The sequence below is a fragment of the Salmo salar genome, chromosome ssa14, assembly GCF_905237065.1.
Source record: "Salmo salar chromosome ssa14, Ssal_v3.1, whole genome shotgun sequence".
Lineage (NCBI taxonomy): Eukaryota > Metazoa > Chordata > Actinopteri > Salmoniformes > Salmonidae > Salmo > Salmo salar.
Genome location: NC_059455.1, coordinates 62,852,086 through 63,140,443, shown reverse-complemented (window position 1 = coordinate 63,140,443; position 288,358 = coordinate 62,852,086). Strand labels below are relative to the sequence as shown.

The 288,358-nt window shown below is 42.9% G+C and overlaps 11 protein-coding genes and 1 pseudogene across 24 annotated transcripts; 2 read left to right on the top strand and 10 right to left on the bottom strand.

Moving 5' to 3' along the window:
* Positions 1–27,566: 27,566 nt before the first annotated feature.
* On the bottom strand, positions 27,567–85,246 carry LOC106570003 (glutamate receptor ionotropic, NMDA 2D). The gene is made up of 14 exons (XM_014141846.2): positions 84,862–85,246; positions 72,002–72,617; positions 66,276–66,542; positions 62,715–63,046; positions 54,320–54,434; positions 47,501–47,709; positions 45,998–46,166; positions 45,308–45,461; positions 42,442–42,567; positions 41,966–42,195; positions 41,112–41,272; positions 40,380–40,567; positions 37,615–37,847; positions 27,567–33,240 (listed from the first exon to the last, which is right to left on the bottom strand). The coding sequence occupies exons 1-14, from the start codon at positions 84,915–84,917 to the stop codon at positions 30,211–30,213; spliced, it is 5,886 nt and encodes a 1,961-aa protein (XP_013997321.2). The 5' UTR covers positions 84,918–85,246; the 3' UTR covers positions 27,567–30,210.
* Positions 85,247–114,124: 28,878 nt separating this feature from the next.
* On the bottom strand, positions 114,125–130,713 carry LOC106570004 (hepatic leukemia factor). The gene is made up of 4 exons (XM_014141848.2): positions 129,642–130,713; positions 123,098–123,520; positions 116,023–116,288; positions 114,125–115,347 (listed from the first exon to the last, which is right to left on the bottom strand). Exons 1-4 carry the CDS (start codon positions 129,829–129,831, stop codon positions 115,132–115,134), a joined length of 1,095 nt encoding a protein of 364 aa, XP_013997323.1. The 5' UTR covers positions 129,832–130,713; the 3' UTR covers positions 114,125–115,131.
* Positions 130,714–136,058: 5,345 nt separating this feature from the next.
* Positions 136,059–155,410, bottom strand: LOC106570005 (zinc finger protein 865). Its single transcript, XM_014141849.2, has 2 exons — positions 154,521–155,410; positions 136,059–141,686 (listed from the first exon to the last, which is right to left on the bottom strand). The coding sequence occupies exon 2, from the start codon at positions 141,240–141,242 to the stop codon at positions 137,202–137,204; it is 4,041 nt and encodes a 1,346-aa protein (XP_013997324.1). The 5' UTR covers positions 141,243–141,686; positions 154,521–155,410; the 3' UTR covers positions 136,059–137,201.
* Positions 155,411–156,563: 1,153 nt separating this feature from the next.
* On the bottom strand, positions 156,564–172,688 carry LOC106570007 (protein shisa-7). Of its 3 annotated transcripts, none has more exons than XM_045694654.1 (6): positions 171,920–172,688; positions 166,008–169,823; positions 165,558–165,712; positions 165,175–165,240; positions 161,535–161,735; positions 156,564–161,003 (listed from the first exon to the last, which is right to left on the bottom strand). In XM_045694654.1, exons 2-6 carry the CDS (start codon positions 166,748–166,750, stop codon positions 160,117–160,119), a joined length of 2,052 nt encoding a protein of 683 aa, XP_045550610.1. In that variant the 5' UTR covers positions 166,751–169,823; positions 171,920–172,688; the 3' UTR covers positions 156,564–160,116. The 3 variants fall into 3 exon arrangements, with proteins under 3 accessions (XP_045550610.1, XP_013997326.2, XP_013997327.2); XM_014141851.2 differs by having other exon boundaries at positions 172,392–172,688; XM_014141852.2 differs by lacking the exon at positions 165,175–165,240.
* Positions 172,689–177,863: 5,175 nt separating this feature from the next.
* On the bottom strand, positions 177,864–195,097 carry LOC123726754 (CCR4-NOT transcription complex subunit 3). Of its 7 annotated transcripts, none has more exons than XM_045694647.1 (18): positions 194,885–195,097; positions 192,715–192,777; positions 192,062–192,129; positions 190,042–190,116; positions 189,564–189,653; positions 185,495–185,623; positions 184,851–184,946; positions 184,302–184,521; positions 183,594–183,775; positions 183,157–183,213; positions 182,051–183,053; positions 181,734–181,839; positions 181,457–181,595; positions 181,227–181,323; positions 180,536–180,737; positions 180,163–180,295; positions 179,872–179,997; positions 177,864–179,567 (listed from the first exon to the last, which is right to left on the bottom strand). In XM_045694647.1, the coding sequence occupies exons 2-18, from the start codon at positions 192,737–192,739 to the stop codon at positions 179,469–179,471; spliced, it is 2,847 nt and encodes a 948-aa protein (XP_045550603.1). In that variant the 5' UTR covers positions 192,740–192,777; positions 194,885–195,097; the 3' UTR covers positions 177,864–179,468. The 7 variants fall into 7 exon arrangements, with proteins under 7 accessions (XP_045550603.1, XP_045550606.1, XP_045550605.1 ...); XM_045694650.1 differs by having other exon boundaries at positions 182,051–183,002; positions 194,885–195,052; XM_045694649.1 differs by having other exon boundaries at positions 183,594–183,730; positions 194,885–195,052.
* On the bottom strand, positions 178,015–213,771 carry LOC100380519 (Splicing factor U2AF 65 kDa subunit; the record flags this gene model as incomplete). The annotated part of the gene is given in 14 exon segments (NM_001173804.1): positions 178,015–178,042; positions 186,253–186,268; positions 198,572–199,144; positions 200,006–200,257; positions 204,106–204,192; positions 204,506–204,628; positions 204,829–204,908; positions 205,000–205,138; positions 205,335–205,451; positions 208,809–208,963; positions 212,156–212,265; positions 212,695–212,733; positions 212,880–213,018; positions 213,640–213,771. Coding segments are annotated over 12 exon segments (1,425 nt in total). The 5' UTR covers positions 213,689–213,771.
* A 242-nt stretch (positions 213,772–214,013) lies between these two features.
* On the bottom strand, positions 214,014–217,809 carry ccdc106b (coiled-coil domain containing 106b). The gene is made up of 7 exons (XM_014142202.2): positions 217,494–217,809; positions 217,140–217,195; positions 216,849–216,947; positions 216,228–216,419; positions 215,715–215,876; positions 215,371–215,568; positions 214,014–215,224 (listed from the first exon to the last, which is right to left on the bottom strand). Exons 2-7 carry the CDS (start codon positions 217,171–217,173, stop codon positions 214,908–214,910), a joined length of 1,002 nt encoding a protein of 333 aa, XP_013997677.1. The 5' UTR covers positions 217,174–217,195; positions 217,494–217,809; the 3' UTR covers positions 214,014–214,907.
* A 6,932-nt stretch (positions 217,810–224,741) lies between these two features.
* On the top strand, positions 224,742–237,298 carry LOC106570166 (visinin-like; annotated as a pseudogene).
* Positions 237,299–238,891: 1,593 nt separating this feature from the next.
* On the bottom strand, positions 238,892–248,639 carry LOC106570009 (germ cell-specific gene 1-like protein). The gene is made up of 8 exons (XM_014141863.2): positions 247,592–248,639; positions 243,913–243,993; positions 243,117–243,781; positions 242,374–242,568; positions 241,316–241,363; positions 240,922–241,080; positions 240,608–240,719; positions 238,892–239,668 (listed from the first exon to the last, which is right to left on the bottom strand). The coding sequence occupies exons 3-8, from the start codon at positions 243,310–243,312 to the stop codon at positions 239,284–239,286; spliced, it is 1,095 nt and encodes a 364-aa protein (XP_013997338.1). The 5' UTR covers positions 243,313–243,781; positions 243,913–243,993; positions 247,592–248,639; the 3' UTR covers positions 238,892–239,283.
* A 105-nt stretch (positions 248,640–248,744) lies between these two features.
* Positions 248,745–257,632, bottom strand: LOC106570008 (epsin-1). 6 transcript variants are annotated; one of them, XR_006758878.1, is made up of 10 exons: positions 256,799–257,472; positions 256,513–256,614; positions 255,650–255,805; positions 254,180–254,308; positions 253,654–253,774; positions 253,306–253,487; positions 252,130–253,144; positions 251,781–251,933; positions 251,142–251,329; positions 248,745–250,661 (listed from the first exon to the last, which is right to left on the bottom strand). XR_006758878.1 is itself a non-coding variant. In XM_014141853.2 (10 exons), exons 3-10 carry the CDS (start codon positions 256,579–256,581, stop codon positions 251,205–251,207), a joined length of 1,950 nt encoding a protein of 649 aa, XP_013997328.2. In that variant the 5' UTR covers positions 256,582–256,614; positions 256,799–256,939; positions 257,553–257,632; the 3' UTR covers positions 248,745–251,204. The 6 variants fall into 6 exon arrangements, 5 of the variants coding, with proteins under 5 accessions (XP_013997328.2, XP_013997331.2, XP_013997332.2 ...); XM_014141853.2 differs by adding an exon at positions 257,553–257,632 and having other exon boundaries at positions 248,745–251,329; positions 256,799–256,939; XM_014141856.2 differs by adding an exon at positions 257,510–257,573 and having other exon boundaries at positions 248,745–251,329; positions 256,799–256,939.
* Positions 257,633–258,474: 842 nt separating this feature from the next.
* On the top strand, positions 258,475–263,741 carry LOC106570010 (adaptin ear-binding coat-associated protein 1). Its single transcript, XM_014141866.2, has 8 exons — positions 258,475–258,741; positions 259,595–259,695; positions 259,853–259,957; positions 260,191–260,272; positions 260,502–260,610; positions 260,781–260,928; positions 261,133–261,229; positions 262,392–263,741. Exons 1-8 carry the CDS (start codon positions 258,647–258,649, stop codon positions 262,444–262,446), a joined length of 792 nt encoding a protein of 263 aa, XP_013997341.1. The 5' UTR covers positions 258,475–258,646; the 3' UTR covers positions 262,447–263,741.
* Positions 263,742–275,530: 11,789 nt separating this feature from the next.
* Positions 275,531–279,305, bottom strand: LOC106570167 (serine/threonine-protein kinase SBK1). The gene is made up of 4 exons (XM_014142204.2): positions 278,606–279,305; positions 277,189–277,333; positions 276,875–277,077; positions 275,531–276,747 (listed from the first exon to the last, which is right to left on the bottom strand). The coding sequence occupies exons 1-4, from the start codon at positions 278,609–278,611 to the stop codon at positions 275,920–275,922; spliced, it is 1,182 nt and encodes a 393-aa protein (XP_013997679.1). The 5' UTR covers positions 278,612–279,305; the 3' UTR covers positions 275,531–275,919.
* Between the last annotated feature and the right edge of the window lie 9,053 nt (positions 279,306–288,358).

The following is a 288,358-nucleotide window of genomic DNA, read 5'->3' as shown; positions in this document are numbered from 1 at the left end:
CTAAAATAGGATGCAAGAGTGAAAAACTAGAGACAACTTTATATCTTACTGAAATATATATGTTAAACGGAAGCCTTCATTTGAATACAATCCTTAGGGCTTGACCCCTTTTTTCTCCATTTCCGCCTGAATGACGTGCCCAAAGTAAACTGCCTGTAGCTCAGGCCCTGAAGCCAGGATATGCATATAATTGGTACCATTGGAAAGAAAACACTTTGAAGTTTGTAGAAATGTTAAAATAATGTAGGAGAATATAACACAATAGATATGGTAGGAGACAATCCAAAGAAAAACCAACCAGAATTTTCTTTTGAGTAACCATCCTCTTAGAAAGGCAAGTAAAAGGTCATATTGGAAATTAGCTCCCTGGATGCAATTCCTATGGCTTCCACAGGGTGTCGGCAGTTTATGTTCAAGGTTTCAGGCTTGTGACTTAAAAAACGAATAAGAAATATTCGTTTTAGTACAGCGACAGTCTTCGAAATTCGTGTTTGCACGCGCCATGAAGACAGTACACACCTGCTAAAATCAGTTTCCTATTGAACATACTTCTTTCCGTAAGAAATATTATAGTTTGATTACATTTTAGGGTATCTGAGGAGTAAATAGAAACGTATTTTGACTTGTTGAAACAAAGTTTAGGGGTAGATTTTTGGATTCCTTTCTCTGCATGTTGAACGAGTGGATTACTCAAATCGATGGCGCCAACTAAACAGACTTTTTGGGATATAAAGAAGTATTTTATCTAACAAAACGACACTACATGTTATAGCTGGGCCCCTTTAAGATTTTCAAAAAGTAAGTGAATATTTAAATCGTTATTTGTGAATGTATGAAACCTGTGCCGGTATAAATTTATTTTGATATGTGGCGCCGTCCTCAAACAATTGCATGGCATGTTTTCACTGTAATAGCTACTGTAAATCGGACAGTGCAATTAGATTAACAAAAATGTAAGCTTTCAGCCGATATAAGACACTTATGTGTACCTAAATGTTTAATATCCATAATATTTATGATTATTTATTTGAATTGCACGCCCGCCAGTTTCACCGGAAGTTGTCCCGCTAGCGGGACGCCTATCCCTAAGTTAACAGAGGGGCTTGTAGACTATATCGACCCAAACCCGATTGGAATAGAGAGATGTAATTTCCAGTCACAACTTGTAGACTTGTTTACGTGCTGCAGTGCAGTTTGTTGCTAACCTTACTTTGCTACCTGACAACTTTACGTTTTTAACTTTTTAATTACCGTTTATATTTTTCGTTTTTCCCTCGCTCAACTTTTTTCATTCAACTTTTTCACACCAGACGCTTTATCTGGACGTGGTTCGTCAGGACCTCCACCAGCCGAAGCTAAATAGTAACATTAACATGATGCCTTCTAATTGCAGTCGCTATACTCATACTATACAGGAGAACGATCGCTTTATGGCGAGGATAGCTGTGCTGCAAGCCCAGCTTCAGACGCAATCATTAGGCAAGGGTATTTTAAGTGTAGGAAAAGATGAAACAGAGTCTGTGCCACCAGTACTTGCAGATAGTAGTATAAATCCCCCAGCACAGTCCCAGCAGCCGGACAATTTTCTCATGGCTTCTGGAAGGAAATTCTGTAGGAATGCTCAACCGGTGTCGCTCATTCAGCTGACAGAAACTTTCAACCAGTTCTCCCCATTAAGCAACGGGTCGGAGTCAGAGGCCGAGCCTTCTCTGGTCTCTACTCCTCCCGTTACGGGGTCTGAGACGCCGAAGCCTCCCACCATTAGCTCTGACAAATTGAAAACCCTAGTCATTGGCAACTCCATTACCCGCAGTATTAGACTTAAAACGAATCATCCAGCAATCATACACTGTTTACCAGGGGGCAGGACTACCGACGTTAAGGCTAATCTGAAGATGGTGCTGGCTAAAGCTAAAACTGGCGAGTGTAGAGAGTATAGGGATATTGTTATCCATGTCGGTACCAACAAATGTTAGGATGAAACAGTCAGAGCTCACCAAGCACAACATAGCTTCAGTGTGTAAATTAGCTAGAAAGATGTGTCGCATCGAGTTGTCTCTGGACCCCTGCCAGTTAGGGGGAGTGATGAGCTCTACAGCAGAGTCTCACAACTCAATCGCTGGTTGAAAACTGTTTTCTGCCCCTCCCAAAATATAGAATTTATAGATAATTGGCCCTCTTTCTGGGACTTACCCACAAACAGGACCAAGCGTGGCCTGTTGAGGAGTGACGGACTCCATCCTAGCTGGGGGGGTGCTCTCATCTTATCTATGAACATAGACAGGGCTCTAACTCCCCTGGCTCCACAATGAGATAGGGTGTAGGCCAGGCAGCAGGGTGTAGGCCAGGAAGCAGGGTGCAGGCCAGGAAGCAGGGTGTAGGCCAGGCAGCAGGGTGTAGGCCAGGCAGCAGGGTGTAGGCCAGGAAGCAGGGTGTAGGCCAGGAAGCAGGGTGTATGCCAGGAAGCAGGGTGTTTTCCAGGAAGCAGGGTGTAGGCCAGGAAGCAGGCTGTTGGCCAGCCTGCCAGTTTAGTGGAGCCTGCCACTAGCACAGTTGGTGTAGTCAGCTCAGCTATCCCCATTGAGACCCTGTCTGTGCCTCGATCAAGGTGGTGCAAAAATAAACATGGCGGGGTTCGCCTTAGCAATCTCACTGGAATTAAGACCTCCTCCATTCCTGCCATTATTGAAAGAGATTGTGATATCTCACATCTCAAAATAGTGCTACTTAATGTTAGATCCCTCACTTCCAAGGCAGTTATAGTCAATGAACTAATCACTGATCATAATCTTGATGTGATTGGCCTGACAGAAACATGGCTTAAGCCTAATGAATTTACTGTGTTAAAATGAGGCCTCATCTCCTGGTTACACTAGTGACGATATCCCCCGCGCATCCCGCAAAGGTGGAGGTTGCTAACATTTACGATAGCAAATTTCAATTTACAAAAACCCTCCCGACATTTTCGCCTTTTGAGCTTCTAGTCATGAAATCTATGCAGCCTACTCAATCACTTTTTATAGCTACTGTTTACAGGCCTCCTGGGCCATATACAGCATTCCTCACTGAGTTCCCTGAATTAGTTTTGGACCTTGTAGTCATGGCAGATAATATTCTAGTTTTTGGTGACTTTAATATTCACATGGAAAAGTACACAGGCCCACTCCAAAAGGCATTCGGAGCCATCATCGACTCAGTGGGTTTTGTCCAACATGTCTCCGGACCTACTCACTGCCACAGTCATACTCTGGACATAGTTTTGCCCCATGGAATACATGTTGTGGATCTTAATGTTTTTCCTCATAATGCTGGACTATCGGACCACCATTTTATTACGTTTGCAATCGCAACAAATAATCTGCTCAGACCCCAACCAAGGATAATCAAAAGCCGTGCTATAAATTCTCGGACAATCCAAAGATTCCTAGATGCCCTTCCAGACTCCCTCCACCTACCCAAGGATGTCAGAGTACAACAATCAGTTAACCACTTAACTGAGGAACTCAATTTAACCTTGCGCAATACCCTAGATGCAGTCGCACCTCTAAAAACAAAAAACATTTGTCATAAGAAACTGGTACACAGAAAATACCCAAGCTCTGAAGCAAGCTTCCAGAAAATTGGAACAGAAATGGCGCTTCACCAAACTGGAAGTCTTCCGGCTAGCTTAGAAAGACAGTACCGTGCAGTATCGAAGAGCCCTCACTGCTGCTCGATCATCCTATTTTTCCAACTTAATTGAGGAAAATAAGAACAATCCAAAATGTATTTTTGACACTGTCGCAAAGCTAACTAAAAAGCAGCATTCCCCAAGAGAGGATGGCTTTCGCTTCAGCAGTAATAAATTCATGAACTTCTTTGATGAAAAGATCATGATCATTAGAAAGCAAATTACGGACTCCTCTTTAAATCTGCGTATTCCTCCAAAGCGAGTCTGCACAACTCTGCCAGGACCTAGGATCAAGGGAGACACTCAAGTTTTTTAATACTATATCTCTTGACACATTGATGAAAATAATCATGGCCTCTAAACCTTCAAGCTGCATACTGGACCCTATTTCAACTAAACTACTGAAAGATCTGCTTCCTGTGCTTGGCCCTCCTATGTTGAACATAATAAATGGCTCTCTATCCACCGGATGTGTACCAAACTCACTTAAAGTGGCAGTAATAAAGGCTCTCTTGAAAAAGCCAAACCTTGACCCAGAAAATGTAAAAAACTATCGGTCTATATCGAATCTCCCATTCCTCTCAAAACATTTTGAAAAAGCTGTTGCGCAGCAACTCACTGCCCTTCTGAAGACAAACAATGTATACGAAATGCTTCAGTCTGGTTTTAGACCCCATCATAGCACTGAGACTGCACTTGTGAAGGTGGTAAATGACCTTTTAATGGCGTCAGACCGAGGCTCTGCATCTGTCCTCATGCTCCTAGACCTTGGTGCTGCTTTTAATACCATCGATCACCACATTCTTTTGGAGAGATTGTAAACCCAAATTGGTCTACACGGAAAAGTTCTGACCTGGTTTAGATCTTATCTGTCGGAAAGATATCAGTTTGTCTCTGTGGATGGTTTGTCCTCTGACAAATCAACTGTAAATTTCGCTGTTCCTCAAGGCTCCGTTTTAGGACCACTATTGTTTTCACTATATATTTTACCTCTTGGTGAGGTCATTCGGAAACATAATGTCAAATTCAACTTTCTGTCCAAAAATGGCGCAGAACAATTAATCCATGCTTTTGTCACTTCTAGGTTAGACTACTGCAATGCTCTACTTTCTGGCTACCCGGAAAAAGCACTAAATAAACTTCAGTTAGTTCTAAACACGGCTGCTAGATTCTTGACTAGAACCAAAAAATTGGATCATATTACTTCAGTGCTAGCCTCTCTACACTGGCTTCCTGTTAAGGCAAGGGCTGATTTCAAGGTTTTACTGCTAACCTACGAAGCATTACATGTGCTTGCTCCTACCTATCTTTCCGATTTGGTCCGGCCGTACATACCTACACGTATGCTACGGTCACAAGACGCAGGCCTCCTTACTGTCCCTAGAATTTCTAAGCAAACAGCTGGTGGCAGGGCTTTCTCCTATAGAGCTGCATTTTTATGGAATGGTCTGCCTATCTATGTGAGAGACGCAGACTATGATTTGAGTGTAGTCTCGGCCAAGGAGTGTGAAGGTGAATGGAAAGGCACTGGAGCAACGAACCACCCTTGCTGTCTCTGCCTGACCGGTTCCCTTCTCTCCACTGGAATTCTCTGCCTCAAACCCTATTACAGGGGCTGAGTCACTGGCTTACTGGTGCTCCTCCATGCTGTCCCTAGGAGGGGTGCGTCACTTAAGTGGGTTGAGTCACTGACATGATCTTCCTGTCCGGGTTGGCGCCCCCCCCCTTGGGTTGTGCAGTGGGGGAGATCTTCATGGGCTATACTCGGCCTTGTCTCAGGATGGTAAGTTGGTGGTTGAAGTTATCCCTCTAGTGGTGTGGGGGCTGTGCTTTGGCAAAGTGGGTGGTGTTATATCCTGCCTGTTTGGCCCTGTCCGGGGGTATCATCGGACAGGGCCACAGTGTCTCCCGACCCCTCCTGTCTCAGCCTCCAGTATTTATGCTGCAATAGTTTATGTCGGGGTGCTAGGGTCAGTCTGTTATATCTGGAGTATTTCTCCTGTCTTATCCGGTGTCCTGTGTGAATTTAAGTATGCTCTCTCTAATTCTTTCTCTTTTTTTTCTTTCTCAGAGGACCTGAGCCCTAGGACCATGCCTCAGGACTACCTGGCCTGATGACTCCTTGCTGTCCCCAGTCCACCTGGTCGTGCTGCTGCTCCAGTTTGAACTGTTCTGCCTGGGGCTATGGAACCCTGAGCTGTTCACCGGACGTGCTACCTGTCCCAGACCTGCTGTTTTCAACTCTCTAGAGACAGCAGGAGCGGTAGAGATACTCTGAATGACTATGAAAAGCCAACTGACATTTACTCCTGACCTGTTGCACCCTCTACAACCACTGTGATTATTATTATTTGACCCTGCTGGTCATCTATGAACATTTGAACATCTTGGCCATGTTCTGTTATAATCTCCACCCGGCACAGCCAGGAGAGGACTGGCCACCCCTCATAGCCTGGTTCCTCTCTATGTTCTGGCCTTTCTAGGGGGGGTTTCCTAGCCACCGTGCTTCTACACCTGCATTGCTTGCTTTTTGGGTTTTACTACAGCACTTTTTTCCTTTTTTTAACCTTTATTTAACTAGGCAAGTCAGTTAAGAACAAATTCTTATTTTCAATGACGGCCTAGGAACAGTGGGTTAACTGCCTTGTTCAGGGGCAGAACAACAGATTTTTACCTTGTCAGCTCGGGGATTCAATCTTACAACCTTTCAGTTACAAGTCCAACACTCTAACCACTAGGCTACCTGCCGCCCTTTGTGACATCAGCTGATGTAAGAAGGGCTTTATAAATACATTTGACTGATTGATTGATTGATTGAACCTAGCTCAGGGAACACCAACAACACTAAGAGGAGAAGCATAGTCTTAACCGTTCACCGTCCCTCCCTCTGTCTTCCGCTTTGTATTCCTCTGTGGCCTCCCCCTCCTCCCCAACCCCCCATCCCCCTCGTCCTTTTGCTCTTTTTTCCCAGTCTATTTTTAGATGCATGCCAGGGAAATCCAATACATGGATAGTGATATAAATAGCATGCGGTACATTGACCGCCACGCATTAAATACACACGTAAGAAACATAGAAAACTGCTTAGAATTTCAGATCAATGTTGATACTTGAACCTATGCCAATGAATATGATTTTCCAGTATGGCATGATAAAGAGAACCAAGGTATAACAGGAAATGTTACAACATAATTTTTATATATATGAAGACGCCACATGCATCAAACGTGTTTCAATGTGTTTGTTTGGGGGGTGCGTCCTGTTGGAAATTCCCACTCTCCTTATAAAGATTGTCTTTAATATTTTCAATGTCATTACCTTGTTGCTGGGACAACCATGACTTCAAAGAAATTATATCAGAAGAAAAAGGTGGGAGAGTGAGAGGGAGAGAGGGAGGAAGATAAAAAAGAAATTATCATCTGCAAAAACAGAGGGGATAGACAGGAAGCTGGGAGTTCGGGATGGGGGAGGGAGGAGAAGAGGAGAGAAGGAGAGAGAGAGATGTGGTCTATGGAGAGAAAGAGGGAGGGGGATGAGTATGTACAATAAAGTGGTGAGAAACGTGGATGGGATACAAACACTTAAATGAACAAGCAGAGAGAGCTACAGTGTCTTGCAAAAGTATTCGCCCCCTTGGAATTTTTCCTATTTTGTTGCATTACAACCTGTAATTTAAATTGATTTTTATTTGGATTTCATGTAATGGACATACCAAAATGTTTCCAAATTGGTGAAGTGAAATGAAAAAAATTACTTGTTTCAAAAAAGTATTAAAAATAAAAACGGATAAGTGGTGCGTGTGTATGTATTCACCCCCTTTGCTATGAAGCCCCTAAATAAGATCTGGTGCAACCAATTACCTTCAGAAGTCACATAATTAGTTAAATAAAGTCCACCTGTGTGCAATCTAAGTGTCACATGATCTGTCACATGATCTCAGTATATATACACACCTGTTCTGACAGGCCCCAGAGTCTGCAACAGCACTAAGCAAGGGGCACCACCAAGCAAGAGGCACCATGAAGACCAAGGAGCTCTCCAAAGAGGTCAGGAACAAAGTTGTGGAGAAGTACAGATCAGGATTGGGTTATAAAACAATATCCAAAACTTTGCACATCCCACAGAGCACCATTAAATCCATTATTAAAAAATGGAAAGAATATGGCACCCACAATAAACCTGCCAAGAGAGGGCCGCCCACCAAACATCACGGACCAGGCAATGAGGGCATTAATCAGAGAGGCAACAAAGAGACCAAAGATAACCCTGAAGGAGCTGCAAAGCTCCACAGCGGAGATTGGAGTATCTGTCCATAGGACCACTTTAAGCCGTACACTCCACAGAGCTGGGCTTTACAGAAGAATTGCAAGGAAAAAGCGATTTCTTAAAGAAAAAAATAAGCAAACATGTTTGGTGTTTGCCAAAAGGCATGTGGGAGACTCCCCAAACATATGGAAGATGATACTCTGGTTAGATGAGACAAAAATGTAGCTTTTTGGACATCAAGGAAAACGCTATGTCTGGCGCAAACCCAACACCTCTCATCACCCGAGAACACCATCCACACAGTGAAGCATGGTGGTGCCAGCATCATGCTGTGGGTATGTTTTTCATCGGCAGGGACTGGGAAACTGGTCAGAATTGAAGGAATGATGGATGGCACTAAATACAGGGAAATTCGTGAGGGAAACCTGTTTCGATCTTCAAGAGATTTGAGATTGGGACGGAGTGTAACGGTTGTGCACTCCGCCCGCTGATCCCCCCGCTTGTGTGTCGCCGGAGGAACCAGACCGTGGATCATCGCCGGAGGCTCTGAACTGCCGACCACCGCTGAAGACTCCGGACTGCAGGCCGCCGCTGAAGACTCCGGGCTGCAGGCCGCCGCTGAAGACTCCGGGCTGCGGGCCGCCGCTGAAGACTCTGGGCTGCAGACTGCCGCTGAACACTCCGGGCTGCAGACTGCCGCTGAACACTTCGGACTGGGGAGCGTCGCTGGAGGCTCCGGACCGGGGGGCGTCGCTGGAGGCTCCGGACCGGGGACTGTCGCTGCAGGCTCCGTGCCATGGATCATCACTGGAGGCTTCGGACCATAGATCAACACTGGAGGCTTCCTACGTGGAGCTGGAACCGGTCTCACCGGACTGGGGAGATGCACAGGAGACTGGGTGCGCAGAGCAGGCACAGGGCACACTGGGCCGTGGAGGCGCACTGGAGGTCTGGAGCTTAGGGCTGACACACCTCGTCCTGGCTGGATGTTTACTTTAGCCCAGCAAGGGCGGAGCGCTGGCACAGGACGAACTGGTTTGTGCTAGTGAACGGGGGGTAACGTGCATAGAGCTGGCGCAGGATAACCTGGGCCGAAGAGACGCACTGGAGACCAGAAATGCTGAGCCGGCACAATTCTTCCTGGCTCACTGCCAACTCTAGCACAGCAACTGTGGGAAGCTTGCACCGAGTGCTGTAGCTGCGCACTGGCGACACAGTGCGCATCCCCGAACTGCTTGCTCGGTCACTCGCTCCCCATGGTAAGCACGGGGAGTTGGCTCAGGTCTCAACCCCGACCTCGCCAATCTCCCCGTGTGCCCCCCCCCCCATTTTTTTTTTTGAGCTGCCTCTCGGGCTTCCGTCGTTGGGCTAGCTCCTCGTAATGTCGCCGTTCCGCTTTCGCTGCCTCTATCTCCTCTTGCGGACGGCGATACTCCCCAGCCTGCCTCCAGGATCCCTTCCCGTCCAGGATCTCCTCCCAAGTCCAGTCCTCCTGACCATGCTGCTTGGTCCATTGGTGGTGGGATCTTCTGTAATGGTTGTCCAAAGGAGTAGACCAAGGTGCAGCGTGGTAAGTGTTCATCTTGATATTTATTTTAACTCAGAACACTTAAACAGAATAATAAACAATGGTAAACGACCTGCACGTCTTGCAGGCTCAACAGAGCAGTACAAAAATAAGATCCCACAACTCAAGGAGGGAAAAAGGGCTGCCTAAGTATGGTTCCCAATCAGAGACAACGATAGACAGCTGCCTCTGATTGGAAACCATACCTGGCCAAAACATAGAAATATAAATACATAGAATGCCCACCCCATATCACACCCTGACCTAACTAAACAGAGAAAAATGGCTCTCTCAGGTCAGGGCGTAACACGGAGGTTCAAGGGGAAACATACCCCAAGAGACTTTGAGATGTAATTGCTGCAAAAGGTGGCTCTACAAAGTATTCACATTGGGGGGGTGAATAGTTATGCACACTCAAGTTTTCCATTTTTTTGTCTTATTTCTTGTTTGTTTCACAATAAAAATATTTTGCATCTTCAAAGTGGTAGGCATGTTGTGTACATCAAATGATACGAACCTCCCCAAAAAATCTATTTTAATTCCAGGTTTTAAGGAGACAAATAGGAAAAATGCCAATGGGGGTGAATACTTTCGCAGGCCACTGTACATCAGCAGTAATGTATACATAGCAGCTACAGTGCCTTCCGAAAGTATTAAACCCCTTGACCAATTCCATATTTTTCTGTGTTACAGCCTGAATTCAAAATGGATTAAATAAATAAAACATTTCACCCACCTACAGACAATGCCCCATAATGGCAAAGTGGAAACATGTTTTTATTTTTAGCAATTCTTTGGAAAATGAAATACAGAAATATTTAATTAACATAAGAATTCCCACCTCTGAATCAATACATGTTAGAATCACCTTTGGTAGCGATTACACCTGCGGGTCTTTCTGGGTAAGTGTCTAAGAGCTTTGCACACCTGGATAGTACAGTATTTGGACATTATTATTATTTTAATTCTTCAAACTCTTGATCATTACTAGACAGCCATTATCAATTGTAACTTTAACTAGGCCACACGGGAACATTCAATATCATCTTGGTAAGCAACTCCAGTGTATATTTGGCCTTAGGTTATTGGTTAGGTTATTGTTCTGCTGAAAGGTGAACTTGTCTCTCAGTGTCTGTTGGAAAGCAGACAGGTCCAGGTTTTCCTCTAGGATTGTGCCTGTGCTTAGCTCTGTCACATTTATTTTTATTTAATAAAGCAATATCTGTAGTCCTGGCTGATGACAAGCATACCCACAACATGATGCAGCCACCACTATGCTTGAAAATATGAAGACTGGTAATCAGTCATGTGTTGCGTTGGATTTGCCCCAAACATAACGCTTTGTTTACAGGACATAAAGTACATTTCTTTGCCACAGTTTTTGCAGTTTTACTTGAGTGCCTTATTGCAAGCAAGATGCATGTTTTGGGAGAAAAATTATTCTGTACAGGCTTCTTTCTTTTCACTCTGTCAATTAGGTTAGTATTGTGGAGTAACTACAATGTTTTTGATCCATCCTCTGTTTTCTCCTGTCACAGCTAGTAAACTCAAAAACTGTTTTAAAGTTACCATTGGCCTCACGGTGAAGTCCCTGATCGATTTCCTTCTTCTCAGGCATCTGAGTTAACAAGGACGCCTGTATCTTTGTAGTGACTGGGTGTATTGATACATCGTCCAAAGTGTAATTAATAACTTCACCATGCTCAAACGGATATTCAGTGTCTGCTTTTTTTTTAACCCATCTACCAATAGGTGCCTTTCTTTTCGAGGCATTGGAAAACCTCCCCGGTCTTTGTGGTTGAATCTGTGTTTGAAATTCACTGCTTGACTGAGAAACCTTACAGCTAATTGTACGTGTGGGGTACAGAGATGAGGTAGTGATTCAAAAATCATGTTAAATGCTATTATTGCACAAAGAGATATTCCATGCAACTTATCATCTGACTTGTTAAGCACATTTTTACTCCTAAACTTATTTAAGCGTTCCATAACAAAGGGGTTGAATGCTTATTGACTCAAGACATGTCAGCTTTTCATTTTTTTATTAATTCGCACAACAAAATAAAAACATAATTCCACTTTGACATTATGGGTATAGAGTATAGGCCAATTTTAAATTCAAGCTGTAACACAACTAAATGTGGAAAAAGTCAAGGGGTGGGAATACTTTCTGAAGGTACTGTACCTGTATGTACAGACAGAGAAAGAGAGAACGAGAGAGCGAGAGAGAGAGAGAGAGAGAGAGAGAGAGAGAGAGAGGGTGGGTGGGAGGGAGGGAGGGAGAGAGCGAGATGAGGGAGAGAGCTAGAGCAGTTTCATTCTAACTTTTAGATAGATATTTAGTGGGACAGGGAGGAGGAAGAAATGTAGAAGTGGTGGGGAAGGAGTGGAGGAAGGACGAGGAGGCAGGCTTGAGTTACTGAAAAAAGAGAGGTTTTGCTGTTTCAACAATTACTAAACAGAGTGGTCAGCATCTTATGAGTGCAGGCTTAGGAAGAGGGGAAGACAGAGAAAGAGTGGGAGAGGAAGAGAGAAAATAGGGAGGAGACGGGGTGAAATTGGAGGAGTGAGAGATGGAGGGATGCAATAAAGGAATAAAGTTTGGAATAAGAGATGGGAAGAGATGAGGGGGTGAATGAGAGGATGAGCAGAATGATGGAGAAGAATGATGAGAACAAAATGGTTACAGTGGCTGGTAAGAAAGAAAGAAGGAACGAAAGATTGGGAAAATGGAGGAGGAAATGACGGAATAGTTGGGGGGGGGGACAAATTGGTCAGGGATTCAAAAGACCCATTAACCTTGGCGCAAGCTCTGTTTCAGTGTGTCTGAATATTTTTGGGGGCTTTCAATGCAGTAACACATATTGTATAATAATATGAGACAAATTCCACCAATCATATCCCAGAATGAAAGCAATAACAGAGTAGATCCTCTTAATTTAGTCCCACTGTATAAAATAGAATCGCTACTTTGTCGCAGAGAAAAACTTTCAAAAGACTTTGGATGACATAAGTAAATAAATAATAATATGACTTTCACAGGAGAAAAAACACATAGAGCACATACACAATCTGGAAAAATGTTAGTTAGTTGTCAGACATCTCATTATACTGTAGATGCTGTGCTAATGAATACGGAGGAAAGGGGGAACATACAGTATAGTGTACATACACAATCTGTCATATATGACATGTTAATGCACATACACATTATCTAGCAGAAATGAACAGACAACACAAGTGCCTTCAGAAAGTATTCATACCGCTTGACTTATTCCACATTTTGTTGTGTTACAGCCTGAATTAAAAATGGATTAAATATCATTTTTTCTCACCCAACTACACACAATACCCCATAATTGCAAAGTGAGATCATGTCAAGATTTTTTTTGTTTGCAAATGTATTGAAAATGAAGTACAGAAATATCGAATGTACGTAAGGATTCACAACCCTGAGTCAATACATGTTTGATTACAACTGTGAGTGTTTTTGGGTAAGTCTCTAAGAGCTTAGCAAAACTGGATTGTGCAATATTTGCCTGTTGTTCTTTTCAAAATTCTTCAAGCTCTGTCAAATTGCTTGTTGATCATTGCTAGACAACCATTTTCAAGTCTTGCTATTGTGTGTTAGCCAGTGACAAAACATCTCAATTTAATCAATTTTAAATTCAGGCTATAACACAACAAAATGTGGAAAAAGCCAAGCGGTGTGAATACTTTCCGAAGGCACTGTAAACAAATGCACGCATCCACATGGGGACACACATGACCAAACAAACAGATCACACGCCCCACATTTCCATAAAAACAGCCTTGAACACGCAACAGCTTCCATCCTCCTGCGTTAACAGCTTCCATCCTCCTGCGTTAGGCAGAAGCCCCAGGAGTCATGTTTTATTGGCAGAAGGGGCAGGAGCCTACGGGACATTGGCAGTGAATGTGACTGACACCTCTCCATCTATGTACTATGTGTATATATGTCCAATATCCAGACACATCCATATGTATCTGATTCTAAAGCATTACCTCCATGCACTTCCATGCGCCTGAATTCATATAGATTCAATGGGTCCATACATTAGGGCTACTGAGGAATATTAAGCGGCTGTTTCAGAGTGATTTTGGTCCATGACCCAGTTAGGGACTCGTGTCTGGTCAAATGAGAGGAACTCTGGGAAGTTGTGTTTTTTTAGCCGCTAGCTACTCAGCTCTGGCACATCTGTGACAGAAGCCTTTCGGACCTCCAAATGCGTTTGCGGGGACTCAAAGGCTTGTGTCCTCACTTGGCCGTGCGGTGTGGGATTGTGAGGACATAGGGATTACATGTCCTCATTTTGGCATCCTTACAGTGTGTCTTTTAGGACTCAATGACCCACAACCTTACTTTAATATCCAGTGTGTTTGTGAGGACTTACTGACCTGTGTCCTCACTTTTCCAGTGTGTCTTTGAGGACTAAATGAGCCATGTCCTCACTTTGCCGTCTGTGGCTGTTTAGATCTTACAGTTTTCTGAAGGTGTTCAAGTAGAACTTTCAGTTTCTGAAGGTCTTTCAGTTAGCTACTGCTCCCACGGTGAATGTGGCATTTCATTCAAAATGACCTAATAATTACTCCAACTTTGTGGTTCATTAAAAGAGGCACCATTATAACATTTGGTACAAGACAGGTACCAATTGTGTTGAATTCTTTAAGGTTGCACCAAAAAGCAGCGCTTGCTACCACGTGAGTGAAAAAAGTGTCAGTCAAATACAATACCAACTGAAAAGGAACTATAAAATAAAACATTTCTTTACAATCGCTGAATTACTTGGAATCGATATGGAATTGACCCTAACCTTTGTGAAAAAGTTAAAGTTCCCTCCAATGTAACTACAGACCCTCTCCATTGCCTCCTTAGACCACCGGAGTGATCCCACCGCTGCCAAGAATTTAGTGAGAGAGAGAGAGATGCAACAGGGACTCAAGCCATTGCTCCCAAGGTGCAGAGGCAGGCATCTTATGGACTGTGCCTCCGGGCAGAGGTAGTAAAATGCTCATATATGCCATGTTACGAAATGATTTAAAAGAAAACGCTACTATTTCGATTTCAGACTAAGGTCAATGTCATCACATCAGTATAAAGATATATTATTGATGTAATTTGGAGCATGTAATGACAGAGGTGGCTCTAAAAAAAAATGCATTGAGATCGTTAGATAACTATCTTGCAATCGCACACACGCATGCGCGCACACACACACACACACACACAGTTCCTCTCTCTTTTACACACACACATCCGACACACATTATGCAACCCGCTTTAGGTCAAAATGAGAGCAATCTGTTCTTGTTAAACACCCCGGCGCAGGACTGTTAATGGCCTTGTTAGGAGACACAGGCTCGTTTTTTAAATGAATTTGCACTGAAGTTTGCCAGCATCGAACATTGAAGGGGGAACACCAACGGTTAAAACGCACCCCTCATTATCTGCCTTTCCCCATATATTACCCATGCTAATATCCCTGTATTACAGGAAAGGAAGGGATCGTCTTCGGTTCTCGGCTTTCTCTCTATTGCTCTCTAATTTGAGGTACTGTGGGTAGTCAACCTTTTATTATGAGCCAGGTGTGTGCGCTCCTCCCTATGATACTGATAGTGATTTGTCTATTGCACCTTTTGTTTTATATGCACTTTGCACATTTTAGGGCATCATGTCCTAAATAAATAAGATAGATTTTTGCATCTGAGCCTCCATTTTGTGTGGCTATCTATCCTCCCTAAACTCTCGATTTGTCTGTTGTATACAGGGCTGTACACATGTGTGTAATTCTTCAGTTCCCTCCCAGGACTGCTGACCTGGGACATCAACCTTAAAAGTCCAATGCGGTGGTTTTTATTTCAATATCAAATCATTTCTGGGTAACAACTAAGTACCTTACTGTGATTGTTTTCAATTAAAATGGTTTATTAAAAAATAAACTAAAATAGCTTCTTAGCAAAGAGCAATTTCTCAAGCAAGACTTTTTCTAGGTCTGTCTGGGAGTGGTCTGAGTGGGGAGGTTGAAACTGAAAACTAGCTGTTATTGGCAGAGGGATTTGGAACTCTCTTTCTTATTGGTCTATTAACTAATTTACCCCCTGGTGATGTCACCAGGCAGGCCAAAGCTCCATCCCACCAAAACAGGATGAAATTTCAGGCAGTCTTTTCAAACAGCTCACAATTTTCACACTATTATTCCAAACTCATAGTGTGGAAATATATATTAAACACCGGTAAAACATGTTTTTGACCGCAGAGGGGCTTTATTCCGCTAGGAAACATCTGCTAAATATGTATGTATATTGATTATTTTGCATACAGAACATACACACTTGGTTTCTGTTATGTAAATATATACTCAAACACACACACACACACACACACACACACACACACACACCACGTATATATACTTTCTTTACACATACTGCAGTGTACACACTTTACTCCCCTCCTCCCACTGCCTGTTAATAAACACAAATATTTACTCTGCATCACACGTCAACCTTGCACATACACTCCATTTCTGGGCAACCTCATGCTCCTGGCTAGACACAACCTTCCGCACATACTCTCTCTAGCTTGCATACAAGCCCACACTAACTCTCTTCACCTCTCTGTCATAGGTTTACACTCTCCTCTGCATAAACACACTCTTCCTTGCCAGCATGTGCACAAGTGTGAACACACACACACACACACACACACACACACACACCTCCTTATCTCTCTCAGTCACATTTTCACCCCCCACCATTGTTCTCATTGCTCCACCTCATCTCATATACCCAGTGTGGTGCAGTGAGGACCTAGAGGGGGGCATTGCACTGGATTGTTCTGTGACTGTTACCATCTGAGGCTGTTACCATCTGAGACTGTAGCCTACTATATTATCACCCCCCCTCTCCGCCCTTTACACCTCCTGCACAGGAGAAAATGGACCTAACTCCTAATTTATGATCACTTCTGTATTTAAATCGATATAGTCCTGGGCCTGAGTCGGCAGCATTTCAGTGGCGGCGTTGACCAGATCCTTCGAAGGCGTCCAGGCGTCATGGGAATAGGGCTGAAATTAGCCTCGTTGTCGTCGTGCGCCGGCAGTTCTCCAGGAATATGCGTGAATATGGTGAGATTCATTCCACTGGCTACCGCTACACTCAGCTGCAGAAGCGCGCTTCTCTGCTGCACGGTGTCGGAAGCAGAGTACTGCACCCTCCGCCGCGTTTCATACGCAAACCCCAACACCAAATGAGACGTAATGTGTTGAGACAGCACAAGCTCGTCAACGTATCCGAGGTCGCTGGTGCTTGTGTGTCGTGAAGGCAGCCGAAGACGCTCTTAGTCCAATCAGAGTTCAAAGGGAGAGAGGGCTAAGATAGTAATTAGTGATCGAAACACTCATTTGATTTACTAGCATTAGTTAAGTACAGTAAGTGGGGATTCCCTGGTCCCATTCTGGTGGTTCTGCTGCCCTCTGGCGGAGAGACGAAGACTGTGCTGCAAAACAGATAGAACAGACTACTATTACGACTCATACATAGTCAATGTCCACCGGTTCCAGTCTGGCCATCACATGTACATTTCGTTAGCTTCTTTAATTACAGTATAAATTAAACATTTCACAGTTCAGAGGCCTTGTTAGGGGATTGAATGTTATTCAATGGATTCCCGATTTTATCTCATACATCATATATATTTAAAGAAATAGGTTAAAATAACATATTCAACAGAATATAACATTTTCATGTGGGAAGTCCAGGTAGACAAGAAGTAAGAAAATATCATCAAATACTACATTCCATCTCTTCTACATCAGATATGACCGGAGCTAATGCTGAGCTTCACAGACAGCATAAACCTGGGTCATACTACCACCCTCTGGTTGGCCTGGGCTACTACCGTTGACCTGCCAACCTGTCTGTCAAATCAAATCAACGTTTTATTGGTCACATACACAGATGTGCAGATGTTATCATAGGTGCAGAGAAATGTTTGTGTTTCTCTGCAGCAATAACTAGCAATATAAAACAATACACTCATAATCCAAAAAGTAGAAATTAAGAAATATCAGAACGACCAATATCAGAATGAGCAATGGCAGACTGTGGAATATACAACACCAGTCAAAAGTATGGACATGCCTACTCATTCAAGGGTTTTTCTTTATTTTGTACTATTTTCTACACTGTAGAATACTAGTGAAGACATCAAAACTATAAAATAACATATACGGAATCAAGTAGTAACCAAAAAACACTTAAACACCCTCTGCCTTGATGACAGCTTTGCACACGCTTGGCATTCTCTCAACCAGCTTCACCTGGAATACTTTCCAACAGTCTTAAAGGAGTTCCCACATATGCTGAGCACTTGTTGGCTGCTTTTCCTTCACTCTGCGCTCCAACTCATCCCAAACCATCTCAATTGGGTTGAGGTCAGGTGATTGTGGAGGCCAGGTCATCTGATGCAGCACTCCATCACTCTCCTTCTTGGTCAAATAGCCCTTACACAGCCTGGAGATGTGTTGGGTCATTGTCCTGTTGAAAAACAAATGATAGTCCCACTAAGCGCAAATCAGATGGGATGGTGTATTGCTGCAGAATGCTGTGGTAGCCATGCTGGTTAAGTGTGCCTTGAATTATAAATAAATCACAGACCAGCAAAGCACCCCCACACCATCCCACCTCTACTCAATGCTTCAAGGTAGGAACCACACATGCGGAGATCATCCATTCACCTACTCTGCGTCTCACAAAGACATGGCGGTTGGAACCAAAAATCTCAAATTTGGACTCATCAGACCAAAGGACAGATTTGCACCAGTCTAATGTCCGTTACTCATGTTTCTTGACCCAAGCAAATCTCTTCTTCTTATTGGTGTCCTTTAGTAGTGGTTTATTTGCAGCAATTCGACCATGAAGGCCTGTTTCACACAGTCTCCTCTGAACAGTTGATGTTGAGATGTGTCTGCTACTTGAATTCTGTGAAGCATTTATTTGGGCTGCAATCTGGGGCTGCAATCTGAGGCTGGTAACACTAATGAACTTATCCTCTGCAGCAGAGGTAACTCTGGATCTTCCTTCCTGTGGTGGTCCTCATGAGAGCCAGTTTCATTATAGTGCTTGAAGGTTTTTGCAACTTTACTTGAAGAAACTTTCAAAGTTCTTGAAATGTTCCGCATTGTCTGACCTTCATGTCTTAAAGTAATGATGGACTGTCATTTCTCTTTGCTTATTTGAGCTGTTCTTGCCATAATATGGACTTGGTCTTTTACCAAATAGGGATATCTTCTGTATACCACCCCTACCTTGTATATGAATAGATATGAATAGAAAAGGTGTGTACAGCAGTAGTTATAAAGGATGAGCCTAGAATACAGTAGACATATAACCTGGGTAAAACGGTACGCAAACATTATTAAAGTGACTAGTTTTCAATGACTCTATGTACATAGGGCAGCAGTCTCTAAGGTGCAGGGTGGTAGCCGGCTAGTAACAGTGACAAAGCAGGGTACTGGGTGGATGCCGGGTAGTGATGACTGTTTAACAGTCTGATGGCCTGGAGATAAAAGCTGTTTATCAGTCTCCCGGTCCTTGTTTTGATGCACCTGTGGTGTCTCCGCCTAGATGGTAGCTGGGTGAACAGCCGTGTCTCGGGTGGCTGGACTCTTCTTGGCCTTCCTATGAAACCGGGTGCTGTAGATGTCCTGGAGGGCAGGCAGTGTGTCCCTGATGATGCATTGGGCTGACCGCACCACCCTCTGGAGAGCGCTGCCGTTTTGGATAGTGCAATTGCCGTACCAGGTGGTGATACAGCCTGACAGGGTGCTCTTAATGGTGCCTCTGTAGAAGTTCGTGAGGGTCTTAGGGGCCACGGCAAGTTTCTTCAGCGTCACTCACAGAGGCAGGGAGCTGTGATGCAGTATTGGTCTCCCGGGCAGGAACACAACACTAATTGCATATCAATGCCTGTTTTCCATGGCAGACTCATTAACAAGCTCTTCAGCTCCTCATAATGGCCAATATTTAGAAAATAAACCTCAGGCGAATAGCCTGTAAATGATTATACCTCTTTCAAGCCTGTCCTGTAGTTGTTCTCATGTAGTATGCTAAGTGCGAGGTTTATTAGAGGATGTTTGTGGGGAGAATATTAATACTGTATTACTATTGACAGTGTGTTCATTTATTTCCCAGAGTGAGTTGATGCCAAATGGATGCTGTCAAATCTGCAACAACAGTGTTGCCGAATGTTCAGTTCAAGTTCTGATCTTTGCTTGAATGGGTTTTGGGGTGAGAGGTCTTTAAAAAAGTAATGAAGAAAAACCAATGAGGTTGAAAGAGTCTCCTTGGATCTTTATCTCTCCCCATGTCTCTCTCTCTAGCTCTCTATCAGCTTCCTGCCTTTCACACGCTCTACACCTCTCCACCCCCCTTCTCTCCCCCATGTCTCTAAGCCCCTTTCCCTATTTGTCACAAAGTCCCCCTCTTCCTTCCTCTCTTTTTAAACTCTTCATTTCCATCTTGGGTTCTAGCCTTTTCCTCTTTCTCTCTGTCCTACTCACTGTGTGTGTGTGTGCCTTTTCCTGTCACATAACTCCTGTGCACTGTTCAGGGTTTACTTTGGCCTGGTTTCTGCTCTAGTTTGTCTAGTACGAACAAGAGAGGGAACAGGCTGTTCAGCCAATATATACCACAAAAGCATGTGGACTTGACTATTTCAGCAACACACGTTGTTGACAGGTGTATAAAATCGAGCACACAGCCATGCAATCTCCATTGACAGACATTGGCAGTAGAATGGCCTTACTGAAGAGCTCAGTGGCTTTCAATGTGGCACCTTCATAGGATGCCACCTTCCACTTTTTCAAATTTCTGCCCTGAGAAAAATAATATTCAATTCTATTTTGAATGGCAAGCCAGACAAAATTAAAAGGGTCTATTTATATAATGAATATGAATTCTGAGGGCAGAAATGATTAAATATTAAAGCATTAGACCTCTCACTAAAGGTGTCAGTGTAACGGCTGTCGTAGAGAGGGGACCAAAGCACAGCGTTTTGAGTGCTCATGATGAATATTTATTTTAACTCAGAACACTAAAGACAAAATAACAACCAAACGGCCAACAGTTCTGTCAGGTACAGAAAACTAAACAGAAGACAACTACCCACAAAACACAGGTGGGAAAAGGCTGCCTAAGTATGGTTCCCAATCAAAGACAACGATAGACAGCTGCCTCTGATTGGAAACCATACCTGGCCAAAACATAGAAATATAAATACATAGAATGCCCACCCCATATCACACCCCGACCTAACTAAACAGAGAAAAACGGCTCTCTCAGGTCAGGGCGTGACAGTCAGTCATACAAAAGTTATACTTAAATACAAACGGGTTCTCTAGCAAACCAGATGGTATGGCGTATTTTTTTAATTTCTTTTTATTTAACCTTTATTTAACCAGGTAGGCTAGTTGAGAACAAGTTCTCATTTGCAACTGCGACCTGGCCAACATAAAGCATACCAATTCGACACATACAACAACACAGAGTTACACACGGAATTAACAAAACATACAGTCAATAATACAGTAGAAAAAAAAGAAAACAAAAAGTCTATATACAGTGAGAGCAAATGAGGTAAGTTAAGGCAATAAATAGGCCATGGTGGCAAAGTAATTACAATGTAGCGATTAAACACTGGAATGGTAGATGTGCAGAAGATGAATGTGCAAGTAGAGATACTGGGGTGCAAAGGAGCAAGATAAATAAATAAATACAGTATGGGGATGAGGTAGGTACATAGATGGGCAGTTTACAGATTTTACATTTTAGCAGACGCTCTTATCCAGAGGGACTTACAGTAGTGAATGCATACATTTCATACACTTTTTTCTCCATACTGGTCCCCCGTAGGAATCGAACCCACAACCCTGGCGTTGCAAACACCATGCTCGACCAACTGAGCCACATGGGCTATGTACAGGTGCAGTGATCTGTGAGCTGCTCTGACAGCTGGTGCTTAAAGCTAGTGAGGGAGATCTGAGTCTCCAGCTTCAGAGATTTTTGCAGTTCGTTCCAGTCATTGGCAGCAGAGAACTGGAAGGAAAGATGACCAGAGGAGGAATTGGCTTTGGGGGTGACCAGTGAGATATACCTGCTGGAGCGCGTGCTACGAGTGGGTGCTGCTATGGTGACCAGTGAGCTGAGATAAGGCAGGGCTTTACCTAGCAGAGACTTGTAGATAACCTGTAGCCAGTGGGTTTGGCGACGAGTATGAAGCGAGGGCCAACCAACGAGAGCGTACAGGTCGCAATGATGGGTAGTGTACGGGGCTTTGGTGACAAAACGGATGGCACTGTGATAGACTGCATCCAGTTTGTTGAGTAGAATGTTGGAGGCTATTTTATAGATGACATCACCGAAGTCGAGGATCGGTAGGATGGTCAGTTTTACGAGGGTATGTTTGGCAGTGTGAGTGAAGGATGCTTTGTTGCAATATAGGAAGCCGATTCTAGATTTAATTTTGGATTGGAGATGCTTAATGTGAGTCTGGAAGGAGAGTTTACAGTCTAACCAGACACCCAGGTATTTGTAGTTGTCCACGTATTCTAAGTCAGAGCTGTCCAGAGTAGTGATGCTGGACGGGCGTGCAGGTGCGGGCAGTGATCGATTGAATAGCATACATTTAGTTTTACTTGGGTTTAAGAGCAGTTGGAAGCCACGGAAGGAGAGTTGTATGGCATTGAAGCTCGTCTGGAGGTTAGTTAACACAGTGTCCAAAGAGGGGCCAGAAGTATACAGAATGGTGTCGTCTGCGTAGAGGTGGATCAGAGAATCACCAGCAGCAAGAGCAACTTCATTGATGTATATGCAGAACTCTATGGTAGCCATGCTGGTTAAGTGTGCCTTGAATTCTAAATAAATCACAGACAGTGTCACCAGCAAAGCACCATCACACCTCCTCCTCCGTGCTTCACGATGGGTAGCACACAAGCAGAGATTACCCGTTTACCTACTCTGCGTCTCACAAAGACACGGCGGTTGTAACCAAAAATGTTAAATCTGGACTCATCAGACCAAAGCACAGATTTCCACCAGTCTAATGTCCATTACTCGTGTTTCTTGGCCCATGCAAATCTCTTCTTCTTATTGGGGTCCTTTAGTAGTGGTTTCTTTGCAGCAATTCAACCAAAAAGGCCTGATTCACGCAGTCTCCTCTGAACAGTTGATGTTTTATATGTGTCTGTTACTTGAACTCTGTGAAGCATGTATTTGGGCTGCAATTTCTGAGGCTGGTAACTCTAATGAACTTATCCTCTGCAGCAGAGGTAACTCTGGGTCTTTCTTTCCTGTGGCGGTCCTCATGAGAGCCAGTTTCATTATAGTGCTTGATGGTTTAAAGTTTAAAGAAACGTTCAAAGTTCTTGAAATGTTCCGCATTGATGGACCTTCATGTCTTAAAGTAATGATGGACTTTCATTTCTCTTTGCTTATTTGAGCTGTTCTTGCCATAATATCAACTTGGTCTTTCAACAAATAGAGCTATCTTCTGTATGCCCCCCCTACTTTGTCACCACACAAATGATTGGCTCAAACGCATTAAGAAGGAAAGAAATTCCACAAATTAACTTTTAACAAGGTACACCTGTTAATTGAATTGCATTCCAGGTGACTACCTCATGAAGCTGGTTGAGAGAATGCCAAGAGTGTGCAAAGCTTTCATCAGGGCAAAGGGTGGCTACTTTGAAGAATCTCAAATGTAAAGAATATTGTTTGCTTATTATATGATTCCATATGTGTTATTTCATAGTTCTGATGTCTTCACTATTAGTCTACAATGTAGAAAAAAGTCAAAATAAAGAAAAACCCTGGAATGAGTAGGTGTGTCCAACCTTTTGACTGGTACTGTGTGTACATTAATATATACACTACCGTTCAAAGGTTTGGGTCACTTAGAAATGTCCTTGTTTTTGAAAGAAAAGCAATTTTTTTGTCCATTCAAATAACATCAAATTGATCAGTTAATGTTGTAAATGGAGCTGGAAACAGCAGATTTTTTATGGAATATCTACATAGGTGTACAGAGGCCCATTACTCCTGTGTTCCAATGGCACGTTGTGTTAGCTAATCCAAGTTTATCATTTTAAAAGGCTAATTGATCATTAGAAAACCCTTTTGCAATTATGTTAGCACAGCTGAAAACTGTTGTACTGATTAAAGAAGCAGTAAAACTGGCCTTCTTTAGACTAGTTGAGTATCTGGAGAATCAGCATTTGTGGGTTCGATTACAGGCTCAAAATAGCCAGAAACAAAGAACTTTCTTCTGAAACTCATCAGTCTATTCTTGTTCTGAGAAATGAAGGCTATTCCATGCGAGAAATTGCCAAGAACCTGAAGATCTCGTACAACGCTGTGTACTACTCCCTTCACAGAACAGTGCAAACTGGCTCTAAGCAGAATAGAAAGAGGAGTGGGATGCCCCGGTGCACAACTGAGCAAGAGGACAAGTACATTAGAGTGTCTAGTTTGAGAAAAGACACCTCACAAGTCCTCAACTGGCAGCTTCATTAAATAGTAACCTCAAAACACCAGTCTCAACGTCAACAGTGAAGAGGCGACTCCGGGATGCTGGCCTTCTAGGCAGAGTTCCACTGTCCAGTGTCTGTGTTCTTTTGCCCATCGTTTATTTTTATTGGCCAGTCTGAGATATGGCTTTTTCTTTGCAACTATGCCTAGAAGGATCCCGGAGTCGCCTCTTCACTGTTGATGTTGAGACTGGTATACGCCTATGTAGATATTCCATAAAAAAATCTGCCGTTTCCAGCTACAATAGTCATTTACAACATTAACAATGTCTACACTGTATTTCTGATAAATGTTATGTTATTTTAATGGACAAAAAATGTGCTGATCGTTCAAAAACAAGGAAATGTGTTTTGAACGGTAGTGTATGTAGGTATGTATGTTTATATATATATTTATTTACAAAAAATATATATGGGGGATTGGAAATGATGCAGAAAATTACATCTATTTGCAATATTAAAGCTGATCTACCCCTTAAAATAAAATAAAATATTCATAATAATCTGCCCTGCTAGAGCTTCCCTGGTCAACTGTAAGTGCTGTTATTGTAAAGTGGAAACGTCTAGGAGCTACAATGGCTCGGCCACACAAACTCACAGAATGGGACCGCCGAGTGCTGAAGCCTATAGCGCATTAAAATAATCGTCTGTCCTCGGTGGCAACACTCAATTCCGAGCAGTGGTGGGAAAATTACCCAATTGTCATACTTGAGTAAAAGTAAAGATACCTTAATAGAAAATGACTCAAGTAAAAGTGAAAGTCACCCAGTGAAATACTACTTGAGCAAAAGTCTAAAAGTATTTGGTTTTAAATATACTTAAGTATCAAAAGTAAATGTAATTGCTAAAATATAGTTAAGTATCAAAAGTTAAAGGTAAAGTATCAATCTTATCAAATTCCTTATATAAAGCTAACCAGGCAGAACCATTTTCTTGATTTTTTTAATTTACAGAAAGCCAGAGGCATGCTCCAACACATGCCAGAGGCATGCTCCAACACTCAGACATCCTTTACAAAGGAAGCATGTGTTTAGTGAGTCCTCCAGATCAGAGGCAGTAGGGTTGACCAGGGATGTTCTCTTGATAAGTGTGAATTAGACCATTTTCCTGTCCTGCTAAGCATTCAAAACGAGTACTTTTGGGTGTCAGGGAAAATGTATGGAGTAAAAAGTACATAATTTTCTTTAGGAATGTAGTGAATAATAAAGTAAAGTACAGATACCCCAAAAAACAACTTATGGATTACTTTCAAGAATTTTTACTTAAGTACTTTAGACTACATTTAGAAACGAAACATGACAATTTGAAAAATAAGACACGGGAGTATTTTGATTGAGAATAAAGATGACTTTCGAGTAGTAAGACATGTATAAAAGCAACAGATACCATTCATAAGAAGGGGCTAGAAGCGTCTTATATGGTGAGCTACCGAGTTCCAGACTGCCTCTGGAAGCAACGTCAGCCCAAGAACTGCTCGTTGGGAGCTTCATGAAATGGGTTTCCATGGCGGGGGTACGCCAAATACAAACTCGATTTTTCTTCACATTTTCAAACAGTACATTTATATTTTCCAACAAGGCTATACATTTGGGTGAGGTTTTATTCTCACCTGAGTAGCCTCATTTCACTGCCAAAAATAACATTAAACCATCTAGTGTTCAGCGAAATAACAACACAATGTCAAATACAGGTAGTCTAGTCAAATAATTAACATCCAATCACATTAATGAGAAGAGTGTGCTTGAAAGGATGCACATAACTCTGCAATGTTGGGCTGTATTGGAGAGAGTCTCAGTCTTAAATCATTTTCCACACAGTCTGTGCCTGTATTTAGTTTTCATGCTAATGAGGGCCGAGAATCCACTCTCACATAGGTACGTGGCATCAGTGTCTTAACAGTGTGATTTGCTAAGGCAAGAAACTCTGAGCGCAGCCCTATCCAGAAATCTGGCAGTGGCTTCTGATTAGAGTTCGGGGGCCTTGCTTTTACAAAGTGAACCACTTTCACTGTAGTGTCCAAAACGTCTTTCAAGCTATCAGGCATTCCCTTGGCAGCAAGAGCCTCTTGGTGAATGCTGCAGTGTACCCAAGCGACGTCGGGAGCAACTGCTTGCACGCGCGTTACCACTCCACTATGTCTTGATGAAGGCATTGTCTGTATAGTTTTTTTGGCCTTTTCCCCCAGCATTGTCCCAGCCATATCTGCTGCAGCAGGAAGAATTAAGTCCTCCACAATAGTATGGGGCTTGCCTGTACTAGCCACTCGGTAGCTCACCATATAATACGCTTCTAGCCCCTTTTTTATTAATGGTATCTGTTGCTTTTCTACATGTCTTACTACTCGAAAGTCATCTTTATTCTCACTCAAAAAACTCCTGTGGCTTATTTTTCAAATTGTCATGTTTCGTTTTTAAATGTCTGCGAAAGAGGGAAGGTTTCCCTCGAGAGAGTAACGGTTAATGTGATTGGATGTTAATTATTTGACTAGGCTACCTGTATTTGACATAGAGTTGTTATTTCACTGAACACTAGATGTTTTCATTTTATTTTTGGCAGTGAGGCTACTCAGGCGAGAAAAAAACTTCACCCAAATGTATAGCCCTGTTGTAAAATATAAACGTACTGTTTGAAAATGTGAATAAAAAATATTTATAAATTCATTATTAAAAAAAAACGTGAATCACATTTTTATTTTGCGTACCCTTGACGGCATTGCGCGTACCCCGTACCCCAGTTTGGGAATACCTGTTATAAACGATCCATCTAATCATTTTTAACTTCAACTGGGTGGGTAATAACTGATCTCCTCACAGTGAGGGGTGATGGTAGAAAGGCACTCTGGCACAAAATGGCTGTCAACCAACCTCCATTAAGGTGTTTAATAGTGGCCGCAGCCATCTCATAACAATGCACTGTACTGTAAGTACTCCAAGATCTGTTGAGCAGCTCCATCTCAATTAAATGTGTTATGGCATTAATGAGCTTCCATATAAGTCACTATGTGTGTATGAGTGTGTATAGTCCAGGGCTGGTACATAGTAAAAACACATTTCAGTCAACACTTTGGACCTCCGTTTCAATTTGCCACAGTTCTATTCTTATTGTTGTTGCATTGTTGAGAGGTGAACCTGCAAGTAAGCATTTCATTGTAATGTGTACACTGCGTGCGTGTTCCTGTGCATATGACAAATGACTTGTAAAAGAATTGAACTGGACGCAAACCATTTTCATGTGGTGCATCTGTGTGTGTGAATGAGAACACCTATCTATAATGCCTCCATTAAGGTGTCCCTTGCTGTGATAAAACATTGTACTTTTCTAAGGATAGACTGTGTTCTGCACAACTCGTGGAGATATGTGAACAGATAACTTTCTCTCTCCACGCTTTCCCAATCATCCCACCCGCATCCGCTCCTCTGACGCCGACACAAAGACAAATCGAAACAGACGGAACAGGTTTTAATATGAAAATTATTTTTATTCTGTTCTGCTTGCAGTACAGCACAGTATCGTCTTTCCAGTGGTGCGGCAGTCCAACATGACCACTGTGTTCTGCTCCAGTATGGCACATTGATTCTCACACAGTGACGCAGTGCAAGTCCGTCTGGACACAGTGTGGAGTAAAAACCGCGCAGGGTTAGCGAACAGAGACAGCGCTGGAAGGGGCGCTACAGTGGGGATTATTATGGAGGAACACAGTGTGTTTTTGTTTAGTTCAGCACGACAGATGCAGCTTTGCAGAATGAAAGCACACACCACAGTCCTGGTATGGCTCACTATGGATAGTATACTGCTGCATGATGCAAAAAAGCCTTTTGATGCCGGCTAGGCTATATTGTGTGTAAAGAAGTCGCTGTACACGTCAACACATTGGTCCAGTTGGAATCCAGGCCCCAGTATCTCACCAGAAGGTCATGTTGTTGGACAGGCTATGCCCTGGTAAAAAACCTTATAATCCAATAGTTATTAATAACGTGTTACAGTCAAGGCCCATACTCACACTACTACAGTGACACGGTCGTCAGACACACACCTCAGTCACATCGCAAATATCATTGTTAACTGATCGTGGTTGATGGTCAGTAAGAACATAGTTAAGTACTGGTCTCTGATTTCACTGGGTTTTGAGGACAGGCAAAAATACAGCTTCCTAGATAATACTATCAATTTAGCAGACAAACTTAACGTATAATATCTTACCTTTGAAATATATTACTATATATAGATATGCTATTATTGAGATGAAATAAATATTCACCGATACTTTATATTTTAAAAAAAAGAACATTTTACAATTGCAGACACTCATCAACACAACAAATAGACATAAGGGGCAGATATTTCAATTAATTTGTGGTACAAATACCTTGGCAGGTAACATTTCGCCCACGGTTAGCCTCGTCATTGGATTCTTGTAAGCTGTTGATTGTAACAAGCAAAGCACTGCTTCCATTGTGTTCCTATAGCTCTTGGGTTAGCCAGGTTTTAAGAATGAAAAACTATACTATTAGCAACAGCGAGCACTCCCAGTTGTGGGTGAATTTTTCCTTCATATCTTATCAAATGGCACTGGAATGACAAACAATATCCTCATATCAAGATGCTGAACAATAATTGATCTAATGCTACCCAACTCCACAAATATATATGTGATATACATCTAGATATTCAAAGAAATGCAGACAAAACTTTACACGACACAATTTTGTGTTCACTTTTTTTCTTCAGCTGAAGTATGGCTCAGATGCAGTCGCAGACAGACGAATGAGCCGAACAGACTACATGGAGAAGATGGAACTAGCCTTGTGGGTTACTGACAACATGCACAAAAAGTCGTAACAGTATTCACTCTCCGCTACTCAACTTCCTGTTGCTTATGCTAATGCTAAAGGTGGGTGGATAATGGGCTGATTTGAAAGTACATCTGACTATGCAGGTATCAGCTTTGCAGTCAAATTGCTATAAATAAGCTAGCTCTTGATTACAGATTTACAAACGCATCTCTGGTAGCATCTTTTAGGCACCTATCATGTTGACATCATTACTGGGACACAGAGAATTCATTCTGACCATCTGTGCGGCCACATGTCCGACAATTCCATCTAGCATTTACCCAATGGTTTTCCACATGGTGCCCCCCCCCAAAATGCTACAATCTTAAAGTGTCTTCATAGTTGCAGCAGACTAGGTCAAGGCTACATTCTGTCTTATGGGGGGGAAAGGCTGCCAATGACGTTAGGTAGTTGAAAAACGTTTCGCCTGTACCCAGTATAGTACAGCACAGTGCTTACATTTTGTCATAATTAATACATTTGTCTCATATTATAATAACACATATAGTAAACTAACCTTTTTAAAATATAAAATGCATGAACTGTTGGTGTGCAGGTAATGTATTGCTCAAGAGGGACATGAATGGGGGAGTACCTGTGGTATAAATGAAACAGCATTGTATGTAAGCTCCACTGAAGTTTGGCACAGTGTAAGATCAGTCACAGTCGACTTACCCTGTTGTCAAGAATACAAACACAGTAAAACACAGACACACAGAATATCAAATATGAGTTTGAGAGGGTGAATGGGGAAAACAGAGAGGGCTATAGCTGCTATTCTATTCTCCCTAAAAGTGAAATATAGAACATACATGACCCCAGACTTCACAGTTCTGTGAAAGTTAAAGGAAAGTTAGGGGTTAATGTTAAGGGATGTAAATAAAATGTTTCTGCATTGGAGCCCTCAGTAGGGAGGTCTATGAATGAGTACCTGAGCCCTCAAGAGCAAATATAATTTGACAATAATAACCACTTCACTTCAAGACCCAAAGACACGCTGTGTCAGGAGGATGGCCCCATTTCTGAGATCCCACTTCGGACACCAATTTCATTGAACCAACAACACATGTAGTCTTTCAGATACTCTGACCGGAATGAAGAGAGCCCCAGTAAACATGACATTGCTGTGCACTCCCTCTCACTGGACAATGGGGGTTGTGCAAGAGTTGTAGGGGGCTGAGTTACAGGACTGCTGTTGCCACACAGTCATGACCCAAGGTTTCTGAATAGGTCAGCGGTTCCTACCCAGGTAGGTGTCTATGATTCGCCTCACACCTGACTCTCCACACTGGAGAAGTGTGCGGACCCCCTCCGTGAGCAGAGGCTCTTGGACTTGAGGGGCAGGTGAGGTGACTGTAACCTTTGGGGCTGGGGCACTGAGCGCAGTCTCTGGTACAGGAGTTTGGCACTAGCAGAAGCCATAGAAGACGGCTGGGGGGCGCCTGGGATGGAGGATACTACAGAGGGAGATGAGACCGAAGAGGATGAGGTGGGAAGAGGAACGTGGATGGGATGGGATGCAGAAGAAGGGGCAGGAAGGGCTGGGAGTGTTGGTGGAGGGAGGGAAGGGATGAGGGCTTGCGATGTAGAGGACTGCCGAATGCGGTCCGTCCGCTGTGTTCGCTGGATGCTGAGGTTGGACTGGCTTCCCGATTTGGGTTGATTCTGGGTCCGATCGGGTTTGGAGGAATGCCGTTTGGAATTGGAGCTGCTCCCGAAACGTTGACAGTGTAGAAATAGCTCCTCCTGGCTACGAGAGCTCACCTTGGCCCATTTAGAGTGAGCGTGTTGATGCTCGAGGGCAGATTGGCAGTTGCAAGCCACATCACCGCGCCCTTTGTCCTTCCTTTTCCCTTTCTTCTCCTCCTTCACGGGAAGCTTGTCCACGGACCAGTATCTTCGAGGAGCTGGTGGTGTCAATGGAGGTGGAGGCCACTGTGTACCACCTATCCTCCTTGAACCCCAGGCTCCACCTGATCCCCAGCCACCTTCCCCTGCTACACCTGCTCCCCCCCATCCCTCCCCATGCCTCAGTAACGAGTCATCCCTACTGTTTATGCTGCCAGCTTTTTCTCTGGCGGGATAAGTGCCGAAAAACCAACCTCCCCCTCCTATGCCCCCAACTGCCCTACCCTCATGACCATCCCAGTACCTTTCGAACTTTCCGAATTCTCCCGAGGAGCCGTCGTCGTCGGAATAGATGCCCACAACCTTATCGCGTTCCCTTTCGGACTCTGATGCGGTCCTTCTTCTTCTTTCGTGTCTCGTCTCTTGCTCCACTTTTCTCCTTTGCTCCTTGGAATCGTCATCCTCATCTTCGGAATCCCACTCATGAAACGACAGACCTTCTTTGGAGTGAACCTCTACTCTTTCGTTCATGCCCAACAAGGGGCGCTTCTCCCCTTCTTTTCCTAGGGCCTCTCTATCTGAACCCTTACTCCTGCGCCTGGATGAGAAAGGGATCAGTGGTAGAAATGCAGATGAAGGAGTCTCTGAGGATGGGTTTCCCGCTCCCCAGAATTTGACAGAGGTTGAGGGTTTACTGGAGCTCTGGTACTGCTTGCTGGAACTTGAAGGCCTATCTGCATGCCTGTGGCGAGAGTGAGGACTTCTGTTCCTTTCCTTGCCTCTAGTGTCGTCTCCATCATCTCTTTCCTTATCCTCTCTCTCTCTCCTCTCTTCATCCCTTGGAATATCCCATCCGTAACTTCTGATAGAACTTTCACTCTTTTTCCGCATGGAGTCACGCCTCGGAGCAGGGTAGGAAGAGTAGGCCTCTTGCGTTATCGCTTTGAGGTGCCCTCTCTGCTCACCATCTCCCTCGTGCTCTGATCGCTTGCCCCGGTCTCTTCTCTTCACCTTCTCCTCTTTCTTCCTCTTCTTCTTCACTTTACGCCGCTTGCGCTCCCGTTCTCTCTCCTTCTCCTCTCTCTTTTTTTTCTTCCGCCCTTTCTTCCTCCTCTTTCTCTCCCTTTCGCTCTCTTTGTGATGCCGTTTCTCCTCCTTCCCCTCAGCCCTGGTTCCTGTTCCTCTACGTCTTTCTCTCTCGCCCCAGGAGGCCCACCACTCCTGCAGCTGGGCTAGCTGGCTCCCTGCCCTCTCTCTCTCATACTGTAGACGAGGCTTGCGGGGTGGCACAGGCGGAGGGGGTGGACTGCAAGGCAGTGAGCGAGAGGACATGCGTCGGGATTTGCCCTTTCTCCGTACTAGCAGGAGGCTAGACTCCTCTGTCAGCTCATCAGAGTCATAGATGTCCTCGACATCTCTACTGCCAGCCCTGTACTTAAAACTCTGGGACGATGTGTATGAGGTGTTGGAGGATGAGGGTGAGTTGGAGCGTGAGAGGGAGACGGAGGATGAGGACGAAGATGAACTGGATGAGGTGGAGGAGCAGGAACTCGAGGTGTAGAGGGCGGAGTGAGAGGGAGTGGTAGGGGTAGTGTGGGCAGGGGACGAGACAGGGACAGGCAAAGGGAGTGGGGGAGGGCGACGGCTTCGCCTGCCACCTCCATCCCTTGCGCCGTACCGCCCTCCCCCTCTTCTCCCCAGGGGGAGGATGTTCTCATACAGAGGCCCCCCGGAGCCCTTTCTTTTAGGGAGGCTGCCTCTTCTCCAAAATAGCGGCCGATGTGGGGGTGAGGGGAGCGGTAGAGGGTGCTTGGACATGAAGTGCCAAGGGGGCGGTCCTTTAGAAGGTAGCCGTGGCATTCCTGAGGACTTTGTTCCCCTCTGGTTCATTTTGGGGGTCTGAGAGCCACCTGTTTGTGGGTCAGCATTTGCCCCTAAGCCCTCTGGATCGATCGGGCCATAGTATCGCTTGTATTCATCCAGGCCCCCGTCCCCTCCACCGGCTCCCCCAGCCCAATGAGGGGGCAAGCCCTGTTGAAACTGTGCCATGTCTGGGATCCCACCGCTGCCACCAATAGGTTTGTCCGTGCTGGGCTTGGGACGGTTCCAGCGGTCTACAACAGCCAATCTGCGGTCATGACGAGGCAGAAAAGTGGAGCACGGCATAGGACCCTCCATAAGGGGACTGTTTGATGGCCCAATGGCCATTGCAGAGTGCCCAGTAGTTGGAGGAGATGCAGCAGGAAGCATGCTGTATGCTTGCGGTTGTTGCTGCTGCTGATGCATCTGCTGCTGCTGCACCATAGCAAGGGTAGTGTTACAGGTTACAGCCGCGGAGATGTGGGATTGGGGTGGAGGCGGCATTGTGGGAACACTATGATATAGGGGAAGTGTATTTTTTAGGCCTCCAGAGATGGTTTCATCTTTAAACTTGCAGCAACTGTACATACCCTGGGTAGAGAGAGAAGGGAAAGCTAATTAGGATACAGCTAGCAAACTACACATCCCAGTATCCCTTGATGAGAATATTGATACTTATGAAAGTCGCTTAAAAACATGTGACTTTAGTAAGTCTCGTAAAACTAGGTTACATTTGTACATATGTTGTGGCAGAAATGTATCAGAAATGTGTCCCCATAGAAGACTGAATACACTTACCTCAGTGTCTGCATTTATGGTGCACTCAAGCTTCAGTTCAATTTATCTTTTTAAACTACCACCTAGTGTGCTGTGTACTGTGAAGCTCCCACTGCACTGCTCAAACAGTAAGTCACAACTGACTCTTTAAAAAAAGAATAAGCACTTTGTGACATCTGCTGATGTAGAAACGGCTTTATAAATACATTTGATTGATTGATTGAATAATCTGTCCTTTCTCTCCCCTCCAGCATAAAATGTGACATGCCATGAATATGGCGGATGCTGCTCTAGGCAATATCTCTACTCTGTACTCTGGGAGAGGTGGAAACTGACCACAAAATACTAATGAGGGTGGAAGAGGAACTTGTGACAGGTCTAATACATGTCTAATACTAAGTAATTTACTGCTTTAAAAGACTGATATGCAGCAATTATCGATTAAGTGCGTTGAATGGCGGGGCCATGTAAATCATAACAGCTTTATCACCTGATTCATTCAAAACCAATACATCTTAATGGAAAACGAGAGTCATCGCACTAATCAGATGGACACAAATCTGATGGACATGAATCAACATAGCCCATTGAGCACATGAATCAACATTCTGTGAAAGTCATGGTCGGACATCCCGGAACACCAACGTAGAACGCACTAGTACGAAAACACTTGACGTTACACAATGTCATCTGAAATCTGAGAGAAAATGTGGCTCAATTTTGACTAGGTCACCTTAAAACGAGGTCACCGTGTACGTAAATATTTTGATACAAGGACCTACCTTCTGAATAGTACTGCCTAAACAGACTGTGATGTATTAATGCACCAAGCCCTTTCCCTTCCGCCACTACCAGGAGGCATCACTACCACCACTAGCACCACTACCACCACTAAGAGGCATCACTACTACCACGACCATCACCACTACCACCACCAGGGGTATCACTACCACCACTACCATTACCACTATCACCACTACCACCACCAGGGGTATCACTACCACCACTACCACTACCAGAGGTATCACTACCATCACCACTACCACCACTACCCCCAGCAGGGGTATCACCACCACCACTACCACCACTACCAAAACCACCACTACAACCAGCAGGTGTATCACCACCACCACTACCACCACCACTACCACCAGCAGGGGTTTCACAACTACCACCACTACCACCAGCAGGGGTATAACCACCGCCACTACCATCACTACCCCCAGCAGGTGTATCACCACCACCACCACTACCACCAGCAGGGGTATCACCACCACTACTACCATCACCACTACCACCACTACCTCCAGCAGGGGTATCACCACCACCACTACCACCAGCAGGGGTATCACAACTACCACCACTTCCACCAGCAGGGGTATCACCACCACCACCAACAGGAGTATCACCACAACCACTACCACCAGCAGGGGTATCACCACCACCCCTACCACCAGCAGGAGTATCACCGCAACCACTACCACCACTACCACAAGCAGGAGTATCACCACCACCACCACTACCACCATCAGGGGTATCACCACCACCAATACCATCACCACCACTACCACCAGCAGGCGTATCACCACCACCACTACCACCAGCAGGGGTATCACCACCACCACTACCATCACCACTACCACCACCAGCAGGGGTATCACCACCACCACCACTACCGTCACCACCACCACCAGCAGGAGTATCACCACCACCACCACCACCAGCAGGGGTATCACCACCACCACTACCATCACCACTACCACCATTACCAACACCAGCAGGGGTATCACCACCACCATCACCACTACTACCACTACCCCCAGCAGAGGTATCACCACCACCACTACCATCACCACTACCACCACTACCACCAGCAGGGGTATGACCACCACCGCTACCCCCAGCAGGGGTATCACCACCACCACTAACATCACCACTACCACCACTACCCCCAGCAGGGGTATCACCACCACCACATCACCACTACCACCAGCAGGAGTATCACCACCACCACCACTAACACCACCACCAGCAGGGGTATCACCATCACCAATACCATCACCACTACCACCAGCAGGGGTATCACCACCACCACTACCACCAGCAGGAGTATCACCACCACATAAACCACCACCACCAGCAGGGGTATCACCACCACCACTACCATCACTACCACCAGCAGGGGTATCACCACCACCACTACCACCACTACCCCCAGCAGGTGTATCACCACCACCACTACCATCACCACTACCAACAGCAGGGGTATCACCACTACCACCACAACACTGTCAACGTTTCGGGAGCAGCTCCAATTCCAAACGGCATTCCTCCAAACCCGACTGGACCCAGAATCAACCCACCACTACCACCACTACCCCCAGCAAGGGTATCACCACCACCACTACTACCACCAGCAGGAATATCACCACCACCACCACCACCACTACCACCAGCAGGGGTACCACCACTACCACTACCACCACTACCAACAGCAAGGGTATCACCACCACCACCACCACCACTACCACCACTACCCCCAGCAGGGGTATCACCACCACCACTACTACCATCACCACTACCACCACTACCACCAGCAGGGGTATCACCACCACCACCACTACCACCAGCAGGGGTACCACCACTACCACCACTACCACCACTACCCCCAGCAGGGGTATCACCACCACTACTACCATCACCACTACCACCAGCAGGGGTATCACCACCACCACCACTACCACCAGCAGGGGTACCACCACCACCACCACCAGCAGGGGTATCACCACCACTACTACCATCACCACTACCACCACTACCACCACTACCACCAGCATGGGTATCACCACCACCACCACCTCCACCACCACCACCACTACCCCCAGCAGGGGTATCACCACCACTACTACCATCACCACTAACACCACTACCACCAGCAGGAGTATCACCACCACCACTACAACCAGCAGGGGTATCACCACCACTACTACCATCACCACTACCACCACTACCACCAGCAGGGGTACCACCACTACCATCACCACTACCACCATTACCACCAGCAGGAGTATCACCACCACCACTACCACCACAAGCAGGGGTATCACCACCACCACCACCACCACTACCCCCAGCAGGGGTATCACCACCACTACTACTACCACCAGCAGGGGTATCACCACCACTACTACTACCCCCAGCAGGGGTATCACCACCACTACTACCATCACCACTACCACCACCACTACCACCACTACCCCCAGCAGGGGTATCACCAACACCACTACCACCATTACCACCCCTACCACCAGCAGGGGTATCACCACCACCACTACCAGCAGGGGTATCACCACCACCATTACCACCACTTCCACCACTACCACCAGCAGGGGTATCACCATCACCACCACTACCACCAGAAGGGGTATCACCATTACCACTACCACCACTACCACCAGCAAGGGTATCACCACCACCACCACTACCACCACTACCCCCAGCAGGGGTATCACCACCACCACTACCACCACTACCACCACTACCCCCAGCAGGGGTATCACCACCACCACTACCCCCAGCAGGGGTTTCACCACCCCCACTACCATCACCACTACCACCAGCAGGAGTATTACCACCACCACCACCAGCAGGGGTATCACCACCGCTACTACCATCACCACTACCACCACCACTACCACCACTACCACCAGCAGGGGTATCACCACCTCCACCACCACTACCACCCCTACCACCAGCAGGGGTATCACCACCACCACCACTACCAGCAGGGATATCACCACCACCATTACCACCACTTCCACCACTACCACCAGCAGGGGTATCACCATCACCACCACCACCACTACCAACACTACCACCAGAAGGGGTACCACCACTACCACCAGCAAGGGTATCACCACCACTACCACCAGCAGGGGTATCACCACCACCACTACCACCATTACCACCAGCAGGAGTATCACCACCACTACCACCAGCAGGGGTATCACCACCACTACTACCATCACCACTACCACCACTACCCCCAGCAGGGGTATCACCACCACCACTACCACCACTACCACCAGCAGGGGTATCACCACCACTACCGTCACCACTACCATCACCACTACCACCACTACCACCACAAGGGGGCATCAGTACCACCACCACCAGTCAGTGACTCACCCTGCTGAGGGCCAGAAGGAAGTCCATGCCCCCGGAGTGGCCCAGGCATTGCCTGATCTTCCAGTACACCAGGTGCTCCCAGGAGAACACCAGCAGACTGAGCCCCATGGCCACCAGCAGCATGTAGAAGACGCCCGCCATGTTGTCGATGTCCAACTTGGAGCTCATCACCTCAATCTTGTCGTTGTGACAGATCCCAGAGAGCCACAGGCGCTCAAGCATGTCGATCTCATCTGGCGGGGGGAGAAGAGGGGCCGGGAGGCAAATAAAAAACAACGAGAAGGTGTTATCTGCCTTTGTTATGTGACAAGCAGTGTTTTATACCTGAAAGGGGGGAGCTGGGAGAGATGTTGTATGGCGGGGGGTGAAGCGAGAATGAGAGAGAGAGAGAGAGAGGGAGAGGGAGAGGCAGAGAGAGAGGCAGAGAGAGAGGCAGAGAGACAGAGACAGACAGAGAGACAGACAGAGAGAGAGACAGGGAGAGAGACAGGGAGAGAGACAAGGAGAGAGACAAGGAGAGAGACAAGGAGAGAGACAGGGGGAGAGAGAGGAGGAGAGAGAGGAGGAGAGAGAGAAGCTGCACAGCTTTGATGGAGGTCTGAAATGGCCAGGATACAGAATGTCCCATGCTAAGAGTGACCCCGACAGTGCTTCAAGATGAAAGGTAGCGGACACTGATAGGACTCCCGGCACTAATCATTAGTACCTTATCAAAAACAACTGTTACACTGTCAAGGAATAATGAAAGAAAACCCAGAGTTTGTACTCAGTGGAGAGCAGATAATGTGCATTGAAATGACAGCCACATCTGTGAGCTAAAGCCCTCCGCATTGCAAGATGAGCTACTTAAAGGAAGTTTCAAAATCCCTGTTCATTATAACACTGAAACATTCAACTATATTAACCTTAGGTTCATTTCCCCTTGTGGGACACCCAATTGTAAAGCCCAAGGTACATGGATTAGAAAAACAGGAATTAACCATGTTGACTGGAATGTCATAATCCAGTCCAATAAAACTCAATAAAAAGGATTCTACCAAACAAAAATATTCTTCCAAGAATGTGTAACTAAGAATTCACAGTCAGAGAGTTAGTGATCTGTCTGATTACATTTTTACATTTACATTTGAGTCATTTATCAGACACTCTTATGCGGGGTGATTTACAGTTAGAGCAAACCATTTTAAAATAGCTGGGTGAGACAACCACATATCTCAGTCAGAGTAAGTACATTCTTCCTCAATAAAGTAGCTATCAGCAAAGTCAGTGCTAGTAGGGGGGAAAAGTGAAGTGCAAATGTTGGTTCATGAAAATCACTATACTTAACTGCCAATTGTGTTTTCAACAATGGATTCTAATTTGCATGATCATAAACTGTGGCAGACTCCTAATCTCATTCATCATATTTCAATAAGCACCTCTGTCCCCCAGTCGCTTTCACATTCAATCCTAAATCACGACAGCAGCCTGAACTCAGGGCTTCATAAAGCCACTTTGAGATCTTTACAAAGACCGCTGAACTGAGACGGCGCTGCAACATCCTCGGCATTAGGGAAGGAATAACCCAACCTTTTAAATCTCAGAACCAGAGCAATTGAGTGACAGGATAAAAAAAGATGTAATAGAAAGAAAAAATCCCATAATAGGAATACCAATTGTAACATTAACAATACAAAGTATGATACAGTACTGGAGAATACATGTATGGAATCTTTAAGACCTCGTATAAATGTGATGATTAGTGAAACATTCTGGGGTGGTTGCACAGACCCAGATTAGGCCTACAGTTCTCATGCACTAAAAGTTAACTAGAGAATCACCGTTGCAGTCCATGTTAATGCTTAATCTGGGTCACAACCACCCATAATAAATCCAACATTCAACATGAATTTACTGTCTTACAGTACGGTAAGCCTCCTATAAAACAGAGTGTGTAGGCCCACTGTAAAACAGACAGGTAACTGCCAAAATAACGGAAACTCTTGAGTAAATGAGGGATACAAAGTATATTGAAAGCAGGTGCTTCCACACAGGTGTCGTTCCTGAATTAATTAAGCAATTCAAATCCCATCATGCTTAGGGTCATGTATAAAAATGCTGGGCAGACCATTATTTTGGCTACCATGGCTATGCCCCCATAGGATGACAATGTCCCCATCCACAGGGTACGAGTGGTCACTGAATGGTTTGATGAGCATGAAAACGATGTAAACCATATGCCATGGCCGTCTCAGACCAGATCTCGACCCAATTTAACACTCATGGGAGATTCTGGAGCGGCGCCTGAGACAGAGTTTTCCTCCACCATCAACAAAACACCAAATTATGGAATTTCTCGTGGAAGAATGGTGTCTCATCCCTTCAATAGAGTTCCAGACACTTGTAGAATGTATGATCATGGTGCATTGAAGCTGTTGGTGGCCCAACAGTGGCCCAACGCCCTGGTGGCTCAATGCCCTATTAAGACACTTTATGTGGGTGTTTCCTTTATTTTGGCAATTACCCGTAGGTCTACTGTAAAATGTACAGTATGTAGGACAAACTGTAAAACCGTGAATACGTACAGCATTCAACTGAATTAAGCAGTAAGTACTGCAGGAAAGTGTTTTTTTTTTTCTCACTTCAATCCACCACCAAAAGCAGAGACACAGATTGATGCTGCCAGCCCGCCACTAACAAGCCAGCACATTTATCAACTTCTCCTGCCTGTCCCCAATCCCTCGCTCCCTCGTCCATCTCTCCCCCACTCCTCTTTCTCTCCTCACCGTCTCCCACCAGCTGCAGTAGGGCCAAGTCCACAGGGCGTTTCCAGCGGGTGTTCTTATGCAGGGCAATGCCGTAACCCGTGGTGGCGAACACCTTGCCCGAGCCAATGGTCATCACCTTACAGCCCTCGTCCTTCCGCGCCATGTAGTTTAGCACAGCCGCATCATAGATGAAGGCATCTAGTTTGCTGAAGGGGAGGGAGGGAGAGAGAGAGGGGAGAGAAGAGGGGATGAGAGTGAGATGATAAGTGAGAATGCATCATGTGAGGTTTAATAACACGGTACGTCAAGTCCGGGTGAGGAATAAGCTGCTAGTGGTCAAGTCGTCTGGGGGAAGTGATTGTCTTTCCTCTGCATGAGGCGCACAATTTCTTATAACTACCCTCATGCTTCCAACATAGGTTTATGTATGTTTTGTCTAATGTAAGCAGAATCCATATTTTGCACTAGACACCAGCAGAGAGACAAACACACATACAGTACAGTACGACAGGACATCCCAGGGAGATAATTGTTGCTAAGAGGTTGCTATGCTGGGTTGTGTTCATTTGGGCACATAACGGGAAAAATAAATGCAATGGAAAAAGAAAATGTGCGTTTCTTATTGGACAAGTCTAAGTAGTCCCTCCCTGTTTCAGTCTGTTTTCTTTCTGTTTGGTGCCTAATGAACATGGCCCTGGTTGAATGCAATGAAATGAAAGGGATGTCATCTTCACAAACACACAAACTGACCCAGTCTTGAGGTTGTCGATGGCCTCCTCCACACCCTTCTGGTTGTTGCGGATCATGAAGTTGTGCATGTTGGCGTAGTTGCTGCGGATGTTCTCCTCTGTGCTCCCGTTGGGGACGGTGCCAAATCGTAGCGGGGGGTACTGCTCAGTGGGCTGCTGGAACTGAGGAGATAGAGGAGGAACTAGGGGTTGATGTGGGGATTCAGGGTAAAAGTTGAGTGACATGAGTACATTACATCGTAAATAATGCATGCAGAGAGATCTAAGGAAGTTGGACAGGTGGACAATACCTCAAGCAACGTGTCATGAAATGAAAGAGCTGCCAAAATGCGAGAACATTTGAAAAGATTGCGGCTCAAATCTCCAACACCAACTCAGCAAGTTGAGCGTCTATCTTTTGAGATGTTACTGTGATTTTTGCCTGTGCTGTCCAGTGCCCACCCAACGTCCTTAGAGCTCATGTAAAAAGGCTTCTTCTATTTCCCCCCCAAGAGAATTCTTAGTACAGAGATCTTCAGAAAGGGAGAGAATTGAGAGGGATGAAAGTTAGAGATGGATCAATGCATAAATTGTCTGAAGGTGGCAGCAGAATTACCACTAGACCAACCTTCAGCACAACAAAAAACGTCTACTTTTATTGACTTCCAGGCGCTACCCTGATTCTCCACCCTTCTCCTGAAGCATGCACTTGCACATTCCTGTCATGGATTAACAATAATGGAGACTCCCTCCATCCAATGCCAATCCATAGACAGGTAATGTGCAAGTGTGAAGAATTGAGGCACCGCTGTGGTATGGAAACAGACATTATGGCCATCCTGGCCTTGGATCAGAACGGCCTCCTCACTCACACACCTTCTTGTCGCTGAGACCAGACACAGTGTCGATGTACTCCTCCTGGATCATGAAGGCTGCAAGGTTGGCCGTGTAGGAGGCCAGGAAGATGACAGCGAAGAAGGCCCACACCAGCACCATGATCTTACTAGTGGTTCCTCTGGGGTTCTCCACGGGCACTGAGTTATTGAAGACCAGAGCCCACAGCAGCCAGATAGACTTCCCTATGGTGAATTTAGAGCCCCCTGTCTCTGGATAGAGAGAGATAAGGGGGACAGACAGAGGGGGGAGTGGGAGAGACAGTGAGAAAGAAAGAGAGAGAGAGAGAGAGGAGAGAGAGAGAGAGAGAGAGAGAGAGAGAGAGAGAAATGGACATTGAATGGAAAATAAATATCCCCAGGGTACTCACAATGGCATATAACTCATCACGACCACTTAAATTGCTTCAATGGTGATAACCTGAAATAATAATGACCATACTGTAATAAATGACTTACTCTTTGCACTTTGCAGGCTGCGGTTGTAGCCAACAGGGCTGAAGAACTCGAAAATAAAGACGGTGACGGCGACCACGGACAGGCACATGACGAACATCATCACCCACACAGCTGGGCTGTACGGCTCTGAAACATCACATCACAAAGACAAGGGTTCTGTCCTAAGGTTCTCACTAGCTTGCTACTTAGAATGAAGCTAGGGATGCATCCCAAATTGCCCTAAAAATGATCAAAGACTCCAGCCACCCTAGTCATAGACTGTTCTCTCTGCTACCACACGGCAAGCGGTACCAGAGCTCCAAGTCTAGGTCCAAGAAGCTTCTAAACAGCTTCTACCCACAAGCCATAAGACTTCTGAACATCTAATGAAATGGCTACCCAGACTATTTGCATTGCCCACCCCCTCTTTTATGCTGCTGCTACTCTCTGTTTATTATCTATGCATAGTCACTTTAATAACTCTACCTACAGTACATGTAAATATTACCTAAATTACTTCGACTAACCGGTGCCCCCGCACATTGACTCTGTACCGGTACCCCCTGTATATAGTCTCGCTATTGTTATTTTACTCTTGTTCCTTTTATTTCTTATTCTTATTCATATTTTTTAAACTGCATTGTTGGTTGGGGGCTTGTAAGTAAGCATTTCACTGTAAGGTGAAACCTGTTGTATTCTACCGGTAATAACATTTTATTTTATTATCGTCAAAATAGGTACCCTATAATTCCCTATATACAGTGGGGTCTGAAATTATTGACACCCTGGAAGAAGATCAGCAATAGTGGCTGTATAAAATAAATAATTCAAAAACTGCGCTATATTGTACGATCCAAAAAATTGGGAAATTATATTATTTTATACTAATACAATTGCTCAGAGAAATAGCTTTTATTTAATAAGTAATACAAAAAAAATATCAACAAGGTAGGAGTCTAAATTATTGACACCCCTAAAGATTCTTATTAATAGAGTGGTCAAAGGTTTCGTTTTTGGTCCCATATTCTGAGAACGCAATGACTATATCAAGCTTGTGACTCTACAAACATGTAGGATGCATTTGCAGTTAATTTTGGTTTTGTTTCAGATTATTTTGTGCCCAATAGAAATTAATGGTAAATAATGTATTGTGCCATTTTGGAGTCACTTTTATTGTAAAAAAGAAGAGAATATGTTTCTAAACACTTCTACATTAATGTGGATGCTACCATGATTACAGATAATCCTGAATGAATCGTGAATAATGATGAGTGAGAAAGTTACAGAGGGTCAAAGATCATACCCCCAAGACATGCTAACCTCCCCTGTTATTGGTAATGGTGAGAGGTTAGCATGTCTTGGGGTATTGTCTTTGACCCTCTGTAACTTTCTCACTCATCATTATTCACGATTCATTCCGGATTATCTGTAATCATGGTAGCATCCACATTAATGTAGAAGTGTTAAGAAACATTATATGCTTATTTACAATAAAAGTGACTCCAAAATGAAACAATACATTATTTACTATGAATTTCTATTGGCCACAAAATAATCTGAAACACAACCAAAACAAACTGCAAATGCATCCAACATTAGAACACAGCGAGGAAGGGGAGGGAATTCTCCAAAAAAGCCATTCTCAAACAAATACACTCGTGTCATAGGTAGGGATAGCTGGATCTTAAAGGGGTTGTTTTGCGGTAACATGATGTTGATTTGATACCTGTGAAGTAATGCTGCAATTACATGTAATATTGTGTTACATGAAATGAAGAGTTTTTTGTTATTACACAAGTGGAATAAGGAACTGTCTTTAAATAATTTTTAGAGGTTCAGATTCTGTCTGACTCGAGTCAGACAGAGTAACTTACAAGCTCAAAACAATTAAGGTCAAACCCAAGATGGTTGACAAAATGGTTGATGGTCTCAAGAAAACGACCTTACAGAAAGGGTCAGGCTTGAAGATCCAAGATTTTCTTGGCAAGAGATTACTCTGGGATCAGGCCAGCTAAGACATACTAAGACCAAGCCAAGGACCCTTAGGTTATAATCAAATCAGTGACCCTTGATTTCAGACGAAATGGCCTTGGGGTAAAAAAAAAACTCCAGGTTGGATACAGTACATGTCCGGATTGCCTACTAAATCTTACTTGACAGATAGATAAACATCCATGTTTGAAACGGATCATTCAGAGGGAAAAACGACATACAGTATGTGCTGTTTGAGTGTCTGAAACTAAGACCACATCCAGTCTGTGCTACTTGAGTCGATGGCTGAACGAGCTTGTTTTACTTACAGCACAGCCGCCTCCTATGGCCAGATTACTGTGTAATACTGAGTCATATCTGATGAGCTGCCATTACACACTGTATTATCTAAGATCTGGCTGCAGATATAGACGTACCATCACGTCTCAATCGATGGCTGTAGGATTAAAATGTCGGCCTTGTCTGCAGACTGAGCCTCTGTCTCTACATGCTTGGGAAAAGTCTGGAATTATGCTAACGCGATTTGAAATGTAGAGGTGTTATCTTAGAGACATATTTTACTCTGAAAAATCTTCACCCTTCATTATCGGGGGGGGCATAGCCCATTGGAATAGTGAATTTCACCAAAGGCTATAGTGAAAAATACAAGAAAAAATGAAAATATCGATGGTTTTATGGCCTTTGTTTGAGAAGCCTGTGAAACCGTGCTTGACAACTTTGACACTAAACCAAGAGGGAGAAATAAAGGTTTTCCTTGTTAATGGGGGATAACATTGGTTGGGGTATGTCAGGTACTGTGTGTTACAATAGACTCTTCATAGCCCATCATAGGCCCTTCATAGCCCATAATTTGCCCTTCATAGCCCTTCATAAGCTCGTAGTAAGCCCTGCTCACCAAGGAAGGCCGACGGCGAGACGGTGCCGTTGCTACGGGAGACCATGACGCTGATACCCGTCTCCACGAAGGGCACGGAGAACTCCACAGCCTCTGACCTCTCCTTGTTGACGGTCAGGGAGCCAATGGCCATGTCGGCCCGTTTATAAACCACCTGGTGGGCGGGAGGGGAACTGCAGTTAGGAACAGAAAAAAATGGGCCCATTCACGTTCACAGGCATTCACTTCCAGCTGTCTCAGTAGTAAAATGGTTACGTTAATGAGATCCGAGAGTGAGTTGTGCAACTGAGGAGCCTCGCGGTGGGGGAAAAGGGACACCTGCACTTGGTAGTAGCAGGAGCCTAGCCACCCGGTGGCTGTGTAAACACAGCACCACACCCTTAGCTGTGCTGTCACTGTGAATGTGGGTTGACACATCCCCATCTCTTCTCTGTTAGCCACCCGTATTAATCCCGGCACCCAGAGGGGGATTGTCTTCCCTGGAAATAGCGAGGCATTTGCCCAAGACTCCACGCCAAACACTCCCGAGTTACTTCTCCATGGGAATACTAATCTACTTGACAGTTCTTGGTCTCATTCTGTCTCCCGTTTACTTTCAGGGGATTTTGAGGAGGAATTGCATGGCACCCCTTGAACACGTTTTTTTGAATATGAAAAGAAAGAGAGAAGAAGAAATACATGACCCCTGACCTCCCCGACCATGCCATTCCACTGCCCATCACTCCCCCTCTTCCCGTGTCTGCCATTGGTCACCAGGTAGAGGTCATAGGAGAAGCCCACTATTTTGGCCAATCGCTTGAGGACGTCAATGCAGAAGCCTTTGCAGCAGTGCTTCGATGATTTCTCATCCACCGGCACACTGTGGTTACAGATAGAGCGAGGGAGGGAAGGAAGGAGAGAAAGACAGGGAGGGAGATGTTAGAGACAGGAGGCAGAGGAAAGAGAGAAACAGAAGGGAGACACAGAAGGGCAAGGAGGAATGTATGAATTATTAGCGAGAGCTGTAGTTGCTGGATCAATACAGCCTGTAGGTGGACTGCTCAGTTTTAGAGAAGGGAGGCATATCAGGACAGACAGGAGAGGAGGAGGACTGCATAAAAACTGGATTAATTGTCATTTTTCAAGGTGGGTTACCCTCAGCAGGGGACGAGGAGATTTAACAGGACATACGTGGACTCTTTCCAAGCATGAAGCTTTACAATAGGAATGTCGACAGAAAAAGCCTAATGACATATCAAAAGTGAAGTTTAACTGGGCAAATATCAAACGTGTGGTCCCTCCCTGTATGCCCACTATGATAACCAACCAGTCAGAGCAGGTGTTGCGATTCCAATGGAATGTTAAAAGCAGTCTGATTAACTTGGGCAATCTCCCTGAGCCAATACAATTGATGGAACTTTCAGCAGGCCTTGTTACCAGACCTCTTATCAGAGACAGGCTGGGAACACATAACACACTAAACAGACCTCCAGAGACCAGGACAGACTGTGAAACACTGAGTGAGAGTTGATAAAAGAGGACAAGAGAGAATAAACAGCAGCATGTAAATAAAACAAACTGGCAAAGCATGTGGTTACTGGTTAGACTACGCTGCATCCCAAAAATGTACGTTTTTTTTTAAATTTCAAAGTATATTTCTACCTTGTATATTTCTACCGGAGCTGTTTGTCAAAATCTATAGTAGAGCAATGAAGCTGATGATGTCATAGGGTCACTGGGCACCATTGTGGCGCATGGCATAGATTTACTTTGACAATTATAGAGACATTTTAAAAAGTTTAAAGGGTTTATTACTTATTTACTGCAATTCAGCTGCTAAATCTTTACAAATTCCCTGCAATTCTTTTCCCTGAATGGCTTGAGGGGAGGGAATGTAACCATGTGACATCATAGGTAGAGTGGAGTAAAACATTGTACTTGAAACACACTCTCAATAAACTATATCAATAATGAGGAGCAACATGGCCAACCACAATTATCATTTTTGTATTACCCTTTACGCTTATGATAGTTACAACATTTAAACTATGTTGGTTACATGTTGGTCATGGTTAAAACATCTGCATGGTTAGACCATGGTCAGTCATGGTTAAATATCTGCATGGTTAGATCATGGTCAGTCATAGTTAAATATCTCCATGGTTAGACCAGGGTAGGTCATGGTAAAACATCTGCCCCAGTAGCAGGCCTTACTTGGTGGTGTTGAGTGGTAGTCTGCAGGGCACCGAGTCCCGGATGCAGGAGTTGGTGCCTGGGTCGGCTGGCTCCACAATGACAAAGGGCCTCTCCTCCAGGGTGACAACCTTGAGGTGCTGGGTGTCATCCAGCGGCTTGAGGAAGGAGCCGTAGCGTGAAAAGGGCTGGATAATGAGATCCAGAACACCGTTCTGCCACGTGCCAACCTGCAGGAGATCATTTAGAGCCATTTAGGAAGTACAGTTGAAGTCAGAAGTTTACATACACCTTAGCCAAATACATTTAAACTCAGTTTTTCACAATTCCTGACATTTAATCCTAGAAAAAAATTCCCTCTTAGGTCAGTTAGGATCGCCACTTCATTTTAAGAATGTGAAATGTCAGAATAATAGTAGAAATTATTATTTATTTCAGATTTCATATCTTTCATCACATTCCCATTGGTTCAGAAGTTTACATACACAATTAGTATTTGGTAGAATTGCCGTTAATTGTTTAACTTCGGTCAAACGTTTCAGGTAGCCTTCCACAAGCTTCCCACAATAAGTTGTGTGAATTTTGGCCCATTCTTCCTGACAGAGCTGGTGTAACTGAGTCAGGTTTGTATGCCACCTTGCTCGCACACACTTTTTCAGTTCTGCCCACAAATGTCCTATAGGATTGAGGTGAGGGTGTGTGATGGCCACTCCAATACCTTGACTTTGTTGTCCTTAAGTCATTTTGCCACAACTTTGGAAGTAGGCTTGGGGTCATTGTTCATTTGGAAGACCCATTTGCGACCAAGCGTTAAGTTCCTGACTGATGTCTTGAGATGTTGCTTCAATATATCCACATAATTTTCCTGCCTCATGATGCCATCTATTTTGTGAAGTGCACCAGTCCCTCCTGCAGCAAAGCACCCCCACAACATGATGCTGCCACCCCGTGCTTCACGGTTGGGATGGTGTTCTTCGGCTTGCAGGCCTCCCCCTTCTTCCTCCAAACATAACGATGGTCATTATGGCCAAACAGTTCTATTTTTGTTTCCTCAGACCAGAGGACATTTCTCAAAAAATTACAATCTTTGTCCCCATGTGCAGTTGCAAACCGTTGTCTGGCTTTTTTATGGCAGTTTTGGAGCAGTGGCTTCTTCCTTGCTGAGCGGCCTTTCACGTTATGTCGATATAGGACTCGTTATACTGTGGATATTGATACTTTTGTACCTGTTTCCTCCAGCATCTTCACAAGGTCCGTTGCTGTTGTTCTGGGATTGATTTGCACTTTTCGCACCAAAGTACGTTCATTTTTAGGAGACAGAACGCGTCTTCTTCCTGAGCGGTATGACAGCTGCGTGGTCCCATGGTGTTTATACTTGCGCACTATTGTTTGTACAGATGAACGTGGTACCTTCAGGCGTTTGGAAATTGCTCCCAAGGTTGAACCAGACTTGTGGAGGTCTACAATTTTTTTTCTGATGTCTTGGCTGATTTCTTTTGATTTTCCCATGATGTCAAGCAAAGAGGCACTGAGTTTGAAGGTAGGCCTTGAAATACATCCACAGGTACACCTCCAATTGACTCAAATTATGTCAATAAGCCTATCAGAAACTTCTAAAGCCATCATTTTCTGGAATTTTCCAAGCTGTTTAAAGGCACAATCAACTTAGTGTATGTAAACTTCTGACCCACTGGAATTGTGACACAGTGAATTATAAGTGAAATAATCTGTCTGTAAACAATTGTTGGAAAAATTACTTGTGTCATGCACAAAGTAGATGTCCTAACCGACTTGCCAAAACTATAGTTTGTTAACAAGACATTTGTGGAGTGGTTGAAAAACGAGTTTTAATGACTCCAACCTAAGTGTATGTAAACTTCCGACTTCAACTGTATATGGATCGTGAGGAGGAAAAATGAAACCTTTGTGCGACGGACATTTCTCTTTTGTTCACAGCGTCGGTTTGCGGTAAGTGTGGCATGTGCTAAACACTTGAGAGTGTTTAGGTGTCTCGGCGGTCAAGCTTACATTGGAGACTGCATACTGGGGAAAAATAAAAACCAGAAGTGAACGCAACCTGTGTTGAAGTGATTCACTAATTAATTCAAGTGAGTTCTTTCAGAGAACCATTTCCTCAGTTCTTCTTCAGGGTTCTTCAGGTAACACCACAGCTAGCTAGCCAACTTATATTACATTTCATTACATTACATTGGAACGATTTGATTAGTGTATTGTTAGCTAGCTACATAGTTGTATCTGCTGTCTTTGTATCAAGATAAAGGCGTAGTACAGAGTAACTATCGAGGTTAGCTAGCCAGCTACATTCTCTAACATAGTCAACAACGCGCCCACTGCTAGCTAGCTAACCCTACCAGCTAGCTGTATCATTTTTAGTCAATAAGATTTTTGCAACGTTAGCTTAACTTTCTGAACATTCGACATGTGTAGTCCACTTGTGTAGCTAGCAGGACTGACTTTGTGTTAGCTAGCCAACGTTTAATTACTTCTGCGTTATGAACTAGACACGGACACGAATGATCCATTGGTAGCTTGTTGTTACCAAGTATTGGTGCTAACCGTGTGTTATAGGATGCTAGCATGCTAGTTAGCTAGTTAGCAAGACGTCATAACACACGGTGCACTAGGTGGGTTTTCACGGAAGAATACTGTACCAAGTTATCTAGCGGAATAAACTAAGTTTGAGCCTATTCCTGTAAACATTGAACCACTGTAGTTTACACCAATTTTAATTTCTAGTGGTAGCTAGAAAAGTTATATTTTAGTGTTTCAGTGAATTGTTAGTGAGGGAGGTCCTGCTCTCTCGCTTCCCCAGTTGTTTAGTTAAATTTTCTCCTTTGCATTAGCGTAGCCTCTCCTGTAGCCTATCAACTATGTGTCGGTCTATCCTTGTTCTCTCCTCTCTGCACAGGCCATACAAACGCTTCACATCGCGTGGCCGCTGCCACTCTAACCTGGTGGTCCCAGCGCGCACGACCCACGTGGAGTTCCAGGTCTCTGGCAGCCTCTGGAACTGCCGGTCTGCGGCCAACAAGGCAAAGTTCATCTCACCCTATGCTACCCTCCAGTCCCTCGACTTCTTGGCGCTGACGGAAACATGGATTACCACAGAAAACACTGCTACTCCTACTGCTCTCTCCTCGTCTGACCACGTGTTCTCGCACACCCCGAGAGCATCTGGTCAGCGGGGTGGTGGCACTGGAATCCTCATCTCTCCCAAGTGGACATTCTCTCTTTCTCCCCTGACCCATCTGTCTATCTCCTCCTTTGAATTCCATGCTGTCACAATCACTAGCCCATTCAAGCTTAACATCCTTACCATTTATCGCCCTCCAGGTTCCCTTGGAGAGTTCATCAATGAGCTTGACGCCTTGATAAGTTCCTTTCCTGAGGATGACTCACCCCTCACAGTTCTGGGTGACTTTAACCTCCCTACGTCTACCTTTGACTCATTTCTCTCTGCCTCCTTCTTTCCACTCCTCTCCTCTTTTGACCTCAACCTCTCACCGTCCCCCCCTACTCACAAGGCAGGCAATACGCTTGACCTCATCTTCACTAGATGCTGTTCTTCCACTAATCTCACTGCAACTCCCCTCCAAGTCTCCGATCACTACCTTGTATCATTTTCCCTCTTGCTCTCCTCCAACACTACTCACTCTGCCCCTACTCAGATGGTATTGCGCCGTCGCAACCTTCGCTCTCTCTCTCCTGCTACTCTCTCCTCTTCCATCCTATCATCTCTTCCCTCTGCTCAATCCTTCTCCAACCAATCTCCTGATTCTGCCTCCTCAACCCTCCTCTCCTCCCTCTCTGCATCCTTTGACTCTCTATGTCCCCTATCCTCCCAACCGACTCGGTCCTCCCCTCCTGCTCCATGGCTTGACGACTCATTGCGAGCTCACAGAACAGGGCTCCGGGCAGCCGAGCGGAAATGGAGGAAAACTAGCCTCCCTGCGGACCTGGGATCTTTTCACTCCCTCCTCTCTACATTTTCCTCCTCTGTTTCTGCTGCTAAAGCCACTTTCTACCACTCTAACTTCCAAGCATCTGCCTCTAACCCTAGGAAGCTCTTTGCCACCTTCTCCTCCCTCCTGAATCCTCCTCCCCCTCCACCCCTCCCTCTCTGCGGATTACTTCGTCAACCATTTTGAAAAGAAGGTCGACGACATCCGATCCTCATTTGTTAAGTCAAACGACACCGCTGGTCCTGCTTACATTGCCCTACCCTATGCTTTGACCTCTTTCTCCCCTCTCTCTCCAGATGAAATCTTGCATCTTGTGACGGCCGGCCGCCCAACAACCTGCCCGCTTGACCCTATCCCCTCCTCTCTTCTCCAGACCATTTCCGGAGACCTTCTCCCTTACCTCACCTCGCTCATCAACTCATCCTTGACCGCTGGCTACGTCCCTTCCGTCTTCAAGAGAGCGAGAGTTGCACCCCTTCTCAAAAAACCTACACTCGATCCCTCCGATGTCAACAACTACAGACCAGTATCCCTTCTTTCTTTTCTCTCCAAAACTCTTCAACGTGCCGTCCTTGGCCAGCTCTCCTGCTATCTCTCTCAGAATGACCTTCTCGATCCAAATCAGTCAGGTTTCAAGGCTGGTCATTCAACTGAGACTGCTCTTCTCTGTGTCACGGAGGCTCTCCGCACTGCTAAAGCTAACTCTCTCTCCTCTGCTCTCATCCTTCTAGACCTATCTGCTGCCTTTGATACTGTGAACCATCAGATCCTCCTCTCCACCCTCTCCGAGTTGGGTATCTCCGGCGCGGCTCACGCTTGGATTGTGTCCTACCTGACAGGTCGCTCCTACCAGGTGGCGTGGCGAGAATCCGTCTCCGCACCACGTGCTCTCACCACTGGTGTCCCCCAGGGCTCAGTTCTAGCCCCTCTCCTATTCTCGCTATACACCAAGTCACTTGGCTCTGTCATATCCTCACATGGTCTCTCCTATCATTGCTATGCAGACGACACACAATTAATCTTCTCCTTTCCCCCTTCTGATAACCAGGCGGCGAATCACATCTCTGCATGTCTGGCAGACATATCAGTGTGGATGACGGATCACCACCTCAAGCTGAACCTCGGCAAGACGGAGCTGCTCTTCCTCCCGGGGAAGGACTGCCCTTTCCATGATCTCGCCATCACGGTGGACAACTCCATTGTGTCCTCCTCCCAGAGTGCTAAGAGCCTCGGCGTGACCCTGGACAACACCCTGTCATTCTCCGCTAACATCAAGGCGGTGACCCGATCCTGTAGGTTCATGCTATACAACATTCGCACACGACCCTGCCTTACACAGGAAGCGGCGCAGGTCCTAATCCAGGCACTTGTCATCTCCCGTCTGGATTACTGCAACTCCCTGTTGGCGGGGCTCCCTGCCTGTGCCATTAAACCCCTATAACTCATCCAGAACGCCGCAGCCCGTCTGGTGTTCAACCTTCCCAAGTTCTCTCACGTCACCCCGCTCCTCCGCACACTCCACTGGCTTCCAGTTGAAGCTCGCATCTGCTACAAGACCATGGTGCTTGCCTACGGAGCTGTGAGGGGAACGGCACCTCCGTACCTTCAGGCTCTGATCAGGCCCTACACCCAAACAAGGGCACTGCGTTCATCCACCTCTGGCCTGCTGGCCCCCCTACCGCTGCGGAAGCACAGTTCCCGCTCAGCCCAGTCAAAACTGTTCACTGCTCTGGCACCCCAATGGTGGAACAAGCTCCCTCACGACGCCAGGACAGCGGAGTCAATCACCACCTTCCGTAGACACCTGAAACCCCACCTCTTTAAGGAATACCTGGGATAGGATATAGCAATCCTTCTAACCCCCCCCCCCCCCAAAAAAAAATGTGTTTTATATAGATGTACTATTGTAAAGTGGTTGTTCCACTGGATATCATAAGGTGAATGCACTAATTTGTAAGTCGCTCTGGATAAGAGCGTCTGCTAAATGACGTAAACGGTTACTTGAACTTGTCAGGTTCTAATATCACTACAATGTATTCGACCATGGAATGGCCTACACGTTTATATTATTATCCTAATATTTGGAATCGGGGGTTATTTTATACTATAGGGAACAGTAAGTTACAGTATTTACAGATCTATGGAGACTACAGACGCACAGTATATCACTTGTGGTCACGTGTAAACGTGTATCCGACCAATACAATTAGATTTGATTTGATTTGAAGCGGTCAGACTTTTTCCATTACATAATGTGGTCTCGGGTCAAAAACTGGTCCCAGAGCTCAATCGTCCACTGCTTGTTCACTCACCCTTACTGATCAGAGCCCAGAGCACTCAGAGGAGATAGGACATTAACTGAAGGAGCACTACTACAGAGTCCATGTTATCATACAGCTGCAACTGGGTCAGATTAACCCACCTTGACAGTATGGAGGCATATCACGGTTCATGCTGAACAAATTCCTCCTGTTGTGAATGGATATCATGGAATCACCAGGCCTTGAGGCAACAACGTGGGTAAACGTACAGAGTGCTGAAAGGTTAGTTGAAAACAGCAGGAATGGAGTGAATGGAGAGCTGAGGCAAGTGCATGGGCTTTCTCTCTCTCGGGGGAACAAACATTAGACGTCGAGTTAGCCAGTTAACGAAAGCTAACAAGGTTGACAAAACGTTAAATAAGGGGTAAGTAGGCACATCCAATGGACTGTGATAGTGCGGTAAGGGTGGTTAGCAAGTTGAGGGGAGAGAGTGTGTGTATGTGTGTATGAGGATAAGTTAGCCAGACTTGATGGTGGTGAAATGGTGGTTAGCGAGTGTGTCAGATAATTAGCGGTTAGCACGCTAACTCACTGACCTCCTCCCAGCCTTTCCCCTCGGAGTAGGAAATCACGTCCAGCACTGGATTAGACAGGTAGCCATCGCTGTTGAACGAGTAGTCCCGGCCACTCAGCGTAATGTTACTGAAAAACCTGGAAGACAGGAAATGGAGTGAGGGAATGGCAGACAGAAAGAAATAGAAACAGGGAAACAGAGAGAAATAGAGAGGCACACTAAACAACTTTCAGCACAAACAGACAGAGAAACTGAGAAACAGGAGACGGAAAAACAGAGAAACGGAGTAGCATGCTAGACTTTCAGCAAGATTCAAGGTTTAGCTGGAAGTGACAGGGAAGGCGATGAGAGAGTGGCAGCGCGAGAGAGAGAGAGAGAACGAGAGAAGCAGGGGACACTTAATACTAGATATCTTTCATGTGTCTTCAGCTGCACGCTTTGTAGTTGAAAGACTAGAGTGGCAGAGTGGCAGGGTGAGAGACAGCAGGATGCAGGTGGGCAGTTAGGCACTACACTAAAGATCTCTCTATGTCCCAAGCTGCTTGTTATTATGTTCCAGCCATGTACAGTTACAGGTAGCTACGTGACATGAAATGGAAATAAATCAATGAATTGATGAATAAAACATGTGAGCTTGCCTTTGGAGTAGCCAAAGTTCTGCAAACGGCAAGTAGTTTCTGCTTATCACATGAATAATGTGCAGACATTGTGAGTGGTTGAGACTTGCAAAGACTGCAGTATGCAGCGATGTAGGGTAGGCAGGCAATTTTCCATCATCTTCAACGCATCTGTATCTCGTTGATATCGAGAGTGCTAATGATTTCCCAGCTCTACCCCGATAATCAGGGGTAAAAGCTATAGAGCAAACTACACTAGCTGTTGGCTTTCATGTTTTTCATGTTGCTGTTAGGGGCAGTCTGTCGGTTACAGAGTCTGGGATGCTTCTGTGTCACCATGACAACACTGCATCTAAAAGCACCATTCACAGAGGACGCCAGTCAGATAGCATGTTAAAAAACCAACCCCAGTTCGCTTTTTCTCTCCCTTCCTTCTAAAGGCATTTGGAATTTGTCGTCAGCGCTTTCTTGTTTTCATGATGCAGCAATTGCTGATTGAAGATGCCCTCATGTCCTTTCATCAAGCCATTATTTATACGAGGCTGTCACGTAGAAAGCCTACCACATAAGATGAGATGTTTATCTGCGTCTCACCCACTGCCCTCTCCCTAACTTCACAAGAGTATTGAGCTGAATTATGACCTAGAATTTATGGGTATTTCTAGATCATATAGTAGGAGAAATTATTCACATTCTGGCACATGATAAGACAGGCTGGAGCCCTACTTCTAGGGGCTGTGCTGATATTCATATCCATCCTGTTGCTACTGTATACAGTATATGAGGGGCAGTAATGGAATGCAAAGTAATGGAATGCAATGCAAATGAGTTGGAGGGCCTTATATGTTTATAAAGGCTGTATGAAGGAGTCACAAAGGGCATTATTACTTTTCACACATGATTTGTCAAACCAAGCCTATGAAGAGAATACTGATGGCAAATAGAAATCCAATAGAAAGCAGAAAAAAATGGAAGCAGAAAACACCCTTGGTCTCTATTCTACATTCAAATGATTATTTCATGGTTTGGAAAAAATGAGAAGAAATTCTGCTGACAAATACAAAGTATTCAGTAGTTGCTTTTCTTATAAGATGGAAAAATACAATGTATTAATGTTAGCATTCACTTGAACTCTGCAATGCCACTGATCTCTCTTGGTGAGTGCCATGTTGTCATGGCGACACACAGTCATTGACATTACATGTGTTTCCACTGATGCCGAACATTGTGAGGTGAACAAGCTACGGAATATTTGAATATAGATTTGTCTCTCGTACCGTAACAAAGACAACTCATAATGGCTAATGCATTCAGACAGAGAAAGATGGAGGGAGGAATAGAGAGAGCGAGAGAGAGAGAGAGAGAGAAGACAGGAAAGAGAGAGAGAGAGTGAGAGAGAGAGAGAGAGAGGGATAGGCAAAGTGGGAAAGAGAGAGAGAGAGAGAGAGAGAGAGTGATATGGGGAGTAGGGGTGAAGGGTTTGGGGTGGGGGGTTACTAGCTATTTAAACATCAGGCAACATTCACATTAATATACTCTCTTTAGAGCTGCATTTGCATGCCCCCCCTCCACCCTTCTATTAGATTCTCCCATGCCTCACTGGTGCCAGCGCCTCCATTAGGAAACGGGATGGGTCATGTGGTGGGAAGGGGGGGGTATGGGAACTGTTTGGTGTGTCCCTATGCTGTTGACAGTGCTCCTGCCATGATAGTGATGGCTCGGGAGATATTGAGAGAGGCCAGAGGAGCTCTGGTGGCTGGTTGGGTTCGTGGCTGTGTGTGACTGCCTCCAATATTTCTACCCTGCATTTGTATTTGAATTTATTAAGGATCCCAATTAGCTGGGATCCAGCACCATTAAGGCAGTTATGTACAATTTAAAATGGTATATAACACTTTTCACAACACATTAAGTGTGTGTGCCCTCAGGCCACCACTCTACTTCCACAATATCTAAGCCACCACAATCAATTATCCTATTTACATGTAAAACGATGAAGCATCAGATCCCTTTTAGAGTCGGGCCAAGGGAGGGGAGAGATGGGGGGAAGAGAAGGTAAAGGGAAGAGTCGAAGTGATGAGGAAAAGAAAAAGTTAACCAGGGAGAAAGAGAAGAGAGAGAGAGAGAGGGTTGTGAAATGACAATAGATGGGAGAGCGTGGGAGGGAAGGAGGAAGGGAGGGATGGAGGGGAGAGAGAAGGAAATTAGATTGAGGATGAGATTGAATGGTGTAATAAAAACAAAGCATAAAGAGCATAGTGGTGGGAGAGATAGAGGGAGGAGAGAGGGGTGCAGGGATGACAGAGGAGCAGAGAGGTACGGAAGGGGATGCAGATGAAAGATAGAAAGAATTGTGAGAAAAAGAAGGGAGAGTGGTGAGAGGTAGATAATTGTAGATTTACCTTGACTGGTCAAATAAATGTATTAAAGAGACCCATTATAGCTGACACATTAACAATGAATGAACAGTAGTTAATCATTAATACATACATTGGTACCATTTAGGCCTTTGGTAACAATTTATTGCCTTCAGAAAGTATTGACACCCCTTGAAATTGATTTCTTGTAATTTCTTGTAATAATGTCAAAGTGGAATTATGTTTTTTGAAATTTGTACAAATGAATAAAAAATGAAAAGCTGAAATCTCGTGTCAATAAATATGTACAGTGAGGGAAAAAAGTATTTGATCCCCTGCTGATTTTGTACGTTTGCCCACTGACAAAGAAATGATCAGTCTATAATTTTAATGGTAGGTTTATTTGAACAGTGAGAGACAGAATAACAACAACAAAAATCCTCAAAAACGCATGTCAAAAATGTTATAAATTGATTTGCATTTTAATGAGGGAAATAAGTATTTGACCCCTCTGCAAAACATGACATAGTACTTGGTGGCAAAACCCTTGTTGGCAATCACAGAGGTCAGACGTTTCTTGTAGTTGGCCACCAGGTTTGCACACATCTCAGGAGGGATTTTGTCCCACTCCTCTTTGCAGATCTTCTCCAAGTCATTAAGGTTTCGAGGCTGATGTTTGGCAACTCGAACCTTCAGCTCCCTCCACAGACTTTCTATGGGATTAAGGTCTGGAGACTGGCTAGGCCACTCCAGGACCTTAATGTGCTTCTTCTTGAGCCACTCATTTGTTGCCTTGGCCGTGTGTTTTGGGTCATTGTCATGCTGGAATACCCATCCACGACCCATTTTCAATGCCCTGGCTGAGGGAAGGAGGTTCTCTCCCAAGATTTGACGGTACATGGCCCCGTCCATCGTCCCTTTGATGCGGTGAAGTTGTCCTGTCCCCTTAGCAGAAAAACACCCCCAAAGCATGTTTCCACCCTCATGTTTGACAGTGGGGATGGTGTTCTTGGGGTCATAGGCAGCATTCCTCCTCCTCCAAACACGGCAAGTTGAGTTGATGCCAAAGAGCTCCATTTTGGTCTCATCTGACCACAACACTTTCACCCAGTTGTCCTCTGGATCATTCAGATGTTCATTGGCAAACTTCAGACGGGCATGTATATGTGCTTTCTTGAGCAGGGGGACCTTGCGGGCGCTGCAGGATTTCAGTCCTTCACGGCATAGTGTGTTACCAATTGTTTTCTTGGTGACTATGGTCCCAGCTGCCTTGAGATCATTGACAAGATCCTCCCGTGTAGTTCTGGGCTGATTCCTCACCGTTCTCATGATCATTGTAACTCCACGAGGTGAGATCTTGCATGGAGCCCCAGGCCGAGGGAGATTGACAGTTCTTTTGTGTTTCTTCCATTTGCGAATAATCGCACCAACTGTTGTCACCTTCTCACCAAGCTGCTTGGCGATGGTCTTGTAGCCCATTCCAGCCTTGTGTAGGTCTACAATCTTGTCCCTGACATCCTTGGAGAGCTCTTTGGTCTTGGCCATGGTGGAGAGTTTGGAATCTGATTGATTGATTTCTTCTGTGGACAGGTGTCTTTTATACAGGTAACATGCTGAGATTAGGAGCACTCCCTTTAAGAGTGTGCTCCTAATCTCAGCTCGTTACCTGTATAAAAGACACCTGGGAGCCGGAAATCTTTCTGATTGAGAGGGGGTCAAATACTTATTTCCCTCATTAAAATGCAAATCAATTTCTAACATTTTTGACATGTGTTTTTCAGGATTTTTTTGCTGTTATTCTGTCTCTCACTGTTCAAATAAACCAACCATTAAAATTATAGAATGATCATTTCTTTGTCAGTGGGCAAACGTACAAAATCAGCAGGGGATCAAAAACTTTTTTCCCTCACTGTATGGCATGTCAAAATAAGTTCAGGAGTAAAAATATGCTTAACAAGTCACATAATAAGTTGCAGGACTCACTCTGTGTGCAATAATAGTGTTTAACATGATTTAAAGAATGACTACCTCATCTCTGTACCCCACATATACTATTATCTGTAAGGTCCCTCCGTCGAGCAGTGAACTTCAAACACAGATTCAACCACAAAGACCAGGGAGGTTTTCCAATGACAGTAAAGAAGGGCACCTATTTGTAGGGTAAAAATAAGAAAAGCATACTTTTTAATATCCCTTTGAGCATGGTGAAGTTATTAATTACACTTTGGATGGTATATCAATAAACCCAGTCACTACAAAGATACAGGTGTCCTTCCTAACTCAGTTGCCAGAGAGGAAGGAAACCGCTCAGGGATTTCACAATGAAGCCAATGGTGACTTTAAAACAGTTACATAGTTTAATTACAGAGTTTAATGGTTGTTATAGGAGAAAACTGAGGATGGATCAACATTGTAGAAACTCAACAAAACTAAACTAATTGACTGAGTGAAAAGATGTAAGCCTGTACAGAATTTCTTTTTCTTCAAAACATGCCTCCTGTTTGCAACAAGGCAATAAAGTAATACTGCAAAAAATGTGGCAAAGCAATTAACTTTTTGTCCTGAATTCAACACATTACTGAGTACCACTCTCCATATTTTCAAGCTTAGTGGTGGCTGCTTTATGTTATGGGTAATCTTGTAATCGTTAAGGAGTGGGGAGTTTTTCGGGATAAAAAATAAACGGAATTGAGGCAAAGGCAAAATCCTAGAGGAAAACCTGGTTCAATCTGCTTTCCACCAGACACTGGGAAATTAATTCACCTTTCTGCAGGACTATGACCTAAAGCACAAGGCCAAATCTACACTATAGTTTCTTATCAAGAAGACAGTGAATGTTCTTGAGTGGCTGAGTAACAGTTTTTACTTAAATCTGCTTGAAAATCTATGGCAAGAACTGAAAATGGTTGTCTAGCAATGAATAACAACCAATTTGACAGAGCTTGAAGAATTCTTAACATAAAAACGGGTAAATGTTGCACAATCCAGGTGTGCAAAGCTCTTAGGGAATTACTCAGAAAGACTTACAGCTGTAATCACTGCCAAAGGGGACTCTTACATGTATTGACTCATGGATGTGAATATTTATGTAAATTAGATATTTCTGTATTTCATTTTCAATAAATTTCTAAACATTTCTAAAAACATGTTCTCACTTTTGTGTAGATGTGTGAGGACATTTTTTTTTTAATCCATTTTGAATTCAGGCTGTAACACACATAAAATGTGGAATAAGTAAAGGGGTATGAATACTTTCTGAAGGCACTGTATCTACAGCCTATCAGTAACATTTCAACTAACGATCTACTAACCTTAGCCCTAACCCTAACCCTTACCCTTATCCAAACCCTAAACTTAACCCTAGCCCTAACCCTTACTCTAAACCTAACCCTAACCATAACCTTAGCAGGCAGTTTGCTTATCAACAGATAGTTTGATGATAGTACAACCATCTGCACAGCATCTACAGATTGAAAATCCGGACTATCCAAATAAAGTGTGACCAGGCCTTTGTAGTTATTATGGAATACATCCTCAGCAGTTAATTTAATCCCCCAATGCTAGTCAATAAACTAGCTTGATTAGCATAGACAAGTCATGTATTTTAACTTGATTCACATTGACTCAACATGGCATGCACAGTATCTTTAACTTGATTCACATTGACTCAACATGGCATGCACAGTATCTTTAACTTGATTCACATTGACTCAACATGGCATGCACAGTATCTTTACCTTGATTCACATTGACTCAACATGGCATGCACAGTATCTTTAACTTGATTCACATTGACTCAACAAGCCATGTACAGTTGAAGTCGGAAGTTTACATACACTTAGGTTAGGACATCTACTTTGTGCATGACACAAGTCATTTTTCCAACAATTGTTTACAGACAGATTATTTTACTTATAATTCACTGTATCACATTTCCAGTGGGTCAGAAGTTTACATACACTAAGTTGACTGTGCCTTTAAACAGCTTGGAAAATTCCAGAAAATGTTGTCATGGCTTTAGAAGCTTCTGATAGGCTAATTGACATCATTTGAGTCAATTGGAGGTGTACCTGTAGATGTATGTCAATGCCTACTTTTAAACTCAGTGCCTCTTTACTTGACATCATGGGAAAATCAAAAGAAATCAGCCAAGACCTCAGAAAAAAATTGTAGACCTCCACAAGTCTGGTTCATCCTTGGGAGCAATTTCCAAACGCCTGAAGGTACCACATCTGTACAAACAATAGTACGCAAGTATAAACACCATGGGACACCACGCAGCCATGGGACCTTGACTCAGTTACACCAGCTCTGTCAGGAGGAATGGGCCAAAATTCACCAAACTTATTGTGGGAAGCTTGTGGAAGGCTACCCAAAACGTGTGACCCAAGTTTAACAATTTAAAGGCAGTGCTACCAAATACTCATTGAGTGTATGTAAACTTCTGACCCACTGGGAAAGTGATGAAAGAAATAAAAGCCAAAATAAGTAATTCTCTCTACTATTATTCTGACATTTCAAATTCCTAAAATAAAGTGGTGATCCTAACTGACCTAAGACAGGGAATATTTACTAGGATTAAATGTCAGGAATTGTGTATGTAAACTTCCGACTTCAACTGTATCTTTAACTTAATTTACATGAATGCAACAAGTCTTGCACCTTTTAACTTGATTCATATGGACATAAGTCATGTATCTTTAACTTGATTCACAAATTAGCATGGGTCATGTATCTTTACTTCAACACAGGAACATGCCTCATGTTCTGATTCTGATTCATGGCTCATTACTTTATTCTGACACGTACTGCATACGGACGGACACAGACATACAGCATGTACACATGGCTCATGTATCTTTCAGACAAATGTACTGAATGAATGACACGAGAGGGACTTGGAGGAGTCACCTATGAGACACGGTTGACAGAGGGAGGGAGATACAGAGACTTCTCATACACAACTGAGAACTAGACAGGGAGAGAGAGAGAAAATGAGGGCGAGAGAGAGAGAGAGGGGATGAAGTGTTTCAGCTGTTGATGGGGAGAGAGAGGCAGACAAGGGGGAGAGAGAGAGAGAGAGAGAGAGGCCGAGACAGACACAGAGTGATAATCAGCGATGACAGAGAAAGGCAGAGAGAGAGATAAGGAAAGACAAAGACAAAGAGGCAGATATAGACATAGACAGAAAGAGAGGGGAAGAAAGAGAAGAGAGAGAACGAGAGGCAGAGACACACTGAGGAAAGATATAGAAGATGGACAGAAAGAGGCAGGCAGAGAAATAGAGACAGAATGAGAGAGAGAGAGAGAGATTGAGAGAGAGAGAGAGAGCAGAGAGAGAGAAAGAGATAGAGAGGGAAAAGCAGCCGTATGTGACACTCCTCTGCCACAGCTGAGCAGTTCTCCCCCGAGAGTTCTGAAGGAGCACCTCCGCTCTCCTCACCTGATCCTGTCTGGCACCCTCTGCGTCTGGTTGCCATCTGTCTGGCAGTTGCCTGCGAAGTAGTGTGGCCCTCGAGCCCAGCCGTACTCCTTCCTCAAAGCCATGGCTCCGTGGGTCAGCACAGACACCCCTTTGGCGATCCTCCTGCGGGGCTCGTCCCTCCAGCCCTGCGGCCGCACTGCGAACAGGGCCTTGGGGAGGCCCTCCAGGCCAAGGCCGGACAGGGCTGGCCCCACGGCGAACCACATGTGGGAGTGTCCGGCCTGACCCGAGGCCCAGGCCGCCTTGAAGATCAGTGCGGCCTCCTCCTGGGAGCAGTAGAGGAGACGCACCTGGAAGGAGCGGGAGAGGAGGAGAGGAAGAGGAGGGTCGGGGAGGGGGGGGGGAGCGAGCGGTTAAGTGGGAGTCTTGTTGGACCAAACTAGGTCAAATGATGTCAGTCACACTGTGGCAGTTTTGGGGGAGTTGCTGACCCCGTTCACTGCCCTCTTTGAAAACATCTCAATTCAGACAATTTCCCACTCAGACTACAGCAGTGGACAGATTTTGGGGGCGAAATTTCATATCGTTACATCATTTATTTTTCTCTTTGTCCATTCTCCTATTTCTTATTTACATATATATCAAAAAGACCATCAACAGCAGGGTTTCCATTACATGGAAGAAAAGATTGAATTCAATGTTCCAGGTTGAACTATTTGAAGTATTCCAGTTAATTTATGAACTATTCTGAAAAACTGGCAGAATATCTTAGCATATTTTCCAAGACAGGTGATTGGAGTGTCTATCAGGTAATTGGATACCAAGACGATTCTGTACTAATTAGTGTCTAATTAATTCTTAGCAGGAATGAAATCCGGCATAGACTGCACAGCAGGGTCCCCGGGAACAAGGTGGAGAAGCACTGTCCTGCAGTACAGGTACACTGCGATGAAAGGACTGCAAAGACAGGACGACAGCATGAAACACAACAAAGGTCCCCACAGTCCTGTGGCTGGTACAGCGGGTTGAGTTACCATCTGCAGCACATCTATACAGTCTGATGGTCTATGGAGTTTTTAGTGCAGACTGGGAATGCGCAGGACTGGGGTGTATACACAACTGCATGTTTACCCTTCAGTGTGGGATCAAAGCCCAGTCCCACAGCTATTCTCTCCCCGTCTCCCTTCTACCTTCAACCCTGTGTCGTGGAAATTCTTACACAGGGACCCTCAAAGTCAATCTTAAACGAATCATTCTTTATTTATCTGCACGCTGGAGAGGTTCCAACCAGCTCAATGCACCATAGTACACATGTCAATCAGGAGCTCTCCCTGGGCAGTCCCAGCAGTTGTCTTATATACGACAGTACACAGACAAGTTATATTTGCATGATTTAGCATAATTAATTAATCATTACCGTTTTGTTTCATTCATGTGACCGACCAATACTGGTTCATAACACGTGACAGACCAATACCTCACGAGGCTTCTTCTCTCTAAGCGGAGACCTTGAAACTGAGATATCTTTCATTCGTTCTCAAAACAAGGTCTGCGCGTACTGCCAAATTGCAGCTACTGCTAGTGAGGATTTGTACAGTCAGCCACTTGCCTGAACACAGAAATTGGTTTATAGAACAGCACATGAATAGAACACAGAAATGAGTTATAAGAAAAGCACAAACATAAAAATTCCATTACACCTGTCTGAAGAAATAAACATGAAAATGACTAAATGATTAAGAAGAGGGAATTAAAGGGTCCCCAGTGTAGACCCTGTAGTATAGCGGTAACACACCCACTGCTAGCACATATACAGTTGAAGTCGGAAGTTTACATACACTTAGGTTGGAGTCATTAAAACTCGTTTTTCAACCACTCCACAAAGTTCTTGTTAACAAACTATAGTTTTGGCAAGTCGGTTAGAACATCTACTTCGTGCATGACACAAGTCATTTTTTCCAACAATTGTTTACAGACAGATTATTTCACTTATAATTCACTGTATCACAATTCCAGTGGGTCAGAAGTTTACATACACTAAGTTGATTGTGCCTTTAAACAGCTTGGAAAATTCCAGAAAATTGTCATGGCTTTAGAAGCTTCTGGAAGGCTAAATTACATAATTTGAGTCAATTGGAGGTGTACCTGTGGATGTATTTCAAGGCCTACCTTCAAACTCAGTGCCTCTTTGCTTGACATTATGGGAAAATCTAAAGAAATCAGCCAAGACCTCAGAAAAAGAATTGTAGACCTCCGCAAGTCTGGTTCATCCTTGGGAGCAATTTCCAAATGCCTGAAGGTACCATGTTCATCTGTACAAACAATAGTACGCAAGTATAAACACCATGGGACCGCTCAGGAAGGAGACGCGTTCTGTCTCCTGGAGATGAACGTACTGTGGTGCGAAAAGTGCAAATCAATCCCAGAACAACAGCAAAGGACCTTGTGAAGATGCTGGAGGAAACAGGTACAAAAGTATCTATATCCACAGTAAAATGAGTCCTATATCGACATAACCTGAAAGGCCGCTCAGCAAGGAAGAAGCCACTGCTCCAAAACCGCTACAAAAAAGCCAGACTACGGTTTGCAACTGCACATGGTGACAAAGATCGTACTTTTTGGAGAAATGTCGTCTGGTCTGATAAAACAAACATATAACTGTTTGACCATAATGACCATCGTTATGTTTGGAGGAAAAAGGGGGAGGCCTGCAAGCCGAAGAACACCATCCCAACCGTGAAGCATGGGGGTGGCAGCATCATGTTGTGGGGGTGCTTTGCTGAAGGAGGGACTGGTGCACTTCACAAAATAGATGGCATCGTGAGAAAGGAAAATTATGTGGATATATTGAAGCAACATCTCAAGACATCAGTCAGGAAGTTAACGCTTGGTCGCAAATGGGTCTTCCAAATGGACAATGACCCCAAGCATACTTCCAAAGTTGTGGCAAAATGGCTTAAGGACAATAAAATCAAGGTATTCGAGTGGCCATCACAAAGCCCTGACCTCAATCCTATAGAAAATTTGTGGGCAGAACTGAAAAAGCTTGTGCGAGCAAGGAGGCCTACAAACCTGACTCCGTTACACCAGCTCTGTCAGGAGGAATGGGCCAAAATTCATCCAACTTATTGTGGGAAACTTGTGGAAGGCTACTCGAAACGTTTGACCCAAGTTAAACAATTTAATAAAGGCAATGCTACCAAATACTAATTGAGTGTATGTAAACTTCTGACCCACTGGGAATGTGATGAAAGAAATAAAAGCTGAAATAAATCATTCTCTCTACTATTATTCTGACATTTCACATTCTTATAATAAAGTGGTGATCCTAGCTGACCTAAGACAGGGAATTGCTACTAGGATTAAATGTCAGGAATTGTGAAAAACTGAGTTTAAATGTATTTGGCTAAGGTGTATGTAAACTTCCGACTTCAACTGTACATGCCTCCCCACCGGAGACCTGGGTTCAATCCATAGCATCTGTTCTTCCTGTGTCTCCCCTCTCCATCAGTATCCTCCCTCTGCTTCTGTACCATAAAAAAAGAACAGCAAATTAAAAAAAGGTTGTAGCCGTCTCACCTGCGCCTCGTTCTCCTTGAGCAGCCTGCGTGTGCGCGTCCCTCCCGGGTCGTCGGTGATGTTGAGCATGACCACTCCCTTCTTCTCCCAGCCGATGAAGGATCCGTCCGTCAGGCCCTCCACCATGGCCAGGAAGTCCTCGTAGCCGTGGTGACGCGTAGCCACCACGGAAAAGGAGGTCCAGTCGAACTCCTCCAGCACCTCGAAGATCACGTCCAGCTGCATGGCTGTGGAGCAGGTGAACTGGAGGTAGATGGAGCCGCTCTCCTGGGGGAGGAAGACAACAGTGGTGTACAGAAGGGGGAGAAAACGGTTTGTTAAAGAGTGAAATGGGTTTTCAGGACCGGGAGAGGGATAGAGAAAGAGGTCGCAGTGAACTGTCTCCTAGAGGGTTGTGTTCAGTAGGGAGACATTTTTTTGAAGCGGAGTGAAATGGGGAGGTAGTATGTGAACAGAGTTTATTTTCTGCTATTGCCTCCTATAATATGTTTTTTTTTTTACATGAACAAAAGTATTTCGGGGGGGAAAAAACATGTTACCAAGAAAAAATTGTGGAAAAATATTGTTATTTATCTTTTAAAGTGCTAAATTGTTCTCTGTAGTGGTCATTAGGACATAAATATTATACATTTACATTATAGTCAATGGAGAAAAACCTAGCTGTGGCATCCAGGTGTCCACTACAGAGGACATTTCTTGATAACCTCTTAAGTTAACTTTTTTCACGTGAAATAAGAGCATTACACGGTCCTGACAACTCACTTAACTATTCCTGAGATATTCACTTACTAGAAGCAACTTGAATATCAAACTCACAAAAATTATCATTTATAATTACACACACTTCTTACAAAATGTACATAAAATGTGCTAATTTTCACAGCTGCAATTTTTCTAAGAACCAGGAAGATAAAATTGTCAAGGTCACACCCCCATACATGTGATATCATTGAAAAGCCCAGAATGTCCTCTCAAATGGACAACAGGACTTAATACAGTGGCTTGTTTGGCCTCAGAGATACGGACCAAGAACAGATGTCTACTCGAGAGGACAAAAATGAATTGCTGTGTCTCAGGAGGATAGAGGAGGAATCAAGGCCTCGTATTCACAGTGCATCTCAGAGAAGGAGTGCTGATATAGAATCAGTTTAGCCTTTTAGATCATAATGAGTAAGATACATGGACATGAGAGACCTGATCCTAGATCAGCACTCCTACGCTGAGACGCTTTATGAATACAGTGGAGACCAGTGTCGTGTTCAATAGGGAGAAAACATTTTGAAACGAGGAGGTAGTATCTGAACGTGTCCAATAAGAACACAGATTCTTCCTACTGAACATAGGCCATGTTAGGAGTAATGTAAAATGAGAATGACAATGTGAGCTTAATTCAATCCTACACGCATTGCAGTGGCTTAGTCTGATGAAGGCCTATTTAAACGTTGGTTAGAAAGATCCATTAAAGTTGTGGTGCATCAAATTTCTTACCTATTCAGTGGCTTACATTCATGCCATAGCAATTTTACCCATGGTTAAATAGGCCTATAATTACACAATGTCTATGGGTAGTATAAAAACCCTTCTACTGCTGCTACCCCCCAGGTAGACTCCTTTCAAAGCTTCCTGTTTTCAGAGTAACAACTACACTCGTAGGTAGTAGTCTTTACCCAAAGACACCGCGCAAACATCGATATGGCCATTTTAATTTAATTCCAGTCTCAATAGCCTTCCTCCCTTTCTTGTTATTTTCTCTTTGTCTGTCTTGTGTAGACATGTGACACGGTCTACTGTGAAGTCTTTCCTGTACAGTCCAACAGTATGTCCCAAATGGCAACCTATTCCTTTTACAGTGCACTACTTTTGACCAGAGCCCTGCTTAAAAGTAGTGCACTATGTAGGGAATAGGGTGTCATTTGGAACACACCCAGTATGTCCCCGTGTTTTTTTTAACCAGATGTGGGTTAAATTAAATGATTTGTTATTCACTGTGCCACTATTTCCATTTTTATAAAAATGGTAATCTTATCTTTAACTCTGCATTGTTAGAAAAGGCCCCATAAGTAAGGATTTCACTGTTAGTCTACATCTAACAGTAAATCCTTTTATTTGATTTGAAATTCTGTATTGTACTGTAGGCCATAATTTTAAATGAAAAAGACTAGCCTTCGTCTCCTTGTCTCCTTTCTTTCATCTTCACTGATCTGACCAGATTGGACAGGTAAAAGTGATATGAGGAAAGCCTACAATTGTCCAGTTCTTTTAGATTAGATTAGGATAAAAAACAGATGGAGGAATGGAAGATAGTGTACTGAAAGGTTTACGTAGAGGATAAGGTTTCTAGACCCTTGTACATAAGACAGATAAAATAACAGAGCCAGAGATGGGCAAAGATACTTAAAAAATGTTTCTTGTTAGAAAATACAATATATCAAAGTAAAATACAAAATACTTTTGCCAAGTAATGTATTTAATTAAAATACGTGCAAGTAGCCCCATTGACAACAACAACATTCTCAGTAACGATTACAGAAATGTTTTACTTGCTATGACTTTGATGTGGTTATTTATCTACCTTAGTTGAATGTACTGACTGCTGTAAGACGCTCTGGATAAGAGCGACTGCAAAACGACCAAAATGTACATTTGTAAAAAATGAGCACCTGCAAAGCACATTGGGTATTATTTTCTAATGAGCTCTACCCCCAAACAATTAGTATTTTAATTAAATATGGCCTTGTTTGTGGGCAGAGCTCATTAGAATAATACCCAGTGTGTTATGCCAGTGTTCATATTTCCATTTTAGTCATTTATCAGACACTCTTATCACACCCGAGTGCCATCACACTTCTGATACCAATGCAGCAAATTTGGGGTGATGGGGGGAGCAAAATTGTGAACCGCTATAAAAAATGGTACAGAAAAGTATTTTGTATTGTCCCAAACTCGGTCCTGTGGACCCCAAGTAGAGCACATTTTGGTTTTTTCCCCCTAGCACGACACAGTTGATTGAAATAAACAAATATTGATGATTAGTTGATTACTGTGCAGTGCTAGGGTAAAAAAAAAATGCACATTGGATTGTACTTCAGATCAGTTACTCAAAAGTAATTTGAATATGTATTTCAAATATATGTAACAGAAATAAAGCCCATCTCCGAACAGGGGGATACAATTTAGAAGGAACTATGTACTAAGCATATGTAAATTACCCCCATTGAACTCCCTCATTATATACATTTTTCAGAGAGCTACAGTGCATTCGGAAAGTATTCAGACCCCTTGACTTTTTCCACATTTTGTTACATTACAGCCTTATTCTAAAATTGATTAAATTGCTTTTTTCCCTCATCAATCTACACACAATACCCCATAATGACAAAGCAAAAACAGTTTTTCTGAAAGTTTTGCAAATGTATTAAAAATGATCAACTGTAATATCACATTTACATAAGTATTCAGACCCTTTACTCAGCACTTTGTTGAAGCACCTTTGGCAGCGATTACAGCCTCGAGTCTTCTTGGGTATGACGCTACAAGCTTGGTACACCTGTATTTGGGGAGTTTCTCCCATTCTTCTCTGCAGATCCTCTCAAGCTCTATCAGGTTGAATGGGGAGCATCGCTGCACAGCTATTTTCAGGTCTCTCCGGAGATGTTCGATCAGGTTCAAGTCTGGGCTCTGGCTGGGCCACTCAAGGACATTCAGAGACTTGTCCCGAAGCCACTCCTGCGTTGTCTTTCTTGTCTGTGTGCTTAAGGTCGTTGTCCTGTTGGATGGTGAACCTTCGCCCCAGTCTGAGGTCCTGAGCGCTCTGGAGCAGGTTTTCATCAAGGATCTCTCTGTACTTTGTTCCGTTCCTCTTTCCCTCGATCCTGACTAGTCTCCCAGTCCCTGCCGCTGAAAAAACATAACCACAGCATGATGCTGGCACCACCATGCTTCAACATAGGGATGGTGCCAGGTTTCCTCCAGACGTGACGCTTGGCATTCAGGCCAAAGAGATCAATCTTGGTTTCATCAGACCAGAGAATCTTGTTTCTCATGGTCTGAGAGTCCTTTAGGTGCCTTTCGGCAAACTCCAAGCAGGCTGTCATGTGCCTTTTACTTAGGAGTGGCTTCCATCTGACCACTCTACCATAAAGGCCTGATTGGTGGAGTGCTGCAGAGATGGTTGTCCTTCTGGAAGGTTCTCCCATCTCCACAGAGGATCTCTGGAGCTCTGTCAGAGTGATCATCGGGTTCTTGGTCACCTCCCTGACCAAGGCCCTTCTACTCCGATTGCTCAGTATGGTCGGGCAGCCAGCTCCGGGAACAATCTGGTGGTTCCAAACTTCTTCCATTTAAGAATGCTGGAAGCCACTGTGTTCTTGGGGACCTTCAATGCTGCAGAAATTGTTTTGGTACCCTTCCCCAGATCTGTGCCTCGACACAATCCTGTCTCTGACCTCTACGGACAATTACTTCGACCTTATAGCTTGGTTTTTGCTCTGACATGCACTGTCAACTGTGGGACCTTATATAGACAATGAAGTTGCAGAAACATTTTACGGATGATCAATGGAAACAGGATGCACCTGAGCTCAATTTCGAGTCTCATAGCAAAGGGTCTGAATACTTATCTAAAGAAGCTATTTCTGTTTTAGTTTTTTATATAAATTAGCAAAAATGTCTAAAAACATGTTTTCACTTCGTAATTGTGGGGTATTGTGTATAGATTGATGAGAAACCTTTTTTTTAATCCGTTTTAGAATAAGGCTCTAACGTAACAAAATGTGGAAAAAGTCAAGGGGTCTGAATTCTTCCCGAATGCACTGTGCACAATTAACAAAGCCAAGTGAGACTTGAACGGAGCCTCTAATTGTAGAAAGGTTCGCAGTTGGATATGAGTACAAAAATAGGTTAAGCATCAAATTATACATTTGGGTTTGAGAAGAAAGACTGATTAAAGGTGCTAGGCAAAGGTCTGGGTTGCCTTTAAGGGTTGGGTGCCCTTATCCTAAATGGGACTGCGTGGCGAATAAGCACATAAGTACACTTAGACAGGATATGCCATTGAGAGAGTCTCTAAAGGTAAGGTTGTGCAACCACTCTCTCTGTTGTCTGTTTCATCAGTGGCTGATTTTGACCTTTGGAGACCAAGTGTTGAACCTTCCCAGCAATCAGTGACATTAATTGTTCAATTATAGTAAGTACGAGGCAGACACAAAAAGCAGCAGGACTGTGGCCCTCGAGAACTGAAGTAGTGTTCTCCTAATCAGACCACACCGTATACAGCGGGCAACCATTGTTGCAAAGATCAAATCAAATCAAATTGTATTTGTTACATGCGCCGAATACAACAGGTGTAGACCGTGAAATGCTTACTTACAAGCCCTTAACCAACAATGCAGTTCAATACTAGTCGTATAAGGAGGACGTTTTGTGAACATCTTTTGAGCAACCAGATAGCAACCAAAATACAACGTCTTTCCTCATGACGTCTTGAAAAAGACATCTTTACCTGGTTGTAACAGAGACCAGTTGGTTGCAATCTGGTTTTATGACGTCTTCTCAACCAGAAACCCAGTTTACAAGCAGAAAATGAAGACGTCATGTGCCAAATTAGTAAGGCTTCAAACACACAGTAACTTAGGACTTATTGTGGAAAATTCAATAATTCTGCCTCGACAGAATGGTTGATTACTTGAAGTCCATTAACAAGGGAAAGGTCACAGCCAGGTAGTTACCTGTGGCTCCCTGCCCAGACCGGCCCCTCCTCCCACGGCCACAACGGGCACTCCGGTCTGGGCTGAGACAAACTCCATCATGGGGGCCAGGGGAGCCTGGTTGTGTGGCGGGGGCCTCTCCTCCTCGAACACCAGGCCCTGGAGCGGCGTGGTGGCCAGCAGCTCACACAGCTGCAGAAGAAGGCTCGCCGGGCTGCTCTCGTTCACTGTCAGGTAGATCACGTTGGCCGGGCCATACTGCGTCATCACGCTGTCGCCCACCAGAGCAGCCGATGCAGACGCCAGCGGCGCGGACGCCGACACCGTAGCCAATGACGACGAGGCCCCCCTTCCCTGAGGCCCCCCCGGCCCGCCCGTTGCGCCCGTTCCCCCAGCAGCGGCCGTCTCCGGGAGCAGGGAGGAGCCCGAGTGGACCACAGCGATGTTGACTACGCCCAAGTCCCTCTCTCTCTCCCGGGGGCGGAGCAGGAGGGGAGGGGAGGAGCGGGCGGGCCCCGTGCAGGCCAGCACGGCCAACAGGAGGGAGAGGGCAGGCTTGGCCGCCATGGGGGAGGGAGGAGGGGGGGCGCAGTTTGGTGGGCGGAGTGGTGGCGGCAGTTCACAGGCGAAGAGGGACCTGAAGTGGAGAGGGGAGAAGAAAGGATAAGTTAGTGAGGAGAGGAGCAATGATACGCATAGAAGTAAGTAGGAGCTGCAGTGGCGAGGGATACTATTGAAAAACTATCAAGTGGAAGAGAGAGGGGGGGCTAGGCGTAATGGGAAAAGGGGCGCTTTCCACTGTGCCTCATCTACAAAGAGCAGGTTTCAACAGGGAAGGGGGAGAGAGAGAGAGAGAGAGAGAGAAAGAGAGAGAGAGAGAAAGAGAGAGAGAGAAAGAGAGTCGCAGTGGGGCAGAGAGATTGCGCTAGACGGGGGGGGTGGATGAAATGTGAAGGGGAGGCCTGCATCACCTACCATACGATCGATCAACATCAATTAAGGTCAGTGTAAGCGTAAAGCCAAGTACAGTGAACTCGAGAGGAACATAAGCTCACTGCTTATGGACTAGAGTAGGAGTGCTCACCCCTTGAACTCAACCCTCCCTCCCTACGGGACATCAGAATTCATTACCCCGGGAGCTGATTCATGGTTCGGTCCCACACCATTGGAGAGCTTTAAAGCTAAGCTATAGGTATTTGCAGCTATAAACCACCAACGGGTACTGTACATCTAAACGGACCGGGCTAAATTACAATACAAATAAAACTGTGGAGGAAGGAAGAGTTAAGTCGAGGTAGGTGTGTGTATGCAACAACAAAAAATAACAAAAAATTGTGGTTGAGGTGGGGTAATGCTCCGTGCAGTCGAATCAGGCTATGGGACTGTACGCGAAACGTAAGGAGATGTAAAGCAATGAATCATTTTGAAGTGGCTTAGCGTGCCAACCCCCCCCCACCAATCCCCTCTCCTTCTCACCACCCCCACCCACCAATCCCCTCTCCTTCTCATCCCCCCCTTTCCATTCACTCTCTTTAATTAACCCTCCCTCTCCCCTTGGGGCACACACAAATACACACAGTCGAAAACACACTCTCTCCAGATCACGAACGCGCAGAGCAACGTGCATACACAATCAGCATCTGGCCATCCGTCTCCTAGAGCCTGTTATTTCTCCTAGCGTCCGTGGCTAATGTCATTGCTTTGAACCAGAAGGCTTGCTGACGTAATGTTCTCCTCACACCCCCAAAACCAACTGCTTCTTCCTGCCTTGTTCTCTCACTCTCTCTCTCTCTCTAATTCCATTTTCGCAAACCTCCTTTTGATGCCGAGTCATCATCTGAGGAAGAAATGCATAAAAAGAGGGGGATCACAATGAAGTGATCAGTTTGGGGGAAAAGGGGGGGGGACAAACAAAAATAAACCGTAGCAGTTGTGGAATAGAGAGAGCAAATATAGGAGTGAGCCAGATAGCCACAGTGGCTGGAAAGTGAAAGAGAAGGCAATAAAGTAGGGCTAGAGGATATACTGTATCTAGGGGACGGTAGTAGAGGGAGGGTAGAAAGAGAAATATTTAACACTACCCTCAATATACCATTCAGACAGAGCCAGACCTCAGCCAGAATGACTGAAAAATGGCTCACCCAAACCCGGCCTGTTGCATAATTAAGTTGGATATTACTACTGCCTACCCCAGTTAAGCCTATGGGCAGAACCTGCCATGAAACCTAATGGCCTCACCCTTTTTCACAGGGAGAAAGACTCTTGAATATGTTTCCCCGGTACAGCCCAAAGGGCAAGTGGCTGAGTCCAGTACAGACCGTATGAAACCAGTACAGACCGTATGAAACCAGTACAGACCGTATGAAACAAGTACAGACCGTATGAAACCAGTACAGACCATATGAAACCAGTACAGACCGTATGAAACCAGTACAGACCATATGAAACCAGTACAGATCGTATGAAACCAGTACAGACCGTATGAAACCAGTACAGACCGTATGAAACCAATACAGAAACCAGTACAGACCGTATGAAACCAGTACAGACTGTATGAAACCAGTACAGACCGTATGAAACCAATACAGAAACCAGTACAGACCGTATGAAACCAGTACAGACCGTATGAAACCAGTACAGACCGTATGAAACTAGTACAGACCATATGAAACCAGTACAGACCATATGAAACCAGTACAGACCATATGAAACCAGTACAGACCGTATGAAACCAGTACAGACCGTATGAAACCAGTACAGACCGTATGAAAACAGTACAGACCATATGAAACCAGTACAGACCATATGAAACCAGTACAGACCATATGAAACCAGTACAGACCATATGAAACCAGTACAGACCGTATGAAACCAGTACAGACCATATGAAACCAGTACAGACCATATGAAACCAGTACAGACCATATGAAAACAGTACAAACCATACAGGTGCTGTACTCAGTCCGCAGGGCATAGGGATTCATCTAGTTCAAACCGTATGAAATCAGTACAGGCACAGGTTCTGCACTCAGTTCGAAGGGGATACGGCTAAATCCAGTACAAACCGCACTACAGACCATACATACGGGTTCCGGATCAATCATTCCAGGCTAGCATTCCATCCATTGGCCCTAACACCAGTCAGCTTGTGTTATCACTCCCCAGAGCTCTCATACACCGGAGTTTAATGGTCTTCCACTGGCACGGAGCACATTGTTTGTTGCCTATGTTAAATGGACCCTGCAGTATCATGGCTGTAGAGTGGTATAGGGGTTAGGGAAATGGCGTTGGGAGAAGATGATTAGAATACAGGTCAGAGTTGCTGTACGCTGTGGCTCCCCAAAGATTGCTGTCAAACACAGAGCTGTATGAATGGATAATGAATATCCTGGCTGGCATGAGCAGTTTCAGCTGTAAGTACTGGACAGAACTCTGTAGCCACGTTATCTATCCAGGCATTAGCATAGAGGGTTTACATCCTTGAACTCCTCCCCATATCTATTTGTCTTGGTTGTCAACGGCTTACAGTCCTAATGGGTTTTACAACATGAATGGATGTCCTCATATTTCCCCTCCAAAAGACCCTGCATCTTGTGTTGACGGTCGTATTGCACGTTCAGCTCCAACATGAATCTTCTGTGATGATCATATAGCATGGTCAGCTCAAAACGCTGTCCGGGAAAACAAGATAACCGGTAGCCATTAGTAACTGCACTGCCCATGAAGGAAACGGACGGGCAGAGCCCATAGACAGCGTGATTGTGTCCAGTCTCTCTTTCTGGCCGTCTAAGTGTTGCCAGACTTTCTGCTCCTGTCCAGAGCAGCACAAGGCTTATGAGGAACTGTCTGTCCCTGTCTTACTCCAAACGGCATCCGCTGGCACTGTGGCACACCATTAACACCATTAGCACCATTAACACCATTAGCACCATTAGCACCATTAACACCATTAGCACCATTAACACCATTAACACCATTAGCACCATTAGCACCATTAACACCATTAGCACCATTAACACCATTAACACCAGTAACACCATTAACACCATTAACACCATTAGCACCATTAACACCATTAACACCAGTAACACCATTAACACCATTAGCACCATTAACACCATTAACACCAGTAACACCATTAACACCATTAGCACCATTAACACCATTAACACCATTAGCAGGAGTGTGATGGACAGTCAGGTGTGCTCAAAACATCTCATGACCCATAAGTCAGGACCCTCCCTAATAAGCTTAAAGATGACTTGGATAGCCCCTTGACACACAGAAGGACATTCTCACACACACACACACACACACACACACACACACACACACACACACACACACACACACACACACACACACACACACACACACACACACACATGCTCTCACACGCAAACACACACACACTCTCATACACACACAATCTTATACACACTCACACAGAGTAAGATTAAATTCAATTTTGTCAAAGCAAGCTGCTTTTCAAGGCACTCCGTGACTCCATGTCTGACAGAAATGGAATTTCACGTAGTTAAAGACGTCTTCCTCCTGCTACAACATCTACTGTAGTTCCAGCTCGATGCACGTGTAATATATACATTGTCAGACAGACTGGCAGCTACTATATTTATCTTATTCTATTTCTATATTTATACATATAACAAACAAAAAAATGATTTCAAAAAATCCCCTCGAGGTGATCTGTCTTGTTTCCAAGGAAGTCCCAGGAGAACAACGGAACAGAACCAGGGCTCCCTGAGTTTTAAACACGTAAACATACGTATTTTTCTTGAACAAAAAATATACTCCAATTCCCTCACACTGAGCACAGCAGTTAGTTATGCAATGCTACTTTAAGTAGTTAAGATAAACGATCTAAAGGGCTTGCCTGGATGAAATACAATCATTACTTTACGCACTAGTATTTCTCATTACATTTTGCACCAAATAAGGACACACAAGAAGAAATATTCATCATTTCCTACTGATTTTGTGGCTGTAAATAAAGAACATCGCGTTCCAATTTATTGGGGATGTGATGCATTACCTCACGCATCGTCTTTGCATGAAAGTAATTTGGTGGTGGAAATTGTACTGGGAACAAACCTTGCCCCATAGCACTCTGCATACAAAGGAGCAATATTACTTCTATCAATAATTGCTACTCTAAAAATACATATCACATTACATTTGCTGAGGGACATTGGTGACATTCTTCATTCCCCATATGCTGCGGCTATGGATGATGGGAGGGGAAGGAATCAATGAATCCTGGCCTGCTCGGAGGAAGCACTGAGGTATTTAACAGCGTCTGCTCTCTCTGCAAAGAAGTAATCAACAGGCTAACCGGTGACCTTGCTAACAATGTTTTTAATAAACATTACCTTCATTAGATTTAAAGAGAAGCTGGTGAAGGGAGTTATGGGTAAAGGGGCAGAGGATGATCAGATGTATTTTTTCAGGAAATGACAGGGGAAGAAGGAAAGGTAAACTCAGGCAAGTGAGAGAGCGAGAGGGGTGGGAGGGGAGGTGGATAAGACGAAGGAGAGACATGAGGACAGACCAAGGACGGTGGGGGATGTGTGCCCAGTGGGTTATAGGATGCTGAGGGTGTCTCTTGCTCCCTCGACCCCCCCTTGGTATGTTCATTCTGCCTCTATCTCTCTCTCTCTCTCCTCTCTCTACCATTCCATCTATCTATCCCTGGCCTGTCCCTCTCTCCCTCTCCCACATCCTATCTATCACACTCCCTCGTTTGTTTCTCCTTCTTTCCTCTCCTGCCTCTCTTCCCTCTATCCTACTCCCTCTCCCTCCCTTGTGGCTCCCTCAGTCTCTCACACACTTCTAAGGGTTTCATGTCTCCAGAGTCCCATTTGGCCAGGCCTAATGAGTTGGTATTTAGCTGGCTCACGATCCTCAACTTTGACCCCAGGGGAGCTGGCGGATTACAGGTCTCCACCGGTGGGTGTCTCGGTTGTCACGCCACAATAAAGAATCGGCAAAGGTGCCTATCTACACGCCCCATGCAGTGCCACCAAAGATGAACAACCTTTTGCATTCCCGGGCACAACGCAAACCCCCAAAGACTGGCCTTATTGTTACACAAAGCTTTATGAGCAGCTTTATTAAATCCATGTGTCTGACAGGCGATCCACCTGTTTGAGGTATACTTATGTAAAATGCCTTGGCTGTGGTTTTGTGGTTTGGTGCTAAGGTGGAATCAAAGTTGTTGAAGGTAAAGAGAGACAAAGAAATTGGCAGGGTCTGTACACAAGCACACCTATCGCAGGGAAAGTACGCCTGGGAAGAACGAAAGGCAATAGAGAAGAGAGAAAAAACGAATCTATACCAGAGACAACACACAACTCTTTATTTCAGTCTCTATAAATTGTCTTCCTCTTATGCCTCATTCAGCTCCCTCGCTCTCTCGGTTTCTCTCTCTCTCTCTCTCTTTCTCTATTCCTAGACATGTTCTGAACATACTGTACTGGGTTTTGAGCCAAAAACCTGCCTCTGTGAAAAAGGTCCACAGACTCATTCATCGGCTCTGTCAGACTCACCCAACCACCTGCCAGTCAAGCAACCGACCAATAAACCTGCCTGTCAGTAGAACTGACTAAGAAGAAAAAAAGAATAAAACACCGCTGATCCGAGATGTGTAATCATTTGTGTTGGTCGGTGTCGTAGAGTAGCTGACTGAAGCTCAATTGCTCTCCTCAGAGGAAGCGAAATGAAGACAGACGTTTCCAGTTGTACTGGTACAAGAGGCTGTGGCCTAGCAGGTCGAAGCAGTGACTTCATCAAGCCAAAGTGTGCAAATGAAATGTCAATTTACATTTGGACGAAGGGGATTTACGATCAATGCCGTTAGCCAAATGTTAGCTCTCCACGATAAGGGAGACGGAATTTACGACCCGATTAAAACGCAATGTTAACAGAAAGCAAACCAATCTATTCCACAGTGTTCTCGACAACTATTATAGCTAGTATTATTTAGACAGTATCAGCCCCACCATCGTCAAGAATAGAGTCTCTCCATACCCAACTGTTTGCCCAGGTTAAAAACAAAAATCAATAACAATCAAGGTTACGTGGTCGCCTGAATACATTTGATCAAGACGACATCCCCCCCCCAAAAATGTCACCTGAAGACTTTGGAAAGAGTGCTCAGCTCACAGTAAAGAACAAGTATTAATTCCTGGGCATTGTGTGGTTCATTATCAGGTTTTGTGCTTTAGAAGTAGAGTAGAGATTGCAACACCTACACTATAGCCATGATATACCACAGGCCTATTTGCAATGGATAGATACTGGCTGGCAGCACTGCAAATATGCAAACAGTGATACAAGAGGCACCATCAAACACCAGTTCGGTTAGTCACCAAGACAAGAAGCTTGAGTTGGTTATCATTGAAAAGTCTTACTAGCTACACACAGCCGATAAAAACAGAAAAGGAGCATTAATGAATTTTGAAAGTTAATTTGAACATTAGATATATCGGCTCCCAGATAGGCTTGTGTTAAATGAGATGGCGCTTTCTTTGGTCAATGGGATCTGATATTGAGAAGGATAGCATTTAGACCTACATTTAGCCTAGCCTTACTGTAGGCTAACTGACTAGGCTATGTAGCCAAACAGCAACAATAGAGCATTTGGAATGAAGATGTGGTTCAGAAGTTTCGGAGTGGCCTTCAAACAGGGTCTGGGTGAGTCGAAGGTGAGGTTCCGATCATATTATTCTGTCACGTACGTTCAGGCGGTCGTCTTTGGATGCGACCTTAAGGCAGACCCCCACCTCCAGCTCACTACTTTGACGTTAAGTCGGATCGAAGGCTTAATCCATTTTTTTCTTCAGTCAGGAAAGCTGAGAAAGTCTCATGGTGGGTCCCCTGGGTGTAGCCAAACCAACCAAGACTTTCACCACCATCACCTTGACCACCATCCCCATGGAGGAAAGCCAGGGCCACTTGGCTTGTCTCTAAAGATGGTGAAGCTAAAATGGCCTCCTTTCCTCCGCTAAGCAGAACAGGTGATTTCAGTGCAAGGCCCCCACTAACATAGCTCACAATGTCATGCAGCCAACAACCATTCATTCATACACAAGTGACTCAATGAAACACCTCAGACTGAGTGCAATTCTCAGGGATGAAGAATCACTTTTGTAAAGGTGTACTCGATATGAAAGGACATCCTGCTTTCTGTTCCTTGTCTGTGGTAGGGTTTGTGTTCACTAGGCACCAAATGGTAGAAAACAGGCTGAAACAGGAAGGAACTACCTGGACTCGTTTTCTTTTGCTTGAAACGTTTTCCGTCGTGTGCCCTAATGAACACAACTAACCCCTGCCTGGAAGTTGGAAGCACAGAGCTGAATCCTCAGGTGATACTACAGGTGCAGCCCTCCTTCTCTTCCTCCTCTGTCTCCTACTCAGTGGACCTGAACTTCTGAGTGTCACATTACTCTGGTGATTTACTGTGACAAGTCCCAACAAGTCGAGAGTTACTCAGAGCTGAAACAACTGTCTGAAAGAAGCCTTCCCTGAGTGACTTGGGTCTGCCACTGTTGGATTTGGTTCTCTACATAAAAGGGTTTCTCTGGGATAACGTAGCCTAAGTCATTCAGAGGCCATGATATCAGCTGATGACAAATGGTAAGATGTGTTTCAACATCCTTCCCGGATTAAATGGATGAAATGGAGCATTTTGGATTTGGCCTAGTTCCACAATCGGTTTCACTGAAAAAACCCTAAATTAGAATGTGTGGACTGTTGCATATTGTGTGTGTGAAAATTGATGACACGTGAAACTAAGTCCATTATAGTCCAATAGCAAATCCCACCCGCTTTCATGCACACATGTCCAGTCTAGAATAACTAACAAAAGAAAACATGTCGGGTACAGTGTCATCAACTGAACAACGAGTTTTCAGGCTACAGTCAAGATTCCATGCTGTCAAGCGCTTGAGAACCCCAAACATGGAGTGCCCCTTCAAGGCTATCTATCACATAATGATCAATGAAAAACCTGTTTGAACTTGCTCTAGGATAGAAATAAAAGGCCTACAATATTAGTTTCCACAAGAATCAGAGTGTACCCATGGACGGTTTAAGGATGCAAATGCTATTTAAACATGCCACTAGCCTACAGATCAAGTATTTACTCAATATACACCAGTGGCGGTCGGTGCCGTTTATAACGAGGGAGGACCATTTTCTTTTTCATGAGCATGGCCTTATTTCTATTCCAGCATATTGGATGACTGTCATTCATATTCCCTTCACCCAGTTCAATGTAACATCGATAGGTTTAGGCTACTACTGTACATGATGCTTGAATTGACCCTTTACCCGTCATGAGGTTGCTACAACCTAGCCTATGAATGAACGTTTTACAATGTAGGTGCACAGGTCGAGAGAAATTAGAGTAATCAAGGTGACAGACAGTGACACACATTCAACACCACCTTGCACACTCTCGCCTGCATCTAGTTCATCTAGGTTATAATCATTACTCCAACAGTTGCAAACGAGAGTTTCTATCAGACAAATTCTGGTATGTTTATCCCCGTTTCATTTTGTTTGTTTCCGTTTAAGAAAAGTTTTTCAACAGAATCGGCGGAATTAATAGCCACATAGCCTATAGGGTGTGTTCATAAATTCACTCTGGAGTGCCAGAGTGCGCTCAGAGTGCGCTGTGGGCGTTTGTAAATTCAGAGCGTTGTCAGATTGTATGTTTGTAAATTCATAGCGTTTAGCTCTCGGCGCGTTCAGAGCACACACTGGACGCTCTGGCCGAGGAGTAGGGTTGATCCGAGTATTCTGACCTCAAAACGTCAGCGAAGAACTTAAGTTAACTGACTAAAGTTGGCTAGCTTACTAGCTACTTCTAGACACAAATGAGAGAACACCCGACTGTCCATTTTACTCACCCTAGCAGAGATGGTTAGGCTGTTTTCATGTTATCTAGAGTATTGGCAAAAATTAAATTATGTTATTTTGCCGACATTTACTGGCACCGGTCATTTTCAACGGGTGTTGCGCGTTTGTAAATTCATCATTTATTCTGCGCTCTGGCACACTCCAGACTAGAGTGCTCTGAAATCAGAGTAGATAGCCAGAGTGAACACACCCATAAACCACATGATCACTTTGCTCATTGTATGTATAATTCCTTCTTACATCTACGTTCTCTCCTCCTCTGACCTTTTCCCTTTGCTTCTGGACTTCAGTGCACAATACAACAGCTGTCTATTATCAGGGGGAAAAAACCTTTCCAAGCCAAACTTTCCTACCATAACCACTACACACAGTCTACATTGTTTTCACTATATTAAGGTCATTGTCAACATAGCTACTAGAACTAACGCATTAGTTAACCCGCTACAATCATGCAGCACAGTTTATAGCAAGCAGTTAGTTACACCGGTGGGCTCCGGTGGCAATAAATTAATAAAACCAAATGCTTACCTTGACTTGGAAGAGTTCCCATGTTGGATAGCCATAGCCAGCTAGCTAACATAGTATCCCTCTCTGAACCGGGTGTTTGAGTAGGCTAAACTACCTAGCTACATTTTCTAGCTAAGTAAGTGAAAGTTTTAAAAAATATGTATATATATATATATATGTATATATATATGTATATATACAGTGCATTTGGAAAGTATTCAGACCCATTGACTTTTACCACATTTTGTTACATCACAGCTTTATTCTAAAATGTATTAAATACATTTTTTCCTCATCAATCTACACACAATACCCCATAATGACAGAGCAAAAACGGTGTTAAGAAATTTTTGCAAATGTATTAAAATACATAACAGAAATACCTTATTTACATAAGTATTCAAACCCTTTGCAATGAGACTCGAAATTGAGCTCAGGTGCATCCTGTTTCCATTGATCATCCTTGAGATGTGGTAAATTCAATTGATTGGACATGATTTGGAAAGGCGCACACCTGTCTATATAAGGTCCCACACTTGACAGTGCATGTCAGAGCAAAAAACAAGCCATGAGGTTGAAGGAATTGTCCATAGAGCTCCGAGAAAGGATTGTGTCGAGGCACAGATCTGGGGAAGGGTTACAAAAAATTGCTGCAGGTCCCCAAGAACACAGTGGCCTCCATCAATATTAAAAAAAAGAAGCTTGGACCTAGAGCTGGCCAGCCCAACCTGGCCCAGCCAGAGCCCGTACTTGAACCCGATCTAACACCTCTGGAGAGACTTGAAAATAGCTGTGCAGCGACGCTCCCCATCCAACCTGACAGAGCTTGAGAGGATCTGCAGAGAAGAATGGAAGAAACTCCCCAAATACAGGTGTGCCAAGCTTGTAGTGTCATACCGAAGAAGACTCAAGGCTGTAATCGCTGCCAAAGGTACTTCAACAAAGTACTGAGTAAAGGGTCTGAATACTTATGTAAATGTGATATTTCAGTTTTTTTAATTAATGAGGGAAAAAAAACAATTTAATCAATGTTAGAACAAGGCTGTAACATAATAAAATGTGGACAAGGTGAAGGGGTCTGAATACTTTCCAAATGCACTGTAATACGAAATATAGCTAGCTAGCTCACTCTCTCTCTTGCTTCTCCTTCATTTTGAAATAAACTATTGTCTTTCTCTCTCTTTGAGTCAACTATTCACCACATTGTATGCACTGCAGTGCTAGCTAGCTGTAACTTATGCTTTCAGTACTAGATTCATTCTCTAACCCTTTGATTGGGTGGACAACATGTTAGTTCATGCTGCAAGAGCTCTGATAGGCTGGAGGACGTCCTCCGGAAGCTGCCATAATTACTGTGTAAGTCTATGGAAGGGGGTGAGACCCATGAGCCTCCTAGGTTTTGTATTGAGGTCAATGTACCCAGAGGAGGACAGAAGCTAGCTGTCCTCTGGCTACACCATGGTGCTACCCTACAGAGTGCTGCTGAGGCTACTGTAGACCTTCTTTGCAAAACAGTGCATTTGAATCAATTATTTGGTGATGTGAATATATTTTGTATAGTTTTATCTAAAAAGGTTAACTTTTTAATGTTTCACTATTTTTATTTTTATGAAATTCACTGAGGAGGATGGTCCTCCCATTCCTCCTCTGAGGAGCCTCCACTGAAATACACACAACATCAGTGAAAGTAGGATAGTTAAGCCCAAAGAATTCTGATAAGATCAGAGCAAATTACCTTGTGCACAGCTCAGAATTGCAATTCAAAGAGCTGTCTCCCAATGAATATAGTGGGGAGAACAGCTGACAGATGGGTATTGGGTACATACAGAAAGCTCTAGGATTGATTCAACATCTGAAAGCTGTCTTGGGCAAATAGCAGGAGATGTGGCAGGGAAAAGGCTACAAAGTGTTCTCCGTGGACAAGAAGACAATAGAAAGGACAAACGCACACATGCGCATAAAACCGACTTCAAATGAAGGCAATGTGGTCGACATGGCATATTAATGAGGAATGGTAATGTACCCAGATACACATGCGGATTATGGTGAGGTAAGAAAGGTCCACATTTCTTTCATCACTCATGTAAGTTATGTGTGGTGACTCAGAACGTGTGTGTGTGTGTGTGTGTGTGTGTGTGTGTGTGTGTGTGTGTGTACAGTAGGCTATGCATGTGCAATGCGAGTCTGGAAGCTCTTGGAGTGTGCACGCGCATCAATGACAGAGGGTCAAAGTCTCGCGCACCGGCCGGTTGTCGCCTATCCATCAAGCTAGCTACCCATACGAGTCGACACATATATAGCCTCGAGAAACGCTACGGCACTATTCCGGTCCCCGTGCATAACATTCAGCAGAATTTGAAGGGCAAATCTTGGAACACTTCTTCAAGAAAACCTAAACATATCAGCCTCGCAGCAAGGAGAAAAAGACTCACTGTTTTTCAGGAGCCCGACACTCTCTTCTCCCCTCGTCTCTCCGTCCACAATACATCCATTCCTCTTCTGACCATATCCTGCGGGTTATCTCCCGATGTGTAGCCTATATATTTAAACGTTGCACCGATAAACAGTGTCGAGCTTTTCTGTACTCCACGAACCTACATGTTGCTGACTACATCTCTCTCCCTCCCTCTTTCCCCTCTCACCAGTTATTTTGTTAAAATTCCGTATATACGCCTCGTCACCTAGCAACCTCTCTCTTCATCACTCCAGCGACACGTGTTGAATGCTAAACTTGTCGTTGTGGAATATTTAATATTTTTTTTACGAAGGAGTAGATACACACTCAGTGGTGTATCAGTATGCAATCAAGATATTTATTAAAACTCTCTCTCCCTGTCTCCCTCCCTCCCCTCTTTTTCCCCCCTCCCCTTAAACCCATATGTAAACCTCTATTCCTCCTCCCTGCTCCCTCATCTCCTCTCTCTCCAAGCGAAAGAGAAGCCGGTTTATAGCCTACCTTAAAAAAAACACTTAAGATAATTCAAGCCTCGCGCTTTGCGGTTATGTTTATCCTAAGGGAATACATGATAATTGCTATTGTGAGTTTATAATATTCAACTCTGGGCTGAACTTTTTCACTGCAGGGGGATTTTGCCACTTGAAATTATTACACACAGATAAAGAACTTAATAATGCATATGTTAGAGATACACATATAAAGAATCGTGCTATTTAATTACTATAATCCTGTCTGCATTTATCTGGTAATTATTTGATATCACAATATTAGGTTTTTGCAATTGTTCTACTTCTGAAAGTAAGTACTATAATTAGTCCTTATAGGAAATAAGAGAGAAAAAAAATCTTATTCACCTTTTTCATCTTTTGTGCTCAGCACCAGCCATTTTGTCCTCTATGCTGGACATCACATTTTTGACTGTAGCAGAGAAGAAGAGAGGATGTGCCTATGTACCATGCAGACACACACCTTTTATATATTGATGTAATCATTGTGTGTGTGTGTGTGTGTGTGTGTGTGTGTGTGTGTGTGTGTGTGTGTGTGTGTGTGTGTGTGTGTGTGTGTGTGTGTGTGTGTGTGTGTGTGTGTGTGTGTGTGTGACGTACGACATGTGCTCTTGAGTGAGTGTACGTGTGTGTGTGTGTGTGTGTGTGTGTGTGTGTGTGTGTGTGTGTGTGTGTGTGTGTGTGTGTGTGTGTGTGTGTGTGTGAGCCTCTGTGTCTATGTCTCTGTTTTGTTTGAAGTGAATCCACATTCACGGTGAAACCACTTGTTTTCATTCGTAAATATAGAGCTGCCACGCTGCCGACCAGTTCTGTGAAATATTCAAAATAGGCCCTAATTAACAGAAAACAATAGAAACCCATCTTGGTTGTTTACCCTGTTGTTTTGTAATAGGATGACAGGGCATTGGCCTCTCTCATCAGGAAGTTGAAGGAGATAGAGATGATAACAGGAGGAATATTGTGATGAGGTAGAGAGATGGGAGGCTGGAGCAAGTCTTTCATGACTGGAACACAAATCCAGGAAAATCTGAAACAAGCTGCCACAGGTGGAACAACACCAAGTGGATATAAAACCAATATGGCTTTTATACCCTACAAGCACTATCATGTCTGTACAGTCATTGCTTCTGAGTGTGTTACGAATACCTAAAGGAGATAAAAGCTAACCAAATCCTCTTTAGCTAACCAATCTATTCATCTTAGAGAATAATTACAGACAAATTGTATTGGAATGCCGCCATGAAGAAATAACTGTATTTCTGCACACTTCTGAAGGCTGTGCCTCGCTATTGGGATTATACAATTAAAGCAGAATATTAGTTCTTTGTTAATAATTGAGTTAAAGCAACCAATATTCTCAAAGACATATGACAGCACACTTTTAATTTAGTCTATGATGTAATTTAACATCTGAATTCTCCCTTTCTCTGTTCTGACTGGGAATACAATGTAGTTAATTGCCTTTCGTTTTTCAATAAAAAATACAAGCAATTGACACATTTCTTTTTTCGCACCGTAGAAAAAGAAAGTTGAGGCAAAATGATTCAATAAAATGGTAGCTTGACTGAAAACAGTGAAGTGGCAATACAATTTGCTATTTAACAAGGTTCAAAATCAAAGTTTGACAGATGCTTTCAGATCTCAAAAGTGGTCTGGTGTCAAGATGATTCGTCAATCCCAGGTAAATAGAGATGATGAAAATAGAGATTGAGGCCCATACACCTGGATATGGATATATAGCTGGAACAAATGGCTTGGGACGTTAACCCATTGTGGAGGTCTGAAAACATCTGACAAACCTTGATTTTGGAGTGAACTATCACTTTAAGTCTTGTGACACTACTTGCCATCAAAATATCCACATTTTAAGCACCCCAAAATAGACAGATTTTTTTTTTTTTTGTTGAATCAAAATGTATTTAGGTTGCAATTTCACAAAACATGTCGCAATACAAAAAAAAAAAACGCTAGGAGGAAAAACATAATCACAGTACTCTCTCACCACCAAACATCCTGTAGATCCATATCTACAACTTGGCCAAGTGAAGGAAGCCTACAAACAAATTTGGCAGGAGACATTGCCAGTTCATTGGGAGAATGATACGTGAACTTCCAGGCTTGGTGAGAAGGGAATCTAATCGATGCACCAAGACAGAGCCATCCAAGGCATGTCGGTATCTCTGCAGACTTAACCATGGAGACGTGCAATACACTTAGGCATTTAGCAGGTATAGCCTTGATTGAAGCATCCACTGATAACATGTCTGTTACTAATGACACAATTAAGAGAAAAGAGCAAGATCCCTCCTTCACTCACTCATTCCCTGGCTCATTAACTCACTCAATGTTCCTATATCAAGCTTACATGGCATCCACAGCGAACTTTGTTGTAAGTGTACATCGCTTCAATATAGTAAGTCAAATGAAGATGTGTGTTTATGTTGCATAACCCAAACCCTGCCAACCCATTACTCATTCATTGTTTTCTTTCATTTATTTCAAGCGTTTGGGGTTCCTCCCTAGTGTGTTAGATGGGTGGGAGTTTCACATTTTGGACAATTACATTGGATCCATTGCACCAGGCAAGCTCAAACAAGCGCAGCTAAAGTATTCAAAAGAAAATGAATACTATTGACACTATATCTATCAGCAGGCCTTCCAGCCTACAGCCACAGCCGAGCACAGCTGTGAGGAATAGTCTCTCATTAAGAGCTCTATGCGTATCTGTCCAAGCTAAAATGACTTGAAAGCTTTAGCAGTTTCTACCTGTCCATGGTGTTGAAACAATTGCAATGTAGCATCACATTTTACGACGCATTATTACTCAAGTGTGTTGATAAAAAGTTAAACATTAATATATGTATGTGGAACTGTCTAACGTGCTGAAACGGTGCCCCGTTTTCACAGGCTTTGTCCCTGGTTTAGGGTTGGTTGCTTTCCCTGTCCATGGTGCTGAAATGTTTGCCATGCAACGTTAGCGACGCACATTTACAATGCATCATTACTTAAGTGCAATGTTAATAGTGAGTGTTTCATAAAACACCAGTCTTACTAGCTTGTTAAAATATACTGAATGTCTCATATAGAAATAATACATCAGCATTCACCTTGAGAGGGTCGCTATATACAGTGGGGGAAAAAAGTATTTGATCCCCTGCTGATTTTGTATGTTTGCCCACTGACAAAGAAATGATCAGTCTATCATTTTAATGTTAGGTTTATTTGAACAGTGAGAGACAGAATAACAACACAAATATCGAGAAAAACGCATGTCAAAAATGTTATAAATTGATTTGCATTTAAATGAGGGAAGTAAGTATTTGACCCAGCTCTTTGGCATCAACTCAACTCGCCGTGTTCGGAGGAGGAGGAATGCTGCCTGTGACCCCAAGAACACCATCTCCACCGTCAAACATGGAGGTGGAAACATTATGCTTTGGGGGGGGTTTTCTGCTAAGGGGACAGGACAACTTCACCGCATCATTTGACCGGGCCATGTACTGGCAAATCTTGGGGGAGAACCTCCTTCCCTCAGCAAGGGCATTGAAAATGGGTCGTGGATGGGTATTCCAGCATGACAATGACCCAAAACACATGGCCAAGGCAACAAAGGAGTGGCTCAAGAAGAAGCACATTAAGGTCCTGGAGTGGCCTAGCCAGTCTCCAGACCTTAATCCCATAGAAAATCTGTGGAGGGAGCTGAAGGTTCGAGTTGCCAAACATCAGCCTCAAAACCTTAATGACTTGGAGAAGATCTGCAAAGAGGAGTGGGACAAAATCCCTCCTGAGATGTGTGCAAACCTGGTGGCCAACTACAAGAAACGTCTGACCTCTGTGATTGCCAACAAGGGTTTTGCCACCAAGTACTAAGTCATGTTTTGCAGAGGGGTCAAATATTTATTTCCCTCATTAAAATGCAAATAATTTTCTAACATTTTTGACATGCGTTTTTCTGGATTTTTTGTTGTTGTAATTCTGTCTCTCACTGTTCATATAAACATACCATTAAAATTATAGACTGATCATTTCTTTGTAAGTGGGAAAACGTACAAAATCAGCAGGGGATCAAATACTTTTTTCCCCCACTGTATATACAGTACCAGTCAAAAGTTTGGACACACCTACTCATTCAAGGGTTTTTCTTAATTTTTACTATTTTCTACATTTTAGAATGATAGTGAAGACATCAAAACTATGTAATAACACATATGGAATCATGTAGTAACCAAAAAGTGTTAAACAAATCAAAATATAGGTTCGATTTTAGGTTCTTCAAAGTAGCCACTGTTTGCCTTGACGACAGCGTTGCACACTCTTGGCATTCTCTCAACCAGCTTCATGAGGAATGCTTTTCCAACAGTCTTGAAGGAGTTCCCACATATGCTAAGCACTTGTTGGCTGCTTTTCCTTCACTCTGTGGTCCAACTCATCCCAAACCATCTCAATTGGGCTGAGGTCAGGTTATTGTGGAGGCCAGGTCATCTGATGCAGCACCATCACTCTCCTTCTTGGTCAAATAGCCCTTACACAGCCTGGAGGTGTGTTTTGGGTCATTGTCCTGTTGAAAAACAAATAAAATCAAATCAAACTGTATTTGCCACACATGCCGAGTACAACAAGTGTAGACTTTACCATGAAATGCTTACTTACAAGCCCTTAACCAACAGTGCAGTTGAAGAAGATTAAAATATTTACCAAGTAGCCTAAAATAAAAAGTAATAATAAAAAGTAACACAATAAGAATAACGAGGCTATATACGGGGGGCACCGGTACCGAGTCAGTGTGCGGGTGTACAGGCTAGTTGAGGTAATCTGTACATGTAGGTGGGGGCGAAGTGACTATGCATAGGTAACAAACAAACAGCGAGTAGCAGCAGTGTACGGGGGGGGGGGGGGTCAATGTAAATTGTCCGGTGGCAATTTTTATGAATTGTTCAACAGTCTAATGGCTTGGGGATAGAAGCTATTGAGGAGCCTTTTGGTCCTAGACTTGGCGCTCCAGTATCGCTTGCCATGCGGTAGCAGAGAAAACAGTCTATAACTTGGGTACCTGGAGCCTCTGACAATTTTATGGGCTTTTCTCTGACACCACCTATTATATAGGTCCTGGATGGCAGGAAGCTTGGCCCCAGTAATGTACTGGGCTGTTCGCACTACCCTCTGTAGCGCCTTACGGTCAGATGCCGAGCAGTTGCCATACCAGGTGGTGATGCAACCGGTCAGGATGCTCTCGATGGTGCAGCTGTAGAACCTTTTGAGAATATGGGGGCCCATGCCAAATTTCTTAGTCTCCAGAGGGGGAAAATGTTTTGTTGTGCCCTCTTCACGACTGTCTTGGTGTGTTTGGATCATGATAGTTTGTTGGTGATGTGGACACCAAGGAACTTGAAACTCTCTACCTGCTCCACTACAGCCCCATCAATGTGAATGGTGGCCTGTTCGGCCCGCATTTTCCTGTAGTCCACGATCAGCTCCTTTGTCTTGCTCACATTGAGGGAGGGGTTGTTGTCCTGGCACCACACTGCCAGTTCTCTGACCTCCTCCCTATAGGCTGGCTCATCGTTGTCGGTGATCAGGCATACCACTGTTGTGTCGTCAGCAAACTTAATGATGGTGTTGGAGTCATGTTTGGCCACGCAGTCGTGGGTGAACAGGGAATACAGGAGGGGACTAAGTACACACCCCTGAGTGGCCCCAGTGTTAAGGATCAGCGTGGCAGACGTATTGTTGCCTACTCTTACCACCTGGGGGCAGCCCGTCAGGAAGTCCAGGATCCAGTTGCAGAGGGAGGTGTTTAGTCCCAAAGTCCTTAGTTTAATGATGAGCTTCGTGGGCACTATGGTGTTGAATGCTAAGCTATAGTCGATGAACAGCATTCTCACATAGGTGTTCCTTTTGTCCAGGTGAGAAAGGGTGGTGTGGAGTGCGATTGAGATTTGGTAGAACTGATTTAAGTTTGCCTGCATTAAAGTCCCCGGCCACTAGGAGCATTTTCTTCTTTGCTTATGGCCTTATAGAGTTGGTTGAGAGCGGTCTTTGTGCCAGCTTCGCTTTGTGGTGGTAAATAGATGGCTACGAAAAATACAAATCAGAACTCTCTTAGTAGATAGTGTGGCCGGCAACTTATCATAAGGTACTCTACCTCAGGCGAGCAATACCTCGAGACTTCTTTAATATTAGACATCGCGCACCAGCTGTTATTGACAAAAAGACACACACCCACACCCCTCGTCTTACCAGAGGTAGCGTCTCTTTTCTGCCGGTGCATGGAAAATCCCGGCAGCTCTATATTGTCCGTTTCTTCGTTCAGCCCCGTCTCGGTGAAACATAAGATGTTACAGTTTTTAATGTCCCGTTGGTAGGATAATCTTAATAATAGGTCACCAACTTTATTTTCTAACAATTGCACGTTAGCAAGGAGTATGGAAGGCATTGGGGTGTTTACTCGCTCGCTTGCCTCTGGCTTCTCAGAAGGATCTCCGATCTGCGTCCCCTTTTCCAGCGTCTTTTTTTCACACAAAAGGCGTGGATCTGGGCCTGTTCCAGTGAAAGCAGGATATTCTTCTCGTCAGACTCGTTAAAGGAAAAGGTTTCTTCCAGTCTGTGGTGAGTAATCGCTTTTCTGATGTCCAGAAGTTCTTTCCGGTCATAAGAGATGGTAGCAGCAACATTATGTACATAATAAGTAAAAAAATAAGTTACACAAAACTCAAAAAAAATAACAAAATTGCACAATTGGTTGGGAGAATGTAAAACGTCAGCCATGTTCTTCGGCTCCATCTTATCCAAATGATAGTCCCACTAAGCGCAAACCAGATGGGATGGCGTATCGCTGCAGAATGCTGTGGTAGCCATGCTGGTTAAGTGCACCTTGAATTCTAAATAAATCACAGACAGTGTCACCAGCAAAGCACCATCACACCTCCTCCTCCATGCTTCACGGTGTGTACCACACATGCGGAGATCATCCGTTTACCTACTCTGGGTCTCACAGAGACACGGCTGTTGGAACCAAAAATCTCAAATTTGGACTCATCAGACCAAAGGACAGATTTCCGCCAGTCTAATGTTCATTGCTTGTGTTTCTTGTCCCAAGCAAGTCTCTTCTTATTATTGGTGTCCTTTAGTAGTGGTTTCTTTGCAGCAATTCGACAATGAAGGCCTGATTCATGCAGTCTCCTCTGAACAGTTAATGTTGAGATGTGTCTGTTACTTGAACTCTGTGAAGCATTTATTTAGGTTGCAATCTGAGGTGCAGTTAACTCTAATGAATTTATCCTCTGCAGCAGAGGTAACTCTGGGTCTTCCTTTCTTGTGGCGTTCCTCATGAGAGCCAGTTTCATCATAGAGCTTGATGGTTTTTGCGACAGCACTTGAAGAAACTTTCAAAGTTCTTTAAATTTTCCTTGATTGACTGACCTTCATGTCTTAAAGTAATGATGGACTGTCGTTTCTCTTTGCTTATTTGAGCTGTTCTTGCCATAATATGGACTTGGTCTTTTACCAAATAGTGCTATCTTCTGTATACCACCCCTACCCTGTCACAACACAACTGATTGGCTCAAACGCATTAAGAAGGAAAGGAATTCCACAAATTAACTTTTAACAAGGCACACCTGTTAATTGAAATGCATTCCAGGTGACTACCTCATGAAGCTGGTTGAGAGAATACCAAGAGTGTGCAAAGCTGTCATCAAGGCAAAGTGTGACTACTTATAAAATATATTTTGATTTTGGTTACTACATGATTCCATATGTTTTATTTCATAGTTTTGCAAAGGGGTTTTCTAATGATCAATTAGCCTTTTAAAATGATAAACTTGGATTAGCTAACACCATCACTCCTGGAACACAGGAGTGATGGTTGCTGATAACGGGCCTTTGTACGCCTATGTAGATATTCCATAAAAAATCTGCTGTTTCCAGCTACAATAGTCATTTACAACATGAACAATGCCCACACTGTTTTTCTGACCAATTTGATGTTATTTTAATGGACAAAGAAATATGCTTTCTTTCAAAAAGGACATTTCTAAGTGACCCCAAACTTTTGAACGGTAGTGTACATATATCAGCTTTAGAGCAACATTGTTTTTTTGGCAACAAAATGGATATTAACGATTAGCTTAACTCTGCAAAAGCTCTAGGAATCTCAGCCTGTCTGCTTTTGGCAGATCACTTTTATACATTCCCTCTCCGTGATTAAGTTACATTATTTTCAATCATCTGAAATTTGCTTCTTACCACAACCAATCATTGAAATGCCATTTTTCAGACTTCCCAATCACAGAATCTCAATATCTCCCTGATAAAGATGGCTGCAATTTCTTCGGTTCCCGACCTGAAATAGAAGTTTCACCAAAAGTCTAATCAGTGTCTTCATCCCTTGAATGTATGTTGAAATAAAATGAATTCAATATGCATTTACCTTATCAATTCAGTTTTTATAAGTGCAGACAGGCAGCCAGCCAGGCGGACGGACAGACGGACGGTAAAAAGAGGTAAACAGGTCAGAAGACAGTCAGTCAGAAAGACAAACAGATTGAAAGATAGACAGATAGACACCCAGAAACTCTGTAAATACAGCTAATAACCTTTGACCCCACTCAGTGGACGAGGGATCCTAATGCGGCGTGAAACTGTAATCCTCTCCAGTTTTATAGTCTTGGTGAGTTTAATCTTTGCGCCACAAGCCCACGACAACTTCCTTTTATTTGCATGGTTGACTCTATTGTTGGACATCGTTTCCTCCTGGTGGTTTCCGCTCATTAATCATAATGAACATCATGCCGGAATGGATTCAATAAAGGCTACCTCTACGCACCTGTGAATCAAAGTACATATTCATCTATTCCCCAAGCCCATTTAAGTGGCCGTGAATGAGGATAATCAGAGAGAAGTCAAATCAAAGAAAAGAAAAGAAAAGTCTAATCACACATCTGGTCAAGTTCTTTGTCATGAGTCAGAGGACTTTTACATGCGCCACCAGAGATATTGGACTGTCACCCGAAATGACTTACAGTCAATATACTGTACTTATGTACTGTGTTGGGCCTATGCAGTTCAGATTGGGGTGCATTAGTAGTATGAGTTAGATTAGCTACTCCCAAATCAGGTCCTGATGTGCCCTTGAACATTGCTGTTTTTTTTATTCACACTAGTCTTTAGGACTCACATAGGATGACTGTGAGACATTATCAAAGGTCTAATGTGAAAATCAGTATCTCATCTTGAATGTATGTCATAAACGTGATTCATTGATAGATCAAGGTTAAGATGAATACCAGTTTCCCAGAATGTAGCTCAGGAGAGACTGGTTAGACCATACAGAAACTCATTGTACCTGGATGTATCTGGTCACTGTCTGCTGAATTCCATGGATGTATGGCATTTTTGGAAATTCACTGGCTGATCAGTGTTCCATGATATTTTCCAGGAGAATTATGATTTCTGTTTGCCGTTGGGAACTTCTCTGCCTGTTTGTTGACTTTGCGGCATGGTAATGATGGGGTTTTGTATTCAGGACACTCTCCGGTAGGGTCTCAACTCTGGTAAAGGTGACCTAGCCATTTTGTTTGTTTACATTTCAAATCAGACCGCTTGTTTTATCAAGACTTAATGGGAACTTTTGGATGTGGTTGGTGGATGTGGCTTCTGTTTAATTATTAGATCTAATATGTTGTAACAAACTTGCATAAACCACAAAACGTTATATTTTACAGAAGTAACATATTGGTGTACTTGCTAAGTGCAATAATAGTGTATGGATAGGAAAATCAAAATATTTCAAAATAAAAAACACAAGAAAGATTTATCAAGAATGATTCATTCAACTAATGAATAGTCATAGCCACACAGTCCAATGAGCAGATTCACTATATACTGTAACTGGAAAAACTTAGTCTTACCAGAACCTCTGGTTGAGTATTTGAAAGAAAGTCTCAAATCCAAATAAATATTTGTAATCCAATGGTAAAACCCCCCCAAAAAAGAAAAAGAAAATAGTCCCGACAGAATCCCAAATTTAACGTCAATAATACAACAGAAAGTGGAACGGTCCAACAAAAGGTGTTGGCTTTGAACCACTCAATGTCTATTTTCCTACGTTGTATTCATTAGCCGGATTGCAACAGAAACTGTTTACTCCAAACGGAAAACGTTTTGCAACGAAAACAAGTTTCTACTGGACAAATTCAGGTAGGTCCGTCCCTGTTTCGTTCCGTTTGCTCTATTTGCTTCAGTTTGGTGCTTAAAGTAAACGGTAACCGGTTCCAACCAAACGTTTTGCAACGGAATCCAACTAATGAATACACCCCTGAAATCCCTCTTAATAGCAAACATTGTTTGGCTCTCTCCAAACAATGGTGCTTCAGCTTAATTCAATATGGCACCTGCAGCCTTAAAGGCCTACTGCATACTACTCAATTATCAGCACAATACAGTGTGCTAACATAGTCTTGGACAAGCATATCATTTAACACATTATTGTCGTATTTTCACTTTATGCTTTTATGTGGCAATGTTCTTGTTAAAGAAGTGCTTATAACAAAAAAAAAATAAGAAGGTTGACACTTTATATACTCTCAACTATTTAATGAAAAGAACCAACATTTTCCCTAGGATTCACAGAACCCAGAAATGTGCTTATCTTTATGGTATGTGAAAATGGAGAAAAATCACGAGTCTATTCATTTGCAATGGACATTATCAAGGGATGATCTAATTTATGGCCTAAGATAATTTTAGACTCCCCTTTCTATCTCCTTCCTAATATCTCAGTTAAACCCATTTGCTGTTGGAGCAAACCTGGAATGAAACCTTGCTGCTATCATACTGATTTGCATTCAATTGGCGCCGTTGGTATCTAAGATTAATTAGGAACTAATTATGTGGGCATATGGAGTGAGAACCAGCATACAGAGTATGTATAGTAACTCTTCTGAGATCCGACATCTTGAATACCTTGCCTTAAACACGTTACGCCTCACTGAAATATGGACCAAATATGGACCTTGTATTTTTACTTCCTCTTTCCCACTGGACACACACTGGCCCCATTCTAATTCCTGAAACGTGCATGATTGGACAGGTGAACGTAAGGGCTCCAGAGTGCTCCACCGTGGCTTTCACCTATCACGCCATTTCTAGTCAGAGATTACCTCAGGGACAGGACAAAGAACGGATGCACGTTTAAAGAATTTGAACGGGGCCGGTGGTTGCCGTTCTGTGAGCAGAGCAGTTTATTCCATGTCCCGGGGACAGGATGTACCCTGTTTTCCTCTGGCGTTCTGTTGGCATCAGTGCAGTTACTGTATCAGCCCACAGTTACAGCTGGTGAACAGCAGGTGGCAGCACTGCGTTGTTTTTTTTGTTGCCCTGCAGGCTGTCCTATCTGTTTGATTAGTGAGAGAGGAGCTGTAGGCTCCTCATAGGCTCTCATGAAGTCACACAGACACACTTCCCCTCTCTATCTCCTGGTGTATACTCACCGCATAGACACTCATACACTTAGAAATGTCCATGTGCACACAATCTCATTGTAGAGGCATACATAAATGCATGTGTGCGCACTCACACAAACCATAGACACGCTCACCCATAATTTCCCATGAACATACACACACTAACACAAAGTCTCCCACACACATACACAGATATTGCCATTTAGCCTAAGGATCCTATTGGTGCACTTGCATTTGCACACACATGATCAAACATCCATTATCATGCACACACACACACACGTCTGAGTGACGCAGCGGTCTAAGGCACTGCATCTCAGTGTTAGAGGCATCACTAGCGACCCTGGTTCGATTCCAGGCTGTATTACAACGGGCGCACAATTGGCCCAGCGTCGTCCGGGTTAGGGTTTGGCCGGGATAGGTCGTCATTGTAAATAAGAATTTGTTCTTAACTGACTTGCCTAGTTAAATAAAGGTTACATACAAGTAAACACACATTTACAAATTCCGATACACACACACAAATACATTTACAAATTCCCATGCACGCACACACACACACAGTCTTCTATACAGTGCCTTCGGAAAATATTCAGACCCCTTGACTTTGTCCACATTTTGTTACGTTACAGCCTTATTCTAAAATGTATTCAAAATAATAATAATTCTCAGCAACACAATATCCCATAATGACAAAACGAAAAAAGGTGTTAAGAAATGTTTGCAAATGTATGAAAAATAAAAAACAGAAACACCTTATTTACATAAGTATTCAGACCCTTTGCTTTGAGACTTGAAATTGAGGTCAGGTGCATCCTGTTTCCATTGATCATCCTTGAGATGTTTCTACAACTTGATTGGAGTCCACCTGTGGTAAATGTATTTGATTGGACATGATTTGGAAAGGCACACACCTGTCTATATAAGGTCCCACAGTTGACAGTGCATGTCAGAGCAAAAGCCAAGCCATGAGGTTGAAGGAATTGCCCTTGAGTTCCGAGACAGGATTGTGTCGAAGCACAGATCTGGGGAAGGATACAAAAACATGTACGTGTAGCATTGAAGGTCCCCAAGAACACAGTGGTCTCCATCGTTCTTAAATGGAAGTTTGGAAGCATCAAGACTCTTCTTAGAGCTGGCTGACCCTGCCATACTGAGCAATCAGGAGAGAAGGGCCTTGGTCAGGGAGGTGACCAAGAACCCGATGGTCACTCTGACAGAGTTCTAGAGTTCCTCTGTGGAGATGGGAGAACCTTCCAGAAGGACAACCATCTCTGCAGCACTCCACCAATCAGGCCTTTATGGTAGAGTGGCCAGACGGAAGCCACTCCTCAGTAAAAGGCACATGACAGCCTGCTTGGAATTTGCCTAAAGGCACCTAAAGACTCTCAGACCATGAGAAACAAGATTCTCTGGTCTGATGAAACCAAGATTGGACTCTTTGGCCTGAATGCCAAGCATCACGTCTGGAGGAAACCTGGCACCATCCCTACGGTGAAGCATGGTGGTGGCAGCATCACGCTGTGGGGATGTATTTCAGTGGCAGGGACTGAGAGACTAGTCAGGATTGAGGGAAAGATGAACGGAGCAAAGTACAGAGAGATCCTTGATGAAAATCTGCTCCAGAGCGGTCAGGACATCAGACTGGGGCGAAGGTTCACCTTCCAACAGGACAACGACCCTAAGCACACAGCCAAGACCATGCAGGAGTGGCTTCGGGGCAAGTCTCTGAATGTCCTTGAGTGGCCCAGCTGGAGCCCGGACTTGAACCCGATCGAACATCTCTGGAGAGACTTGAAAATAGCTGTGCAGCGACGCTCCCCATCCAACCCGACAGAGCTTGATAGGATCTGCAGAGAAGAACGGAAGAAACTCCCCAAATACAGGTGTGCCAAAGTGTCTGAATATTTATGTAAATGTGATATTTCCGTGATTTAGAATAAGGCTGTAATGTAACAAAATGTGGAAAATGTCAAGGGGTCTGAATACTTTCCGAAGGCACTGTAACTAACCTTGTGAGGACACACAAATCAGTCCCATTCAAAATCCTATTTTCGCTTACCCCTAACCCTAACCTTAACCCTAACCTTAACTCCAAAACCTAGCCCTAAAATTAATCCTAAACCTAATTCTAACCCTAACACTAATTCCAACCTTAGCCCTAAACCCCCTAGAAATAGTATTTTACCTTGTGGGGACTAACAACATGTCCCCAGTTGGTAAAAAAAAAACAATCCTATTGTTGAGGGGACTTCTGGTCCCCACAAGTATAGTTAAACACGTCCACACACACACACACACACACACACACACACACACACACACACACACACACATCCCACACGCCCCTCTCTCTCTTCTCCTCTGTCTCTCACTCACCCAGACTCTGTCTAACAGATGGGACAAGGGCACTGCCAGATCCCGGTCACCTGACAGAGTCCAACAATCTGATATGTGAGAGAGAGCGCAGGAAGAAGGGATGGGGTTTGATGATGACACACAGGGCTCAGAATACCCCAGACACACAGACAGACAGACAGACAGACAGACAGACAGACAGACAGACAGACAGACAGACAGACAGACAGACAGACAGACAGACAGACAGACAGACAGACAGACAGACAGACAGACAGACAGACAGACAGACAGACAGACAGACAGACAGACAGACAGACAGACAGAGACAATAGGAAAAGAGGGAGATGAAGATAGAGATGAGAGAGGGGAAGATCAAGAGCCTTTCTTTAGCTAATGGCTTTGATATTACAACCTTGGTGACATATTCATGAGACATTTATTTTGCACAGTTAGCAATGCAAATCAGTGGACGACGAGGAGCGACAATTTACATGCTAATACGTTCTCGTTTATGTGTGGAATGTTTTACATGCAATATAATTTTTTGAAGAGAGCACTTCTGCATGACTAAGGCTGTGTGGTCATAATTGTGCACAAGCTTCTAGTCAAAATTAGTCCCAATTTTATGTTAGACTTGTTACAGCAAATTATAAATTTTTTAAAGTAAATTTGTTTCCCTGGTGAAATGCAGAGGAATGGTAATAAAGTATTTCATTTTACAGTTTGTCAACTTTGATTCATTTTATTGTTGTCAATGATGAGTCATACCTCTATGACAATACACATATACTGTCTGTAAAGTATATCCCAGGGACCAACCAGCTTAGCCTGCTACAGCCTGATAGTAAACTGTCCTATTGTCCTATTGTCCTGTTGTGCTCAGATTTGTCATGTAAATCACATTTCTTCATTTGTTTTCATTCATTTGAATTGAAGAAAATTGAATTGGGAAATTGCCTGTATTTATGTGTGTGGGCAGAGAGAGGTCTCGGTTTCTCCTTCCTCATCAATATCATGATTTTCCTTTTCATCTAAAACCTTTATGAACCAAATTAAGACCAACGTACGGTATGTCAATGGTTTCAGTGTGATTAAAATCCTTTTGGATGTGTGGATCAGGTATGAAGCTGTGAGATTTGGCATTACTCATGATAGGCTTGGAATTTAGCATGAAAGGCATTTAAAGGATTAGTGTAATGATGAGTAAAGGTAAACAAATCACATTGAATCAGATCTGACTGGCTTTCTATCTCTGACACACACACACAGACACACACACACACACACACACACACACACACACACACACACACACACACACACACACACACACACACACACACACACACACACACACACACACACACACACACACACACACACACACACACACAGATATAAGACAAAGCTGCCTAAGATAGCTAGAAGGAATGAGATAATTGGATGAAGCGTGTGCGCGCGTGCGTGTATGTATACAGTTGAAGTCGGAAGTTTACATACACTTAGGTTGGAGTCATTAAAACTCGTTTTTCAACCACTCCACAAATTTCAGACACGTTCTGTCTCCTAGAGATTAACGTACTTTGGTGCGAGAAGTGCAAATCAATCCCTAAACAACAGCAAAAGATCTTGTGAAGATGCTGGAGGAAACAGGTACAAAAGTATCTACATCCACAGTAAAACAAGCCCTATATCGACATAACCTGAAAGGCCGCTCAGCAAGGAAGAAGCCACTGCTCCAAAACCACCATAAAAAAGCCAGACTACGGTTTGCAACGGCACATGGGGCAAAGATCGTACTTTTTGGAGAAATGTCATCTGGTCTGATGAAACAAAAATAGAACTGTTTGGCCATAATGACCATCATTATGTTTGGAGGAAAAGGGGGGAGGTTTGCTTGTCGAAGAACACCATCCCAACTGTGAAGCACGGGGGTGGCAGCATCATGTTGTCGGGGTGCTTTTCTGCAGGAGGGACTGGTGCACTTCACAAAATAGATGGCATCATGAGGCAGGACAATTATGTGGATATATTGAAGCAACATCTCAAGACATCAGTCAGGAAGTTAAAGCTTGGTCGCAAATGGGTCTTCCAAATGGACCATGACCCCAAGCATACTTCAAAAGTTGTGGCAAAATGGTTTAAGGACAACAAAGTCAAGGTATTGGAGTGGCCATCACAAAGCCCTGACCTCAATCCTATAGAAAATTTGTGGGCAGAACAGAAAAAGCATGTGCGTGCAAGGTGGCCTACAAACCTGACTCAGTTACACCAGCTCTGTCAGGAGGAATGGGCCAAAATTCACCCAACTTTTGTGGGAAGCTTGTGGAAGGCTACCCGAAACGTTTGACCCAAATTAAACAATTTAAAGGCAATGCTACCAAATACTAATTGAGTGTATGTAAACTTCTGACCCACTGGAAATGTGATGAAAGAAATAAAAGCTGAAATAAATCATTCTCTCTACTATTATTCTGACATTTCACATTCTTAAAATAAAGTGGTGATCCTAACTGACCTAAAACAGGGAATATTTACTAGGATTAAATGTCAGGAATTGTGAAAAACTGAGTTTATATGCATTTGGCTAAGGTGTATGTAAACTTCCGACTTCAACTGTATGTATTAATGTGTGTATGGGTGTATGTGTGTGTGTGTGTGTGTGTGTGTGTGTGTGTGTGTGTGTGTGTGTGTGTGTGTGTGTGTGTGTGTGTGTGTGTGTGTGTGTGTGTGTGTGTGTGTGTGTGTGTGTGTGTGTGTGTGTGTGTGTACATGTGAATGCGTGCAGGCGTGTGTTTTCATGTCAGAAAGGATTGAGAGCAATCGCGGCACAGCTGTGCGAGAGGGAGAGCGAGGCAATTTATCAGCAATGAGTGTCTGAAACACATGTCAAACATCTGGAGACATTGGGCAATACCCTCCACATGGCTACTTCATTTGGCAATAGTGGGGCACTCACAGCCTTACTGATAAATCCTCTCACACTCACACAGAAATAGCCAGATGGAGGGAGAGAGAGGAGAGGATGAGAGAAAGAGAGAGAGAAAAAGAGACAGAGATTGTAAATGAGTGTGCAGGAGAGAAAGAGGAAGAAAGAGAGAGAGAAAGAAAGAGGGAAAGGAAAGAGAGATGAAAGAGTTGTGAAATAATCTAGCAGGAAATAAATGCACTTTGAAGATCAGTACTGTTCCGGAGATTCAAGGAGAGAGCCCACTGCCTACAAACCACCATCATAAAAAAGAAAGAAAAGTAAACCATATTGTTTTCCATAAAAAAGGTAATCCCCATCAGATTCCATATTGCATTATAATATCATGATGTTGTTAGATTAAGCAGGTCTGAGCATAAACATGAAAACAACAGATCTTAGGCCTAAGTTTCCAGACTCTCCATGCTCAGCCAGGCGAACCCAGCAAACCAGCCACATAAATAGACACAACAAGACGGGCAAATGAGGCTAGCATAGCATAGCATAGCCCAATTAAAACGCAATGAGCAGTAATGCGGTCGATGCTACATGCCGTACCAAAGAGGTACCAATGAGATGCTAACGATTACATGCTTGAAATAATACTTTGATACTCCGAGAGGGCGGGGATGGAGGGGAGGTTGAAAGGGTTCACTCGGGCTTAGTTCAAATATGCAACATCTAAATATAGCACCTAGAGTCTGCTACTTAACAGATTCAAATTAATTAAGCTTGCTTTTCCTGGCTCCAAAAAGGGAAGTTAAATAAACTGGAACGGGGTCATGTTTGTTCTCATGTACAGTAGAGAGAAGGTTTGTAAAACATGTATTCCTTTTCAGATATTTTATGTATAGCCTACAGACACTGTCTGTTTCAATCTCGCTAAAATGGGTGAAATGGTGTTTCAGTAGATTTTAGAGAGTCAAATCATTCCCAAGCTGATGTTTTACATGCTGTTAAAATGTTATTAGGCAATTTAGGCCATAAAGGGAATTCAAAAGCTACAATTTTATGATATGCAATCTGAAGAAAATGTACAATTCTTCTCAATTCACAGCCAGTGGCTTACTGGTCATCTGGCTAGAGCCAGCATAGCAACAAACTGTTAAGCCGCTAACAGCAGGCTGCTATCAAATAGCCTCCTATAAATAGTGTTGGAGCCAAGATCTGATTCTGACTCTGGAGCATTTAAAAACGGAACAAGTCACCACAATCAGTAAAGACCTTACCAACTAGGGGTGATTGTTCATTCACCAGTAAGCATTTAGGGAAATTCTGTGGCTGTTAGTTATCCAGATGTGGTAGTAAACAATGAAGTTGTATTACAATACTACTCCTTCAAATCACATAAAATGAAATGTTATCGGTCACATACACATATTTAGCAGTTGGTATTGCGGGTGTAGCGAAATGCTTGTGTTCCTAGCTCCAAAAGTGCAGTAATATCTAACAATTCACAACAATACACACAAATCTAAAAGTAAAAGAATGGAATTAAGAAATATATCAATATTAGAACGAGCAATGTCAGAGCGGTATTGACTAGAATACATTAGAATACAGTATATACACATGAAATGAGTAAAACAGTATGTAAGCATTATTAAAGTGACTAGTGTTCCATTCTTAAAGTGACCAGTGCTTCCATGTCTATGTACATAGGGCAGCAGCCTCTAAGGTGCAGGGTTGAGTACCGTAAATTTCGGACTATAAGCCGCAACTTTTTTCCCAGGCTTTGAACCTCGCGGCTTAAACAATGACGCGGCTAATATATGGATTTTTCCCGCTTTCAATTTTTTTTTCTAAAAAAAAAAAACATTCTGTGACGTGCTCAGTTTTTGGGCGGCATGAAGCTTTCATTAGACCAATAAAATTGCCGAACGGGTTACGGTCAAACAACTTTTTGGTTTACTGTTTAGATTAAATCGAGCGCTCTCAAACTTCCCATCTTTCTGATTACGGTAGTCATTTTGTCACCCTCATCATGGCAAAGACACGGAGAAATGCATATGATGCAGCTTTCAAGTTGAAGGCGATTGATCTGGCTGTTGGAAAAGGAAATAGAGCTGCTGCACGGGAGCTTGGTCTTAATGAGTCGATGATAAGACGTTGGAAACAGCAGCGTGAGGAATTGACTCAGTGCAAAAAGACAACTAAAGCTTACTGCAATTTTTTTTTTTTTTTACGAGCCGTGTTTCGTTAAAGCCTATTTATTTTTTTTACGAGCCGTGTTTCGTTAAAGCCTATTTATTTTTGTTACAAGCCGTGTTTCGTTAAAGCCTGTGTAAAGTTCATTTGTTTCAATGTACCGGTAGGCACCTGCGGCTTATAGACATGTGCGGCTTATTTATGTTCAAAATAATATATATTTTTTAATTCAGTGGGTGCGGCTTATATTCAGGTGCGCTTAATAGTCTGGAAATTACGGTAACCGGGTGGTAGCCGGCTAATGATGGTCTTTGATGCAACACACTGAATACACACACCAACACATCTGTGTCAAGCTTTTCCAGCTGCTATACTGCAAGAAAAAAAGAGACATTAAAACTGCAAAAGGAAGAAATCGGAGTCTACTTTGTATGCAAACCTATTATATTTTTCCTTTGATGTAACAAAAAGACATCATGACCTGGAACCAACTACTGTTCAAACCAAGAATATTTATTGTGAGATGCAGTCATCTCCCAATGAATGTAATGACTGGGACTGCTGTAAATTGATGCCCAAGACCAGAACAGATAGATATCCACAGCTACAAAAATGAATTTATTTTGGAATTGGAACCGGTGACCTGCAATCCACTGCAATACAGCGTGCACTTATTCAATAGACCCTCTTGATTTAAGTTATAGGCCCTACTTGATCACATCTACGGTGTCCATTTTTAGGACATTCATCACCCGTCTAGCTCCAACACAACATGCTCCTATGAACACCAAAGACCTTATTTCACCTATACGAAGTCTATTGCACCATCCGAAAATGTGTTTTCCCTAGCACCTAACACACTCTAGAGAGTGAACACTTGTTTTGGCTTGGGTACCCATTCTACTCGATTGTTATCTGTGTCCTGGCCTCAGTGGCTGGGTTCTTGGACCTCATTCTGAGTTTCTATCTGCATCACAGCACATACTAATAAGGTGCCTCTGCCTCCCACCTCTCTCTCCCGTGTCACTGCAGAGAGGTTTGGACCACGGCCTGTCCAAATCTCTCTCCCTCTCTCTCTATTTGGTCTCTCTGGTCACTGCACATAAAGATTTGGAGCATATGCCTCTCTCGTTCTCTCCCCCATCCCCTCCCTCACTCTCTTTCTCGCTCGCTCTGTCACCTCCCTGCATCCTTCTCTCTCCCTCCCTCTCACCCTAGTCCTGTGCCTGTTTACTTTGATCCGTGCTGTAGGAAAGGAGCCAAATCCAGGGTGCTGTGGTGCACTCCCCCTGCAGCAGCCAGGAGCCCAGGGCTCCAGATGAGCTGAGCTGATCTCCAGTGTGTGAAAGGAACAGTCGGAACCTTCGCCTCCACTGCAGCTGCCACCCACACAGTGCAGAAACACATTGACACACACTCTGCCACTACATGGAAACCTCACACTGTAGCTTATTTGCAGAGTTATGATTAGAGTGAAACAAAAAGGCACGTGTACAGTGGACTGAATAAAGAAATACAACTGTGACACACACTCACACCGGATGGTACACATTGCTAGGCAACCAGGAGTGTGGAGTATTCCTTCCAGAACAGGCAGCCACACCAGCTGAGAAGCAGGAGCCTCGTTGCTGGCTTCACTTCACTCACACACTCTCTGCCTCTCGGACAAACATATTGTAGACGGCACACACTAAAACACACACACACACACATTATCACACGAGAAAGCTTCACCTCACCTACCTCTGCGGAGGAACTAGCCCTCCCCGCAGCACTCCAGCACCAGTCTCCATAGCGACGGCCAATCCAGAGCTGAGGGGAAAAAAGAGTCAGTCATCTTTAAAGCAGAACTGGCAGAGGAATTCCAGGAGTGGAGAGGTGTAGAAGGAGAGTGAAGGAGCAGGTGAGAGAGGGAGAGGGAAAAGGCTCTGGGGCTCGGGACGGAAAGCAGAGGTCAAATCGAACCTGTAGAGAGAGAGAGGGAGAGGAGGGGAGGGGAGGGGAGGGGAGGGGAGGGGTTGCTGAAAGGCCTTGGGGGGGTAGATAGAACAGTTTCCATTTCCACACCACTGAATAACTGTCAAATCTGCACGTGCCTATGCTCAACGTAACTGTCAATGTGTTATGACTGCTTATACAGTGCAGACAGCCTATACCTAGATTAGAGTCAGGACCTAATGCACATGCCCTTAAGAAAGACTTGGGTTCCACCACTTAGTCAAATTGCCTGTTGCCGGGATTCAGTCAAAGGCACAGTGTTGACAAACACACTGCAGTTCACTTTTAAAGGTAATTTCCGTTTACCGAAATCTCCAGAAATGTCCGAAAAAAATGCCTTTAAAAGGCATTTCGTCGACAGTGCCGTTTGCTTGTGGACAATGCATCTGATTGAATCCCGGCCTGTGTGTAGGCTAACTGGTGATGTCATCCTGATAGTACGGAAAGTTTCTCTGACCCAGCAGGCCTCTGGAGGGGTGGTTATATAGATTACAGTTGTAGCTAGCGACACATCTATTCAACAGCGTACCAGAAGAACCTGGCAATTTCCTGGAGTTCCTGGAAACTTGGCCTCCTTTGACATTTCAGTGTTTCAGGGACAAAAAACTGAGATTTACTCCCGCCATTTAAAGCTGTTCCATTGGTTTGCCACCATGCCATTGAGAGACTGCAATAGGACAATTGATTTTAGTCACACGGAGCACTGTTATGTACATTGACATGTGACGCATCAATTTTATTGGGCCACTATTTTCTGTTGTATAGATCGACAGAGTAATGCGACATTGATATGTTCCAGCCGGGTGGATTGATATGTTCCAGCCGGGTGCATTGATATGTTCCAGCCGGTGGATTGATATGTTCCAGCCGGGTGCATTGATATGTTCCAGCCGGGTGCATTGATATGTTCCAGCCGGTGGATTGATATGTTCCAGCCGGGTGCATTGATATGTTCCAGCCGGGTGCATTGATATGTTCCAGCCGGGTGCATTGATATGTTCCAGCCGGTGGATTGATATGTTCCAGCCGGGTGGATTGATATGTTCCAGCCGGGTGCATTGATATGTTCCAGCCGGTGGATTGATATGTTCCAGCCGGTGGATTGATATGTTCCAGCCGGGTGCATTGATATGTTCCAGCCGGTAGATTGATATGTTCCAGCTGGTGGATTGATAGGCTTGTGCCTAAGCATGAAATGTAACTGTACAGACAAGTTGAACTTGAGAACACAATCAAGACCTATTTCATCTCCGTTGTTCCGCAGTAAAAAAATAATAATGAAAAAAAAAAACTTGTATCTCCGCAGATATCGCAACCCTCTTCCAAAAACAAATGGGAGACATTTGCCGTAACTGCAGGCCAGGGAAATTATGGAGTGTGTTGCCCTTTTAATATAACGCAGCTTAGATGTATTTAATCATGTTGATACTTAAAGGGAGACACAATGATCTACAAACAGTTCACTAAATGGTTAATAAACGAGTTATAACAGTTAATAAGAAGCGTATGACCTTCACGTCGTTGTGTTACTTGGTTATTCACCAGTGTCTTCTATATCCTAACCCTCATTACTTATCGAAACACCTTGCTGTCAACTCTGCTCGGCTACATAAGCTACAAGTGTCAGGAGCCACATATCAACAAGCCCTACACATCAGACAGGCTTGCACCATATATTTCCACCCTACTGGTGATCACTCACACTGCCTATATGACATTACAGCCTGGCTTGGACAGGCTCACATCACAGAATACATCAGTGGGATTTCTATCTCCAACTACAGCCGTCGCTCATTAATGCCGGTCGGCCTTTGAATCTGATTCCACACGGAACTCGATATTACCCCGGAACAATTACACGGCTGATTCGGTAATCAGCATGCCCGTGACATTTGGCTCGCTCGGTATCGCGACAGCTTTTCCAGACCTGTCAGATATGCCGGCCTCCCACGCCACCACGGCGATCACTCATAGGGCCATTGGCACGCTCAGCTACAGTGGAGGAGGTGGGAGGTGTTTGCTTGCGCTGTGCGAGGCCACACTGAGACATTTGGAGTGACATTCTCATGCGGCTGCGCTGAGTCTCGGGGCTATGATGTGACAGGCTACCCATCTTGACCCCCCCCCCAACACACACACCCAATAGCATAGTGTTACAGGTTGGTTGTCAGGGAGATGGAAAAGTCCTAAAAAGGGAGGCTAGGGGAGGAGGGGAGCCATCTTCCCTGGCTGTCAAAAGAAGAAAGCTGGGGGGGTGAAAGAGAGAGGGAGGGGGTGAGGAGTTAGTGGGGGGCAGGGGGTGTCCAGTAGGATAGGGGGTAAAGTGAAAAAGACTGGGAGAGAGGGAGAAAGTGAGAGACAGAAGGCGGTGTTTGTGGATGTTTGAGGAGAGGCGAAAATGGAGGAGAGAGAGGATTGGGGAAAAAGTGAGAGAGGAGAGAAGAAGTAATGGTGGAGATGGGGGTACATAACGAGAGAGAAAGAGGCGGGGGAGCGGTGGAGGTTGGAGAAGAGAAGAGAGGGGCACCACAGTGAGGGACCTTACATCTGTTTTCCATTGAGGCATGACACATCACACAGCCGTAATGAACGGGACCTCTCACCCAGTTCTGCAGGGAGCTGAGGGAGGCTTTGAAGAGCACAGAGACGGACATCCACACATGTAAAGACATTACACTACCCACTGCCACACTCTCAAGCACGCGCTCTATATCTCTCTCTTCAATTCTCTCAGGCCCAAACTCTTGCACACGCACACCAACGTCCACATGTGCATTCTCTCTTTGTAAGTGATTAGACTGTCTTCTCAGAGTCACACACACACACACACAAACACACTTTCCACTCATCCTAGCAGTAAGACAGTACAATTATTTCCCTCACGTAATCTTCCTGTTCACTACCCTCTATTATTTCTTTCACTGAGCGCTGTTCTTCCTTAAGCATATCCCTGTCTCAGCGACGACAGAATAACACTTCGTACTGGTTTAAATCAGTAGCAGGCTGAGGCCTTGATACCGTGGTCAAAACAATGGCTTACGTCTTAAATTGCACGCTATTCCCTTTATAGTCCGCCACTTTTGACCAGGGCCCTGGTCAAAAGTTGTGCACTAAAAAAGGAACAGTGTACCATATGGGACATAACCAGCGTCGTCTCCCTCTAATGGTAGGGAACACATTTGTCCTCCGGCAGTGTTGTCAAGGACACTGTGACGCCATGGTAATTGAAGGTGTTGCAGTGTGTCCACCACTTAATCACTGCTCTGGTGAAGAGCGTGAAAACTTGCCTTTGGCTCTGCTCCTATCGCGTAGGCTCAGATTCGGGTATTCCTGCATCTAATACGATAGCACATGCTCTGCTAGATCGAGATCAATTACTTTTTTTCTTTTTTAGAAATGTATCATTTTTTAGGGGGAAAAATCAATGACTTAGTCGAGACTATTTCTCTAGCCCCAAAGCATACACAAACATTGTAATGTATGACATCCAGGATTTGTGGAGGGTTCTTTGTTGTCAGACATGAAATTAGCCTGTGCTACAGTTTTTAATGAACTGTAAACATATCAAATGTACAACCTAATATTAACTTTTTTATTCATCATTTACTTCACCTGGGAAATCAGAGCATTACATACTTGTATCAAGTGGAGCACTGAAAGACAATCAAACTTTCCATGGTGAAATGGATACTGTGGTCAGAAAACAGACGCTCCGGGAGTCCATGTGGATCTATCATTTTAACCCATGTTAGTTAACACCTGGGCGATGCCATGCTGCTACTATTGACAGAACAGATGGCAGACGGAGTTGAGAGGGAACTGCTTGAAGCAATCCATGTTGACGAACAGCTGAACCAGCCCACTGGTCACAGGTGGCAGTGGGCCGCCATTTTATGATGTCTAATATGGTCTCGGGGGGGGGGGGGGTAGCACCATCTTAAATGGCCTTAGTGCTCTCGTTGTACTTTCTGATGCTGTGAGAGTTCGATTCACTGTAGTTTCACACAAAGAGAAGATATAAAATGATGACAACACACAAGACACCACAAAAGCTTTCTCAGTGAGTAAGGATGAATCTTTATTGGTGATTTCAGAAAAGCCAGACCACATTCCCCAGCATCCATATAGGCAGGATCAGTAGACATTACTGGTGCAATAGGGTAGTGGTGTGCTCATGGGATTTGTAGTTTATTTATAACAGTCACAACAGGTAGTAGTTTATAATCCACATGGGGAAGGGGAAATAGGCTGTGTACATTACCCGCAATGCCGTTTAGTAGCATACCATCATTGTGAGGATGGGCTACAAATGCCCACAAAAAGTTGTAGTAATCATACAGTATACAGACATGTAGAAAAATACCGCTGTTAAAAGTTTATAAGCTTCTGCAAACAAGTCCCAGGTATCAAAAAGTTGCTTCTTTGTCCATCAAAAGATGGGTGGTGTTAGAAGCCTGTGCTGGGAGGTGTAGCTCAAATTCTTCCAGGTTTTTTCAAGTCCATAGTTTGTGGTTGTTTCCGCTTTTGTTACATTACAACACACACACGGACAAGACTACAGCCCTCACAGTGCACCTGCAGATAGTCTCAGTGGATAGTGAACAGGCTCATGGAAAATAAAGTAGAGTAGAGTAAAGATGGTCTTGAAAAATACAAAGGGAGATAAAAATAAGAACTGCATTCCCACTTAAAAAGTTGTAGCAAGGAAAAGAAACAAGAGTAGTGATAATAACAACGACGACAACGACGATAATACTAGCAATAATAACTGTAATAGAGAGAAGAATAAAAAAGAACATTGAATCCTGTCTGAAATCAACAAAGACCTTAAAATCCAGAACTGGTATAATTACAACCTCCCTACCAAGGTGAGTCGGTAGTACGCAGTACAATTCCATCTAATTTTACCGAAATGTACTGCCAAAGTGGGCCAGCTCCGAAATGTATCCTGGTCAAACCATAAAAATAAAGAACAACTTCAGTAATCAAGATTTATCGTAAGAGTTTTTTTTTAGTTTTTTTTTAATCCCCCAGAACACCTGAGAAATTGACAATGATTCCAATCATTTTATACTACATTTATATATTCAAGCCATGTATATTATTACATCTATAGTCACATGTTCAAGCATATATCATATACACACACATATCTAGTGAGAGATTACTTTTCGTATTTAATTGTACATGTGTATGGTACATTAGGGTGTATGATTTCACAGGGTAAAGTTGTATTTAATTGTACATGTGTATGGTACATTAGGGTGTATGATTTCACAGGGTAAAGTTGTATTTAATTGTACATGTGTATGGTACATTAGGGTGTATGGTTTCACAGGGTAAAGTTGTTCAGGAGAGGTATAGACATACTCTGTGTGTCAATATATATATATATATATATATATGATTTCCTCTTACAACACGATACGCTAAATAAAGAACAAACCAAAACAAATAAAAGGTATAGGCAGTTCAGTTACTGTGTTGAGGTGTGTGTGTGTGTTCAGATGGAGGATCAGGATGAGCACCATATATAGTCCGCACTAATAATAATAAGAATTGTAATCAAACTTGAGGTGTGTTAACGGTCGGCATGCTCAGGTTCATGCTAAACACTGCCGACTTAACCTGGGCCATCCATTCCAAACCAGTTTAAATTCAGTTTCACAATTCAAAATTGGCTCAGAAGAGAGAGGGAGAGAGCGATGCTGTAGAGAGTGATGAAGTGTTGTGTGCTATTATACACGGCCCTGCGTTTCAAGGTCCAGCTTGCTTTCAGGGCCAAATAAGTGTGTGTGTGTGTGTGTCAGATAATCTGAGAGCATGTGTGTGAGTACGTGCATTCATGTCATTTAATGTAAAAATGCATATGTAGTCACTGGTCCAGCTTATTTGACTGTGTGGCTTGTAATGTTTGTTTGCGGTGTGCGTCTGTGTCGAACATATTCACCCATCTACATGAATACCTGGCAACACATTTGAGCAATATTTATTCACAAATATCTGTACGGCTGCAGCTGTTCTCACGATTGATCACTGACTGTAGCATTTCCATTTATTTTCTCTCTCTCTCTCTCACTCTCCCTCAGTGCCAGACACACAATTAAAACGATTTAATTCCAGAAAGGAATCAAAGAGAAGATAACAAATTAAAGGGCAACTCCACCACTTTTCAAATTCACTTTCATTATCTCCAACACAATACCAGTGTCAACATACATAACATGGCCAAGGGTATGTGGACACCTGCTTGTCGAACATCTCATTCCAAAATCATGGATATTAATATGGAGTTGGTCCCCCCCTTAGCTGCTATAACAGCCTCCACATACTTCTGGGAAGGCTTTCCCCTAGCTGTTGGAACATTGCTGCGGGGACTTGCTTCCATTCAGCCACCAGAGCATTAGTGAGGTCGGGCACTGATGTTGGGGCGATTAGGCCTGGCTCACAGTCGGCGTTCCAATTCATCCCAAAGGTGTTGAATGGGGTTGAGGTCAGGGCTCTGTGCAGGCCAGTCAAGTTCTTCCACACCAATCTTGACAAACCATTTCTGTATGGAGCGCTTTGTGCATGGGGGCATTGTCATGCTGAAACAGGAAAGGGTCTTCCCCAAACTGTTGCCATAAAGTTGGAAGCACAGAATTGTCTAGAATGTCATTGTATGCTGTAGCGTTAAGATTTCCCTTCACTGGAAGGGACCTAGCCCGAACCATGAAAAACAACCCCGAACCATTATTCCTTCTCCACCACCAAACTTTACAGTTGGCACTATGCATTGGGCAGTTAGGTTTCTCCTGGCGTCCACCAAACCCAGATTCGTCCGACGGACTGATGGTGATGCATGATTCATCACTCCAGGGAACGCGTTTCCATTGCTCCAGAGTCCAATGGTGGTGAGCTTTACACCCCTCCAGCCGACGCTTGGCATTGCGCATGATCTTAGGCTTGTGTGCGGCTGTCCGGCCATGGAAACCCCCATTTCATGAAGCTCCCGAAGAACAGTTATTTTGCTGACATTGCTTCCAGAGGCAGTTTGGAACTCGGTAGTTAGTATTGCAACCGAGGACAGCACTCGGTGGTCCAGTACTGTGAGCTAGTGTGGCCTACCACTTTGCGGCTGAGCCATTGTTGCTCCTAGACGTTTCCACTTCACAATAACAGCCCTTGCAGTTGAACAGCTCTAGCAGGGCAGAAATTTGATTAACTGACTTGTTGGAAACGTGGCATCCTATGACGGTGCCATGTTGAAAGTCACTGAGCTCTTCAGTACGGGCCATTTTACTGCCAATGTTTGTCTATGGAGATTGCATGGCTGTGTGCTCGATTTTAAAAACCAGTCAGCAACGGGTGTGGCTGAAATATTTGGCCGTGTAGTGTATTTCTAGGTTTTGTAGGGGGAAAAAAGTTTAAAAGTTCTACCCAATGACATCATCAAAAGTTTCAACATTTGAAAAACTGATTTTCAAACACTGAGATTTGCGGTGACGTGGGGAGCAAGAAAATACCCTCACTTGGGCTAAAAACTTGTTGCAGGTGATGTCATAGAGAAGCATTTTTTTTTAGGACCCTTCTTATCTTTTTAAGCACAGATAATAGAAACGTGATGTTCTCATATATGTAAACACTGGTTTGGTGTTGGAGATGATGATAATGCAGTTAAAAAGGAAATTTGTCATTTTCATAATCTCCAGAACCACCCCAACGTCAACATATGTGAAAAGTGTTTCCAATGACATCATCGGTGTGCATCATGTGATTTTAACCAATTACAAGTAGGCATTGCCTACTAATCGATTGATGAATTCATTGGAAACATCTTTTTTACTACAAAACATAAATGCCCCATTTTCACATGTTAATGGTACTGGAGATGATGAACATGAAGTGAACATTTTTGAGAATTCCCTTTAAGTGCTTCAACGAACCCAACAGAACAAAATTAAAACTATACAATGTTTGTTTCATCTTCGATCTGTCTATCTCCACAAACATTTACTAAGATAATTATCCTCTCTTGCCATCATGTTATCCCTGGATACAACCATTATACATTCTCTATTATGACCTCTGACCCCTCTATCTTAACGAGTTCAAAATATATCCTTTACCAATCCATTTACCAATAGCCCCCATCTCTATACTAAACACACCCATATATAAAATATACAAAATATTATTTCCAAAATCTCCTCTGAACTGTCCATCTTTGCAAATATAAAAATATACAGTTATGTTAAAATCTCTTTGCTTTCTTCTGTCCTGAACCACCTCTCCTAATCTTCCTCTTCTAGTTATACTGTAGCTCATCCTCTGTTTCCTAGTTTGCCCATGTCTCCCTCCCTGCCCAGTACAGTTAAAAAATATACACGTTTTGTCATAGAAATAAAGTACACACCTGTCTTCCCCTGGCTTGTCTCCTTGTCTATAGCTTAAAAACATTAGTTATCTTGTGATCTGTATGATTTGAACACCTCATTTGAACGGGTGCACGTATGGCCTGCGCATTAACCGGAAAAACACTGCAACGCACCTGATATAAAACACTGAATGACGTCGTGACGCCCAAGTGACAATACCCGTCAAAGAGACACGGGAAGTGAAACCAGCATAGCACAGAATCACTAAATGGAGGCTGCACTCATTACAACACTGCAGGCTACTCGCAACATGGATGCTTACGCCAGGTGTCATACGATGCTTATGTCACGTCTACGTAGGCCGTACGCGCACCCCATCAAATAAAGTGCTGCCACTGCCTTATACCCCTCTCTCCTCCTCCACCACCACCTCCCTCCTCTTCCTCACAAGTCTCCGTGTCGACTCTCAAACTTGTTGAGGATGTTGCGGCAGCGGCCCAGCTCCTTGCGCATGTCGGCCACCTCCTGTCTGAGAGCAGCGTTCTCTCGCTCCAGGAAGGCGGCGCGCACGGTGATCTGGTTCTCCTTAAGGCGCCGGGCGTCACGTGAGCGCTTGGCAGCCTCGTTGTTCTTGTAGCGCCGGCTCCAGTACTTGTCGTCCTGCAGAAGTCACCACAAAGTAGAGGCGTGTTGTGAGGGTGTGTGGGAAAAGAGGAGGAGAGGGGCAAGAAGGCTCAGTTTTGTGATGGCGAGGGGGGCAGGGGGAGAGGGGTCACAACTGAGCATTGTAGTTGCACACTTGAAGCATGTATATAAAGGTTTGTATAAACATTTGTGTTGAAATTACTGAAAAATACACAGAGCCTTACTAATAATGCCGTCACAATTAGCTACTCTACAGACAGCAATATGACAGTTTCCTACCTTATTCTTACCATGGTGTTACATGCACATCTACATGCCAGTTCCATCAGGAACGTATAACTACTTCTTCTGCTCTACAATGAGCAAGAAAGATGAACGCGTGCACCTCAATTACGTAATTCGTTTTAATTCATTGAATTCAGCCTGTAAAGAAAGCTGCACATCTATTAAAAGGTAGACTCAGCAATATGACATCACACGCAGCGGGGAGGACCTCCTGCCTACAGACAGCAACAGAACTTAAACTTGCCCATTCCCAATGTGTGCCCTCCCTTGAGGCATGCCCACATTGTCATTCACTTAAGCAGGAAGTTCACCTGCTTTTTTTAGGATTACATTTTGTTAACTCTACCATTAAGCTTCTTTGGTGCAAACTCCATTTAAAGACAAGAATTGTAAGAAATGTAGCACCTTCTGCTCGTCTGGCACCAGCATCTTGCGTGCCTTCTTGATCATGGGCTGTGGCTTGAGCTCCTCGTCCGAGAAGCGGTGCCTTCGGGGGTCGAAGGCCTCCTGGCCCGGCACGCTGGACAGCGCCACGTCCGCCGGGTCCGGGTCAAAGTTCACCATGACGTCAGCAGTGCCGCTGGTGACCGGCGGGCCCCCTGGAGGCCCGGGGGGACAGGGAGAAGTGGTGGTGGAGGAGGGCGAGAGGTCAGGAGGCCCAACTTGGCCACCTATACGGAGAGGGGCAAAAAAAAAAAAGAAATTGTGGTTGATCACATACTTTTCTCCATGGCCAGTGTGAAAGGTCAAAGCCTCAAGCATGCCGATAATAAGGTATAGAGGATGAGTTATTTCTGTGTATAAAGGCATCATCACACATGACACGTTTATAAACAGGCTGCTGCACGGAGGCTGCAGTGTTACTGGTCAGCCACCAGGTGGAAGCAGAGGCCACATCACTCAGTCAGTTTTGGGGTTGAGTTGGCTGATCCAGGATAAAATGGCACCAAAGCCCAATCTTATTAACAACCATTTTGGGCAAAAGGTTGAAACTGATCCAAAAACAGTGTTGCTGGGTAAACAACCTACATGCAGCGCTAAGCTTTCTTATGGCCCTTGCCATCTCCCCTCTTTAAACCTTTGGTCAATGTCACTCTATTTTACCCTCAGTCAGTAAAATATGCTTGATCTTCAAAGGAGTAGTTCACCATTTTACAGCTTGATGTTAGATGGTTGCTCGCCCTGAAAGTAATCTATGAGCCAAGATAAACTGTAATCATTGATTACAGTTTTTCTTTAAACAGCCACTACAAAATTCAGCTAACCTTAGCCCCCACAAGATAATTAGTGGAAGTGATGGGGGCATGTGAGCATGTTTAAGAAGAATATCCAAATCACCTGAAATCAATTCAAATCTACTCCATATTTGGTTTGATGCTACTTAAAAGGTGATTTGGTTTTTAAATACACGCTCACATGCCCCCATCACTTCCATTGATTGTTAGCTTGTGGTAGTTAAAAGTTAGCTGAAGTTTTTAGTGGCTGTTTAATGAAACCTGATTACAGTATCTGCTGGGCCATAGATTACTTTCACAGTGAGGAACAATCATCAAGTTGTAAAATACACCTTTAATATAAAACATTTTTCACACTTAATAGCAATACAAGTACATTTTCCAGGTAACAATTCTGAGCAGGGTTGTTGGCAACGATTGTTTGATTGCGCTTTGTTTTTAAGGAAACACTTGAGGAAATGGAAATGCTGAAATGGAATGTGCTTTAGGAAGTGTTACATAAAATGCGCTCCCCAGTCCTCTCGCTACATAGCCACCACAAAGACAGTTCCCTACAATACCCCTCCAATCCCTACCCCACACCCCCTACATCTTCTATTTAAAATATGCACAAAATCCTTCCTTTGTAAGTATCCATAGGACAAACCAGTCTTCCTCACGTTCTTCCTCCCTCCTTCAGAAAATAACACAGAGAGAGCACAGCTGTCTAAAGCAGCACCCCCCCGCCCCCACACACACACACACAATAAACCTCACCTTTCATTTCATAGCAGTCTTTCCCTCAGTCCTTATGTCAACAACATGTCATTCTGAAATGTTATGTCACAATGTTGTTCAGTGTGTAAAAATGGTATGGCGACATGGTGGGGATATCTCTGCAATGTAAATCTCACGGCTTCTTTATGTAAGGCTAGTCTTATGCAATATTATGCTAGGGCTCACCAGAGCTCGCTCGCTCTCTCTGCTTTACTCCCTCTTTATGCCTCTCTCCCTCCAACCCCTCCCTTCTCTTGCTCTCTCTCGCGCCATTGCTCTCTGCATCGGCACGTGACACAACGCCTGCACATGGCCCAAGCGTGTGAGAGAGGGAGTAAGGGGGAGGGAGAGAGAGAGGTTTTAAAACATGCAAGGAGAACACTCAACTGGACTCTCCCTCTCTCGTTTTTACTGTATTGCAGTCCTTAAAACCCTTTCCTCTCCACGGGTCATTAAAATGATTTATTGTGCTAAACATTTCTACGATTGATTCCTGAATTTGATCATTTCTCTAAGCGCTCGGATTGTATTCCCTGGTCTGTAACTAATCTATATACACTGCTCAAAAAAATTAAGGGAACACTTAAACAACACAATGTAACTCCAAGTCAATCACACTTCTGTGAAATCAAACTGTCCACTTAGGAAGCAACACTGATTGACAATACATTTCACATGCTGTTGTGCAAATGGAATAGACAACAGGTGGAAATTATAGGCAATTAGCAAGACACCCCCAATAAAGGAGTGGTTCTGCAGGTGGGGACCACAGACCACTTCTCAGTTCCTATGCTTCCTGGCTGATGTTTTGGTCACTTTTGAATGCTGGCGGTGCTTTCACTCTAGTGGTAGCATGAGACGGAGTCTACAACCCACACAAGTGGCTCAGGTAGTGCAGCTCATCCAGGATGGCACATCAATGCGAGCTGTGGCAAGAAGGTTTGCTGTGTCTGTCAGCGTAGTGTCCAGAGCATGGAGGCGCTACCAGGAGACAGGCCAGTACATCAGGAGACGTGGAGGAGGCCGTAGGAGGGCAACAACCCAGCAGCAGGACCGCTACCTCCGCCTTTGTGCAAGGAGGAGCAGGAGGAGCACTGCCAGAGCCCTGCAAAATGACCTCCGGCAGGCCACAAATGTGCATGTGTCTGCTCAAACGGTCAGAAACAGACTCCATGAGGGTGGTATGAGGGCCCGACGTCCACAGGTGGGGGTTGTGCTTACAGCCCAACACCGTGCAGGACGTTTGGCATTTGCCAGAGAACACCAAGATTGGCAAATTCGCCACTGGTGCCTTGTGCTCTTCACAGATGAAAGCAGGTTCACACTGAGCATGTGACAGACGTGACAGAGTCTGGAGACGCCGTGGAGAACGTTCTGCTGCCTGCAACATCCTCCAGCATGACCGGTTTGGCGGTGGGTCAATCATCGTGTGGGGTGGCATTTCTTTGGGGGGCCGCACAGCCCTCCATGTGCTCGCCAGAGGTAGCCTGACTGCCATTAGGTACCGAGATGAGATCCTCAGACCCCTTGTGAGACCATATACTGGTGCGGTTGGTCCTGGGTTCCTCCTAATGCAAGACAATGCTAGAACTCATGTGGTTGGAGTGTGTCAGCAGTTCCTGCAAGAGGAAGGCATTGATGCTATGGACTGGCCCGCCCGTTCCCCAGACCTGAATCCAATTGAAATCATATCTCGCTCCATCCACCAATGCCACGTTGCACCACAGACTGTCCAGGAGTTGGCGGATGCTTTAGTCCAGGTCTGGGAGGAGATCCCTCAGGAGACCATCCGCCACCTCATCAGGAGCATGCCCAGGCGTTGTAGGGAGGTCATACAGGCACGTGGAGGCCACACACACTACTGAGCCTCATTTTGACTTGTTTTAAGGACATTACATCAAAGTTGGATCAGCCTGTAGTGTGGTTTTCCACTTTAATTTTGAGTGCGACTCCAAATCCAGACCTCCATGGGTTGATAAATTGGATTTCCATTGATTATTTTTGTGTGATTTTGTTGTCAGCACATTCAACTATGTAAAGAAAAAAGTATTTAATAAGATTATTTATTTCATTCAGATCTAGGATGTGTTGTTTAAGTGTTCCCTTTATTTTTTTGAGCAGTATATTTTGTTCTTCGTAAAGTTAGTCTGTTTGTGTAGAAGGGATTTAGCAGATCTGTTTTGGTCCGGCGTGAACGTTTTGTCAGAAAATAGAAAGTGACACGTCATTTGAAAGCTACAGCCCTTGTCTTTTTGGAAATCAAACTCAAATCTTACTGCTGGCGATGTCATAAGAGTATGCAATGTAGGTCTAGTCATGGAAAGGGTACACCCTGATGGACATTGTAAAGCATGTATTTGTAATTTTGGAAACAAAATGCACTTCATGGGGGTAGTATACAATATTATGCTTCGTTTAGAAAATGCCACCAGAGGGCGTCAGAGTTTAAGAGGTTAATTACAATAAAACCAAGAGTCAAAATAAAGGGCCCTGAATAGTCTATTGGACAAGTTGTTTGAGACTATACCCTGTCTTTTTACCCTTTGTATATAGCTTCTGCTTGTTTTTGTCCCCTGATCATCTTCCGCTAGCATCAAGCCACCAATTTCGCACTAGACAGGGGATTTATCAATGCACAATGAGGCGTTTGTACTTTGGAATAAAACATAAAGCAGTTCTATTGGCCCTCCTAAATATTCGTTTTTGCCTTGGAGCTTCACAAACTGCCGTGTTTTCCCCCACCGACCAATGCCGACATGGGGCATGTTGAGGAAGGTGCAACTACTGCAATGACAGTTTCAGTCATCTTGTAACATTGCGATCTTGTGACATTGCTCAGACACACACCAATGCAAAACACGCAAACATATGGTCAAAAATAATCCCTCACCTACACACCGGGGTTTCGAACCGGTTCAAGGCACAGAAACAGAACCTGGGCCTCCCGCGTGTTTCACAGAGGTCTATGGCACTGCATCGCAGTGCTTGAGGCGTCACTACAGACCCGGGTTCGATCCCAGGCTGTGTTACAGCCAGCTGTGGCCAGGAGGCGGCGCACAATCTGGATTAGCCCGTCTGGGATTTCCTTGTCCCATCGGACTCGAATCCTTGTGGCGGGCCAGGCGCCTGCAGGCTGACCTCGGTCGCCATCTGGACGGTGTATCCTCCGACACATTGATACGGCCGGGTTAAGCAAGCAGTGTGTCAAGAAGCAGTGCAGCTTGGTAGGGTTGTTTTGAACAGAAACAGTATATTTCTCTCCCTGGTCGGAGAGAATGGCTCTCGACCTTCGCCTCTCCCGAGTCCGTAGGGGAGTTGCAGCAATGGGACAAGACTGGATACCAATTGGATATCATGAAATTGGGGAGAAAAAGGGGTAAAAGTACAAATCCAAAAAATATATATATATTTATAAGTAAACAGAACCTGGAGCGAAAGTGATCCATACTGTTCCGGAACAGAACAGTCATTTTAGAAGAATGGGAACCGCAACCAAACATTTATGCAAAGCGCTCAAGCTGCAGGCAGACACTGGAAGCATACTGTACTGATATTACAATTTTTTATTTAACTAGGCAAGTCAGTTAATAACAAACTCTTACTTTCAATGACGGCCTAGGAACAGTGGGTTAACTTGTTCAGGGGCAGAACGACAGATTTTTACCTTGTCAGCTCGGGGATTCGATCTTGCAACCTTTCGGTTACAAGTCCAACGCTCTAACCACTAGGCTACCTGCCGCCCCGAACTTGATTCAAAAGATAGGGAGAGATATTTTTAATTATCTAGAGAATACTTTTTAATGCTAGTTAAGGATACTATAGGCCTAGGCTAGTTAACATGTTTCACGTTGGATTTATAAATCTACAAAAAGGTAAGACGTGTTTTTCATTTTGGTGCCGCTCTGCACACACAAGCTTGTTAGCTAGCTAGCTCAAAGGACATTCAAAGTTCCTCCATAGAATCCGCTCCTCCTAGGCAGAATTCAGTGGATCTAATTCAGATAACGCATGTCATAACAAGATGCCCGGCACTTCAAGCCTCCTCAACCCGCAAAATTTAATTTGCATCTTGCGCCATAGGCTACACTTGTCTGTCCATTACGCATGTAAACAACTAGCTTGCCTGCTCTGTCCTCAACGATTGGTGAAGTCATTCATGAGCTACATGTAAAAAAAACGGTTGATTTGACAGGTTAAAAAAGGAACGATATAAACCAATACTTTTTTGGGGGCCGAACCAGCTCAAAACTTTATTTCGCTGGTCAGAACAAAAATGGGGGAAAAAAAGTGGTTCTGTTCAGAATGAAACGATGGGGAAATAATTTCAGTTCCAACGTATGCTACACACAGAAACAAACACTCACATGGACACAATCACACACACACACACACACAGTACATACCTACACCCACCCACACCCTCCCCTCTTTTACCACACACTAACTAGAGCCCTGCATGGGCATGAATTTTAAGCCCGACCTGCGACGTTCAGGCCCTACCATACCCAGGCCTGATTGCTTCTGCCATTAGCGGCTCCTCTCTGTCACTCGATCACTCCCTGCGTGCAGGCAGCCCACTCCGCATGCGTTCTGCTCATGGCGGCTTTGAGTCTGTGTATCCATAGCAACGGCTCTGCTTGGGCTACTCTGCCAGACATATTAGAGAAAGGAGGACATAGGAATCCCATTGGCCAACGAATAGGGGAATGTATAACGCCCCACCCAGCAGTTTTCGACCAATCGCATTCACATTGTCATGCTGCATCACGCGATTGCTAAGCTAATCGTCACGCAATCCCTTCTCAAAGTCAGGATATGAGTCAAGAAACGTCCCTATTTTCCTTGAAAAGTACGTAATGTCATGATTCCAAAGTTCTACAATATTACAGATAGCAAGTTACAGTAAGTATCTCACATCTCGGAAAGTATTTGTAATGTTGTACTTCTTGTTGACGAACGTCATGCTAAGGTTGCGTTTTTGAGCTAGCGCCCACTTGACTCTCATTCACTCCTTGAAGGAGATCTCTCCATGTCCCAGAATCGCCCAGAATGCACAGCACGGCCCATTGACGTAGCATGTGCAACGTACAAAATGGCCGTCAATACGATGCCAATGGAGTTTCCCATCTCCTCAAAAGTATCTCTGGCTTTGCTCTGCAAACGAAGAGACATGAGAGAGCAGTTAGCTGTTAGCTACTTTTGGTCACTCTACACTCGAGGAAATGTTTTAAAAAAATAATAATTTCTCCTGTCTTATATTTGCAGAGGTTTAAGGACTTCTGACATCGTGTTATGATCTTAGTCAGATATGGCTGTACTGCGCAGCAGAACACGAGCAAATGGCTCAGCTTCAAAACGTTAGTGATTAATTTAGCGATACCCGAGCCCTACTAGTACCTTAGTTATTGATGGAAAAAACAGGCCCTAACCCGATGTATAATGTTGGGGCCCATCGGGCTCGGGTCAGGTAGCAGAGCTCTACTACTAACCATGTAGGCACTCGGGCCCTCCCATCATGCCTGGCAGTCCGTTTGGTGGCAGCGGCACATTGTCCAGGCCCAGCAGCGAGGAGGAGGATGAGGAGGAGGACATGGAGGACGATGAAGACGAACATGGCGGAGGGGATGACGGCGGGCACTGGGAGCTCTGGTTGGGCACGGCCGACTGCAGGGAACTCTGTGAGGGCACCTGGGCGCTGGCGCTGGAGCCGTTGCCACCTTTGTTGTGCATGGCCATGCCGTTCTCAGTCAGGAACTCCTCCAGGTCCATGTACTGCAGCTGGAAGAGGCCCCCGTCGCTGCAGGGCAGCGTGCGCTCCCACAAATGGGGCCCCAGGAAGGCCGACTGGGAAGGCCGGCCACCTGGAACCCCACCCATGGAGTCCTCGTCTGAGTCCTGGGGCTTGTCTTTATCTGTTAGTGGGAGATGGGGAGAAAGAGATAGAAAGGAGATGGAGAAAGAGAGCGAGCGAGATGGAGAGAGAATAAATGAAAGAGAAAAATTGGAGGAAAACGGGAGAGAGAGCGAGATAAAGAGAATTAATGAAAGAGAAAAATTGGAGGAAAAGGGGAGAGAGAGCGAGATAAAGAGAATTAATGAAAGAGAAAAATTGGAGGAAAAGGGGAGAGAGCGAGAGAGAGAGAGGGTCATTGAGTGCAAAAATCCAGCCTGTTCAGTGTTCATCACTGCTGTCGCTTATCATCACATAATCTGCCTGGGAGCCTTGTGCCTTCAACAGCTCTGCAGGCAACCAACCGCCATTTCATGGCTGCATCAGCAACAGTGCCAGCAGTCTTCCCATCCACACGCAGGCTGGCTGACAAATGTGAGTAAGGGTGTGAGATGCTATGCTAATATCATGAAGGTGAACTGAAATGCTACTCTGACATCATGAAGAGGAAGTGATATGCTAAGCTAACATAATGAGGAAAGAGAGAGATGCTAGGCTAACATCATGAGGAAAGAGAGAGATGCTAGGCTAACACCATGAGGAAAGAGTGAGACGCTAACATAACGAGGGAGTGAGATGATACGCTAACATTATTGGCGGAGGTGGCATCGTCTCGTGTCTCAGCCCTCACTCCCTCGAGTTGGCATCTTAGCGAGGATAATAAGGGGAGGCGAGAGCCATCACATTAATGAGCAAGGAGAGGGGGCTCCAAAATGGGGGATCACTATCAGTGTGACACCGCTGAGAGCTAGGCAGAGGAGATCAGATAGAGGGTAGAAGGGGTAGGGAAGGATGTGACAGGGCTGATTCATAGTGTGATGATCACACCAGGGCTGTACTGGCCAGCAGGACAGCCCAGCACATTATTGTCAGCACACACACACACAGTTTTGGAAGAGGGAGAGAGACATGCAGAGGAAAGAGAGAGAGAGAGAGGAGAAAAAAAGGGAATGCAAAATAAGCCAGACAGACAGGAGAGATGATAGAGAAGAGAGGAGACGTGAGAGGGGTGAAAGGGAGGAGAGAGGAGAGAAATTGAGAGAAAAAGCAATGCAAAAATCATAAATAGACAGGAGAGAGGAGAGATGGAACAGAGGAGTAATTAGGTAGGAGGATGGAGACAGAAAATATAGACGGGGGAATGAATATAAGAGGAGATGTGGTGATAAGGAAGAGGAAAGGGAAGAGGAGACTAAAGAGATTCAAATAGGAGGAGAGATGGATGACAGAGCGATTATGGTGGACGAGGGGAAATATAGGAGATGAGAATAAAGAGGGTGAGGAGAGAAAGAAGAGGGAGTGGAAATAGGAGGAGTGACAGAAGAGAGGAGAGAAAAGGATAGACAGAGAGATATGCAATGCAAAGAAAAGAAGTGGGATGAGAAAAGAGATAGAAGTGAAGGGGGATTGAGGGAGATGTGACAAGTGCAAGAGGAGTGAATGAGGGGGATTTGGTAAATGTGCTAGAGGATGGAGAGGCGGACAGAAGAGGTAGGAGAGGAGAGATACGGACAGCAAGTGGGTGTATATGAGGGTGTCGAACAAAGCAAGCAAGCCAACCAAGGAGAGAAATATACTGTTTCTGTTCAAAGGGAAATGCATCATGCATCGAAGCCACAGGCAAGCAAATATGTTGGATGCAAAAAACACTCAAGACTCCATCTCATGTAATAAAACCCTTCTCCATCCCTTAACATTAGTGATGCATCCCAACTATGCATGCTCTAATGGTGAACTTGATGCTGGTAGGCCCTTTGTGCCCCGACTCCATTGGAGGAGCTGTCAGTCTTGGTCAACGTCACCTCTTACACAAAGACATCCATGGAAATGGTGGAGGGCTGCTGTTCAACTCTATAGCCACCAGGGGGAGGCTGTTAGTCAATGTGAATGTTGTTTGTGTACGGACAGCAGCCGCCTAAGGTTGTGACATCCCTTTAACCTAAACGCTAAGTTCCTTATTTTAGGGGACTAGCTACAGAACTATTTCGGCTGCACAGACTGGAATATGTTCTGGGACTCTTCCAATGGCATTAAGGAGTTTACCACATTAGTCACCGGCTTCATTAATAAGTGTATCAATGACGATGTGCCCACAGTGGTCATACGTACATATCCCAACCAGATGCCATTGATTACAGGAAACATCCGCACTGAGCTAAAGGTTAGAGCTGCCACTTTCATGGAGCAGGACACTAATCCGTACACTTATAAGAAATCCCGCTATGCCCGCCGACGAACCATCAAACATGCAAAATGTCAATACAGGACTAAGATCAAATCCTACAACACTGGATCTGATGCTCATCGGATGTGTCTTAACAGATTACAAAAGGGAAACCCAGCCAAGAGCTGCCCAGTGACACGAGCCTACCAGACAAGCTAAATGCCTTCTATCCTTGTTTCGAGGAAAGCAACCCTGAACCATGCGAGAGCACGTTGTTCCGGACGACTGTATGATCACACTGTCCAAAGCCAATGTGAGTAAGACCTTTAAACAGGTTAACATTCACAAGGGACAGACAGATTACCAGGACGCGTACTCAGAACATGCGCTAACCAGCTGGCAAGTGTCTTCACTGACATTTTCAACCTGTCCCTGAGTCTGTAATACCTATATGTTTCAAGCAAACCAACATAGGTTACCTTGGCGTTCTTAGCCACAGTGGCTGTCTAAATGACTACCGCCCTGTAACACACATCTGTAACCATGAAATGTTTTGAAAGACTGGTCATGGCTCGCATCAACACCATCATCCCAGAAACCCTGGACCCAGTCCAATTTACATACCGCCCCAAACAGATCCACAGATGACGCAATCTCTATTGCACTTCACACTGCTCAATCCCACCTGAACAAAAGGAAGAATGCTGTTCATTGACAACAGCTCAGCATTCAACACCATAGTGACCTTCGAGATCATCACTAAGGATCCTGGGACTGAACCCTCCCTCTGCAACTGGATACTGGACTTCCTGACGGGCTGCCCCCCAGGTGGTGAGGGTAGGCAACATCACATCTGCCACGCTGACCCCCCTGCGTGTTCACCCACGACTTCGTGGCTGCGCAAGTCTCCAACACCATCACATTAAGTCTGCCGACGGGGCTGTAGTAAAGCAGGTCGAGAGCTTCAAGTCCCTCGGTGTCCACATCACTAAGGACCTATCATGGTCCAAACACACCAACACAGTTGTGAAGAGGGCACGAAAATGCCTCTTCCCCCTCAGGAGGCAGGAGTCTGAGAAGATTTGTCATGGGCCCTCAGATCCTCAAAAAGTTCTACAGCTGCACCATTGAGGGCATCTTGACTGGCTGCATCACCGCTTGGTAAGGCAACTGCTCGGCATCCGACCACACGGCGCTACAGAGAGTAGTGCATATGGCCCAGTATATCACTGGGGCCGAACTCCCTACCCTCCAGGACCTCTATACCAGGCGGTCATTGCAGCGGGAAGTACGGGGTTGCTAAGGGTGCTGCAGCCCCCCCTGAAAAAAATCGAAATTATATTTGAAATAAATAATTTTTCAGAAAAGTAGTGCACCGGGCATTTAATAGTCCTGTATTAACAGACCAATATAGCCGTCTGCAGTGCCAGAACAGGCAAAAAGATTAGTCCAGTCCCACCCCAACTACTTCCCACGGCTATGCAGGCAGTGTCAGAGGAAGACCCTAGAAATTGTCAAAAACTCCGGCCACCCAAGTCATAGACTCTTCTCTTTGCTACCGCACGGCAAGCGGTACAGGAGCACCAAGTCTTTGATCAAAAGGCTCCTGAACAGCTTCTACCCTCAAGCCACAAGACTGCTGAACAGTTAATCAAATGGCTACCCAGACAATTTACATTAAAGCCCTCTATTATTTATTTCTCAGTTGTTTTGCACTGACACTCCAAAACACACATTACATACAGTCGCACACACATGCATTTTGACGCCACACACACTGCTGCTACTCTGTTTATTATATATCCTGATTGACTAGTCACTTTTCCCCCTACCTACTTGTACATACTATATTACTTCAATTACCTCATACCACTGAACAATGACTCGGTACTGGTACTCCTTGTATATAGCATCGTTATTGTTATTATTGTGTTACTATTTCCTTTTTTATTTAGCAAATATTTGTCTCTCTTTTTAACTCTGCACTGTTGGGAATGTCCTCGTAATTAAGCATTTCACTGTAAAGTCTGCAGTGGTTGTATTTGGAGCATGTGACCAATAAAATTTGATTTGACTCAAAGTTCTGGTTGTCCCCGCTTCACATGCTGTTCTCATCTGAGATGCAGTATGTGAAATCTGACGCCTTATTTGCATAGGGAGCGACACATTTTCTGGCCTATCTAAACAAAGGATCGATTTCCTCTGGCTGTGAAGCGTGCAGCTCCGCTTACAATGAATACAGCATATGAAAACAGGTGAGGCTAGCGATTGCAGAAAGAAAATATCTCTCACTGTGATGTTCTCAGATGGACTTAGAGCTCTCAACATGAAAAAAATACAAAATAATTTAGAACAATATAAACAAGACCACTTTCTCTTGGTTACAGAGCAACTAAATCATTTTGTGCTTAAAGTTGAAGTTGTAACAAGTCAATAGGCGTTTGAATGGCGTCTTTTCTGTTGTCAGTTGTATGAAATGTCAATTTTGTACTGTCACAAAGTATGATCATACTTATTTTACAGCTATAAGAAAGATTAAATATTATAGTAAGTCATTACCGTAATCATTTGATTGTTACTATATTTAGAATGCATTTTAATCATTTCAAGCCCTTTCCCCAACTTTTGTTGAATAGGAAATAAATCATACATGATTTTTCATATTTTCATCATATATGTAGTGTGAACACCTCAGCATTTTATAACTACTTGCCAGAAAGGTGAGATTTTAATATTTCTATCAGTATAAGCAATATATAGTCATTCTTATGGCCTTCATGATAAATAACTACTTTTGGGTACATTATTCTTTTTACATTACATTTAACAACCTTCCCTGCCCCCACCCTTAGTTAACATTTGACCATTTACAATGTATCTAGTCTGTGTTTGTTGGATCAATGTTTTTTGGATTGAGAGCTCATGTTAGACATCCTTATACACTGAGTGTACAAAACATTTGGAATACCTGCTCTTTCCATGACATAGACTGACCAGGTGAATCCAGGTGATTGATGTCACTTGTTAAATCCACTTCAATAAAGTATAGAATGTTGTTTTATTATTTAACTAGGCAAGTAAGTTAAGAACAAATTATTATTTACAATGACGGCCTAGGAACAGTGGGTTAACTGAACGACAGATTTTTACCTTGTCAGCTCGGGGATTCGAACTAGCAACCTTTCGGTTACTGGCCCAACGCTCTAACCACTAGGTTACCTCCCACCCCATACAATAGATGAAGGGGAAGGGCCAGGTTAAAGGATTTTTAAGCCTCGAGACAATTGAGACATTGATTGTGTATGTGTGCCATTCAGAGAGTGAATGGGCAAGACAAAAGATTAAAGACCTTTGAACGGGGTATGGTAGTAGGTGCCAGGTGCACCGGTTTGAGCGTGTTTCGAACTGCAACGCTGTTGGGTTTTTCCATTTCAAAAGTTTACTGTGTGTATCCAGAATGGTCAACCACCCAAAGGACATCAAGCCAACTATGGGAAGCATTGGACTCAACATAGGCCAGCATCCTTATAGAACGCTTTCGACACCTTGTTCAATCCATGCCCCAAACGAATTGAGACTGTTCTGATCACAAAAGGGGGTGAAACTAAAATATGTTCCTAATGTTTTTTACACTCAGTGTACATTAATATCATGAGCTTTGTCCTTAACGAAGGATAAACACACTCATGTTCTATGCTGTGTATGTGTTTTTGCTGGCAACAAAAATATGAACCTATTGCCATAAGAAGTAATGCATTATACAAGTTAATGCAAGAATGCTTTATATTTATAAACATGAAACAAGCAAATGGAATAAAAACAAAGATTGCAGGCCAACCTGTGTGTATGTGTATTTATTTTAATATTTGTTATGCATATACGGTCCCCTTCCTGCTCTCACCACACACACAAACCTCACCTTTCATTGCACAGCAGTCTTTCGCTCGCTGGTCAACCTTGATGGGCAGCTGTAGGAGAGTCTTGAGGCTGGCCATGGAGTTCAAGTGTCCACCGGTCGGGACACTGCCCGCAAGGTTACCCGTGCCGAACTGTGGGCTCGCTCCAGCCGGGAGGTCAGGCGGTAGGAGCTGTGTGAGCGGCCTAGACATGATTGGGATGGTGGTTGATTCCCACGGTGGAATGAGCGCGGAATTTATCCGATTAATCCACAAAACGATTGACTGGCTGTCAGCGGGTTCACAACACAGTGACGTGACGATTAAAAAGGTGGACAGGTGGGCAGCTGAAAACACACTGCTAGACCGACTGTTATTTACCTCATTCGAACACCAAATGTTAGCCTATCTAAATATGCATTAAGTGCTAGAGAATAATAGTAAAATTCGACATGACAAATATAACTTGATATCAACAATAAACTATTGCTATTGCTCTTCCAACTTTCCATGAGAAAATCAAAAGTGAAAATGATGTCCTCAAAAATATGTTCATGGTAAAATGTGTTCCTATTCAATATCCTTAACAGATGCAATGTGCCCTTTAAGAGTTAATCACTTATCCCTGCCTCTATCTATGAGATAAACAAAGTTGCACGTCAGCGCTCAGATATCGCCAAAATGCCTTGCTTGATGATGTCCGTTTAATTGAGGATAATAGGCATCAAACCGAGTTGATTTTCTTCTTGACCTGGACAAAAATAAAACAAACCTGAGGGTTGTCCATGGAGTAAAATGGATTATGGAGCGATACCTGGAAATCCAATAATAGAGAAAATACGTGTGGGCGGGGGGTGATACGAGGGGGAAAAAAAGTATTCGTCAAATAATATCCAACATGAGTAGGATAGGTGTTGAGGTCTCTTGTTTTTCCTCTCCCTACTTAGTCGATGTCGCTCCCTCCGTCTTTCGCTCTCGTTATTTTTGTCGTTTACCTTCTTTCCCTGCCTTTCTGTAGGCTACGAGCAAGGAAGCAACCGAGCGCGGCAAGAGTCAGCTGGAACGAACACGGGCCGCTCTCGTGACATCACCGCTCACAGGGGATTGGCGCTGGGGAGAGGCTGATCAATATTCATGATCTACAACTCCTAAAACGCCCAAAACAACATTAATGAGCACCACCCCTTCATAAACAAACCAGTCAGGGGGAGTTGTCGATTACTGTAACCAATTACTGCATAACTTTTAATGTAACCAATGGATGGAACACGTGGTTGACCTTAATGTCAGTTATAAAGCTAAACTAGTAACCACGAGATGAATGGACCAATGTACATATCTGATTAAGATCACGGGTCCTGTAGGTTACACACAAACTCCACAACTGTAACCAATCCTAAACCTACACAAGAATGGAATTGCTTTGCAATGTCCAGTACCCTCTGATTTATGAAAAAAAAAATGTTACTATTAAATTCCTTGTAGACTACTTGGGGTGTGGACTATCTCTGTAATTTCAAGGATCCGGATCCCAAATTCAACAAATTATTAAAATTATCTTTATCAATATTTTTGCATTAAATGTGAAAGTCTGTGTTTTGGCCGACACAAAATATCTATCTCCCTACTACCTTAAAACCGATTCCTGCACTCGAAGGGAGCACATGGCCCTGGCACGCGCGGATGCTGCCTACCAGCGATTGGTTCAAATTAGGTTAGTCTCTGCCCTTTGCAGAACGCTATTGGACAAAACTAGGTCATTGGCTCCGCCCAAAGATTTCCCCATGGTAGGGCCGCGTGAGACAGAGGCGAGGTAAAACAGGCAAGTGAGCCCAGTGAGATTGAACGGATTAGTGTTTCATTTAGCAAGATCCAGAGATCATACGGAATTTGCTTTAAAGTAATTGGTGACCACCGCACAGTGTAAAAGTGTTGCTTGATCATTTCCTTATTATAGTATTCCCATAATGACAATAGGCTATTAACACTTAAAATATATATATGGAAGGTACTTCTCTATATTAACTACCCCTCTAGGTAATATTTGCTTTGAAAGTTAAATACAATTTTGTCTTGATAGTAATAATTTCCAATTTTATCTGTCACACTTCTGAAGTACAACAGTGTGATGTGCTATTTTACATAATTTAAAAACAGCTTCTGAGGAACTATGTTTAGGAAAAGTAGACCATATTATCAAATCCACATCACAACTCTTACAATTCATTTTTTAAAAGACAGACATTAATGCTTTGTATTATTTATATTACTATTCACATGGGGCCTTTCAATAAAGTAGGGGATATGTTGGGATTTGAATTAAATGAACAACATGGATTGTCTGCCTTGATAATCCCAAATTTGAGTGGTTAAAATTGCCTAATGCATTTGATTTTATATTGTGTCATTAATTAAACAATAACCTGTCACAATTTATTAAAACTTCAATTTTAAAATATGCATTAGACCTACAAACCACTAGATGGAGGCAATACTGCAGTTTTCAAGAGCAAACATATCATAAACCAAAAACATTCAAAATACATGGACAAATTATTCACACAGATTAATCACTCCTTGACTTGTGTATATGGTGTGAATTGTTATAGGATGGATACTTTCAATGTGCATGTATAACTTCATTTCTTTATGTAAATTGCAATGTTTCTCATACACAAAATATTCCCCTCCGTCTCCCTGGTCATACTTCTTCTGTAAGCGTTCATAAAAGGGCCTCATATGGCCATCTAGAGGACACTGAATAGTATTACACAAGTCATTTTCTAACCACAGATGCATGGCAGTTCTCCCAACAGTAATCAAATGTTACTGTGCGCTTAATGTGTATCTATCTAATTTGCAGTTTTGACTGCAGATTCACACCATTTACCCTATGAGAAACTAACGTGTGTTTAATGCATGCCCTGCAAACTGGTGACAAAATACAGTATATCAAAAAATAAAGAACTTTCTAAAAGGAGAATTCTAGGAAATACACACATAAGCAATTTTCCAGTTAGGGAAACTTTCAGAACAGCCGGTTGTGAGTCTGACAAACAGCCGTACTCATCCTCAGGGATTTTTTCACTGTTTCGAAATGGAGCATGGAATGTGCCAACAAGTGAGCAATAAACATCTCTGCAGTGTAAGGACAGTGCACTGGGGCGCCAAGTGTGGAGGACCTGGCTATTCTGCGATTCTTTTGAACCTGTTAACTGATCAACACAAAGTGCATTCTGAAAGTATTCAGACCCCTTGACTTTTCCACATTTTGTTACATTACAGCCTTACTCTAAAATGGAATATATACACTACCGTTCAAAAGTTTGGGGTCACTTAGAAATGTCATTGTTTTTGAAATAAAAGCAAATGTATTGTCCATTAAAAAACATCAAATTGATCAGAAATACAGTGTAGACATTGTTAATGTTGTAAATGACTATTACAGCCGGAAACGGCTGATTTTTAATGGAATGTCTACATAGGCCCATAATCAATCATCACTCCTGTGTTCCAATGGCACGTTGTGTTAGCTAACACAAGTTTATCATTTTAAAAGTTTAATTGATCATTAGAAAACCCTTTTGCAATTATGTTAGCCCAGATGAAACTGTTGTTCTGATTAAAGAAGCAATAAAACTGGCCTTCTTTAGACTAGTTGAGTATCTGGAGCATCAGCATTTGTGGGTTCGATTACAGGCTCAAATTGGCCAGAAACAAATAACTTTCTTTTGAAACTCATCAGTCTATTCTTGTTCTGAGAAATGAAGGCTATTCCATGCGAGAAATTGCCAAGAAACTGAAGATCTCGTAGAACGCTGTGTACTACTCCCTTCACAGAAAAGCGCAAACTTCATTAAATAGTACCCGCAAAACACCAGTCTCAACGTCAACAGTGAAAAGGCAACTCCAGAATGCTGGCCTTCTAGACAGAGTTGCAAAGAAAAAGCCATCTCTCAGACTGGCCAATAAAAATAAATTATGAAGATGGGCAAAAGAACACAGACACTGGATAGAGGAACTCTGCCTAGAAGGCCAACATCCCAGAGTCGCCTCTTCACTGTTGACATTGAGACTGGTGTTTTGCGGGTACTATTTAATGAAGTTTGCGCTTTTCTGACGAGTAATAACTGACGAGTTTCAGAAGAAAGTTATTTGTTTCTGGCCATTTTGAGCCTGTAATCGAACCCACAAATGCTGATGCTCCAGATACTCAACTAGTCTAAAAGCCAGTTTTATTGCTTCTTTAACATAATTGCAAAAGGGTTTTCTAATGATCAATTAACCTTTTAAGATAAACTTGGATTCGCTAACACAACGTGCCATTTGAACACAGGAGTGATGGTTGCTGATAATGGGACTCTACGCCTATGTAGACATTCCATAAAAAATATGCTGTTTCCAGCTACAATAGTCATTTACAACATTAACAATGTCTACACTGTATTTCGGATCAATTTTATGTTATTTTAATGGACTTTTTTGTTGCTGCTTTTCTTTCAAAAAACAAGGACATTTCTAAGTGACCCCAAATACCCCATATAGACAAAGCAAAAACAGGTTAAGACATTTCTGAAACTCGATTAAAAAAATAAAACAAAAAATATCACATTAACATAATTATTCAGAACTTTGTTGAAGCATCTATGGCAGCAATTTCAGCCTAGAGTCTTCTTGGGTATGACGCTACAAGCTTGGCACTCCTGTATTTGGAGAGTTTCTCCCATTATTCTCTGCAGATCCTTTCAAGCTCTTTTAGGTTGGATGGGGAGCATCGCTGCACAGCTATTTTCAGGACTCTCCAGAGATGTTCGATAGGGTTCAAGGTAACTCAAAGACATTGAGACTTGCCGCGAAGCCACTCCTGCATTGTCTTGGCTGTGTGCATAGAGTCGTTGTCCTGTTGGAAGGTGAACCTTCGCCCAAGTCTGAGGTCTTGAGCGCTCTGAAGGAGGTTTTCAACAAGGAGCTCTCTGTACTTTGCTCCGTTCATCTTTCCCTCAATCCTGCCTAGTCTCCCAGTCACTGCCGCTGAAAACATCCCCACAGCATGATGCTGCCACCACCATGCTTCACCGTAGGGATGGTGCCAGGTTTCCTCCAGACGTGATACTTGGCATTCAGGCCAAAGAGTGGAATCTTGGTTTCATCAGACCAGATAATCTTGTTTCTTACAGTCCGAGTCCTTCAGGTGCCTTTTGGAAAACTCCAAGCAGGCTGTCATGTGCCTTTTACTGAGGAATGGCTTCTGTCTGGCCACTCTACCATAAACGCCTGATTGGTGGAGTGCTGCAGAGATGGTTGTCCTTCTGGAAGGTTCTCCCATCTCCGCACAGAAACTCTGTCAGAGGGACCATTGGGTTCTTGGTAACCTCCCTGACCAAGGACCTTCTCCCCTGATTGCTCATTTTGGCCGGGCGGCCAGCTCTAGGAAGAGTCTTGGTAGTTCCAAACTTCTTCCATTTAAGAACGGAGGCAACTGTGTTCTTGGGGACCTTCAAATGGGGCATACATCTTTTGGTACCTTTCCCCAGATCTGTGCCTCGACACAATCCTGTCTTGGAGCCCTACGGACAATTCCTTTGTCCTCATAGCTTGGTTTTTGCTCTGACATGCATAGTCAACTATAGGACCTTATATAGAGGTGTGTGCCAATCCAAATCATGTCCAATCAATTCAATTTACCAAAGGCGGACTCCAATCAAGCTGTATAAACATCAAGGATGATCAATGGAAACAGGATGAACCGGAGATCAATTTCCAAGTCTCAAAGCAAAAGGTCTGAATACTTATACATTTGCCAACATTACTAAAAACCTGTTTTCACTTTGTCATTATGGGATATTGTGTGTAGATTGATGAGGGTGAAAAATATATTTTTTAGAATAAGGCTGTAATGTAACAATGTGTGGAAAAGTCAAGGGGTCTGAATACTTTACAAAAGCACTGTATATGAAGGTAAATAAACAGCGAACTGTTTAGGAGTGGTCATTTGTGCTTTGGCAAAAATTGCTCTCAATTTAAATCAGTGGTATTCAAACCTTTTCAGCGCAGAGCCCATTTTTTGCGCCAGAATTTCTACCAACCCCACCCACTCAAACAAATAGCGTAATCAGTCCGTACTTAAAAATGTTGCATTAAAGCTGACTTAAGTGTTACATTTTGGAAATTATTTTCACTACATCAGGGATAGCGCGTAGAGACATTTAGGATTTCCAGCCTTCTTCATTGTGTAGGTAAAATGTTATTTTAATTAAAAACAGCATTTGAAGGGAACAACCAATGAGCAGCAGGTGCTTCTCAGGGTTGCTGCTAATCTTCCAATCAGGGATGTGGGTTTCTGGTCTACCTGTATACAAATTAGACCCCATTGCATTTCCCTCGCGTCCCCACTAGGGGGCGACTTCAAATACCACTGATTTAAATTAAAAGGGAAGGAATGAGATTTTTACATTTTTATTAGATGAGGGTTTCAACAATTCACTTTAGGCAAAGAAAAGGATAGTTATTTAGTAATAATATTTAATGTTTTAGTTTACTGAAAGGAAAACACTGGGGAACAGGACCTAGGTAATGAACAATGTGTATGCATGTTACGGGATAGGGCTTAACTGTGGCGTAGGGTTGGTAAAAGGGGGAGGGGAAAAAAATCACATCGATACATATACTCATCATCATCCCATTGTTTTACAAAGACAGTCCCCAAACTCATTCCCACCCACCCATAGAATAGCAACAATGATAAAATAAATGATACTTGGGAGTATTACAAACAAAATGCTAATAAACAATATATAATAAAATATAATACGAATTGTACAGTATTCTCCGGTTGTTCCCATTGACCTTTTCCATTCCTGACACCTAAGTCCCATTAATGTTTTCATATATATATATATATATATATATATATGAATAGTTTACAGAAAAATGCTCTCATTCCATTCTGATCCATTTCAACCTATTCAGCTAGTCAGTTTTGCAAAATTTAACCGAATGTTTGAAAAGATACCTCCAGTTACACTAAGTGATTAATCAATTTGGTAAGTCAAGTTTCATAACAGGAGGGAATTCATTTACTTCCTTTTTCAGATAAATTGCTTCTTAGAATGGCTGGCCTGTCTTACCGGCCAATTTTTAGCTTCAGGCCAAACATCTGTATGAAAAATAATCTCTACAGGGAACAAAGAAAGAAAAAAACACATTGTACAGAACGAGACAAAGACTATACTGTTTAACTGTGAATAATGACAGAAAACATAAAACATCAGTACTTTTGGTACTCCACTCTTACTAGTATGCATTCATAATCCCAGCGCAAACACAGCTAACAAAAACGATACTGTGGTTGAAAGCATTTTAGAAGAGGTGCTACTCAAACACTCAGATCCAGAATACTCTCTCCCCTTTGGGGAAGCAAAGACCGGTGGATGGTGCTTTTGATGTGAGCCTTTAAAAGTCTCCTTACAAACATCTCTGCTATATTAAGGATTGTATGGGATGTAAGCCTGTTGCCCACATCTTTAAAACTTGCTAGTTCTTGCTTGTTTTTTAGTTTAAAAAAATCCTACACTAGAAAATAATTAGTGGCTGTATTCAGTCACCACTGTTGTTCTCCCAGGCAGGCCCCCCTGGCCCTCCTTTTCCGCTGTCTTCTCAACAACCTCTCTTGGGGACAAGTTCACTTTCAAGGCCCAGTTTCCACTACCTAACATAGATTGACCCTGGCATGCGACGCTGTGCCTCTCCAGGAGAGATCCATTCCAGAAGCGGGAGCGGCATTTGGGACATGAGAACCGCCCTTGGGAAAGGTGACGTCCACGATGAATGAGGGCTTTCCGTAACGTCCGAGAACGCTTTCCGCAGACCGAGCACTTCAGACGGGCTTGGTGGCCGTTATTTCTTGGAGGATGCCTCACAGAACGATGGAGCAAAAGTTTGGCCTGACTGGCGAATGTGGTGCTGGGGCAGTACTGGCATGGAAAACGTTTTATGGGGACTTCCATAGATGACAGCCCACTGACTTTAACCACACCTCCGCACCATTGTCTAACTCTATACCCTCCTCTCATCCTCAGGAGCTGGGCGAGCAGTTTCTTTTGCTTAAGCTTTTCATGCATTATTCCCTTTTTCCGCTTCATCACTTTGAGTCTCCTGCTCGTGGCCTTATTCAAGGCAACCCCTACTAGTTGCCCCCCTCTCATTATACTTTGATATTCAACCCTCCTTTTTTTCTCTCTTTTTCTCTTGCCACCAACCCATCCTTCTTGGGACTGGAACTGAAAAGGGCGGTGTTGACCTTGGGAGGATTGGTTTGGCATGTAGGAGCCTGACGGATAAGTTAAGGGGTGGCCTGATTCAAAAAGAGGGATGTACTGATCTGCTTGGGAAGGATGTTGGGTTCCACTAGCTGGTGGGATTGCTGACCCGGTGCGGCCCAATCCATGCTGCGATTGCCTGTGCCTGGACAAGCTGTTAGAATAAGCAAAGGCCTTCCCGCATACCTCACAGCAGAAATTCTTTTCACCCCTTATTCCACCACCATGGACAGTTTGTTGATGGGCTGTCAAGTGGAACTGATGGCGGAAGGATTTCCAGCACGTTGTGCATGTAAAGAGCTTCTGAGTGGGCTGAGGGGGCTGAGTGGATGAGCTAGACCCCTGAGACTTATCTTGAGGGTACGGATAATAAGATTGAGAGTTTGCTTGATTTCCATCTAGACTAATAACCCCTCCATGGCCTTTAGCTATTTTTCCTCCTGGTGTACCATCCAATTCCACTTTTGTGTGTAATTTTCCATGTCTCACCAAGCTCTGAGCGTAAGCAAACTCTTTACCACATAGGTCACATTTGTAGTTCTTCTGCCCAGAATGCACAGTGGAATGTTTAGTAAGATGGAAGTACTCTCGGAACTCTTTCCCACAAACATCACACCGGTGTGGCTTTTCACCTGTGTGAACACGGTCATGCCGACGTAGGGTCTCACGTCTCCTAAATCCTTTACCACAAACTCCGCATGAATATGGCCGTTCTCCCTCTCCACGACTTCTTCTTTGTCGAACTATGATTCCATCAGGTCCTGGTTCTCTCTTTTGCCGAGGCTTGCGGGGCTTTTTCGGTTTAGCATTCATCATCTGCTGGCTTGGATGGGTTAAAGGGATGGTAGAGCCACTTCCTGATCTGTAGGTCTTGTCGATTTCTGATGTAGATGATGGACCACCTGGTGAGACTCCCATATTCCCAAAGCCAAGTCCTCCAAGCAAACCTCCAATGATGTCTCTTCGCTCCTCTCCTCGACTCTCGCCAGTACTTATCTCGCAGGATGCAGCGGCAGCTGCAGCAATGGCAGACATGGCACTGCTAGTGACCTCATCCTCAGAGTCATCCAATAGAGATGAAAGAGGAAGATGAGGTTGCTGTTGATGGAGATGGTGTTGCTGTTGACTTTGAGGGTGTGGGTGTAAGGTAGGAGCCAGTGGTGCCTTTCTGAGTGTCTGGCTTGATATCCCACTGCCATGGGAGCTCTCTCCAGAATAACAAGATGGGTTAGCCTGCTGTCGTCGGTAGTCATCGACACTGTAGGATGGCTGGTATGATGGCCGGTTCCTTGAATAATCCGTGCCAAATTTGCTCGCGCCATCTCGTTGGTAATCACCTGTACCACTGCCTCCAGCCTCCATTCCAGTTTTTCTGCTACTCGCACTTGATGAGCTTTGATTTTCACCACTACCACTTGGTCTGGGCCGGGAATTCCTTCCAGGCTTTCCACAGGTGCCAGACGCAGCATGGTTTAGCAAAGAGGTACTCTCTCGGAAGCAGCGACCACAAGCAGGGCATCGGAAAGGCTTATCATCATGGATCTTCTCATGCCTGGTGAGGGACTCACGGCGGTTGAAAGACCGTTGACAGACACCACATGCAAATGGACGAGCCCCTGAATGGATAACACCATGCTGGAGGAGGTGCCCCCTTTTCTTGAATCCCTTTCCACATTCGGTGCAACAGAATGTTTTGTCTTCGCTTGAAGTGTCTGGCTTGGCATCTTCAGAAGTCAAACCATGACTACGGAGATGCCTGCGAAGGCTTGTAAGATGACTGAAAGTCTTTCCACATTCACCACAGTGGTAGATGGCTTCAGGGTCAGGTTGACAAGGCATGGAGGCCATGGGATTTAGGTTTTCAGGTTTAGGTAGCTGTGAATCATTAGCTACCAGCACAGAGGCCGTGGATGAAGAAGGGGCTGAGGAGGAAGAGGAGACCGTTGAGGAGGACTGTTGTGTTGAAGAGAGGACTGATGAATGGTTACCACCAAGACTGGTTATGGCTCCTCCTACAAGGCCCGGTTGAATGGTTGAATTTTGACTGTGTTCAGTGGAGCTGCTGTGGCAGTTACTACCACTGCTACTGCTGTGACTGGTGCCATCTGCTTTTCTCTGAGGAAGGTAGCCAGCCATAGCCTTCTTTCTCCTGCTACCACCACTTCCACCAGATCCACTGTCTCCTTTACCTTCATCTTTCGAAAGTGATAAATGGAGTGGTAGAGGGAGGGGCATACCGCTAGCCTCTTGTTGCATCAACGAAGCCAGCTGATTGGAGGAGAGAACTGGAATACCTTGGAAATCAAAGCCACCCAGAGACGACGGCTGAGGTGTTGGGTGAAGAGGATGGTGTGGGTGGGTATGGCTGTGAGAGTGAGATAAAGCATGGGGTGCCAATGGTTGCTGCTGCTGTTGAGGCTGGGGAGTGGAGTGACTATGACTGTGAGAGGAGTGAAGAGCTGGAGGTGGGGCAAGGGCTGAGCTCGAGTCACTAGCTCCTTGGCCCAAACCCAGGCCAAGATGATTATGACCCCCTTGTTGAACCAGAAACTGCTCCAGACTGCTGTTGGTCGGGACACCAGAAAGAAAGTACTGATTGGCGGCAAGCATGCAACTGAACTGCTGATGTAAGCTACGTGGATCAGACTGCCCAACGAGTGGTTGCCCTAGGGAGGACACTGCACTGCCAGGGTTGTTAGAGGCGGACGATGAGGCTGATGGGGAGGGCGAGGAGGAGGATGGTCCAGGTGATGCTTGGGGAACAGAGAGGCCAGGGTGTAAGGGTGGCGGTGGGGGAGCAGATGTAACCACTCCTCCAATAACACCAGATCCTCCACTGCTACTACCCCCAAAGTCAAAACGTCCCATTCCAGAGTGCAGCTGTTCCTGGGCTAGCGCTGCTTCTGCAGGGTGAAACGGACGTAAGAATTGTGGGTATCCTGCAGCAGAGCTCCCACTAACACTACTGCTCATCTTGCTGGATTTCCGTGAACTGTGTGAGGATGAGGACTGGCTCTGGTGTGATATTGGTGGAGGTGGGGCACTCATTTTGGCAAATATAGATGAAGAATCAGCAAAAGCATTACTTCTAGACCCCTGAAGAGACCCCAGACCGAGCCCAGAGAGAAGAGCCCCTGAGGACTCCCCCTGTTGTTGGTGCTGCTGCTGAAGCTGTTGCTGGTGCTGAAGTTGGACTTGCTGTTGGTGCTGGAACTGTCTTTCCAATCCAAGGCCTTTAAACTGGTGGGCTTGGTGTCCACTTAGCATATCTAGAATGTCCAAGGGGTACTTACTGAACTGGAACATCTCCCACTCACTGATGGGAGGTTGTTCCTGGGTCACTCGCCCTACTGTTGAAGCACAACAATATCCCACCAATAATAATCAATTATCAATAGCCACAGCTACTGGAAGTAATGCTTCATGAACAACTCTAGAATGACTCGCTGCTACCAATGTCTATCCCTGATCCCCTCTTATACAGATTAATGCCTACTGCTTGCACGTTACAACCAAGAAGAGCAGGTAAAAGGTCCATTTAAATAATAAATTATTTTCCTAATTTGGAATACAATGTATAAAACACAAAGTATAAATAGTATGCAGTCTACGTAGTGTTTTTAGATTCCTTCTATAGTTGTAGTCTATTTTTCACCAAAAATGTGAAGCTGTCAGCATCCAGCTGGGGAGATGAAGGATAAACAGGTGTTCCACTTCTTTGTCTGCCCGTTGATGTCACGATCTCGAAGACTGGGGAAAAACAGAAATAGGGATTAAGATAAATAGGCCGGGTGCTTGATAGCACCTCATCCCCAGAGAATTTACCATGCATAATTTCTAATAATTTTCAGCTCCTATTGTTAGCATACATGACCACATATCGCTAGACAAAACTCTGGAGACCTTCATTTTCCAACTTAAGAATTGTTTGTTTGCATTTTGACATCTGTGCCTGTTGCATAGACCAAAGCAGAAACCAATCCTGTTAAAGGTGCATTTGGTAATATAACCAACTGCAGGTACTAAAGGATTACAATCATTTACTTTATTGAAACACAAAAGGGCCTACATTTTCAGGTCAGAATCAGACAATGATTTGAAAGAGCAAAAAACAGGACAATGGCCCCTGAGAACCAAAGTTGCTTGTCCGCAGGGTCCTTCCATTTGATTTCAATCACTTTTTGACCTCAACCCTTTTGATATGAACAAAGCTTTCTATACATATTTGCCTATGGTAGAAGCAGGTTTAGAATTTTAGAAATCAGCCTTTCAGGCCTCTCAAGTGGCACAGCTGTCTAAGGCACTGCATTGGAGTGCTAAGACGCCACTACAGCCTGGGGTTCAATCCCAGGCTATGAAACAGCCGACTATGACCGGGAGCCCCATAGGACCGTGCTCAATTGGCCCAGCGTTGTTCGGGTTAACAGAGGGTTTGGCAGGGGAGATTTCCTTGGCTCATCAATTTCTAGCGACTCCTTGTGGCGGGCCAGGCGACTGCAAGTTGACTTTGTCCGTCAGTTGAACGTCGTCTCCTCCAAAACATTGGTGCGGCTGGCTTCCGGGTTAAGCGAGCAGTGTATTAACAAGCAGCGCGGCTTGGCGGGACATCTTTCGGAGGACGCATGACTTGACCTTTGCCTCGCCAGAGCCCATTGGGGAGATGCTGTGATGAGACAAATCGTAACTACCAATTGGATATCACAAAATCGAGGAGAAAAGGGGATAAAATTACAAAGAACATTTTATTATATACAGCACCAGTCAAAAGTTTGGACACCTACTCATTCAAGGATTTCTCTTCATTTTTACTATGTTCTACGATGTAGAATAATAGAGAAGACATTCAAACTATGAAATAACACATTCTAATCATGTAGTACTCCCCCAAAAAGTGTTTAACAAATCCAAATATATTTTATATATTTCAGATTCTTCAAAGTAGCCACCCTTTGCCTTGACAGCTTTGCACACAATTTGGCATTCTCTTAACCAGCTTCATGAGGATGTCACCTGGAACGCATCTCAATTAACAGGTGTGCCTGGCAATTGCGGAATTTCTTTCCTTCTAAATGCGTTTGAGCCAATCAGTTGTATCATGACAAGGTAGGGTGGTATACAGAAGATATCCCTATTTGGTAAAAGACCAAGTCCATATTATGGCAAGAACAGCTCAAATAAGCAAAGAGGAACAACAGTCCATCATTACTTTAAGACAAGAAGGTCAGTCAGTCAATGCAGAACATTTCAAAAACGTAGAAAATTTCTACAAGTGCAGTCGCAAAAACCCATCAAGCACTATGATGAAAATGGCTCTCATGAGGACCGCCACAGGAAAGGAAGACCCAGATTTAGCTCTGCTGCAGAGGATAATGTTCATTAGCGTTAACTGCACCTCAGATTGCAGCCCAAAGAAACTCTTCAGAGTTCAAGTAACAGACTAGAGGTCGACTGAGTATGATTTTTCAACGCCGATGCCGATTATTGGAGGACAAAAAAAAATAAAAAATGTGTTCATTCAGTACGGTTGTAACTGTTTGTTTATACACACACACACACACACACACACACACACACATATATATATATATATATACACTGCTCAAAAAAATAAAGGGAACACTTAAACAACACAATGTAACTCCAAGTCAATCACACTTCTGTGAAATCAAACTGTCCACTTAGGAAGCACCACTGATTGACAATAAATTTCACATGCTGTTGTGCAAATGGAATAGACAACAGGTGGAAATTATAGGCAATTAGCAAGACATCCCCCAATAAAGGAGTGGTTCTGCAGGTGGTGTCCACAGACCACTTCTCAGTTCCTATGCTTCCTGGCTGATGTTTTGGTCACTTTTGAATGCTGGCGGTGCTTTCACTCTAGTGGTAGCATGAGACGGAGTCTACAACCCACACAAGTGGCTCAGGTAGTGCAGCTCATCCAGGATGGCACATCAATGCGAGCTGTGGCAAGAAGGTTTGCTGTGTCTGTCAGTGTAGTGTCCAGAGCATGTAGGCGCTACCAGGAGACAGGCCAGTACATCAGGAGACGTGGAGGAGGCCGTAGGAGGGCAACAACCCAGCAGCAGGACTGCTACCTCCGCCTTTGTGCAAGGAGGAGCACTGCCAGAGCCCTACAAAATGACCTCCAGCAGGCCACAAATGTGCATGTGTCTGCTCAAACGGTCAGAAACAGACTCCATGAGGGTGGTACGAGGGCCCGACGTCCACAGGTGGGGGTTGTGCTTACAGCCCAACACCGTGCAGGACGTTTGGCATTTGCCAGAGAACACCAAGATTGGCAAATTCGCCACTGGCGCCCTGTGCTCTTCACAGATGAAAGCAGGTTCACACTGAGCACATGTGACAGACGTGACAGAGTCTGGAGATGCCGTGGAGAACGTTCTGCTGCCTGCAACATCCTCCAGCATGACCGGTTTGGCGGTGGGTCAGTCATGGCGGTGGGTCAGCCCTCCATGTGCTCGCCAGAGGTAGCCTGACTGCCATTAGGTACCGAGATGAGATCCTCAGACCCCTTGTGAAACCATATGCTGGTGCGGTTGGCCCTGGGTTCCTCCTAATGCAAGACAATGCTAGACCTCATGTGGCTGGAGTGTGTCAGCAGTTCCTGCAAGAGGAAGGCATTGGTGCTATGGACTGGCCCGCCCGTTCCCCAGACCTGAATCCAATTGTGCACATCTGGGACATCATGTCTCGCTCCATCCACCAACGCCACGTTGCACCACAGACTGTCCAGGAGTTGGCGGATGCTTTAGTCCAAGTCTGGGAGGAGATCCCTCAGGAGACCATCTGACACCTCATCAGGAGCATGCCCAGGCATTGTAGGGAGGTCATACAGGCACGTGGAGGCCACACACACTACTGAGCCTCATTTTGACTTGTTTTAAGGACATTACATCAAAGTTGGATCAGCCTGTAGTGTGGTTTTCCACTTTAATTTTGAGTGTGACTCCAAATCCAGACCTCCATGGGTTGATAAATTGGATTTCCATTGATTATTTTTGTGTGATTTTGTTGTCAGCACATTCAACTATGTAAAGAAAAAAGTATTTAATAAGATTATTTCATTCATTCAGATCTAGGATGTGTTATTTTAGTGTTCCCTTTATTTTTTTGAGCAGTGTATATTTAGAGGTCGACCGATTATGAATTTTCACCGCCGGTACCGATTATTGGAGGCCCAGAAAAACCCAATGCCGATTAATCTGCCGATTTGTTTTATTTATTTGTAATAATGACAATTACAACAATACTGAATGAACACTTAATATAATACATCAATATAATCAATTTAGCCTTAAATAAATAATGAAACATGTTCAATTTGGTTTAAATAATGCAAAAACAAAGTGTTGGAGAAGAAAGTAAAAGTGCAATATGTGCCATGTAAAAAAGCTAACGTTTAAGTTCCTTGCTCAGAAAATGAGAAAGCTGGTGGTTCCTTTTAACATGAGTCTTCAATATTCCCAGGTAAGAAGTTTTAGGTTGTAGTTATTAGAGGAATTATAGGACTATTTCTCTCTTTACCATTTGTATTTCATATACCTTTGACTATTAGATGTTCTTATAGGCACTTCAGTATTGCCAGTGTAACAGTATAGCTTCCGTCCCTCTCCTCGCCCCTACCTGGGCTCGAACCAAGAACACATCAACAACAGCCACCCTCGAAGCATCGTTACCCATCGCTCCACAAAAGCCGCGGCCCTTGCAGAGCAAGGGGAACAACTACTCCAAGTCTCAGAGCGAGTTACGTTTGAAACGCTATTAGCGCGCACCCTGCTAACTAGCTAGCCATTTCACATCGGTTATACCAACCTAATCTCAGGAGTTGATAGGCTTGAAGTCATAAACAGCTCAATGCTTGAAGCACAGCGAACAGCTGCTGGCAAACACACGAAAGTGCTGTTTGAATGAATGCTTACGAGCCTGCTGCTGCCTACCATCGCTCAGTCAGACTGCTCTATCAAATCATAGACTTAATTATAACATAATAACACAAAGAAATACGAGCCATTGGTCATTAATATGGTCGAATCAGGAAACTATCATTTAGAAAACAAACCTTTTATTCTTTCAGTGAAATACGGAACCGTTCCGTATTTTATCTAACAGGTGGCATCCCTAAGTCTAAATATTGCTGTTACATTGTACAACCTTTAATGTTATGTCATAATTATGTACAATTCTGGCAAATTTATTACAGTCTTTGTTAGGAATAAATGGACTTCACAGTTCGCAACGAGCCAGGCGGCCCAAGCTGCTGCATATACCCTGCATCTGCTTGCACGGAGCGCAAGAGAAGTGACAATTTCCCTAGTTATAAGAAATTCATGTTAGCAGGCAATATTAACTAAATATGCAGGTTTAAAAATATATACTTGTGTATTGATTTTAAAGAAAGGCATTGATGTTTATGGTTAGGTACACATTGGTGCAACGAGTGCTTTTTTCGCGAATGCGCTTGTTAAATCAACACCCGTTTGGCGAAGTAGACTGATTCGATGAGAAATTAATAGGCACCGCATCGATATGCAACGCAGGACACGCTAGATAACCTAGTAATATCATCAACCATGTGCAGTGATAATAGTGATTATGTTAAGATTGATTGTTTTTTTATAAGATAAGTTTAATGCTAGCTAGCAACTTACCTTGGCTTCTTACTGCCCTTGCGTAACAGGTAGTCAGCCTGCCACGCAGGCTCGTCGTGGAGTGCAATGTAAGGCAGGTGGTTAGAGCGTTGGACTCGTAACCGGAAGGTTGCAAATACGAATCCCTGAGCTGACAAGGTAAAAAGCTGTCGTTCTGCCCCTGAACAAGGCAGTTAACCCACCGTTCCTAGGCCGTCATTGAAAATAAGAATGTGTTCTTAACTGACTTGCCTAGTTAAATAAAAGGTGTAAAAAAAATTATATACAAAAATATCTATATATATAAAAAAAAAAAAAAAAACGGCCACAATCGGTGTACCGATTACAGATTGTTATGAAAACTTAAAATCGGTCGATCTCTAATATATATGACAATTACATCAATACTGAATGAATAATGAACACTTATTTTAACTTAATAGAATACATAAATAAAATCTATTTAGTCTCATAAATAATGAAACATGCTCAATTTGGTTTAAATAATGCAAAAACACAGTGTTGGAGAATTACCGTAATATCCGGACTATTAAGCGCACCGGAATATAAGCCGCACCCACTGAATTAAAAAATATATATATTATTTTGAACATAAATAAGCCGCACATGTCTATAAGCCGCAGGTGCCTACCGGTACATTGAAACAAATGAACTTTACACAGGCTTTAACGAAACACGGCTTGTAAAAAAAAAAAAAATCCTCACGCTGCTGTTTCCAACATCTTATCGACTCATTAAGACCAAGCTCCTGTGCAGCAGCTCTATTTCCTTTTCCAACAGCCAGATCAATCGCCTTCAACTTGGAAGCTGCATCATATGCATTTCTCCGTGTCTTTGCCATGATGAGGGTGACAAAATGACTACCGTAATCAGAATGATGGGAAGTTTGAGAGCGCTCGATTTAATCTAAACCAAAAAGTTGTTTGACCGTAACCCGTTCGGGCAATTTCATTGGTCTAATGAAAGCTTCATGCCGCCAAAAAACTGAGCACGTCACAGAATGTGTTTTTTGGAAGAAAAAAAATTTAAAGAGGGAAAAATCCATATATTAGCCGCGTCATTGTTTAAGCCGCGAGGTTCAAAACTGGGAAAAAAGTTGCGGCTTATAGTCCGGAATTTACGGTAAGTAAAAGTGCAATATGTGGCATGTAAAAAAACTACCGTTTAAGTTCCTTGCTCAGAACATGAGAACATATGAAAGCTGGTGGTTCAATATTCCCAGTTCTTCAATATTCCAAGTTAAGAAGTTTTAGGTTGTAGTTATTATAGGAATTATGACACGTCGACTATTTCTCTCTATACCATTTGTATTTCATACACCTTTGACTATTGGATGTTCTAATAGGCACTTTAGTATTGCCAGCTTAATCTCAGGAGTTGATAGGCTTGAAGTCAAACAGCGCTGTGAATCAAGCATTGCTAAAACATGCTGGCATACGCAGGAAAGTTTGAATGAATCCTTACGAGCCTGCTGCTGCCTACCACCTCCCAGTCAGACTGCTCAATCAAATATCAAACCATAGGCTTAATTATAATATAATAAACACAGAAATACGAGACGTTGGTCATTAATATGGTTAAATCCGGAAGCTATAATATGGAAAACGAAACGTTTATTCTTTCAGTGAAATACGGAACCATTCCGTATTTTATCGAACGGGTGGCAACCCTAAGTCTAAATATTGATGTTACATTGCGCAACTTTCAATGTTATGTCATAATTATGTCAAATTCTGGCAAATTAGTTCGCAACGAGCCAGGCGGTCCAAATTGTTGCATATACCCTGACTCTGCGTGCAATGAACGCAAGAGAAGTGACAATTTCCCTAGTTAATACTGCCTGTTAACATTAATTTATTTTAACTCAATATGCAGGTTTAAAAATATACACTTCTGTGTATTGATTTTAAGAAAGGCACTAATGTTTATGATTAGGTACATTCGTGCAACGATTGTGCTTAATTCACTAATGTTCTTTTGTTAAATAAATCACCCGTTTGGCGAAGTAGGCTGTGATTCGATGATAATCAATGTGGTGCCTGTTAATTTATATGCAACGCAGGACAAGCTAGTTAACCTAGTAATATCATCAACCATGTGCAGTTAACTCATGATTATGTGAAGATTGATTGTTTTTTTTAAGATAAGTTTAATGCTAGCTAACAACATACCTTTGGCTCCTTGATGCACTCACGTAACAGGTGGTCAGCCTGACACACAGTTTCCTCGTGGAATGCAACGTAATTGGCCATAAACGGCCTCCAAAAATGCAGATTACGATTGTTATGAAATCGTCCTTAATTAAAATTAGGCCTTCATGGTTGAATTGCTGCAAAGAAACAACTACTAAAGAACACCAATAAGAAGAGACTTGCTTGGGCCAAGAAACGAGCAAGGAACATTAGGACAGATTTCCACCAGTCTTCGGTCTGATGAGTCCAAATTGGAGATTTTTGAATTCAATCGCCGTGTCAGCATTCTGCAACAATACGCAATCCCGTCTGGTTTGCGCTTAGTGGGACTACCATTTGTTTATCAACAGGACAATGACCAAAAACAGACCTCCAGGCTGTGTAAGGGCTATTTGACCAAAGAGGGTGATGGAGTGCTGCATCAGATGACCTGGCATCCACAATCACCCGACCTCAACACAATTGAGATGGTTTGGAATGAGTTGGACCACATAGTGAAGGAAAAGCAGCCAACAAGTGCTCAACATTTGTGGGAACTCCTTCAAGTCTGTTGGAAAATAATTCCTCATGAAGCTGGTTGAGAGAATGCCAAGAGTGTGCAAAGCTGTCAAGGCAAAGGGTGGCTACTTTGAAGAATCTAACATCTAAAATATATTTTGATTTGTTTGACCTTTTTGGATACTACATGATTCCATGTGTGTTATTACATAGTTTTGATGTCTTCACTATCATTCTAAAATGTAGAAAATAGTAAAAATTAAGAAAAACCCTTGAATGAGTAGGTGTCCAAACTTTTGACTGGTACCACACACACACACACACACACACACACACACACACACACACACACACACACACACACACACACACACACACAATATGCATTTAAACCCATTTCACCTGCATTTTATATTTGTAAGTCATCAATAGCGATCAGGGCGTGCAACTATAGTTTTACTTCACGCAAAATAAATGAATGGTACCCATTAGATTGCAAGTCTATTTGGCTTGCACTATGTCAAAGACATCAGAATATGCTAGAGCCCAATTGCACCCTTTGACTCATTTCTCAAAGGAAAACTCAGCTGGGTCGTTCCATACAATTTCAACCAATTTCTGACTGCACCCCTTTTGAGTTTAACAAAATCTCTCATACATGGTGGAAATGGTCAGAACGTGACTTTTTGGAACCTTTTTTGACAAACCATTCAGGAGATGCTCAAAGTTGACCCATTTTCAATACCCCACCCTACCATGAGACATCCATGTCTTTATCACTGAAAATTATAAACGATTGAGATAAATACCATTTGAAATCTTACAAAACAGGGTTGTCAATATTCTGATTAAAAAAAGTTAATAAAAAAATAGACTAAGTTAAAGTTATATAAAAATATAAACGCAACAATTTCAGCGATTTTACTTAGTAACAGTAAATCTGTCAATTGAAATAAATTCATTGGGCCCTAATCTATGGATTTCATAGGGACGCACCGGCCAAACCTGGGCCTGGAAGTCTTGGAACTTTTATTGGTCTATTAACTCATTTACCGCCCGGTAATGTCCCCACGCAGGCCAGAACTCCATACCACCACAACAGGCAGAAATTTCAGGCAGTCGTTTTAAACAGCTCTTACACTAAAAGGGCATTATCAACTCAAATTGGCAACATATTTGCGTGTGAATAAAACATTTATGCGCATTTTCCCTTCAGTGGTGTTTACGTCAAACTGACTTGTTGCATAGAAAAATCTGTGCGTACTGCCCACCCATTTTTTTTTTCATGTACAGAATAAAAATCTAAAGTTCAATGTGTTTCTGTTGCATTTTCAACTCTACCGATAGCTGTCACAAAAACAGTTACGTTGAAATAGCAAATGTGCCTACTCTGGTCTTGGCACATGCACTCTAGCCCAGGGTTTCCCAAACTCGGTCCTGGGGCCCCCACTGGGTGCATTACCAAAACGGCAGTCAAGCATCAGTCATGTCACCAGAATAAGACCCTCAATATTTATTGGAAAGCATCGTCAAGCTCATAGCGTGCACTTTCACCACCCTGTGAAGTTCATAACTTACTTCATCTGTAGCCTAATAAACTGCATGGTTTCACGAGTCATAGTGGGAGGACCACACACACCATATCGTCGCGTGACTCCAAGTTTGCTTCGATATGATGGTAATTAAATCAGCATTTGTGCATTAAAGGCATTTCCACCGACATTTATCACATAATCCATTTGACCGACACAAACATCCCACCATGTCGAATGAAAAAGTACCTATCTGTATTTATAATATTGTACCGAAACTTCCTGTTTGTCACACCAATCTACTTTATTTTTTATTTTATTTTATTTTTTAAATAGGGTGCGCATGAAAACGTGGTTATTTTCACAATATTATTCCAACCTCAGTGTGGAAATATAAAACACACAGAAACCACATTTGACTGCAATGGGCCTTTAATTTTTTAACAATGGACATTCCCACTCAAGTCAACCATCTTCGTAGTACCATTTGAAAGTTTAAAATGTAAACTATTTTCTTGTATTTTTTACATTTATCAGCAAAAGCATGAGAGCAACCATTCTAGACAGTATGCTGTGTCTCAAACGATCGCAGGCACAACAAATACCTCAGATGTAAAATAGGGTACAAGCCAAAATGTGTTTTTCAATTCTGGTCCTTGGAGCCCACAGAGGGGACACATCTTTGTTCTAGCCCATCACTAATTCAATTAACCACCAAGCCCTTGATTAGCCTAATTGAGCTAAGGGCAAAGTCACCTAGAAATATATTCTGGGGAAACACTAGTGTGGTCAAAATAATCTTTCACCTCCTTTACCTTTTTTCCAGGTGACTTTCCTGACTTGGTTAGAGACATGGGTAAGTGGAGAATGCCACAGGTACATACCCACCTCACAAAGAATATTCATAGGCTACATTTCAATATGGTAACACCAGCGGTGTGTTCAGCGGGACGCAATGTTTTGGAACGGTGGGATAAAAATGTGCTACGTTGAACCGACGTGAAATAAGGAATCACGTCAGCTCTACTCATGGAATTTCAATCTGCAATGTTCAAGAACGTTTTGCAACTGAACATGGCCCTGGGCTACACCTAACCTTCAGTGTCTTAACTTCTTTGGGATAGGGAGCAGTATTTTCATGGCCGGATTAAAAAACGTACCCGATTTAATCTGGTTACTACTCCTGCCCAGAAACTAGAATATGCATATAATTAGTAGATTTGGATAGAAAACACTTGAAAGTTTCTAAAACTGTTTGAATGGTGTCTGCGAGTATAACAGAACTCATATGGCAGGCCAAAACCTGAGAAGATTCCATACAGGAAGTACCCTGTTTGACAATTTGTTGTCCTTCTGTTGCATCTCTATCGAAAATACAGCATCTGTGCTGTAACGTGACATTTTCTAAGGCTTCCATTGGCTCTCTAAAGCCGCCAGAAAGTGGGGTGTCTGCTGTCTCTGGGCAAAGAACAGCAGCAGAATTTGTAAGTGGTCAGCCTGGGGACAGTGAGACTGGAGATGCGCGGTCACGAGACTACTCCATTTTTTTCTTTCAGCCTTTGAATGAATACAGCGTTGCCCGGTTGGAATATTACCGCTATTTTACGAGAAAAATAGCATAAAAATTGATTTTAAACAGCGTTTGACATGCTTCGAAATACGGTAATGGAATATTTTGAAAATTTTTGTCATGAAATGTGCTCGCACGTCACCCTTCGGATAGTGACCTGAACGCACAAACAAAACAGAGCTATTTGAATATAACTATGGATTATTTGGAAGCAAAACAACATTTGTTGTTGAAGTAGAAGTCCTGGGAGTGCATTCTGACGAAGAACAGCAAAGGTAATCCAATTTTTCTAATAGTAATTCTGAGTTTAGGTTGTCCCAAACTCGGTGGGTGTCAAAATAGCTAGCCGTGATGGCCGAGCTATGTACTCAGAATATTGCAAAATGTGCTTTCGCTGAAAAGCTATTTTAAAATCTGACACCGCGATTGCATAAAGGAGTTCGGTATCTATAATTCTTAAAATAACTTATGTATTTTGTGAACGTTTATCGTGAGTAATTTAGTAAATTCACCGGAAGTTTTCGGTGGGTATGTTAGTTCTGAACATCACATGCTAATGTAAAAAGCTGGTTTTTGATATGAATATGAACTTGATTGTTATACAATACATGCATGTTTTGTTCAATGTCCTAGGAGTGTCATCTGACGAAGATCAAAGGTTAGTGCTGCATTTAGCTGTGGTTTGGGTTTATGTGACATATATGCTTGCTTGGAAAATGGCTGTGTGATTATTTGTGTCTATGTACTCTCATAACATTATCTAATGTTTTGCTTTTGCTGTAAAGCCTTTTTTGAAATCGGACAATGTGGTTAGATTAACGAGAGTCTTGTCTTTAAAATGGTGTAAAATAGTTGATTGTTTGAGAAAATTGAATTGTGGTATTTTAGTTGGTTTTGTATTTCGCGCCCCGCTAGCGGAACGTCTGTCCTCAACAGGTTAAAGTAAATCTCACAGGAACCCCAGGGTAAAACTTCTGCTAGAGTACAACAATGAATTCACTGTGTCCTTCCCCATAACAATAGACACAAAAACAGTTTACCGTCTTGTGGGTAATTTTCAATGACCTTTCTTATAGGGCGATAAGCTCACCCAACCTATTGTTATCAAACAAGTTATGAGTTATAATAGCCAAGAAAATACAATGATGACACATATAACCTAACAGAAGTTGGTACAACTGTCTTATGTTATAATAACCAAACAAGTAGCCTACTCCATAGATTATTTGTATTGTCATATGAAACTTTAAACAAATGTAGGCCATTTACTCTAAATAAAGTCTAAAATATTAATGTTGTTGTTCTCATGGAATGACATTGCTTGAGCACTACAATAAGGCCTATATCATAGACATTAAGTGTTACCAGTAACGTTATGTATGGGTCAGATTTTCTGTTCTCAATCATTTACTCTTTTTTCAGGAGGGCACTTTGATAGAATGCACAAATTGCAGATGTAGGCTATGCACTAAAGCCTCAAAGGCAAAGAAAATTAAATGTATTTAACTAGTTATGACATTCTCTACGATTGAACTTTAAAGTCTGAAATACCAAGAAGGCAATCAAATAGGCCTAAACAGAATGCAGCTTGGGCCTTGGTCAAATCAACGTTTATTGGTCGCGTACACAGATTTGCAGGTGTTATAGCAGGTGCAGCGAAATGCTTATGTTACTAGCTCCAACATTGCAGTAGAATGTCTCGCAAATGCAACCCAACTAAAAACATAACAAAAAGTATATATATTAGCGAGAATCGAGAATATACATACGTGACATAACTTGTGCAAAGTTTAGCAAAAAAAAAATATTGGCATGCAAAGCATTTCATTTTATGATAACATACTGTGAATCATTATGCATTGCAAATTGACAAAACTAAGGATTAGCTAACACGGCCATATCTAGACCTGTACCTGATAAGTGTTAATTGCTTACTGTTCAGATATTTGCAAACATAATAGGTTTTCACACATTTTTAGGTCAATACAATCCTTTGTAAATTATCAGTGACGTTCCCAGTATTTCCTAATAATTCCTGCTGGTCTGTGAAGACCTTGCTTGCCCCACTACAACGTTGTAACGCAGCTACCATTCGAACAATATATTTTAAAACATCTTACCAACAGGTTTGGTGGAATGTATATGGTCTGGAGACTGGTGTCGCGCATTCTTCTTGAATGAAGATCAAAAGGGGGGAACAGGTAGAAACGAATGGGTCTACTTCCATTGATCTTCAGGTAGGTAGCTAACTAGACTAACTTGAAAAAAAGAAGAAATTGCAGGTGGTGGCAAAAATTAAAAAATTTGCAGTTCGTCATTCGCCAGCTAACGTAAGCAGGCTAACGTTACCTTTTTTGTTTTGTTTTTTTATAGGCGGCTGCCTACAGTTTTCAACCAAAGTAACAAGAAAAAGTTATTTGGATTTGAATACAGGAGTCTTCCAATCATGTCGTTGTTAGCTAGTTAGCTAATAATTTAGAATCTCGTATGAACGCCTGGTTGCATAGGTAGCTGATCCTAAGCTAACCTAGCCACAAAGATAATAACTAGGTTGATAGCTGTCGTTTTAGCTAACATTATATCTAGCATTCAAATCCCCTGCCAAAATGGTTAAAGAAAAAAATATATAATAAAAAGTGCGCGGGAAATGCCGTGATAACTACAACGGCCTCCTTTTTTTTATGTCAGATTGCCATTTTTCTTCATCCAGGGAAAAATATTTTCAAAGGCCTGCCTCTCCATCGGCCCAGGAGGGCTATTTTCGACTCGTTGTTAACAAAAACTATTTCCGCTGGGTTGGCCTGCTAATTCAGATATGTTTCTTATTTGAAGCAGATGCTTGAATCGTTAACTCTTCCAAATGAGCCCTTTCTGGAGTTTTTGTCGTATTTTCATTATTTTTCTTCGGTCAAATATTTTCCGCCCCGTGTCAATTTTATGTGTACCCGTCTAGGGGCTACGGCTGCTAATGTTCTTCTCCTTAAAATGGTAGCTTCCGGTCTGTATTCTATTTCCGGGTAGTGTCACAGGTTAAGAAGTCCGACCAGCTGTATCTGGTTGTGCGTGTATAACTCAACCAATCTATGTATGGCCATTCCATGGCATTGACAAATACATAATTAAATGCATTTATTTAGTTGAATTATGCATTAGAAAAAAGCAACTTTATATTCAAATACATTTTTAGTCTAGGAAATAGAGTGAATACATTTTTTAAAGGAAATATTGCCAGATTAGTTTCCATGTGTGCTCATACTGACATCATTCATACTGAATCCACAAGGGTGACAACGGGAAAAAAGATCAAATGACTTCATGTTTTGGTATAAGAAAGGTTGAGAGAACAATATCAAAGTGGCTCACATATTACTAGACACTTAACAGATGTGCATCACATATGTGAGGTAAAGCAATTAGAAATAATTAGTTCAGAGCATTTGGCCCAGAGAGTTTTATATTCCTGGAATTTTAAGTAAACGAGTAGAGTGTAATTATAGGGCCATTTTCAGAATTTACAGCCAGTTTAAATACTTTAAAGGCACAATCCAACCCTGCCACTTGATTTGCTATAGCGCTGAGGGATGGGGCTGGATAAATGAAACCACTGTCAAATTCAAGGAGATATGGATGCAAGCTTTTACAGTCCATGAAATCGACATATTTTTAAGCAATACATGTTTGTTTTTTTACAAAGGCATTGTTACGAACATATTTTGGGTTATGATGGGGTAAGTCAATTGTGGGCTATTCAATTCGTGAGGCATTTGATAAATTGTATTATTTAAGAATAAATACATATAATTAATTTAAATTATATTGAACAGCAGTACATTTAGCAGATTGCACGTTTGAAAATTAATTTTCTCTCCCGTAATTGCTGACCTAACTTTAGGACAGGTGAAGACAGGGCTCCGCACCGCCACATAGCTGCAGCATCACCTGTTCATTTATATCTGATCAGAGATTAGGAAGGGTAAAGGGAGGGACAATCTGCCTGTCGGTTTGCCTGTCTATCTTCTGTCTGTCTTTGTGTGTTTCCTATCCATCATTGATCAGTCAGTTCAACCTTAAGACAAAAAGCCAAAGTGATTTGAATCGAACAATCACAATCATAACTTGTGTTGATTTGATCAACACCAATAACCCAGTGGACAAAAAATGAGTCATTGTGGATATTTTTTTATTGTTATTAACAATTGAACAGTACGATTCTACAAATGCGAGAATTGACCAATAACCAAAATAAGGGTTGCACGCTTGTAAGAGCTTCACTTAATATTCTTAGAAACAGACATGGGGATTATGTATTAGATGAATCCCTATACATTTTTCTGAGGTATGCCAAATTACTTGGGGGATACAATGCAGCCCCGCCTCCTCCTCACCCCGCAATACAATTAGGGGCCAATGAAGCTGTCTCGTGCTTACTCACACCTCCTTCCATCTAAAAAACCCCACGCCACTAACTGTCGCCCCACGAGCCACACACAAAAACAAATATTTTATACCACAACCTCCCTCTTACCTCACACACACACACACACACACACACGCACACGCACACGCACACGCACACATTAATCAACAGTACATTTACAGGCACACAGATTAATGAGGACGTACTCAACTAAAACATAATCACAACATCAGTATACCTCCAAATGTACAATAAAAACATACATTGAAAATATAACTGAATCTTCGTGTGACATAAATATATTTAGCCTTTCTTCATTTTGGTTTAACAAGATTCTAGTTATGGAATCTGACATTTCCTCTCTGTAAAAATCATTGGGCCATTCTAGTCCTATAACTGGTTATCCAAAATCATGTCAAACAACAAGGCAAGCCACAATACATTCTCCAAACTATTCTAGCAAAATCCCCATTCTTTACAATAAAGAGTAAAGTTCTTGAAAAGAGTGACATTCCGGTTACATAAATGTAATCTTATAACGAAATGCACAAATTTTTACCAAAAATGTTAACAATGTAATTTTATAGCTTTTGCTCTACAACTTGAAATTTGAGAAACATTTTTTTTGTTATATTTGCTTTGGTGAATGTAGCTTAACAAGGAAAGCTGTGATGCATGTCCTTTGTGATATTAGGCTTTTGAATCCAAAAAGCCAATATGAATAATAAGATCATAGCCTTGGGTTTTAAATAGTTTGTGGATTTTTTGAAAAACACAATTGTCTTACTTGTAATATTCCATTTACACACACAGCAAATACAGACGCATGTACATTACATAAATGTATGTACATTAGACATACACGCCATGACATCATAAGTCAGCACTATGACATCATCAACACTGGCTTTGACATCTTCATGCGGGTTTGTCTTTTTACTTTGATTGCATCTGGGGTTTTTTCCGTCAAGAATACAAAGGTTAATATCCACTAGGAAGTTCAATATTCAAAATCCAGGAAACATTGAACTTCACAGAGAATAAAAAAAATCAATAGGGGTAACTAATAATCATGTTGATAATAATAATACGAGTAAATCTATTGTAAACATAATCATGACTATAAACACACAAACACATATCATAGTTTTAAAAACGTTGTCTGAAAGTTCCATCAATCAATTTTTGTCTTTATCCATTCACAGTTAAAGGGGAGAGCCGAAATACTATGCAAAGATTTGAAGTAAATACAATGGTCTCCTTATCCTTTCAATCAAAGTGGAGAGACCAACCCTTTTAAAAATGGACAGTAACAACCACATCTTCCATCTTATAACCAGATAACTGTGAAACACACACAAAAATAAAAATGTTACTTTTGCAAATGTACAAGAATATGACATGTCCACCTCCACCCCTGCAATGTAAAAAAAACTATGGTATGATTGGCTTTTTGTCACACTCAATGTCAACCTCACAAGGGCACAAAGTAGCTTTGCAGAATTGACTGTTTTCTTCACACTTACAAAATGTGTCTGGAATTTCTGCAGTGTTGCACAAACTGTCTCCAATATTGACACAGACAAATTAAAAAGCCAACAAAGTACAGACCACAAACACACAAAGAGTTTTCAGAATAGCCCTTGGTGTTAAGCGTCCATTGTTCCCTGTTCCACCTTTCCAACCTGTCTCCAAATATTGTGAACAGCTGGAGTTTTAGAAACAGTAATAATATGTGGAATTCAGAGAAGACTGTGAGTAGTGTATATTAACTACTGACAAATCAATTTATTACCTCACAATCTGTGGTAAACAGCTCTGAAAGTATCATCAATGGAGCAGGAGCTTGACTGGTTTTGGGGATTGTTTTAAGGGGCAGACCCATGGGCAAGTATGGCTAAACAAAGCCTTTGCATTAGCCACTCTGTATGGCAGTGTCCCTCGAATTTAACACAACTTCACTGAGCTTTCATTCTCATCTTATGTGGTCAACAGTTTTGTCATCTTTTTTTCTTTCAGGTGGTCTTTATCTCCTTAAAAACAATGACTGACATTGTATGTTGAATAACAGTGTCAAAGAATTTCTGTGTGACTATAAATGTAACTGGAATCAGCTCCACAGTTTGGAAACTGACCTCAGAGCTGTGAAGGGTCGGACCATTGTCGTGGAAATGCTCATGAGTGACGTATGTCTCTTTGGGAGTGACAGCCGTCACATCAACCAGCCAGCCAATCAGGCGAGGGTGCAAAGGTGATTCAGCAAAGTGATGTTTGTGTCAAATCATTATAATAATAACTGAGAAAATCCAGCCATAATCAAGAGATTAACTTATACATGACCTTATACAAAATGTCTGCAGACTAAGTTATGGCTGTAGTGTTAGATTGTGGTATCTAGCAACAGTACTCCAAATCTGTCTATTTTCAAGTCTTCCAATCAAAAATGAGGAAAGTGACGATTGGCGACTCAAATGTCCACTAAGTGTCAGCCATTCAGTCATCAGGCTATAGCATATACACACAGAATATACATACTGTCATTCAGTCATCAGGCTATAGCATATACACACAGAATATACATACTGTCCAACGGGGCTTTATTCTTTTACAAAAAACGAAACAATTTACAGTCTTGTATTTTTTTACAAAAGTCAAACAAACATCACATTGTTCTGTACTCCATTGACATCTGTGTCTGTTCAGATTCAAAAGACAGGTTTGTTCTCTGTCAGAGCAGCTAGAGGCTTCACGACAAGAAACTCAATAACCATTTAATAATTTTGACCCAAGCAGGATCCACAAGTAAAAGTCATCATGTCCTAGGATCCTTTTTCATTTGCACAAAAAACTTTTTGAAATTGTTCATTTTTTGCTCTATACATGGCCCTTATTCTTTCTCCCTCCTCAACAATATGGCTGAATATTCTCTTTCCCAAGAATCAAATCAATGGGCTTCATTCAAAATTCTCTCTAATAATTCAATTTTTCTCAATGGTTCTTTCTATCATTGCCCTTTTCTGTGTTTCCTAGCAACAGGTAACAATGGCATCCACTCTTCTCTCACGTCTTTCCTTCTCTGGCCTTCAACACACTCATCTGAGGCGGTTGATGGGACGCACTATCCTTCTCTCTCTCATCAGCTTGCCCATGTCTCTCTTCTTGTTTCTCCTTCTATTCACCTTTCTCTCCATCATGCCCCCAATTGACCTTTCCTTCTTCTCTTCTTTCTGTGTGAACACTTTCAGCTCGAACATTCTCAACGCGACCTTCATCACTCCTTCTACGTTGTCTCTACTCTCTCACACGGTCACCTCGTTCTTACTAGCCGTTCTCAATGTCTGGCCCCCTCCCCCTCCCCCTCCCCCTCCTCCTCCTCCTCCTCCTCCCCCAGGGATGTATTGGAGCTGTTCTATGGTGTTCTGCCTCTTGGTGGCGAATGCCATCCTCCGTGCATTGTGGCCCCCGATGGTCCCCGCACCGCTCCCTGGTCCTACCCCGGCCCCTGATCCGTGCCCATGAGGGTCCCCCCAGCTTCCTGCCGGATGGCCCACCACGCTCATCTCCAGTTCGTGGCCCGATGTGGGGTGGGAGTTCATCTTGATCATGTGATGTCGGTCCAGCGAGGGTGTGACGCAGACGTTCTGCTGTGATTGGGCTTTGTGGCTGAGGCATCCCATGGTCGGAACCCCCATCCCCCCAAAGTCACCCATGCCCCCCATACCCACCATACCGCCCAACCCTGGCATGCCCATGCCCACCATCCTCTCCTCCAGACGGTCGGGAGAGACTAGGAGTCTCTCGTGGGACTTGCGAAGCGTCTGTGAGGTGGAGCTCTTGCTGGTGGTCATAGCCTTGTAGTACTGATGCTGCTGGTTCTTGGAGAGTCTGGAGAGGGTGTTGCCCTCACCAAGCGCCAGGAGCTGGTCCTGGGACATGACCCTCCGCGGGGGCTTGTCGAAGGCAGGCTGGTACCCCAACGACTGGGCTGGCAGAGGGTAGGGGTTGGGGGTGGATGTGGGCACGTGAATCCGTGGCCGGGAGGAGTGGAAGGGGAGGGTGCCCCTGGCTCCGAGGGTGTAGTCACCGCCCCAGTGGAGGTGGTGCTGGGAGGAGTGGAATGACGGAGGGGCGTTGTTAGGCCGTCGCTTTGATGTGTAGTAGCCAGAGTAGTCGTCCAGATCCTTCTCTATTTTTTGGGAGGGGGAGGGGGGGTTGAGTAAAAAAAAAACAAAGAGGAAGGATGGAAGAAAGAAATGTTGAAATGGCAGTTAGTGAAATTCATTAATTATAAGGTGAAACAAAGTGTTCAACATTTCTCTCCCTTAGAACCCCTTCCTCTTTAAAGACTTTCCTTAGACTGAGCTCCCTGAGAGCCAATTTAAATGTGACCTTTAGGCAACCGTTACAATCCCCCAATACATCCTCCATATAATCTAGCTTTCAGGGGCACCCATTCGAGACAAACAAGCCTTTATCGACGCCCTTTCTATAGACTATAGCAGCCTACATTAAGGCACATCAAAAGGTAATGCATCTGACGCACATCATCGGCTGCTGCCTCTCTCGCCTGTTCTGCTTTCTTCCACACACACACACACACACACACACATCTCTGGAGCTCTCTCTAGCCACCGCCTCCAGTCGCCTTCCATCCAGACATCCAGCTCTCTCTCCGGCCCCCGCCCCACTGCCCCTCCCCCATCGCCCCCCTCCTCACCGAGCTTCTTCAGGGAGCTGTAGCGGTTGATCTCAGGTTTCATGGCCGCCTCGTAGGAGGGGGGTAGCTGGGCCAGGTTGTGGAAGGAGTGCGAGAAAGGGGGCTGTGGGTGCAAGTGCAGGCCGGAGCTGTTGTTGTGCTTGCTGGTGAGGAGGGTCCCCGTGGAGGCTAGCTGGGCGTTGTTCATGCGGGGCACGCGCTCTGGAAGAGGAAGAGGAGGAAGACATAGGGGAGCATTAACCAGGGACCTAACACATACAGTATATAGGGCTACATTTAGATTGACATGTTAACATAATATTTATGAGTACATTAACCAGGGACCTAACACATACAGTATATAGGGCTACATTTAGAATGACATGTTAACATAATATATATGAGTACATTAATTAAGGACCTAACACATACAGTATATAGGGCTACATTTAGAATGACATGTTAACATAATATATATGAGGACATTAATTAAGGACCTAACACATACAGTATATAGGGCTACATTTGGAATGACATGTTAACATAATATATATGAGTACATTAGTTAAGGACCTAACACATACAGTATATAGGGCTACATTTGGAATGACATGTTAACATAATATATACGAGTACATTAGTTAAGGACCTAACACATACAGTATATAGGGCTACATTTAGAATGACATGTTAACATAATATGAGGACATTAATTAAGGACCTAACATACAGTATATAGGGCTACATTTGGAATGACATGTTAACATAATATATATGAGTACATTAGTTAAGGACCTAACATACAGTATATAGGGCTACATTTGGAATGACATGTTAACATAATATATATGAGTACATTAGTTAAGGACCTAACACATACAGTATATAGGGCTACATTTAGATTGACATGTTAACATAATATATATGAGTACATTAGTTAAGGACCTAACATACAGTATATAGGGCTACATTTAGAATGACATGTTAACATAATATATATGAGGACATTAATTAAGGACCTAACACATACAGTATATAGGGCTACATTTAGAATGACATGTTAACATAATATATATGAGGACATTAATTAAGGACCTAACACATACAGTATATAGGGCTACATTTGGAATGACATGTTAACATAATATATATGAGTACATTAGTTAAGGACCTAACACATACAGTATATAGGGCTACATTTAGAATGACATGTTAACATAATATATATGAGTACATTAGTTAAGGACCTAACACATACAGTATATAGGGCTACATTTAGAATGACATGTTAACATAATATGAGGACATTAATTAAGGACCTAACATACAGTATATAGGGCTACATTTGGAATGACATGTTAACATAATATATATGAGTACATTAACCAGGGACCTAACACATACAGTATATAGGGCTACATTTAGATTGACATGTTAACATAATATGAGGACATTAATTAAGGACCTAACACACAGTATATAGGGCTACATTTGGAATGACATGTTAACATAATATATATGAGTACATTAATTAAGGACCTAACACATACAGTATATAGGGCTACATTTAGAATGACATGTTAACATAATATATATGAGTACATTAGTTAAGGACCTAACACATACAGTATATAGGGCTACATTTAGAATGACATGTTAACATAATATATATGAGTACATTAGTTAAGGACCTAACATACAGTATATAGGGCTACATTTAGAATGACATGTTAACATAATATGAGGACATTAATTAAGGACCTAACATACAGTATATAGGGCTACATTTGGAATGACATGTTAACATAATATATATGAGTACATTAGTTAAGGACCTAACACATACAGTATATAGGGCTACATTTAGATTGACATGTTAACATAATATATATGAGTACATTAGTTAAGGACCTAACATACAGTATATAGGGCTACATTTAGATTGACATGTTAACATAATATATATGAGTACATTAGTTAAGGACCTAACATACAGTTCCTTCGGAAGGTATTCAGACCCTTTGACTTTTTCCCTATTATGTTACGTTACAGCCTTGTTCTAAAATATATAAAATAAACTCCTCAGCAATCTACACACAATATGCCATAATGTCAAAGCAAAAACAGGTTTTTAGAAATCGTTGATATTAATGAAGAACAAAAACAACAGAAATACCTTATTTACATAAGTATTCAGACCCTTTGCTATGAGACTCGAAGTTGAGCTCAGGTGCATCCTGTTTCCATTGATCATCCTTGAGATGTTTCTACAACTTGATTGGAGTCCACTTGTGGTAAATTGAATTGAATGGACATGATTTAAAAGGCCTGATTGGTGGAGTGCCCCAGAGATGGTTGTCCTTCTGGAAGGTTCTCCCATCTCCACAGAGGAACTCTAGAGCTCTGTCAGAGTGACCATCGGGTTCTTGGTCACCTCCCTGACCAAGGCCCTTCTCCCCTGATTGCTCAGTTTGGCCGGGCGGCCAGCTCTAGGAAGAGTCTTGGTGGTTCCAAACTTCTTCCATTTAAGAATTATGGAGGCCACTGTGTTCTTGGGGACCTTCAATGCTGCAGAAATGTTTTAGTACCCTTCCCCAGATCTGTGCCTCAACACAATCCTGTCTCAGAGCTCTATGGAGAATTCCTTCATCCTCATGGATTGGTTTTTGCTCTGACATGCACTGTCAACTATGAGACCTTATATAGACAGGTGTGTGTCTTTCCAAATCATGTCCAATCAATTGAATTTACCACAAGTGGACTCCAATCAATGGAAACAGGATGTACCTGAGCTCAATTTCGAGTCTCATTGCAAAGGGTCTGAATACTTATGTAAATAAGGTATGTCTATTTTTTATAAGAAATAAATTAGCTAAAATTTCTCAACCTGTTTTCACTTTGTCATTATGGGGTATTGTGTGTAGATTGCTGAGGATTTTTTATTTTAATTTAATCAATTTTAGAATAATGCTGTAACGTAGCAAAATGTGGAAAAAGTCAAGGGATTTGAATACTTTCCGAAGGCACTGTATATATGAGTACATTTACAAGGACCTAACACACATAAGGTAGGTAGCTACATTAATAATGGGCCAACATGTATAAGTACATTTAAAATGGCCTTACATTTAACGGTACATATACAATTGACGAAACGTGCCAGTTCCTCACAAATGATTAGTCTTAAAGAATTGCTGCCAATTTGTCATTTGTACATTTTCAAGTAATTCTAGGATGACTATTACAAAGGTCCCTTGAGCTAATATATAAAACAAGCCAAGATGATTGTCTGACACTTTGGTCATTGACCGTGTACAATAATGTCTTTATAACCACTGAGCGAGCACACGGGAGACATTGACCACTGTGGAGTAACACGCGCAGGCTTCGGTAAGTGCAGTAGCACACTGACTTCACTCAAGCCAAGGCCCACAGTGTACGTAAGCACGCTTACAATACAAACGGATACAGTACATAGTGCATGCTGAGACACTCACGAGGGTGACACACAGAATGAGTGGGAGTAGTGAAACGGCGACTGTGTTATGAAAACAGCGACTGTGTTAAGGAAACACACCCAATGGTACATATATAACACCAGACAGACGTTTCATGAGGCCAACTCACACACCCGCCGGCTGTGTTAGCTAGTTCGGCTTACCCATAGTGGCCGAGTGTTTGGGACTGGAACCAGACACCTGGATAAAATTGTGGTGCAAGTTGCCAACTGCAAGAGAGCACAGCGAACACTGATGGTACTGCCACTCGTATGCGTGTGTGGTGGTGTGTGTGCTGTGGGATTACATGAGCGTGTTTAAGAGTGAGAGTATGTCGAACATGACCCCATACAGTCAGCATTACTAGGCTATTGCATCCACCACCGCTGTCCACCATCATCACTGTAATGGTTCATATATCTGAAAACAGGCTAGTACTGTATTTCAACGTAATAGCAGTGTTATAAGAGTGTTATTATACTAACAGTGTTATAACATTGTCATCACAGTGTTGTTATTGTCCCATGCTTTCTATGGCGTCACTCACTGCGGTTGTCTTTGCTCTGGAGCACCGGGGTGTAGAGGTTCTTGGGGGGACGACCGAGGATGTCGCCGGTGGTGGCGGTGGTAAGGACGGTGCTGTTGTTCCTCTCCCCCTGTTGGACTGGGCTGGCCTGGCTCCGTAGGATGTCCACCAGGGCTCTGGGAGAAAAAGGAGAGAAGACAGGAGGGGAATGAAAAATCATAGACAAGGGCGAGAGAGTAGAATAGAAAATATATAATAATGTAGTATCCAATGTAAATGTGTTACTTGTTCATTGATTGTGGTTCAGTTGCATCACCCCTTTGGTCTGTGGCTTGTGACCTTAGTGAAACTCAGTAATGTGCTGAATTTAAGACTACAGCCCACTGACAGATCCACGTACACCCATAAGGTCATTTTCAGACACTCCTTACTGATCTTCTATTCAGAGACACTTCTCCATTCTTTTCTCACCTGGGCATGTTGATGTCTCTGTTCCGGGGTCGTCGGGATATCTTGTGGAAGGCCACCTTGACGCCCACTGCCACCACTAGGGTAAAGGAGATCACCCCGCCAATCACGTACGCCGTGCTGTTGCTCTGCTGCTGCAGCTGCTCTGAGTCTGGGTCACCCCGGTTCCCCGACAGCGGGGGGTTCGTCTGCGGTGTGTCGAGCCACCCGGGCGAGATGTAGTTTTTACATGACTCCTGGTCCAGGCGGCTACGCTGGTGGTCACAACAGTAGCGGTAGTGGCAGGTGCCGCAGCAGTAGATGTAGGTCCCCTTGGAGCAGTTGAAAGTGTTGTCCAACTGGCCCATGACGTCGTAGTAGGCCCGGCACACGTCCACATCCACCAGGCGCCGGGGAGGTGGCGCTACCTGGGCGGCCCCCAGCGGAGGTTTGAGGGCGTCAGCTGCCGTCATGTTCTGAGGGAGCTTGATTTGGGGGAGGGGCTTTGGGAGCGTTTCAGGTACTTTCGGCTCACTGTCCTGAGCGTCCTCCATTTCAGCCGCTTTAGGCGCCACCTTTGGCCCCCCCGGGGGCGGCGGCATCGGTTTGTTCCCAAAACCGGTGAGGAGGAACAGGGTGGTGCCGCTGGGGCCGCCGTTGGATGAGCGGCGCTCTGTGGTGATGGTCACGGCGGAAAGGACGAGGCCGGACACAAGGAAAAATATGAGGGAGGTGCTGAACATCTTTTTATAGGTTCTAGGACTCATTTTTCAGCGTTTCTGAGCCAATTCAAAAAATAAAAGGCCCGTCAAGAGTTCAAATATGAAGGTCCTCCTCCAAGAGGGATAGTGTTCTCCTCTCCTTTCTTCTTTGAATTTCACTTACGTGTTAAGTGTAAAAATATTAAAAGCTTACACTCAAGGTTTCAACTTAAATACGGTAAACTAATCCTTTGTTAGTGCTTCCATGTACATTACATACAATAATGTGGAGGTTTTCACTTAGTTGAGTGATTATTTTGTTTGTTCAAGCAATATGTGTGGTATGTATTTATGTAAACATATCTCTCAAGCTCTCAATACAAATCTATTATTGTTCGTAAGCAGCTTATGTAAACTCTGAGGTTATATATTTCTATGTTTCTATGTTTTTTTAGGCCTATATTATGGCTATACTTGTGAAAGGACTATTTGAAGTTTGTCTCGACAACTTCAACTTAGCACACAAAAACAAAACAGAATTATAAGGATGCTAGAAAATGTATAGATTGTAAACACCAGTCAACCAAGTGTTGTTTTATGGAATGGTAAGAAAAATGATTGGAGTTTCTTGATAATTGTGTGGTCTCTACTGTGCAGACCTCACTAAAATGGCAAGTCTTTCTTTGTGATAGGCAGTATTGTCTTGTAAACAAAATCAATGTGTAAACGTTTCAAACCCTTCTGAGTCTTTTGAACTCACCTGACCTATGGTACAAAGTTATGAATAATGTAGCTAACGAATCCTCTTTGAAGGGAAGGTGTACTCTGTAAACATTAGCGTTGCATGTAACCTTTATTTGAGTACTTTTCACCTACGCTTAATCGTATTATCACTGGAATTGGCACATCAGTTATCTGTTGTAGGTATTTGACCCACAAACCTTTCTGTGACACTTTAGTCAAAATCCATTTCTAGCTCTTTGCGTGAATTGTAAACATTTTGCTGGCAGCTTTAGGTGTCTGTAATTCATCATATCAATAAATGTGCTTGAACAGATCTGGCACTGTTTATTAACAGTATTAGCTTGCTAGGGAAATTTCTTCTGCACTGAACTTTATATTTGTTCACAAATAAACTCTTAGAATATTTAGGGAAAGGAAATAGAGGTTGGGTGGTTAATTGAGGAAATATTATTCAGAGAGATTTGAGATTCTTAATTCGGACTCAAATACAGCGGTTGAAAGTCTACAAGTTTTGCACTATGAGACAAGGACCAATCACTAAGGCCTGTCAGGAGGTCCGGTGAAAGTGGGTACTGCAGAATTGTACCAAGCAGCATATATAGTTGAGACAGACTGGGACCACACAATTCACACCTAACTTAGTGAGAAAAGGAAAACTAAGATATAACACAGTGAGTGATGGACAAAATGAATAAAGGCAGCCGGAGATCGTACAACAATTGTTTGATGAATTAGGAAAATGTGAGAAAGGGAAGGAGAGACGAAATGGGGCTAAGGATCTATGTGCGTTTGATCCCCTTGCGTGAGTGTCTCTGCTCTGAGTTTAACTCGGCCCAACAGAATAGAACGAAGGTGGGCTTGGGCCCGGTTCTGGCAGGACAGCGCGGCTCTGCCCACAGAACAGACATGAAAATGTCTGGATTCATTCGTTCAATGCAGAATATGTGGAGGAAACGTACACTATGAAATGGTCACTTTCCAGCCTAACCTAACCTGGGCTGATGACTACAGACACATAGTAATTGTGACCTAAGAAAGAAACGTAGAACAATCTAATGTGAATAGCTTTATAAGCTATTTTCTTATAAATAAAATGGAAATGGTATCCTAGTATCATATAATCTCTTCACTGTATCCCTGAATGTATCATAGTTGAAAGTCAATATATGAGATGTGGTCAGTACAAAGAAATATTAAACATAGTGAGATGATAGTTCAAAATGTTTAGTCATAGTATGGCAGGTATAATATGGCTTAATTGTTTCTTTAGTAAGTGTTCAAGTTTATCTCTTTTGACAGACAACATGAATACACTCAGGGGCTGTGTTGCATGTTTTGAGAAAAGAGAACACAAGGGTTTGAATATCATTCGGGTTAAAAGGAAAAGGGGGGCTTTTCAAATTGTTTAATGTGGCGTGCCTACATGCGCTGTATGGGAGAATGCTGGAGAGATTCTGACAGAAAATAAGTAAAAAAAAATCGAGGAGCGATGGATAAGCAAAGGAGCGACAAAATAGCAGCAAGGTCAATTTATCTTGTTATATGTGACTTGTGTTGCCCATCAGTCAGTCAAAGCCCAGTTCGATTGATCGCTCTGGGGCCGAGCTGTCACAGCCCGAGTAAATTTCTAAGTTACCACTGCTTACCATGTTCCAGCTAACGCACTACAAACAAATGCAGGCCATCCATTAAAGATTTGGTTATAAAGCACTTTGAACCAGTAATGCACTATTCATCCAAATCTGAAAGATTATAGGAGCAGATTCTTTTTTTTTAACACTGACGTCGGAAAAGGAATGTGCGTTTAACACCTCTCTGCAGGCATTAGGCTAACTCTCCACAATGTGGTTCTAACTACTTTTTCATTCATATGTTTTGCATTTATGTATGCTATGAGCTTCAATGCTATTTTGATGTAATAGGGATCTGAAATGTCTATTTTATGTGTTAGGGAGACTAATTAAAAATGTGTATTTTGATATTGAATCAGGTATGAATGAAAAATGTGACTTTTTGATAGCTTTGTTGTTGTCGATATTTTGCTTTTTTCTTGGCGCAGTTCGTTTGGCACTGGTTTTGGTCTCTCTTGAAAACAAAACAGGGAACAAAGAAAAACAGTCTGTGCAAATGAAGGTCCAAAATCCCCCCCAAAAAGAAAGAAAACGAAAAAAAGGTATGTAGAAAGGCCGTTGTAATTAGCAAACACCCTCTGGATCAAAAACAGGGTAGAACATCCCCCTAGTTGTTCCACCTGGCCAAGACAGGGTAGAACATCCCCCTAGTTGTTCCACCTGGCCAAGAGTGATGATGATGTAATCCAGGTTTGAGGTTATTTTTGTTCTTTGCCCTTTTCAAATTTCTTCGACTTCTTTATTTCTTTATTTCTCAATTGACACTGCAATAAGAAGAAGAGAGCAAGCTGATCAATGGATAACATTTTCTTAGTCCACAGTTTAGCCAAAATGTTTCTATTCTAGGAGAGTTAGGTACAAGACATACAAAAGCACTGGTAATACCAATATTGAACAAGCATACATGATTACTCCTACATAAACAGTTGGCTAATAACTGAAATAAGCAGTAATTAGCAAGTACTAACATTCACTCTGTTTGGCTAAATCGATTCATATTTTAGATTACGTGATATCCATGTTGTAAAAATGACAATGCATGTTGCATTATTGCGTTAATTTAAAACCAACAATTGAATTTATTCTAATCATCATACTGTCAGCAAATCTGTAACAGAATACGATTCGGAAAAGCTCATCCTTTCACACCAGACCTTGAATATCCCAGTCATAGACTCCTGAGAACCATCGTCTCATACATTCCTTCGTTAGATAAGGACCTGTGAGATCACACTACATTAACATCAACTTTGAGAGAATAGACATGTTTTGACTTCAACAAAAACAGCTAGGTGGGAGATGATGATGAGAGACACCATGTGACTAGTACTGACACCGAGAGACGAGTGTCAGGGGAGAAGATTAGGTTTCATGGTAAAGACTAGGCCTCGAGAGGAGAGAAAGGAGCGGAGAAGCCACAGATGTGAGCAGAGTGGGGGGGTGCCCTGAATGGGAGTATCCTGTCGAGATGAGAAGAGGAAAACAGGGAGCAATGCTGGGTTGGGGCCCTAAAAGTGGAGTCTCTTGTGCTGGAAAGTTAAGGGTGCCTTTCAAATCAGTGACTGCCCTGGGGTCCATTTCCATTATGTCTCCTTGATGCAGCAATTAAGAAGCTACTGACGACAGCTGATCTCCTCGAATGTGAAGCTTTCTAGGCAAACACATCGTTTCGACAGACACACGTCTCGGCCTGGCCACAAATGGTGAGATGTTTATGAGTCTGTTCGGGTGCATATGGAACAGAGCATTCCCAACATATATGCTGCCTGAGCATCTGCTGATGCCTGGCCCTGCCGAGCACAGGTCTTAAAGAGACAGTGTAAACGCTGACACACAGCGTGTTAGCACTACACTGACCCCCCTCGCTCCCACTTCCCTCCCTCCCTCCCGCTCTCTCTCTCTCTGCCAGTGAGTGGGCTGGAGCAGGCTCTCTCAGAATAGCACTGCAGCAGTGAACGAGAGAGGGAAAGAAAGTGAATGAGCAACACTGTCCTCCACTGTGCTCTCTATATACATATATACACGTCTATTGTCTTATCAATGCAATTCGTTGTACAAATGGGCTTTGCTTCACCTCTTCTCCTTTACCAAAGATCTCTCCATCTTTCTCGCCCTCCTCCTCCCATGATGCTCAGTGTCAGATGTTTGTCCACCTCACTGCTCCATCCATCCCTCAGCCTACCTATTCTCCCTGTCTTTCTCTGAACTGAAGCATGCTGGTTCTTAAGGCAGTGCACTAGGACAGTGAGCCTTTGTAATTAGGTGTCAGCATTCATAGGCCTCCTAAGACAAGACATCCTGAATTATGGAAGCAACGTAATTACCGTAGACCTATTACTGACTCCCTTGATAGTGAACGATAATTACCTTTAATACTGGGAAATGCCATAATATAGTATAACTGCACAATTATTGAACTATTGTGGCTGTGTCTCAATGTGCCATATCATGAAGCATTCATTGAGCTTTGTCTACAGACTATTTGTGGGAGATTATATATGGACAAGACTCCCACAGCTGAGGTTTTGGGCAGCAAACAGGTGACTATGTGACAATGTTGTCAAAGCATATCCATTCAGGCTTCTGCACATGAGCGACCATGAACATTATAGCACGGTTGGTGTGTCGAAATGTGCATTCATGTGGCGTTGTGGTATAGTGTGGTATAGGCCAATTCACACACTTCCATTTTCCATTGATGCTAGGGGACTTAATTTATGGGGGGAAACGGACAAGACAGACACAAAATGGGAGGGTATGTTATGGTGGTCGAGGCGCAAAGAGCGATACTTGTTCACGTGCACGTTTCATTGGGCAATGTTGCAGCACTAAACAGAAACAAAATGAAGGAACGTCTTACCTATGTGTCGCTGGTTGTATTCAGAATGGCAATACGATGATGATCCTTATTTAGATGCGGCCGTCAGACCCGTCACCATGTTTATTTGAAATGAAACTAGGAACAAATATTGCCGCACATCAATTGTTGCAGATTGATGCCAATAAAATAATGCATATATGCATTGATCAAAAATGGCCCTGCACTATGCTGCATCACAATAAAAGCGCATAGATTGGAGTTCACAGGCGTATGCGCTCGTCTCTTTCAAATTACACCCAAATTGTATGTCTTATGGTCAAAATAATTGTTTTAGGAATAGGAGAAAATCTGCACTCAATTAATAATTTACTTCCATCCTAAATTGCGAGAATCATGTTAATCTATCCAGTCGAATGAGGTTGTGGATATCCGTTTCAAGCTTTGAAGTTATGCAAAGAGGAGAAAATGAATCAGATTTTGTTCTTAAAAAGTGTTCAAAAGATAGCTTTACCGGTTGTCTTAGTTGTCCATTCACCAACGTTGGATCTTTGTGATTCCCGGAAAATAATTGACCATGCCTACATTCTCATTGTAATTCCAGGTGAGGATGACATTAATTGGTCTCGAAAGACATTTTTCTCTGAATAGACATATAAAATGCCACGATCATTTAAAAAAAAACGAGAGGGCGCGCGTCGGAAAATATATTTTCTGCTATAATTTACACCATCACATATGGCAATTTCCTTTTAGCGGTGACTATAATCCTCAATGCGCTCCCCCTTTGCTAAATAGATTCTACCGCGTTGATGAAATTCGCAAAAAGTGATTGCTTTCACAAAGGTCCGCCACACTAGGTATTCATTCATTGATTGGCCAATATGGTATTTGTCTACGTTTCCATTTGTTAAGTGGGCAAAAGTATCTACCAATCGGTGACACACTTTATTCCCAATGAGATATTTTTCTCCAAGAACCATTGGTTTACAACCGGGGAAGGAATGGAATAGTTTAAACGCATGCAACAAGAGCGAACACTCAGACACCTTCAAAAGGGCCAATTTGTCTATTCAATGTGCCGAACAAAGCTCATTGCAATTAACAATGGAATGTTTAACTCCTAAAACACTAGCAGGGTGATGGGGGGGAAATTACACTGCTTTACAGTGTTTATTGGGGAATAGATGAGAGGGAAGAGTCTATGATAATGCAGTGACATTAGTTTCCTTGACAACCGTGTCCCTGTATTTCAGCTAATTATTAATTTGATGGAAATTAGTAAATGCTTGTTTCCTTCTTCCCGAGTCATTGCCCCATTCACTAACTTCAAATTGTCACACAAACTGTTTCCAAAATCTCTCAGGCATGCCTTCCTCAGTTGACATAAATGACAGTACCCTGTAGGCTACTTAAAATAGAACCGAACAGAGACGATTAGAAAATAATATGCATCAAAGGCTCCCATAAAGTCCACCATTGGGGAAAGCATTATTATGTGACAGAGACAGCTATATCAGTCATTGTACCAGAACAGGAGCAGGACTGCATGGTGTCTGGGGCCACACAGATGGTCTTCTATAACATGGCACATGGTGGCTCTTTGAGCCAGGGTTAGTCAACTGTCCAAATCACCACTTCTCACCAGTGATTACTCTGAACGTCAATATATCAATGAATTAACCAAACACATAATCAATACTGTCTCCAAAAGGCTAACAAATATGGAAATAGTCATTTTAACAACAAAGGTAATTGCTGACAGAAAGCTTAGCAAATTGCATCTGATTGAAATGTCCAGAGACTCACTTTTCACTCCATAAAAGCCATTTGAGGATAGGCTAAATGAGAACCCCTGTGAACCAGCCACAGGAAATGCTTCCCAGCTGAACAGGAAATGGAGAATTCTCAGGGGTATCTACACAGTCAATGGGCAAGCCCACCCATATGAAGCTGACAGGGTGTTAGTGTTGAGTGACTGCACCTCACAATGACAATGTGTAGACTTCGGGCAATGTGTTACAACATGTTGTTTAGTAGTATTACTCTTAGATTCAAATAAAGAGACATGTTTGGCTAGTCCTTGATGGCGTTACAAGAGCCTGTTGGTGGCTATGCCAAAATGATACTGGAATACAGAGTATGTTGGTCGAAAGCGTACTGTAATGGAAGTTAGTAATGGCTGACTTATTACTCATTTCAGGCTTTGGGTCAGGCTTTGAACCCGCCCCCTCCTGACCCAACGTCCCCCAAGGGCTCATATGATTGGGCTATTTCTGCGGAATGTCATTTTTCTTTTATTAGACTGCAATAGTGACAGTTCAAAGTATTTCACAGTAATACAACATACAGAATGCATCTTTTGGGGCGTAACTACAAAGCATATGGATGTATACAATATATGAACCATTGGGGCGTAACTACAAAGCATATGGATGTATACAGTATATGAACCATTGAACAAATTAGTATTAAAGGACCAAATCTAGGTCACATGGAGACAGAGAGCTAACAGCAAGCTCCCAGATGTGACATGGGAGAGAGTTAAGGCATAAGGAACCTTTCCTTGCCACTTGCGTCACTTCCTCCATTCCACGTCTTGAGGGCAAAAGAGAAGTATCGTCACCATCGCTATGCAGGTCTCTCAGTAGTAGACCTGCCATACCTCTATTCAGTCAACAGAGCAGGATGACTCAAAGTGTCCTCTGGACAGGATGGAGTCGGAGTGCGTCACACACACACACACACACACACACACACACACACACACACACACACACACACACACCAACACACACCAACTTCAGATACACAGGACCAAGCACTCCTGGCTCCCAAACATCTTCAGGCGGTAGTCCACGACCAGGTAAATCATGTCATTCAAACAATAACAAAGCGCTCTACACTGCACTTTGTGGTCCACAGCTGAGGAATGGAGATGCAGAAATGTAACCATTATCATAGTCATAGACAGAGATATTGAATCAAGTACTGACCATGACCATGAGATCAAATGTACAGTTTTAACCATGTTTTGAGGCTATATGCAGTACATTCGGAAAGTATTCAGACCCCTTCTCTTTTCCCACATTTGGTTACATTCAGCCTTATTCTAAAATGGATGAAATAAATAAAAAATCCTCATCAATATACACCTAACACGCCATAATGACAAACAGAAAACAGGTTTTTAAGAATGTTTGCACATTTATTAAAGGCAAAAACAACTGAAATACCTTATTTACATAAGTATTCAGACTCTTTGCTATGAGACTTGAAATTTAGCTCAGGTGCATCCTGTTTCCATTGATCATCCTTGATGTTTGTACAACTTTATTGGAGTCCACCTGTGGTAAAGTCAATTGATTGGGAAAGGCACACACCTGTCTATATAAGGTCCCACAGTTGACAATGCATGTCAGAGAAAAAACCAAGCCATTGTCACATTCATCGTATGGATTAGACCAAAACGCAGCGGGAATGTGTAAACTCATCTTCTTATTTATTGAGAAGAAACCGTGAACACAGAAACACAAAATAACAAACAATGACGAAGAAAACAGTCCTGTGAGGCACACAGCTACACTTGGAACAACTACCCACAAATCCCAATGACAAACACCCCTATTAAATAGGACCTTCAATTAGAGGCAACAAGGAACAGCTGCCTCCAATTGAAGGTCAACCCAACAAACTAAGCATAGAAATAGAAAAACTAGACACAGACATAGAAATACACTAACATAGAACATTACCCAAACCCCCCCGAAAAACATAAAACAAACACCCCCTGCCACGTCCTGACCAAACTACAATAACAAATAACCCCTTTTCTGGTCAAGGATGTGACAGCCATGAGGTTGAAGGTTCAATAATCAATGGTCCATAGAGCTCAGAGACAGGATTGTGTCAAGGCACAGATCTGGTGAAGTGTACAAAAAAATCTGCTGTATTGAAGGTCCCCAAGAACACAGTGGCCTCCATCATTCTTAAATCGAATAAGTTTGGAATCACCAAGACTCTTCCTAGAGCTTGCCCCCCAGCCAAACTGAGCAATCAGGAGAGAAGGGCCTTGGTCAGGGAGGTGACCAAGAACCCGATGGTCACTCTGACAGAGCTCTAGAGTTCCTCTGTGGAGATGGGAGAACCTTCCAGAAGGACAACCACCTCTGCAGGACTCAGCCCGCTTGGAGTTTGCCAAAAGGCACCTAAGAACTCTCAGACCATGGGAAAAAAGATTCTATGGTCTGATGAAACCAAGATTGAACTCTTTGGCCTGAACACCTTGGCCTCTTTGGCCAAGCGTCACGTCTGGAGGAAACCTGGCACCATCCCTACGGTGAAGTATGGTGGTGGCAGCATCATGCTGTGGAGATATGTTTTTCAGCAGCAGGGACTGGGAGACTAGTCAGGATCGAGGGAAAGATGAACGGAGCAAAGTACAGAGAGATCCTTGATGAAAACCTGCTCCAGAGCACTCACGACCTCAGACTGGGGCAAAGGTTCACCTTCCAACAGGACAACAACCCTAAGCACACAGCCAAGACAATGCAGGAGTGACTTCGGGAAAATTCTGAATGTCCTTGAGATGCCCAGCCAGAGCCCGGACTTGAACCCGATCGAACATCTCTGGAGAGACCTGAAAATTGCTGTGCAGTGACACTCCCCATCCAACCTGACAGAGCTTGAGAGGATCTGCAGAGAAGAATGGGAGAAACTCCCCAAATACAGATGTGCGAAGCTTATAACGTCATACCCAAGAAGACTCGAGGCTGTAATCACTGCCAAAGGTGCATCAACAAAGTACTGACCAAAGGGTCTGAATACTTATGTAAATGTGATATTTCAGTATTTTTTTATTGCTAACATTTCTAAAAACCTGTTTTTGCTTTATCATTATGGGGTGTTGTGTGTAGATTGATGAGGGATTATAAAATATATACATACATTTAGAATGTAACGTAACAAAATGTGGAAAAAGTCAAGGGGTCTGAATACTTTCCGAATGCACTGTAGTGTTTGTTTACAATTAATTGTTTACAAACATTGGAGTAAAACAAGCTTGTATTTTGGGTTCGGATGGTGTAGGGCAGAACTAAACTCATGAGACATAAGTTGAATTCTTCAATAATCAATGGGTAGATTGTACAAGTACAAATGTAGCTACTGCAGATTTCCCCATTAAAGAGCTTGTTCTTACAGGCTTGCTGCAAGTCTTTTCACGTTGCTTGTTAGTGCATATGCCGTGCATATCCTAGAGCAGCCTGAGTTAAGTGCCTAAGCCTAGCATCAGCACGCAGTGTTCCTAAATCTGGAACAGCAGGTAACTGCTTCTATTGTTACCTCGGTAGACACCTATCCTCTCTGTAGAATAGAGTACTCTACTCAAGTTTAAAAAAGCACCAGTCACTTCCATCAAACGGTAGAAATATCCCATGAATATTGCATTGAGTCGTAGAGGCGTAATCCGTTTTAAGGTGTGACCACGTGTATTGCTTATAACGTAAGAGTGGAATCCATGCATGCTTATGACAAGTCTTTTAATGCATTATAACTGTATCATACCAGGGTTTTAAGTCAAATGTTACCACTTCAACCATACAATTTCGGCAGCCCCCTCTGCTTCATTGTATTTACATTGCTCCATTGAGCGCCTATGTTTTCCTCTCCTTGTCTCTACATACCTTATGATACACGCAGCACAAAACAACATATGGTTGCTGATGTGTTCAACAAGATGGCTGCTGAGGCCCTCTTGGGAGACTGGCCCTGCATACACTGCATGTGGTAAATGTAAATGCCATGTAGCATTCAGTACACCTATTAGACCAACTATGTGTGGTCCTAAAAATGTGTATTGTAAGATAAAAGGAACTGTATTACTGTAGTAATACTGTAGCGCTATTATAACAAGTAATAATGCATTATACCTGTCTGCTTTAAAATACCCCAGAAGCTTTATCAATATGATTAAAAAAAACAATACTTCTGAAAAGTAATTATTTTATTAATATTTTACAATCCTTTATTCATGGTTATGCTTCATATTTACTTAATTTTCTCAGCTCCACTTTGCAAGTGTCATTGATCATGCTGTCCAGAAGACAACGCCAAACAAAAAGAAAAGGATGAAAATGACTGTCTATACAACACCCTTTCAGAGGGGGAGAGATTCACATTTCACCTCTGGATGACTTCTCTTCCCTTCTGCTTGCCAAATAGGTAAAGGTAACATTAAAAACAGCAGGCTCGCCTGACAAGTTATTTTCTTTAAAAAAAAATTAAAAAAATAAAACTGGGTCTCACTCTTTCGGATTGAAATGCTTTCCATCTCTGAGATGACATACACAGGCAAATGAAAATGACTAACTTAAGATTGCACTCCAAACATTGGAGGATATGATTTTTTTAAAAGCCTGAAATGAAAAAGAATGGCCATTAAAAGGGATAGAAAGCCTTATTGGGGTGGACAAATAAAAATTGCCTGCGATGTCGGTCTGATCTCTGTGGGGTTTTTGTGCTGCAATGGAGCTCCTGACCTGGTATATTTCCTCACATAATGATCCACCAAACACTTCCTGAGAAAAGGAAATATCTACCTGGAGGTTGAAGTGAATTTTGGAAGTGCAATCACAACTGATTTGTACATTATCATCATCAAAGTGGCGGGAACCAAAATAATGAATTGTTATTACTAGGGCGGTCAAGTTTATTGTAAAAGCCCACCTCTCGGGTTAAAACACTGGTAAACATACTCTACAGACGAGACGCTTAAGTGCTGGTGTGGTTTCTGTTGCTGTTGACCACAGCAATATAAACGTAATGCTGTAACTTGGGGTCAGAATGAATGGAGGGATGGAGGAGGGCTGGGTTACCATATTTTATTATAGCAGTCTTTATGGCAGTCTGGTCAATACTGGGTGTACCCAAGAGGAAGCTATTAGTTTAACATTAGGGTGGGCTGGTGACATGAAGAGTCTATTCATTAGGGCTAAAAACATGGAGTCACCCCAAAAAGACCTTACTGTAACATGGAAATGCTACCGTTTCCCCTCTAGTCTTTAGCTTGTGTACAACCCAGCAATGAGCTCGGACTGCTGTGAAATGCTTTAGGCTTTGGACCCACCATCCCCCAAGGGCTCATTTGATTGGCCTCTCGCTTCATCTTGTCCCTTTTTAAAAAACTTTTTTTATTTTTTTTAATCGGACTGCCATACTGCTGGGAATTAAAACAGATTTGCCCAATCATCTTTGGTTCTCTCAAAATGAGTGGTAGGTGAGTAAAAATAATAAAAGGAGTGCGTTATCAACCAAACATATATATATATATATATAAAAAGGGATCCAGTTCAGGTAAAAGATAAAAAGCTTCTATCTAAATCAAAACTGCCTGATGGGAAAAGAGGGAGGGCGTTTATCACTGTAGGGGGTGTGGCTTCGCAGGGCAAAGAGGGAGAAGCTCCAAATGCATTATGCTCTGCTAAGACTGGCTCAGTCTGGCGTCTGCATCCGTCCCTCTTCCCAGTGTGTTGAGTTCAATCCAGGAATGTTGACGGTAGTCCACCCTTTTATTCTCCTCCTCTGCCTTATGTCACTGGAGGTCTCGGTCCTCAAGGTACCTGTACTCAAAAGTGAATCCCTCCTTCTTCCGTTGTCCCCACTTCTCGTAGTCAAAGTAAATGTACGTCCCCTTTAAAATACATTGGAGAAAGCACAGTAACGTTAGCGAACAAAAATTAAAACATCAAATCACAAAAAAGAAATAATTCTGACCAATCTTCAAATATGGGATAATCTACAGAGAAAACTATATTTTAACGGAGCATGCAACGGATAACATTTTTAAACATTTCGCAACAGAAAATGAAAATAAGTGTTTATTATTGGTCAAGTTTAGGTAATCGCTCCCGGTTTCTATCCGTTTGGTGTCCAATGAACACGACCCAGGTTGCGGTCCAAGGAGTCTGCTGTGTGCGGAGGGGTGCCGAACTCACCTGCTCAAACTCATCTGTGATGGTCTTGGGCTCCTCGTGCCTCTGGAACCACATCATGTACTTGGTGTGGAACCGCCACGACTGCTTCTTCAAGGCCTTGGCTGCCAGATACTGGGCCTTAGTGCCCTGCGGAAAGAACCCAGAAGGGAATCTGTTACTACAATCATATCCAAAACATGCTTGGCCTGAAGACTGAAAAGATGCAGACCGCCATCTTCAAAAAGTAAAACCATGGAAATGATCAGCGTCTCAGTCACACAGTCAAGCTTGTTTTGTCACACGCACGCACACCTCTAGGTAGTAGAAGATGAAGAACAGTGTCTCTGTGGACAGTCTCTGGTAGAACTCTACAGAGTCGGAGTGGGGGGGTGGCACCTGGTGGTGGAAAGGCAGGGTGGGACACGGGTTCCTCATCAGGTACTGCCTGGAGGACCAAAACAGTCACAATAGGGGATTAATACATGGAGTAATGATGAAAAGTCTACACGCCTTTAGTCTCAAAAGCAATAATAAAGAAATTCCCCAAATGTAGACCTGTGGTGAATCTCACAAGTATTTTCCTTGATACCTCATGTCCTCTCACTTTGCCAAAATGTGAGAGGGAAGCGAGAAGACTTGAGATTCAACCCTGGAGACCTTTTTCAGATTGCGGCTCGGTTCGTACCTGATCCTCTCCGAGTCGGAGGGGTGGGGCATGTGCGTCCATGCCGACTCCTGCATGGCCTGCTGGTACAGCTGGTCTTTGGACAGGGGCACAGGCCCGAGTGGGCACACGCCCAGCGATGGGGGGATGCTGACCTCTGAAAGCGAGGGCTGCTGGGGTGCCGAGGGAGGCCCCGGGGGCAATGTAGTGCTGGGGAAAATGTCTGAATTCACAGAGAGAGAAAAAAATTGTTATAAAAAGGAGCGTCTGGTGTGAAAGCCCCTCCAAAAAAAGTTGCTTTATTGTCACATACACCGGAATAGACTATGGGAGGCACACAGTACTACATGGAACTCTATTCCACAACAAGTAACACATGCAAGCAGTAGAATCAGATAAAAAAAAACATCTTATGGAACAGCAGGGACCGCGAAGAGAGACACAGGCACACATATACACACACGATAACATACACACACAAGGATTTTGTGTTGAAGATATGTGGTAGTAGAGTAGTGGCCTGAGGGAACTCAATGTGTTGTGAAATGTATTGTAGTGTTTTTAAAATTGTATATAACACTGCCTTGATTTTGCTGGACACCAGAAAGTCAGCAGCTAATGGGGATCTATAACAAATACAAACTGGTCTCATTCCAAGACTGATCCCCCCCATGGCCCAATTTTGAGCCTTCATGTCCAGTCGGTTGCTTACCTGTGGTGAGGTGCAGAGAGAGCATCTCTCCCTCCATTCCTGAGCCCAGTGCCGCTCGTTCTGCCATAGACTTTAGAGTGCTCAGAGGCTCCTGGGGCTGAAAGAGAGGAAAGAGGTTAAACCGACTGGGTGAGAGATCAGGAAATCTGGCTTCCAGTTGATTCCCAAGAAGATCTCCCTGTAATGGCTCAGGGCAATTACTACATGAAGCTACCTGTGTTTTTCCTCACCTTGCTTTCAGAGGTCTGTGTGTAGGAGAGTGGCCCGTTGAGCATACCGCTGCCTGGAAGTTTACTCTCGCTGTAGGAGGGCGAGGGAGAGCTGGTGGGAAGAGTCATGGGCCCTAAGAGGCTGGGGCCACTGTCTTTACTGGGAGGGTGGGAGAGAGAGGAGAGACATTGGTTGATGTGCTTTTACGTTTGACTAATTCTGACCATACACATTGACCATACAGTGAGAGTCACAATCCAAGATACTATAGGACATTTTTTATTATATTTGACTCACGGCTGATTGGTGGTGGAGGTCAAAGACGAGGGTTGGCTGCTTTGTAATTGGCTGGCACTGTTGAGGGCGGAATCGGGTGTGTTGTCTGCTACTACAGCACTGTAACCTGGGACAGAGGAGATTGAGAGGGAGGCTTACAAACTGAATCAGATCTCTGATAATACATAGATAGGTGATATACATTTGGTTTGCTCTACCTTATCTGTATAACCCAATGCTGGGTTGAACAACTACTATGGAACCCAAAAAATACCAAAATAAGGGCATGGATGGATACAACCAATCAACAATATAAATGTATAGTAATTCAAGCTTACTAGTGCTACCATTCTGCTTCTGTCCACTGGGTGGCCTTGTGATCGACGTACTTCCTCCTCCCATGCCCACGCTACTGCTTGGCGCGCCTGAACCAGAGTTCCCTCCAATGCTTCCTATGGCTCCCAGGCTGCTTCCAGGGGCCAGGCCTCCTATGGGACTGGGGGCCACCAGGGGAGGGCCCTGGACCGCCAACTGCCCTGAGCCAAGGCCGCTTAGGCTGAGGATCCCACTGCTGACACCAATTGCACCGGGTGCAGATCCCAACAGGCCCGTGGATCTGTCGCCGACAGTGTTCCCGCCCACTGTGCTGGAGTTAGGGCTGCTACTGCAGCCGCTTTTCCCTGCTAGGGGGCTTCCGATGGTTCCGGAGCCTGCTGCTGCCGTGGCATAAGGGGCCGAAGTTGAGCCCGCCAGGAGCCCGGCCATGGTGTTTAGGGATGCCGGCATCCCCGACAAGCCAAGGCCCGACATCTGGCTGACGGCCGGTGACCCCGTAATGCCGCCTTTACCAAGGCCCAAGCCCAACCCGAGCCCCAAGCTGGAGGACGGTGAAGGCCTTGACGGAGCATGCAACTGGGTGTTGGGCGTGAGTGGGGGGAGGGTCGTGCTCGAGTTGGCGGATGAGGAAGCAGAGGGGCTGGGGAGGAGGATGTTGTTCGACGGGTTGGAGTTGGAGGGGGTGTTGGAGGAGATGACTGAGTTTCTGGCCTGCTGGGTTTGGTAATGCTGCTGCAGTTGCTGCTGCTGGGTAGCGTCTCTGTAGCTGCCAGAGTTGGAGAGGAGACCCCCCATGTTGCCCAGGAGGCTGTTGCCCCCAGTGACAGGCAGGCAACCCCCGGCGATGGTCGCCAGCGAGGATGAGGAGGCTCCCGAGGAGGCAGAGGATGAAGAGGAGGATGAAGAGGAGGAGGAGGACAACGACGAAGAGGGGTTGCCGTTCTTGACAGGCGACTGAAATGTTATAAAAGGCATTACTTCAAAACCACTCCTGGTGCAGCACAGCTGAAAATATATAGATGGAAAGTTGTGACATTTTTAAGACCATAGACCCAAATCAATGCAAGTGACTCATACACAGCACTGTTACCATTGGAATTCATCTTACCTGACCGACTTCACTGTCTGTCGAACGTCCCCTTTTCTTGTCATCTTCAGAGTTCTCCTGGGGGGGAAAAAAACAAAGAAATACCTCCTATAAGCACTCAGCCACAACCATCTGTTCTAATTCAACGCAAAATATGGTGTATCGCATGCTATGTTTTGTACCAAAATTCATACAAGGTCTGTTCATATTAAAGCTCAACACAAACTTCAAATCAAACGTCAACATCATAATTCTCTCGCTTTCATCCTCGTTGCTCCAAACCCCCTCTGATCTGAGAGCGAGGGACCACTGAGCACCCACTTCAGCCCAGGAGCATTCAACAGTCACAAGACCTAATTACAGATTGAGAGTGGGTGGTTCTAAAGAATGGGAGAGCAAGTAGGGGATACAATGGAGGCTGTAGAGTGAGAAGTAGCATGGCGGGGGCGTTCCCTCACCGTAGTGTAAGTTGCGGGCGAGGGAGGGATGGGCGAGGAGGAAGTGGTGGAGGTAGGCGTGCCGCTGGAGATCTGATGGAAGAGATCGTCGTCCAGGAGCGATTGGCCAGGCGGGGACGTGGCCACCAGCGACCCGGCTAGAGAGACAAGAGATGGATGGGGGGAGACAGAGGGAGAGGTAGCTACATAAAAACAAAAAGTTGCATATGGAAAAAGTTAAGTGGGCAGTTATACAGAGACAACAGGAACAGAAATGATAGAATTTACAGTATTGTAATAACCAAGCTACGCAGACAATTACATTGATAGAAGCCACAATCTCCAATATCAAAGCTGATCTACCCAGATTTTTTTTTTAATAACCAAGCTATCATCCATTTGAGGCTATACATACTCCACATGCGGTCTAAGATATGCAGTACAAACGCAATATTCAGGAATAAACACACAAGTAGTGATGTCTCGACACAGTATCGATACTTCCGATACTCAACGGTTCTTTAAGAACCGGCTTTAGGGAAAACAATGTGTGCTATAGTGTGGGAAATAAACAAAATGTTGAGACTTTGGGTGACTGTTTCCAACATCAGGATTGTTTCCTCAGGAAATTCAGTCTGCTTCATGTTATGTTTCTTTGCCGTGATACTTTGTCGTATCAGTAGCGCGATACTGAGTATCGCGACAACACCACGATGAAGCAGCACTTACGGAGCTCCTCCAGATCCAGGTCGTCGTAGAGGAACTCGTTCTCCTCGAAGTCGGGGTCCTGCGACGAGTCCATGTAGTACTCCACGTCGTCCTTGATCTTGCGGATGGAGTCCACCGGCAAGGTGTCGTTGTCCAGCATGCGCAGGATGGTCTCCAGCATCCGGATGTGGTACCGGTGCTTCTCGATGAAGCACTTCAGCTCTTCGATGCGGTCCTGTTTCTATAGCAGAGATGCGGGTGTAATTTCATGCTTAAAACTCACTGTATGTTTGGGCTAACAATCTCAAATGTACTATTTGTATGTGTAGAGGCATGGAAGTGGAACACATAGATGGTAAAGTAGATGGTACCTACTTCACATTTGGTGCATTGGGTAATGCAGCGTGCCGAGAAAATAAAGAGAGACATATAGGATAAGAGATGAATTTGGAGTTAGAATGGCAGCATCTGAAGAGAAAAGATTCAAGTAGTACGGAAGGAAACAGGGAGAGGAGGAGGAGAGGAAGATATGGAGAAATAGCCATATCGCGCGGCAGAAAGACTATTGACCTCTTTGTCTCCCTTCTTCTTTCGAGTCTGGACTGAGAGGGACTCCACTTCGCTCTCAAACTGGTCCACCTGCATGTTCAGAGTGTCTATTGTATTCTGATGGGCGACAGGGGAGACAGAGGTCATTCATGATTTACACCAACACAACAGCCATAATCACACCACAACCACAGTCTGTATGGACCACACTGCATAATAACCTATTTCATAGGTGAAACTACTAGGGCTGGGACGATACCAGTATTGCGATACACTTTAGTATCGTGGCAAGGAAACAAAACACGAAGCAGATTTAACTTTAGAAAACAGCCTTAATGTTGGAAACAAACATTTCCCAAGCTAAAGCACACAATATTTTACATTCAGCAGGTTTTTAAAGGACCAAAGACTTCCGTCTGCTTCGTGTTTTCATTTTTGCCATGGAAAAAAAATGTGCGATACTGGTATCGTCCCAGCCCTAGAAACTATGCAGTAAAACAAAAGAAAATGCTAATTGTTTCCCAATCTACTTTGAAAGGCCTAGCATGCATGATGAAATCTCTAAGTCATTATTGTCATGTCATCAGACCACATTATTGAAATGTGCTCATGTGTGAAACAAATTCCCTTTGGGGTAAAGGTTTTCAATCAAAAGTAGTGCTCACCGTTAGCCAATTTCCGACCTCCTCTTTCTCCCTTTGGGCCGGGTCCACCTTCTGTGCCAGGCCCAGCCCCTCTTTCGAGTACGCCTTTGTCTTGGTCTCTCGCTCCACGATCTTGAACCGCTCCATTTGCTAAAGGGGGAGAGAGCAGGAATTGGTTTATAAAATCACTACAGGTTTTCTTTTGACCATATGCTAGCTATGCCAGAGCCAAAAACGTTTGGCTTGTGAAAGCCAACGTTTCCAACTGCTCATGTCAAATCATTGGACTAGTTGCCAATCAAAGCAGGGTCATATTAGGGCATTAGGACGCGCCATAGCAAAACATTTCAAAAATGTTTTTCAACGGTAAACGAAAGGGAGTGTGTTTTTTTGTTTGTTGGTCAAGTTCAGATAATACCTCGCCGTTTCAGACCTACTAACCATGTACCTGCTGGCCACTGTTGGTGGAGATTGAGACAGAGTCCTCACCAATTAAAGCCATCCAATATAATGGTTCAGGATGACTGTGGCAGGTGTACACATCTCCCAATCAGGCCAGTGATTACTAAGTTGAGACACCTGTGTGTGCTTCCTTGACTAGTAACGCTGTCTATGCTCTCCTAGGTGTTCTCAGCAGAGGCTCCACAACCTCTGACTTCTACATGCAACAGACTTCACTGAGATTTTGATGCATGCCAGAGGAGAATGCTTGGAGGCGTGTGAACCCAGACTAAAAGCCAATTGATGCTTGATCCAAAAATGTGGTCAGCGGCTCCCTATGGAGGGTGTGATGCAATCGCGGAGCCTCCAGAGGTATGCAGAGTCCGCATCACCGTGCACCTCCCCAATGTCTCTGTCTAGCTCCGTATTGACATGATTGGTTGACGGTAGGTGGGGGGCGGGATGTCCTGTATAAACACAAACTCACTTCCTTGACAACAGCTCTGCTCCGTGAAGCGCAAGAAGTATGAATGCCCTGACTTCTGCAGAGGCCGTATCCCTGTGAATGCTGCACGGCCAATACAGATGCCGGATTGACTATGCAGCGCCCTTTTTTTAACGCGCAACACTTTAAATGCATTGCCCTTGAAGTCAGCTGCCACTGTAAGTGTAGTAATATGTGTCGTCCCCACGAGCATCCCAGAAGCACCTTTGTATAAAAGATTGATTGTCCCCCTGTGTTAATCTGTTAACTGCATAACAAGAAGCTAAATTAAAGCCCTGGCATGAAGCCTGTGAATGCTTAGCAGAGCGGTGAGTATATGCTAAATGCTTTTAAATGCTGATGTGGCTAACTGTTCTACTGAGGAGGAGGGGGGGGGGGGTTCCTGGTTGTGGATGGAGTCTCTGCTGGGGTTTTTATTCCGCCTCAGCACTGGCGTGGACTGCTGAATCCTTGATCAGGGTAGGGCTCTGCGGACCTGAAACCTAAAGGCTGCGTCCCAAATAGTACCCTATTGCCATCTGGGACACAGACAAAGTGGCAAGCTGCCAGGTGTTGCCAAATTATCCTCAGTTCCTAGGACCCTACCTCAATACTACAATACGTATCTCAAATACTGAGGGACAAACAAGATAGTTTTCAATAAGTGCTATGGAGCAACTTCCTTTGTTTATCATATCTGCAGACCATACATTGGGCTATGGTGATGCCATAGAATTCACTAACAGTGATCAGTTTAGTTTTCCTCCCTTGTTAATGCAACACAGATATTGTCTGAGTCTAGAAGTTGAGCGCCAGCAAAAAAATGTAAGCACATTATGCTTCGAGGCATTTCCATCAAAGGACCCATGAGCACCAATGTGAAATTCATAGCAGGGTTGGAGTCAATTCAGGAAGTACACTGAAATTCCAATTCTCTTCAATACTTTTCAATTAGGAACATTTCAAATTGCAATTGTGTTTACTTTCTGAATTGACTGGAATGAAAATTAAATTGACCCCAACCCTGTGGAGGAGCATATCAAATTGGGTGTCAAATGAAAGCCAAGAGTCTATATTTTAGGGAAATGAAGGTATAGATACATTTTAACCATTTTCCAACTTACAAATTTGGAATAAGTAAAGGCTTTGATTTCTGGATAAACAGATGGAAAAAGGGTCTTAGAAAACATCTACCAGAAAGTCTTAAAAGGTATTATAAATGATAACAATGTTGAAGACCCTTGCCAACTAATATCAACACGTGTTAGCCTTCTGTAAGTTTAAGAAATATTGCCTGGTGCCTTGTTACCAAAAACTCATTTCTTTAAGAAATGTTCTAATATTCCCTCCCATGAGGAGGGAGGATAATGAAAGTTCACAGAAGTAACAAGTAATGGTAGACCTACCAATTATTAGTTATAGTGATTTTACTGATATCAATTGTTTCTGAATTAAGTGATTAAAACTTGGTAATGGAATTACCCAAAAATCAGTAACGGAATTGTTATGTTCAGCTCCTAACGGTTTTCTTTGTCTTTCTGTTTGGTGGTCAAACCAAGAGTGTTAAAACAGTCTAACTCTGGACAACTCCTCTCTCTCACTCTGCAGCTCTTACTGACACCTACCCATGAGCCCCCTCTTTCCATTTACTTTAACCAGAATCCTCATCCACTGAGCACCGACCAACACCGGGTGTCCATGGGCATTGAAAAGTAGTTGAAATTTGATCCTTGACGTCTACAGACGGACCGGGCCAAATCTGAACCTATCAAAGACGCATGTTTCACACGTTTGGACAGTATAGTACAGCGAGTACAGTACAATAAGTACAGTAAAGAAAAGTAGCTTACAGTATATTGTACTGAACTATACTGAACTCTGCTCTGCTGTAATGCACTGTGCTCTGCTGCGATGTCCAAACTTGTGAAACATGACAATATCCATAATTATGCATTTCTGTGTCGTACAGATCAGGGACCTATGATGTAATTCCATTGCCGGGTGTAAAGCCATTTCACTTACTGTAGTTCAATAACAAAAATCAATTTTTCAAAACTCAAGATACCATGCCATAGCTGACACTCCATTCTTTCTGCAGACAATCTTAATTCGGAGCTGATATTTCTGAGTTTTTAGAAAAATTGGTCACATAGAAACCTGAGATTTTAACCGTGAATCCATTATCAAAGTTGGCATCCTGACTCTTCTTCCACTAAATTAGTTGATGTACATTTTTCGGTGGAAATTGTTCAAAGTAGTCCTTGTGCATGTATGCTTTGTTAAACTTGGAAATCAATGGTTTTTGTTTGGCATACATTTTAAGTGGAAAAAAACCCAGAGTCAAAGTGCAATTTCATTACGTTGAATTGCCCTTAGCTAAGAACAGTGCTACAGGTGTGAAAAGCAGATGATTAAAGAACTGCAGTAGACAAATAGACCAGGGGTCTGCAGCAGGCGGTTTTGGCCCGCGAGTGATTTTTATCTGGCCCTGCAAATCAAAAATGGTGTTACATAAACTAAATCTGTATTCCCACAAAAAAAGAGAGATATGTGATCATGTCGAACTGTAATCAAGGTATGAAATGATTATTTTTTAAATATATAAAAAAATAGTTGTCAGTAGTTGTGGTCAATTTGCAGTGTACAAATTATGTCGTCCCCCCCCCCCCCCCCCATCCCATCCGCTCCAACAAAAATCCCCCGGCTGAATCTAGTTGCCTACACCTGATTTAAACCTTACTGCTAACAGAGATAATGGTATTCACAATGAACATGGCTTTGACATGAATACTAACAAAGATAATATTAGCAAAAGTCACCATTGTTTGTTTCTGCATTTGTATTGGCCATTCACCACAATACAAAAGTCGCATCAGGAGTATTGATATCCAAGTGCCCTTTTCATTTTTGGCTTGGTAGCACCACGTTTCAGGTCAACCAAAACCACACAGATGCTCACACTTAGATACGAGACCCTAGATAAAAACCCTTAAGATCCATAGGCTAAGATGACACATCCATCTCATTGTGTTAGCAGGAGCTGTTGTTGAAGCTGTCTGAATAACCTCAGTGCACTATGTGGCTTGGTAAGCCCTGCTAACCACAGGCGTTTTATACCAATTGTTTCGTCAGTATGCGGCTAATAAACGTGTTCCACACACTCACCGTCTCAATCAGTTTGCGATTCTCCACTAGCTGCCTTTTGTCTTTAATCTCGTTGGAGGCCACCCACGTCTTGATCTGGTCTCGAAGACGCTGGGGGATGAAGGTGAAGGAGATGAACAAATGGAGAAAGAAAGAGAAGTTCTCTTAATGAAGGCATGCGGTGGCTTGCCCTGAAGTCAAGTATGGTTGACACGCACACACGTAAGCAAGCTTGGCTTGGGGTAAGATATGTCCACATGGCCAAGTTAAGAAACAAACAAAAACGCACACACAGACACTTTCACTTGGTTTTAAGGATAGCTGACCCTCATATTTAATCATCAGCACATAGATGCCCTCTCGCATGTGTACACACACCCCTACCCATGGTCAGGCGTAACCATATAACACTAGTAAACAAACATTTGAGGAACATCCCAAAACCATGTGCCCTCAAGCCACATAACAGTTAAGAGTCATAGGGTTGTCGGTGTCCCACCTGTAGTTTTTTAATCTCTTTCTTGAGGTCGGCTTCATACTTCTCCTTCTGGTTAGCGTTGGCTGCATTGTGAAGCTGTGGTTTGGAGGGGTACAGTCATAGAGTACACTCAGACAATCAGTATCTTTTCCCAAGCATGTTTCATATAGTCTTTGTAAACAAAGTAAATCATGTAGGCTATAGCTTCAAAATACGTCTAAAACTAGCGTATCGTGGACTGTCAGTCCTAAACCATAGGTCAGCCTCCGCCTAGAAATTTGAGTGATTAGCCTACATTCCCTCCAGTTTCATCCCTCAACTTTCCACCAAACCAAATGCCAATGGGCCGAAACACAAACTCAGGAGTGTGCCTTTAAACCTTGTTCTTCTTTTGCTGTACAGAACACACTAACAATAGGTCTCCTCTCCATCCCCACGGCCGTGAATAGGAAAGGCTACAACCCCACCAAACAAAGTGTGATGAAGTATCGAAGACCCCTGCATATACAACGGATGTTAAACGTTAATAATTTGGTGGACCTTTCTAAGGTCAGCACAAAACGTTCCAACAACCAAAGTGTTAGGGTGGTAGCACTTAACTTGCATACAGTGCCTTCAGACAGTATTCACACCCCTTGACTTTTTCCACATTTTGTTGTGCTACAGCCTGAATTTAAAAAAGGATTAAATTGGCCTACACACAATACCCCATCATTTTTTACAAATTAATTAAAAATGAAAAGCTGAAATGTCTTGAGTCAATAAGTATTCAACACCTTTGTTGTGGCAAGCCTAAATAAGTTCAGGAGTAAAAATGTCTTTAACAAGTCACAATACGTTGCATGGACTTACTTTGTGTGCAATAGTAGTGTTTAACATTATTTTTTGAATGACTACCTCATCTCTGTACCCCACACATACAATTATCTGTAAGGTCCCTCAGTCAAGTAGTGAATTTCCAGCACAGATTCAACCACAAACCTCAGAGGTTTTCCAATGCCTTGCAAATTAGGGCATCTATTGGAAGATGGGTAAGGGGGAAAAAAAGCAGATATTGAATATCCCTTTGAGCATGGTGAAGTTATTACATCTCGGATGGTGTATCAATACACCAAGTCACTACAAAAGATACAGGCGTCCTTGCTAACTCGTTTCTGTAGAGGAAGGAAGCCGCTCAGGGATTTCACCATGAGGCCAATGGTGACTTTAAAACAGAGTTTAATGGCTGTGAAAGGAGAAAACTGAGGATGGATCAAGAACATTGTAGTTACTCCACAATAATAACCTAATTGACAGAGTGAAAAGGAAGCCTGTACAGAATATTTTTTTCTACAAAATATGCATCCATTTTGCAACAAGCCACTAAAGTAATACTGCAAAAAATGTGTAAAGCAATTAACTTTTGGTCCTGAATACAAAGTGTTATGTTTGGGGTAAATACAACACATTACTGACTACCACTCTCTATATTTTCAAGCTTAGTGGTGGCTGCATCACGTTATGGGTATGCTTGTAATCGTTAAGGATTAGGGAGTTTTTCAGGGTGAAAAGGAATGGAGAAAAGCGCAGGTAAAATTCTAGAGGAAAACATACAGTTGAAGTCAGAAGTTTACATACACCTTAGCCAAATACATTTAAACTCAGTTTTTCACAATTCCTGACATTTAATCCTAGTAAAAATTACCTGTCCTTGGTCAGTTAGGATCACTAATTTATTTTAAGGATGTGAAATGTCAGAATAATAGTAGAAAGAATGATGTATTTCAGCTTTTATTTCTTTTAGAGCTTTTCTTTTAGACTTACCCAGAAAGACTCACAGCTGTAAATCGCTGCCAAAGGTGCTTCTACAAAGTATTGACGAAGGGGTGTGAATACTTATGTAAATGTATATTTCTGTATTTCATTTTCAATAAATGTGCAAATAAAACACGTTTTCACTTTGTCATTATGGGGTATTGTGTGTAGACAGGGTGAGAAAAAACATACATTTAATCCATTTTGAGTTCAGGCTGTATGATCCACCACCCTCCCTGCATGTTACCTTTTGCCAAATGTCTTCAAACTGTTCCACGCCTTCCGTTACTTTTTTCAAACATCGATCTATTTCACCTGGGGAAGGGCATAGAATAACAGGGAGGTTTGGGAAAGAGCCGTGGTTTTAAAAAAAAATCCTTCAACACGCATCGCATCAGGATGAATAATGTAAAGTCAAAATGCGGAGCTCTCCCACTCCCCATAAGCAGCACTGCTTTTACAACTGTGGCTGGCAGCCTTATCAAAGATACATGCAGTAAAACCTAAATGTGTCACCACAAACCTGTTTAAAAATGCAACACCACAGGCACTGGCAACAGGGTACGGTATATAGTCTTAATTTAAGAAGGTTGTCTCTGCAGACTAAGTCTGACTTTGGCCTTGTGCAGCCTTGCACAAGCCTTGCTTCTGGCTTCTTATTTTTGGTATCACAGGTCACAACCCTTTTCAGTAATACAGTGCAGCACTTATCTTATTGCGATCACATCCGTGCAGGACAATTTGACAATCTCTACATCATGAATGGATAGAGAAATTAAAAGTGACATTTCATCTGTTGGATAGACATGCTTCATAGAGAAAAGGGAGGTAATATAGTGATGGACTGGGTTGTGGATCATTGGCAGGGGTACCATCTGGTCGACCATTTGGTAACCTCACCTTGAAGTTTCCTTTTATCAGCCATGACTGTTGACTAGGATGCTGTCTTCATGCCTTCTTTCACTGTAGAGAAAAATAACAGGTGTGATAACCGTAATCTCTGGCAACCTTTTTACGCTACATTACTTTTTCATAGCATTTTAGCTTGGCAGCCAAGTTCAGTGAAGTCAGCAGTGTGAAATTCTGGGTTGTATTCATTACAGCACAGGCACATCATAGCGAAACGTTTAGCAACAGAAAATGAAAACGAGCGTTTGTTATTGGACATGTTCAGGTAGTTGTTGCCTGTTTCATTTCACTTTCTACCACTTGATGCCTAATGAATACAACCCAGCTTTCCACCTGGGGAGAATGTTTCTCACAGCTCGATGTGATGAAGATGTATCGTGAGAGCATGCATGGCTTTCACATTAGGCTACCACTTCAAAACTGCCAGCATGCAGAAAAAAGTTTGGATTCATTTCTAAACGGTACAGTATTCCACTTTCACTCAAGTTAATTACATTAAAAAGCATTTTGAACGAGACATACTCAACTCTCTAATTTACTACCCTGGAGGCATCACCATTACATTAGTTAAATAAAGGTTAAATAAAAAAAAATACATTGCATCATAAAGTGTCTTGTAGTTTTATTAAGGAGTAGTGGATAGACCATAGTTGACAGTCTGACTTGTTGACCTCTCACACACAGTCAATCAATTCCTGGTAGAATGGTGCATGTAATTGGGTTTAGACATGGTTCATTCAACAAGGCCTTTCTGACCATTACGGGAAAGTGACTTTTCAAGGGGGGCATCACAGAAACATTGATATTTAAAGTACTGTAAAGAACTAGCCTGTAGTTGAGAATTTAGAAATGTTTTAAAAACTCAATGTCTCAACAAAAACATTGACCATGTTTCTTGAGAAAATGCCAGTGGTGTAAAGTACTTAAGTAGTACTTGAAAGTATGTTTACTTAAGTCTTGTGGTATCTGTACTTCACTATTTATATTTTTGACAACTTTTACTTCACTACATTCCTAAAGAAAAGTATGTACCTTTTACTCCATACATTTTCCCTGACACACAAAAGTACTCGTTTTGAATGCTTAGCAGGACAGGAAAATGGTCTAATTCACACTTATCAAGTGAACATCCCTGGTCAACCCTACTGCCTCTGATCTGGCAGACTCACTAAACACATGCTTAATTTGTAAAGGATGAGCCCCTGGCTATCTGTAAATAAAAAATGTTTAAAAAAATGAAAATGTGTTCGTCTGTACTTCTACATTTACTTTTGATACTTAAGTATTATTAAAACCAAATACTTTTACTCAAGTAGTATTTTACTGGGCGACTTTTACTTTAGTTAATTTTTATTAAGGTATCTTTATTTTTACTCAAGTATGACAATTGGGTACTTTTTCCACCACCGGAAAATGTTAAGTAAAATGTTGGCCAAAGTATTTTTTCTGTCAATTAATATAAGAGTAAATATCACAAGTGGCAGTAGACCACAGCTAACTGATGTAGCTTGCTAGCCTGCCTACTTGAAAACTTGAAACATTGTAGCCACTGAGTGACGTCTGGTCTGGATAATTTGACATTGACGGTTCACGTGAATTCAACAATGTAACGCGCATAGCTGGTTACTTCGCTGAGCATCACTTAATACTTTTTGCGACAATTTTTCACGTCCACGCAACCACCGTTTGATAAGGTCATTTTACCATCACTTCAGCCAGTGAGTTTTGACCATGTATTTACCAAATGTTACCGACGCTAGACTTTCTCAACAGATCCAGCAAGCCAGCTAGACTAGTCTCCATATCTGGCTTGGGGGCAACGTTCGCTAATAAAAAAAGTGAGCAGTAATAAAGAAACATTAAATGTTTACAAGCAACATAGCTAATGACTTTAAAAGCTGTTTCTATTTGTCAGAGACAAGCAAACAAGTATACCACTTCAACACCTGAGTAACAAGAACTTGTCGGCTACATAATTGCCATGCATTATAGCAAAATGTATGAATTTCCTTGGAAAATATCAGGCGAACCCATGTCAATTTGGCTCTGTAGCTGATAGCCAGCTAGTGGATAACCACCAGCTAAGATATTAGTGAGACACATTAGAAGGGAGAAGATAATGGCACATAAGTAGATCTGTTTTAGCGTACAATTTATTTACCTGGATTTTCCGATTTATCTTTTCTGTTCTTAGTTGACACCACTCTTTTAAATCGTATTTGCCTAAGTCTTCACGCTATTTTTCTAAATTATATTAATTATTTTCGCCAAACAATCACTCCGCACATCCAAGATGGCTACCAGGAACACCTCCTCTGCTGTTGCCCTGATGGACTGGAGGCCCGCCTCCCTTGCAAGCGATTCGATCCTCACCCTCATTCTACGCCTTCCACTGGCTAGACTACCTGTCACTCTGGAGTCTGGAGGGACAGGTTTCCCACTTCCGCACAAGTCGCACTATGATTGGTTAACTTTGAAAGGTGAAAGGTAAACATGAGTTCTCAGAACACCTCATCCCCTTCATGTTTTGGTTCCTGTCCCTAACCACTGACACTGGCCAGAAAATGTCAAGAAAACAACATGATAGTAAACTGAGCTGACAGAAAATCTATTGATAATATGAGCTGTAATAGTCCAAGCGTAGACTGCTATGTATATTATTAATTGCAGTGCAATATGAAATGGTGTCTTTCATTAATCAAATGGCCTACATTGTTAAAACTGCATTGTTGGTTAAGGGCATTTCACTGTAAGGTCTACACCTGTTGTATTCGGTATATTTTACTGAATTATTTTTACATTTTAGTAATTTAGCAAACGCTCTTATCCCGAGCGACTTACTGTAGTGAATGCATATATTTCATACATTTTTTTTTTTGTACTGGCCCCCCGTGGGAATCGAACCCACAACCCTGGCGTTGCACACACCATGCTGGCATTGCAAACACCATGCTCTACCAACTGAGCCACAGGGAAGACTTATGATGTTGCCATCAATCTAAAGTAAAATTACATTTTTTTTTACCTTTATTTAACTAGGCAAGTCAGTTAAGAACAAATTCTTATTTACAATATATATACACTGAACAAAAATATAAATGCAACATGCAACAATTTGAAAGATTTTACTGAGTTACAGTTAATTTAAGGAAATCAGTCAATTGAAATACATTCATTAGGCCCTAATCTATAGATTTCACATTACTGGGAATACAGATATGCATCTGTTGGTCACAGATACCTTTAAAAAAAAAGCTAGGTGCGTAGATCAGAAAACCAGTCAGTATCCACCATTTGCCTCATTCAGCGGGACACATCTCCTTCGCATAAAGTTGATCAGGCTGTTGCTTGTGGCCTGTGGAATTTTGTCCCACTCTTCAACGGATGCAAACTTTCTGGATATTGGCAGGAACTGGAATAAGCGGTCATACATTTCGATCCATATCATCTTAAACATGCTCAACGGGTGACATGTTTGGTGAGTATGCAGGCCATGGAAGAATTGGGACATTTTCAGCTTCCAGGAATTGTGGACGAGAGCCATGCGACATGGGGCCGTGCACTTTCATGCTGAAACCTGAGGTGATGGCGGGGAATGAATGGCACAACAATGGGCCTCAGGATCTTGTCCTTGGTATCTCTGTGCATTCAAATTGACATCGATAAAATGCAATTGTGTTCGTTGTCTGTAGCTTATGCCTGCCCATACCGCCACCATGGGGCACTCTGTTCACAATGTTGACATCAGCAAACCGCTCGCCCACACGACGCCATACACGTGGTCTGCGGTTATGAGGCCGGTTGGACATACTGCCAAATTCTCTAAAATGACTTGAGGCGGCTTATGGTTGAGAAAATCATTACATTTTCTGGCAGCAGCTCTGGAGGACATTCCTGCAGTCAGCATGTCAATTGATCACTCCCTCAAAACTTGAGACAGCTATGGCATTGTGTTGTGTGACAAAACTGCACATTTTACAGTGGCCTTTTATTGTCCCCAGCACAAGGTGCACCTTTTTGTGCATAGGAAACATTTCTGGGATCTTTTATTTCAACTCATGAAACATGGGACCAACCCTTTACATGTTGCGTTTATATTTTTTGTTCAGTGTAGTTATCAAAACACACTGAATAGACCTCTGGGCTGGAATTGTCTTTTTTTCCAACCCTACAGGGAGGCACTGTGAAATTAAAGACTGACCGATTCAAGGCTTAACCCATTTGGGAACACGTAATAGAAATGTTCTATTACACCTTTAGATCCCCTTTTCCATCCACCATCAAAAATATTCCGCCTTGGAGCAGATCTCAGATAGTTGGCTCCATAAAATATCAAGGACGAGCCACAAGCACACTCAAATTTTGATTCAATATCCTGTAGACATTAAACAGATCAGACAGACATCAGAGTACATTAAATATGTTTTAATGAGATCAGTCAGACCTTCTGTAAACAACCTTACAATGTAGAGAGAAGTGACGGAGTGCAAAAATTCTCACCTGCTAACCTGTTGACAGTATATGGACAGAATGAAAGCCATTCTCTTACATAATCGTTCAACCTGTTTAGGAAAACAAACAAATCTCAGACGTGGAGAAGCTTTAGTAATGCAAATCATCTAAAAGATCCTCAGGAGACTACAGCATTTGGAATGTAAACCTGTCAAAATAAAAGTCCATTATGAAATTCGAAGCAACAGAAAGTCTTGGAGAAGGGGATGGGAATAGAAAGGAAAATAATTGCAGACAGGTTCTTCCAAGTGTCATCCTTGTTGTAAAGAGAAAATCGAAAACAATTGAATAAGAAAGAGGAGTAGAAGTGGAAGAAAGGGGCATGTAATTGAACTCTTCACATCGTTTTAATAGGGCCCACCCACGCCTGCAAATTATCTTGACTTTTCTATTTTATTGCCTGTCATGAACCTGAATTCATGTCATCCACCAGAAAGCCTCACACGTGCATATCCATATCCTTTTTTGGTCCTAAAGATATCACTTTGAGGCAAAACGTACTACAAAAAAACAGCAGATATGATTTTACAGTGAAATAAATAGCATTAAATAACATTGTGTCAATGTTGTTTTACAAAACCAACCAAGGGTCGAGGCAGGGCAGTGATAACTCTTTCGGGCTGTACAGCAGTTTGTCTGAGGAGAGAGAGAGCGAGAGAGAGAGCGAGAGAGAGAGAGAGGGGGAAGCTGTGGAGGGGGAGAGTTCAGGGTCGTGTTCATTAGGCACCAAACTGAAGAAAACGGACTGAAACGGGGAGGGATCTGAACTACCTGAACTTGTACAATAAGAAATACATATTTATTTTTTCAGTCGCAAAACAGTTAGCTATGGTATGCCCTAACGAACACGACCCAAATGTATCTAGTTACAGTACCTCTGATTGGGTGAATAATATATGCAGTGCATCCAATCTAATGGAGCTGATTGGACATACAGTAAGGCCTAAAATACAGTTAAAGACTTAACACATACAACCCTATGAGATATGGTTAATAAAACTCTGCATTTCATCGTCACCGCTGTGTCATAGCATCAGCGTGGTCGAGAGCCTTCTATTACAGGCTCTGGATCTGGCCTGGTTCAGCAGGTACTTGCTGTTAATATACTGGCCTGTAAGGTCTCCATATCAATGCAGTTGCCATTTTGCAGGTCTCATTGTTTTCTGTGGAATGGGGGTTGCCCACTGAGAAAGTCACATTGCATCATTTTCAGACATTTTGTTATCAAAAGAGGGGGGTGATGCTAAGTTAAATGTACACAAAGACACTTACAATACTTGAAGGTCCCCTCAGACTTAAGTCAGTGCTGACTTCACAATAAGTGGCATTGATGTTCTGAAAATGGGGGGGGGGGGGACATAAAAAAAATACCTGGCTCAGGTATAGACAAAACAAAATGGTTAAAATCGTGATTGAACTTGATTCATAGGAGAAAAGTCAGAATTTGACCAATTCCGCTGATAAGTGGCCTTAAATGAACTTCAATAGGCCTCTGTTACTCATATCAAAGTGATAAATTAATAAATAAATACTCCATATAAATACATATTATCCACTGGCCAGACCCAGTTTGCTGTACAAAATGTACCTCCCATTCTTATAATACAATATAGGAATAATCTTTGTTATAAGTCTTCCAGTTTGCCTCTCTAGTAGCTAAATTCAAACTTTGTCTCCTCTTAAAAAAAATGCAAGTTGGGAGTGTTGTGATGCTCATAAATATTCATATCATTACATAAAACTCTGCTTCTCTCCCTCTCTCTGGTTCTCAGGTCTACCAGAAGTCTCGGCGGTGGTAAGCGTCTGGGTCACAGTACTTGGTCACCACCACCCTGTTGGCAAACTTCCTGCCTGTCAGCGCCTGCATGGCCTTCTGGGAGTCAAACAGGGTCATGAACTCCACAAAGATCTGAGAGAGGGAAAGAAAAGGATAGGAGAGTAGGTGAATAGCCATTCTGTATGGAACCAGACAACCATGTTAAATGTAATTCTACAGCAATCAACTATGATAAATATTTACACATACACAAAGGGCTTATTGCATTGGAAACTATTATCTTAAGCCTAGGCAAAAGTAATATGTTATGAAATGCTTGTTTGATGGGAGGTGAAAGGCACATTTCTTCAAGGAATTACATTTTTTATTCTAACATTTTTTACCCCTTTTTTCTCCCCAATTTCATGATTACAATCTTGTCTCATCGCTGCAACTCCCCAAGGGGCTCAGGAGAGGCAAAGGTCGAGTAACGCGTCCTCCGAAACATGACCCGCTTAACAGCGCTTCTTAACACCTGCTCGCTTAACCCGGAAGCCAGCTGCACCAATGTGTCAGAGGAAACACTGTTTAACTGATGACCGAAGTCAGCCTGCAGGCGCCCGCCACAAGGAGTCGCTAGAGCTTGATGAGCCAAGTAAAGGCCCCCTGGCCAAACCCTCCCCTAACTCAGACGACCCTGGGCCAATTGTGTGCTGCCCTATGGGACTCCGGGTCAAGGCCGGTAATGACATAGCCTGGGATCGAACCCAAGGCTGTAGTGACGCCGCAACACTGCGATGTAGTGCCTTAGACCGCTGCGCCACTCGGTAGGCCTGGGAATTCAATCATTTAACCTGAACTGAACGGATTCACTTTAAAACTGTACAATTTCAGAATGCACACCACACAAACTCCTCAAATCACTGCAACAAACACCCCCATGTATCATGACCCCTCATCCCCTCCCATCTTAACACCCAGGTACTCCTTTACCCCTCCCCTTGCTCATCTCACCTTCCCAGTGCCTGGGACCTCCAGGCCATCCACAGGCCGGGGGATCTCAATGCTCTTCACCTGGCCGTACTTGCCGCACTCATCCCGGACGTCCTCCACGATCTCCTCGTACTCCTCGTCATCCAGCAGCTCCTCCACAGCCACCATGTTCATCAGGCAGAGGACCTCAGTAGGTAGGCCACCTAGCGAAGCCATGGAGGTGGGCATCAGGCCTGGCACCTGAAGGGTCACCGGGGTCTGGTTCATACCCGTCTGATGGGGGAAGGGTGGGGAGAGGTGTTGGTGATTGGGAAGGTTGAAAGAACATGAGCACTTTTAGAAAACCAATCAACACCTTGATTGTCCTGCTAGAAAAAACAATCCTCCACCAAATTTCACAGTGGGTGCGAGACACTGTGGCTTGTAGGCCTCTCCAGGTCTCGCACCCACTGTACAATTTGGTGGTGGATCGGTGATGATCTGAGGGTGCTTCTGCAAGGCTGTAATTGGGCAGATTTGTCTTTGTGAAAGACGCATGAATCAACCCACGTACAAGGTTATCCTGGAAAAAAACTTGCTTCCTTCTGCTCTGACAATGTTCCCCAACTCTGAAGATTGGTTTTTCCAGCAGGACAATGCTCCATGCCACACAGCCAGGTCAATCAAGGTGTGGATGGAGTGTGATCAAGTGGAAGATGGATGGTCACAAGCCATCAAACAAAGCCGAGCTGCTTGAATTTTTGCGCCAGGAGTGGCATAAAGTCAACCAACATCAATGTGAAAGACTGGTGGAGAGCATGCCAAGACGCTTTAAAGCTTTGATTGAAAAATCAGGGTTATTCCACCAAATATTGATTTCTGAACTCTTAAGATAAAACAGTAATGTGTTAAAAAATGAATATGAACTTATTTTCTTGACATTATTCAAGGTCTGACAACACTTTTTTTTTGTTGACCAGTTGTCATTTTCTGCAAATAAATGCTCTAAATGACAATATTTTTATTTGGAATTTGGGAGAAATGTCAGTAGTTTATAGAATAAAACAAAAATGTTAATTTTACCCAAACACATACCAAAAATAGTAAACCAGAGAAACTGATAATTTTGCAGTGGTCTCTGTATATACAGAGTTGTATATACACTACTGTTCAAAAGTTTGGGGTCACTTAGAAATGTCCTTGTTTTCCATGAAAAAATAAATTGCAAAATTAATAGAAAATATAGTCAAGACATTGGCAAGGTTATAAATAATGATTTTTAATTGAAATAATAATAGTGTCAAATAATCAAATAATCCTCCATTTGCAGCTACTACAGCCTTGCAGACCTTTGGCATTCCAGTTGTCCATTTGTTGAGGTAATCTGAAGAGATTTCACCCCATGCTTCCTGAAGCGCCTCCCACAAGTTGGATTGGCTTGCTGGGCACTTCTTACGTACCATACGGTCAAGATGCTCCCACAACAGCTCAATAGGGTTGAGATTCGGTGACTGTGCTGGCCACTCCATTATAGACAGAATACCAGCTGACTGCTTCTTCCCTAAATAGTTCTTGCATAGTTTGGAGCTGTGCTTTAGGTCATTGTCCTGTTGTAGGAGGAAATTGGCTGCAATTAAGCGCTGTCCACAGGGTATGGCATGGCGTTGCAAAATGGAGTGATAGCCTTCCTTCTTCAAGATCCCTTCTACCCTGTACAAATCTCCCACTTTACCACCACCACCAAAGCACCTCCAGACCATCACATTGCCTCCACCATGCTTGACAGATGGTGTCAAGCACTCCTCCAACATCTTTTCATTTTTTATGTGTCTCACGAATGTTCTTCTTTGTGATCTGAACACCTCAAACTTAGATTCGTCTGTCCATAACACTTTTTTCCAATCTTCCTCTGTCCAGTGTCTGTGATCTTTTGCCCATCTTAATCTTTTCTTTTCATTGGCCAGTCTGAGATATGGCTTTTTCTTTGCAACTCTGCCTAGAAGGCCAGCATCCCGGAGTCACCTCTTCACTGTTGACGTTGAGACTGGTGTTTTGTGGATACTATTTAATGAAGCTGCCAGTTGAGGACTTGTGAGGCGTCTGTTTCTCAAACTAGTGTAATGTTCTTGTCCTCTTGCTCAGTTGTGCACCGGGGCCTCCCACTCCTCTTTCTATTCTGGTTAGAGCCAGTTTGCTCTGTTCTGTGAAGGGAGTAGTAACTAGCCTCTCAAAGCACTTCATGATGACAGAAGTGGGTGCTACGGGGCGATAGTCATTTAGTTCAGTTACCTTTGCATTTTCGGGTATGGTGGACATCTTGAAGCAAGTGGGGACAGCAGACTGGGATAGGGACAGATTGCATATGTCCGTAAACACTCCAGCCAGCTGGTCTGCGCATGCTCTGAGGATGTGGCTAGGGATGCCGTCTGGGCCGGAAGCCTTGCAAGTGTTAAGACGCTTAAATGTCTTACTCACATCGGCCACGGAGAACGAGAGCCCACAGTCCTTGGGAGCGGGCCGCGTCGGTGGCACTGTGTTATCCTCAAAGCGGGCGAAGGTGTTTAGCTCGTCTGGAAGCAAGACATTATTGTCCGTAATGCGTGATTATCTGTGACCCTGCCACATACATCTCATGTCTGAGCCATTGAATAGTGACTCCACTGTCTCAGAATGGACGTTTTGCCTGTTTGATTGCCTTACAGAGAGAATAACTACACGGTTCATATTCGACCATATTCCCAGTCACCTTGCCATGGTTGAATGCTGTGGTTTGCGCTTTCAATTTTGCACGAATGCTGCCATCTATCCACAGTTTCTGGTTTGGGCAGGTTTTAATGGTCACCGTTGGAACAACGTCCCCTATGCACTTCCTGATTAACTCAGTCACTGTGTAAGTGTACATATTATTCTCAGAGGCTACCCGGAACATATCCCAGTCCATGTGATCAAAACAATCTTGAAGCATGGATTCCGATTGGTCAGACCAGCATTGAATAGACCTTAGCACGGGTACTTCCTGTTTGAGTTTCTGCCTATAGGAAGGGTGGAGCAAAATTGAGCCGTGATCTGATTTGCCGAAGGGAGGGCGGGGGGAGGGCCTTGTAGGCATCTCGAAAAGGCGAGTAGTTCTCCCATCTCCACAGAGGAACTCTGGAGCTTTGTCAGTGACCATCGGGTTCTTGGTCCCCTCCCTGACCAAGGCCCTTCTCACGTGATTGCTCAGTTTGGCCGGGAGGACAGCTCTAGGAAGAGTCATGGTGGTTCCAAACTTCTTCCATTTAAGAATGATGGCGGCCACTGTGTTCTTGGGAACCTTCAATGCTGCAGACATTTTTTGGTACCCTTCCCCAGATCTGTGCCTCGACACAATCCCGTCTCTGAGCTCTACGGAAAATTCCTTTGACCTCATGGCTTGTGTGCCTTTCCAAATCATGTCCACTCAATTGGATTTACCACAGGTGGACTCCAATCAAGATTTAGAAACATCGCACGGATGATCAACGGAAACAGGATGCACCTGAGCTCAATTTCAAATATCATAGCAAAGGGTCTGAATACTTGTGTAAATAAGGTATGTTTTTTATTTTTAATAAATTAGTAAAACATTTTTTTTAAACATTTTTTCGCTTTGTCATTATGGGGTATTGTGTGTAGATTGATGAAGGAAAAAAATTTATTTAATTATTTTTAGAATAAGGCTGTAACGTAACAGAATTTTGAAGAAGTCAAAGGGTCTGAATACATTCCGAATGCACTTTGTGTGTGTGTGTGTGTGTGTGTGTGTGTGTGTGTGTGGGTATATATATTTACAGTACCAGTCAAAATTTGACACACCTACTCATTCAAGGATTTTTCTTATTTTTTTTTTTACTATTTTCTACATTGTAGAATAATAGTGAAGACATCAAAACTATGAAATAACACATATGGAATCATGTAGTAACCAAAGTAGCCCCCCTTTGCCTTGATGACAGCTTTGCACACTCTTGGCATGTTCTCCCAGATTTTGTGCCTTACTTACTCACACATTTTTCCCTCATTCCGTCTTCCATTTCGAAACATTTTCTACCGTATGCTCCTTTTGAACAGCACCCAGTTGTAAAGTGTGCCTCTACTTGTAGTCTATCATCTCTGCTACTCACCAGAGCTGCGTTCTTGGCCCCAACACTGGCTCTCTGGACCAGGAGCTTCTTGTCCCCCAGCTGCATCCCATTCAACCCTGCAATTGCCTGAGACAGCAGAGTTAGAACAGAGGGATGCATCATAATAGTCTAAATTAGTTTCCTATCCCATCTCCTTTCCTACAACAGCGCTGATCTGCTAAGGCTTGATGGGTGACAGTAATATGGAAGACAACTACTATGAGATTGGCTTTCACCTGGCCAGGTATATCAGATCAGTGCGGATTAAAGACAGACAGACAGGGTAGCCACTTTGCACTATTGACATGCAGCCCAAGAGTATGTGACCTTATGTTAACCTCATAGCTATAACAAGAAACATATTGCACACAGCAATACAGGTGCAATATCTGACACTGACCTGGTCGTTCAAATTGACGTCCACATATTCACAGAAGGCGTAGCCCTTGGAGAGGGCCGTGGCGCTGTCTTTGACCAGGTTGAAGGCCTTCAGAGGGCCAAAGGAGGTCAATAGCTCTTTTACCTGGGGGGGGTGTGAAGACAGGAAAACACAAACAATTAACAAAATAATACGAGGGGATGGATTGCTCTATCAGTAATATTGTCTGAACTAAAACAAATTAATTTTCAACCTTGATGATTAACAAAAATAAACAGTAGTATGAAATGTATTGATCATGCTAGAGACTTAGAAAGGACTTCAATAAGTTAGAAAGGACTGACCTGATCATCATTAAGATAATTTGGCAAGCCACCGATGAAGAGTTTGTGGGCTGAGTCTGGCACCACAGTTGAAACCACCCCTAATCCAAGCAACAGTGAGAAATAGGCTTGAGACATTTTCTATTGAAATCAGAGGATTCAACTGGGTCAACAATCTTTTGAAAGACCCACCTGGTACATAGACACTGGGGCTCTCACTCATGCCGGGCAGGGGCTGGTAGTCGTGAGGCCGTCTGATCTTCAGGCTCTGACCCTGGAAGATGATGCCGTCAAAGGCCATGGCCTGGGTCGTCTCGTCCACCGAGCGGAACTGGAAGAGGAACAGGTAGAGAGAAGGTCAACGTTATGACGTGCTATTGTAGCATGCAGAACACAACGATACTTCCGCACTCAGGATGGCAACTGTTAGCGGGTAATGCAAGTTAGCTAATAACTGCCATCCATGATCTACATGTATTTTATGCCATTTCATTTTTATACTAAATACATTTTAGTTGAGCACACACCTCGAGGAAGGCAAAGTTCTTGTCCTGGTTTATCTGCACAGCTAGAACAGGGTTACCAGGGGCCTGGGTGAGTCCGCCAAGGCACATCTGGGCATTGAAGAAATCCATCATTGCCTCCTATTGACACAACATGGACTATCACTTACACGTTTTGCAGTGGGGAAGGCAGAAGTATGTAGAAGGCTCTCGACCAGGTTGATTCTATGACACAGTAGTGATGATGAAATGCACAGAGTTATTTTTTAACCATATATCGCATAGGGTTGAGGCGTTAGTCTTTAACTGTATTTTAGGCTTTATGTCCGATCAGCTACGATGAACAAACGCAACATGCAACAATTTCAGCTAATTGAAATACATTGATTAGGCTTTAATCTATGGATTTCACATGACTAGGAATACAGACATGCATCAGTTGGTCACTGATACCTTTAAAAACAAAAGTAATCCCAAACATGCTCAATCGGTGACATGTCTGGTGAGTATGTAGGACATGGAAGAACTGGGACATATTCAGCTTCCAGAAATTGTTTACAGATCCTTGCGACATCGGGCTGTGCATGATTAAGCTGAAACATGAGGTGATGGCGCCGGAAGAATGGCACGGCAACGGGCCTCAGGATCTTGTAACGGTATCCATGTGCATTCAAATTGCCATCCATAAGATAGAATTGTGTTTGTTGTCCATAGCTTATGCCTGCCCATACCATAACCCCACCGCCACCATAGGGCACTCTGTTCACAACGTTGACATCAGCAAACCGCTGGCCCACACGACACCTGCCTGGTACAGTTGAAACTGGGATTCATCCGTGAAGTGCACATTTCTCCATCAAAGGTGAGAATTTGCCCACTGAAGTCGGTTACAACGCCAAACTGCAGTCAGGTCAAGACCCTGGTGAGGACGACAAGTACTAAGATGAGCTTCCCATAGACTGTTTCTTAAAGTGCAGAAATTCTTCAGTTGTGCGAACCTATAGTTTCATCAGCTTTCCGTGTGGCTGGTCTCAGACAATCGAGCAGGTAAAGAAGCCGGATGTGAAGGTCTTGGGCTGGCGTGGTTACACGTGGTTGTGAAGCCGGTTGGAGGTACTGCCAAATTCTATAAAAACAATGTTGGAGGCGGCTTATGATAGAGAAATTAACCTTCAATTCTCTGGTAACAGCTCTGGTGGACATTCCTGCAATCAGCATGCCAATTGCACGCTCCCTCAAAACTTGAGACATCTGTGGCATTGTGTTGTATGACAAAACTGCACATTTTAGAGTGGCATTTTAGGTGCACCTGTTTAATTATCATGCTGTTTAATCAGCTTCTTGATATGCCACACCTGTCAGGTGGATGGATTATTGTGACAAAGGAGAAATGCTCACTAACAGGGATGTTAACACATGTTAGGGATATTTTATTTCAGCTCATGAAACCAAGACTTTACATGTTGCTTTTATATTTTTGTTAGGCTACAGTTGAAGTCGGAGGTTTACATACACTTAGGTTGGAGTCATTAAAACTCATTCTACAACCACTCCACACATTTCTTGATAACAAACTATAGTTTTGGCAAGTCAGTTAGGACATCTACTTTGTGCATGACACAAGTACTTTTTCAGAAATTGTTTACAGACAAATTATTTCACTTATAACTCACTGTATCACAATTCCAGTGGGATAGAAGTTTAAATACACTAAGTTGACTGTGTCTTTAAACAGCTTGGAAAATTCCAGAAGATTATGTCATGGCTTTAGAAGCTTCTGATAGGCTAATTGACATAATTTGAGTCAATTGGAGGTGTACCTGTGGATGTATTTCAAGGCATACCTTCAAACTCAGTGCCTCTTTGCTTGACATCATGGGAAAATCAAAAGAAATCAGCCAAGACCTCAGAAAAAAAAGTGTAGACCTCCACAAGCCTGGTTAATCCTTTGGAGCAATTTCCAAACGCCTGAAGGTACCACGTTCATCTGTACAAACAATAGTACACAAGTATAAACACCATGGGACCACGCAGCCGTCATACCGCTCAGGAAGGAGACGCGTTCTGTCTCCTAGAGATTAACGTACTTTGCTGCGAAAAGTGCAAATCAATCCCAGAACAGCAGCAAAACACCGTGTGAAGATGCTGGAGGAAACAGGTACAAAAGTATCTATATCCACAGTAAAACGAGTCCTATATCGACATAACCTGAAAGGCCACTCAGCAAGGAAGAAGTCACTGCTCCAAAACTGCCATAAAAAAGCAAAATACGGTTTGCAACTGCACATGGGAACAAAGATCGTACTTTTGGAGAAATATCCTCTGGTCTGATGAAACAAAAATATAACTATTTGGCCATGATGCCCATCGTTATGTTTGGAGGAAAATGGGGGATGCTTGCAAGCCGAAGAACACCATCCCAACCGTGAAGAATGGGGTTGGCGGCATCATGTTGTGGGGGTGCTTTGCAGCAGGAGGGACTGGTGCACTTCACAAACTAGGTGGCATCATGAGGAAGAAAAATTTGGTCGATATATTGAAGCAACATCTCAAGACATCAGTCAGGAAGTTAAAGCTTGGTCGCAAATTGTTCTTCCAAATGGACAATGACCCCAAGCATACTTCCAAAGTTGTGGCAAAATGGCTTAAGGACAACAATGTCAAGGTATTGGCCATCACAAAGTCCTGACCTCAATCCCATAGAAAATTTGTGGGCAGAACTGAAAAAGCGTGTGCGAGCAAGGACGCCTACAAACCTGACTCAGTTACACCAACTCTGTCAGGAGGAATGGGCCAAAATTCACCCAACTTATTGTGGGAAGCTTGTGGAAGGCTACCCGAAACGTTTGACCCAAGTTAAACAATTTAAAAGGCAATGCTACCAAATACTATTTGAGTGTATGTAAACTTCTGACCCACTGGGAATGTGATGAAATAAATAAAAGCTGAAATAAATCACTCTCTACTATTATCCTGACATTTCACATTCCTAACATAAAGTGGCGATCCTAACTGACCTAAGGGAATTTTTACTAGGATTAAATGTCAGGAACGTGAAACTGAGTTTAAATTTATTTGGCTAAGGTGTATGTAAACTTCCGACATCAACTGTACATTAGAGAGGGTGAATAATATTTGCAGTGCATCCAATCAGTAACTGGATCTGAAATTGATAAATCTGGTTGTGTTCTTTGGGGCACACTGCAGCTATTTGTCAAGTGTTGCATTGACTTCACTTGCTATGGTAGCTGATGTGTATAGTCATCAGCATATACAGAGACACAGGCTTCACTCAGAGCCAATGGCAAGTCATTAGTAAAGATTGGTGTGAAAAAAAACATCAGTCTGCTTCATGTGAATTATATACCCTTTTCACACCATCATGCCAACCCAAACCGTACTGCAACTATGTTGAATGCTTAACCAGGCCTGCACAGTACCGCTCAGCTTGGCTCTGCTCAGTAGTGTGGAAAGGGTAACAGTTTCCCCATTACCTACCTCTGTGATGCCAAACGGTATGTTGCCTACGTAGAGCCTTCTGGCCTGCCTGGTCATTTGGCTGCCCACCACGGGTACAGAGGTGGGGGCGGGGGGCAGCCCCTCTGGAGTTATCATGGTGGGCAGCAGGGCCGTGGCTGGGATCTGGCCAGCAGCTGGGAGAGGAACATGGACTCAAGTTAGATATGAGTCTAACGGAGACGAAATACTCAACACCTGCTCCTTCCATGACATAGGCTGACCAAGGGAATCCAGGTGAAAGCTATGATCCCTTATTGAAGTCACTTGTTAAATCCACATCAAAGAGTAGATGAAGGGAAGGTGACAGATAAAAGAAGAGTTTAAGTCTTGAGACGTGGATTGTGTGCCATTTAGAGGGTGAAGTGGGCAAGACACAAGATTTAAGTGTCTTTGAACGGGGTATGGCAATAGGTTCCAGGCGCACCGGTTTGTGTCGAGAACTGCAACGCTGGTGGGTTTTTCACTCAACAGTTTCCCGTGTATATCAAGAATGGGTCCACCACCCAAAGGACATTTGGGGGGGGGGGGGCAATATTAAGAAGGTGTTCTTAATGTTTTGTACACTCAGTGTATGTTTGACTATATACAGTGCATTCATAAAGTACTCAGACCTCTTCACTTTTTCCACAATTTGTAACGTTACAACCTTATTTTTTCCCCTCATCAATCTACACACATTACCCCATAATGACAAAGTAAAAACAGATTTTTTGAAATGTTGGCAAATATATTAAAAATATAATAATATTATGTTTACATAAGTATTCAGACCCTTTACTCAGTACATTGCTGAAGCACCTTTGGCAACGATTACAGCCTCGAGTCTTCTTGGGTATGAAGCTACAAGCTTGGCACACCTGTATTTTGGGAGTTTCTCCCATTCTTCTCTGCAGATCTTCTCAAGCTCAGGTTGAGAGACTTGTCCCGAAGCCACTCCTGCGTTGTCTTGGCAGTGTGCTTAGGGTCATTTTCCTGTTGGAAGGTGAACCTTCGCCACAGTCTGAGGTGGTTCCAAACTTATTCCATTTAAGAATGATGGAGGCCACTGTGTTCCACTGTGTTCAATGCTGTAGAAATGTTTTGGTACCCTTACCCAGATCTATGCCTTGACACAATTCTGTCTCGAACCTCAACGGACAATTCCTTCGACCTAATGGCTTGGTTTTTGCTCTGACATGCACTGTCAACTGTGGGACCTTACATAGTGTGTGCCTTTCCAAATCATGTCCAATCAATTGAATTTACCACAGGTGGACTGCACTCAAATTGTAGAAACAGGATGATCAATGGAAACAGGATGCACCTGAGCTCAATTTCAAGTCTCATAGAAAAGGGTCTGAATACTTATGTAAATAAGGTATTTCTGTTTTTTATTTTTTTTAAATTTGCAAATGTCTAAAAAACGGTTTTCGCTTTGTCATTATTGGTATTATTGTGTGTAGATTGATAAGGATTTTCTTAAATTTAATGTAATCAATTTTAGGATATGGCTGTAACATAACAAAATGTGGAAAAAGTCAAGGGTTCTGAATACTTTGCGAATGCATTGTATTTACGTACAGTTGAAGTCGGAAGTTTACTTACACTTAGGTTGGAGTCATTAAAACTTGTTTTCAACCACTCCACAAATGTCTTGTTAACAAACTGTAGTTTTGGCAAGTCGGTTAGGACATCTAATGTGTGCTTGACACAAGGAGTTTTTCCAACAATTGTTTACAGACAGATTATTTTACTTATAATTCACTGTATCACAATTCCAGTGGGTCAGGAGTTTACATACACTAAGTTGATTGTGTCTTTAAACAGCTTGGAAAATTCCAGAAAATGATGTCATGGCTTTAGAAGTTTCTGATAGGCTTATTGACATCATTTGAGTCAATTGAAGGTGTACCTGTGGATGTATTTCAAGGCATACTTTCAAACTCAGTGTCTCTTTGCTTGACATCATGGGAAAATCAAAAGAAATGAGCCAAGACCTCGGAAAATAATTGTAGACCTCCACAAGTCTGGTTCATCCTTGGGAGCAATTTCCAAATGCCTGAAGGTACCACGTTCATCTGTAGAAACAATAGTACGCAAGTACAAGCACCATGGGCCCACGCAGCCGTCCTACCGCTCAGGAAGGAGACGTGTCCTGTCTCCTAGAGATGAACGTACTTTGGTGCGAAAAGTGCAAATCAATCCCAGAACAACATTAAAGGACCTTGTGAAGATGCTGGAGGAAACAGGTACAAAGTACCTACATCCACAGTAAAACAAATCCTATATCGACATAACCAGAAAGGCCGCTCAGCAAGGAAGAAGCCACTGCTCCAAAACCGCCATAAAAAAGCCAGACTACCGTTTGCAACTGCACATGGGGACAAAGATCGTACTTTTTTGAGAAATGTCCTCTGGTCTGATGCAACAAAAGTAGAACTGTTTTGGCCATAATGACCCCCATTATGTTTGGAGGAAAAAGAGGGATGCTTGCAAGCCGAAGAACACCATCCCAACCGTGAAGAACGAGGTTGGCAGCATCATGTTGTGGGGGTGCTTTGCTGCAGGAGGGACTGGTGCACTTCACAAAATTGATGGCATCCTGAGGAAGAAAAATTAAGTTGAAATATTGAAGCAACATCTCAAGACATCAGCCAGGAAGTTAAAGCTTGGTCGCAAATGGGTCTTCCAAATGGACAATGACCCCAAGCATACTTCCAAAGTTGTGGCAAAATGGCTTAAGGACAACAAAGTCAAGGTATTGGCCATCACAAAGCCCTGACCTCAATCCTATAGAACATTTGTGGGCAGAACTGAAAAGCATGCACGAGCAAGGAGGCCTACAAACCTGACTCCGTTACACCAGCTCTGTCAGGAGGAATGGGCCAAAATTCACCCAACTTATTATGGGAAGCTTGTGGAAGGCTACCCGAAACGTTTGACCCAAGTTAAACAATTTAAAGGCAATGCTACCACATACTAATTGAGTGTATGTAAACTTCTGACCCACTGGGAATGTGATGAAAGAAATAAAAGCTGAAATAAATCACTCTCTACTATTATGACATTTCACATTTTTTAAATAAAGTGGTGATCCTAACTGACCTAAGATAGGGAATTTTTACTAGGATTAAATGTCAGGAATTGTGAAAAACTGAGTTTAAATGTATTTGGCTAAGGTGTATGTAAACTTCCGACTTCAACTGTATATGTATTAAGTGAGAGAGGGACTGAGTTGAATACTTTCATACAAAATCGCATTAACAGCCTTTTCTTTTGAGCAGACATAATACGGACCATGATGTGACACTATTATAGTGAGTGCTGACAAGTACTGACAAACTGACCCTGCATAGCCTTGTACTGCAGGGGGGTGATATGCTCGAAGCCTGGTGCTGGGACATCCCAGTACTTCCTCACTTTCTTCTTCTTCTCTCTGTGCAGAGCTGGAGAGCGACTGCAGGAGAGAGACAGGAGGGGACAGGAGAGATGGACATAAAGCCTTGCAATGCAGAGACCGTGTGGACGGAGGTTAATGGATAGCACAAAAGTTGGGAATCAATGGGATATAAAAAGACATTTTGGATTGATAGTTATAACACATTCCTCTTAGAACTCTACCTGGCATCTACATGCTCCCACTTGTATATGGTTTAAACATTACACATTTACCATAATATAAGGCCTGATTTCAAAGCAAGCCTCTGACCATTATAGATTCAAGTCGTCTCCCCTTACCTTGACCTTGTTTGTATTAGGAACCATTCTAACATTAGAACACTCAACAACCACCAAGTATATTACTTAACAGATGGACAGCTGACTCATAATTAGCAGGTCAACGTTGATAGTGTCATGCACGTCACTGTCTGCTGTAATACTGTACCTCACAACAGTCTCTTGGGATTGTTTTTGAGTCTGTATGCTGAAATAACAGTTGAAACAAGGGTATTCCGTTTATTATTGCATAAAGGTGGGGAAAGAAATAGTTGAAACCAGTCAATGATCCACAGAAAGCTATTCACACAAAATGGAAGTGCATTTCATTTCAAATACGTGTACAGTATCCACCTGCGCCTGTGTCGACGACGTTCCTTGCTATCGCTGCGGCTTTCCCTGCTCTTCCTCCTTTCCCGGCACCTCTTCTTCCTCTCTCGGCTGAGACTGCGGGACGGGGTACGCCACCCATGCCGATTCTCCTTGTCCCGCTCTGAAGGGGGGAAGAGGGAGGAAGAGGAGGCGAACAGGGGAGAGTCACAGTGACAAAGTCACAGGATCCTTTAGTTGCAGCAGGAGAGAAAAATCCTTATGCATTCTGCTTTAAAAAAAAGTCATATGCACAAGTATATGCTGCTACTCCTATTATAACTAACGTTAGAGGAGTTAAAAGGCAATTGCCATTCACGCTATCAATATGCAGAGAAAGCACATCTGTAACACTATTCCCCGATTCTACATTGCATAAATGTGTCCTGGTCTAGTAGCCTTTATATAAGCTAACTGATGGTGAGCGTGGTGCAGTTAATAAGAGCAAAAGTCATGGACAGGTCCCAATTCTTTTTTTCATTCGCTCCCGAAAACCCCCACTAATCAGGCAGATGTAACTAGCTATTCTGTGACGGCTAGCGGGTCAATCAGTCCCTTTTGTCGTACATTACGAGCAGACGTGCCAGCATGTGAGTCTGTATGTGTCATAAATTAATATTGTTTTGGTAAACAAATCATCGGCCTAGTGCAAGCAGCTAGCTGACAGCAATGTAGTGACTGCGGGCTACTGGTATGCTAGCTGGTAAAATGAACCATTACTATAGGATGAATGGGCAACACTCACCTTTCTTATTTTCAGTCAACAATCTCTCGAATTCATCAAAATCCGACATTTTAGGCCTAGATTGGATGACTTATCTTGTTAGTTTAGCTACCAAGGCTACAAATAAACACAGCTTGTTTGAATCAAGACTGGACACAGGAAATTAGGACGCCCTCTGTCGGTATGGAATAATACTGATCTAGTGTGTGCGGAACAGAGGAATTCTGGAACATTTTTCAGAGGCCAGTTAAAAAGACAGACATATTTCTTAAATGTAATATCTAGGAAGACAGATACCAACAACTAAAACGCATAACTGCATTTTGCGCAAACAATGTTTTTTATTGTACAGCAGATGGGTTACACTGCTTTCACTGACCTCAATATACTATCGAAACGTGGGAAAAAAATGTCAATAAATACATAAATTAACAAAATAATATTGTAGCTGTGGATCAGGAATTAACAAATGGTTCAACAATGAAAACAAATAAACATGTACAGGTGGAGTTTCTTTAAACCCACGGCTCAGAACGGTGTGCCTGTCCATTAACTGTCTTTACCATCAAAACAACATTCGATGTATGCTCAAATTCTTCACATTTTCCATTAATTTGGACTCCGCAAACTTATATTTCCCTGAATGGCAGTCATCTACAAAAACTAGCAGGGCTCTCAAAGGAAGGAATACAGTGTCTGCAGTATGTCAGTGCTTCTACCATTCATGAATCATGCAGAAAGTCACACCGCAGATCATTCTGCTGTGCCACCTGACAATGAAAGATAGCCATGAATCAAAGACTATAAAAACTTAATTTAATTACCATGAACAGCATCTCCAACCAGCAGATGACGCAGGATGGAGCCAACATTATTTTTCTATGTAACTGCTGTAACAGGCTACGTCACAAAATTATCCAGTGTGTGGCTTTTAGTCAATACAGTGACAGACTACAACCTTTTACACAAATTCCATCTCTCTTTCCTTGCACAATCTATGATGGGTAAACAGATATCTCTCGCTCAGCAACAAAAAACTCCTCTTAGTGCCCCAATGCAGTAATCCTGCAATTAGCCCTTCAGAAAATGATTCAAACACAATGAATGTGATACTTCAAGAGAAGAGGTAAAAAATAAATACAAAAAATTAATTATAACTTCTGAAGCTAGAGCCAAATGGCTCTTAACGAAGCCTTACAGCCTTTGGTATGTGACGCCCCATGAAGGTCAATAACTTTTCAGTCTACCTTCCCTCCATGTCTAAACTTATAGGAGGAAAGGACCTTCCATTAGTTTCTGAACCTGTAGGAGATGGGCAGAAGCAGGTGGTTCTTCTTCATGGCTGCCACTTTGGCGTGCATGGGCTCGTCCAGGGCCTTGTAGCAGCGGCGGGCGTAGTCCAGGAGCTTCTCCTTGGAAGACTCAAACTCGCCCACCTCGGCCACCTTCTCTGGGGCTACCAGCAGCAGCTCGGCGATGGGGGATGTGGAGGCCATAGTGTTGCGGTCCACCCGGTGGACCTGGAAGGCCTTGGACATGCTCCTCAGGCGCTGGTAGGTGAGGAGGATCTTCTGGTACCGATGGAGCACACCGTCAGGATCTTTCACTGAAGGAGAGGAGCCATTTTAGTTAGCAGTTGATAGGAATTTCTCCCAAGATTGTGATAACAAGGAAACAATTTAATATTATGACGCAGCAGACAAATGCACCGGGCATAGGAAATAACCTAGAAATAAACTATGACTTGATTACCTCTTTGTCTTTCCTTGCCCCGAGTAATCCGGAAAACTCGTCTCATTTTCATTCTTGGCTCCCCACCATTCTTGGATCCCTTTTTCTTGGACATCTTCTCGTCTGATGAATCGTCCTCCTCTTCCACTTCCTCTTCCTCCATATAACCGTCTTCCTCAAAGTACTTATCTTCTTCGATCACACGCACCTCCTGTTTTACTGGATGGGGGGGGCAGTGACAAAATGTATCCTCGTACACGTCAAGACACTAGATGACGGTTGACACTAAAGCCCAGCTTAAGCTGTATGATTCTCCCACTCCTAAAAAGCCATCCCACCCAAAATCTATTCTGCTTCCCTCTCACCAGGTACTCTGCTGCTACATGTGTGAGGTTGGCTCTGGACGTGTTTCCGTAGCATTCCAGACCTGGTGGTCATGGGTGAAGGAGGAGGGCTTGGAGCTCTCTCTGGTGGAGGTTTCAGAGTAGTGTAGTTCAGACTAGTGTGCTGGGATTCGGGATAAACATCTAACAAAGAGGGGAGAGGATAATCGATTTTTAAACGAGTTCCAATTTTGATTTTTTTTTTTTCCCCCTCTACCTCAATTTCCCTCTCTCCATGTATCGGCCTATATAGTTGTGTATTCACTTGTATATTTTTCCAAACAGTGCACTAAATAGAAAGTGTGACTAGATAAGAAACAGTGCTTCAATTGAACGTACAGTCAAGTACTAACCCACTGGGCACACACTGGTTGAATCAACGTTGTTCAATGAAATTACATTGAACCAACCTGGAATAGAAGCTGAATTGACATCTGTGCCCAGTGGGAAGTCAGTAGAGAAGTGCTCCCCACCACCAACCCCCCCAGTCTTTACGGTTGCTCTCCGGCGTCCTCATGGAGGAGACAAAGCGTTCCAGCTGGCAGCGCAGGAAGTTGCGTTCCTCCTCCAGGTCCTCGATGCGCTTCTGCAGCCACGAATTCTTCTCCAGGGACACACAAAGGTGGGTGCGCAGGTTGGTGATCAGCATGAACGGGCTGTAGTGCGGAGGCATTTCAGAAGCCGACTCTGGAAGGGGGCAGTTCATTATTTGAGGCATTGGTCATACGTGGGTAGGCCCTGAGAAGTTATTGACCACCTGACTTATGACACCATAATTACATTATTAATATAGTTGATTAAGGTAGCAAGAGGTGATTATGCAGGGCACTATTCATGAGGGATGGTAGTTTAATTACCTCCACCCTCCAGGTGAATGGAATTTCTATCCAATTAGTGACAATCAATAAACTGTAGATCACTTTGCTCGGGTTTGAGTAGCCCTGAACTATCTGACATTGTCATGATAGGAGAACACATTTATCAGGGGTTGCTTAACTTACTAATATTCTGTATGAGAGGCAGGTAAAATGGTTAATACAGAAGTCTGGTTGTTACCCAACACACCCCCCCCAAAAAATGTTTTATCTGTCTGACTGGTATTATGCACAAATGTACCTTCCAAAATCTGCTCACTCTGGTTCAGATAGGCAGACCGGCCCTGGTTCTCCTCAAAGGGGAAGGATACTTCATATTCATCCACAACATTATACAGACCTTCAGGGACCACAGTCAATGGTAGTGACACATGAGTGACACATAATAAAAAATGTCATTTGATAAATATACTGTTTAAATGGAAGTGCATCGAGTAAGCCAATTGTGCTTTTAAACATTTGCAAAGTAAATGCAGTAATTTTGTAAAATAACAATGCAGCCTATTCGGAGGAGGAAGACAAATGAAAGTACCTGTTGCATTCCTCGTGCTTGTCCGATCAGTCATCCTTCGTGGGTTGAGTGCTGTTCTGCAAATATGTAATACATATGGCAACATTGTAACATTATAATAAGCACCATCGTGGATCATACGTTAAGAAAAGTGTTGAAACAGTCATTAGTCCGTCGAGACGGTGATGTCACCAGCTGTAAAACAATTAAGGTAACCCCAATGCGATTTCGCCATATAAGTGGTATCTAATAAGTTCACCTGCTCCGAAATTGGTTGCACAAAGCTGAACTGTAGCTAATGCAATACGAATACAGGTTAAAAACAACTTATGTACTGGCATGAAAGGTCAGCGAATGGTTTGTATTAGTTGTTACCTCGTTCTTCAAAAAGAGCCGCAAGTTAATAAGCAAGTTAATAACCATCCGTTTCCCATCAGGTGAAATGGGGTGAATTCGACAGCTTTTCTAATCGAGCCACGTGCGTAATTACGGCGTAGGGGGTGTAACGCTTCGGACTTCCTCTTCGATGGCTAATGAGAATGTATAATAATTACAGTGAAACTAATCTAATACCTACTTCATCGTGTCTTCAAATAACCTACATCAACTACTGCATTTGCATCTTATAGCCGACCATGAGAATCATTTCATACAAGTTTTGCATACTGTATGTGGGAGGAGCTCAGGTGAGATTGTGGGAGGGGGTAAAATAGTTTTTGAGAAAACACAAAAAAATTAAAAGATGGGTTGGAATTCGACAATTCCGGGAGAATAAAAAACTTGACCAGATAGACAATGATTTTTTCTAATAAGTCGACATCAGTGTCACCTGGGCCAATTAAAAACAAAAAGTGTAAAACATGACAAAGCGCATCTAAACGTCAGTCTACCGACTATCAAAATTATGTTTAACAATATATTCTGCCTAGCCTTACTATTTTCTTTGTTGCTTTGGAGTGAAAATGTAATTAGTTTGGATATGCTGGGATTATAAAATAGTACCTTCCCACAGGGCACAGTTTTGATTTACATTTGGTTGAGCTGTCAACTAACGAGAATTCAACGTGAATTCAACCAACAATTTCACCCTGTCGTTGGATTTATTTTAAAAGTTGGGTGAAAAAAATACGAAATTCTCTTACTTTGATTACATTTTGCAATTCTACACAGTTTTCCACGTTGATTCAACGTCATTACATATACTTTTTGGGTTGAAATGAAGTGGAAACAACGTTGATTAAACCAGTTTTTGCCCTGTGGATTCCTTATACCATACAAACATTGTGTTTACATTTTTGTTACCTAATACCAACCACTTTTATTTCCCACTCATGTAGATGATAAATTATATTTAGCCTTTCATATTCCCTAGCATTTATTTACATATTTTTTGTGTCAGATTTCTGATTCCCTCACTCATTCAGGTGTGACCATGGGGCTTTGTGATGGCCTGTCCCACTGTAAATGGACTTGTGCTGATGGACTTGCTGGGTGGCGTCGCCTTGCTGGTGGGAGTCTTTGTCCCTCTGGATGTCAAAGGCAGAGACTTTGGGGATCTCCTGGTGTACACAGGGGCACTGTTCGTGCTCATGTCTCTGGGTGCTGTGGTACAGCGGCAACATTGACGGCCTTGCCTCCAGCAAAGAGCTGGGCCACATTGGCACCACTGTGGACCGACTGGCCGGCACCCTCAGCCGCAAGATGCATATCCATCGCCCCAGGGGACCTTAGGGCTGTGGCTGTCCATAAAAACAGGTAAGTTACTTATCGGGACTTAAATAATGGGTTATAGGCCCAAACATATTCTAAATTATACATACAGTATAGGGCTCATCTGGGAAAGAGACAGCATGATTCCCTGTTAAAATAAATGTTCAATATTATAAATACATGCCAAGACATGCTAATTGTGATGCATCTACTCTGCAACATGTAAAATAATGACATGCAATTGATCTGTAACCTCTCGTTCTCTGCCTCTTCTTTCAATAGGCTTTCCATCTTCACGCTGGTGGGTGGATGCCAGACATGGATCAATTACCCCCCAATCTCCCCTCACATTGAACCACTTCAATAGTTCTTGTTCTAGTGCAGTGTTTTACATTTTCTTCTGAGACTTGAGTCCAGCAGTATTAGTGTTTGATGGGTAATAATAGCAGTGTTTTATGCCAAAGGGTTGACTGCACTCACCTAACATGTATTTCCCCTGTATAGGGGCGGCAGGTAGCCTGGTGGTCAGCGCGTTGGACTTGTAACTGAAAGGTTGCAAGATCAAGATTTTGGGACCGTTTCTACAGTGAACTGTAAATAGAGTCAAACAGATTTATTCTCAGGTCCCCACAAGGAGAGTATGTACATTATGTATCAATAGACCTGTTTGGACTGACACTCTTATTCAACCAAATCACACAGCATACATTTAAACACACTTAAGAACTTGGATACACACAATGCATATTCCATCGCAGAGATACACCAATGCAAGTATCTATGGTGACTATTGTGCCTACTACTATGTTTAGATAGATATTCATAATTGTACTCTATTTTCTAGGTGATGTGTATGACCACAATTCAATATGCCAATAAGAGCAAATGGGAGCTTTTTAAACCACTTAAACAAAACATCATTAGCTTTATATTGAGAGGGCTCAATTTAAGTTTAATGTTATCTTATTCAGAGGATACCGTCAATCAACTCATATTCTGTATAATCATACTAAAAACAACAGGCTTAATAGAAAGCATGGGAGAGAAAATGGGCTCTCCTGGAAGAAGAGAAAATAGATTTGTTCTGTCAAATGTAGAGTTTTTTTTAACTTGTGGTCCAGGAGGGCCAGCCGCAATGTGTGCAGAGTTTTGTTCTAGCTCAGAATCAACACCTGATTTAATTAATTAATGAAGGTCTTCAATTTAATCATGGCCTAAAATGAAGATCTAATCCGGTATTTAAGAGCTGGAACAAAAGCCTGCAGTCTGTGGTCCGCCGGTAGCAGAGTTAACCTGCCTATATAGCCTGTCCTATATAGCCTGTCCTGCCCGGGCTTGTTTGTTCTATGTTCCATTGTTGTGATCTAATTGCCAGCTCTTTTCATACCCCTCACTATATTTATCATGGCATGTATCTGACATACAGACATGGCATGGCCATTAGATCGCTTTGGCACCGCTCCGTCCTGGCATAAACCATCACTTTAACCTCTCCTCCCTCTGTCTCTTCATCAATGAAAAGATCCCTTCATTAGCACGGTCGGCCCGCCACCCACTAGGCCTAAACCTTAATTTAGAGCAAAGGTTAGATTGTATTCGGTCTTGGGGCAGCAGCTTTACTGGCTCAGAGAGTTGAGGGGGCTGTTGAAACACTTAAACACAAGTATAGATCCAGCCCAGGGGAAAAACCACTCTTTAAAATAGGAATGGATGGACAAAACAAGTGGGGGTGAATGTGTGTCAGGCCAGGGAGATCCCAATGGGTAAGGTGTGTGTGGAGAAAGTGGAATGTGAGGACTAGACTATAGCTGAAGAGTGGCACTATGCCAACCTCTTTTAAGGCGATCTGGAACTATGCCTCTGTCAGTGGGTGTTCTGGCCATCTGAACCTTTAAGTAGTTTGATTTCATTCACAGGTTAATTGAGGGACTGATGTTAACACACATGTCTTGGCGCCAGTCTTCCCAGGGGTCTCTCCTTGATGTGGTTGAGAAAATTGAATCAATGTTAAAGGTATTTCAGAATCTGGCATCATTTAAATTAAATTCAAAAAACTTTATTTTCCCCCTTAGGACAATTCTATAAGTGATATAGTGGGGCTTCACACATACAGCGCTTTCGGAAAGTATTCAGACCCCTTGACTTTTTCCACATGTTGTTACATTACAGCCTTATTCTAAAATGTATAAAATTGTTTTTCCCCTCATCAATCTACACACAATACCCCATAACGACAAAGTAAAAAATAGTATCACATTAACATAAGTATTCAGACCCTTTACTTTGTTGAAGCACCTTTGCAGATCCTCTCAAGCTCTGTCAGGTTGGATGGGGAGCGTCGCTGCACAGCTATTTTCAGGTTTCTCCAGAAATGTTAGATCGGATTCAAGTCCGGGCTCTGGCTGGGCCACTCAAGGACATTCAGAGACTTGTCCCGAAGCCACTCCTGTGTTGTCTTGGCTGTGTGCTTAGGTTTGTTGTCCTGTTGGAAGATCAACCTTCACCCCAGTCTGAGATCCTGAGCACTATGGAGCAGGTTTTCATCAAGGATCTCTCTGCACTTTGCTCTGTTCATCTTTCCCTCCATCCTGACTAGTCTTCAAGTCCCTGCCGCTGAAAAACATCCGGACAGCATGGTGCTGCCACCACCATGCTTCACCATAAGGATGGTGCCAGGTTTCCTCCAGATGTGACGCTTGGCATTCAAGCCAACTAGTTACATCTTGGTTTCATCAGACCAGAGAATCTTGTTTCTCATGGTCTGAGAGTCTTTAGGTGCCTTTTGGCAAACTCCAAGCGGTCTGTCATGTGCCTTTTACTGAGGAGTGGCTTCCGTCTGGCCACTCTACAATAAAGGCCTGATTGGTGGAGAGCTGCAGAGATAGTTGTCCTTCTGGAAGGTTCTCCGATCTCCACAGAGGAACTCTGGAGTTCTGTCAGAGTGACCATTGGGTTCTTGGTCACTTCCCTGACCAAGGCCCTTCTCCCCCGATTGCTTAGTTTGGCCGAGCGGGCAGCTCTAGGAAGAGTCTTGGTGGTCCCAATCTTCTTCCATTTAAGAATGATGGAGGCCCCTGTGTTCTTGGGGACCTTCAAAGCTGCAGACATTTTTTGGTACCCTTCCCCAGATCTGTACCTTGACACAATCCTGTCTTGGAGCTCTACAGATAATTTGTTCGACCTTATGGCTTGGTTTTTGCTCTGACATGCACTGTCAACTGTGAGACCTTATATAGACAGGTGTGTGCCTTTCCAAATCAATTTCGAGTCTCATAGCAAAGGGTCTGAATACTTATGTAAATAAGTTATTTAAAAAAAATGTTTTAATACATTTGAAAACATTTCTAAAAAACCTGTTTTCAATTAGTCATTATGGAGAGTTGTGTGTAGATTGATGAGGGAAAAAATATATTTGATCGATTTTAGGATACGGCTGTAATGTAACAAAATGTGGAAAAAGTGAAGGGGTCTGAATACTTTCCGAATGCACTGTACAACAAACAAGCACATAGACAATAAATGGACAAGAAACATAATTAGTATCCTCGATGCTATCTTTTATTGGTGTTCCCTTGAGCAAGGAACTTAACCCCTAAAACTGCACCAGAGGCGCTCACGGAAAATTGGTAACAGGTATTATACTACATACCTCTTTTGCTGTAAAAAATTTTGTATTCATTTGATCAATGAAATGATGTTCACTGTGTGAAACACAAAATAAATTGAACTCATTTAGATTCAGACACACTTTGGCTGCATTTAAACAGGCAGCCCAATTATGACATTTTGCCAATAATTGGGCAAAAGATCGGAATTGAGATGCCTGAGTAAACACATCCTTTCTGGCTTAGATTCAATACACAGTGTTAAAATTAGTACTTTCTAACGTTCATAGGCCCATCTTTTTTCAGTGTTGATAAATGAAAACCCCTTCACAGTGTTGCGTCCCTATAATACACTGACTGGGGGTGTCGAAAATTAACATTGTGCCAGTCAATTAAGCAACAACACTAAGCATTACAGGTGGGGTAAGGAAAAGGCCAGAGAAAAAAAGGGAGAAGGAGAAAACGGGTTAACCAAATCAATAAAAACGTGGCCCCTCCATAGGACAATACTACAAAGCAGGATCAACGAGTTAGCCAGCTAACTTTGATAAACAACTAGAAATAACTATTGGTTTTCTGGTTCATTAAACTTAGGTATGTGTTTGTGGTTGTTGAGTCAATTAGACCATACCCATTTCAAGCTCATCTTTTTAAAAATAAATATATAAAAAGTTATTTCAGAAAATGTATACAAGTTAGCTTGCTAACTTATTGATCCTGCATTGTAGTAAACCCCTCAGGTCCTAGTGATAAACAAAAGTAGACAGATGTGGTGAAACCTCAGGCTATCAAGACCCATCCTTCTTTTATGTAGAGCTATCTTGGTTGTCAACCAGTTACCACCATTATACTTATACCAACTCCAATTAAATTAGGGAAGTAATTAGCACTCTACCAACAAATATAATGCACATTTTCTTCCAGGCAGTTTCACCTAAGCAGGTGGTGGGCTACGGCTTATGGTTCATAGGTCAGGTAAGCGCACTTAAGACCCCTGGACCAAAGACAGAGGGGCCAATCATCACTAACTCGTCTTAGTTCTGTGAGAACCTGAAAGTTTAGCCCTTTCTAATTACGGGAGAAGAATAGGTTACCTGTGTGTTACTATTCTGTCTTTTTTACTATTCTGTCTGTCTCTGTCTCGATGGTGGTTTATGAAAATCTTAAATAGTAACAGGAGCTCAACAAAAATAAGATCTACATCAACAAAGGAATCTTTGTTCACTGTTATGCTGCTCCCAAACCTGGTGATTTAATAAAGCTAACATGATGATTTAATAAAACTAACGTGGTCATTTACCTCAGAGGTGATTTGAATAAAGCTTGACGGTTTGTTAAATAACCATATCTGGCAACAAAGAAACAGTGAGCAGACATTACCTTTTTTTCTATATCACTGTACATAGTTTGACCAAACCCTCTAGATGAGATCCCAACTGACTAAAACACCTAAACCTAAAAGACGGACCTACAGTTAACTATCTAGGAACTGCCAACAATGTGTTGAGAAATGGTTGCATGGCCCCTCTACACTAACCTCAGCTGATATCTGTGACAACAGCTCATATCTGTAAGACCATTGTTGTTGTTTTCTTATTCAACTCAAGCATTGACAACAGACAAGTCTTACTGATGGCGTTGAAGGTAAAGCTACATTTACATTTTAGTCATTTAGCAGACGCTCTTATCCAGAGCGACTTACAGTAGTGAATGCATACATTATTGTTTTCTTTCCGTACTGGTCCCACGTGGGAATCAAACCCACAACCCTCGTGTTGCAAACACCATGCTCTACCAACTGAGCCACACGGGACCACTACAGACGATACCTACACAGCAGTCTGTGTATGTGGATAAAATGCTCATTGCAATAGGTTAAAAATAATGTAATTGTTTAAAGTTGTTTGTACTTGTTAAGAAAGGGAAATACAAAAATAAGGACATATTAAGACATTACATAGACATTGCATAAAATATATTGTGTGTGTGTGTTAACGTGTGGACAAGGATTGACGGAGAAACAAAAATGTGCAGATAAAAAGTTCATTTGGGTGTGTTTGTGGCTCAGCACCTTAACAATCCTGTATAATTGACTTAGTCCACCGGCGGGTGTAGCAGGCTCCCCTTTTCTCTCTGCTGACCATGTGAGTATCACTTTCATCTTGACTAGTCTTCTCTGAGTCACTCACACAGGTAAGCTTTGAATTCATCGATGTATGTCTTGTTTCCGCATCACAGTCCGTGTTGATATGCATTTGCCCTGTAAAGGACACAAGGGGGGACTATTTATTTCACCTTGAAACATAACATGTGGAACGCCAAGAGCAATGCCGTCTCCAAGGAAATCCTGGAAGACCTGAAGCTCAGCACCAAGTTCACCCATTGGTACAAGAACTTCCAGAAGTCATGTCCCACAGGACATATCACACCCAAGGAGTTCAAGGTCATCTACAGCCACTTCTTCCCCAAGAGCAACACCCAGACATATGCGCAGGTCGTCTTCCGAGACCAATGATGACAGCACTCTGGACTTCAAGGAGTACATCATTGCACTGCACCTGACATCCACCAGGAAGCTGGAGTGGACCTTACATTTACATTTTAGTCATTTAGCAGACACTCTTATCCAGAGCAACTTACAGTAGTGAATGCATACATTTCATACATTTTTCCCCGTACTGGTCCCCCGTGGGAATCAAACCCACAACCCTGGCATTACAAAGACCATGCTCTACCAACTGAGCCACACGGGACACTGTTCAACTTGGACAAGAATGGATACATCACCAAGTCGGGAGTGATCGAGATCTGCAGCATGATTGGGGGAGGGGAAGCGGAGAGTGGATGGATGGGTGGATAAATAGACAGATCAATAGAGATGACATGCATGTGTCATGACGTTGCCCTCTCTCTGGGAACAAGGAGCAGAGTTGACCCCCTCCCCCTTGCACCATCCCCTTACCTACCTCTCCCTACCCAGGCCCTGTGAAGGCGGTCGTAAAATTCTAAAGGAGAATGTCCTGCCGCATGGCCCAGTTGAGACAGAGAGGGGTTTCATAGAGAGACAAAGGAAATTCTTCCAACTCACAGAATTGGGGAACCAAATGACATTTATGTTCTGGAGAAGGTATAAAAGATCGGTGAAGAATCCAGCTACGAACTGGTCCGCTTGGTACAATTTTGTGATGATACTCATTGGAAACAATAGTGCCATATTACCATACTAAGATTTATATAATAGCCTCAGCTATGGGACTTGGTTGTATACAATGATTTAATAAGATTGAAGCTATTTGGAATATGTTGAGAGGCTATGTACTGATGTTAATGTGATAGAATTGTATTTCTGTTCAAAGCTTAACTCAGTCATCGGCACGCCCCCAGTGACACAAACAAGACCTGGCGTCATGAGACAGCCTTTTTCTGTCATTCCGAATAAAACCCCCACCCAGGGTTACTTTCTTCAGACCAGGCCTCCACTCCATTACGAGTTGGCCAATAGGTTTGACCATACATTCTTCTACTGAACTTTAACCATACCACGTGGTTAAACTATCGATACAGAATAAGAACAAGTCTTTGATATTAAGTACTAGTCTGCAGCTAGAATTCGGTATCATTGAATGCGAAGACCGACGAAACATCCATTCTATAACGACATTAATGAATGTCGCTTTGAAAGATCCATTCTAACCGAGAGAGAGAGAGCGAACGCGGACAAAAACTCTCCAACAGGACAAAAACTCTCCAACAAGGATCCCGACGACACACTGAGCGTAAATATATATTGATTGCAATTGTTCCCGAATGAGTGAGTGTTCATGTGCAAAGGATAAGCATATCAATTGTTAATATTTATCAACTCTGTAGGGTCTTCTCAGCTGACCCCCCCTTGTTGGTTTAACAAGCCGCCATGCCGGTTTAGCCCACTAGGGCACATTACTCTACCAATTCTTTGTGACGATAATTAGTGTTTGTATACTTTCTGTGAATTACTTTGTTTAGTAAATAAATGATTTTAAGACAGTTGATGTATGGATGACTTAGTAAAGGCTGGGTTCGTGCCGATACAACAATTTACGACGTTTGGAATGAGACTGGACGCGAGGTAAAATACACCATTTAAACCAGAAGATAATCGGCCTATACTATAATATAATATAATATATAATGTTATAATATAGGAAAGTTATATTAGGAAAATTATAACTTTGTAATCTGAATATTTTCCTTGGTGCCCCGATCTCCTAGTTAATTACAGTTAAACGATTAATCAGTTTAATCGTGTGATAATAATTACAGGGAGTTATTTTGATAAACATGTCTTCAGTTAATGGTGCCCAAAGACACGACACATGTTAGAAACTAATGCTGTTGACGGATGCTTGTCATCTAAATCCAAACTAGCCTTAAACTAAGCCTCTGTATTGACACTGAGGGGTTAAGGTTTAAGGTTGTGTGAGGTTGATTCTGGTCATCAAGTATCATCTGGTTGTACTACTTGTTGAGCTACTTGGTGATTGAGATGGGGGAGGGGCTGTGGTTAGGGTCTCAGGCAGTATGGAGGAGGGATAAGCCTCAAGCTCTGTTTTAGCTTCTAAGATGTAGTACTTGTCCCCTGAACAGATTCTCTGACATTTCTACCCACAAACCTTCTACCCAGAAGTGGGCGATTCTTATATCAAGGGCTCTCAGCCATAGGATAATTAAACACTTTATAACATGAGCAAACTAAGCCAAAGAATGTCATGTTCAATCAAAAAAATTGTGACTTTCCATTTGACAAAGAAAGTGGTAACACCAAAATCTCACAATTCATTGCTTTGGTGCCTCGCTCCTGCTATGGAGGCTCAGGTAGCATTATAGTGACCTGGAGGCTGCTGTAAATTGTTTTGCCTCAGTGATAGTGTCAATGTCCCTGCGGTGCAGATTCATTCTGACACTGATACCATTCCACTGCAGCGTCTGACTGTATTCACCGGACCCATAGTCAGCTCCCCATCACTTAGGTAACCAGTTGTGTACTGAAGGTGGTCAGAATGAATGAGCTGTAAACAATTAAACATGACCTAGTACTGAGGTTAAACTAAAAGTGTGTAGGAGGGAGGGAGGGAATTAGGGAGGGAGGGAGGGATAAACAGTGTCTTAAAGACTTAAAGACACATCTCGTTGTGTCCTGGGCTGCAGGTCATGATGCACGTAACACTCACTGTGCAATTATCTCCCATGGCTGTCTGGAAGTAAATGTGTCAATTGTTCAAACGTGCAAAGGCTGTTGAATACTAAAATCGTGAATGATGTTTTAGGCCAAATGAAAATGTTTTTTTAAACCTACCATTTCTTATATGGCCCTTCGATCTGGATATATGCTAAAGAATGACAGTGAGTTTGCCCACCCTGTAGTGATCATGGTGAAGTGTACAATATTGCCAACCAATATCTGAACAGTCAGTGCTTTGCCGTGTAAATGTGACCAATGACAAACACCACATACTGTATTTTGCTGGGGTTAATAGTGGTTTACATACAGTACCGGTCAAAAGTTTTAGAACACCTACTCATTCCAGGGTTTTTATTTATGTAGACTATTTTCTACATTGTAGAATAATAGTGAAGACATCAAAACTATGAAATAACACATATGGAATCATATAGTAACCAAAAAAAGTGTTAAACAAATCAAAACATATTTGAGATTATTCATAGTAGCCACCCTTTGCCTTGATGACAGCATTGAACACTCTTGGCATTCTCTCAACCAGCTTCATGAGGAAGTCACCTGGAATGCTTCCGGGTTTGGAGGGGGTAGTCGCACTTCGCTTCGCTCCACAGGTAATATTACATTTCATTACATTACAACGGTTTGATTTGTTTGATCTGAGCATTTCTTTTCTTAGCTAGCTACATAGCCGTCTTTGTATCAAAGATAATTGAGTAGTTTAGAGTAATTATCGAGTAATTATCGAGGTTAGCTAGCCAGCCAGCTGTTTTCGTCCTCCTAACTTAGTCAACACTGCTAGCTAGCCAACTAGCCAACTTCTACCGACTAGCAGCACTGTAGAAACTATTACATTACAACGGAACGACTTGATTAGTGTAGTGCTAGCTAGCTACATAGCTGTCTTTGCTGTATTTGTATCTAAGATAATTGTGTAGTTTAGAGTAATTTATCGAGGTTAGCTAGCCAGCCGTGCCACGACGCCGTTGTCCAGACTTAGTCAACACACCTAGTCATCATCAAACCCACTGCTAGCTAGCCAACCTTTACTGACTAGCAGCACTGTAGAAACTAATACACTACAACGGAACGATTTGACTAGTGCAGTGTTAGTTGTCTTTGTCATAGTTTGATAATTGTGTAGTTTAGAGTAATTTATCGAGGTTAGCTAGCCAGCCGTGCCGCGACGCCGTTGTCCAGACTTAGTCAACACACCTAGTCATCCTTAAAACCCACTGCTAGCTAGCCAACCTTTACTGACTAGCAGCACTGTAGAAACTAATACACTACAACGGAACGATTTGACTAGTGCAGTGTTAATTGTCTTTGTCATAGTTTGATAATTGTGTAGTTTAGAGTAATTTATCGAGGTTAGCTAGCCAGCCGTGCCGCGACGCCGTTGTCCAGACTTAGTCAACACACCTAGTCATCATCAAACCCACTGCTAGCTAGCCAACCTTTACTGACTAGCAGCACTGTAGAAACTAATACACTACAACGGAACGATTTGACTAGTGCAGTGTTAGTTGACTTTGTCATAGTTTGATAACTGTGTAGTTTAGAGTAATTATCGAGGTTAGATAGCCAGCTATTTTCATCCCCCGCGACGCCATAGTTGCTTTTGTATCATGTTAAGGTGTAGTACTGAAACTATCGAGGTTACCTAGCCAGCTACACGTTCAAACAAAGTCAACAACGCAGCCACTGCTAGCTAGCCTACTTCACCAGCCAGCAGTACTGTATCATCTTTGTCATTTTAGTCAATAACATTTTTGCAACGTAAGCTTAACTTTCTCAACATTCGAGAAGTGTAGTCCACTTGTCATTCCAATCTCCTTTGCATTAGCGTAGCCTCTTCTGTAGCCTGTCAACTATGTGTCTGTCTATCCCTGTTCTCTCCCCTCTGCACAGGCCACACAAATGCATCACACCGCGTGGCCGCTGCCACTCTAACCTGGTGGTCCCAGCGCGCACGACCCACGTGGAGTTCCAGGTCTCTGGCAGCCTCTGGAACTGCCGGTCTGCGGCCAACAAGACAGAGTTCATCTCAGCCTATGCTACCCTCCAGCACCTCGACTTCTTGGCACTGACGGAAACATGGATTACCACAGATAACACTGCTACTCCTACTGCTCTCTCCTCATCTGCCCACGTGTTCTCGCATACCCCGAGAGCATCTGGCCAGCGGGGTGGTGGCACTGGAATCCTCATCTCTCTCAAGTGGACATTCTCTCTTTCTCCCCTGACCCATCTGTCTATCTCCTCATTTGAATTCCATGCTGTCACAGTTACCAGCCCTTTCAAGCTTAACATCCTTATCATTTATCGCCCTCCAGGTCCCTTGGAGAGTTCATCAATGAGCTTGACGTCTTGATAAGTTCCTTTCCTGAGGATGGCTCACCTCTCACAGTTCTGGGTGACTTTAACCTCCCCACGTCTACCTTTGACTCATTCCTCTCTGCCTCCTTCTTTCCACTCCTCTCCTCTTTTGACCTCACCCTCTCACCTTCCCCCCCTACTCACAAGGCAGGCAATACGCTTGACCTCATCTTTACTAGATGCTGTTCGTCCACTAATCTCATTGCAACTCCCCTCCAAGTCTCCGACCACTACCTTGTGTCCTTTTCCCTCTCGCTCTCATCCAACACTTCTCACTCTGCCCCTACTCGGATGGTATTGCGCCGTCCCAACCTTCGCTCTCTCTCTCCCGCTACTCTCTCCTCTTCCATCCTATCATCTCTTCCCTCTGCTCAAACCTTCTCCAACCTATCCCCTGATTCTGCCTCCTCAACCCTCCTCTCCTCCCTTTCTGCATCCTTTGATTCTCTATGTCCCCTATCCTCCAGGCCGGCTCGGTCCTCCCCTCCTGCTCCGTGGCTCGACGACTCATTGCGAGCTCACAGAACAGGGCTCCGGGCAGCCGAGCGGAAATGGAGGAAAACTCGCCTCCCCTGCGGACCTGGCATCCTTTCACTCCCTCCTCTCTACATTTTCCTCTTCTGTCTCTGCTGCTAAAGCCACTTTCTACCACTCTAAATTCCAAGCATCTGCCTCTAACCCTAGGAAGCTCTTTGCCACCTTCTCCTCCCTCCTGAATCCTCCTCCCCCCCCTCCCTCTCTGCGGATGACTTCGTCAACCATTTTGAAAAGAAGGTCGACGACATCCGATCCTCGTTTGCTAAGTCAAACGACACCGCTGGTCCTGCTCACACTGCCCTACCCTGTGCTTTGACCTCTTTCTCCCCTCTCTCTCCAGATGAAATCTCGCGTCTTGTGACGGCCGGCCGTCCAACAACCTGTCCGCTTGACCCTATCCCCTCCTCTCTTCTCCAGACCATTTCCGGAGACCTTCTCCCTTACCTCACCTCGCTCATCAACTCATCCTTGACCGCTGGCTACGTCCCTCCCGTCTTCAAGAGAGCGAGAGTTGCACCCCTTCTGAAAAAACCTACACTCGATCCCTCCGATGTCAACAACTACAGACCAGTATCCCTTCTTTCTTTTCTCTCCAAAACTCTTGAACGTGCCGTCCTTGGCCAGCTCTCCTGCTATCTCTCTCAGAATGACCTTCTCGATCCAAATCAGTCAGGTTTTAAGACTGGTCATTCAACTGAGACTGCTCTTCTCTGTGTCACGGAGGCTCTCCGCACTGCTAAAGCTAACTCTCTCTCCTCTGCTCTCATCCTCCTAGACCTATCTGCTGCCTTTGATACGGTGAACCATCAGATCCTCCTCTCCACCTCTCCGAGTTGGGCATCTCCGGCGCGGCCCACGCTTGGATTGCGTCCTACCTGACAGGTCGCTCCTACCAGGTGGCGTGGCGAGAATCTGTCTCCGCACCACGTGCTCTCACCACTGGTGTCCCCCAGGGCTCTGTTCTAGGCCCTCTCCTATTCTCGCTATACACCAAGTCACTTGGCTCTGTCATATCCTCACATGGTCTCTCCTACCATTGCTATGCAGACGACACACAATTAATCTTCTCCTTTCCCCCTTCTGATAACCAGGTGGCGAATCGCATCTCTGCATGTCTGGCAGACATATCAGTGTGGATGACGGATCACCACCTCAAGCTGAACCTCGGCAAGACGGAGCTGCTCTTCCTCCCGGGGAAGGACTGCCCATTCCATGATCTCGCCATCACGGTTGACAACTCCATTGTGTCCTCCTCCCAGAGTGCTAAGAACCTTGGAGTGACCCTGGACAACACCCTGTCGTTCTCTACTAACATCAAGGCGGTGACCCGATCCTGTAGGTTCATGCTCTACAGCATTCGCAGAGTACGACCCTGCCTCACACAGGTCCTAATCCAGGCACTTGTCATCTCCCGTTTGGATTACTGCAACTCGCTGTTGGCTGGGCTCCCTGCCTGTGCCATTAAACCCCTACAACTCATCCAGAACGCCGCAGCCCGTCTGGTGTTCAACCTTCCCAAGTTCTCTCACGTCACCCCGCTCCTCCGCTCTCTCCACTGGCTTCCTGTTGAAGCTCGCATCCACTACAAGACCATGGTGCTTGCCTACGGAGCTGTGAAGGGAACGGCACCTCCGTACCTTCAGGCTCTGATCAGGCCCTACACCCAAACAAGGGCACTGCGTTCATCCACCTCTGGCCTGCTCGCCTCCCTACCTCTGAGGAAGCACAGTTCCCGCTCAGCCCAGTCAAAACTGTTCGCTGCTCTGGCACCCCAATGGTGGAACAAGCTCCCTCACGACGCCAGGACAGCGGAGTCAATCACCACCTTCCGGAGACACCTGAAACCCCACCTCTTTAAGGAATACCTAGGATAGGATAAAGTAATCCTTCTAACCCCCCCCCCAAAGATTTAGATGCACTATTGTAAAGTGGTTGTTCCACTGGATATCATAAGGTGAATCCACCAATTTGTAAGTCGCTCTGGATAAGAGCGTCTGCTAAATGACTTAAATGTAAATGTAATGTAATGAATGCATTTCAGTTAACAGATGTGCCTTGTTAAAAGTTAATTTGTGGAATTTCTTTCCTTCTTAATGCGTTTGAGCCAATCAGCTGTATTGTGACAAGGTAGGGGTGGTGTACAGAAGATAGCCCTATTTGTCAATTTTATGACAAGAACAGCTCAAATAAGCAAAGAGAAATGAGAGTCCATCATTATTTTAAGACATGAAGGTCAGTCAATCCGGAAAATGTAAAAAAACGTTGATAATTTCTTCAAGTGCAGTCGCAAAAACCATCAAGCGCAAGGATGAAACTGGCTCTCATCAAATCAAATCAAATGTATTTATATAGCCCTTCTTACATCAGCTGATATCTCAAAGTGCTGTACAGAAACCCAGCCTAAAACCCCAAACAGCAAGCAATGCAGGTGTAGAAGCACCTCTCATGAGGACCGCCACAGGAAAGGAAGACCCATAGTTACCTCTGCTGCAGAGGATAAGTTCATTAGAGTTACCAGCCTCAGACTGCAGCCCAAATAAATGCTACAGTGTTCAAGTAACAGACACATCTCAACATTAACTGTTCAGAGGATACTGCGTGAATGAGGCCTTTAATGGTCGAATTGCTGCAAAGAAACCACTACTAAAGGACACCAATAAGAAGAAGAGACTTGATTGGTTTTGTGCTTAGTGGGACTATAATTTGTTTTTCAACAGGACAATGACCCATCACACCTCCAGGCTGTGTAAGGGCTATTTGACAAAGAATGAGAGTGATTAGAGTGCTGCGTCAGATGACCTGTTCTCCACAATCACCCAACCTCAACCTAATTGAGATGGTTCGGGATGAGTTGTCATCAAGGCAAAGGGTGGCTATTTTGAAGAATCTAAAATGTAAAATATGTTTTGATTTGTTTAACACTTTTTACTACATGATTCCATATGTGTTATTTCATAGTTTTGATGTCTTCACTATTGATCTACAATGTAGAAAATAGTAAAAATGAAGAAAAACCCTTGAATGAGTAGGTGTGTCCAAACTTTTCACTGTTACTGTATATTTAAAAAAAAGCCTAAATCCTCAACAAACCAAGTCTGTGTGAACTGTAAATGGGAACAAGCTGCTGATGATTTGTCAGTTGGCACCAGTCCTTAGGCTCTAATCTTCTTTAAGCTCCATGTTTACAGTTGAAATGCTGAAATGTGATTTAGTGGTTTTTGTACCACCATTCTTCTCTCCAAAATGTTATTTTGATTGCTTACAAGCCATGGGAACACAATGCGATTTAATCAAAACTAAGGTTCAGATGGGAAGCATATTTATAAATGGTAGTTACTAACATTTGAAATCCCTCGAAACCAACATATTTTCCCTGAACGTAAATATTTGTAAATGTTCATGTTAATGGTATATGATTATTTCATACATTTACATTGTTCATGAAGGAATGCGGTGTGTGTTTTTGACAACGCTTCGGAGCGATGTTTTCTTTATCCTTACCTGTAAAGATTATAACTTGATTGTTTCATAGTACAACCATCAATGTTCCACAGTAATCTCTCTTTTAAAATGTTCCCATATAAACTTTAATCAGGCCTGGGATATGGTTTTGTGAGAAGATTAAAAAGAACAGGATGGGGATGTTCTAAGGATATGTTCTCACTGCAGTGATCTGGTGTTTATAGTTGATGTAGGGTGAGAGAATTTCCGTGACATCCTTTCACAAACACTTTACAACAAGAGCCGCTTGTATTGAGCGTACGTCTCAAAGTAAAATGGTTCCATGATTTTTGAAGTATTCGGCACAATTGGTTTTGCGTATTTGTCAGTAACTCTCCCATGTTACAGAATAACTGATAGCTGCCGATGCCTATTTCAGCAACAACAAAAAAAACACCTGTTTCAAATAAACACGAGGTCTAAATTATTTTTTTTAACGATATTACCATGGACACAGCTCTGATATTCCCATGGTCATGTGCATTAAAAACATTTTTACAAAATTCTGTCATTGTTGCCAGCCATCACGCCACCATAAAGAAACACGACATCACCGGTATCGTTCTTCATGGTGTTGAAGGGCGAAACGGGGGGTATGATAGGCAGTCTAGTCGTTGATCTGCGATGGATTTGTTGTTAACATTTTTATACTGGTCATACGGGTCACAATAAACAGTGTGGTAGTCTATTCAAAACTGTACTGAGCAAAAGCTATACCATATTTAGTCCCTCCCTGATATTTGACTGATCCTAAACTATGCCCCTTGTGTATCCAACAGGCTATTTTCAAGCTAATTCCTAAGGACGATAACACACTGGCCCAACGACGATAACACACCGGCCCAACGACGATAACACACCGGAGAAGAGGGCCAACAAACTCTGGTCATTTTTTGAGAAAAAGTCAATGGTGAGAAAAATAAATTATTGTTTAATGTGATTTGACATTTGAACTGTAATATAAACCTGTTGATGATGATTCCTATCTGTTTCTTCCTCTTGCTCTCTCTCCTCACCTCAGAGCGAGTTACAGACGGAGAGTTCATCACCGGTGTGATGAGGATGCGCTTCGCCTCATTCAGTATGCTAATAAATTCTGTTGCCTCCGGTCTACATTCCTAGCTTGGTCCCAGATCTGTTTGACCCATAGGACCATAGGAGTTGACAATAGGAGTTGGCAAGACAGCACAAACATATCTTGGTTCAGGCTCCTACATATACTTAAACTGGAAATAAACCAATCCTCCATCTTTAAGACAATGGAAAATCATATGCTTGATTTTCTAAATATTGAGCATGGGCGACGGAGAGGAACAAATGGTGCAATTTGAGGACATGTGTCGGAGAGTAGTGCAGGCACTGGAGATGGGAGTGAGAACAGATGTTGTTGATGTTTGTGTGCGTCTGTATGTTGTCTTTTGTGTGTGTATGTTTTGTGTTGTATTGTTTGAAGAAAAAAACGATAAAATAATAATAGCTATATAATTTTTGGACTTGGTATTTAACTTGAGAAAGGCTTAAGAGTATTGAGAGCTGTTACAAGGGGTTTGCAACGCATGGTGTTTGCAACGCCAGGGTTGTGGGTTCGATTCCCACGAGGGGCCAGCACGGAAAAAATAAAATGTATGAAATGAAATGTATGCATTCACTACTGTAAGTGGCTCTGGATAAGAGCGTCTGCTAAATGACTAAAATGTAATGCTATTCATTAGCTAATCATTCGTTAAATATTTTTGAAATGTGTATCAATGAAGCAATAATAACAAAGGGAGTGCAATCAAAGATAACGTTTTAGAGAATGTGTTTAAAATGTAACTTGTAAAGACATGAGTCCTGATACCAGCAGACAAAATCTAATATGAAGGTCAAGGGTTAAATACTGTAAACTCACACAATGCCAACTACGATACAAGTCTTTATGACATTTACCTCATGAAATCTCTTCTCTTTTTAAAGTAGAAAGAAACTTGGTAAAATTTGTTGAAGCTACTTTACTCAGAGTTTGCCGCTGTTATTGAAGGATAAGGATTATTGTGCTTTTCAATCAGTTTCTTTGACTTAATATTACCCTCTGAAAATGATAGACACAAACTTTATAGAAGTGCAAACGCTTCGACTGAAAGTATTGCTGAACTAGTGTTTTCTCTGTCTGTTGGAGCTTGGTTCTCACTCATTTAATGTGCAAACCTTTTCTTTTGATAAGATGTTGACTTTATGAAAGATTTGTCATGAACTTTAGATTCCATTAGCTTCAAGCTTCATTAGATAAAAATGTCTCTAGCAGTTCTTAGAGAGCTGGGGTGTATGGGAAGGCAAAATCAAATCTGTCTATCAGATGATTATTTGTCTTTGTGTTTGATTGTGTTATTTGTGTTTTACCCCTCTGTTTTTGCAAACAATTCGTTTTCTGTTTTGACTCCAAATAATTATTGTGAGATAAAGCATTTCACTTCAAGAAAAGTTATTTTAACGGTTGATACATTATTAAAAGAAATTGCTATTTTCTGATTGGAAATGTCAACATTAAATTCAGAATCGATCCATACAACATATAAACTCTTGTCAAATACATTCCTTACAGTATTGTCATACTACTTACATTGCTGATCATATAGGCTAATGTTGCATAATTCCTATCCTCTTTTTTTATTTACATTCTCTGTCATTTACTACATACACTACATGATCAAAGTATGTGGACACCTGCTCGTTGAACTTCTCATTCCTTGTTCAGCTTAAGGTGATATACAGGTCAGGGCTCTGTGCAGGCTAGTCAAGTTCTTCTACACTGATCTCGACAAACCATTACTCAAAACTGCATCAAAAATTCCCAGACACCACACCACTGTGTGAGAGGTGCAAGCAGGATGAGGGGACGTTGACCCACTTATTTTGGACATGTCCTAAGTTACATGCTTACTGGGCTCTCATTTTTGATGACTTATCTAAAGCCTTCGATAGAGTTATAGCCCCAGACCCATTGATCAGTCTGTTTGGTACAGTTGATGGGAATAACCAGGAAGGGAAGGCTGTTCTCTATTAGCCAAAATGCTCGTATTGCAATTTTGGAAATTGGAGACTGTACCTAGGGAATGGAAAGGGGAATAACTAGTCAGTTGTCCAACTGAATGTATTCAACTGAAATGTGTCTACCCCTGTGAATCAGAGAGGTGCGGGGGGCTGCCCACGTCTTCGGTGCCCGGGGAAATCGACCTACCTTTGTCCTCTAAATTTGCCATCCCGTTCAACACTACAATGATTGTCAATGTTTGTTTCTCTTGTCTTCTTTTTTTATTGGAAAATAATAAACATATTATAAAAAAAAAAGAACATCTCATTCCAAAATCATGGGCATTAATATGGAGTTGGTCCCCCCTTTGCTGCTATAACAGCCTCTTCTGGGAAGGCTTCCCACTAGATGTTGGAACATTGCTGCGTGGACTTGCATCCATTCAGCCACAAGAGCATTAGTGAGGTCGGGCACTGATGTTGGGCGATTAGGCCTGGCTTGCATTCATCCTAAAGGTGTTGATGGGGTTGAGGTCAGGGCTCTGTGCAGGCTAGTCAAGTTCTTCTACACTGATCTCGACAAACCATTTCTGTATGGACCTCGCTTTGTGCACGGGGGCATTGTCATGCTGAAACAGGAAAGGTCCTTCCCCAAATTTTTTCCCCAAAGTTGGAAGCACAGAATCATCTAGAATGTCATTGTGTGCTGTAGCATTAAGATTTTCCTTCACTGGAACTAAGGAGCCAAGGTCGAACCATGAAAAACAGCCGCAGACCATTATTCCTCCTCCACCAAACTGTACAGTTGGCATTCTGCATTGGGGCAGCTAGCGTTCAAACCCAGATTCGTCCGATCGGACTGCCAGGTGGTGAAGTGTGATTCATCACTCCAGAGAACGCGTTTCCTTTGCTCCAGAGTCCAATGGCGGCAAGCTTTACACCACACCAGCCAACGCTTGGCATTGCTCATGGTGATCTTAGACTTGTGTGCAGCTGCTCAGCCATGGAAACCCATTTCATGAAGCTCCTGACGAACAGTTATTGTGCTGACGTTGCTTCCAGAGGCAGTTTGGAACTCGGTAGTGAGTATTGAAACTGAGGACAGAGGATTTTATACGCGCTTCAACACTCGCCGGTCCCGTTCTGTGAACTTGTGCGGCCTACCACTGGTGCTCCTAGATGTTTCCACTTCACAAAAACACCACTTACATTTGACTGGGGCGGCTCAAGCAGGGCAGAAATTTGACGAACTGACTTGTTGGAAAGGTGGCATCCTATGACGGTGCCACGTTGAAAGTCACTGAGCTCTTCAGTAAGGCCATTCTACTGCCAATGTTTGAATATGGAGATTGCATGGCTGTGTGCTCAATTTTACACACCTGTCAGCAACGGGTGGGACTGAAATAACCAAATCCACCAATTGAAGAGGGTGTCATTTTGTGTATATATATATATATATATATATATGAATATCCCTACAGACTTATAGAGATGACTGTCACACACATCAATCCATCCTTCCCTAGACCCTCTCTCTCTCTCTTTGCCCTTGTTCTTCTGACTGGGGAGATTATTGACATAATCTTCTGTCAAGCATCTGTTTTAACTTCCAAAGCTCCCTGTATTTTTATGTAATCTTTGCATCACTGTCTGTTTAACTACAAGATCACGTCATCTCTTTCTGGACATCAACCGGTGACATTGAGACAGTCGTCCCAACCGACAATGCCCCGGATTCATCCAGTTTAATTACAACTGGCATGACAACAGAGACTCAGAGAAAATCCCAATACTAAGTCATTGACATGAGACAGTTTCACTTTTTTTTAACCACTTTTATTCACAATGTCACCACAGTTACTATCAATATCAGGATAGTAATAACATGGTTACCATCAATACAATAAAAAGTATATATAATATATATGTTAAATGTGGCCAATGCCAGGCATTTCTTAGCGATTGTCTCTATTGATCTCTACCCAGACAATACATGTCAATCTCTGTGTATGGTTTTACAGAGCTTTATCTACTCAGATTTCATTTATGGGTTGAGGTACTGAAATCAAGCACAGTCCAGGGGTTGAGGTACTGAAATCAGGCACAGTCCATTTCACAGTTCAATCCAAAACATGTAAAAAATAAAAAGACAAAAATAAGTTTCAGGTGGCTAGAACCTCTTTTTAACCTCTCCTCCTCCCTTCCCTCAGCATCTCTCACAGTCCTCTCCCTCCATCTCCTCCCTCTCTTCCCTATCCATGGCATCCTCAATCTCATCCATCTCTCTCTCGCAGTCCTCACACCCCTTTGTCCCACAGCCACCAGCCATCATCACCAGCCCTCTGTGATCTGGAACCCCCGGATTGGGGTCGATCAACGCCCCCTGCTTGCAGTGCTGGAGCAGGCTGCTGACTGAGCAGACGCCCCCGGCCGCCTGCAACACCTCGTCGTACGAGGGTGCCTGGATGGCCGCCCGGGCCTCCTCCAGACGAACGCGGGTGCGGTGCTTCATCTCTATCAGCGTCTTGGTGTAGGAGTTGAGGGTGAAGACAGCCGCCGCCATGCAGCAGCTGAAGGAGATCCAGGCCAGACTGAGGGTAAGAGAGAGAAAGGATGGTAGGGCCGTGGTGGTCATTGGCTATGAATAAGCTGTAAATATGGCCTAGAAGTTTAAAATATGCTGATATCCGTTAAATACTGAGGGGTCCAGAATTAATGGATCCCTTGATAAAGATAAGCAAAAAACACAGTATAAAATAAACAATACAAATACTGTGCTGTATTGTATGCTCACTTTTTTTGATTATATTGTTTTATACTAATACAGTTCCTCAGAATTTTTTTATTTTGTCTAAGAATTAATACTAAAAAAATTATTAAATTATTGGATCCCTTGTTTTCAATACTCCAGTACCCTCCCCTTGCGTTGATAAGGTCACTGGGCCTTTTTCTCAAATGTTTTATGAAATTGGAGAACACATTGGGAGGGATGTTAAACCATACAGGTATATTTCCAGATCCTTGATATCCTTATTCTGCTCTTATGGACTGCCCTCTTCAATTCAAACCATAGGTTTTCAATGGGGTTCAAATCCTGAGACTGAGATGGCCATTGGAAAATATAGATTGTGTGGTCAATGAACCATTTCTTTGTGGATTTGGACCCCTATCTTTTTTAGATTTGTACTAGTTGATAAACAAAATCTCTTTCTCTGAGAAATTGTATTAGTATAAAATACAATTATAAAAAATAAAATAAAAATAGCATACAATATAGCTCAGCATTGTATTAATTATTTTAGACAGGGTTTTTTGCTCATCTTTATGAAGGGATCCAATAATTCCAGACTCCACGGTTTTCAATTGGACTGTGGTTAGAAAATGCTTAAGCCAACGGTTGGAGACAGTGCCTAGGTAAACAAACCAATCCTGGATTGTAGTATCTCCATGTCCAAAGACTGCTTTCAGTGTAAGGGAACAAAATAAGCAATTTTGTAATTTGGGTGAACTATGCCTAAGGGAATACTTACACAAATGACCAGCCGTAGTCCCAGGTCTGTGGTCTCCAATCTTTTGGCCCAATGCTCACAGTCATCTGGAACACTGTGGTGTACATCATATGAGCCACCATCCCCATCAGACCTGAGAGAGAGAGAGAGAAAGGGGGATGAAGTGTGAGAAAGAGAGAAAGGGTGATTTATTTGCTGACAATCTCTTAATTTATTTGACCAACATCGAATAATCAATGCTTTACCTTGAGAATATTTTTACAGAATGCTCAAAATGCCTTGCTATAGATGATTTTGGTGATAAGACAAAGTTCTGCTCGTCGTGGCTGTCTCACCTGAAAGGACAGTGCATATTGCGGCAAAGGCGTTGATCTTGAGAGCGTACATCTCCTTACGGGCACAGAGACACAGCACCTCCACCCACATGAGGAGAAAGCCCATGGCCAACAGGCCTATGTACGCAAACTCTGATACTACTGACAGCCACAGCACCCCTGTGAGTGAGTGAGTGAGTGAGTGAGTGAGTGAGTGAGTGAGTGAGTGAGTGAGTGAGTGAGTGAGTGAGAAATAGATTGAGGAAGAGAAGAGAGCGATAGAAAGAGAGAAAATGAAGATTGGAGAGAGGTAGAGCGAGAAAAAGTTGGCATAGAGTGCTTATTTGACTTGACAACCCGCAATTTAATGGTGACGTGTTAGCTTCGCCTATATCTGCTTTCAATGAACACAAACCTTGTGTCTCTCCTGGAGTCAATTCAATGAAGCTCCGGCATTTCTCCTCTGTAAGACAAATACAATGTGATTAGCAACAAATACAACTTAAGTCAGTATATTCACTTGTACTGTATCTTTTAGGGCCTTGTCAAGGAGATTGACATACTGATTTAATTTAGATCCCTTGAGTGTCTGTTGTGAGATCTTAAAATAGTGCTCCAATTGGCATGGGTAATCGGAAGGGGACACTTTCTGTAGTAGAATAAGCCACATTGAGAGGGAGAACTCCACCAGATGTTCTCTATCTAGGGTCAAGACAAAAGCTCTAACTCTCCCAATCTCTACAGTGATTATGCTAATTAGTCCTAAGGCGACATGGAAAGACATTCCTTTGAGTTTTACTTCACAGACTAGAGCTTACATTGCCAACATTAAAGATTATTCAATTATTAACAGAGCACCCGCTTGTGATAATTTACTTCTAAATAGCCTTGGTTGATTAGGGACTATCCCAGATCAGTGAATGCGTATGGTGTTAAAGCAACCAGTCTTGCAGAGATAGATTGACAGTGGAACAGCAACACAGCCACATTCAAAGATATCTATCAGCAATTGCCATTCTATATCAACATTATAGTGCATTCTAATAACTAGTGTCCAGTCATTATTGGGGTTCCACAAGGCAACGTCCTAGGTCCGACTCTATTGTAAGACTTTACTCAATCAAGGTTCGGTAGATCAACAGCCTAAAACAAGAGCTGTCTCCTGTTTTATTCACTTTCCAATTAAGTTCTCCGTGTCAAGCAATTACTGGCTAAGGCTAGAGATTTATTTTACATTTTAGTCATTTACGAGATGCTCTTATCCAGAGCGACTTACTTAGTGCATTCATTCATTATAGCTAAGTGAGACAACCACATATCACAGTCATAGCAAGTACATTCATTGAGGAGATTGGATCTTACAGTGCAAGAACCAGGCATCATTAGGTTCTTGGGATGAAGGCTACTTAACCCCCATTTCTATAAAGGTAAAGCATACTCAAACAATTGCCTGGATAAAGACCCAATGCTCACCCTCGTTGTGTGCCTCGCAGGACAACCAGAAACCTGTGTGGAAGTAGCGCAGCATGTACTTGTCCTCGCCTGTCTCCCAGATGTAGTGCACTGCGTTGGCGAGGGCCTTTTTCTGAAGCCTCGCCTCCTCTTCCTTTTCCAGGGGCGACAAGGTGATGTTGTTTGACGGCTTCTTAGGGTCCAGAGTGGGACTCTCTGAGGAAAAGAGAGGGTAAGAGGGTCATTGGGACAGGAAAGGTTGGACAGTTTTAGGCGAAATATATGCGTCTAGTCTACACACCGTACTACTGTAATTGTTTTCTACAATAAACTCCAGAAACACATCTTCAAACCATGTTTCTCAAAGGCATTTCAAGACCATCATTTAATATTCTTCAGGGACAGAGGTCAAAAGTGCCCATGAGTCCATAAATCGCTCCCTAGTGTCAACTGAATGAAGGGGCAACAATCTACAGCTGTTTTTTACGTAATCTACCTTATGTAGAAAATCGCATATTCCATGGCAATAGGCTTAGACAACAATGTAATCCAGATATTCAGCAAAGTTTGAGATGACATACATTGGACTGTGTCAACAGACCTCCGTGTGCCTTCTGTAAAAAGCAACAATTCTCAGTGTCAGGATTCATGTTCAGGGGTTGGTTCAACGTGGGTGAGTCCACAAGTACAGAGCGAGGGAAACAAATCATTATTTATGTACCGGGCTCCACATTCATTCTTGCACAGGTGAATTATTTCCCTACCTGTGGTGTAGGGCTGGCTGTCGTTCTGGCCGCAGTTCTTCAACTTGACTGGGGAGAGGCAGAGGGGCTTGGCAACTTTGTGGGTCCCCTCGCACCAGTATGAGGTGCAGAAGGCCAGGATGGACAGTGCCAGGGCCAGTGAGGTCAGGGACAGGGAGAGCAGGGAGCGGTTGCATCGTGACATGTTCTCCAGCATGGTGGTTTATGGGTGTGGGGGGCGAGGGCCACTGCTAAGAGAAATAGTGGCCCTCCGATGGAGAGACAGGTGGGAGAGAGGTCGGGGAGAGACAGGGTGTCTCAAGAGGAGCTTGAGACGAATGGTGGTGAAACAGGGTGATGGGGCTGGTTAGAGGACGGGTACAGGGATGACAGATGACAGATCAGCTAGAGCGAGGGCAGTGACAACGATGAGGGGGGGGGGAACTGTGTGGGATGGAATGGAGCGATATAGAGTAGATAAAGGGGGATTGACAAAGGGATGGTATGGCAGTGTGGGATTAGGAAACTGTGAGAAAATGATGGGATGGAAGAAGTAGAAGAAGAGGGCAATAGAGCGGAGGATTTATTCACCGAGCCAGATGGATTGGATGAGGGCTAGCTAGCCTCTGTCACCTTCTTCAATTAGTCCTTTCGATATTCCTCCACCCCTTTACACGCTGATCCAGCTGTGGTCCCGCAATAACAATTTGTGATGATTAATTTGCAAATCAAAGCGGTCATTGAACTGAGGCAATCAGGCAGAGAGCTTTTGAGCTTTAGATTTGGGAAGAAAAAGTATAATAAATTAATTTCTTACATTTGACGTCCATATGCTACATCCCATATTTCCAGTGTTTGACATGGATTTGTCATGTGTTCGCTGGTATACAGCTGTGTCCTGGAAGATAAACATTTACATTTTTACCACGTTTTATACAACCCCTAATTATTTTCTCCCGTCTCCTTTCTTTTTCTCAGGAAACATTCTGTTCTTCCCGTGCATCTCGGCTTTCTTAGGAAGATTGTGATTTGATATAATGATTAGTCTACCTCTCTGTTGACCCGTAATCCTCATTAATCTGTGTTAATCTCCCTGTACTAAATCAATCTGTTTAATCCCACGCTCGTAACGTCTGTCCAACCACCTATAGAGCAAGACAAATAATTTGGATTAGTGTCGGGAGGAGTAATTAAGGGGAAACAATCTACAGAAAGCACTGGTCTTGATGTAATCTTTATGTAGGAACATTTCATATCACATGGCAATAGGCTTAGACAACAATGTAATCCATATAGTCAGCAAAATTTGAGATTACATATTGTATATACATTGGACTATGTGGATTACGTAAACAGACCATTATCATCATCGATGACAATCATCATCATCATCATCTCATCGTCACAACAATCTTTATCATCATCATCACAATCTTTTTCATCATCACAATCATCCACACAATCGTCATCCTATCATCGTCATAATTGTCATCATATCCTGTCATCACAATCTTTATCGTTGTCACAATCTTCATAATCACAATCTTCTGCATCATCACACTCATCATACTATGCGGATGGTTTAGTGTACTGGTCTGGGCTGCGTTCAGTACAATTTACGTTCTGGAACGTTCAATTGAACAGAAAAGGTACTTAAAACCTCTTACATCTAGATGTTCCGCTAGCGGAACGCCTCGCCAATATCCAATGATAGAGCGTGGCGCGAATTACAAACTCCTCAAAAATCCCAAAACTTCCATTTTTCAAACATGACTATTTTACACCATTTTAAAGACAAGACTCTCCTTTATCTAACCACATTGTCCGATTTCAAAAAGGCTTTACAACGAAAGCAAAACATTACATTATGTCAGGAGAGTACCCAGCCAGAAATAATCAGACACCCATTTTTCAAGCTAGCATATAATGTCACAAAAACCAAAACCACAGCTAAATGCAGCACTAACCTTTGATGATCTTCATCAGATGACACTCCTAGGACATTATGTTATACAATACATGCATGTTTTGTTCAATCAAGTTCATATTTTTATAAAAAAACAGCTTTTTACATTACCATGTGATGTTCAGAACTAGCATACCCACCGAAAACTTCTGGTGAATTTACTAAATTACTCAGAATAAACGTTCACAAAAAACATAATTATTTTAAGAATTATAGATACAGAACTCCTTTATGCAATCGCGGTGTCCGATTTTAAAATAGCTTTTCGGTGAAAGCACATTTTGCAATATTCTGAGTAGATAGCTAGCCGTGATGGCCGGGCTATTTTGACACCCACCAAGTTTGGTACTCACCAAACTCAGATTTACTATAAGAAAAATTGGATTACCTTTGCTGTTCTTCGTCAGAATGCACTCCCAGGACTTCTACTTCAACACCCAATGTTGTTTTGGTTCCAAATAATCCATAGTTATATCCAAATAGCGGCGTTTTGTTCAAGACACTATCCGAAGGGTGACGCGCCGGCGCATATCGTGACAAAAAATGTCAAAATATTCCATTACCGTACTTCGAAGCATGTCAAACGCCGTTTAAAATCAATTTTTATGCGATTTTTCTCATAAAATAGCGATAATATTCCGACCGGGAGACGTTGTGTCCGTTCAAACACTGAAAGAAGAAAATGGTGTCTTCACTTGCACACGCGCACCCGTGTCATTGTTCTCAGATCGACCACTTTCCAAATCCCCTACTGAGGGGATTTGAGGGGCCTTCTGAGAGCCTATGGGAGCCTTAGAAAATGTCACGTTACAGCAGAGATCCTCTATTTTCCATAAAGAGGCTATAGAAGGACAAGAAATGGTCAGAGAGGGCACTTCCTGTATGGAATCTTCTCAGGTTTTGGCCTGCCATATGAGTTCTGTTATACTCAGACACCATTCAAACAGTTTTAGAAACTTTAGGGTGTTTTCTATCCAAATCAAACAATTATATGCATATTCTAGTTTCTGGGCAGGAGTAATAACCAGATTAAATCGGGTATGTTTTTTATCAGGCCGTGAAAATACTGCCCCCTATCCTAAACAGGTTAACGACCAGTTGAAAAACAAGGAGGGGTTGGGAGATGGGGAACGCAGTCAGCATGGCCACTGCCCTTTAAATACGTCACACATTGCTTCAAGCCACACCTCGCCACACCCACCAAACAGGAGCAAACATACCTCAAACTCTGTTCAAGAACGTTTTGGGGAATCGTGTTGTTCTGAACAAACTGTTCAGCAACGTAGCAAACGTTCAAGCGAACTGAACGCACTTCTGAGGTCTGTCTTGACCCTTTGAATGATTATTGGATACTTTAGAGCAGGGATCATCAACTAGACTCAGCCGCGGGCCGATTTGTTCTTGAGCGGATGGTCGGGGGGCCGGAACACAATTACAAATCATTTGTAGACTGCAAATTGACCGCAAAAAGACCAAACAGATACAGTATAATACTGCATTAATGAATCACTTTAACCTTGCTTACCATCACATTTTTCTCTATTATGCGTGGGAATACTTGGGAACAGATTTCTTATATTAAAATCACTTGGGTCTTATTTCCTGGTGTTTTTACTGTATTTAATGTTCTACAATGAAACAAAAAAAAGTTATTTTTTTTGTTGCTCAGAAAACTTGTGGGGACAAATTCCGTACGCGAACCTTGCTTTAGGGAATAATCATTGAAATATTAATCCATCTGTGTTGATATGGTCTTTATGTAAAATAGCAATCTGACAAAGATAGCAGAATGACAGATGTTTGTGTATTTTTATTTAATCTGGCGACATCTGCATCAGTCCATCTGCATACTTTACCACTATACACTCCTTGAAAAAAGGTGGCAAAAAAGGTGCCAAAAAAGGTGCCACCTAATATGGTTATTAGGCTGTCCCCATAGGAGAACCCGTTGAAGAACCCATTTTGGTTCCAGGTAGAACCCTTTTGGGTTCCATGTAGGACCCTGGACAAGAGCATATGCTACATGTAAAAATGTAATAAAAAGACGACAGCCAAAACCTTTTTGGAACCCTTTTTTCAAAGAGAGTAAAGCTGTATTGTTGACAGATTGGTTTGTCAATTGCGGCACAAAATAATGACAGATTATTCCTCATTACAGTAAAACGAGGAGTTAATCAGACTCGGGTATTTCATTTATCCCATCATGATACCAAAATATTTCAACAATTACAATATCCTTCAAACATTGTACATTTTCCCAAAAAAAATTCCAAATCGGTAAGCGTTTCAACAAAACGTTTGTTGAAAACTGTCAATCAATATCTCCTTCCTAAGAGTCTCATACATATTAACTCCAGATACTCCGGCAAAAAAAATGTTTTTATACTTGACTCGAAACCGGAAAATATTTGCAGCAGTCTAGGAACCGCATCAATTTAATGCGTAAACCAAAGAAAAGCTCCTATCTCCATTGTCCAGCAATATGATTAAATATGACACAGCCACACAATCACACACGCAGATTCATTACCTGTAATAGCTGTGCCTAGATTTGAGTTCAAATGGCCATACCAGTTGTATTTTCTCTGTGCTGCATATCACCAGGCTTTCCATTGAGTCCTCGTCCACCCATACGGTTGTACAATACATGCATGAAAGTTACTGAACGGATGTTCGTGAATGAAGCTAAAAAAAATGAAACTGAACCAAAAAAAACATACCATATAAGGCCTTTAGAGACATCGACCCTCTACACTCTGTCCTCTCTACCAGATTAACTTTCTTCACCTTTTCTCACTCTCTCTCCCTCTCTACCTCACGCTTCTGCCTTTCTTGGGTGAGTTTCTATCACAAACCCACCCAGATTTCACTTAATCCTCACAAACCCATCTGTTACTTTCTCTCCCTTTTCTCCCTATATATATATCTATCTATCATCCATCGTCACATTCTCTCGCTCTCTCTCCCACCATTTCTTACACTCCACTTTAAGCAAATCCATGATCCTACTTTGTAGTTCATTACATAATGATTAAGGGTCATGTGTTGTTCTATACTGTGTGTCTGTTTGCCTCCGGGGAATCCCCATCTTGACCCGGATGACGAGTCACCGCCCCGCTTTCCAAAGGTCATGCCATACTCTGAATGAGGAGCGGAATTAGAGAATGTACAGTATGTGCACCGCTCAGCCCCTCACGTTCATCCCGTCGTTCGGAGTGTTCAAGTTATGTAGCATACTCATCAACACTGATCCACCCAATCTCCCTTCGACCCAGCAATCTCTACTCCGTTTAGATCACTCCCCTTCAAACAGCTGTTCCTCAAATGGTGTCCACAAATTACTTTGAATCATCACGATTTTGGAGAGGAACTGAAAGAGTGATGTGAGCGACTGAATGAAAATAATTGAAATTGGGCTTTAGTATTGTGGCGCACATGCATGTATGTGCAAACTAAAAAACGGAGATACAACGCTGTACTGGAGTGACTGTAGTGACAGATGTTTCACCAGCCCTCATGTGGCCATTTGTAATAGGTACCAATCACTGATGTTGATTGAGACAAATGTGGCTTGAGCATAGGCCATACACCACAATCAAAAGAGATAACAGGCATTGATGGAGACACCTCAAAACAAGAAATGTCAACAAAAAGAGAGAATTTGCCCATACCATAGTCAGATCTGAGATCTTGAGTATTGAATAACTTTATTTCTCAAATGTGTACTGTCACAGTTTACACCACAGCCTTGACATAAATAAAAAAGTATATCATACAAATTAAATTATAATAGTAGCTGCGATAAAATGTATTATCGTAACAATACTAATCCTTTTGCGCTACGATTCAGATAAATTAATCTTGTGACTTCCAGTCCAATTTTTCATTTCGCTTTACATTTTGTAAACTGTCTTGTTCTATTTCAACTGTTTTGTTTGAGGCCAAAGAGGAAATGCAAAACACAGAATGACAAGCATCCCGTAGGATTCATAGGCCTTACGATGAAAACGCACTGAATAGATAAACATAACAATACCGTATGCATGGAATGTTGTCATGTCATACAAATATTTGACATAAAGACTTTCAACTGACTGAGATACAGTTTTCAACAACATACGCAGGACAGAAAAAAAGGATATGACAAATTCAGCTTTCAATTGTATACAATGTGTTTGTTCCCAAACATAACTAAATAAGTAGACTTATGTGTATAAAATGACAAAACGGAAATAAAGCCACTATTGGTTATTGGCTGATAATGTGGATGATTATGGTTCTATCCAATTGGATATGACCGTTTCCAACTAAAGTCACTGTTCAACTCAAGAAACCCACGGGACAATGACAACTTTGATGCTTGCTGTCAGTAATGTGAGATTAATGAATTTGAATATGGCTCTAGTTTGTTTTGAAAGTATCTGTTGGAGGCCAAGTGTTCAAGAAACAAACAAATAATTTAATTAATAAATAGGCTAATAAGTAAATGAATAAATAGATACAATATGTACTTTTTTTTAAATCACAAAAAAGTTACTGTTGTGTTATGGTTACTTTTGCTCTAGGATCTCACCTCATTTTCACACAAAACATGCGCTCTCTCTCACACACACACACACACACACACACACACACACACACACACACACACACACACACACACACACACACACACACACACACACACACACACACACACACACACACACACACACACACACACACCTGATAGCGGCTCTACTGCCATCCTGTTCTTTTTGTGTACCATGTTCCATTGTACACTCCTGTAATGATTCATCAGGTCTTCTTAACCCTCCATCCACCTATCTCAGAGCCTTATGAGTCAAGCATAGAGAAGGTGAGCATTGATAATAACCAGTCTAATTGAAAAATAACAGCACAAGAACAAAATCACACAAGGACTACATGGAACTAACTCCTACGGCCCCATCTCAGCTTCCCACTCTGGGAAGAACCGAAATGAACATCGAATCAACCAAAATGGAATGTTTTTCTTGGGAAAAACTATTTTGAGATACTTATATTTTGTCTTGTTTCCATTTCTTACATATTATTGCATACACTTACATTGGACATGTACATTATATTAACCACTGTAGATATTGGGGTTGAGGAAGGTGAGCTGGACAGGTTGTAGCTTTTCAAAAAAAGGAAAGGATTGTTGTTCCGTTGGGGAGGATCTCCCATTCTGGTGTCTAAAACCATGTGTCACTGCAAAGGGACCACCCTCCCATTTGAGGAGTGGAAGCTCCCAAGTGGGCCACTACAGAGTGTCCTGCCTGAGGAACCCAACCCAGACAATTGGGTTGTACCATCCCAGCTCCAAAACAGGGGCATGCCATCTGAGGTCCCATTGCAGGCATTGCCAGGCCAGGATGAGGCATTCCCAGGGAATGGGATGATAGATGGGATAAAGGAGGCCCCAGCAAGGGGTCGTGGGATCCAAAGGCGGGTGACACCGTAGGGCATAGGGGTGGAAACAAAAAGGCTGGAGTTTGGGGAGATTGTGGTACAAGACACTCCAGCAATGGATGTGACTCTGCCCATAGGGCCAGCCATGCCTGGGCCTTGTAAAACACCTAGGAAATTAGGAAAAGCAAAAGAAAATGGGGCAAGGGAGGGAGGACAGATTTACAGTACAGAGCATTCCAAGAGAGAGTATAGAACAGAGAGAGGAGTGAAACGGTTACATCTCTAAAATCTATGCATGGCTACAACTACCGATGCTGACCCACACAACAGTTATGCACTATAGGGGAGGAAGGCCTAGTAAAAACACTGAATCACAAACACTGCTTTAAATGAACAGATAAATATACTTCTCATATTCACCCTCTGGTTCTCTCTGTCTATCTCTCTCACGGTCTGGTCTCTTTAAATGAACAGATAAATATACTTCTCATATTCACCCTCTGGTTCTCTCTGTCTATCTCTCTCACGGTCTGGTCTCTTTAAATGAACAGATAAATATACTTCTCATATTCACCCTCGTCTTCTGTCTATCTCTCTCACGGTCTGGTCTCTTTAAATGAACAGATAAATATACTTCTCATATTCACCCTCTGGTTCTCTCTGTCTATCTCTTTCACGGTCTGGTCTCTCCTTTACCCGTCCTTACTTTGTTACTTGGCGAGGGGGGGTTGTTTGGGTTTGGGGGAAAGGAGTGAGTCCACGTCCACGAGCGAAGAGCCGGCACCATGGAAGGAAGCTGGCGATTTGTTGTCTTCGTCCGCTGTGGCTCCATTGTCTGTAGAGAGAGAGAGGAAAATTAGGCCTGTGAAATATTACAATATTATCACGATATTACAACATGATTGTATATCATGAAGATATATGACGACAAGGATGTGTTAAGTATAGTGTCGGAGACACAGAGGGAAGACAGACGGGCGCGCTAACACACAAACACATGACTGGGATCTGTTAGCGTACGCAGACGCTCTTCGGCTCAGCTTGACTGAAACATGGAATACGGTGCTCAACAAAGGGACTTAGGAATCCAAAAAAACCATCTTACCCCAGGGCACTTCAATTGTCGACTATCCCAGAAAAAGGGGCACTCAGATGTCTGCATGCAAGGGTGTTTAAGGTTTATTGCCAGGACAAACAGACAGGCTTACATTGCGGCGTGTCAGACGCCTTCCTCAGAGCTTGGAGGCAACAGCCTTGAGGAAGCATACAATACTACACTAGATTACCTGTGCCATTACTTGGAGCTCCCCATGGGTCAGAGTTCATAGCGTCTGTAGTGGTGGATGCCCCTCCATCTCCCCAGGGGTCGTCTGTGGATGCTGTGTCGGTGGGAGCTGCAGGTGCACCCCAAGGGTCACTGGCGGTGGGCGGAGTCGATGCTAGTGTAAAGGGGGTGGGGTTAAACCGATTTAAAGGGGAACTCCAATGAAAAATTGTTATATGGAAATTGTGCTCTACATCTTAAAATGACCGTATACACATTTTCTATTATGTATTTAACCTAGGGATTGAGACAAAAATCTGAATTAAGAGCACATGTGATGGTGTCACAAGATTATAACTATCACTGCTTACCTGTTGGTCCCCATGCGTCATCATCAGCCTTCGAGCCATCGCCAAATGGATCTGTGGGGGGAGAGGCAGCTGTGGTCCCCTCGTCTCCCCAGGGATCAGCCTTCTTTTCGGACAGTGGATTGGATGGAGCACCCCACGTGTCTGAAACCTCGGTTTTTGGACTGGATGGTGCCATAAAAGGATCAGCACCCTTTGTTGGGACATTCAATGGGCCCCCAAAAGGATCAGAATCATCTTTTGGTGCCCCAAAGGGATCTGAACCGTCTTTTGGCGTATTGGATGGTGCCAAAAATGTATCCTCTTTTGGTGCCCCAAACGGATCAGAATCAACTTTTGGTGTATTGGATGGTGCTGAAAATGGATCATCTTTTGGTGCCCCAAATGGATCAGAACCACCTTTTGGTGTATTGGATGGTGCTGAAAATGGATCATCTTTTGGTGCCCCAAATGGATCAGAACCACCTTTTGGTGTATTGGATGGTGCTGAAAATGGATCATCTTTTGGTGCCCCAAACAGATCAGCTTCAACTTTAGATGGTGCATTGGATGGTGCCGAAAATGGATCGGAACCATCTTTTGGAGCCGCAAAAGGATCTGAACCATCTATTGGGGCACTGGCTGGCGCCGCAAAAGGATCTGAACCATCTATTGGGGCACTGGCTGGCGCCGCAAAAGGATCTGAACCATCTATTGGGGCACTGGCTGGCGCCGCAAAAGGATCTGAACCATCTATTGGGGCACTGGCTGGCGCCGCAAAAGGATCTGCTTCTTCTGTTGTAGCATTAGATGGTGCACCCCATGCATCCTCGGATGGAGTTTTGGATGTTCCACCCCATGCATCCTCGGATGGAGCTTTGGGCGCACCCCCCCAAGGATCAGGAGCGGGTGCTTTGGCTGCTGCGCCCCATGCATCCTCCTCTGATGGCTCATCTGCCCTGCCAAAGGCGTCAGCAACCTTAGGCTTTCCTGCTTTGGCGGCATCCTCCCATTCAAGCTCTTCCTTGGTCATCTTGGACTGCAATTACATAAGAGACTGGTCAATCAAAATGATGCCAAAAACACATTTATTTGGTAGATGATCCAAAATGTCCTAAGTGTACAATCATTTACCTTTGAAAGGTGCCTTTGAAAGTCCAAATAAAGGGAGAAATCTGACTATTAAGATGTAATACTAACCCTTCGTTCCTCCTCTTTTTTCTGGGCCTCTAGTCTCAGTTTTTCTTGCTTCTTGGCCTCAAAGCTGGCGGCGAGATCAGCCACAGACGGGATGTTGGCTAGGGAGGGGAGTCCGGTGGCTCCTGGGACATACACTGGCTTGTAGTTGGGGTCCTTGGGGTCGTTGGGGTCGTCCGAGGAGGCTGTAGAAAGAGAACGATAAGATATAGCATAACGAGATACATTATTATGGTAAAGCAGGGTTGGGGTCAATTCAGTTTTGTGTTCTGTGGGGATTTTCCAAGAATGTTTTAAGGGAAATGGTCAATTGAAGTCTCTCAAATGTTGGGGGTGCTCTGTAACGCTCACCAGTGGCGTTCTTTGAGATCTTGTCTCTGGTCTTGAGTGCAAACTCTCGCTCTTCCTTTAGTTTCTCGTCGTCCTCCATAAGAACCAGTACTACCTTGGCCTTCTCCCTCACGTTCACCCCCTGTGAAGAATAGCATGAGGAGGCATCATTAGTACTGCTAGGCAGCTCTCTTTCTGAAGCATGGTGCTCCCTAAATGTAACTGTGCAGAATTAGTAAGGGGAAGCTCAAATGATCAGTGTATGCATGGAAAAGCAATGTGTTAGCTTAGATGTTAGTAGAGCCAGATACCTCAAGCCTCACTCACTTATTGGACTGGTCTCCCGGACCAGTTTAAGCCTATTCCTGTTCTACAAAGTACTTTCACTGGAGTTATGCTGGAGTTATCCTAATAATAATTATTCATTAGTAAATTATCTCAAAGTGAATTTTTCAAGTGGGGAGGCTTCAAAAAGAGTACATTGGAGATGGAACCTGCACATCAGAGGAGTTGGTGGGACAAACATGCATTTAGCAAGCTTTAGTACCTGATCTTTCCCATCCTTGTCCTGGAAACGGAACTCTGTTAGCGCTTTCACAATGTAGATGTTGTCTTTCATCGTATTCAGAACGCGGTCTGAGCCCGTCTTTAATAGGTTCTCCAGCAGAGTCAATGACTGCAGTTGGGGGATGGGAGAAAAACAAAATGGGGGATCCAGATGAGTCAATGACTGCAGTTGGGGGATGGGAGAAAAACAAAATGGGGGATCCAGATGAGCGTCCCCTGCTCCTTAAAAACACTCTGCGACTTAATCACTGAATGGAGCGATCATCAACAGAAAAATAAATACATAAAAAGTTAAGATGGCACCATAGTGTGGCAAAGATGGGAGGGTTTTTATGAAATTACAAGCGGATTGTAAAAACTGAGAAAGATTACCATGCATACTGTATATATTTCCCATGCCAATACAAATCCTGTGGAGGACATGTATTTGTATCTGATTTGTGGCAACAGAAACGAAACAAAGAAGAAAGTGTCAAATAATATAAAGACCATCTTTTCACAGAAAGATAAAATATATGGGCTACAGTTTTACAAAGCACTTGAAAAACCACCAAAGAACCCGAATAACCAAAAATAAAAAGGAAGGAAAGGAAGGAAGACCCAGAGTTTCCTCTGCTGCAGAGGATAAGTTCATTAAAGTTAACTGCACCTCAGATTGCAGCCCAAATAAATGCTTCACAGAGTTCAAGTAACAAATTTGAGATTTTTGGTTCCAACCGCCGTGTCTCTGTGAAAAGCAGAGTACAAGAACGGATGATCTCCACATGTGTGGTTCCCACCGTGAAGCATGGAGGAGGTGGTGTGATGGTGTGGGGGTGCTTTGCTGGTGACACTGTCTGTGATTTATTTAGAATTCAAGGCACATTTAACCAGCTTGGCTAACGCAGCATTCTGCAGCGATACACCATCCCATCTGGTTTGCGCTTAGTGGGACTATAATTTATTTTTCATCAGGCCAATGACCCAACACACCTCCAGGCTGTGTAAAGGCTATTTGACCAAGAAGGAGAGTGATGGAGTGCTGCGTCATATGACCTGGCCTCCACAATCACCCGACCTCAACCCAGTTGAGATGGTTTGGGATGAGTTGGACCACAGAGTGAATGAAAAGCAGCCAACAAGTGCTCAGCATATGTGGGAACTCCTTCAAGATTGTTGGAAAAGCATTCCAGATGAAGCTGGTTGAGAGAACGCCAAGAGTGTGCAAAGCTGTCATCAAGGCAAAGGGTGGCTACTTTGAAGAATCTCAAATAGAAAATATATTTTGAATTGTTTAACACTTTTTTGCTTACTACATGATTCCATGTGTGTCATTTCATAGTTTTGATGTCTTCATTATTATTCTACAATGTAGAAAATAGGAAAAATAAGGAAAAACCCTTGAATGAGTAGGTGTGTCCAAACTTTTGACTGGTACTGTATATGCGTGATTATTTCTCTTTGGCCTCACCTTGTAGATGTGCCTCCAGTTCTTGTCGTCTTTGAGGCGTTTCCACAGCATGGTCATGATCTCATTGCAGGCCACCACATTGTAGGTGAGGTCCGAGATGTCGGCCATCTGCGAGCTAGAGGGGCCCCATGGGTCGTTGGAGGTGGCCTCCCTCACCTGACAGATATTCAGCAGTGTTAATACAGATTATTGTCCAGATGGAGAACAAAGGCTCCCAAAGCATCCAGGCCTTCTGGCACGAAACTTGTACTACTGTATATAGGGGAAATACTGGTGATAGAGTCACTGGTGTTTCAGATAGGGGTAAGAGATGGAGAACTGACTCATGCTCTGCTACAGAGGGTGTGTCTTATATTAGAAGGATACTACAAAGGTATTTTGGAATGCTGACAGTGTCAACTGAACAACATATGTGGCCAATCTTACTCTGCAAGGGCCAGTGTGGATGCAGGCTTTTGCTCCAGCCAAGCAGTACTAGCTTGATTCTACTAAATGAAAGCCTTGATCCAAGACTGTGATCAGTTGAATTAGGTGTGCTACTAATTGGCTGGCACAAAATAATGAACCCACACCGGCCCTTGCAAGGTAAAATTGACGCACCCTGGGTACAACATCAAGAGGGGAGAAAGAGAGGGATAGTTAAGATGAAGGGAAGCATGTCGTGGCAGAGAGTGCGAGGAAGATGAGAAAAATCCGGAGAACAATCAGAGAACGCAGGACAGAGAGCAACAAAGGAGAGAACAGGAGGAGTGAGTGATGACAGAAGAGAAGGAAAAGTGAGAGTGGAGGGAAAATGAAAGAGGGGAAAGGAGAGGGGTAAATGACAAGATGGGGGATGGGGTAAAGTAAATAATCTCCCTTACCTTGACCTCAGCCTCAGAGAAGTTTTGAACGAGGTTCTTCAATTGTCGGCGTAGCATAGAGGACGTCATGACGCCTAATGGGGTGTCTCAAACCACAAGGACCTAGTCAGTATAAAGACTAGTAAGAGCATGTACACACACACACGCAGTCAACGGAAGCAGACAGAGCTTTCATCCATATATTAATGAAGCTTCTGTCTTGCCTCACGTAATGGCAGGTATCAAAACAGGAGAAGCTGCTTGGCACTTAGCCCAAATCATGCTGCTGATAGCTACATCTCCTTACCTATCGAAATAAAACGGATAGTGGGGGATGTCAAAGACGTGAGTCTGTCTTTCGATCTGGTCTCATTGGATGCTCATTCTTTAAGTCTCTCTCTCCACGACGACATCGGGTCCCAGCACACACAGATCTGGAAAAATGATTCTAAAAGGGAGTAAAGCAATGACATAGCTAGGCTAGTGAAGAAGCTACTTCACACTGGCATGTCATTGGGCAACAAATAGTTTGTGTTTTTATAATGTAAATGCCAAACAGAAAATGCCCGAAAGCAGCCTAGAAACTAGACCTAGTCATGATTGCGACCAAATCAACACCATTCATGTTTGCAAAAACCTAAGCTAGCTCTGTGGCTAGCTAGCATTCCGCAATGCCAATGCTATGGCGACAAATCCAGGCTCTGCAGTGCTACCGATTAGCTATGCACCTGAGAAGGCTATTGTCGATTTAGCATGTTATTTGGCAATTTTCGTTTTGTCACGAACACTAGTCCCGTTATGTACATCCATCTACTAAATGCATCACGATTCAGCACCATGGACAGCGACCGCCGTAGCTAAAAACGTCAGTGCGTCTTCATGGCTGTCGAATGTTATTTTTAGAGCAAGCTTTAGCAAGCGAACCAGTTAGCTGACGGCGACAGCTTTGGAAATATAGCTTTGGTCTACTTCTATGGACAACTGACACCTTTAAAATACATACTTCCATTGAGCATACATTTATTTAGATGATTCTGCGTCTATTTCAAAGGAATACGAACCTTCGAGATGCTTCAGAGATCTGCAAAAAAAACTACAATTTCCGCTTCCGTCTGACATCCGCACCTGACTAAAAGACCACTCCCCCTACTTAATAATCACGAGGATGTTACGCTACATTGTAGTCAATAAAAATGTAACAATGTAGTAACAGTGTCTTTATTGAGAGGGAAACAAAAGACTTTGTTTTTCCACAAATTAACGGATTATTATTGGGAGCAGTCTTGCCTGTTTCTCATGAGGTAGGCATTTTTGGGGACTCAAACGTTTACATAAACATCTGTTTGCCTTGGTTACAAATGCCATCTAGGGGTGCTTACACATCTATGCATATTGGCAGTGGTGTAAAGAACTTAAGAAAAAATACTTTAAAGTAGTACTTATTAAGTCGTTTTGGGGGGGGTATCTGTACTTTACTTTACAATTTATATTTTTGACTACTTTTACTTCACTACATTTGTTAAGAAAATATTGTACTTTTTACTCCATACATTTTCCTTGACACCAAAAAGTACTTGTTACATTTTGAATGCTTAGCTGGACAGGAAAAATGTCAAAATCATGCACTTATTTATGAACAGAACATCCCTGGTCATCACTACTGCTTCTGATCTGGTGGACTCACTAAACACATATGCTTCATTTGTAAATGATGTCTAAATGTTGGAGTGTTTCTCTGGCTATCCGTAAATAATAAAAAAAAAAAAAAGAAAATGGTGCCATCTGGTTTGCTTAATATAAGGAATTTGAAATGATTTATACTTTAACTTTTGATACTTAATTAAGTATATTTTAGCAATTACATGTGCTTTTGATACTTAAGTATATTTTACTTAGAGGGTGACTTTTACTTGTGGTGTCTACTTTTACTAAATTATGACAATTGGGTACTTTTTCCACCACTGATTATTGGAAGGGGTATGCTGCCTTATAACATTGGGGGATGTGCTCAGGGTCAATGCATCCTGGAACACAAACTCCGCTCTTGAATCCCCGTCACGTCATCGCCGTCTCGTGGCTTGTGAGTGTGTAGGCCACTCGCAAAAACCGAAAGGACCGATAAATACGACACACATCATCAATTTATTTTACATAAATGGCGACCGAAGGCGAATATGAGTCAATCCTGTGCGTTAAACCCGACATCAATGTTTATCGCATACCACCGAGGGCTACAAATCGTGGATACAGGTAAATGCAAAGGGTTGGCCCATTTTTGGGGTGTTGGACTAAAAGCGCGGTGCCGGTGGTTCTATCTGTGGTCATAGTGCTACATTGTGTGTCTATATCTGTCTGTTTGCTCAGATGATGTTTACCGCTGTCGATGTGTGTCTAATATTTGTTTTGCGTAGGCCTATGAGTCATTAATTATTCTGCCCCATTGGCAATATTGATGTTACACTCGCAAAGCTGGCACTATCAGTGCGGATGAATCGACAGTGAATGGCATGATATGTCTATTTGCGTGTGTTGCTTATCACCATAGTTTACCCAGAAAATGTATTGGTGTAATGCATTGACAGCAAATGTTATGTGAATGTATATAGGTGATAAATAGCCCTATATCCGTTGGCCAAGGCTAGCAATCATTCTACTACAGTCTTATTATGATAGTAACATTTTATTACAGAATTGCTCAAATAATGAAACCATTGTCTATTAAGGACAGCTGAAACAAGCAGTGCCAGCTGCCAGGGAGGATAAAAAGTAGTTTCAGCAGACTACTGTTTTCCGTTTGGCCTATATGTCTCTGTCCCAGTTAACTGTAGGCTAAATGGTTTTAATTGAGATTCTCTAAGACTGTAGATGATCTGATATGCTATTAATTGGGGTTTGTGATCTTCCTAATAGTCTTGCTTCAGCCTTCAGGCGTTATAAGAACAAGACAATTGGGTCAATTCAGAATTATCTCCATATTACACAGTACTATTTGTTACAAAAGCTGTCTGAGAACAGTTTTAAATAGGTACTGTTTACTGACCTTATGATATACTTCCTGTTTTGCTCTGTTATTGCCTACCTCTGACCTGGGTATTAACTGTAGGGCAGCAGACTGGAAGCTGGATGTGCCCGATTGGTCAGGGCGCATGCGGATCACGGCGAAGGGGAAAGTGGCCTACATCAAACTGGAAGACAAGGTCTCAGGTGAGAGAGTCATGAAACTGTGTGTGTGTGTTGCACAGCTGCCCCTATGTCCCAGCATTGCTCATCAGGCGCCCTTTCGATGTAGCCAGTAAAATTAACTTCATACAGCTGATCTGTGTGGTTTATTATTATGTTGTTTTCTCCTCCCATCCTGCAGGGGAGCTGTTCGCCCAAGCCCCTGTCACAGAGTATCCCGGCATCGCAGTTGAAACCGTAAGCGACTCCAGTCGCTACTTTGTTCTGCGAATACAGGATGGCAATGGTGTGTATATGAGTGAAAGCCCCTCCCTGTGCATTCATAGCTGTCAGACTTTTACACAGGTCATATAGTGTTATGTCAGCTTCCTTTAGCAGGTTAGATTGTTGAAAATACTACATGTCAACATCATGTCTCGGATCGCATTCGAATTTGTCAGCTCTCCTCAAATGTTAATTCACAATACACTCAGCTCCATGCCTATGCACTCATATAGCGATGTCAACCTACTCTCTCAGGCCGCAGTGCGTTCATTGGTGTTGGATTCGGGGACAGAGGGGACTCTTTTGACTTCAACGTGTCTTTGCAGGACCACTTTAAGTAAGTGATGGAAGCGGTCACTCCAGGGACAATGTGACTGTTAAGGCACTCAAACACTGGTGCTTCACCATTTCCCACTAATAACAAACACGCCGACTGTGGTCTGTCTGCAGCCAAAACTGTCATTGAGTACGCTTGTTCCAGATATTGCAGTTTCCAAAACAACTGATGTGACATTGCTTTTTCCAGTGTCAGTTCATATTAAATTGATTTTGTGTGTGTCTCACAGGTGGGTGAAACAAGAGAATGAGATCAGCAAAAACCCTCAGGGGGCAGCTTTGGGACCAAAGCTGGACTTGGGATTTAAAGAAGGACAAACCATCACCCTTAATATTGGGGTAAAGACCTGGAACAATTAAACTAGATTCTTATAGAAATTGTATAACAAAATCATAGCCTGTGCCCCTGGGGTCTGTTTGGGATTGGCCATTTAACTTTTCACCAATACCCAATATTCCTTAAGCGTTCCAATTTCAATATTTTCTCTATCATCCTTTCTCTTTACCAGCAAGGCAAAAAAAGGGATAAGCCACGCTCACAGGGGACAGGTGGGTCCGGTCTCCTACCGCCACCACCAAAAGGAAAGATGGCTCCTCCTCCTTCCTCTACCTTCTCCAATCACAACACAGTGCCTCAAACAGGAGGCCCAGAGATCGGTACAGCAGTTAAAACTCTCAATAAAGCCTTGATAAACTTTTCTCTATAGCTAAATAAAGCTTTGATTGTTTATTCTTTCTTTCTCCATTCAAAGGGGCTTTTTTTGGCATTGGAAACATATGTTAACATTGTTTATTTCACTTGCTTTGGCAATCACAAATTAACAGTTGAACACACAAAAGGGTCTCCTTTTCTCTCTCTAGGCTGTTTGCTAGATCTGGACAGTAGTAACTCCAACACTGTGGTCCAATCATCCAACCCCAGCACTGATCTTTGGGGAGACTTCTCCACTCCTGCAAGGTAACTTGTTACAACTGGCTGTGATGAGCTTATTTTAGCCCTTTTTCTTGTTATGCTATGACATACTGATATACCCTACCAGTCAAAAGTTTGGACACAACCTACTTATTCCAGGGTTTTTCTTTATTTTTACTATTTTATTCATTGTAGAATAATAGTGAAGACAAACTATGAAATAACACATATGGAATCATGTAGTAACCAAAAAAGTGTTAAACAAATCAAAATACATTTGAGATTCTTCAAAGTAGCCACCCTTTGCCTTGATGACAGCTTTGCATACTCTTGGCATTCTCTCAACCAGCTTCATGAGGTTGTCACCTGGAATGCATTTCAATTAACTGGTGTGCCTTCTTAATTTGTGGAATTTCTTTCCTTCTTAATGTGTTTGAGCCAATCAGTTGTGTTGTGACAAGGTAGAGGTGGTATACAGAAGATAGCCCTATTTGGTAAAAGACCAAGTCCATATTATTGCAAGAACAGCTCAAATAAGCAAAGAGAAATGACAGTCCATCATTACTTTAAGACATGACAGTCAGTCAATCTGGAAAATTTCAAGAACTTTCTTCAAGTGCAGTCGCAAAAACCATCAAGCACCATGATGAAACTGTCTCATGAGGACCGCCACAGGAAAGGAAGACCCAGAGTTACCTCTGCTGCAGAGGATGAGTTCATTAGAGTGATGGAGTGCTGCATCAGATGACCTGGCATCCACAATCACCTGACCTCAACCCAATTGAGATGGTTTGGGATGAGTTGGAGTGAAGAAAAAGCAGCCAAAAAGTGCTCAGCGTATGTGGGAACTCCTTCAAGACTGTTGGAAATGCATTCCAGGTGACTACTTCATGAAGCTGGTTGAGAGAATGCCAAAAGTGTGCAAAGCTGCCATCAAGGCAAAGGGTGGCTACTTTGAAGAATCTAAAATATGTTTTGATTTAACCTTTTTTTGTTGTTGGTTACTACATGATTCCATATGTGTTATTTCATAGTTTTGATGTCTTCACTATTATACTACAATGTAGAAAATAGTACAAATAAAGAAAAACCCTTGAATGAGTAGGTGTGTCCAAACTTTTGACTGGTACTGTACATGCTTGATGTTCTGTAACGCTGGTATTGCTATGAGTCAATCAGCCTGTAAAAATTGTGCCTTTATCTTCAGTTCTCTCCCTCCAACATCGCGACAACAGCACACTCTGAATTGGGGCCAGTTTTGAGTCCACGTCACTGCATTTTTTTTTTCTTTGATTCCATCGCCGAACGCACCGCCTCCCTCTGTCGCTACAATACAACAGAAAACTGTCCAAGAGACAAGGAACACCATGCACTTCTAGAATGTCTTTATAAAAACTATGAATGAATGTAGGCTATAATCTCCCAAAGTAAAAAAAAGAATAATCAAGTCATATTTGGGATAATAATGCAGATCTATCGCACATATTCAATGTTTGGTCATATGAGATTTATGGTAGGTCTTCAATACCGCCTAAGGGCTATGATGGTCTTCAATTTCCTGTTATCACAGGAGTAGCAGCAATATTACAGTACTGCTTTTTACCCAGACACAGTGCCCTCTTGTTAATGTTTACCTAATCATCACGACATGCTTGAATTATAGAGGGCAACCCATAAGGAGACATCCTTTCCCATATGGTTTTCTTCTGATCATAGTAGGGAAAAGGATTTGTAGTAATGAATTGTAATTGCTAGGACAGTAGCTCAATTCCATTTCTCCTCTCTTCTCCTGAGTGTGCATTTTTTCACTCCCCCCTCAAGGATTTAAAAGCATTGGATTAGTGTATGCATTGGCTGGAGGGAATCTACCATATTCCTTATGATTGCATACAAACTATAGGTGATGTTTGGGAGAACGGGAGAAACGGTGTAGAGCTCATATTGATGAACGTATCTGTTCCCATTGTACTGACCACCTCACACACTGAGCCTTTTTGAAGAGAGAAGAGCATGTATCTGTGTTTACTTTGTGGAGGACTTGACAGAGCGCTCTACAGTCCGTTTGTAGGTAGGTAATTGTGATGTAGTGTACATTGGATGAGAAATGGGTTAAAATGCATACTTGTAGTGAAAAGAATGACAAGTACATCGGTATAAAACGAATGATATGCGCAAAAGTGCTATTCAATGTTTCATTTGTCTGTTTATGAAATAAGTAGCCTGGGATGCCAGATCTGTGTTTGCCTACTCCTTTATCAATAGCCAATGCAGAAACCAATCTGGCAACCAGGCTGTGAAATATGATGATTGTCTAACAGTGTAATTTGATGAATCTATGACAACTTCAGCTATTGTTTGGGAGGATGTGCTGCTGTTTATTGATGAATGCTGTTGGGAGTGAATGACTAAAGTTGCCTCATGTCAATAGTGTTTGTTTACCTTCCCCAGAACATGGTTTCACATGGCTCTGTCACTGGATGCGTACTTATGATTTATTGCCTTGGTCGTCATTACTCATCATGACATGTGAAAGTGGCAATAAAAACCTTCAAAAGGAGTCGTGTGTCTGTGCATCTTATGGATGATGCATGGTAGAAAAAAAATGACGTTCATTAAGCATTGAGGGTAAAAAAAACGTTTGAAAGTTAGATTTAGTATTTTGTTAATATTTCGTGAGAATGTTCGAAGGGTGTTTTCTTACCTTCAAGGTTTTTCTTTATTTTCTACATTGCAGAATAAAGTGAAGACATCAAAACTATGAAAGGGAATTATGTAGTAACCAAAAAAGTATTGAAGAATTTAAAATCTAAAAATATATTTTGATTTGTTTAAAGTAGCCACCCGTTGCCTTGACGACTGCTTTGCACACTCTTGGCATTCTCTCAACCAGCTTCATGAGGTACATTTACATTTACGTCATTTAGGAGACGCTCTTATCCAGAGCGACATAGTCACCTGGAATGCTTTTCCAACAGTCTTAAAGGAGTTGTGTAATTTCTTTCCTTCTTAATGCGTTTGAGCCAATCGGTTGTGTTGTGAGAAGGTAGCCCTATTTGTTAAAAGACCAAGTCCATATTATGGCAAAAACAGCTCAAATAAGCAAAGAGAAACGACAGTCCATCATTACTTTAAGACATGTAGGTCAGTCAATCCGGAAAATGTAAAAAACTTTGAAAGTTTCTTTAAGTGCAGTTGCAAAAAAACATCAAGCGCTAAGATGAAACTGGCTCTCATGAGGACCGCCACAGGAAAGGAAGACCCAGAGTAACCTCTGCTGCAGAGGATTAGTTCATTAGAGTTACCAGCCTCAGAAATTGCAGCCCAAATAAATGCTTCACAGAGTTCAAGTAACAGACACATCTCAACATCAACTGTTGAGAGAAGACTGTGTGAATCAGGCCTTCATTGTCAAATTGCTGCAAAGAAACCACTACTAAAGGACACCAATAATAAGAAGAGACTTGCTTGGGCCAAGAAACACGAGGAATGGACATTATACTGGTGGATATCTGTCCTTTGGTCTGATGAGTCCAAATCTGAGATTTTTGGTTCCAACCTCGGAGTCTTTGTGAGACGCAGAGTAGGTGAATGGATGATCTCCGCATGTGTGGTTCCCACCTTGAAGCATGGAGGAGGGGGTGCTTTGCTGGTGACACTGTCAGTGATTTATTTAGAATTCAAGGCACACTTAACCAGCATGGCTAACGCAGCATTCTGCAGTGACATGCCATCCCATCTGGTTTGCACTTAGTGGGACTATCAAATGTTTTTCAACAGGACAATGACCCAACACACCTCCAGGCTGTGTAAGGGCTATTTGACAAAGAGGGAGAGTGATGGAGTGCTGCATCAAATGACCTGGTCTCCACAATCACCTGGATGAGTTGGACCACAGAGTGAAGGAAAAGCAGCCAACAAGTGCTCAGCATATGTGGGAACCTCTTCAAGACTGTTGAAAAGCATTCCAGGTGAAGTTGTTTGAGAGAATGCCAAGAGTGTGCAAAGCCATCAAGGCAAAGGGTGGTGACTTTGAAGAATCTGAAATATAAAATATATTTTGATTTGTTTAACACTTTTTTGGTTACTACATGATTCCTCATGTGTTATTTCATAGTTTTCAGTTCTACACTATTGTTCTGCAATGTAGAAAATAGTACAAATAAATAAAAACCCTTGGACGAGTAGGTGTTTCCAAACTTTTGACTGGTACTGTATGTCAAAGGTGTTAGAAAACATGGCTTCCCAAAATACATTCCAAAAATAGGATATTAATATTTCAAGTTTTACATTTGCATCCCTATATCCCCTGACAGGGATGTCAAATAGTTGTTGTAGCTGTCAACCTTTACCACTAGGGGGACAGCCCAATGCTGACCACCACAGAGCCACTTTGAATTGCTTTGTACATGCTCTGCTTTTGCAGTGGTGGAAAAAGTGCCCAATTGTCATACTTGAGTAAAAGTAAAGATACGTTTAATAGAAAATGACTCAGGTAAAAGTGAAAGTCACCCAGTAAAATACTACTTCAGTAAAAGTATTTGGTTTTAAATATACTTAAGTAACAAAAGTAAATGTAATTGATAAAATGTACTTTATTTATTTACAGATAGCCAGGGGCACACTCCACACTCCAACACTCAGACATCATTTACAAACGAAGCATTTGTGTTTAGGCAGTCCGCCAGATCAGAGACAGTAGGGATGACCAGGGATGTTCTCTTGATAAGTGTGTGAATTGGACCATTTTCTTGTCCTGCTAATCATTGAAAATGTAACAAGTATTTTTGGGTGTCAGGGGAAATGTATGGAGTAAAAAGTACATTATTTTCTTTAGGAATGTAGTGAAGTAAAAGTAAAAGTTGTCAAAAATTGTAAAGTAAAGTACAGATACAAAAAAAAACTCCATAAGTAGTGCTTTAAAGTATTTTTAATTAAGTGCTTACACCACTGTGCTTTTAACCTGCCACCCCAGCCTCAATATATCTACTCACACCTATATACTGTACACGGGACATGAAGGTTAACACAGGCCCACGCCGATTCCCGCGTTGGACTACCTCACATTATCTGAAGCACGAAAGGTTGAGAAGTTAAAGGCCCAGTGCAGTCAATGGGACTTTTTGGTGTTTTATGTACATGTATTTCCACACTGTTTTAGTGGGAGGGAGTTTTGGCCTTCCATGGTGACATCACCAATAAGAAAGCGAGTTCCAAACCTCAATGCCAATATCAGCAAATTTTCAGTTCCCCACTCAAACCACCCCCAGACAATCCTAGCAAAATACTTGCTTGATAAATTGCTCTTTGCTAAGAAGATGTTTTTGGAGGACATTTGAGAAATGGACATCTATCTCAAAGAAAAGAAAAATCAACATATTTCTTGAATTGTGTATCGGAGAGTGGTGGTAATCAAGCCATACTTCTGGAAAGTGGTCCTTCAAACAAAACTCCACCCCGTCGTAACCCCCAGCAGGTTTTGAAAGCCTCTGGTCCCATACTAGACAAAATGGAAATTTGTAGTGCTTTTAATAACCATTTTGCGTCAGCTAGCCATCTGTTTGAAAGGATCATCTATGAAAATGTATCTCATTCCACTAGAGGGAGTCCTTTAGTCACATCAGAACAGATTGTAGAGAATGAGGCAGACTCACATTTATTTGACCTTTATTTAACTAGGCAAGTCAGTTAAGAACAAATTCTTATTTACAATGACAGCCTAGGAACAGTGGGTTAACTGCCTTGTTCAGGGGCAGAACAACAGATATTTACCTTGTCAGCTCGGGGATTCAATCTAGCAACCTTTCTGTTACTGGCCCAACGCTCTAACCACTAGGCTACCTGCCGCCCCCACATCCTTTATTTTCATTTCAACCATTTGATTTCTATGATGTAATGTTTATGCAGGAGATGCTTCACTTGACCTCAAATCAAATCAAACCAAAGTTTATTTGTCACGTGCGCCAAATACAACAGGTGTAGACCTTACAGTGAAATGCTTACTTACAGGCTCTAACCAATAGTGCAAAGAAAAAAAATGTGTGTGTGTGTAGGTAAGTAAAGAAATAAAACAGTAAAAAGACATTTGAAAATAAGAGTAGCAAGGCTACATACAGACACCGGTTAGTCAGGCTGATTGAGGTAGTATGTACATGTAGATATGGTTAAAGTGACTATGCATATATAATGAACAGAGAGTAGCAGTAGCGTAAAAAGAGGGGTTGGCGGGTGGTGGGACACAATGCAGATAGCCCGGTTAGCCAATGTGCGGGAGCACTGGTTGGTCGGGCCAATTGAGGTAGTATGTACATGAATGTATAGTTAAAGTGACTATGCATATAAGATAAACACAGAGTAGCAGGGGGGGGCAGGGAGAGGGCACACAATGCAAATAGTCCGGGTAACCATTTGGTTACCTGTTCAGGAGTCTTATGGCTTGGGGGTAAAAACTGTTGAGAAGCCTTTTTGTCCTAGACTTGGCACTCCGGTACCGTTTGCCATGCGGTAGTAGAGAGAACAGCCTATGACTGGGGTGGCTGTCATAGCTCTCTGCCCCACTCATTGTTGAACCTCTAACCTGTATTTTTAACTTGACAAATTACTACTGGTGTTATCCCTAAGATTTGGAAAGAGCTGGGAGTTGGTCCAAATAAGAACTTTTTTAACTTCTCAGTCTATTCTACATTTCCACTAATCTGGTTTTAGACCTGGACATAGCACTGTTTCTGCCACTATGCTTGTTTCAGCTGATGGGTTAAATTGCCTAGATCACAAAAATCATTGTGCTGCCTTATTTAGAGACCGTTCCAAGGCCTTCGACACAGTTACCATTCCCTACTCATTCAAAAACAGTCTGAGATGGGCCTAGATAAGGAGTCTTGCAAATGGTTTAAGAACTATTTGACAGACAGGACACAATGTGTGCTTTCGGATGGTGTCAAGTCTAGTTTCCATGATATTATGCAAGGTTACTGCAGGGGTCGATTTTGGGACCTGTTCGCTTTACTCTTTATATAAAAAATATTGGGTCTATGTATTAAATCCTGTAATATTAATCTGTGTATAGATGCCATCGCACCGACTGTTGATCAAGGTATGTTAGAGCTGCGATCTGATTTAGTTACATCCCAGAAAGCCCTGGTTGATTTAAAACATTTCCTTAATGCAGGCAAAACTAAATATATGTTGTTCTCTAATTCACAGGAAAATATCTCACATGGGCTAGACATTCACTCATTGGATGCTTGGTTCTCTTATAGAGCGGGGTCCCGCCTATAAATATCTGGGCGTTTGGATTGATAACATCTAATATAAAAAAAAAGTATACAGATGAGCTAGTTAAAACTCTCTCTACGAACAGCAGGAAGCTGTCACGGATCCCTCCGGAACTTTCATTACGCAAAATGGATTCCCTGGTGCCGATAGAGCAGTTTAAAACTCTGTTGTTAATTGAGTTTACTGAAGCGTGCAATTGTTTCAATGTATTATTATAACTCTCTGTAATAACCTGATGTATTTATAGCTGTCTGGTAGTTTCTTAATCATTTTGTTGATGTAATTTTGTCAGGCACCATTGTAAATGAGACACTGGTCTCAATTGGGTTGCCCTGAATAAATAAAAGTATATACAAATATTTATTTTTTTAACCCAATAATTATTTGATATTGAAATAAAATCGCTGCATTGGACCTTTTTAATAGATCTGACACATTCGTCTCAAATACCAAGTTGACACAACAGGGTCAGGGGGACATGGGCACAGGGAACATCATGTGAAGAACACAGTGGACAGACAGATTGATAAGACTGTGACAACAAACCAGGCAGAGGCTGGAAGTCAATGAAGAGAAGGAGTGAGGGGGAGAGAGGGGGGAAGAGAGAAAGCGGTGGGGGTGAGAGGGGGTTAGCGTGACTCCATGACTGGTTGCTGGTGACATGACCTAGACAGACGAGAAGGAAGAGTGAGGGAGAGGTGAGGAACAGGGGGTCGGTGCATGAGCTCTCTGTGGCTGGTCGCTTTTAGCATTGCTGACAGAAAAAACGAAGGAAGGAGATGGATGGATAGTGAGAGTAATGAGAGAGATGGGAAAAAGGAGAGGAGGTACAGTCTCAATGACTTCCACTGAGCCTCATCTATCTCTCTCTATTCCCCCATCTGTCCCCATCCGTCCCAGGATATCGTTCAACTGATCAATTGGCAACACGTGGCTGATACACATGTACTCATAGTTCTGAGGAACGGGACTTGCAATGCTATTAGTCTGTCAATGCTTGGAAGATGACGTACTGTGAAAATACCAAGAGGGTCTGGACCAAGCTCAGTGTCAAATATCCTTACATTTTTCACATTCAAGGGATAACTTAGCCAAATTGTAAATTAGCATATTTGTTTCCTTAGTCTACTGGCTGCAATCCACACTTTGGTTATGTTCAACTAGCCACTGACACCAACTGCTAATATTAGCATTTTCTAACCAAAACCCATGTAAGTCAATGTCCCCCATTGGTATGGTTTAAATTTCATGTCCAAATCATCCAAAAATAAACTTCATTTGAACTACACAATCCCTTTCAGAGATGATTTGGACATGATATTTGAAGCATGCTAACTAGGGGACATTCATTATCCTACATTAGAAAATGATAGAATTAGTGGTTCGTTGTGGCAGAGGAAGGGATGTTGCTCTCAAAACACAATTTAACATGATGTTTCCATCGACTTGGTGGTTGTCAATTCCAAACAAACAATTTTTGGATAAATATGCTGTATTCGCTTTAGGTATTTGATTTAGGTGTTTTCAGTATTACCATAGAGCCTCGTTAATTCTGAAAATATATCTGAAACACCTTTCAAACACTTCAATCCAACTCATTTTATAAAAGTATCCTTTTCAGGAGGACGTGACTGAATAGCATCTTTGAAAAGTCACTTTATTATGTTATGTAATGTTATTCTTTACCTTGTATTTCAAATTATATTTGAGAGTTATAACATTTGTACACAAGCACATGAGATTCTAGTTCTGATTCCAATGCTCTCATGTCCTACATCCTCACAAACACAGGTCTGGTCGAAGGCGGTGCGGGGGTTCAGGTGTCAGACCGCAGAGTGACTGACTGCACTAGTCGTGTGCTAGGCCCATTAACAGACTTGTAGCTACTGGATGCTAATATTAACTTACCCATCAGAGACTGGCACCTTATGTAAAATTGTATGTCAACATTTAATACATATCTAGGAAACTCTAAGCGAAAGTACGTGACGGATCGATTTGAATTTAGTTGGCATGGGATGTTCTGATGTTGTGGCCACGAGAAAATACCTTTTAAACATACCTAAAATGCACTTTCTTGCCCCCCCCCCCTTCCTCACTCTCACACACACAAGCATACTTTTACAAGCACACACCATTAATGACTGGTATCAGGTGAAATGTCAGGAGTGAGCCATGGTTGTAATACTTTATTGGAGCTGTGCAGTGATCCTTCTCAGCCCCCTCCAACCCAGCCCCTCTCCTTCTCATGTGTAATACCCTAATTAAACTGTCCAGCCGTTAACGAGCCATAATTAACGAGTTTTGGCCGAGTGAGTTATAACCTGGTGTTGTTAGCCTGGCAGATGACAACTGTATTTTATCCATCCATATACATTTACTACTGTCTAGTGCCCCTTTTCTGCAGCCATTTTCTGCCCCTGGTTTTGCTCATAAAACCAGAGTTTTTACGCAAAGGACAACCCATTGTAGTGTAACCTATCTTGCATTGGGTGCTTCAACCTCAGTGTTTTACAAGGGGATCTGGAGTTGTATCACCCAGGACTCAGTTGTTTGTAAGGACCGGCTGTTGGTCTTTGGGATCTAATGTAGTCTATGGGTCAAGATTACTCAAACCCACTAGATGTTGAATTCTTGTACTGTTTTTTTCTAATTGGAGAAAGTGGTAAATATTGTCTTAGGTAACCATACCAAATGTAACATATCAGACTAATTTGAGTGTCCTGGATTTACATTTTAGTCATTTAGCAGATGCTCTTATCCAGAGCGACTTACAGTAGTGAATGCATACATTTCATACATTTTTTCCCGTACTGGTCCCCCGTGGGAATTGAACCTACAAATCTGGCATTGCAAACACCATGCTCTACCAACTGAGCCACACAGGACCAGGTTGTATGTAAAGTGTTAGGTAAGAATGATACAACCACAAGTTTTCCAGTTGCCTCGTGTTGGTTGAGTTACAGTTCTATAATATTTTGGTTTGACTGGGTAATGGTTCAACATACTGTACATGTAGATATCTTGCCACTGACCTCGCTGTCGTTTCCAAGAATTTGCAAGTGTCAAGAGAGCAAATGTATTCAAGCTAATAAATTGACTAGCCGAACACAGTCAGGCAGAATTGACCCATGTAGGGTTGTACACAAAGACTTATTACAATAGTCCTAAAGAATAACTATTTTATTGACAGACTTATTGTACATGGAGTTAGTGTGATATATGTGCATTGGAGTGTTTACTGTTCACGTACACTACCGGTCAAAAGTTTTAGAACACTTACTCATTTAGTGTTTTTTCTTTATTTTGACTTTTTTCTGCTGTACATTGTATGAAATAACACATATGGAATCATGTAGTAACCAAAAAAAGTGTTAAACAAATCAAAATATAGTTTATATTTGAGATTCTTCAAATACCCACCCTTTGCCTGTCACTGGATGCGTATTCATGACATGTGAAAGTGGCAATAAAAACCTTCAAAAGGAGTCATGTGTCTTTGTGCATCTTATGGATGATGCATGGTAGAAAAATAATTGACATTAATTAATCTTTGAGGGTAAAAAGTTTGAAAGTTTGAAAGTTAGATTTAGTATTTTGTTATTATTTCATGAGAATGTTCGACGAAGTGTGTTTTTTTGCCTTCAAGGTTTTTCTTTATTTTCTACATTGTAGAATGAAGTGAAGACATCAAAACTATGAAAGAACTTATAGGGAATGATGTAGTAACCAAAAAAGTGTTGAAGAATTTAAAATATAAAAATATATTTAGATTTGTTTAAAGTAGCTACGCTTGGCATTCTCTCAACCAGCTTCACCTGGAATGCTTTTCCAATAGTCTTGAAGGATTTCCCACACACACTGAGCACTTGTTGTCTGCATTTCCTTGACTCTGTGGTCCTACTCATTCTAAACCGTATCAGTTGGGTTGAGGTCGGGGGATTATGGAGGCCAGGTCATCTGATGCAGAACTCCATCACTCTCCTTCTTGGTAAAATAGTCCTTATACAGCCTGGAGGTGTGTTGGGTCATTGTCCTGTTGAAAAACAAATGATAGTCCCACTAAGCCCAAACCAGATGGGATGGCATATCGCTGCAGAATGCTGTGCCATGCAGTGTCACCAGCAAAGCACCCCCACACCATAACACCCTCCTCCGGTGGGAAATACACATGCAGAGATCATCCATTCACCCACCCCATGTTTCACAAGAAACCGAGGTTGGAACCAAACATCTCCAATTTGGACTCATCAGACCAAAGGACAAATTTCCACCAGTCTAATGTCCATTGCTTGTGTTTCTTGGCCCAAGCAAGTCTCTTCTTCTTATTGGTGTCCTTTAGTAGTGGTTTCTTTGCAGCAATTCGATCATGAAGGCCTGATTCACGCAGTCTCCTCTGAACAGTTGATGTTGAGATGTGTCTGTTACTTGAACTCTGTGAAGCATTTATTTGGGCTGCAATTTCTGAGGCTGGTAACTCTAATGAACTTATCCTCTGCAACAGAGGTAACTCTGGGCCTTCCATTCCTGTGGCGGTCCTCATGAGAGCCAGTTTCATCATAGCGCTTGATGGTTTTTGCGACTGCACTTGAAGAAACTTTCAAAGTTCTTTACATTTTTCAGATTGACATCTCTTAAAGTAATGATGGACTATTGTTTCTCTTTGCTTATTTGAGCTGTTCTTGCCATAATGTACTGGCCTGTCTCCTGGTAGCGCCTCCATGCTCTGAACACTACGCTGACAGACACAGCAAACCTTCTTGCAACAGCTCGCATTGATGTGCCATCCTGGATGAGTTGCACTACCTGAGCCACTTGTGTGGGTTGTAGACTCCGTCTCATGTTACCACTACAGTGAAAGCACCGCCAGCATTCAAAAGTGACCAAAACATCAGCCAGGAAGCATAGGAACTGAGAAGTGGTCTGTGGTCCCCACCTGCAGAACCACTCCTTTATTGGGGGTGTCTTGCTAATTGCCTATAATTTCCACCTGTTGTCTATTCCATTTGCACAACAGCATGTGAAATTTATTGTCAATCAGTGTTGCTTCCTAAGTGGACAGTTTGATTTCACAGAAGTGTGATTGACTTGGAGTTACATTGTGTTGTTTAAGTGTCCCTTTATTTTTTTGAGCAGTATATATTTTTATTTGTTTACACTTTTTTGGTCACTACATGATTCCAGATGTGTTATATTATAGTTTTGATGTATTCGCTATTATTCTATAATGTAGAAAATAGTAAAAATAAAGAAAAACCCTTGAATGAGTAGGTGTTCTAAAACTTTTGACCGGTAGTGTATTGATGGTATGAGAAAGAGAGCTGACAAGACTACATGTTCATGTGTGGTCTGTTCAAGGAATTCACCCATTGTTTGTGATAATGTGGACTGAAAGTGTGTGTGAGTGGGTTAAGCGAATGCTGTGTGTGAACTGTTTGAGAACTTTGTAGGCTCACAAGTGAGAAAGGTGCAGAGCAGGGGGTTGGGGATGATGATGGTTCGTCTTGGTTAATAAACTGCTGCCGGTCTATTTTTAAATATGTCTGTGGTGGCACCCTGGGAAGATCTCTTTGTGTGTGTTTGGTACTCTGTGTGTTAGTGTCTGTATGTGAGGGTGTGTGTTTGTATGAAGGCCTATGCATACCTGGGGGTCATATTATGGTTATTAAATAGTGTTCAGTTACTCGCACACCACAATGCAAATGTGTCATAACAAGCAGCCATTTTGTTCCAATCTTCCCTGGATCTTGTTTGTCATGATAAGTGAATGACAGTCACTGTGTCGTCTTGTGGAGTGAGATGGTCCCAAACACATAAAATGGCCTCCATATTTCCGTCCATTTGCAATGGGGATAAGTTCTGCTGACATTGTGCATTATTATGGGCTTTTGGAGCACCCTGCTGTGCAGACAAGCAGATTTATGTTGTATCATAATTCCGGTTCCTTCTATGGCGAGGAGTATGGCTACTTGTTGAAGGTCAACTGCCTACTGCATGGAGTTCACATTATGGAGTGATAGTCATGTCCCACTAGGCACAGACGTCAGTTCAACGTTTAGTTTTGATTTACATTTGGTTGAGTTAACCTGAATTCAACGTGAAATCAACAAAACATGTCACCTTGTCATTGGATTTAGGTTAAAAGTTGGGTGAAAAAGACTTAATTCCCTTACGTTGATGACTTTTGCTAATCCAGTTTTCCACGTTGATTCGATGTCATCACATTACATTTTTGTTGTTGAAATAACATGGAAACGATGATTCAACCAGGTTTTGCCTAATGTGGTGCTTGCAGTTGCTGTTGTTATTCTACTTTCCAAGTCAAATAATAAAATTTAAAAAAAATCTGAAATCTGGTCAATTTTCTGTCACGATTCTCTAACACAGAACCCAGAAGCAGACCAGGACAAGGTGAGTAAAATGAAGGTGAGTATTTATTGGTAGTCTTGATGTGTAAATTGAATAATCCTGGAGACGGAACGGCAGCGGAGCTGAGTTGATGAGAGTGAACGGGTTGATCCAATGAAGTCACTGAATCCACCGACGGCCAGGCAAGGGAGTTGAATGTTCCGGGAGAATGACTGTAGACAGAGTAAACGGGAGTGAGCAACCGACAACAAGTACAGAATAACAAAACAAGCTCAGGAAACATGACGCTGATACGCTGGCACAACATACTGTTCGTTGCTAACGATCCGGCAGGGAATGGATGTCAGGTCAGGGTTTATGAAGAGGTGATGATCAGGACCAGGTGTGCAGATGGTTGATGAGATGCAGGTGCGGGTAATCAAAAGTTCTCCCGCCTATCTTCGTCGCCTGGCAACCAGACAGGGTGCGTTCAGGAACCTCAGACAAAAGACTCCAAAACAAAAAAAACAGTCAGCTCAGGCAGAAAACAGACTCAGGAAGCGGGATTCCTGACATTTTCTTGCTTAACTTAATACAGTAGAGTAGCCAGATAACTTACTGTAGAATCAACACAAAATGCAGAAGACTTTAACATTTGTAAATATCATAGCAATCTAGAGAGGTAGGCACAGGAAAACTTTGAATTTATGAGTTTAATCCAAATGATAACTCATAATAAAATGTTTATTAGACTCAATTCCAACCACAAGAAATTATATGACATACAGATGACATTTACATATTTAAAAAAACATTAGAATACAGAAACACCATCATCAAGTCACACTTAGAATTAACTAGATTGAACACATCAAAATTATAATTATAAAGTGCTTACAAGTCCCTAAAGTAGCCAATTGCAGCTGTGTCTATCCCCAAATGCTATAAAGTATCAACAATGACTTGATGGCTATTTATCGTACAGTAAGTGCAACTGTAGTGGTATTATATACTGTACAATGTCTTTTTAAGCACCAATGTGACACATCAGAGGATATGTATTGTCTTCTGGGAGGTCAAAAAATATTGTCTCTTTCACCTCTGAGTTTGTGAGTTCATGATCGTGTGTCGCCACTCCTATATCCCTCTCCCCTTCCCTCCCTCTCTTTCTCGTTCCTGATGACCTCTCGCCCTCTGATTGTCTTCCTCTCCTCCTCCAGCTGTATCTTCTCCTTCACCTGCAACCAGTCTCCTCCGAGGTAGCCCAGCACATCGTCGGGCCTACCGCGAAGCCCAGGCTGCGGGTGAAGTAGTGTCAGGAAAAGGGAACTGGCCAGTGGGGTGAAACAAGCAAACTGGGGGGCGACCGGATGGGATTTTCTCTTGCTCCGATTCTGCTTGTCTTCATCCAAACTCATCGTGATGTCCTCATCTTTTCCTTCCCCCCATAGGTCTAGTTCATCGTCCTGACCATCTTGATCGTTCTGCTGGTCAAACCACTCTTGGTACTTGATGTAAGAGCGGTCGTCGGACGCAGTCTGCGTCCAGGGTAGACTGCCAGTCAGCATGGCGTAAATGAGGATCCCCAAGGCCCAGCAGTCTGTACTGGCCTCCACCGACACCCACACCCTCTTGATCTTGTTCTCCAACCCATTTCCTCCATCAGGTTTTGATGCAGTATTATGTCTACTATCCTCCGACTCCTTCGCCATCTCTGCCTCGGGCGTACAGTAAGCAGAACTATACCACACACCAGGTACCTTGGTTCCCGTGGCCTTGGCCATACCGAAGTCGCCCAGTTTGACCCAGCGGCAGGCAGCGTCGACCAGGAAGATGTTCTCGGGCTTGACGTCGCGATGGACGAAGCCCAGGGAGTGGAGGTGGGTTAGGGCACCGCACAGCTGGGAAACCACCCTCTGGACGCAGTCCTCCTCCACACCCACCTGAGACATAGACATAGGCACAGTTGAACTACATTTCCCATTCTGTTAGTTACCAAAGATTCATAAGAGAACACTGACAAATGTCTCATGGGAGTGGAAGTTTTTTTACACATACTGTATATTATACCTCAGGGACAATGACGTCGTATAGATCACCGAAGAGGCTGGCTTGCTGGGCAAAAACGTAATGTGAGGGGGTGGAGAAGGCAATGCCCAGGGCCTTGGTCAAGGACGGGTGGGTGCAGAAGGAGAGGGAGAGGTTATACTCTCGCAAAAAGGAGAAGAGATTTGTGGAATCACGAGGAAAGAACTTCAGGGCCATTGGAGTTCCTTGAGGGAAGGAAGAGAGAGAAAAGTGATCAGAACAAAAGAAAGAAAGACATTCTGGAGATATGAGGCCAGGCAAACTGGGGTTAGGATTAAAACAGATCCATAGTTGACCTCTTTTCCGATGTACAGCCAACATGACCTTCCCGTACGACCCCTCCCCTAACATCTTGACCACCTGGAAGTGGTCCGAGGTCTCCAGGGATGTAAGCGACTGGGCCGTGAGATGGCACATCTCGTCCAATAGTCTCGTGGCAGCCTGCGGAGATGGGAGCATAGCAGATATCTGTCGTGATACTTATCACTAAACCAGATGTAAAGACTTCCCTTTATAGCCCTATGAATGGCTTGATGGACAGTTTTTGGACACCTCCTATTTCAACAAAGCCTTTGATTTATTCTGATTGGTTGTTGTCTTTTCCATTGATTGGCACCAGGAGAGCTATTGTGGGATTTTTCTGTATTAGCCGACCGGATTGACCCCAAGACACCCCATTAGTACATATCTGTGGCATAGCTAGCTCCACAGGGTTAAGCCCAGCCCAGACCCCTGCCAGCACGGCATTACCTGAATAGCCTGTAGGGACATGGATTTAACACCTTGGTTATGTAACTTTGTGTTGGGGAAAGAGAGTTGTGTGGTTTGGGATTAAGCTTGTCCTGTCCTCTACCCCACTTCTATCTACTACTCAATATGGATTACAATAGTGGAACGTTCTGTATCAATAGTGTAAGCAGAAACAGTACGGACTGATATGAATATGAATCAATATAATGGGTAAACACTTTGTAAAACCTATCATGAAAAAGCATTAGTAAACTGTTAATAAATAGGAATTTCATTATTTACAAGGATTACAAGGATTACAATTCATAAGCTTTCATAGCATTTATAATCATTTATAAAGCATTTAGAAACATGTATAATAATTTACAATGTATTATAAAGTGTTACTGAATAGTGTATACTACATATTCAGTTGGTTGTATCTAATAACCTGCTGTCTAGTATCAGTGACACGTGTGATAGCATTTTGTCACAAAATGGGGACATCTCACACCGCTATGAGGCAGAAATGTTGCTTGCATTTATACAGCTCAATATTAACTGGCTATTTACATTTTTATTTTTGATCCTAAATGAAAATTCAATGAAATATAAATACTCTTAAGCTTTATGAGTACATTTGTGTGTGGGGGGGGTGTTGCATTTATGCATGATGTAAATTCTAAATTGGCGTAGTCGGCAAGGAAAATACACTATTGTAATGGAGGCAGTACATGCATTAGAGACTGGACCCCCGTTGTTGATATAACAGTGCAATAAAAGGGAATTTCCTATTAATACATTTCGGGGAAAAAATGTATGAAGTAAAACTGGATTAAATCAATTCCAGAAGTTGTCAGCATCTTAGAAAACCTCTACAAATGTCTCCCTAAACCTTGATGAATATTGGCTGAATGAAACACATTGCTCCTAATTCTTTCTTGGTTGCAGAGGAAAATGGGGTTGAGAGGTGGGTTTACTTACTGTCATTTTGGCTCTGTGGTTGACTTCACACTGATATTGTGATGTTCCTCACAGACAGGTTGCAGTGAATCTGTATCCCTGCCCACATCTACCAAGTAGTGCACCTTTCAGAAGTGCTTCCACAAAACATAAGCTGCGCTGTAGCGCTTCCAATCACAAGGTAAAAGAGTTCTCTAGTGCTCTAGAGATTTTGTCGAATAGTTGTCCGTGTCTGTCTTTCTCGGCAAAGGCCCTTCTATCTCTGCTGTTTGTGCATTTTGATATCTCCTCCCCTACTTTAATCCTTACATTATCTCGCTCCCCTGTTCCTCACCTCCTGCACTCCTCCCTCATTCTCTCCCTCCTTCCGGATTCTCTGGTGAGCTGTCTGTCCCATCAGTCGAAAACCAGCCACTCCCACTGGTGGCTTCCCTCCCTGTTGTGGAGCCCAAGGCCAGTCAATGTTTTGAGTTTGATCTGTCAGTCAACAAATGAATGCCCGTGTCTATCGTGTGTCTATCCAAACACTTATCTAGACACTCTCTCTTTTTCCACTCTCTCTCTCTCTCTCTCCCTCCACTCTGGCTGCATTTCACCTTTGAAGAGAAGCGAGAGAGGGCATGCCACTCTGACAAACCTGGGCTTGGATAACCATCTGTGTGTGACCTGGGCTTAACAACTGGCACACACTCCGTCACAGGCTTTCAAATGACTGCCTCTTTTCCTCAACTTGTCCACCTGTTTTGTCCTCTTTCATTCCTTCTGTCTTTATTCTGTCTTTCTGTCTGTCTTTCAGTCTGACTTTTTGTCTTTGTTTTTCTTTCTTTCTGTCTTTGTCTGTCGTTCTTTATTTTTTAATTAGTTCTTTCTGTCTTTCTTTCTGTCTTTCTTTCTGTCTTCCTCTCCAACTCCCTCTCTCCCCTCATTTGACAAACCGAACAGCTGCAGGGGGTCACGCACCAAAACAACTTTATAGTGCGATCCTCTCGTACCTTGAGTGCCTGCCAACTCTATTTCCTCCAGCTTGCCAACTATCCAACTATCTCCCCCACCGCCACTCATCCGACCACCAGCTATTCTGCCCAACATCTTTTCTAACCCCTCCAGCCCCCCTTGGGGCAGATACATTTCTCTGTGCCTCGCATTACCACGCAACTTACAACTGTACTGTCACTTTAGCTGTGTTAGCAATATGTCCTCAGTGTTACATGTTCATGCGTAGCAAAGTTCTGGGTGACACTTCATTTAAAGGGTACCTACAGCAGCCTGATGGTCTGGGGTTACAAGCTATTGGCCAGTCTTTTATTTTTTTTTACCATGATGCTCCTATACTGTCCATGTCTGAGTGATGGAAGTGGGGAGAACAGTCCGTGGCTCGGGTGGCTGGTGTCTCTGATGATCTCCTTGGCCTTCCTGCGACACCTGGTGTTGTAGGTGTCCTGTAGGGCAGGCAGTGTGCACCCAATCGTGTGTTCGGCTGAGCTTTCCACCTTCTGGTAGCTCCTTGCGGTCAGCGGTGGAGTTGCCGTAGCAGATGTGATGCACCCCGACAGTATGCTCTTGATTGCGGTCCTGTAGAACACTGTGAGGGCCACACTGTGAGGGCCGTCGGAGACAGGCACATTTTCTTCAGCCTCCTAAGGTTGAAGAGTCACTGTCGTGCCTTCTTCACCACAGTGTCCGCGTGATTCAACCATTTCAGCTCCTCTGAGATGTGTACGCCACGGAACGTGAAGTTTTTAACCGTCTCCACGGCGGTGCTGTTGCATCGAGTGGAGTTTAGTCCCAGGGCTGTGAGCTTTGCGGTGAGCTTAGAGGGCACTATGGTATTGAAGGCCGAGCTGTAGTCGATGAACAGCATCCTCACATATGCATTCCTTTTGTCCAGGTGGGCGAGGGCAGTGTGCAGTGAAATGGCGATTGTGTCGTCCGTGGCTCTGCCGGGCGGTAGACGAATTGGAGAGGGTCAAGTGTGTCGAGGAGGGAGGAGGTGATATGGTCTTTGACTAGCCTCTCGAAGCACTTGATGATGACGGAAGCGAGTGCTACGGGTCGATAGTACTGCTATGAAAGCCTTATAAATGTGTTATGAAGTCATGATGTAGATACAATTCAATTAAGTTACACAAACAGTATGTCCGTTTATTTAGAATGATGTATAGAAATGCAGGACAACATGGTAATAAATCACTGTCTTTTTATTTTAGATGGGTAAATCCCATGGATATTAGAAAGTATTTGTATAAAAATATGTGATGCCAGCATCAGAAATATAATAGGCTCAGATATGAGACACTTGGTTAATAAATAACTGTACATTCAGTAAATACAATACAAAACAGGGTCATGGGCTCATTCAGATTTAGGGTTAGGGTTAACCCTAATTCAATCACATTCTTCAGTAACAGCACTGTAATAAGGATATTATAAATGACTGTATATTAAAGAAGAAGAATTTTCATTTCAACATATAAACGAGCTAAGACCAAAGGGAGAGGTAAAAAGCAATTGACCTTATAGAGTGCATTATGTTTGAAAGAATGACGTTGCAGTAAGCTGAATCTTAAGTACTCAAGTTGAACACAATTCGCAATCACAGTAAGTAAGCATACTTACCGCGGCAAAAACCTTGAGTTAAATTGATTAAGATAACACTGCTTTCGAGGAAGGCATTTGTTGTTGCACAGAGTGGGAAACTTTATGTCAAAGGCGCTGAACCTTTGACCTAAGGAGGAGCAACACTCTGGTTGACCATTGACAGTAGAATCGTAACCGCTCAGGAATCTCGTAGGAGAGGAGGGCCACATCCCAGGCTTTGAGTTGTGTTGGGAAGGAGGGGATGGAAATCTGGGGTAGTGTGCATGCAGTCTATAATGGGGGAGGAAAGGGGGTGGGAAAAGTTAGAATGGTGCGAACTAAGAATTGTATGTTACTGTAAAATATGACTCCTGAACATACCACAGTGAATTATCCAAATCCAAACAGCTTTTCCGTGTGTTATATTATATAGATGTTCTTTACACACAGTGACTAAGCTAAAATGCTTGGGTACATTGAGCCTATACTCTGATCTAAGGTCGGTCACATACTCCCTCACTTATGGATAAGGTTTGGAATTTGAGCGCGTAAGTGGATCCTAGAACTGTACCCAGAGTATATTGCGCTACCTACCTGCTGCAGTGCAGTAGAACAGAAGCTTGAGAGATTATGCAGGCCTTTAGCGACCTCTACTGTCTTGGGAGAGACTGGCAAGCTCATATTGACTCGGGCGTCAATCATCCAGTCAACATGCAGTTTAAAGGAGAAGAGATCCGTGTAAAGTTGTGAGAGGGAGTCGTTTAGCTGGGAGAGGGAAGAGAGGGCGACAAGGTGTGAATTCCGAAGACTGGGGACTTGACACTGTGTTTTAAACGCTTACATCCTATTTAGTACAATGTCAAAAAAAGTTTCTGAAAGTGTACCTGGAGAATTTATAAAGCATCACTGAAGAATTCCTCACAGTAGATTAAATAAACTGAGCAGTGATGAATTATGGAATACATTTATGTTGCTTTAAGTCACTACATTTACAAAACCTGGTCACTTTCAGACAATTGGCACTGAATACCGCTCCTTGCAAAAGTATTCCGACCCATTGGATTTCTTCACATTTTGTTGTCTTATAAAGTGGGATTAAAATGTATTTAATTGTCATTTTTTTGTCAACAATCTACACAAAATACTATTTGTAATGTCAAAATGGAGGAACAATTATACAAAAATAAATAAATATGACTACAAATTAAATAACTAAAATATAGTTGTTGTAGAAGTATTTAACATGTTAGGAACACCTTTGACATTGATTACAGCTGTGATTCTTCTTGGGTAAGTCTCATAAGAGCTTTGCACACCTGTATTGTGTAATATTTGCCCATTATTCTTTTCAAATTCCCATTTATTTTCATCCTGAAAAACTCCCCAGTCTTTGTGGATGTCAAGCATACCCATACCATGATGCGGCCACCACCATACTTGAAAATAAGGAGGCAGTTACTCAGTGATGTATTGTGTTGGATTTGCCCCAAACATAATGCTTTCAATTTAGGCCAAAAAGTGTATTATTTTGCCGTGTTTTTTTTGCAGTAATAATTTAGTGCCTTGTTTTTTCAGATCACTTTCAGATCAAGTATTTGTATTGATTTGTGGATTATTGCTGATATGTGGATTAATTGCCATTTTTCTGAAGCAAACATATCTGAAAAACATTAACCAGACAAGTCCCAATACATCTTGCACTGTTTGAGTGAATCAACTTGATTCATTGTCTTTGCATGTTTTTTTGCCGTGATATTTCACTATGTCATTTAGGTCATTATTGTGGAGTCCTTAAAATGTTGTTGATCAATGGCCTCGTGATGACATCCCTAAGCAGTTTCCTTCCTGTCCTGCAGCTCAGTGCAGAAGGACGACTGCATCTTTAATGTGTCTAGGTGGTTTAATACATTAAGGACATCATAATTATTAACTTGATCATGCTTAAAGATATTTTCAATGTCTGATTTGTTATTGTTACCCATATACCAATCACTGCTCTTCTTTATGATGCTTTCGAAAAGCTCCCTGGTGTTTATAGTTCAATCTGTGCTTGAAATTCAATACTTAACTGAAGGACATTTACAATTGTGGTAAAGGAACTTTTACAAATTAATTCAAAATTAAAAGTTGAAATGTCTTGAGACCTTAGTATTAAACCCCTTCGTTATGACTAGCCTAAATAACTTCAGGAGTAAAAATGTGCTTAGCAAGTCAGATAATAAGTTGCATGGACTCCCTCTGTGTGCAATAATAGTGTTTAACAAGATGTTTTAATGACTACCTCTTCTCTGTATCCCACACATACAATTATCTGTAAGGTCCCTCAGTCGAGCAGTGAATCTCAAGCACAGATTCAACGACAAAGACCAGGGAGGTTTTACAATGCCTCGCAAAGAAGGGCACCGATTGGTAGATGGGTACAAAAAAGAGCATACATTGAATATCCCTTTGAGCATGGTGAAGTTATTAATTACACTTTGGACGGTCAATACACCCAGTCACTGCAAAGATACAGCCATCCTTCCTAACTCAGTTAACAGAGAGGAAGGAAAACACTCAGGGATTTCAAAATGAGGCCAATGGTGATTTAAACATTTTACATGTACATTTTAGTCATTTAGCAGACGCTTTTATCCAAAGCAACTTAAAGTAGTGAGGACATACATTTTCATATTTTTTGTTCCATACTTAACAATTTCCAGAGTGAAATGGTTGTTTTAGGAGAAAACTGAGGATGGATCAACAACATTGTAGTTACTCCACAATACTCAACTTTTTTTGTCCTGAATACAAAGCATTTTGTTTGGGGCAAATCTAACACAATATATTACTGACTACCACTCTTCATATTTTGAAGCATGGTGGAGGCTGCATCATGTTATGGATATGCTTGTCATCAGCAAGGACTAGGGAGTTGTTTAGGATAAAAAGAAAAGGAATAGATTTAAGCACAGGCAAAGTCCTAGAAGAAAACCTGGCTCAATCTGTTTTCCAACAGACACTGGGAGACAAATTCACTTTTCAGTAGGAAAATAACCTAAAAGGCAAGGCCAAATATATACTGGAGTTGCTACCCAAGACGACGTTGAATGTTACAGAGTGGCCTAGTTACAGTTTTTACTTAAATTGGATTGAGTATCTATGGCAAGACTTGAAAATGGCTGTCTAGCAATGATCATTAACCAACTTGACAGAGCTTGAAGAATTTTTAAAAGAATAATGGGCAAATATTGTACAATCCAGGTTTGCCAAACTATTAGAGACTTCCCCAGAAAGACTCATTGCTCTAATCACTCCCAAAGGTGATTCTAATAGGGGGACTCATGGGGTTGAATACTTATCTAATCAAAATATATTAGTTTTATTTTCCATTAATAAAAAAAAACATGTTTTTCTTCCACTTTGACATTGCAGACAAGAAATGACAATTACATCCATTTAATTCCCACTTTGTAACACAACAAAATGTGGAAAAAGTCAAGGGATATGCATATTATTTGAAGGCACTGTAGTTATTTAGAGGGCGCATGCAATAAGGACTGGACTTGAGAAGACGCATACATACCTTTAGTGAACTGAGGTGATTTACTGTGTGCTCCATCTCGGGAAGAGAGTCTAGATTGTACTCTGAAAGCTCCATACCGCTGAACTCACTTTCCCTCTAAATGAAGAGGACATAGATAAGAGTTAAATTGGATGGCCACAGAACGAGAGTGTGTTGACTAGCAATGACTGTGCTGTGCCTACCGAACTATGGTCAACTCACTCACCTGTAGATTCCTTGTCAGCATCTGCAGGCTTCTCATTTGCTGGACCATCACTGTCAGATGGGCACAGAGGGGGCACTTTTGGGTGGGGCGTGACCAGGAAAGGACCAGCAGCTGGGCTAATAGCAGCAACAGGAGGAGAGACTGTGTGGAGTCCAGGCACACTGCAGAGGTAAGAAATAAATAATCATTTTAGAGAGCTACATTAAATGTGGCATTGGATCAGGGTTACATTCAAGATCACAGCATTCATCAACGTTTCAAAAAAGGTTTGTTATTCAACAATTGCTAAGTGGTGGTACCAGACCACATGGTACCAGACCACAGGGTTGGCCTACATTCTAGTGAGTGGACACACTGATTCGTTACCACGTAACAGGTTTTTGTCTTCCCAGAGAGCAAGAAACCATTATGGAAACAGATATTTCTTTTAACTTGGCCCCCCCACACCCCCCCCTCACTTTGGTGTAGCTTGCCTTTAACATGAGATGCCATATGCTACCATGAACGGGAAATACATAGACCTGATAGCTTCCATTTGAAAAAGAGGTTGCGTTTGAAAAAGGGGTCATCCAATCAGCATGGAGTGCAACTGTTTCATCATTGACTCATCAAGCCGACAACTTCAAAGAACCTTTTCTAGACTATGTGGTTATTGCTAGCAAGCATTATGGCTCTGAATCAGTAGGCTAGTGATTCATTTGATGATATCAAATCACGAAATGACAAGCAATGATGCCAACTGTTTTCTTAGCCAGCAGACTGCAACCAAACCTTCATATAAATCACCAACCAGAACTAAACAAGATATTGCAGTTGAAGCCAAGTCATTGATGATGAATGCTGAGTATGTTGTGGTAGGCATCTTACCTTCCATGTGACCGTGAATAAGTGAGATGGAATCTGTCTGAGCTACATGTTGATGATCAGTACAGTACATTGCCAGTAGAATAATACGGTAGCAATTCTTTTTTTCATTTATAAATGTGTTATTCAATGTGTATCTATGGGCTATAGAAGTAAAGGCCAAATTCAATATTTTATCAAATAAAAGACACCTAAAGGGGTCCTAAAATTCTAAATCGCTAACTTATCCATCTTAAAACAATTCCAAATATTAGTTTAGAACACCCTCCCCCCAAGTTAAAAACAGATAAAATAAATAAAGAGTGTTAACCATTTCCTGTGCAGTCATTTCTTTGAAAAATGTATGTCCCTTTTGCACTGTCAAAAAGCTATTCCTGACCCAGTATTTATACTGTACAACTGATTCAGAAAGCGCTGCACTGAAGTTTCCCGTAGCCTTGGGCTGACATAACACCCCCATGTATTTGAGAAATTCTGCACACGTTGCTGCTTGTAAGTGCACAGCTTTGACTACGTACAGTGGAACAGTATTAGTCTAAGTTCAGCTTCTGGAAACCTACCGTTATAGTGTTTTGGAGCGGCCTGTATTACTCTCCTAAATAGAATAAATTGCTTAAATCAAAATCAAAATCACATTTTATTTGTCATATGCACCGAATACATCTGGTAGACTTTACCATGAAACGCTTGCTTACGAGCCCTTCCAAACGATGCAGCGTGACTAGCTGACTAGTCAGTCGTTTTATATATTTATTTATTTGCTTATTTGTTTCCACTTTGTTTGCCCAAATCATGTCTTGAATGGATTGTGTTGGTCTCAAACTATTTCGACTATTTTGGTTTGAAATATTTTGGTGCTAAATGGTGGAGATTGATTTGCGTGAGGAATTGGTCCAAAAGTGCTAGTGTGGATTGCAGTCACTCCTTTTCCATAGACTGCTTTCAAAGTAAGGAAACAAATATCTAAATATGCAAAATCACTGAATTATACCTTTAATCAGAATTGTTGGCAGGTTACAAAATGTATACACCCCCCCACACACAAACACACACATACACACACATACACACACATACACACAGACACATTACATACCCAGTCAATAGTGTAGTATCAGAAATACTTACATTTCATCGTCACCCCAAAATCCAAAAGTTGTAAATAAACTGTCAACAGCCCCAATCTTTCATCCCCCTAAATGAGTTCACAAATCCAAAGGTTCTCTTTTATAGAATGTGTACGATGACACATCACCTGAGTCACCCTCTCCATTCATAGAACAACTCCCCCACAAGGCCCCTCTCTCCCCCTCCCAAAACACAGCTCTTCACTTTCTTTCTTTGTTTTTCATCATACCGGTTGGGTTTTTTATACCAGTTGGTTTCTTTGTACTGGTTGGGTTCATTACACTGGTTGGTTGGGGTCTTTGTACTGGTTGGGTTCATTACACTGGTTGGTTGGGTTCATTGTACTGGTTGGGTTCATTACACTGGTTGGTTGGGTTCATTGTACTGGTTGGGTTCATTACACTGGTTGGTTGGGTTCATTGTACTGGTTGGGTTCATTACACTGGTTGGTTGGGGTCTTTATACTGGTTGGGGTCTTTATACTGGTTGGGTTTCTTTACACTGGTTGGGGTCATGGGTTTGGTTCTTGTTAGGTTCTTTATACTAGTTGGGTTCTTTATAATGGTGGGGTTCATTGGTTGAGTACTGGTTAGGTTCTTTATACTGGTTAGGTTCTTTATACTAGTTGGGTTCTTTATAATGGTGGGGTCCATTGGTTGAGTACTGGTTAGGTTCTTTATACTGGTTAGGTTCTTTATACTAGTTGGGTTCTTTATAATGGTGGGGTCCATTGGTTGAGTACTGGTTAGGTTCTTTATACTGGTTAGGTTCTTTATACTAGTTGGGTTCTTTATAATGGTGGGGTTCATTGGTTGAGTACTGGTTAGGTTCTTTATACTGGTTAGGTTCTTTATACTAGTTGGGTTCTTTATAATGGTGGGGTTCATTGGTTGAGTACTGGTTAGGTTCTTTATACTGGTTAGGTTCTTTATACTAGTTGGGTTCTTTATACTGGTTGGGTTCATTGGTTGGATACTGGTTGGGTTCTTTATACTGGTGGGGTTCATTGGTTTGGTACTGGTTAGGTTCGTTATACTAGTTGGGTTCTTTATACTGGTTGGGTTCATTGGTTGGGTACTGGTTAGGTTCTTTATACTGGTTGGGTTCTTTATACTGGTTGGGTTCATTGGTTGGGTACTGGTTAGATTCTTCATACTGGTTGGGTTCTTTATACTGGTTGGGTTCATTGGTTGGGTACTGGTTAGATTCTTCATACTGGTTGGGTTCTTTATACTGATGGGTATCATTGGTTGGGTACTGGTTAGGTTCTTTATACTGGTTGGGTATCATTGGTTGGGTACTGGTTAGGTTCTTTATACTGATGGGTATCATTGGTTGGGTACTGGTTAGGTTCTTTATACTGGTTGGGTATCATTGGTTGGGTACTGGTTAGGTTCTTTATACTGGTTGGGTATCATTGGTTGGGTACTGGTTA

Bases quoted from the DNA above. Each gene is read 5' to 3' on its own strand.
- LOC106570003 (XM_014141846.2), bottom strand. From the start codon at position 84,917: ATGTATTGTGGACGGAGAGACGAGGGGAGAAGAGAGTGTCGGGCTCCT. The intron at 63,047-66,275 runs GTGAGACGGCTA...CGCTCCTTCCAG, and splicing joins TCAAGGAGAACGAGGCGCAG to GTGCGTCTCCTCTACTGCTC. The intron at 37,848-40,379 runs GTGAGGAGAGAA...TCCCCCCGCCAG, and splicing joins ACTGCAGCTGGTGGGAGACG to ATGAGATCGACATGCTTGAG.
- LOC106570004 (XM_014141848.2), bottom strand. From the start codon at position 129,831: ATGTCTAGGCCGCTCACACAGCTCCTACCGCCTGACCTCCCGGCTGGA. The intron at 123,521-129,641 runs GTGAGGTTTGTG...TCCCACTAACAG, and splicing joins AGACTGCTGTGCAATGAAAG to ATAAAGACAAGCCCCAGGAC. The intron at 116,289-123,097 runs GTTAGTAGTAGA...CTCTCCGTATAG, and splicing joins AGGGCCCGAGTGCCTACATG to GTGGCCAAGTTGGGCCTCCT.
- LOC106570005 (XM_014141849.2), bottom strand. From the start codon at position 141,242: ATGTTCCAGTTCAGTAAGTACCCCTTGGACATTCTAGATATGCTAAGT.
- LOC106570007 (XM_045694654.1), bottom strand. From the start codon at position 166,750: ATGAGTCCTAGAACCTATAAAAAGATGTTCAGCACCTCCCTCATATTT. The intron at 165,713-166,007 runs GTGAGAAAAGAA...TTTTTCTCCCAG, and splicing joins AGAGACATCAACATGCCCAG to AGCCCTGGTGGACATCCTAC. The intron at 161,004-161,534 runs GTGAGGAGGGGG...CCCAAAAAATAG, and splicing joins CAGCTCCCTGAAGAAGCTCG to AGAAGGATCTGGACGACTAC.
- LOC123726754 (XM_045694647.1), bottom strand. From the start codon at position 192,739: ATGGCTGATAAAAGGAAACTTCAAG. The intron at 183,054-183,156 runs GTAAGATGAATT...ATATATTTTCAG, and splicing joins CAGACAGTGAAGTCGGTCAG to CTGTGCTGCACCAGGAGTGG. The intron at 180,738-181,226 runs GTAAGCAACCGA...CTGTGAATTCAG, and splicing joins CTCTCTGCACCTCACCACAG to ACATTTTCCCCAGCACTACA.
- ccdc106b (XM_014142202.2), bottom strand. From the start codon at position 217,173: ATGACTGATCGGACAAGCACGAGGAATGCAACAG. The intron at 216,420-216,848 runs GTACATTTGTGC...GCCCCCTTCCAG, and splicing joins GAGTGAGCAGATTTTGGAAG to AGTCGGCTTCTGAAATGCCT. The intron at 215,225-215,370 runs GTAATCAAGTCA...CCTCTCCTTCAG, and splicing joins GGGCAAGGAAAGACAAAGAG to TGAAAGATCCTGACGGTGTG.
- LOC106570009 (XM_014141863.2), bottom strand. From the start codon at position 243,312: ATGCTGGAGAACATGTCACGATGCAACCGCTCCCTGCTCTCCCTGTCC. The intron at 241,081-241,315 runs GTTTGTGTTCAT...ACTCACTCACAG, and splicing joins GACTCCAGGAGAGACACAAG to GGGTGCTGTGGCTGTCAGTA. The intron at 239,669-240,607 runs GTAAGTATTCCC...TCTTACCCTCAG, and splicing joins GACTACGGCTGGTCATTTGT to TCTGGCCTGGATCTCCTTCA.
- LOC106570008 (XM_014141853.2), bottom strand. From the start codon at position 256,581: ATGACGTCCTCTATGCTACGCCGACAATTGAAGAACCTCGTTCAAAAC. The intron at 254,309-255,649 runs GTGAGGCCAAAG...CCCCAACTGCAG, and splicing joins ACTGGAGGCACATCTACAAG to TCATTGACTCTGCTGGAGAA. The intron at 251,330-251,780 runs GTAATCTAGTGT...CTCTCTCTACAG, and splicing joins AGCTCCAAGTAATGGCACAG to ACAATGGAGCCACAGCGGAC.
- LOC106570010 (XM_014141866.2), top strand. From the start codon at position 258,647: ATGGCGACCGAAGGCGAATATGAGTCAATCCTGTGCGTTAAACCCGAC. The intron at 259,696-259,852 runs GTGAGAGAGTCA...CCCATCCTGCAG, and splicing joins ACTGGAAGACAAGGTCTCAG to GGGAGCTGTTCGCCCAAGCC. The intron at 260,611-260,780 runs GTAAAGACCTGG...TCTCTTTACCAG, and splicing joins CCATCACCCTTAATATTGGG to CAAGGCAAAAAAAGGGATAA.
- LOC106570167 (XM_014142204.2), bottom strand. The intron at 277,078-277,188 runs GTCAACTATGGA...CCTTCCCTCAAG, and splicing joins GGCTGTACATCGGAAAAGAG to GAACTCCAATGGCCCTGAAG. The intron at 276,748-276,874 runs GTATAATATACA...TCTATGTCTCAG, and splicing joins ACGACGTCATTGTCCCTGAG to GTGGGTGTGGAGGAGGACTG.